The 242,536-nt window shown below is 44.6% G+C and overlaps 4 protein-coding genes and 5 long non-coding RNA genes across 17 annotated transcripts in view; 4 read left to right on the plus strand and 5 right to left on the minus strand.

Annotated features, from left to right (window-relative positions):
* Nucleotides 1-7,051, minus strand: part of CD59 (CD59 molecule (CD59 blood group)) — a 20,826-nt gene extending 13,775 nt beyond the window's left edge. For 2 of the 4 annotated variants that reach the window (XR_014316318.1, XM_082748941.1), the window contains exons 1-2: nt 6,947-7,051; nt 5,662-5,782 (exon numbers count right to left, since the gene is read on the minus strand). The gene's annotated coding sequence lies outside the window, so the exon portion shown is untranslated. The remainder of the gene's footprint in view (nt 1-5,661; nt 5,783-6,946) is intronic. The other 2 variants (XR_014316319.1, XM_082748940.1) reach the window with 1 other exon arrangement.
* Nucleotides 7,052-9,969: 2,918 nt separating this feature from the next.
* Nucleotides 9,970-41,874, minus strand: FBXO3 (F-box protein 3). The gene is made up of 11 exons (XM_082748922.1): nt 41,681-41,874; nt 37,857-37,946; nt 35,807-35,970; nt 26,880-26,994; nt 24,470-24,674; nt 23,288-23,333; nt 19,801-19,885; nt 18,822-18,944; nt 17,357-17,472; nt 16,263-16,453; nt 9,970-11,156 (listed from the first exon to the last, which is right to left on the minus strand). The coding sequence occupies exons 1-11, from the start codon at nt 41,782-41,784 to the stop codon at nt 10,983-10,985; spliced, it is 1,413 nt and encodes a 470-aa protein (XP_082605048.1). The 5' UTR covers nt 41,785-41,874; the 3' UTR covers nt 9,970-10,982.
* Nucleotides 40,649-77,528, plus strand: LOC309873386 (uncharacterized protein). 3 transcript variants are annotated; one of them, XR_014316317.1, is made up of 7 exons: nt 40,649-41,133; nt 52,175-52,299; nt 62,550-62,691; nt 62,883-62,954; nt 71,454-71,563; nt 72,245-72,331; nt 74,187-77,528. XR_014316317.1 is itself a non-coding variant. In XM_082748938.1 (7 exons), exons 2-7 carry the CDS (start codon nt 52,028-52,030, stop codon nt 74,285-74,287), a joined length of 600 nt encoding a protein of 199 aa, XP_082605064.1. In that variant the 5' UTR covers nt 40,649-41,137; nt 51,900-52,027; the 3' UTR covers nt 74,288-77,528. The 3 variants fall into 3 exon arrangements, 2 of the variants coding, with proteins under 2 accessions (XP_082605064.1, XP_082605063.1); XM_082748938.1 differs by lacking the exon at nt 62,883-62,954 and adding an exon at nt 51,900-52,062 and having other exon boundaries at nt 40,649-41,137; XM_082748937.1 differs by lacking the exon at nt 62,883-62,954 and adding an exon at nt 51,900-52,062.
* On the minus strand, nt 70,947-73,825 carry LOC309873394. Its single transcript, XR_014316337.1, has 2 exons — nt 73,513-73,825; nt 70,947-71,698 (listed from the first exon to the last, which is right to left on the minus strand). It is a non-coding gene; the product is annotated as an uncharacterized lncRNA (long non-coding RNA).
* A 3,552-nt stretch (nt 77,529-81,080) lies between the features above and the next one.
* Nucleotides 81,081-95,202, plus strand: LOC309873390. The gene is made up of 4 exons (XR_014316320.1): nt 81,081-81,247; nt 85,302-85,427; nt 88,145-88,297; nt 94,723-95,202. It is a non-coding gene; the product is annotated as an uncharacterized lncRNA (long non-coding RNA).
* A 2,669-nt stretch (nt 95,203-97,871) lies between these two features.
* Nucleotides 97,872-107,224, plus strand: LOC309873395. The gene is made up of 3 exons (XR_014316338.1): nt 97,872-98,140; nt 98,251-98,334; nt 106,992-107,224. It is a non-coding gene; the product is annotated as an uncharacterized lncRNA (long non-coding RNA).
* LMO2 (LIM domain only 2) lies at nt 100,588-122,588 on the minus strand. Of its 4 annotated transcripts, none has more exons than XM_082748931.1 (4): nt 122,270-122,588; nt 110,734-110,962; nt 106,428-106,643; nt 100,588-101,572 (listed from the first exon to the last, which is right to left on the minus strand). In XM_082748931.1, exons 2-4 carry the CDS (start codon nt 110,772-110,774, stop codon nt 101,353-101,355), a joined length of 477 nt encoding a protein of 158 aa, XP_082605057.1. In that variant the 5' UTR covers nt 110,775-110,962; nt 122,270-122,588; the 3' UTR covers nt 100,588-101,352. The 4 variants fall into 4 exon arrangements, with proteins under 4 accessions (XP_082605057.1, XP_082605055.1, XP_082605058.1 ...); XM_082748929.1 differs by lacking the exon at nt 122,270-122,588 and adding an exon at nt 111,726-111,889; XM_082748932.1 differs by lacking the exon at nt 122,270-122,588 and adding an exon at nt 111,232-111,389.
* A 23,051-nt stretch (nt 122,589-145,639) lies between these two features.
* Nucleotides 145,640-150,806, plus strand: LOC309873397. The gene is made up of 3 exons (XR_014316340.1): nt 145,640-145,716; nt 146,296-146,522; nt 150,766-150,806. It is a non-coding gene; the product is annotated as an uncharacterized lncRNA (long non-coding RNA).
* Nucleotides 150,807-158,585: 7,779 nt separating this feature from the next.
* Nucleotides 158,586-191,932, minus strand: LOC309873396. The gene is made up of 3 exons (XR_014316339.1): nt 191,729-191,932; nt 186,073-186,152; nt 158,586-159,592 (listed from the first exon to the last, which is right to left on the minus strand). It is a non-coding gene; the product is annotated as an uncharacterized lncRNA (long non-coding RNA).
* Nucleotides 191,933-242,536: the final 50,604 nt, after the last annotated feature.

A 242,536-nucleotide genomic window follows, 5' to 3' on the forward strand; every position in this document is an offset into this window, starting at 1 on the left:
GGTCTGGAGAGTTCGATCATGGCATCGGGCAGCTGTAGCTCTTCCTCTTCTATGGTTAACTCAACCTCTGAGCTTCTCTTCCTTCAGCCAGCCTGGGGATAAGGACACACACCGCAGGGAACAATGCCTGGCACTCGGGAGGCACTCAAAAAGCAGTTGCCACTACAGCCTTACTGCAAAGCAGTGAGGTTACAGGGAGGAAGCAGCTGGGTAGGGAGGGGGTGTTGGGGGCGAGGGCTGGGGGAGGGTGGGTGCAGTAGGGAGCCGTAGGTGAGGAACCCAGACAAACACCCTGAAATGAATGGACCGCGGACATCTCAGGCCCCAAACATCGAGCAGCCCCCAGCTCTTTGGGTTGGAAGGGGTGTCAGGTCTTGGTTTCAACATGCCACCCAGCTGGCTGAGGGTCACAGCAGGGTAACTTGGCTGCAGGAGGGCAGAGATCGTGGAGGAAGGAAGGGGCCAATGTGTGAATACCAAGAGGAAGCTGTTCAAACTGAAGTAGGACCAAGTCTTCAACAACAACCATGACAAAAATATACCATTTCCGAGGGCAAAACGTTGTTATGGAGTTGGGGGCGAGAGAGGACGCGAAAGACCTGGTTGTTTTCAAGCGATTTTATAAATGCCCCGAAAATGTTGACAGTTGACAGTAGAGGACGCTATGCAGGATTCCTTATGATTTCTTATTTCTCTTCCTGACCCTTTGCTTTCTGCCATATTTTCCTCAACTGTTCTCTCAGGAGCCAGGCATGACTTCCATAATCAGAAATACTGGGGAAATCCGCACATAATAATGTTTCTCTTCGGGGAGGCATCTATCACCTATCTTTTCACAAATCTTTTTTCTTTCTTCTTTTTTACTGTAAGTGTTTGGAGTCATTTTATTTATTTATTTATTTATTTATTTATTTATTTATTTGGGAGAGAGAGAGAGAGAGAGTGTACAGAGGGGGTGGGGAGAAGCAGACTCCCCGCTGAGCAGAGAGCTGGGTGTGGGACTTGATCTTGGGACTCTGAGATCCTGACCTGAGACAGAAAGCAGACGCTTAACTAACTGAGCCACCCAGGTGCCCCTTGGCAAGTCTTTCTCGGAATGAAAACAAACAAACTGAACTTCCTGATTTCAAATATTTCCCCCCTGGTCTAAAACAGCCCCAACTGGATACTTTAAATGATGCATGTTCATCGGATGGTGGCTGAGGCAGAGGAGCGGGACTGACTCCTCCAACCCACCCACGCCAAACGCTTCCATGCAAGTTGCACCCAGAGGGCCTCAACGCTCTCTTTTCCAAACATATGAACTCACTGAAACAGCCAAAGTGAATATAATGACTGCAAACAGACCATAGCCACTCTGAATAAGGTCCACTGAATAAAGACGGGTGAGCCCAGTGGAAACACCATTTTGGGGTTGTAAAACTCACCTGAAGCCAGCCTCAGGGAGTTTGGACAGGTTTTCCTGGGAGGTTCTGCACTTGACTCAGAAGTTCTGGCATCTCATCACAGGATGAGGTAAATGAAAATACTCCTTACTCACTCAAGGATACATACCCATTGTTTAAAATAGCAAACATCTGGCAACAGATGTGCCTGGAAGTAAATGAGTATATAATTCCTTGGGAGGAGTGCACGGCCATGAGGAATTAAGTATTAAGGAAAAAGCCAGTCTAAAGATAAGCTATAATTCTTATTCCTGTTTCTTTCTTTTTTTAATTTTTTTTAATGATTTTATTTATTTATTTGACAGACAGAGATCACAAGTAGGCAGAGAGGCAGACAGAAAGAGAGGAGGAAGCAGGCTCCCTGTCAAGCAGAGAGCCTGATGTGGGGCTCGATCCCAGCACCCTGGGATCATGCCCTGAGCCCAAGGCAGAGGCTTTAACCCACTGAGCCACCCAGGCGCCCCGTTATTCCTGTTTCTTAAAGATACAATGCTTAGAATACCGTACCACCTTTTCTGAACCACCTTTTCTGAACATTTTCGAAACCTGTGGTTGAAAGAATGGTAGAACTATTGGTAGCTTATTCATACCGAAATATATTCTCTTAACAGTAGACATTTTTATAGAAAGAGCCCTCGAAATGATAGCAGGGTGATAATGTACTTATGAACAATTTCACTTGTCGCTTCTTAACTTTTTATTTTTCTACTACTGAACCTGATTAGGTATAAAACATACATACTACCTTTCAGAATTGGCTTCTCTGAGGTAAAAAAAAAGGTTTCGTGTACACATACTCTCCTGAGTCTGTCTTACAGCAATTATTTTAGTCATACTCCATATTTGTAAAACATGAGGCTCAGGGGATTTTCTAGAAGTCCTGAGAGAGAGAGACCTACATTCTAATCCCACACTGCTGCCAACTCACACGACCTTCAAATAGTCCAACAACCCTTTACTTTCACTCCTCACTTGTGAAAGGGTAATTTGGTTTTATATAATGATAAAACATAAGAATAAGACTTGAGAAGTTCATAGGCCAATGTGGACCAAAACATAGCAGGTTAAGGAAGAAGCAAGTGGACAAATGCATGTCAGCCTGATCACTATTTACTCGCTCGGATCCGCTGAGACGTAAAGGAAGCTAAGACAATGCAAGGTGATTTACAAGCACAGGCATTCCCTGTCAAGTTCCCAAAAATGTTTTGGGTAACAAATTTCTGGATAGTGTGAGCCTAGATTCCATTATTCTCCCAGATGCCATTATTTTAAAAGGAAAGCAAAGACATGTTACTGTCCATCCAAAAGCCCCAACCAGTCCTTCCAAATATCTATCCATTTAACGAGCCACAGGAATTTAACTACAAAGCATTTAACACACTAACTATTTAATGATGTAACTGAAACAAAAGAAAGGAATTCACTAGTGGGTCTCTTTACTACTGTGAAGTAGTTTCAGTCTCGACAACAACTGTCTGCTGGGAGCAGGTGTCCTACCAGGCACTGCATTAGTGACCCGCTGGACAGGCAAGGCCCTGCTCTTGGCAAGCTACCAGAGGTGGACACCAGCTAGCACTAAAGACTAGGAGGAACATAAAATAAGGACACAGCACTGGTTCTAAACCTTGAGTGGCCAAAAAAATCATCTGGAGGGCGGGTAAACTCAGATGCTGAGTCCCATCTAGAGATTCTGCATTTCTAACCAGGCACACATTGAGAACCACTGGGTTGGTGGGGGACCTGGGACAAGGGTCAGGCTACTTTAGATTGGGTTGGAAGCTTCTCTCACAATGTTGTGAGAGAAGCTGTCCGTTCTGATTAAATAATTAAAGGCTGCTTCTTTTATGGGCCCGTGTGATGACACTGGGGTCCAATGTCACCGAATGCCAGCTGTAAGCAAACACTTCTTTCAGTGAGCAAAAGTTATGGCCAGTTGCTACACTGGTGTTTACGTAACTACACCAAATCCTCCTACAATGCTGTGAAGTAAATTTAATTCCTGCCTCTGTTTATCAAAGGAGGGTACTGAGGGTTGAGGTAGGGATTGAACTAAGGCAACAGCAGTAGACAGGATAAATAACACTTCTCCCGGGAGATGTCCACACCCTAATCCCCGGGCCACCTTAGATGGCAAGTGACTTTGCAGAGATTAAAGTTACAGATGGTTCTGGATTATCCAGAATCACGTGGGTGATTACAATGAAGAGGATGAGGACGGCAGCAGTGTCTATCAGAGAGATGGGAAAACAGAAGCAGCAAGAGGGCCTTAGTCTGGAACATGCGACTCTTGATCTCAGGGTTGTAAGTTTGAGTCCCATGTTGGGTGTAGAGATTACTTAAAAATAAAATCTTGAGGTGCCTAGATGGCTCAACTGGTTAAGCATCTGACTCTTGATTTTAGCTCAGCTCCTGATCTCAAGGTTGTGAGGTTGAGCCCTGCACTGGGCTCCATGCTGGGCGTGGAGCCTGCTTAAGATTCTCTCTACTTCTCCCTCTGCCCCTATTCACCCTGCTCACACATTCCCTCTCTCACTCAAAAAAAAAAAAAAAAAAGCCTCCAGAAAGGACACAGCCCCAGTGAGGCCTGGGACAGACTTCTGACATAGGAAACCGCAAGGTTGATAAATCTGCATTAAGCCACCAAATTTGTGATTTGTTTCAGCAGCAGTAGAAAACTGAGACATAGAGCAGCATTTAAACCCAGGTCTGAGGTTAAATGCTCTGAAGGAGAGACTTCTTGTGAATTGAGCTTCTGAAATAAAATATTGAGCTGAGGCCATGGAAAGGAGACTTTACATCAGCACGGGTTGCAAGAGACTCACAGCAGTTTCGTCCCTGCTCCGAGGACTGTGGTGCCTTAGAGGCTGATGAAAGTTAAGGCTAGAAGTGTCCTCAAAAATAAAACCCAATGTGCTCATTTTCTGGAAAATTCTCAGAGGCCCAGGGTATGAAGTTACCTGTCCCAAGGCAACAAACTGTGGCAGAACAACACAGGGTGGACCCACTTCCATTCAGCAGGGGCTGGTAGCTCACAAGTGGGGCTTAGCATTACTGTCAGGAGGCCTGGAGCTTTGCGTACTTACCATCCTGGCCACATACCTCACCTGCAGGGGCCATGCACGCAGAGATGCCCAGACAGAAATCAACTACTCAGTTCAAGAAGTCACTGCATCAGAAGGCAGAGGCAAAGAGAAAGCCGCCTTCATAATGGCCAGCGCCCCCCCCCCCAGCCACCCTGAGGTCCTGCTGGCAGAGACGACCACCCCAAAACTCTTTAAACCACATGAATTGGCAGCTTGCCTCAGGAGGGCCCGCCCTGCCATCTGTTCCAGGGCTGCCAAGTGCTGGGGAGCTTTCCCAAGAGGGCCTCTTCTGAGAGATCCTCCCCTAGGCCCTGCCCTTTGAGATTATGCATGCACAGTGGAAGGTTCAGCGAAGGTCTGCACAAAGATCGGGGGCTTAGGTAAAAATATGTCTTCCCCTTTGGAAAACCTCAAGCACCTCTGGGCTTGGCTTTGTTTGTGGTGGCCTGGCCCGACGTTATAGCTCCAGGAATTTTTAAAAATCTGCTTTTGTTCAAAAGCGTGGACCTGTAGCTATGAAAGATGAATTCCATTACACACCACAGTTGTCATCATTCCAAAGCCCTTTTAATGTGGGCTTTCATCTTCCAAACCATGCAGCATGATGGGCTGTTCTCCTTACATGAGAGTTCAGCAAAAGGTTTCCGGTTTTTGTTTTGAAAATACAGAAGCCCCAAGTTACAGGCCTGTGTGGATCTCAGGGAGGCTACTCTCTCCCCACCCTAGGATTATACATTTCCCACCACAGTAAATAACCACAGTTTGGGAAAATGTTGCCACCTCCTCAGTGAACAGTGGTGTGGGTTTCTTGGAGGACTGGGAGTGAGATACCCCAGTGGGGAACAAGAACAACTGCTGTGGGTCACAGCAACAGTCCCTAAAATATTAACAGCCATCACTGTTCTCCACAAACAGGTGCCACACTGATTTCCACTAATTATCTCCGTTAGTTCTGATAACACCCTATGAAGAATGGGTCTATTATTTTACTGATATGAAGAGGAAGCTGAAGAGCTTGCTCAGGATTACCCAGCCAGTAAACAGCAGAGCCAAGGTTCAAACCCTGGGGGTATTGCCCGGCCCCTAACCACTAACCTGTGACACATGAAATTGGTAGGGAAGTGCAAACTCACCAGTTCTGCTCACTGCACACCAGGCTTCAAATTGTACCTGATTCTAGGCAGATTCCAGAGGCAACAGATTAAGCCGGACAAGGCCAGACAAAGTGGTGGAAAGGAAGTGTTTCCCTGTGAACTGAACACCATCTCTGGGTTAACCACGGCCTTTGAAGTCTCTCCCTCCCTTTCAAAAATTTATTATCACATGCTAACATGGCAGAGGCGCTGCGTCTCTAAATCGGTAACATAGGGGCTGATTTGTTTAGAAAGAAGTGGCAATATTGCAGGTGAAAGGGGTGGGGATCTAGGTCTCCGCTGGGGCCCCCCTGACCTCTTTAGGAAAGTCACCACCCCGGGAGAACAGGATTTTTTAAGACTCAGCTGGTCACAGCGGGCGGCGCCTTCAAAATGGACACAGTGGACGGAAAACACCCTCGAAAAGGATACAATGATCGGCGCCAGCGGAGGGGTGGACTGTTTCACAAACGGGGCCTCCCGCGGACACAGTGTCGGGAGCCGCCGCCAGCGTGAGTCACAGATGCCCGCGGTCAGTGTGCCACCTCCGAGAGGCCGTTTCCCGGACACCGGGCGTGTGTGCCAGCGAGGGGGCAAACGGGACACGTTAACTCGGCACCTTTCCAGCATCCGGGGAGAGCCTGCTTCTCACCGGCAACCACAAAAAAACCACGAGCTAACGTTTCTCTAAAACCCGGCTGTCAGACTCCGGGAGCGGTGGAGCCCCGCCAAGCACAACGCCACACCAGCCTCGGACTTAAAATGTCTACCTTTGGGCCCCGTCCTTTTCCCCACTTCCAAATTGGTACGTCTAGACCACGCCCGTGACCACTCGCCTGAGAGGGGAGCGGGCTAACCTCCTTTCAAGGCGCGATGTCCCCTCCCTAAGCTCCGACAGCTTCCCCACAGAGAGACGAGGGCAGGCGGCGGGGTTCCGGGAAGATACTGCCGCCGCCATGGAGGGCACCGCGCGCCGAATCTGGGGTGTTTCGGGAAGAGCGCCCTCTTCCTCCCCCGTCCCCCGCGCTTCTCTTTTGGTTCACAAAGGAAGCCAGCGTTCCGCCGGGCGCCCTGGGGAGTCCCAGAAAGGCCACCAAAGGCCTCGGGTGCAGGGATGTTGCGGGCCGCGGGCGGCTCGGAGGGGTCTGGAGAGGACGGCCGCAGCAACCCCCTGCTTCGGGGGCCTCCGCCCGCCCGGACCCAGACACCGGCTTAAGCTCGCTGGGGCCGCAGGCTCGGGGAAGGTCGGGGTGCTGCTCGGGCCCTTCCCCGCCTCGGACCTTACCTTCCGCAAACCCGTCCCGCTGCTAACACCGCGCCGTTTGCGCGCTCCGCCCCGCCCGTCTTTATAGCCTGGGTGGGCCGGACTCCGCCCCCTCCCGCAGGCCACGCCCCCACCGAGGCTCCGCCCGACCCGAGGGCCGCGGTCTGGGAGTGCAAGGTCACCCGGGTCCTATCGCGGGGTGCCAGCCTGAGCCCTTGGCACTTACCCCGCGTTCTCAGAACACCCGAGCGCCGGCCGGGCAACCAGCTCTGGCCATGCAGCCGGGCAGCCACTCCTCGCAGGGTGACAGGCTCCCCGCCCAGGTTCAGAAAGAGAGGGAGACCTCGGCACGCCTGGGTGGCTCAGTCGGTTAAGCATCTGGCTTTGGCTCAGGTGGTGATCCCCAAGTCCCGCACGTGGCTCCCTGCTGCTTCTCCCTCTGCCTCTCTCTCTCATGAATAAATAAAAATCTTAAAAAAACAAACAAAAAAACTGTGACTACGAGTAGATTGACCTTTAAAATCCCCAAGACAGAAAATTTATAGTGTCCTCCTCCGATTTGGTACAGGAAACAAAAATATGTAACTTCCTGAATTCTGATGTTCCCTTCATTTAAAAATATGTTTCAAAAAACTTTCTTGTGCCGGTGCCAAGCTCCCACTTTGGCAGGGCTGGCTATCCAATCCAGCTTGCAGCCCCAGTCTCCTTTGAAGATTTATTTATTGAAGATTTTGCTTATTGGACAGACAGAGATCACAAGTAGGCGAAGAGACAGGCAGAGAGAGAGGAGGAAGGAGGCTCCCTGCAGAGCAGTGAGCTGGATGCGGGGCTCGATCCCAGGACTCTGGGATCATGACCTGAGCGGGAGGTAGAGGCTTTAAACCACCGAGCCACCCACGTGCCCCCCACCCCACAGTCTCCTTTTTTTTGCACGAGTGCCTAAGATACATTTTATGCAGGGAAATCATATGATAACCAATTATGACATGTGCCTTCTCCAATGACCTACCATGACCTACCAAGCTACCTCTGGTGGCTTTGGGATGTCAGGGAATGACTTTCCACTGGTGGTGCCCAAATCTTGGTTTTCCTCTCAATGAATGGGAGTCTCAAACCAGGACTTGCTTTGATTTAAAATGTGTCTGCTTAAAACAGTGAATACATGTATTTCCTTGTTTACGGAACTCTTTCATATGCATTTTCTCATACACATCCTGTTAGCTGTTCCCTCCTTGAACTCTTGGATTCTGAGATGCCACGCTCTCCTAGTTTTGCTTCCAGCTTCTTGATCTTTCAGTCTTGAGTCTTTTCCACTACCTCTTCTAAATCCGGTGTTGCCAGGATTGGACTGAGTCCTTTGCTGTGTGCTTCCTCGGAGAGGATACTGCATCCGCTTAGTTTTGCCTTGGGGATATGTATGTTTGCAGATCATTTGCAAATCTTTATTGTCCATCCCTGACCACTCTCAGTCTTCCTATTCACACCCAACTGATTGCCAGAATCTGTAAGGCCTATAGGCATCTTGAATTCAAAATATACCCAAATCTCATCTCCAGTGTCCAACTTTATTTCCTGCATTTTCTTTTGCATAAATGAAGCCAGAAACCTGGGAATCACCTTTGATTTCTTCTACTCTTTCACATCTGATCACCAACTCCTACTTACTTTCTTTTGTAGATAACTGTTTCATCCTCTTTTCACTCTACTCCCACTGCTACTGCCCTAACTCAGACTTGTAAGCATGTCTTACTTGTGGAATTCCAAGTTCTTCCCAGCAGGTCTTTATGCTGCCGGTGTTAAATACCCCCTGCCTCCCTTCTCTATCCTCCTCATCACTGCTGGAGACCTGGTTAGTTTACCCCTCCAGCCCTATGTTTGATTTTACTTTCCATTTAATTTGTCCCTTTTCTCATTACCCTTCCTCATCCATCTATTTCTGGAATAGAATATGACTGTAGCTGCTATATTGCAACCACGAGGTAAACTTCTATGATTAAAGCCCTGTGCTAGGGATGGCAGAACAGAAATCTGGAAGGAATCTGGAATGAAGACACCACTGGGCCACAGTATCAGTCCTCAACTACCTACCTCTGGCTTTTCACAGAGAAAATTAACCCTTAGCTATTTGCTGCTGTTTAGGTATTGGTCTCATCCTAATTGCTACATCAAGCTTTAGACAAAGAGTCAAAGATGGGTGGTGGTCTTACCTCAGAACCAGAAATGTCCTTTGCTCTACAAAAGGGTAGACTGGCCAACTGTTAGAGCCCTTCTATGTGTGAAAACATTCTTGCTGATGAAGTAACACATGAGCGTATTATTAACTAATCCATCACACCTTGGTATGAAGGACAGGTCATTCACTCAACATACTAAGACAATGTGTATTTAGATGAGAGGATATATAAGTCTGAAGTATTCTAAGGAACAAGAATTGAATGAGGTTGCAGGGGAGATTTGGGGAATCATGAGTACTCTGGGAACTGAGAGGAGAGATCAACCAGAAAAGACAAAGAAGCAAAAGGAATCCTGGGAATAGCTTTAACTTTCAATTTTAACTAGTTTTAAATTATTCATTTATTGGGAAAGTTTATTTTTTAAAAAAATCAGTAGGTTGATTTTTTTTTTTTTTTTAAGGAAAGATAAGCACAATAGATTGATTTGGTAGCCTGATGATAAAATTTTAAAACGCAGGAACTACTTACTCCATTTCAGAACATTCTGACATGTGCCAATAGGAAAGGGTCTTCATGGTGCCTGGGGGCAGCTGCTTAATCCTATATACACTTCTGTCTTCCTACAGCTTTCCCTACAAAAGAAACATTCTTGGGGCTCCTGGGTGGCTCAGTTGGTTGGGTGTTGGCCTTGGGCCCAGGTCATGATCCCAGGATCCTGGCATGGAACCCTGTGAGCAGGGAGCATAAGTAAGATCTTAAGGAAAAAAAAAAAAGTACTGGACAATGAATTTAGATTTCCTTTTCCATCCTGACAGCAAAGGCTGATTAGTATTAGTTTATGGAAAATAGGCAATTACACAAGATACAGGATCAGAACCAAAATTCGTTTTTAAAATGTGAGTTTTTGCCACTTGGAGGATTTCATTCCAAACTCTCAATTATATAATTACAAAAAAATCCATGTTTCAGGAAAACATACTTAATCTTAACATAAAATTCATGTCACTTATCACAAAGTTAGACAGTCAAGTGTATAAAGGAAAAACGAAACAGGAAGCAGTATTTACAAATTCAGACTACATGAGACATTGTGAAGACTCTTGTTAATAAACAACACAATACTTTTACACACTACATTTCAAAAATGATGCATCTGTGAACGGTATGATAAAGGTCATAGCGTTAAAGACTTTAAATTAAATTCAAGGTTGTCATGTTGAAGATTTTAAATTAAATTAGAGGTTGGCAGAGTTGAAGACTAAATGCAAGGCCAAGGTCATAGTGATGAAGACTTTAAGTTCAAGGTTGTAGTGATGAAAATTTCAAATTCAAGGACAGATTGTCTAAGAAAGGACAAACAACTAGTATTCAAGCTATGTAGTTAGTTCCCTGTGAGTACAAAATATATAGTAATCACTAAATGGATTAGCCTAATTACAAATTCTGTTCATTTCTAAATAAGTCACAACTGCAAGAAGTCTTTTCACAGAATCATTCATAGTTTCTCTCTCTCCTTGTGTAGGTATTTCTGCTACCGTTTTCAATCCTCACTCAAAACAATTCCCTCCCATCTCTGTATTTGTAGAAGTATAAAATATTGTGAAACTAGGAAATGTCTGTTCTTTAGCTAGAGAAGTATTCTCCCTCTGACTGCTACAAGAGAGAGAGAGAAAAAACGATTCTCATTTCCTCCTCTACCTCAAAACACAAAGCAAACCAAAACAATCCAATTCCTAACATGGTGTCTCATAGAACCCAGGGCCTGGAACAGTATCTTGTGCTAGTTTTCCTGCTATATGTGGAGAACAATTTAATTATTTACATTATTGGGAAATCTCTTTAACAACTGGATTCATGCCAGCGCTTCCATCAGGATGGCCACCCTAAAAAAGGCGAGAGCAGCGGCGTCTGCGAATGGGCACGTCAAAGACTCTCCTCTGCCTCTCTTCCTCATCCTCCTCGTCAGACTCGTCCATGTCTGCCGAGTCGTCGTCCTCGTCTTCCTCCTCCTCGTCTTCTTCCTCTTCCATCTCTTCATACTCATCAGGACCCATCTCCTTGAAAGAGAAAACAATCTTTGGATAAGAACTTCCACCAGTTTTTTATACTTATTTTATGCAAATTCTCATTTATCTAGAATCTAAACAACAGGACATGCCAAATAGGAATTTTGAGAGTTGAACCGTGTATTTTCATAAATGAACATGCTGATGCAAGATTCTAGAATGTACATCCGTAGAGCCCATTTTTAAAAGGCTCGAAGTGGTTTTAATGGTAAATCTATTTCATTAATACAGTACTTCTATTTTACATGCCAGTTGATAATTTGTACAAGGCAGCCAACAGACCACTTCCAACAACCCGAGATAAAATTTTACTGGATTTATTTTACTGTATTAAGTAACATTCTTTATTAATCTAAATGCTTAAAAGAGGACTCCAAAATATTAATAAGGTATGACCTCTACTGGTAACTTTTATGTATTGTCAGAAGTCTAATAGACTTCTGTTGAACTCCTACTATGAAGACACTGTGAATATTTCAATTCAACCACCAGGGGCACTTTGAAATCAACTTGCTCAAGGCTCTCAGAATAGGGCAGGCAACAATGAGGCTTAACATGCAGTATCTGAACATCTCATGGAAACTTCACTTCTGCTTAAGCAGGGTCTCTAATGAAGTCTTGACTTAATCTGCTGTCAATTTTCCCCTCTCGTACATTTGAAGACTTAATTGAGAGGAGTTGCTATATTAGTTCTGAACAGCAAGGAGCACCTAGCTGGTATGTGAGAACTATTGGGAAACATGGGATGTGTTGTCAGCAGTTCTTTTCCTGAGGCCTTTATGGCATCACATATCCAGCACTCACTACCCCTCTGATCTTATCTCTAACCACTCTCTCCCCTGGCCTCTGCACTCCAGCTACACTGACCTCTTGCAGTTCCTCGCACATGCCAAGCATTAGTATATTTATGTAACATCAGTGTTTCAGGGCCTTTGCACTTGCTGTTCTTTCACATGGAACATCCTTCTGCCACATATATCCCCCTGGCTCCCTCTACTTCTTTCAAGTCTCAACTCAAATGTTGCCGAGGCCTTTCTTGACAGCTCTTTATATTAGAACCCAACAGACACTCCTTATATATGCTTTACTCTGATTTTTCTCCAGAGCACTTATTACTACTTGGTATAACCAGATATTTGCTATCCTTGTCTCTTCTAACTAGAATGTAAATTTCAAGGCAGAGATTTTTTTGTTTTTGTTAATTTCCTCAACTTTCTTCTTCTTTTTTTTTTATTGAGGTATAGTTGACATACAACATTACATTCATTTGTTCCAGGTGTACAACATAATGATTTGATATTCATATATATTACAAAATGATCACCACAGTAAGTCCAGTTAACATCTGTCATTGTACATAGTTACAGAATGTGTTTTTGTGATGAGAACTTTTAAGATTTATTCTCTTAGTAACTTTCAAATATGCCATGCAGTATTTATTCACTAGAGTCAGTGTGCTGTATAATATATCCCCGAAGGCAGACTCTGGCTGTATTGTTCACTGCGTCTTCCCCAGCACCTCGTTGGGACTCAATAAATACTTGCTGAACAAGCAAATTAATTAATGTGGGAGAAAAAAAAATTGTTCTTTAGGAGTTGTCAAAGGATTGTCACTTAGGATTTATTGTAACACTAATAACAACAACATTAACAACAATCAGAGAAAATATACATAAATATGACATGATATTCCATTCTTTTTATTGTTTGATTTTTTTTTTTTTTAATCTAGGGAATGAAGACTTTAAAATTCAGTAGAAGGTTCAAAAGGGGCAAGGGGGGAGGCTTAGGAAATCCTAAAACATTAAATTCAGGTAGTATGATCATTAGTCATCTTTTTGAAGAAAACTGAAAAAAGAAGTTAAAGAAGTCAGTGTGGCTGAAGAGGGAGACTGCTGATGCTCTCAGATAAAAGTGTACATATAGAAGCAGCAGATGGAAAGAGGCACACACAGATAAGAATGGAAATAAATAAGCAGCAGGAACCTCTAAAGTGTCCAAAAGCAAACAACAAACCACCTAGAGCAAGAAAAGGCTAAAGACCAAACAAAAGTATATTTTGCAGTGACATTCAAAGTATAAAGCAAAAGGAAGTATCAAGTACAATAATTACCATACGGTTAGGGTACAAAAAAAGGAGAACAATTCAGTTTCCATATCAAGAAAACTAATATTTCAACAGGAAAGTTACAATACAAATACAACACCATACAAATACAATCCCCACTGCCTCTTTCATGTTGATTAGAAGTTAAGTCCAGAATTCTCATTTCTTTGTATTGATATCTCATGCTTGAGAGAAACATTTTCCATAATGTAGGTCAAGATTTTATATGCTTATTTGTGGTTGGGAGGAAGTTAAAACTCCAAATAAGTAAGAACATAGTTAAGAGGGTTGAACATGTAATGAGTTTATTATTATAATTTAAAATTATAAATTTAAAAATTGTAAACTTTAAAAAAAGAGTAAGTAAATACTATAAAATTTCTCAGTTTTAATTTCTAATATGATAAATATTGATATAGCCCACATCAACAAGAGTTCTTTGGAGTCCTCAATAACTTTTAAAAGCTTAAGGGAGCCAGGAGACTGAAAAGTTTGAGAACTGCAGTCCTATATTAAAGACTACTTTATACCTATCCTAACAAACATTAAAAACAATTCTCAACAGGATCAAGCTGACCTCATAGTAACTTAACTGTCAACCCAAACAAACCTCAACATTCTTTACACTTTAGGTCAGAAATATTAGCAATTTTAGGACAAGAAATATTATCAAAGAGAGAGATTTCATAATAATAAAAGAAAGAACTTCATTAAAAAGACATAATTATTCTAAGTATATTTGCATATAATTATAGAGCTTCAAAACACATGAAGCATAGCTGATAAAATTAAAAAGAGAAATAGACAAAATTGTAATTATGGCTGGAGATTTCAACAATCATTTTTCAGAGAACAAGGACCAAAAAAAAAAAAAAAATCAATTAATACATAGAAGACTTGAGAAACAGTCAACTAATTTGAACTTTCATTTATAGGCTAATATTCCCACAATTAGCAGAATATACATTCTTTTCAAATACACAGGAATTAGTTACCAAGATAGACCATAATGCTGGGACATAAAACCTTTAAAAGGATTGAAATTACACATAATGAGTTCTCTAACCATAATAAAATTAGAAATCAGTAAACAAAAGTTAACTGGAAAACTTCCTAATGTTTGAAAATTTAACACATTTCTAGAATAGTTACAGATCAAAATTAAATTACAAGGGAAATCCAAGAGTATCTTGAATTAAATGTTAATGAAAACAACACATCTAAATTTATGAAACACAGTCAAAACAGTGCATTAGAGAAAAGAAAGGCCTAAAATCAATAATCTAAACTTCTACCTGAAGAAGCTGGTAAAAAAGCAAATAAATCCCAAAGTAAGTAGGAGGAGAGAAAGAAACAAAACTGAAGAAATCCATGAAATAGAAAATGAGCAAACAATAGAGAAAACCAGTGAAACCCAAAGTTGTTCTTTCAAATGACTAACGAAAGAGATAACCCCTTAGGTTAACTCATCAACAGAAGATATAAATTACCATTATTAGGAGCAAAAAAGGATATGAGACTATAGTTCCTGCAGCCATTAAAAGGATATCAAGGGACTATTACAATTTTATGCCAATAATTCAACATTTAGACAAATGGACAAATTCTTTGAAAGACACAAATGACCAAAAGTGAAATAAGAAGTAGGAAATACATGAAAGAAATTAAAATCCTATTTCAAACTCTCCCACAGAGAACTCTAGCCCCAGATGGCTTCACTAATGAGCTGTATGGAACATTCATGGATGAAACCAATCTCAGACAGAAACTGGACTAGTCAAAAACAAGAGACTGTTACAAGAAGTAACAAATTCCTGGTACTAGAAATATACAGTAGAAAGCATTCCTGCACTGGGAGGGAAGCTAAACTTCACTTCCAAACCCAGAGGGTAGATCCCTTTCACCAGATATGCAAGCATTATGACCTAAAGTCTCATATCATCCTTCTCTTTCCAAACTGGGGTTGGGAATGTATCAGCTCTGGGTCAGATTAATCCTATGCCCATCTTCCCTGGAGCCAGAGGGCCCTTTCTGAACATTCAACACCTACCACTCTGTCATATTCTTGGTATACGAGTCATATTTTATCCCTATGGTATAGCTGGGGCCTCATGATTCTCTTCATTTGTTTTATAATCCATAAGATTGGGGTACTGCCATTATCATAAGTAGTCCTAAAAGTGAGATTTAAAAATTATACCGAGTTGACTTAGGAAATGATCCCAAAGAGAGAGGACTACAGAGGATTTAACGGGTAGACTTGCACTTTTAGTAGTCTCTCTACAATAACTGTATTATTTTACAAAACTGGTATTTTTAGCAAAAACACTGCAAGAAATTGCTTTTCTAATCTTAATGAAATTAAATAAAGCCTATTCTAACTGGTCTAGTGTGGCATTTCTCATTACGCCACAGAACTCTTTTTGGAAAGGGTGGAAAAGAGGCTGAACCTTTAAAACCAGGAACCTCTCTACATGATACTATGATGGCGGATACGTGTCATTATATGCTTGTCCAAACCCAAAAAACGTACAACACCAAGAGTGAACCCTAATGTAGACTATGGACTTGGGGGGATTATGATGTTCCAATGTAGGTTTAACAAAAATACCACTCTGGTGGGAGACTGATGTTGAGGATGTCTGTGCGTGCATGGGGATGGGGAGTATTTGGAAAATTTCTGTACCTTCTGCTCAATTATCTGTGAATCGAAAACTGCTCAAAAGAAAAATGACATTAAAAACAAAACAAACAAACAAACAAAAAACAGCTAAGCAGAGTAGAGTTACTCTGACTGAAGTGTATGGAGTCTAACTTATTATCCACCACCCCCACATATTCACATGGTCCCCCACAATATTTCCTCCGAATCTCTAGGGTTCTCTGGAAAACCATTTATACACCATTTGTCTGGCTAATCAACAAAATCCCTCTGTGGAGTTAATTCTACAAAGTCATGGAAATCAGTCCCAGAGGAAAGTTTAACTCACCAATCGGGCTATAGACACCCTGAATGTTGGACAAGCCATATGGAATCGGGGAATAGCAACATTAAAGATCTTGTCTTTAAAGTAAAGAAAATGGAAGGTATAATATCCTTCCATATATCCTGATGTTGTAGAAAATGTGGTACAACTTGTATATTCATATACCCGACCTGGGCTGATGATTGGAAATTCACCTGCAGAGAAAATAGTAATAAGAAACCAAAGTATAAAATTCAGTGCTTCATTACAGCAAATAAGATATGTCCTCTATGAGATTACATAAACTATGTTAAAGTAAATGCACAATTACGAAAAAAAGATCTAAACTGTCCCAATAATCAAAATCATGTAAAAAGCTGATGGTCAATGACAATCAGAGCTAATGATAATTAAATCCACAAATAAGAATCTGTGCTACTGGTTTTAACATTTCCCCCAAATTTCAAAAAGATGATTGATATGAAATGTATGTTCTCTTTCTGCCCTATTACTCCTGGTAACTCTACAGAACACGATAGTGAATAATTATCCAACTTAAAAAGGAAGACAAACCTATGACACAAGGAACTCAAGTGATCCACAGAATGAAATATCAACCCCTGAATATTTGTCTGCTATAATTTTAGAGAAGTTCATGTTTAAGGTATAAACTAATAGAATAATGATCTTTACACATTACATTTATGAAGCAAAGAATGGGAGTTACAAGAAGCCCAGAATCTATGATATCTTTCACGCTGTAAACACAACTATTAACAGATAGAGCCTTGGAGCACCTGTGTGGCTCCATTAAACCTCCAACTCATGATTTTGACTCAGGTCATGATCTCATGGGTGGTGAAATTGAGCCCGTGCTGGGCTCCAGGCTTAGAGGCACATCTGCTTGAGATTCTTTCTCTCCCTCTCCGTCTGCCCCTCCCCCCACTCATTCTGTGTGTGTGTGTCTCTCTCTCTTAAATAAATAAGTATTAAAAAAAAAATACAGTCTTATCCACTAACTACATCATGCCTTTTCCAAGCTGTATATCACATATATGCTCTCCAAAATGTCTTACAGGCAACTGATCTGTAAAGCAAATCCTGAGTTACATACATACCAACTACTCCAGGTCCTTGAACTTCTTCTACATCACCTTTAGCATTTGTTATTCTCCAGTAGCGACTGTCCAACTGACAAGCCTTCTCAGGAAGTGCATCCTTTGACATTTCAATCCTGGAGAAGGGAATGGGGTGGAGAGACACCAATCTGGCCTGATTTGGTTTCTCTTGCTTAAGAGGTATAATATTTAGACTAAAGTCTGTGTTAACCATCTATCTCTGTAAATTCTCAAAGATAGGGGCTTGATTAGCTTGACTCTCCCACAGAAATGCCTTTACTCAATTTGCACACTTGACTTGCCGTAAGAATCAACAATGGGGAACATAAAAATTTACGAACACATTGGTGGTGATAATTTTCTGCTTTTCAAGTAAAGATCAATGTACAAAAAATGCTTTCCAGAATAAAGTGCAATAAAAAATTCTGATTTTCTTTAAAAATTTGTTATTAAAAAATGAGACTAAAGACATTTTCCTTTTTTCCTTAACTTCTAGAAAGCTCAAAGGAAAATGTCACCAAACAGTTACTAGGATTACGTTTTGACTCTTTCCCAGTACTATTGTTTCCCCACTTTCTCTAGGAATCTGCTGTCTCTTATCTTCATTTGGAGTACCCTATAAGCAAGAGTCAGTGTTACTATTCTAAGCACGTTTCAATCTTAGACAGGATGTAAGTTAAACAATTACAATAACAACCATCTGTACATGTATAACTGAACCTATCAAAGGCTGCACATAATACCAAAATCCTAGGATGCTCCCCAGTTAGAATACAGAGTAAAAAAATTCCAGTATGTATATATGCATGTATGTGTATTTTCAAAATATCTGTAATATATCATAAATTATATAAAAATACATCAAAAAACAGAGTATCCTTAATATTTTAAAACAGTGAGTTATCTTTATGTCACAGCACAAATTACATCTAATTAAAGTGAATTTAGTGTTTGTTTTTTATTTAACCAAATCCAATGCTTAACACCATGGCTGATATACGGGCAGCACCTGATAAATATTTATTAGAGTTTTAATCAATACAGGCAGCCTCAGTGAAATTTAAAATGCATAGCTTTATCTTGAACAATTTGACAGCTTCTCCACTTGATCTTAGCCAAAAGGCCAAGAAGCGATTTGATAGCTTCTAAATGCAACTCTCATAGTGAGGTTTCGTGAGGATTATAACTTAGTGTCTACCTCACTGGCACAATTCTTTAAACATAGAACTTTTGCATGAAATAAGTAACTTGGAGGTTACTGTAAACTCAAGGTACTGGATTACACTAGATTATAAAATTATACTTTATAAAATGATATATTATTATACTAGGTTATAAAAAAGTTTGTTATCCACCTTCTATCACACCTCAGCAAAAGGCTGTCTTTCAAAATGTGTCTGATGGACCAGGTCAAAGGGGGCAATAACAACATATTCACAGGCTGCACCCCATTTTCATCTCTCACCTGATTCGGTATGTGAAGAAGTAGTGGGGTGGGTGGACAGAGCTGAGTTCTGGCAGAAACGATGTAGAAACTGAAACGGTTATGTCCCCAGTTGTTGCCACGCACTCTGGATCATGAACATACCTAGATAATTTTAAAACATTAAACATTTTTTAATCAATTAACTTCAAGTCCACAGGATAAAAGATTTTAAGATACAACGCCAAATAGCTTATATTTTACCTTATGATCAAAAATTTAAAATATATCTGGGAACTTAAATGGGAACTTAAAGGTAAAGTCCTGTGAAGTTTAGAAGAAAATTATAAATTACAAGGTAACGAGAAAACTTTGAAGACTTCAGATCAGTAATGATAGCATCAAGGCTCAATAATCAGTGGTTCGAATAATGATTCAGCAATTACACTGGAAACTAAAAAGAGCTTAAGTCAGTTTTCAGAGCCAGGAAACTTTTGGGATATCTGAAAACTCTATCAATGGTGGCTCTGACAATAAGATGTGCTGGTATGTTATTCTGGAGACCTCGAATTTATAATTAATCTATCATTTCTGCCAGTCAGGCTACTGTGAACCAATATCACCTGCAGTACTATCTATAATACCTGGATGTTTCATTTATAGATGATAAATAATATTTGCCCTGAGTTAATGGTTACTGACTTGCTATTCATGATAAATCCATTAACTGGCAAATAGCCTGTTTCCAACCCCACAAAAGAAACTACGTAGAAAAAGAAACTATAACATAAAGCCGTAACTTCAAAATCAAAATCAGTTTTTCCTCTGGATCCTTCAAGATAAGAAAAATATTGGCTATTCAAGTATTTGAATGTGGCTTTGAAGTGGAATAACACAGTGGCATTTAAGAAAATGAGAGGTTCTGTTATTTATCTTCTTTGAAACTTCATCTCAAGATGTGTAACTAATGGTATTTTCTGACTTACAATCATTTTAATTCAAAAAGTCCTGAGGGAAATACCTGAAAATTTGGTCTCTGATGATTGGGAAGCCACCGGATACAACATTGTTGACATAAGAAGTAAACCAGTCGGTAAAAGTAGCACCTATAAACCAGGAAGGGGTGGGGAGGAAGAAGAGGACAATAATTTTTATAAAATTATAAAGGAAACAATGACAATTCCTCTATGCTTAAGATATAAGATCAAAAGTAGAAACACTTAAAATTCTACGGCCAATTTCTGTTCTCAGTTCTATCCATCACACTCCCAACTGCCTTGCTAGGGAACCCTCCATCTACTTTCAAGCTACTTTTTGAACTTATAATTAAATAATAGATTTTTAAAATTTATTTTGTGCTGGTACAAGAATGAAAAGCCTTCTTCTGTCTATAGTTTCTACAGCATACAGAACAAAGGAGATACATATACAGCTATGTCTAGGAAGAGACCACAGGAAAAATATCAACACCATCCTCAGATGATCAAGGTATATACCCTTGGCCCAGGTACCTCCTGACTCACGCACAAAATTCTGGCAAAAGCCAGGCTCAGTCAGGGCATCTAACGGGTACGGCACTGTACAGTTCTGTGTATCAGACCAATCCCAAAGTAATCTAGTTGCACCCTACAGATTCAAATGCAGAGTGGTTCTCTATATTCTCAGTGACCAGCTCCAAGTCCAGCACATCCGTACGTGCTCTAGTGAGTGGATCAGTGACAAGTATTTGTGTGACTTATATTTGCCCCTTCTAGGTAATATAATGTAACTTTCTCAGACCCCTACATCTATTGTTAATACAACTAAATGCCCAGCACTATCAGTCCCTAAATCAATGTTTTTTCAGTGAACTTTTCTGTAATCTTGTTTCTATTAACACAGTTTTCACACTCTGCCATGGAGCTGAACACTGGAGCTAAATTTAGTGTTTACTTACTATTCTATTTAGGGAATACTAGAAGATACAGTTTAAGGGTTTATAGCTTTAACATTTTAAAGGCATCAGCTGAGAGGAGGTAAACTGCAACAGCTGGCTCTTTTCTCCACATCTACTAATGAACGGCCAATTCTGACCCTTTCATTATTGAACGTTCTATTCAAATGATCACCTACCAGCTATCCACTCTGAATAAGATACTAAGGAGGCCCATGAATAAGGTCATTAAAATTCAAAGAAGCTACAATTTTGTTTTTAGAACTAGTGATTTCCCTGTAAAGTTTAAAACATCACTTTGTCTATTTCATGGGAGAAAATGTTACAGTAAAAAAAAAAAACCCACAAATTTTTTATGGTTTACATAAAAATGAAATTGGCATGGTATATTTTAAGGTACCTTAAATTATAATTATACACATCCAAGTGTGTTCTTAGAATGAGGACAGTCTTTTCTATGCAGTCTTTACAACTCAACTTACCTGAACACAGATTCTAGTTTTTTCAAGTATCTACTAATAATTCATTGAACACCAGGAGTTTCCATTTTGGGTTTTACCAGAAATTCCAAGAGCATCAAACTTTGCTGAATCAAGAAGTAATTTACACATTTCTAGGTAGTTTACCTTTTAAAGTAAGCCTGTATCTTGGTTTGTCTTTCGTAGCACTGGGATTTTATCAAGGCAGCTCAAAGGAAGCTTTAAACTTTCTTGTCTTTCTTCCCAGCACTAATGGCCCATCTCATCTCTCCTCCCTCAGTGCATCTCAAATCTTTTGCTTTGCTTTCTTACCCCAGGCAAAATCCCAGCTATCAGAATAGTAGTCATCAGATCTTAGAACTCTGCTGTCGTGGTGGGGAATTTCATACCATCTCACACCAGCACCAAACCAGAGTGAGAAACTCCCAGAGCTTAGCTGGCACTTACCTAAGAGCTCAGGCAGCCTTTAGTTTGTACATTAGTAGCAACACTGTTCTAGAGCCATGGTGATCATCTCTGAAGGTATATGCTATGCAAAGATGCCAAAGAGGGCAGTGAGCAGGGGCAGAAGCCCAAGGGGGCACTTAACTTGGAAACCATACACCAACACAAATCAGGGGGAGCTAAAAGCTAGTGGCTAAGTTAAACAGCTTTCTATAGGGCGCCTGGGTGGCTCAGTTGGTTAAGCAACTGCCTTGGCCTCATGTCATGACCCCGGAGTCCCAGGATCAAGTTCCTCATCAGGCTCCCTACTCAACAGGGAGTCTGCTTCTCTGACTCTCTAATGCTCTCTCTCCCTCTCTCTCAAATAAATAAACAAAATCTTAAAAAAACAAAAAAACAGCTTTCTATAACTTTGTACATAGGGAGAATTTCCTGATGTTGTGAAATATACCGTAAACCTGGAATGTGTCACAATATGGAAAAAATGGAGACTAATATTCTGTTCAAGGTTCCAATTAGGAGATATAATTAGGGGCGCCTGGGTGGCTCAGTGGGTTAAGCCTCTGCTTCAGCTCAAGTCATGATCTCAGGGTCCTGAGATCCAGCCTGCATCGGGCTCTCTGCTCAGCAGGGAGCCTGCTTCCCCCTCTCTCTGCCTACTTGTAATCTCTCTGTCAAGTAAATAAAATCTTAAAAAAAAAAAAAAGGAGATGTAATTAAGTGCAAATACCTACAAATACCTACAAGGCCCCTTTACTATGAATATATAGGGATATTTAATGTGTGCCTTTGAAAACAGAATGGATAGTCAGGAAGCATCTCCTGAGCAAAACCTAAGCAAAACAGGACTGGATGAACAGCAGTGGGTTCAGGAACAGCTCCCTGCATAAGCTGCAACTGCATACAATTTGGACTGTTCTCAAACTCCTATGAGAAATACCTCTGAAGGTCAAGAAAAAAGAGTTGTGCCAAAGAGCTCACGGAGCCCAGTTTATACTGGTCTCTGAAGATTGCTATTCTGAGATCTCTAGTGTGATTTATCAGTATTTTCCCATAATCAGCACCACAAACTTTATAAAAGTGTTTTAATCTGTCTCCAATTAGCTATTAACATGATGGATGGAAAATTCACGCATGTGTAAGGTAACTACATACATACTCACAGTAATTCCATTCATTTCCCTGTTCTACAGCAGAGTCCTAAGAGCACGTGATTATATAGGGCATGGGTTCTTTCCAGGTAGAAAACAAATTTCCACAAAGTACAAGGGCAATTCGAATCAGAGCCTAGATACGGTACTTTATAAACCAGCAAGCTTTAAGAAAGACAAGTTTAAACTGCCAGCTGATCAAGTAACTGCAAAGTTTTTACCTATTTAATTTTTTTTTTTTAAAGATTTTATTTATTTATTTGACAGACAGAGATCACAAGTAGGCAGAGAGGCAGGCAGAGAGAGAGAGAGAGAGAGAGAAAGAGGGAAGCAGGCTTCCTGCGGAGCAGAGAGCCCGATGCGGGGCTCGATCCCAGGACCCTGAGATCATGACCCGAGCCGAAGGCAGCAGTCCAAACCACTGAGTCACCCAGGCGCCCCCCTATTTAATTTTTTTGACCAGGAAGAATAAAGGAAAAGGAAGACTGTTTTTTCTCCTACCTATGATAAACATGTCAATAGCAGCCGGATTCCGAGCCATTTGGTCCTAGGTGAGAAAAAGAACATCATAATAGAGAAAAAGACATTTTACTTACTTTCTCATTGTTCATTATCCATATCTTTCCCTGGAGACAAGGCAGAATAGACAAAAATAACAAGTGCTCTAAACAACACTCCGACATTACTCATACTTTTCAGTTCTTGCTCTTACGATTTCTATATTTAGGTCCTTTCTAGAAAGTCTTTAGAAGAGTGCCAGGCACTTCTCAGTAACAGTTAAAATGCTTGTGTACTGCCATTACTGTTACAGCAAACTAAAAAATTATCCTTTAAGTTAGGAAGTTACAGTAAGAAGATATATAGCCTATTAAGAAAGGACTTTAGACTCAGAGTCAAGAGACCTGAACAATTCTAGGTTGGTCACTTCTCTCAGTAAATGGAGGGACCAACCCATCATCTACAACCTTACAGAGGTATCAAGTCAAAAAAATGAGATAAAATACATGAAAACACTTAGAAAAAAAAAAAACAGCTATGAAAGCTCTTTAAATATTTTCAATGTCACATGGAGTCCCATGTCTCAGGTATCTATGACTTTCAATTTCAAATTCCTCTTTTAAGTTAAAAGTTCACATTTTGGGAAAAATGAAGCCAGAAGATCTATAACTGAGAAATTACAAAGAATTGAAAAAATAAGAAGGAAACCAAATACATTTTCTGTGATCATATTTAAATTGTAACAAAAGCCTCCTAAAAAAAGGATCCATACTTTTCCACAACTCAACTATCTAATGAAGAGTTTAAAAAATTTCTACAATACTCAGAATTTGAGTCAAATGACGTTCAAAAGCTAATTGTTAGAAATTCAGTCAGAAGTGTGTATCATAATTACTTCAGCAAATCCCATAACTTTTTCTAAAATTTAAACTGCCTTAACACATATCGCTGCCATCCCTCTGTGTGTGTAATGGTTTGTTGTTTGTCCATGGGTAAGATTTTCCTTTGGCGTTCTTTAATGTCAGAATATTATGGCCGAATATTAGCCCTTTAATTAAACAGGTCTATAATCAAATTGTAGAATGCTCTATACCCATTCTACAGCCCTGAAAACTCCTACTGCACACATATATACACTCATCAGAACACAACTGACAGCCGCATTTAAACATACTTCCTACTTACTGGACACTGATAGAAAACTTCATTTTTGTTTCGGCCCTCTGCAGCTTCCACTGCTATGTACTGACTCAGACCAGTATGTATGCAAAAAGTTAACGGGAGACAGTACTTCAGTCCCTGTCTCTGCTGGAAGCCTCCGGCAGCTGTATCGACATCTAACAAATCCTCCGAACGATAGTGGTTGGATAGGGCCATACTTCCCAACAACCTGAGAGCACAGACAAAAATTTAATCAATTCCAGTGCCAAACAAACAGCTGTGCTTCATCATTTTCTTAATTTATTTTTTAAAAATATTTTATTTATTTATTTGACAGACAGAGATCTCAAGTAGGCAGAGAGGCAGGCAGAGAGAGAGAAGCAGGCTCCCTGCTGAGCAGAGAGCCCGATGTGGGGCTCGATCCTAGGACCCTGGGATCATGACCTGAGCCGAAGGCAGAGGCTTTTTCCTCTGAGCCACCCAGGTGCCCCTGTGCTTCATCATTTTTGATGAAGGATAATTTCCTAGACAGCTCTGTAAGAACTGATCAACATGTCAATCACCAAAAACACTACAATTTTTTTACATTCAAACTCTTGAGTGGAAAGATTCTGATTTAAATTAAAAGTCTGAATGTCTAAAATGCCTAAAAAGCCTTTTTTTTTTTTTTTTATTTTTTTATTTTTTTTTAAAGATTTTATTTATTTATTTGACAGAGAGAAATCACAAGTAGATGGAGAGGCAGGCAGAGAGAGAGAGAGAGGGAAGCAGGCTCTCTGCTGAGCAGAGAGCCCGATGCGGGACTCGATCCCAGGACTCCGAGATCATGACCTGAGCCGAAGGCAGCGGCTTAACCCACTGAGCCACCCAGGCGCCCCTAAAAAGCCTTTTTAAAAGAAAAATAGTTTTATTGCTTTCAAGACTATTTTGCCGTGATATACTGATTTGCTAGTGTTTTGCTATATATGCATGTGTGACTATTTTAAAGTTTAAAGGGATAAAACTCTAATACCTTTATCTTTTTTTTTTCTTTTTAAGATTTTATTTATTTATTTGATAGACAGAGATCACCAGTTGGCAGAGAGGCAGGCAGAGAGAGAGAGAGGGAAGCGGGCTCCCTCTGAGCAGAGAGCCCGATGCGGGGCTCCATCCCAGGGCCCTGGGATCATGACCTGAGCTGAAGGCAGCGGCTTTAACCCACTGAGCCACCCAGGCGCCCCTCTAATACCTGTATCTTTTACAACTTTGAGCTTACCCTGTCCTCCCAGACAGTATCAGTGTAAATAAATCTAAACCTTGCCCAGATTTCCATAAACTTGGGATGCACGGGGTCTAAACTGATCTCACTATATATACACGAGAACAAAGGTATTGGTCCTTGATGGAAGAAATCCTTGATAGGAGTCCTATCCTAAAGTCTCACAGTTTGGACCGTGGGTAGACATAAATCCTTGCATAGAAATTATGACCTATGTCGTGCCAATTCCAGGAAACTATTTTAATAAAGTTCTCTCTTATTTGCTCTTGAAATATGATAATTTTTCAATTTTTGTCAAGTTTCAGTTCAATAGGGAAAAAGACTAGAAAAAAACACCCAGTAATTTCAGCTTATTTAATCCAAACTGCCCAATATTTGACTTCTGCATACAACCTTAAAATCTCAGTATGAGCACCCTGTATTCCTTCAACCCTGATCTAAAGTGGTAAACACGGCCTCATTTGATTCCTCACAACAAAGAGACGCCATGTTCCATTAAGAACAACACAAAGTTCTCCCTAAGTTCTTACAAACATTTGCTAAGTGCAACGTCTCTGAAATAGCTCAATTTCATAAAAGAACAAAAGGAGTAGGCCCAAAGTATATAGCTTTTAACACTGTGAATAAATCTGACAGCTACTGCATGTCTGCTTTTACCAAAAAGTTCCACAATGAATACTTCCTCTTAAAAATAGGCCACTCAATTACAATTACTATTTGCCTGAATAGGACAAAACTCCTATGTTCTTTAGTGTATACAGCTCTGAATAAATTATTGCTTTTTATATGTATGGTATACAGAATTTACATTAAACTCTCCAAAACAATTACGTGGCCTATAATAGGATAAAGACTTCAAGGGTTCTAAGAGTTTTAGTGAAAATATACTTGCACACACATCCACCCTATATACCACCGCACCAACCCCAACCCCAACCAGACTTCATTTTAAGTATAAGGATGCATTGACAGAAACGTGTTTTTATGAGATACTTATTTGGGGAAAATAAAATTCAAGCAAGAGATTCTGTCTTTTGGATGCTTATAAGGAAGAAGAGGGAATTCCTATACTCCTGTAATTCCTTTAATCTGTTAAGATAACTACAAATTGTATTTTTTAATTTTTATTCTGGGAAATGACGTGTTACCAATAACCCAAATGGCAAACATTCTTACCCAGGAACCACCAACTTCTGCCCATTGTGGATACGATATGAACATCGATAATCATCAGGAAGCTTGCAACCAATCTGAGCTTCCACAGCATCTAGGTCTTCCTCTCGAGCGCCCTCTGCAAAGGCACAAAAAAAGCAAATTCTGAAGAAATAATAAGCCTTATATCTAAGGAGAAATACAATCTGTTGCTAGCAGATTGCTAAGTGAAACAAACTTCGAGCAAATGAATTCTGTCCAAAATGTACTGCTGAAATACAGGGAAATAAATGGAAAATTCAGAGTGACATTATTTCACTTTAGCTTGGCTCTGACATCTGCAGCACTGAGAACGAAATTCTTCAGTTTCCTCTCAACAGAGAAAACACTGGCACTTAGTGAAATACGGAAAGGTACGCAGCAGGGAGATCCATTGTAATATTTCACTTTACGACGCAAACTTTAGCATATACCTCATTTTTCTTAATCGAACACACTCACATTTAAAACACACTCTCTATTAAAAAACAAACAAACAAATAAACCTCTCCAGAAGGTCTCTAAACTGATGTTTTTGAGAGCCCTGACATAGTCTCTTAATGAGAAATACAGAACATGGGTAAGTATGGGTTAGTTCTACGGGGAAGCCACTAACTTAAATCCAATTTCGCGTGATTGTCAGCCTGCCATCTGTTCCAGCTTTAAGAAGCAGGAAGTGATGACAAATACCGAAAGAAGAGATTCATTTCCAGTAATGGTTCACTAGGTGGTTGGAGCAGACCTCGTGCTGAGAACTAGAAAAACAAACAACAGAAAATTGGTTTCAAGGCTTCTGAAGAACCTCAAAGACAGTGAGAACTGGGGGAGAGAGGCAGTCAGAAGAACAGGAAAAATGAAAGGTTAGCCGTGCCTTTGGTGCAAGCCTGTCTTGGAGGCAACTGCCAATTCTGACAGTGGACCTGTGGCTGAGAAGCTGAGCAAAACTTAACAACAGCAGTAAGGGGAAAATTTTCCAAATTCAAGAAGCACTATAAACCCTGTGGAGAGTAGTTTTAAAGAAAATCGTATCTAGGCACATTATTGGGGAACTGCTGAAAATCAAAGACAAAGAGAAATCTTAAAAGCAGCCAAAGAAAGGTAACAGCCATATAGTCGCTTTGAAAGGAACAACAATAAGGGTAAGCTACATTCTCAAAAGAAACAATAGAAGCTAGAAGAATGACAGTTTCAAAGTGCTGAAAAAAAGAACTGTTGACTAGAATTCTATATCCACTGGATATATACTTCAAAAGTGTCAATGAAATAAATACATTTTTGGACAAAAAAGAAACCTGAAAAAATTCAGCAATAGCGGTCTCTCATTAAAAAAAAAAAAACAACTAAAATGAATTCTTCGGGTAGAAGAAAAATGATCCCAGATGAAAGCATGTAGATGCAGGAAGAAATGAAGAACAACAAGAAAATGTAAAAATGGAGGTAAATTTATAATAAAATTGAACATATAAAATACTAATAATGTTTGCAGGGATAGAAAATATGTCCAAAATTAAAATCACAAAAACTATAATCAAAAGGCAAGAGGGTGACTACTGGAGTGAGAGTATTCTAAGGTTCTTATTGACCAGGAAGTGGTAAAAATACTAATTTCCAATAGCTTTTAATTAAGTCAGAGATGCATCCTTTAATCTCTAGAGTAAGTCACTAAAAATGATAAATAAGAAAGGGAGGTACAGAATAAAAGATAATTAAGAAGACCAGATTAAAAAGGAACACTTACTCAGGAGTACAAATAAAAGACAAATAGGAACATGTTCTATTCAAGCTCAAATACATGAGTAATTACATTAAATATAAATAAGTGAAATTATCTAGTAATGAAAAAGACTGACAGGCCAAATAAAAAACACAATCATGTATAAGAGGCACATCTTAGAGATGTAGACACACAAAAGAAAGTTAAAATAGCTGTACTAAAATCACACAAAATAGACCATAAGGCACAAAGCATTTTTAGAGGTAACGGAAGGCTTTCTGAAATGGCAAAATGATGTACCTAATAACCCAACTTCAAAATATATTTTTTAAAATAACAGAACTAAAGTGGAAAAAAGATATATCCACAACCATAGTTACTAGTTTTCTATTGTTGTACTATTGGCAGTTTAAAACAACATGCATTTATTATCCCATAGTTTCTGAAGGTAAGAAGTCTGGGCATGATTCAATTGGATCCTCTGCTCAAGTCCCACAGGCTGCAATCACCACGTCAACTGTGGCTGCTATCTCAAATTATGCATTTTATGATGCTTGGGGGTCTTCATCCAAGTTCAGTGGTTACTGTCAGAATTCGTTTCCTTGCTGTTGCAGGACTGGGGCCCTTAGCTCCTAGAAGCTACCTGCCATTATTCTATATCACCTGTCCCTCCTCACAACATGCCAGCTTGCTTATTCAAAGCCAACAGAAGATACCCATGCTTCAAATCTCTCTGCCTTCTGGAAGGGCCCAGTTTTTAAGGGCTCACCTCATTAGGTCAGGCCTATTCAGGATAATTTCCCTTTTGATTAATGATTAACTCAAATTCGATTAAATTTATTTCATCGATTAACTCAAATTTGGGACCTTAGTTACACCTGCAAACCCCATTCACCTTTGTCATCTATTACCTAATAACAGAACTGAAATCAATTATATCCACAGTACCACTCACACTCAAAAGGAGGCTATTATTATACCAAGCAAGTATAGTGGGGGTAGGAATCTTTGGAGCTAGCTATCTCAGAATTCTGCCTATCCCACTGATAAATTTTACCATACCTCTCTCAGTAACTAAGAGAACAAGCAGATAATAATAAATAAAAAATAAGATAAAGTAAAATCAGTAAGACTGCAAAAGATCTGAACAAGGTTAACATTTTTTTTTTGCCTAATTATATACAAAGTACTGAATCCAACAATTGCAAAATATACATTCTTTTCAAGTGTACATGGAATATTTACCAAGATAGATTATATGCTAGACCAAAGAAAAATCTCAACAAATTTCAAACTAAACTCATATAGAGTATATTCTTTGATCCCAGCAGAACTCAAGTATAAATTATATTAAGAAAATTACTTTGAAAAACCCCCAAATATCTGTAAATCAAGCAATACATCTCTCTATAAACCTGTGGGTCAAAGAAGAAATCAAAAGAAATCAGAAATATTATGAATTGCATGTTAATGAAAATATAACATATTAAAACTTACGAGATGAAGCTAAAGCTATGCTTAGAGGGATATCTATAGCAAAAGCGTTTGAAGAAAACTTGAAAATTTATTATCTAATCTTCTCAAATCAAGGAAAATGCCACAGTAAACTCGGAAAGAAATCAGATAAATTAATGAAATAATAAGAAATGAACACAGAACTGACAAAGGCTAAAGCCAGTTCTTTGAAAAGGCTAGTAAAGATTAAACCATATCTATCAAAAAATAACACAAAGAGGGGTGCCTGGGTGGCTCAGTGGGTTAAGCCTCTGCCTTCAGCTCAGGTCATGATCTCAGGGTCCTGGGATCGAGCCCTGTATCGGGCTCCCTGCAAGGAGCCCGCTTCCTCCTCTCTCTCTGCTACTTGTGATCTCTCTCTCTCTGTCAAATAAATAAAATAAAAAATCTTATTAAAAAAATAATAATAACACAAAGAGTACAAACAATTACAGAAATGGAAATGTGAGATCACTACAGATCCACTAGAAAAACAGTCAAGATTGACATAAGAATAAGTAGAAAATCTGAATAATCCTCTATCTAATAAAGAAATTACATCTTTAACTTAAAACCTTCCCATGAAGAAAACTCTAGGATTGAATGGCTTCAATCTATTCTATAAATGGATTCTATGGATAATTTAAGTAAGAAATAATACCAAGCTTACATAAACTGTTGGAGAGAACAGGAAAAAAAAAAACAAGTAACACTTCCTCACTTGTTTTCTTTTTTTCCCCCCCTAAAGATTTTATTTATTTATTTGTCAGAGAGATTAAGAGCACACAAGCAGGCAGAGTGGCAAGCAGAGGTGGAGAGAGAAGCAGGCTTCCTGCCAAGCAAGGACCCAGATATGGGAGTGGATCCTAGGACCCTGGGATCATGACCTGAGTCAAAGGCAGCGGCTTAACTGACTGAGCCACCCTGGCATCCCCTGACTTGTTTTCTAAGGCCAGTATCATCTTGATACCAAAACCTGACAAGAACATTCCAAGAAGGAAAGATTACAGGCCAAAGTTTCTCATGAACACAGATGTAAAAATCAAATACTAGCATATCAAATCCAGTATTCAAAAAGGATATTACAGTCAAAGTAAGTTTATTCCAGAAATGCAAAGTCAGTTTAATATTCAGAAAATCAATGAATACAATTCAGTACATTAACAGAATCAAGTAGGCAAATCACGTGATAATCACAAGGTTGGAAAGTCATCTGACAAAAATTCAAGTATCCATTTAAAACACAAAAACAAAAACCCTCTCCACAAACTAGGATCAGAAGACACTTTCTTCAATGTGATAATATCAATTAAAAAACCTACAGCAAACATCATTTTAAAAGGAGAAATGTTGAAAGTTTTTCCTCTGTGATCAGAAAGGTAAGGATACTTATTATCATCATTTCTATCCAAATCTGAAGGCCCTAGCCAGTGCAATAAAGCAGGAAAAAAAATGACATAAAGACTGGAAAGCTAGAAGTAAAACTGTCACTATTCAATATTCTTAGGGAAATGCAAATTAAAACCACCACTACATAGCCACTAGAAAGGCTTAAAAAAAAAAAAAAAAAAAGAATGACAACATTAAAGTGCTAGTGGGAATGTAAAGCTTTAGAACGACTTTGGAAAATTAATAGTATCTTCTGAAGTATAATAGAAGCATACTTTACAACCCAGGAAACTCAACCCTAGATATTTACCTGATGGAAGTATGCTTATATGTGCATCAAAAATTATCTGCAACATTATTTATAATAGCCAAAAAACTAGAAATAACCCAATATTCGTCAACAGTAGAATGAATCTATAAATTATAGTCCACTATATAATGGCAGAGTATACTTGCGACAAAAATGAATAAGCTATTGTTAACACACAACACAGCTGAATCTCACAAACAAAACAGAAAAAATTTACACAAAATATATACTTAATCATGCAAATTATATCAAGTTCAAAAAGAGAGAAAACTATTCAGTGGCATTAGCAATCAAGATAATGGTTACTTCTGAGAAAGAAGGAAGATTCTAGGTACAGAAAACCATTCTACTTCTTGACCTGGAGGGTGTTACAATAGTCAGGTTTATGTTGTGATAATTTACCAAGTGGTACACTTAGAATCCACACACATTTCTGTATGTTAGTTAACATCACTAGTGATGGCATGTGGATATCATGTGTCCCTAGGTAGGATGTGATAAGAGGGGCACTTCATCTCTGTGGTAATCTTTCCAAAAACCCATTACCCCAATCTAATCATAAGTAATACTTCAGAAAAAGCCACTTTAGGGAATATTCTACAAAACAGTTGACGAGTATTCCTTCAAACTGTCAAGATCATGAAAGACAAGGAAAGACTGAGAAAGGCCACACATCAGAAGACACTAAGGAGACATGACAATTAAATGCAATGTGGGATTCTGAATTGAATTCTGGAATCCAAAAAGGATATTAATGGAAAACGTGGTGAAATCCAAACAAAGTCTGGAATTTAGTTAACAGTAATGTGCCAATAAAGACAGTAGCTTTGAAAAACATCCTACAGGGAGGTATGTTAGGGGAAACTGAAACTGGGTGGGGGGTGTACAAGAACTCAAGAACTCTCTGTACTGTGTTTGCATTCTGTAATCTAAAATTACTCCAAAAATAAAAAGTTTATCTATAAAAATGTGTAGTACAAAAGAAAACAAGCCGAATAGCTGCCTGAGCCAGAAATTGATGAGGAAAGAAGTTTATATTGGTATGGTTAGTGCTACATGTCGGACATTCAACACAGAACGTTAAGAAACTAAGAATTGAAGAGATAGCTGGACAGAAAAAAGTAAAACGACAACAAGAGAAAAATATAAGGAAATATATGTTTATAATACGGCAACATCAAGGTTTGAATGGGGCATCCTGCTGTAGGAGAATTCGGGAGCCAACCAGACCAGGTTCAAATCTCACTCTACCGCTTACTAGCTCTGTGATTTCTGGCAACTGATTTCACCTCTTTAACCTGTTTCATCTGCAAAATGGGGGATAAGAATACCACCAACTTGAGACAATTATCATGAGGATTAAAGAAGCTCCCTCTGCTTAATAAAGTGCTTTTTGGGCACTCAGTAAATGTTCTTTTACTTTCCTTTCCCCTTAGCCTACTTCTAAGGAAAACCAGGGTACAGGTTACCAGGAGCCAAGAAACCTAGATTAAAGTTCTATCTCTGTCACTTACTAGTTATGGGACCTTGTGTAAGTCATCTAAAACTCTCTGAGCCTGTTCCCTCACCTGTAAAACAAGGGAACCAGTATAAATCAGGGACTGGCAAATGACAGCCTGCAGATCAAATCCCAGCTTGTCCCCTGTTTCTGTAAAAAAGTTTTCTTGACATGCCCATTTGTTTAGGTATTGTCAATGGCTGCTCCCCCATAGTAACAGGAGAGTTGAAGAGTGGTGATAGAGACACTCTCTCTTGCAAAGACTAAAGTATTTACTATCTGGCCATTTAAATAAAAAGTCTGCCAAACCCTGGTCTGAGTATCTCAAAGGCCCCTTTCAACTCTAAAGTTCTAAGCCCACACGTAGGGTAAATACGAAATTCTAAGACACATGATATATACCATTAGATAATTCCAAAGTACTCTGTAAAACTTTCCCCAAGACCAGTGCCTTTTTGCTTTCCAAGTTCCCTTTCTATCTCTGCCATCTGCATAACCTTGAGATTGAGTCAGGGACTGTGGCCCTTGAGGTAAGTGGCTAGTTCCTGATTCAGTCCAGCAATTCATAGGCCTGGCACCCCTAGAGTCCCCAGCATTCTAGATATCGAACAACTTTTACCCCACTCCAACTCCGAGCAAAACCCCACAAAGAACTGGCACCTCATAGTCAAACAGAAGTTACCAGGGAAGTCTCTGATAACCTTGTCCCCAACCACCAGGTACAGAATAGTGAGCAGCAAACCTAGAAATGCCAAATGGAGGGGGGGGGGAGGAAGAAAGAAAAAGAAGCTGCTACGTATCTTTAGTTTCTTCCTTTCTTCTAGCTCTGTGCCTGAAAGGAGAACCATGCCTACAGTTTCATATTCTAAACATCCTAATATTGGACTAGCTCCCTAAGAGTCCCAAGGCACTCTGGACAAAATGGAATCGGTCGTCTCTCCCTTCAATTGTTAAAGACCACAGTCTTTATTCAAATCCTGGCTCTGCCTTTTATTTTGTGATGGCAAACAACTTACTTAGTTTATTATGTCTTGGATATTTTACCTATATAATGAGAATAGTAACTGTCTACACCTCATAAGATTTTGGCAAATTAAATGGAATAATATGAAGTACTTAGCTTAGTGTCTTGCTTTGTGTATAATAAAAATAATAGCTATTATAAACCCTTACCTCTTTTACTTATCACCACCAAATACCTATTTTGGGAATTACTTTCCTCTTAAAATTATTTAACCCCACATACCAAGTAGATATTATTCTTTTCCAAAAAAAAAAAAAAAAAAAGAAAAAACTATTAAAGATATTAATCAAGGATACTTTCCTTCAAAGCTTTACTCTCTCTGCCAAATCATTCTTTTCCCTACCTCCTAGCAATTCAGTTCGAAGTACCTAGTCATGTGATCCTGGTTTGTGTGAATTCATGGTTGCATGCGAAGTTACAGTGGAGATATGAAACATAAAAGGAATACTATTTCCAAAGGGACTTTAGTTCAAAAGGAATACATGTAAGAACGGATCCCAGTTACACTTCAGCAAAACCAAAACGTGTTTAAAATTCCTTTGGAGAAATCTGAAAAAAACTTGGGAGGCTAAAGCAGGTAAGCAGTGATATATCTGCAGTCTGTTTATGTACTTTCTTGTTTGTTTGTTTTTAAGATTTTATTTATTTTGAGAGATACAGATAGTGAGAGGGAGCAGGAGCAGTGAGCAGAGACAGAAGCAGGTTCCCTGCTGAGCAGGGAGCCTGATGCAGGGCTCATCCCAGGACTCTGGGATCATGACCCGAGCTGCAGGAAGACGCTAAACAACTGAGCCATCCAGATGCCCCAAAGTTTATGTACTTTCTTGGGCATAAATTAACAAATCAAATTAGTGGGAAATAGCTTTTTAATATGTCTTGCCAGAGTTGGACAGTAACAGTACAGTAGAAAAACCACAAATTCTGGGGTCAAATAGACCTTCATTCAAATCTTAGTTTGCACGATTCTGTGAATGTCAAAATAGGAATGAAACTTTTCCTTACTTTATTATGCTGCTCTTACGCTCTGAAAGACCCCAGGTCCTTAATATTTGGTCTTTCTAAATCATTAGACTATCAAACAAAACTTTACTTGCCCTAAAAATAAGAAAGAGGGTTAACACAGCAGGTTGTTTTTCAATGAAAAAGGAAAAAAAAAACCTCCTTTGAAAGAAATCACAATAGTTATCCTCAAGCAATCTTAGCATTAGTGAGCTTATTACAAAACAAATGTAAGGACAAAAGGAGTTCAGCTTTCCCTTCTAATAAATAATCACATGGGTCCCAAGGGAGGCAAAATGGGACAAGCAGTAGAGCAAGGGTCCTTTTAGCAATATAGGTGTCCTATTTCCTTGGCCAAATGTGAATGGTGATTTACAGATAATGCTGGTGAATTACATATTAGCATAGATGATAGAAACCCAAGTTATTTAACCTATTTATACTATAGTTACTAAAATGAAGGGAGACCCTGCATTGCCAGTACCTTTCAGAGATAAAACCATCCGAGGACATCTGGGCTCCAAATATTTCTTGAGATCATCCCAGGCCTTTTTAATAGCAGCATAATGGTCAATGTATCTTCCTACATCAGAGTAAGTATCTATGAAGAGAGATTTCCAACACTGATTCTTCTGTGTTTTCTCTTCCCTAAATAGATTTTAAAAAATGAGATTAAAAATCTTTTGAAATGAAATTAAACACTTACCAACATACTTTATTGGGAGTTTGTGCTTACTTTTGCCTTCCTTTTCATTTAGTTTAACTACAAATGAAGACTAGATAGCAAAAGTGATACATACATCAAAAAGCTTAGCAGGAGTTATTGATGGCATGGTGGGATTATAAATCACCTATTTTCTTACTTTCTACTTATTTTCCCTAAGTTTTCAAATCGTTAATAAAATATAATGTGAATTGTATAGGTTAAAGCATACCAATTATAAAGTTTAAAACACGTAAGTTTCTATTCTATTTTAGAAATTATTCGAAATTTAATGATATAATACTACTAATCTATCTACATTGGATTAGCCAGGAAATCATATAGCATTCAAAGTAATCATATGATTTAGCATCTCAATTCGGTACAATTCCACAAACATTTATTGAGTGCTACTCAGCCACTGAGGACATAAAAAATAAGGCACATTTTCCCCCCTCAAAAATACATACATTCTAATCAGGGAAAAAGAATGAACAGTCGATTAAAGAGTTGGAAGTGGTATAGGATAAGGTAGCCACAAAGGGCCTTCTGGTATCCTGCTAATGAGGTTGACCTTATCCTTAGGGAATGGAGAGCTACTGAAGGGTTCTAACAGGGAATTAGAAAAAGCAGAATCGTGGTTGTGGTTTGGGAGGTGTGTAAACTAGAGGCACAAGAGATGAGTCAAGACAGTTTTGAGTAGTCCAGGTAAGAGATGATGAACTAAACTAAAACTGGTAACTATATGAAATGAGAAGGAAAATTCAAGAAAAATACAGAGGCTAAATCAGATAGCCTTCGTAACTGAATGAGTGTAGGGACAGAAAGAAGATATCTAGGATAATTGCTATTTCTGGCTTAAATGCCCAGGTAGATGGTATTGCCAAGAAGACTGGGAATGCAAGAGGATCAGGTTTTGGAATGGTGAAAAGAACAATTCAGGGTGTTGTTTTGCCTGGGAGGTGGGGGGTGAGGTGGGGGGTGGGGGGTGGGGGGGAAAGGGAGGGTCAGGAGTTGGAAGAGAAGCATCTTTTTATTAATCAAAGTAACATATATACATATTATCAAAACCAAAAAGTACCAAAAAACTTATGATGAACAGCTAGTCTCCTAGTCGAAGCCCAACATCTCAAAGGAAACATTAGTCATTACTGCAAGTTATATTCATAATTCTAGACGTTCATGCCTTTAGACGTGATTTATCAATTTTACATCTATCTGCTGATACCCCGAAGTAAAAGGTCCGTTCATGGCAATACTTAAAACGTCTTCTTCCCCATTCTTCCTTCTCCAAGTGTATGACAGCCCTGTTACATTTAGTTCTATTAGGTAGCTTGCAGCTCTAAACAATATACTTCTTGCTTTGCCAACTTATCACTACTTGACTTCCCTCCATCTAAGAAAAGATACTGGCAATGCTACCTTTCCTTTCATCTTTCCCAATTGCCACTTTCTGTCAACTACACTTTGATTCTTTCAAATTTATTAACATTTACTGAACTCAGAAAGCCCTTGTGGGTCATCCAATGGAAAGGTCCAGAAGGCGGGTATAAGAGCTCGGTGGGGATTTCAGGGACGGACATTCAGGTTTGGGAGTTAGGAACAAGTGAGCAGCCACCATAAATGGCAACAGTGCATGCAGAATTCATAGAGGGAGAAAAGCAGTGGCCCAAGGACAGAAGCTTGGAGAACACGAGCATTTACTGGCAGGCACAAGAAGGGGCATCAGAGGAGATAAAGAGACAAGGGTGAGAGAGGAGAATTGGGACAGACTAGTGCTATGAAAGCTAAGGGACAAATTTCAAAATTACATTATTTCCTGAATACTCACTCAGATATCAGCCAGTATTTTTTGCAATGTCTTCTCCACAGCGGATCATGACTTGATAGCTGGCTAAGTCTTCGACTGACATAGCAACAACTGGCAATAACCAGATTCACGGTTAGTATAAAAGAAAACAAGAAAACAATTTAGAAATAAAGATGAAAATATTCAATGTTGTTTTCTTTCATTCCTTTTGCTCTTCTTATTTCCTACTTTCTACCCTTATAATTGTAAAACAGTATTTTCTAAAACCTGTTTAGCGTGTTAGCTAGTATAATTACTTTGTGAGTGGTGAAATCTTAACTATTTGAGTTCACAAATAAACCCCAAAACCTCTGCCAATGCAATTTTCATATGAAAGTCTATAAAACAAATAAACCACTGGAGTTCATTTCAAATCGAAGAGTTTTCCTACACTTATTATTGGGACAATATTTCCATATATAGGCAAGAATGCTAAACAAGTGTACACAAAATGTTTTTCTTTTTATGATCTGTGACATATTTGATATTAAATACATAAGCCTTTTGTCTGTTTCATTCCAATTTTTTCTTAAAGAAATACTGCGGCCAAAATCAATCTTAATTACAGCAACTATTGGAGAGCCCATTTATAAAATACATCAGGTTCATAATAGTTCTAATTCAATACCTGTAGTGATCCAAGTTAGTATCAGCTGCTCAAAATCATGGAATGTTGGAAATAAACAATTTTCTTATTATACAGAGATTTCTAATACAATAGGGCTCCAGTCCTGTAATGCTTATCCTACCTAATTAATCTGCAAAAAAGAATGAACCTAGGATTACGAAAATGGCTCTCTATCCTCTCAGAAGAGGAATCACAAGTTATAGAAAGTCAATACACAAAGATCTCAGTTAGGCAATTAAGTGAATCTTAAATTATATGGGATTTGTCAATGCCACAATTGGGGCATGTTAAAAACCAATTGATGGTAACAACAAAAGAACCTTCGTTCGATTTTCAGATTTCACAAACATCATCCTCATTCTTTTCTGCCAAGCTCAGGATGTACCCAAACAAACAGTTGCAAAAGTAGGAATCCCTCCAGTTTTGTTCATTTGGAGTCCAATCCCTCTTTTCTTGATCCTTCTCTCTCTACTGTCCCAAGATGTAAACAAGAAAAAAGTAATCTCTAGAATAAGCACCGAAGGAGATTTTGAGGCACATGAAGGGTGAGAACAACTGTTCTAGACATTCTGACTCGGTTGGCTTGGGGTAAGATCTGTATCTGGGGCATGCATGTGTATGCTTAAAAAATTGTCACATGTAATTCTGATACACAGTAAGGATTAAGAATGAATAGTATAGGACAAGTCACCCTGGAACGGGGGAGATCCATATTGTGCAGCTGATTATTACACAATGATCCCAACAGACTAAACCTGATCTAGGACAGTAAATATGTATCAAAAACTTCGGAGCTCAGTGATGGGAAGGACACTTGGCAAAGGGGAGCAGCAGTACAGTGCAGGAAAGAAGCTGCAGTCCACTGGAAACTTTTCTGTAGATAAAATTTGATGATGTTTATTATTATTATTATTTTATGGGTCAACTTGCCTGGGTCAAGGGGATACCCATATAGAGGGTTAAACATTATTTCTGTGTGTGTCTGTGAGGGTGTTTTGGGAAAGGATCAGCATTTGAAATGGTGGACAATGTGGGTGGTCCTCATCCAATCCACTGAGGGCCTGAACAGAACAAAGAGGTTCCTATCCAAAGGATTTAAAATAAAATTGGATACCCCTCTTCCTGGCTCACAGGGTCCTGCATGATCTCATCAGTCTCTTCTCAAGGCACTCTGCCTGTGAGTCACTCCGTACCCTCCTGCAACAGCATTCTAGCACCGGTCCTGGCTATGCTGCTGTCCAATCAGCTTCTGAACACACTGTTCCCTCTGCCAGGACTGCTCTATGCCAACTTTCATAGATGGCAACTCCTTCCAATTTGAACTGATCATCCCTCTCTCTCATTCCTTTATAGAGCAATTGGTTTATTTCCTTCATGACAAACAGCATCTCTTGTAATTATGCACTTTGTTTTCCAACCTTGTCCACAAGATTGTAAGCTTCCTAAAAGGAGCCTTATCTGTCTTGTTCACTTTTATATTCCCAACATTTAACCAGCTGGTACATAGCAGGCACTGAAAAAAATCTGTTGAATAAATGGTGAATACGAAGATAAACAAGACAGTCTTTACTTTTAAGAAGTGCACCATCTATCTGGTATGGCAAATAAACTCTGAAGAGGAAGGAAGAAGAGAGAAGAATCAGGAGAAAGAAGAAATTCCATCTTGCCAGGGTGAAAAAAGGCGGGCAAAGCATTACAGACAGGGTCAAGAACTGAAGCCACAGAACAACAACAAAAAAAAACTAAGTGTGTGGTATGCTGGCAGAGGTCTGATTTGGCTAGAGTGGACTTTGCCAAATTGATAAGCTCCCAGAAGTTTAGGTTATAGTTTGTAAAAGAACAAGGAGCATCATAGGTTTTTAGGGGGACTGGCGGAGAGATGGGTCTTAGAAAAATCACCCTGGCAGCAATGTACATGTGTCTATGTGTGTGTTAGATTCCTAAAGGGCCATAGCAAGAAAATATTTCAGATGAAAAGTCTGCTTTTGGAACAGGCCTTTCCAAAGAAAAGACAAATGTTATTTTTCTGCTTTATGTACAAGCCTGAGGAGAGAAAAATTAATTTGCTTGAAAGAAAAAAAAAAGTTACAGGTACTACATAAATAGCAGATAGAAACTGGGGTTATCCCTCTATCACCACTTAGCTAGGCCAACCAACAAATACCAATAAATCTAATAAATCCAACAAATACCCCAATAAATCTATTTCTAAAAGAATTTCTGATAACACAGGGCACAATCATCAAAGGGTTAAAATCCAAATGGTAATCCAAAAAACAAAAGGAAATGAATCTTGCCTACCGATCCTTAAGAGGGCGATTTTGCCTCCTCTGCAAATATACATGGTGGCACAAGAAAGAGCCATGCCACCAGCTGTCAAGGGTGTAAACAGCGCCATTTCTTCCAGCATACAGTGCCGAGAGCTGAAGGACTTGGGCATTTAAACACCCTTACCAGCAACCGGTGTTTATTTTTGGAACGGATGCTAGTAATGTGGGAAACCCAAAACGTACGGGAGAGAAGAGAGTCACCTGTATCGCACCACCGGAAACCACTACCAAAACACAAAATCCAACATGCAACCGTGAGGAGGAAGGCTGGCAGCAAAACAATGATCAAGCACTGATGTCCGTAAGTGAGCCTTGCTAGATATTATGGGGCCACCGAAGTCGCACCTGAGGGTCAGGGGGTCGCCGGGCTCCTCCTCTCGGGCGCCCCACCTGCCCGCTCTGGCACCCGACTCCGCAGGCCCCGGCCCAAGCGGAAAAGAGCGCTTGGCCGGGACAGAGGCTTTTCCAAAGCGTCCAGGTCTGGGCCAGAACCGGCGGAGACCAGCGGGACGGCGTGCGGTGGGCACCGGGGTCAGCGGGGCGGCATAGGGGAGCAGTGCCTCCCCACCTTACAACGGGGCCTCGCTGAGGCCTGGGAGAGAGGATCCTCGTCGCTCCTCCGGCCCAGGCCCTGGACCCGAGGTAGACCTAAAGGCGGGGCCCTTTCCGCCCCCGTCTCGCCCAGGCCCCGGGGTGGCTCCGCAGGATCTGAGCGGCCCGGGCGTCACCTTCTGGCTGACTCGGGAGTCTGGGTCCTGTCGGTGAGCCTGGCCTCCGTCCCTCCTGCCTGTCTCCCCCCACCCCCACGCCCCGTGACCCCACCCCTGCCATGCGCGTCGTCCCATTACTTGATTAGGTCCCGGTAGTCCAAGAAGGATAAGATGAGGAGGAGGGGATCGGTGGGCAGCGATTCTAGGGTCAGCGGCGCTGACTGGGTCTCCATGGCCGCCATCTTGCCTGGCCCGGTGCAAGGCCTGGCCCCGCCCCGGCCCCGCCCAGACCCCGCCCCCCACCGCCACCGCCCGAGCCGCTCCCCGGCCGCTCGTACAGGTTTGTTATGTAACCGCCTGGACAGCCCCGCCCATGGGGCGGGCCTACGGGCGGCTCCCGGCAAGGTTCCGCCCCCGCCCCTCGGGCGCAACGCTGGTGCGGTCAGACCCCACTGCAGCTGGGAGCCGGATTCCTCCACGCTCCGCAGGCTTATAACTCCGCACTCTCTCCTCCCATTCTGATCCTTAAACTTGCCCAGCCCGTAACACTTTCGGTCTTTGTTCCCCGGCGTTCTGCCTGGCTCTGTCTAGCCCCGTATGCGAAATTTTACACCCGGTATCCTCGAAGCCAGGCTCCGAATCTCATCCCAAATCCTCTCCGTCCTTGGTCCCCGGATCCTTCGTTCGCTTCTCTTCGTTTCCCCCTTCAGCCTCCCTCGCCCTGCTTGCTCCACTTACAAACTGAGGAAATGATGGTAGAGGGCATAATTTTAACCCCTTCCCTGAGTGACAGGTGGACAGGAACTGAATCTTAAGGTCAGACGCTTTCGATCTGGTGTTCACGGTGATTTTTCAGCCTATTCGGGCAATGCAAAGTGTATAGTAAATGCATTTTTACCCACAAGGTTTAATCTCCGAGGGTTTCAGTACCCTGGCTGTGTGATGTGCCGAGCCTGCCCTTGGGTTTGAGGCACGGTGATGGCCCATCCTTAGCTTTGCTGGTGCGTTAAGTTTCATGCATGCATCATGAGCTAAATTCACTTACCTGAAGCCATCTTTCCCCTTGCTTTTCCAAAGGCCCTCTAGTACAAGGTACTTTGGTGAGCCCAGCTCTGGACGTCACGTAGGTCATTTCCTTTAGAAGTGAAAATGCACTAGCTAACTATGCCTAAATTCTATGAGCCTGTGGACTCATCTCTAAAGCCTTCCCTCCCCTTAAGTGGTTTATGGATGGCCACAAAGCATTATTTGTGTGAAGTACCTGGCTAGGTAATCAATATTAATCCCAAGCCTATGCATAAAACCATTACTAAGTTTTCCAAATGTTTCAGTACCCTGGCTGGAGCTTCCTCCCAACTATTTGGAAAAGTAGAAATAATTCCACCACCCACCCCAAAACACTCCATTTCCTCAGTTCACCATACCATTAATGCTTCATGATTTTGTCTATACTAACTCCTCTCCCCACCACACATGTACTAATATGTTTTGATCCTGAAAATCTTGCTTTCAGGGTGAGGTCTGGCCTCCCAGTGAAAGGGTTTTGGAATACAGGGGACATTTAATGGGGTGGAGTCCAAAGCCGAAAGCCAAAAAAGAATTCTTGTGACATCTTTGGTGCAAAATGGTGGTTTATTAAAGCCCATGGACAAAACCCGTGGCCAGAACGAGCTGCTGCACCGGGGTGCACAGGGTGGCTCATTATATATTATGGCGTTGTGGGAGTTAAGGAAAAAGGAAGGTTTCAAAAGACTTTCATATGCTGAAGAGGACCTACAGGATACCAGAGGCCTTGCTCTTGGCACATTAAGGTTGTTTTCCCCTCTAGCAAGGCATTAACATTAAGAGAGTTGGGAACTTCCTGGAAGGGTGCCACACATGTCCCACCCTGGAATGGTGGGGGTGGGGGGTGTAGGGTGGCAGCTTGTGCTTGTCCTCATCCAGCCTTCTGCTCCCTCAGCATTCCACCCTGAACAGTTTTGACCCTTAAGTATTTCAGGGTTGAAGGTGGATGGTCTCATCTTCTGTTAACTTCTTCCTGCTGAATAGGGGTTTAGAGACTTCCCTGCCTATGGGTCAGCATGGGTCAGTTGAGGACTTGATATACGGAGGAGTTGCTAAAGACAGAGGCAGCCGAGTCCAGGGGAGACTGATGAAGTGGGTCTTCCTGAGGACCATCTGTCTGAAGTTACGGGAGTGAAGAGTTCTCGACACTAGGTGGAGACACATAGGGCAGAAAACAGCAGAACGTGGTTAATTTAACAAAAAGCTCAAGAAAGAGTCCTTTGATGATTGACAAAAAATCCTTTTTCTAGTTCAGGAGTTTAATCATTAAAGGGGAGAGACGGGGACTATTTCCAGGGCCAATTTGAGGGGTACCTGGGTTGCTCAGCATTAAGCATCTGCTTTGGCTCAGGTCATGATCCCAGGATGGGGGTGGAGCCCCACATCTGACTCCTTGCTTGGCGGGAAGACTGCTTCTCCGTCTTCCACTCTCCTCCAGCTTGTGTTCCCTCACTCACTCTGTCTCTGATAAATAATGAATAAAATCTTTTTTTTAAAGATTGTACTAATTTATTTGACAGAGATCAGAGAGGCAGGCAGAGAGAGAGGGGAAGCAGCTCCCTGCTGAGCCGAGAGCCTGATGTGGGGCTAGATCTCAGGACCCTGAGATCATGACATGAGCCAAAGGCAGAGGCTTAACCCACTAGCCACCCAGGCGCCCCATGAATAAAATCTTTAAAAAAAAATAAAATGCTAGGCGCCTGGGTGGCTCAGTGGGTTAAGCCTCTGCCTTCGGCTCAGGTCATGATCCCGGACTTCCAGGATCGAGTCCCAAATCAGGCTCCCAGCTCCTTGAGGAGTCTGCTTCTCCCTCTGACCTTCTCCTCTCTCATGCTCTCTCTCACTCATTCTCTCTCAAATAAATAAATAAAATCTTTTAAAAATAAATAAATAAATTTTTTAAAAAGCGCCAATTCGAGTAATGTCAGAAGCCCAGAAGTATTTTGTGATGATCTGGAACATATACGTAGTATTTTGTTTCTGTGATAGCTCAACTTCCACCTTGTGTTATAGGCATTAGATTAAAACATCTAATGCCATTCTATTTCATACAGCTGCTTCACACTCTTGTGTTTAATTATTTAATAGAGAAATGCTCTTTCTGGTGTCACTTAGGACATTGACCTAAGTGTACTTAAGAGCTTCCATGGGCCAAACACCCTCCAGTCCCCAAGAGGGAATGAAAATGGATGTTAGTTGGTCATACCAATGAGACATAGAATGTGTTCATCATTTAAATTTGGAAGGGGCTGGGTTGGTAATGGTTTTACTAATGCGTCTGTGTACTCTGGCAGAACCCAGAGCACAGTGGCCTATCCAGCCTGGGGGAAAGCCATGGCCACAAGTTAGTCACTTAGCCACTGGGTCTCAGCCAAGAGCCAGTCATGTGATACTGGGCCTTTCAGTGTAGTCAGGATTTCAATGGCCATTTTGCAGAGCCATTCTTCACATGTGTAATAATTTCAGAACCATATCTGACTGGGGAGTTACAGCTTGGTAATAATCTCCTTTTCTTTAAATTGCTTCATGGACATGTTAAGACTGGAAAAGCATATTTGGAGTCAGTATAAAGATTAATTTTTAAGGCTTTGGTGAATTGTAAAGCACAAGTGAGCACCACAGCATACCCAGCTTTTCTTATTCCTTTTTCCATGAAACTTAAAACTAGGCTTGCCATCAGTAAACCAACTGTCATCTGTATTTTCAATAGGGGCATCTTTAATCTGGTCGACTAGCATAAACAAGATCCGTAACCTCTGAACAGTTATGCTCTATAGAAGCTATGACGGTTAGGTCCAGAGGTAAGGGTAGCTGGGTTTAAAGTCTGACAGGTTCAAGTATTATTTCAGGTATATCTTATAAGGATAACCTGGTGTTCCATAAGATTGCCTCCTGTCATCTACTGGTGGCCTTTGGTCTCTAGGGCATTCTGGACCTGATGTGAAGTCATTAGAGTCAGGACTGTCCCATAGTTTTGAGGCTCCTTTTACCAGGAGCATTGTTATATGCTTAGCTAAAGCTTTGTTTGCAATCATATCTCAATAGAGGGGGGACTTCTAGAATAAGGGATGAAACCATTAAGAAGCCCTTTTTGTTTGAGGTCCAGCCTCCAGCCTTAACAAATATCCTAATTACAAAGCATCACTGGCAAGTGGGAAAAAACTCATCAGGAGGCAAGGGGGTTCGCAAGTGCATCATCCAATCCAGTCATGAAGAAGTGGGGTCACCCGTTTTCTCCGCAAGTCCATAGTTAACCCTATAGAGTGGGGTATGCTTCTAGCTTTTAGAGAATGATGTCATTATGCCAGCCATGTAGAACTGGTCAAGGGGATAGCAAGTTATACAATTGTTGGGCAATCAACCCCATTTTCCAGTTGTTTGGATAATCATGCCTATGGGGGGGGGGTCCTGTTATTAGCCCCACAGAGTTAACAAGCAATTTATTTGAAAAACAAGTCCAGTTTTAACAAACTTGGCCTATTTCCATAAGCTCAGCAAGAATAATGATAGATCATGTTGATCTTTTAGAATCTGCTTTGCTGAACTTTTTATAAGGAATCTCTAGGCTGAACTTTTAGTAGCTTCTCCAAGCCAGAAGCCGAGCCAAGTACTTGCCATCAGACACGCCTGCAGCACCTGTAGATTTGGGTGAATTCGTCTTCCAGAGGTTCCTGCACCTGCCAGCAAGTGACATTCTTTACTCACCTGGTGAGGTTGCTGGGAACTAAAAGCAAGGTATCAAGCCAACAGTTCCAAGTGGCTTTCAGGCTCCAGGTTTCATAAAACCAACCTCAATTCCTTGAAGTTTTTTGGTCATATCGGAGTCTATATATGTCTCTCAAAAATATGACGTTCCAGTCAAAGCCTTGGTAAAATAACCAATGTTTCCAATGGTGTCTTATTACAAGAACAGATTCTCATTGAACCTATGAAGCAAATAACTAACTAGGATCATCATGGAAGAAAAAATACTTACTGAGACCCTCTGAATTTGAGGGTTCAGGTAGAGAGAAAAGTTAAATGCTTTAATTTGCTTACAAATGATTATTTTTTTTAAAGATTTTTATTTATTTATTTGAGAGAGAAACAGTGAGAGAGAGCATGAGCAAGGAAAAGGTCAGAGAGCGAAGCCGACTCCCCATGGAGCCGGGAGCCCGATGCGGGACTCGATCCCGGAACTCTGGGATCATGACCAGAGCCGAAGGCAGTCGTCCAACCAACTGAGCCACTCAGGCATCCCAACAAATGATTATTTTATCATGTTTCTGTAAGTCATAGACATCTTACGTTTTCCTCAATCTGGAAGAGTAAACATTAGCGAACCAGCAATGTTTTTGAAACAAGGATCACAAAACTGTAATTCGTCTTTTTAGTTCATTTAGTCCTACGTTACTAGTTCTTGTTCCATTGGAAATCAGCTTTAGTTAGTTCTGGAAATTCTTACCCATTTCAGTTTTGGGATTTTGAAGATATTGAACACCTGTATTTGTCCTAAGAGTCCCTTTTATGAGCTTCATTTAAGATGAATCTCATTTTCCAAGAATTAGGACAATTATAAACAACAGAAACTCAGCATGGATATGGTTCAAGATCTGATGAGAGTTTATAAAGGAGCGGACAAGGAAAGATTATTTCTGTGACACATAACACTTCAACAGCCAAAATATCCAGTAATGATGACCTTGTATTAACTAATTACAACTTTAGGAATTGCACATTATCTTTAGAATAGTTACAGCATTTACCCAAATATAACCTAAGGCTTACTTGTTTAACAGTACTTCTGGAGTAACTTAGCATACCAAAGACAAAAGCCTGAAGAGTTAAAGAGAGGGGCACCTGGGTGGTTTAGTGGGTTAAGCTTCTGCCCCTGGCTCAGGTCATGATCTCAGGGTCCTAGGATCGAGCCCCACATCGGGCTCTCTGCTCAAGGGGGAGCCTGCTCCCCCCTCTCTGCCTACATGTGATCTGTCAAATAAATAAAATCTTAAAAAAAAAAGAGTTAAAGAGAATTCATTTACAACTTAAATCTTGGGAAGTTTGTCAAAACCTTAGAAAGTTAAAGCACATGCTTGCATAGTATTGCAGATTACAAAAAAATTGTATTTAACCAAGGTGACAATAAGATATTTGAAAAGCTAATATGTAAGGGTTCTGTAGTTGTTAGCAAAACCTACCTCCTTTAATACTATAAGTTTTAAGCAAGTAATGGAAGACAGGATAAAAGGCAGAACATAGAAACTGGTTTTCTGGGCAGACAAAAAAAGGGAAAAAAATCTTTGTTTACCATTTTCTTATCCAGAACATTTAACAATTCAAGAAAACTTTGTCTTTAGAACAGAGAATTTCAATCTTATACCACCGAACCTTTAAAATCCATTTGTTTCAATCTTAGCCAGGCCTGACTGCACCTAAAAATTCCTTTCCAAAGATTGCCCTTCACAAATCCTCCATTACAACTTTCCTTTGCATTGTTTGTCCCATGCTGTCTTTCCAAACAACCTTCTTACCATAGGACAAAATTACCTTTTACATTCAAAAATGCATTCCCATTCCTTGTATCTTTCTTACATTATCTCCTACTCTTCAGCATACCGACTTGCTTCCCTTATATCTATCAGTTTTAATTACATCTAGAATTTTGCTTTTTTTTTTTTTTGAGACCTTAGTCTCTAGTGAAGACTTCGTAACCAGTTGTGAACTGTTACACCAGAATTCTTCAGGCGGCAAATATGGGAAATCAGTTAAGCACAAAGCATGTTTGCCAAAAGATTTTAACATCCTAGTTCTTTGCAATACGAGATCAAAAATGCACAAACCTATGTTCAGTAATCAATGATTTAGTATTGTATCCTATTTGGAAAAGGCCTAGATTTCCAATGAGTTTAATTCCATTTACCATCCAAGGAAAACTTTCAAGTTTCAGGTTACTAAAGACCTTGAAAGCTATTTTAACAATTACCCATGAAAACTTTGAGACAATAGAACATTTCAGTCAGTCACGCTAACAAATTGCAATGGAGATAACACGAGTTTGACCTCAACAGAGTAAGAAGTTTCATGTTTAGTGCAGCTAACTTGAAAGACACGTCTATCTTAAACCAACGCACAACTTGGTTTGAATTCTGAATTATGTTCCACCTGGATCCTCCCCTTCCCCATTGTCAATTTTTACCCTGAGACCCCCTGGTGGGGAGATCTGGAGTGGGCGGTGTTAGGTCCAGGGGTTGCGCTTCTTGCTCCTTGACCGGGAAGAGAGGAGGGGGCAGGGTGCCTGAGACAGCGAGGGTGGTACAGAAGCCAGTCACAGAGGCCGTACCCAAGATGGTACAGGAATGAGAGAGGGGGGATGGGGAGACAGAAGAGAAAAAGTGCTGCCAGCAGGCAGAAAAGAGTTTCTAGTTCAGTTTCCCATCAGCTCCAACGGAGCTGTTTTCCCGCCAACAAGGCAGAGAAGATAGGCAGTCCACGTCTGGTAAGGGAAGACAGAATTTCCCCCCAAACAAAGGGAGTTTCAGCAGCTGTTTGGGAATATTCCTTAGAGTCACATCCCAAGGTATGCAAACCACAGTTGGCTCTAATTACAGCTGTTAACCCCGGGAAATGAGTGAAGGAGAAGCCCCCACATTTATTCAGAGGAACAATGAGAGAGTGAGTCAGAGTCCCCTTTGCTAGGAATGGCCTTCCTCTGACAACCTGGGTTTGATCGGAGGCCTATTTAGAGAATTAACATCTCATGTCACCAGAGTTTACTAACAAATCAGCACTTTCCTAAATTTTGCAATCCGAATTGTTTCCAATGGGTTAAAAGGTATCCCAAGGATGAGAATCCCTGGGGACTGAAAAAGCCCCCATCCCATGCTAGAAAGGGTCCATTACTGAAGAAAATTCCCTGACTCCCGAGTGGTGTCCCATGCACAGGGGACGTCAGAGGTTTCTGATGTCAAAGCGATCCAAGGTATCCCTTAAATTGTGATGATCGCTGCTGCTGTTAAAGGCCCCTGTAGGAGGGAGGCCTGCCCTCCCCTCACTTCCCCACTGCACTCTAGACTACGATGGGTTCCAGTGAATGGACCAAAATACTTGGCCTTGAAGAACCCACCATTTTAAGCCATGGAAAACACTAGAAAAGTTTTACAAGGGGAACTTACCCTATTTTGTAACTTGAGTTGTCAGTAGAAGTCATTGACAGGAAACAGTAAAGATGGAAACCCATCATGAGCTAAGCAACACCCCAACACACATGGTCCTTAACAGCCAACTTCCCTAGGAAAAGGTTCCCGGTTGCGTTTTAATTCCATGAGGTACTGGTTTCCCCTGGCTCCCAGTGGAGGTCCCGAGGCTGGAAGTGGCTAGATCAGGATGTGAAGGGGCTCACATTAGATCAATCAAGAGGAAACCTCACCTGGGAGTCTTAAGATAGGCAGCTATGGCAGCCACTTAGATGGCTGTCCCAAGCCCAAGACAGACGACTTTGGGTAAGGACAGCAGTAAAGAGAGGGCATCAAGTTTCTGGGTCTGATTACCATTCTGGTCAGGGTACTAACTTCTAGCCAAAAGGCAGACTTTCTCCTCCACCATCGAGTAAACGTGGGCTAGACGGAAGTGCTCACCTATTTTGGCACTGAAGCTCAAGAGTCTGGATGTAAAGACTCAAAGCCCCATGATCGGACGCCATACGATGGGGTTTGCTATGTAGGTGAGGTTCAGAGGTGTGAGGTCTGGAGCCTGTCAAAGGATTCTTAAGACACTGTGGGTACAGAATGGTAGTTTAGTGAAGCATGATGTATAAAAGACAGGTCAGGATCCACGGGCCACTACGGTTGTGAGGGGTGGCTGCTTATATACTATGGGGTTGGAGGAGGCGGAGAAAAAAGGAGGTTTTGAAAGAACTTTCATATGCTAAAGAGGACCTACAGGATACTGGAGGCCTTGGCATTGGCAAGTGAAGGTTGTTTTTCCCCTCTAGCAAGGCATTACCATTAAGAAGGTTGGGAGATTCCTGGAAGACTGGCACACCTGGGGGTGGGGGGAGTGCTCTGTCCTCAACATGCCTTCTGCTCCCTCAACACTAGGGCTCCAAATTCCAAAAGATAGCAAACAACTTGGTTGGGAGATCGCCTCTCACCTGCAAGCCAACCACTCCCTTTACCTATCCCTCACACACCAAGCCAGTATTTCCCCCGCCCTAAGTCACCTGAGGTCCAGGTACCAGGCAGCTAGAGACGGAGACCCTTAGAGCCCAAACAAAGCCCACCATGTATTGTTCAAAGTAGGCAGTCCTAAGCGCTCTTCTCTGCCCTCCCCTACCTTCCCACTGGAAACCCTAATAAAGTCCCTGGGATTTAGGAAAGAACATTAGGGTTTGAAGCCGATGGCCAAGAAAAGAATTCTTGAGATGTGTTTGGTGCAAAGAGGTGGTTTTATTAAAGCACGGGGACAGGACCTGTGGGCAGAAAAATGCACTGGGGTCATGAGGAGTGGCCCATTCATACTTCCAAGTTGGGAAGGGGTTAGAGATAGCATAAGTTTCTAAGGAATTTTGGAAGCAAGATTTCCAGGACCTTGAGGGGGCTAGCTATGGTTGGGAAAAGGTCATTTATTACCAACTAATGAAACCTGAGTCATGAGTCTCTTCAGAGGTATATCGGGGGGCCAGATGTTTGGGGGCTGATTGCCAACACGTATCTTGGAGGGTTTAGAGATATAGGAAATTTCTGAAGGAATTTTTATATGTTAAAGTAGACTTATAGGATGGGTGGTGCGGGGGTGGTCAGGCCAGGATTGTCTTTTGCCCTTAGCAAAAAGTATCAACATAAAGGCAGTTGAGTCCCTAAAGGAATGTCCCTCTGCCTGTTTTAAGGACTTGTCAATGGGCTGTAGGTAATAAGAAAATGTGGTAATTCTGTCTTTATTTCCCACATCGCCTTGCCTAAACTTTACCCTCTCTCCTTCTTCGGCTCCTAAGAAAGCCTGATGCTTCCACTGTGGCCCTGCATGATGGAGAGGACCCCCTTCTCTAAGGAAATGTAGTAAAAATCTTTTTTCAATGGCATAGGCCTCTCCTCACTCACCTCCGTAAGTTCAAATCCCACCAATAGGAACGAGACACTCACCTAGGAAAAACTGTAAAAACTGGAACAAAACAATCTCTGCTCCCATCTCTGTAATTCCAAGCTATGTATGCACACATTTAGAGCATTTATCGAGTTGGATTCGGGTCAGATGATCCCTGTTTGTCTCTTTCACCAGACTGTTATGCACTCAGTCTTTTTTCTCCTTGTAACTCCAGGGCCCAGCGCAGCATTCAGCAAGTAGAGAGTTTAAATGCCGGTTGAGTGAATGAAGACAGAATGATCATTTCAGTTTGCCAAGGAACCATACCCATTGTCTACAAGTAAATGCTTATAAAGGGGCTCGATGGTAATTCATGTTTGTCTTTATTTCTCCTTCAGGTAAGCTATTGAACTTCTTTCAAGTTCAAAAACTGGGGGGAGTTTTAAGTACACTGTATTCCCTTCTGCTGTCCTATTGTATTTTCCCTTTTTTCTTTTGGCCTTGCTCCAGTTATGACCTAGTGAGAAGACCACAAGTACGTTACCCTACTGCTGCGGCTGAGATAAAGGGAGACGAGAGAGGTACTCACCTGGGGCACATTTACAGGAGTACCCCAAAAAACCTCAATCATCAAGGTAAGTAATATTTGAATGCAGTATTTTTTTAAACCAAAATTAATGCAAAAATCCACAATGAACCAGACACCAAAACACTAAATAAAAACAGGATTCCACAGAGCTATTGAAGCTATACTGGAACCTAATGCTGCGGGAGAGCTAGATTCTTGTCTCACCGAATCAAAGAAGGAAATCTCTGGGACGAATGAGAGTGAGTAAAACGATAGAAGTCACAGCAAACACTCTCAAGATTAAGAGAGGTCTAGATGATGGGCTTCAGGGTTGGTCTTTTATAGAAAACAAACCAGGGCACTTCAATCCTTTTAACGTCTCTATTGATATCACCACTGAGCAAGGACTAGTGATAACACCTTCAATGGCTTACTTCCTTTTTAGGTCTGGTTATTCTTTTTTGGTCGGGGGGGGGGGGGGGGGGGATTCTCACAAAAAAGACACCACCCCACCCACCCAGGGTAGGGTAGTTGGGTTTGTTCCCTTAACTCTGGTTTCCCACACCTTTGCCTCTTTGGGATTTCTGGAAACCTGATCACAAAGCCCCCACCTATCTTTCCCTACCTATTCCCTCCTGTCCCTTACTCACTAAGGGTAAAGGAAACAATGTATATCGAAATGCATGTTTTTATGTCTTTTTTTTTTAAAGATTTATTTATTTATTTGACAGACAGAGATCACTAGTAGGCAGAGAGGAGACAGAGAGAGGAGGAAGCAGGCTCCCTGCTGAGCAGAGAGCCCGATGTTTTTATGTCTTTTTAAAGGTTATTTTTTTCCACTACAGGCAGAAGGGGTGTTCAGGTGGAGAACATGCTTCTCCCAGGTAGTGGGGTCCAGAACTCCTGCTATCCTCTCTAGCCCCTCTTTCCCAGGCTGCCGTTTTGGTTGCTACTCCTTACATGGAACAGAAGGATCTCCCTGAAATGGTATTTGCTTGCTATTAATATGCCTGTGGTAGATCAGAAAGCACAAGGGGGGACACCTGGCTGGCTCCGTCAGTCGAGGATCTGTCTGACTCTTGGTTTCAGCTCAGGCTGATCTTGGGGTCCTGGTGTGAGCCCGGCATCCAGCTCAGAACTCAGTGAGAGTCCGCTTGTCCCTCTCTGCCCCTCCACCCTCCATTAAAAGAAAGAAAGAAAATCTGACTTGAAAAAAAAAAAGAAAGCACAAGGTTCTGAAAGAAGAAGTCATCCATGGCATTTTTTAAGAAAAGCTTTCTCAAAAAAAAAAAAAAAAAAAAAAAGAAAGAGCTTTCTCTACTCTCAGGACTAGATAACGTTTGAGAAATAAATACACTTAGATGTTTTCTTTAGGACCCCAGTGTCACTTGGGTCTATGGTGTAGCTTTTGGCACACCATGCTCGACTTACAGACAATCCCACTGGGTTTCATGGGCTTCTAAGTTCCCATCCACTATTTTGGTAAATCCCTCTGACTCTCATTCACATCTTATCCCCGGCGAAGGTCGCGCTCAGGCCTATAAAGGATCAAGCACAGAGTGCCTGCTGCTCCAACTTTGACACCCTTATTCTTTCGAAGGTGAGAGAGATGCAGCCCCTAACTGTTGGGCAGGGGAGAGACCGCAGGCCTCTGGAGGCTCATTTTCTCCCTCACAGTCAGGGTTTAGCGGCTAGCCGTGTCAGCAGATGTGTGCGCTGAGAGGCAGGACGAGGTCACCAGATACTGAGTTCTAGAGGCTTCCACTGAATGGTGGCCTAGCTGTGCCCCGCCCCCCATATGTAAAACACCATAGTTTAGAGGCCCTTTCTATTGAGCACTTTCTGGGAGGTGTCCAGTCTTCTGCCCAGCCTAGTGCACAGCTCAGCAGGGATTATGAGAGCCCTTAGCTGGCAGCAGGGATGGGGAGTGTGACGGTCTCTCCCCCTCCCCTTGCAGCCCCTCCCCCTACAGCCCCTCCCCCAACCTTTGATGTTTATACTTCATTGTAGTGGTGGTGTGTGTCCTGGGCCCCTAAAAGATAACCAGGTGAGTGTCACACTCCACTTCGTCTTGCTAAATGTTTTTGGAAATGGCCTGGTCCAACTGGGCCGCCCAGGGGCAAGAAACCTTCTTAGGTGATGGGGGGAGGGGGCGGTGCTGTCCAGCAGCAGGGCAGGCCTGGGAGAGGACAGACCGAACTCCGGCGTCAACACTCCCAGCTGTGGTGAGGCAACTTGGGCTTCTGGGAGCCCAGAAGATGAAGAGGCAGGAGGACCTGGTTGGAGCCCACCAGACCCCGACTGACCCAAACAAGTGTGCCCCCAAAAGAAAAACCTCGGTCCCAAAGCCTGCTGCTGATTGCTCAAAAGGAGGCCTGGCCTCTGCAGGACTCAGAAGAATTCAGGAGTATATGCTTATGCTTTCCGGCTGAAAGCAGGGAGAAGGATAAAATTACAGGGATATGTGGAAATTAGGGGTTGCCACTGCAGCTCAGAAAGGCAACCCAGCCTGATGGCTTGAAGCAAAATCCGGAATGGACTCCCGGCTCCAGTGCAAGCAAAAACACGGACGATCCCCCCCCCCCCCGCTAATGAGAAGTCTGGAATGGATGTAAGAGATTGATAGATTGATTTTTAAAGATTTTATTTATTTATTTGACACAGAGAGAGATCACAAGTAGGCAGAGAGGCAGGAAGGAGTAAGCAGAGAGCCCGGTGGGGGGCTTGATCCCAGGACCCTGAGACCATGACCTGAACCAAAGACAGAGGCATAACCTACTGAGGCACCTTGGCGCCCCCAAAGAGTACAACCTTTCAATTACAAAATGAATGTGTCTGAGAATCTAATGTATAACATGATAACTAGGGGCATCTGGTTGGCTCAGTCCATTAAGGGCCTGATTCTTGATTTCCGCTCAGGTCGTGGTCTTAGGATAGAAAGATCAAACCCTGAAAGCAATGTTGGGCTCTGCACTGGGTGTGGAGGTTGCTTAAGATTCCCTCTCCCTCAGCCCCTCTCCCCCTTGTGTGTGCAGGGTACACACACTCTCTCTCAAAAAAAAAAAAAAAAAAAAAAAAAAGAAAGAAAGAAAAGAAAAGGAAAAAAACCTCATGCTCATAATTACTGTAGTTGATAATATTGTGCTGTATACTTAGAATTTACTGAGAGCAGAACTTAAGTGTTCTCAGCACCCCCCAAAAGATAAATATGTGAGGGAACAGATATGTTCATGAACTCGATTATGAGAATCCTTTTACAATGTATATGTATATCAAATCATCATGTTGTACCCTTTAAATATATTACAATTTTATTTGTCAGTTATACCTCAGTGAAGGTGAAAAAATAAAAAGCTAAAATGACATAATAAAAATAAAATACTAATGCAATTTAAAAAGATTATACTTATACTGTTGTAATTTATAAAAAAATTAATTTTTATCAAATTGTAAACTCTTTTCCTTCTTAGCAAATATTCATCTACATTATCATTATTAATGATTGCATTTATGTTCCTTAATAGAAATACATCATATTTTAGGTAATCAGGGTCCTGTTGGGAAATATTTAGAAAATTTCCAATTTTTTATCCTAATAAACAGCATTGTGACAAATACCCACGTACATTCATTTTTGTGAATTGTTTCATTTACATTCATAGCATAAATTTTAAGTATGGGACTGCTGGGTCAAATTTACAAACTTTTTCTAGTATGTCCCCTATTTCTAAATGGCTCTGGAAATAGGCTACAGACAAAACATTGAGTTCTAGGTATAGAAGTAGTACAGACCACATTCTCTGACCCAAATACAGTAAAATCACAAGTGAATAATAATCTCAAAAGCTTCACCATTTTGACCTCAAAAAGCAAATAAATAAAAACATCCTCTAAAAACTTCTTCAGTCAAAGAAGAAATTAAAACTGGTATTATAGAATGGTCTGACAGTAATCCCAACCAGAATGGCTTACAATAAAATGTTTTTTTTTTTTTTTAACCAAAACTTTACCAAGAAGCAAATGTACAACCTTAAGTATTTTCTCTATTAAACCAGGAATACAAACAGACATACACGACATTCTGCTCAAGTTGACATTCTGCTCAAAAAAGAACAGATACACTTAGGGGAAGCCAGATATAGAAAAATTAAGGGATAGGACGCCTGGGTGGCTCAGTTGGTTGGGCAGCTGCCTTCGGCTCAGGTCATGATCCCAGCGTCCTGGGATCGAGTCCCACATCGGGCTCCTTGCTCCGCAGGGAGCCTGCTTCTCCCTCTGACTCTGCCTTTCACTCTTGTCTGCCTGTCTGTGCTCGCTCTCGCTCGCTCTCTCTCTGACAAATAAATAAATAAAATCTTTAAAAAAGAAAAATTAAGGGAAAGACATAATGGAAAGAGTGAGGGATAGAAACAGTGGAATTGATCGATAAGCTCCCTATCTTGCTCTCTGTGTATAAGTGTTTGTGCATTTGTGTGTGTGTGTGTATTCATGTGTGTTCAAAGGAGCAGGGGCCACATGGAAACGTCCCACATTTTGCTGACAGGTTTAGGAGGCAAAGCAAATTCAACCCAACTGACACTCACAGCAGGATTAACTGGGATAATGTCAGTGTCCGTAGAGAGCCATGAAAGCACAAACGTGGACGTGACTAACGGTGGGCAGTCAATGAAGGAAAGCATCTTATAGAATGTGACAGCTGGGGCACCTGGGTGGCTCAGTGGATTAAGCCGCTGCCTTCGGCTCAGGTTATGATCTCAGGGTCCTGGGATCAAGTCCCGCATCGGGCTCTCTGCTCAGCAGGGAGCCTGCTTCCTCCTCTCTCTCTCTCTGCCTGCCTCTCTGCCTACTTGTAATCTCTCTTTGTCAAATAAATAAATAAATATTTAAAAAAAAAAAAAAAAGAATGTGACAGCTGAACCGACAATTGTGGGCTTGGTAGGATTTTGCCAAGTAAAATGCCTATAGAGAGAAAGTGAGGACTAGGTGTAGGGGCTTGTTTTCAAGGCTCTAGAATTTTTTCTATGTCTCATCAGTTCCTGACATCTATGGGACGATTAACTCTGCAGCCTTATCATTTTTAATTGTGTGCTTTCTTTTAGAGCTGGTATTCTTTTGATTCAGGCAGCCTATTTTTAGATCCTGCTTTATGTTATTAATAATTACAGCAGAAAATGAACTTCATAGAAATTAAATGTCTTTTTATTTCTTATCTGTAATTAGCTATGATGTGAGCATGCAAGATACATTCAAAATCTACTCTGTTGAGGGGCGCCTGGGTGGCTCAGTGGGTTAAAGCCTCTGCCTTCTGTTCAGGTCATGATCCCGGTGTCCTGGGATCAAGTCCCGCATCGGGCTCTCTGCTCAGCAGGGAGCCTGTTTCTCTTCCTCTCTCTCTGCCTGCCTCTCTGTCTACTTGTGATCTCTGTCTGTCAAATAAACAAAATCTTAAAAAATAAATAAAATAAAATCTGTCAAATAAATAAAATAAATCTACTCTACTGAAAGGAAAGGATATGTTGCATGGATCTAAGTGTATTAAAGGAAAGGAGAATCTGTAAGACCATATGGAAATGTTTTTATTAATTTTCAATTTTTAGGGATGCCTGAGTGGCTCAGTCAGTAAGTCTCTGCCTTTGGCTCATGATCCCAGGGTCCAGGGATCGGGTTCTGCATCAAGTCCCACTTTGGGAAATATTGCTGGATAGTCACATGCAAAAAAAAAAAAAAAAAAAAATTAAGGTGGATCCTTACTTCACAAGACATAGAAAAATTAACTTTAAAAAATTAATTCAAAATGGGTCAATGACTTAAATATTAGAATTAAAACCATAAACCTTTCAGAAGAAAGTGTACAGGTAAATCTTCATGACCTTGGCAATGGATTCTCAGATATGACACCAAACTTATGAGCAACAAAAGAAAACATACAGGGGTGCCCGGGTGGCTCAGTTGTTAAGTGTCTGCTTAAGGTTCAGGTCATGATCCCGGTGCCCTGGGACGGAGCCTGGTCTCCCTTGCCCACTCCCCCTATTTGTGTTTCCTCTCTCGCTGTGTCTCTCTCTTTCAAAAAAATAAATCTTAAAAAAAGAAAATAGAGATAAATTGTACTTCATCAAAACTATAAACTTTTGTGTTTTAATGGATTCTATACAGAAAGTAAAGAGACACCCATACAATGGGAGAAAATATTTGCGAACTATATTATGTATGTATGTTTGAATGTATCTATCTACATCTCAATTACTCAATAATAAAAAGACAACCCAACTAAAAACTGAATAAAATACGTAAATAGACATTTCTCCAAAGGATATACTTAAGTGGCCAGTAAGCCCATGAAAAGATGTTTAACGTCATTAGACATTAGGAAAATGCAAATCAAAAGCAATATCATGGGGCACCTGCCTGGCCCAGTGGGTGGAGTGTGGGACTTTTGATCTTGGGGTTGTGAGTACAAGCCCCATGTTGAGTGTAGAGATTTCTTAAATAGAAAAAAAACCCCTATAATATCACTTTCTATCCACAAGGACAGTTATAATAAAAAATATAATTACAAGTGTTGATGAAGCTGTAAAGAAATTGGAACCCCCCAAAACTGCTGGTGGGAATGTAAAATTGTTCAGTCAGGTGTTTTTTATATAAAATACATCCTTTAGTCAAAACGAGTTTACATGTTGACACTTAAGGCTAAACTAGAATAAATTTGTGCAAATTAGAACTGTATTAAGGACCAAGCAGATAATTACTGGTTCATATAATGTAATAGCAAGAATTCCTGCAAAATAGGAGATCCAACTCCCATGGTAAGATCTCTTAAACAGCTTGGCAGTTCTTCAAGAAGTTAAATACAGTTATCATCTTGGTATGAGCTAGTGATCCCACACCTAAGTATATACCCAAGACAGCTGAAAATAAACATCCACATGAAACTTACACATGAAGGCTCATAGCAGCATTATTCATGGTAGCCAAAAGATAGAAACAACCTAAATTTCCATCAATAAATAAATGGATAAATAAAATGTGGTACGTCCATACAATGGAATATTACTTGGTGAGAAAAAGCAAATGAAAGGAAAGAAAGAAAGAAAATAAAATGAAGGACTGTTCTACGAGGTGGATGAACCTTGAAAAACAGTATGTTAAGTGAAAGATGCCACATCCTGGGGTGTCCAATACAGGCAAGTCCACAGAGGCAGAAGGCAGATTTGTGGTGGCCCCAGCGGGAGTGGAGACTGATTGCTAACTGGTACCCGATTTCTTTGGGGGTGGAAAGTATTTTGGATTTAGGTTATAATTGCATAATCCTGTAATCATACTAAAAACCACCGAGACGTGCACTTCAAAAATAAAGGGATTATTTTCTCGTGCAATTTTCTCAGCAAGCAGCTGGAGATTGTTGGAGAAGTTAACATGCAGCGCTCAATATAATGAAAACTGCCTACCTCTGTGTCATTCATTACACGCTATCTTCATCTCTGTCACAGCCCACAGTGACGGTTCAGCAGCTCTCCTTAACAGGGTCTACTGTCGTACCTAAGTCCCTGCGCTGGGTACCGTCACAGCCCCATCAGGCTAAGACCACCGTGGACAAATGAGTAGTTGGACAAAGTCAGGTTATTGACCCATTATAATGAGAAAAACCACATAGCAGAGTTATTCTGGAGCCTCTCCAAACAGGGAAAAGTAAGTGTTATTGTGGAGTTTGGGGGAAGAATGGAAATCTGGGTGAAATTCAAGTGAAACACTATTTCAGGTGCTTAAGGCAACACAGGGTGAGTGTCAAAGTGTCATTATCAGGTCTGGACCGTGAAATGGACACGGGATCCTATTTCCTTGGAAACCACTAAGTTAAGGTAAGTGTGGATGCTTGTGTCCAGACAACTTTATTGGAACTTCTGCACCTGGGTTGTACCCCAAGTTTGCTTCCCTGTGTCAGACCATCTTAATTCCTCCAGGCAAGACTGGGATATTTTACTTTTACTGGAATAATTTCAAACAGCAACGTTACTGGGAGTCTGATTTTAGAGAAGAAATTTTCTCTGTGACCAAGAACACAGTAGTCACTCTAAGAAGGGGGCCCAATGGTGCTTTGCAGGCGGCCTGTGTCCTTCGGAGAAATCATGCTTACTGTGAACTCTGGGCTGTCTCTCTCTGTGTCTGTTTTCCCAGCCTGGTGAATGGCATGGCTGTTTTTTTCCTTCCTTATTATTGAGGGGGTGTTAAGGATTGATGCAAGGTTGTTTGTGCTCTTAGACCTCTGGAGGCAAGAAAGGCAACACTTTAAGGAGGGGCCAATGCAGGTTCCCCTGGAGGTTCGGTCCCTCTGCCTTTTTCAGTGGTTTTCAAGGCCCTGGTTCAGCAGGTCTGAGTTAGCTCTGCTGAAGGACAGGCTGGACCCCAGAGCTACCTTGTTTCTAACAAGGCCATGCAGGGAACTCTGCTGTTACTGGATTCCAGAATGTTCCTTAGGGAGATACACATTACCACCAAGCTCCCACTACAGTGACCAGGCCAGGAAGGCACAGCCTAGACACATGCTTGGTCAGGAGCTGAGGGGTGTGGCGGGAGGAGGTCCTGCCTCCGCTCTTAGGGGTCCTGGGAACCGTATTCATAACTTGTGAGTGGCCCCAGTGAGCTGGGCACCCTTGTCCTCTTGCGTGACCTTTGTGACTACAAAGGCACACACCCATTTTGTCTCTAATTGTTAGAAGTGGTCTTTGCGAGCTGGGCCACCTTACGGGTGGGAGACATTTCTCCTTAGGAGGTGAGGTAGGTCTCAGGGAGGGCTGCAGACTAGATACCAGCGCCTCAGGTATCTGCAAACCCAGCGGTGGGTGAAGTGGCCTCATCGTGCAGGAATCCAGCTGCTTGGGGTCTGCTCTGAGGTTTGGGAGGGGAGTGGAAGTATAGCAGGAACTCCACCAGTCCCTGAAGCCCAGAAGCAAGGGTGTCATTTGGAAAAAGAGTAAATTGACTACAGAAGGGAAAACTCAGTAGCGAGACGCGTTGCCGGAGATAGCATGCCCTCTAAAAATATATTTGGTGAAACAAGAAATTGTTGGTAGACTCCAGAAATTGCCAGTTTTCAAGTTTACGTCTAAGGCGAACCCTGCTTTCCACAGGTTCCAAGAAATACTGTTCACCCATTTCTGCACCTTTCTTTTCTTCTCTCCCAAGGGAGAGAAGATCATGACCCTCTATCTTTCCCTGATGGGTGAACTGTCTACAGCTCGGACAATCACAGTAATGGTGATGACGGAGAACACGAAACGAAGGCACTCGTGTGCCCATAGACTGCCTAGCTAATTGTAGGTCAATACTCAGTAAATACTCATTAAATCGTCATCGGTGGCAAGTCATTGCACAAGTATTTGCTGAGTGTTGGTGAATAACGTGATTTTGTGAGATGCCGAATGAAGCTGTAAGGGGACATCATCCCCGCCCTTAATGTGTTTTTGTTTTCTGTCTTGTTGCTGTTCTTACGCCGTAAGGAGAGGCATCACGCTTCACCTGCGGAAGGGGGTGGGTAGTAGACAGCCCCAGTGCTCTAGTCCCCATCAGAAGCCCCGGACACTAGTTTTTGCTTTGTTAGGAACACGATGTTTTTATGATCTCGGATGAGTCACTTGAATGTCTCAGTATCATCTGAACAAATAAGATGGTCAAATTCGATTTTTATACCTTATTGATTTTTAAAGCTTTTGTTTATTTTTTGACAGAGAGAGAGAGAGAGCGCGCACACGAGTGAGCCCACACATAGGCAAGGGGAGGGGCAGGCAGAGGGAGAGGGAGAAGCCAGCTTCCAGCTGAGCAGAGAGCCCAACAGTCCTCGTGCAGGGCCCATCCCAGGACCCTGGGATCATGACCTGAGCAGAAGGCAGACACTCATCCAACTGAGCCACTCAGGCACCCCTAGATTTTCATACGTTAAAGAGCTCTGCCGACTGTAGAGTGTGGTTGGGGCTGAGACGCAGTGAAATTGACTGGGTCTGCAAGGATGGCCTTCCTGTTCTACTTAAGGTCTGTATTCCAGGATTGGTCTACAAAGTCTTGTTCACCTTCTTTAAGGGTGGTCAAATCTTCAGAAACCCAGCTTTTGAAACCTAAACTCATCTGAACTGTTTTTTTTGTTGTTGTTGTTGTTATTGTTGTTCATTTTAAAGATTTTATTTTCTTAAGTAATCTCTACACCCAACGTGGGGCTCGAAACCACGACCCTGAGATCAAGAGTCACACGCTGTACCGACGGGGTCAGCCAGGCGCCCCTGGAAATGTTAATTGTAAGAAAGCTGAGTCATTTATTGCTTTTTCTAGGACAGGACACCATCAACACCAGCCAGAAAAAATTGCCATGGTTTCTTGCTGAGGAAGGCATCAGACCTTCAAAAGTAGCTGATTCCAGTCAGCCGCTGTCATCACACAAGAAGCTCTTGCGAACTGACCTGCCATGTAAGAAGTGAGTAATGTCTTGTCTTCCCTCCCCTCCACCTGTCGACCACGTCAGGGCTCACCCATCCTCATCCTCTACCTGGTTTTAAAGCTTCATGCAATGCGTTAGCCAGACAGATCAAGGTTGAAAGGGTTTTTGTTTGTTTGTTTTTTGCTGTGACTGTTAAATTTTAATTGAAAGTTAATTGATTTTTCTAGGAATGAGCCTCTAAACGTGGCCACAGCTCAGTGATACTGACCCACCACCCACCGTCTCTTTGCTGAACCGAGGTAAACACAGAGCAGATAAGGCAAACTGAGAATCATCAGAGGAATAAGGCCAACGCAAATTTGCAAGCAGAATACATTTGCCAGTCATGAGAACTTGGAAAATTATCGCCAAGCCTTCTTAGCCTTTTCAAATTATGTAAGGTTGAATTTCTCAAAGAGTTGTGGGAGAAAGGCTTTCCAGACCCAGATCAGTGTGTCGCCGCTGTGATTCAGAGGATCCGGGAGTTCTGAGCAGCTTGGTAACCCCAAAGCTGAGAAGAGCAGTCCCTAAACTTTTATGTGTGTGTACTACTAGGGTAGCTTGTTGAAACACATATTCTAATTCTTTGGTCCAGGGTGAAATTGAGATTCTGCATTTCTAACAAGCTGTCAGGTGATGACAACGTGGCTGGTCTTGGGACCTTATTTTGAGTAGCATGGTTCTGATAGACTTACCCGACACGGGGAAGGCAAATGAGCACAAACCTTACCTGTGCGTTTGACCAGGAATGTCTATGGCCAGGCATAGGATTTTATGAAGCTAAGTGCTGCCTTTGACCTCTACTGTGAGTGTACCACAATTCAAGCGGTGGGGGTAAATGCATGTATTTTTTTCTTAAAAACAAAGCTGAAAAGCCATGGGCACATGGGCAGCAAGAAGGATGTTAGATCGAGTGTTTCTAGAAAAAAGGTGGAGATCAGTGATATGGCAAGGCATGAATTTTGTTGCTATGTCTAATGTATGGATAATGTTATTAATTTAGCCTAAGGCGTCAATGATTTCTTTTTTTTTTAAAGATTTTATTTATTTATTTGACAGAGAGAAATCACAAGTAGGCAGAGAGGCAGGCAGAGTGGGAGAGGGAGAAGCAGGCTCCCCGTCAAGCAGAGAGCCTGATGTGGGGCTCGATCCCAGGACCCTGAGATCATGACCCGAGCTAAAGGCAGAGGCTTAACCCACTGAACCACCCGGGCACTGCAATTTCCTTTTAATATAAATGAAACATAGCTCTGCTGACCACATTGAAATGAATTTCTTCAACTTGACTTAATGATAGAAAAATCAGGGATTACAATGAGAAAAGGCAGTGCTTCTTTTCAGGATGGGGTCATTCATTCATTCATTCAACAATGACAATGTATTGAGACCCTTGTGATGGGCCAGGTGCCGTGGAGGGCGCGCTGTGCTGGGAGCTCAGTCTCTCCGTGAAAGTCTGACATTCACTGGGAGCATATTGACCCCAAACAGCTCATATTAAAATGAATTAAAACTGTGATCCTGGAAGGAGAAATTAAGCATGCTCTGGGAACACTGAAACTGGGGCACACGACTTAATGGGTGTGTGAAAAAAGGCTTCCCTAAGAAGGTGATGTTTGAGTTGAGAGCTGAAGGTTTGCTTGGAATGATCTAGGTACAGGTGTTGGTGTTGGAAGGCACCACAGGAGGGAAGGAGGTTGGCGCATGTGTGAGGTTATCCATTTGTCAATACAGAGTCTTCCCCCATCTGGGGCTTGATGCAGGGAGGCATGGTGTAATTACTGCTGATGTGAAGACTCCCAGGACTTTCATATATATGCCTGGCCTGGGGTGGCCTCAGGTGGAACTCGAACCTTTCTCCTTCCTTCTCAGTCCCCCTGACACCCAGCCTGCGGACCCCGAGGGACATGGTTCACATTTAATGCAGATATGACTGTCTCCAGAACCAGTCTTTGGGGGCTCTATGTCGGACGGAAAAGGGGGGAGGGAAATCTCGGTGAGTCAGTGTATGCTTGGGTCATGGAGAAGCCAGGTCTTTTGCTCCTCTTTCCTCTTCTCAATGATATTTTTCCTGCCCCAGGTTCCAAAATATAGATGCTGCGGAAATCGGCCTGTAGTGAGATATCTGGCCACCAGGCGGCAGCACGAGACCATAGCTTTCCCGGAAGATTAAGCAAGTTCCAATCAGCAAAGCAGGATCTCGGGTTTCTAATAAAGTCTGCACATTAGAATCATCTGACGAACTTTCATAAAATCCCAGGGGCCTGGGCTCCATCTCAAGCCAGTTGCATCTTATATCCCTGGGAAAGGGGGCACAGACTTTCAGTTTCTCCAGTGATTCCAATCTGCGAAGAGAGTTGACAACGACTCATGGAGAACACGGAATCCTGAAAACTGTAAAGGCTTTTGGGAATCACCTAGTCTACCCTGATTGCCCCCATTCCACAGCTGCAGGAACTGAGGCCAGAAACAATAGGCGTAGGAATTGCTGGAAAACAGAACCCAGGATCCTGACATTCAGGCAGTTCTGATTCCTCTCAGGCCTGTGTGGTTCCCTGTTCAAGGAGCTCCTGTTGGTAGAAACCTTCAGAATCCATCTATAGAAACCAACAGCAGAGCAACCCCAACTGTCTGTGGGCTGAGGTTCAAGGCCTATGTGCTCTTGGATACCAGGGGAGTGAGGGCAGCTACAGTCCAGGAGGGCTTCCCTGAGATGAGGCAGGGGTAGAGGACTGGCTGGGTTTTAATGACCCATGGATGTAGGCCCAGGACAAATGATGGCCACTGCTGGGGTCCCTGAGCCGGTATGAGTGAGGCAAAGGTGAGGCCCTGCAGAAAGTGGGAATTACCACTACCGAGAGACATGGAGGCATAACCTACAGAGAGGGGGACATCCAGAAGGAGGAACTGGGAAACAAGGCCTTTCACGAAATATTCTAGATCTCAGTCTGGGTCCAGTGAGGAAACACGGACAGTGTTTGAGCCTGACAGGGTCACAGGAGAGCGAGCCTCAGAAAGATGCCACTGGGGGTGGAGGGGTAAAGGCCCAAAGACCGAGGGCAGCATGTGTAGGGCCTTGTCCAGGGACTCCTTTAGGATCATCCTTTTCCGGGCCCTCAGAACGTCGACAGGATGTGACTTTTGGAAGATGTCCTAGCAGGACCGGCCGAAGAGAATGTAAATAGAATTGCCCTCAGCGGCGACTTGTGAGGACGGGGATGGCAGAAAAGACACAGACTAAACAGAGTCCTTTGGAAGGTAGCAGGGGCTGCATTCCAGAAGCTTCTCAGACAGTTTATGGGAGTGTCAGAACTGCGTTATCCCCAGAGGAGCAGGACGGAGTGAGGGAAGCCCTGGGTCCCCTGCTCTTTTCTAGTCAGGATATTCTTGGAAATCCTTAGAAACTCCACCTTGAGAAAGCCCTGGAAACCCAGCACCAACCTTCCAACCTCATGTATCTTTAGGCTTTATGACACGGAGGCCGCTCTTCACCACAGTGTTGTCCAGCCCGCTTCCCCCCAGCCTGGCCCACCTCTCTGGGGGATTCCGGGCAGCTCAGGAGTCATGTGCACTAGACGTCCCTTCTTGTCAGATTTCTCCCCCAGTAAACTCTATCTGTATTGATACCATATGGCACTGGTAGGGTGCACCCTTGTCCTTCTTCCATGACATCTGGTCCCCACACAGGTGCATGCTCCATCTTTCCCAATGCTGGGTGTCTTTGCAAGAGAACTTGAACTAGGCATCCCCAGGGATGGGTGGGTAATATTTTGCTTTTAATTTTCCATGTTTTTATATGGGGGGGGCAGGGAGGAGCCAAATAATACAGTTTTCTACTTGCAAAGCAAGACAAACCTTTCAAAACATCATCCTTTCAACGTTCACCGGAACCTTCCAGAGTCAAGATGTGCCTAAGGGAACTGCTACCTAGGATGACCCCATCTACTTGGTCCAGCCAATCCTGTAGGGAAAGGGTGTTCTTTTCTGTAAAGAACTGCTCAGAGGGTAAGCTCTTTCCTCACATTGGAACCTGGGCTGCACTAGGAGACAGGAACACCTAAACCACTAAGTATTAGGGAGTTATTCCAATAATTATGCAGGTTTGAGACTTTACTGACACCAACATCCTTTGTGCACTCTGGGATGCTATCAGCAATCAGCTGGTGTATTCGTAGACTCTGGGTCGTTTCTCTTTGGGGGTCTACCTTCCCGGGCCTATTTTCCTGTTAATCAGGAAGATTTTGCAGCTCTTCAAAAAGTCACCTTCTCAAGGTGACATCATGGCTTTCCCCTTAAGATTTGATCCCCTGGTCTTCCAAATCACACCTGTCTTCCACTTGGCTTGGGGTCCATGCACGGCTGTCTTCATAGAATTGGATGCAGGCGTTTGCCCGCACTAGCTGCTCGCTGGGAGGTTTGGTCATAACTCTCAGGGGCTGAGGACTCACTCTCATTTTCCCTTTCTTTTACAACAGCCAGAAATCTGCTTTTATTTTCCTATTATAAGATTTATTAAATTAGGGTCCGTGGAATCAAATACACATATGGCCTCCAAGGGGGTCAATCCAGTGAAATTTACACAAAATTTTAAATATTTTATTAGAGTGAGAGAGAAAGAGAGCACAGGCAGGCAGAGTGGCAGGCAGAGGCAGAGGGACAAGCAGGCCCCCCGCCCCCCAGCAAGGAGCCCGATGCGGGACTCCATCCCAGAACACTGGGATCGTGACCTGAGCCAAAGGTAGTCGCTTAACTGACTGAGCCACCCAGGCGTCCCTACACAAAATTCTGTATATGCATGTTTCACTAAGGGAAAATGACTAAGAACTTATGGCTGAGACTTTGCAACTGTTGAACAACCCTTGGCAAAGGTTGGTTTTTCTCCACAGTAATGGCGACAAGGTGACGATGTTTGGCATCTCCAGTTTTATTTAACATTATGCAAAAAGGCATAGAGATTGGCAAACTTTATTTGCAGATGACATGATCATGTACATAGAAAATCCTATGGAATCTTGAAAAGAGATCTACTAGACTACTAAGTGCATTTGGCTAAGTCACAAAATACAGGGTCAATATACAAAAATCGGTTCAATTTCTATATACTAGTGATAAACAACTGGAGATGGAAAAGTAAAAAAAATACCATTTATAATAGCATCTACAACACATATATTCAGGGAAATTTTTAATTATATGCAAAACATGTACAGGACAAACTCCAAACATGCTGAGAGGAAATAAACAGAGATATACATCAGGGTTTAGGAATGGGAGGCTCAATACCGTTAGGTGGCATTCCTCCCCAAGTCGAGTTACGTATTTGATGTGATCCCAATCAAAATTCTAGCAGGATTATTTTTTGGTCTTTTTCTTTTTATTCAGAAGTTGGCAAGCTCAAACTTATATACAAATTCAAAGGTCAAAGAATAGCCAAAAAATTGTGGAAAAGAACAAAGCTGAGGGATGTAATCTGCCCAATTTTAGGACTTAATGTAAATATATAGTTATCTAAGAGATTACGGTACATTCAAGTATAGAAATAGAAATCAGTGGACTAGTCTAGAAATGGTTATCTAATACACATGATACATACAATACACTGTGCACACACACATACACACACTTAACTGACTTTCAGTTAGAGTTCCAAAGTAATTCAATGGAGGAAATGGCGTATTCAGAAGATACTGCTGGCAAATGGTATACTTGCTTGGAAAAATAAGTGAATCTCAAGTCTTTTTTTTTTTTTAAGATTTATTTTAGAGACAGAAAGAGCATGAGGGGGAGGGGCAGAAGGAGAGGGAGAGAGAAAGAATCTGAAACAGACTCCAGGCTGAGCACAGAGCCCGACTGAGTGCTCAATCCCACAACACGGAGATCGCGACCTGAGCCGAATCCAAGGAGTCAAACGCTTAGCTGACTGCGCCACCATGTGTTCTGTGAATCTCAACTCTTAATTCACATCACACAAAGGTGGACTTAGAGTCACAGAACTAAATGTGAGAGTTAAAACCACAAAACTTCTTTTTTAAAAAAAAAAAAAATTGAGAGCACAAGCACAATTTTTTAAAAAATAAAGAGAGAGAGCACAAGCAGAGGGAGAAGCAGCCTTCCTGTTAAGCAGGGAGCCCACTGCGGGGCTGGACCCCAGGGCCCTGGGACCATGTCCTGAGCTGAAGGCAGAGGCTTAACGACTGAGCCACCCAGGTACCCCATAAAACCACCAAACTTCTAAAACATAGGAGAAAATACTTGTGGGTAAGCAAAGATTTCTTGTGGAGGAATAAAAGGCATGAACTATAAAAGTTGACAGATGGGCTTCATCGAAACAAAAAATTTCTACCAAAAACATTAAGTGAGAAGGCAGAGCACCTGGATGGCCCCATCAGTTAGGACCCCAACTCTTGGTTTTGGCTCAGACCATGATCTCAAGGTCCCGAGATCGAACCCTGTGTGGGGATCTGCGCTCAGTGTGGAGTCTGCTTGAGATTCTCTCCCTTTCCCTGGGCACCCCCTCCCCCAATAAATAAGTCTTAAAAAATGAGAAGGCAAACTCAGGGACTAGGAGAAAATCTTTGCAATACACAGATCTGCCTAGGGCTTATACCCAAAATTTATAAAGTCCTCGTATAACTCAATAAGGAGACAAACCAACCAATGAAAAATGGTGTGGTAAGGATTCTGTGGTGACCCCAAGGACCACTCATGTCTTTATATAATCATCTCTTCCTTGAGTATGAGTGGGATCTGTGAATATTAAGGATGTCGTTCCCGTGATTAGCATATCGTATTATATGTCAAAAGGCATTTTGACAGATATAATTAAGGCCACTCAAAAGGAAGATTATCTCAGGTGGGCCTGAGATAATCAGGTGAACCTTTAAACCAGGCTCATGACGCAGCTATAGATCTTTTCCACTGGTGTTGGAGTAAAACACCAGGAGTTCCATAGCCACAGGGAAAGGCATTGTGCCAACAACCACATGTGCTTCGAAGGAGGCCTGAGCCCCAGGTGGGACTCTGGTGCTGCCCAGCACCTTGGCTGCAGCCTGGAGACCGGAGGGGAAGACCCACCTCAGCTGTGCCTGACCCACAGTCACTGTGAGTCAATAAACATACTTGGTTTTTTTTTTTTTTTCAGTTTAACCTGACAAACTTGCGATCTGTAGAAAGCTAACACAATAGGCAAATGATGAACATACACTTCACAAAAGAAGACATGTGAACAGCCAATAGGTCCATGAAAAGATGGTCAACAGAGGTCATCCCCAGAGAAAAACAAATTGTAAACAAAATCAAAGTTCCCAGCTGGCGCCCACGCGCCCACATGTGACTGATTTTAGGCAGAGGGGGACCCAGTAATAGGAGGTACAGCCTCTGGAACTTTCATGGGTTGCTATGGAAATGCCAAAAATGTTCCAACCACGGTGGAAAACCGTTTGGACGTTTCTAGTAAAAGTAAACGTACCTTATCATATGGCCCAGCGATTTGTTTCCACACAAGGACTTTTACAGGAATAGTCACTGCACTTTATTCATAATAGCCCCAAAATGGGAACGGCCCAGTTGCGTGTCAGCAGGCCCATGTGTGAACCAATCGTGCCCTATCCATACACGGGGATGCTGCCCAGCCAGGGGGCAGCTTTTGGGGGTGATGGTAACAGGTTTAGAACTGGACCTTGGTGATGGGGGTGGTTACGTGGGGGTCTACATTTGTCAAAACTCATGTAACTTTACACTTACCACAGGTGCATTTTATATACAAATACCTCCATAGGGTTGACTTCTCGGCATGATTTTACTTGCTGGAAGATGACCCTTTGGAGAGGGGCCTAATGGTGCAGGTGGATAGAGGTCAATTGCAGGAGGGATGTCCTTGACTAGGAAGTAGGGTAGCCTCCAGCACTTAAATGGAATGGGTGTTGATACAGTGGAGGGGGGGGGAGTTCATTTGTTTACTTGGCTGAACAGGAAGCAATGTAGCCGCTGAGAGGAGAGAGGATGGGTGGGGCACTGGAGGTGAAGGGGCATGATGGAAAGGGTGTGCAAGTCATTTCAGAGAAAAAATGGACCTCAGGCCTGCCTTCCCTCCCTGCCCCCACCCCCGCCCCGTTCCCCTCGGGACTCTTTTCCCACATTCTTCTTTCCCACCCTTGTCTTACCGAAGCTGCCTGGAGGGGTGGCACTTTCAGCTTACCAAGCCTCGTGACCATCATTATGGAAACTCCAGACCATGTAGCCCCTGTGAGACTTCGTGGGAGGTGGGCGGGGGGGGGGGGGGCGTGGCAGGAGTCTGCAGGGGGCTGCCTCCCCGCACAGTGTTTACAGTATCCGGAGAGCTCTGGGGCTTTGGGGCAGCAGCAGGCGGTCCAAACGCAGCTTGGGGAAGGGGTGGAGTCTGCTTCTTGCTCTCCTGCGTGTGCGCTCCTGCTTTTTCTCTCCATCCCCACAACAAATAAATACTTTAAAAAAAGAAAAAGAAAGAAGAAAGAGGAAATGCCTGTTTCCAACAGCCGCTTAGTCACAGAGGTAGACTTACTACACTTTTAAATGTTTTTACCTAACATTTTTTTAAAGCGCCCTAAATAATTATTGGCTCAAAGAGGCAATAATTAGGAATTCCTTAGGAAGCAAAGGACCATGGCCCTGGGGCAGGTACAGAATAAAGCCCAGCTGGACCACTCTTGACAAGGCTGGGCAGAGCACGGAGGCTCTGAGAGGTCATCTAGGACGAATGACACCCTGTTTCTCCCTGGTGCCAGGAGCTCTGAAGGCGGAGGTGGTACGCGAGGCCAGGCGTGCTCCAGGAGAAGTCCGAGTTGTGGTGACCCCCGCTCCCCTCAACTGCCCGGAGTCACCTCAGTCCTCCCAGGTGAGACGTAGCCGGCTTGTGCATTCAGAGCCTTTGCAGCTGCATTTTCTTCCCCTCCGCAGACAGAGAGACAGGACAGGACAGAGTCGTTTTGTCGTGGAGGGCAGTTGTCACGGTTCCACAGCCTGGCACCTACTGAGGAAAAAGGGCAGTATTAACAGAAATTCTATGCAAAACAGCTTCTCTTCCAAGAGCATGCAAGATATGTTAGTGTCTGAGCAGCTGTTGCCAAACTGTGGGGAATCTGCTCGTTGAGTTGATCCCTATGGGCCCGACAGGGGAGTGGGCCATGCAGGGACAGACCCCACAGAGCTCTGCCTTGGTCTCCCGCCACCAACCAAGGAGCACGCCAAGCCCTAGGCTGCTCCCAGAAGGTCAGAGGAGAAGGAGGTATGAAATAGTCATTCAGAAGAGTGGGCCAGAGAGGACCCCCCCTCACCCGGCCGTGCCTGCTTGAGGTTAAAGACTACAAACTCCATCATCAGGGTGGGGAGGTTTCCCCATCTGTAGGCAGGAGCAGGCTGAGAGCTGCACCTGACTGGCATCGTCACCTGCCAGAGGATCCCAGGGAAGGGGTCAACCTTGGAATTAAGCTGGGTGTGAAAAGACAGGAGGAGGAGGTGCGGTGGGATTCCACCCCAGGAAAACAATGTCCAATCTGCTCTTTCTTCATTCACAAAGTCTGCATTGAGGCACCCCTTCCACGAGGCTGTGAGCATCCTGGGATGTACCCCCGTGGGCTCCTGAATGGAGCCCTGGACATGGCAGGTATCGCTGAGGGGTGTGACTGGGGCGTGAAGGGCGGTTTGTGGGTGCGATGTTGACAGAGAACCCCGAGGCGGCCCCGGCTGGGGTGGGAAAGCGGAGCCAAGCACCCTGCGGCCACTCCATCTTCCCCAACATCTCTGCAAATCCACCTGGGTCCCTCGTCCCCTGGCCATGAGCATCTCAGATGTTCTCACGAACGCATGCATCCTCTCCTGCTGAGCTTGGCTGTTGCCCTATGGGACCCCCTAGATAGTTTCCTACTCTTCGAGTGGAAGGACCAGGGAGCAGAAGCTGGCTTTGTTGTTTCTCAGGATGAAGTCTCTCCCAGGAGACTCCTTACACCCCTGTAAAAGGGCCACCCAAGCTCCGTGGCCCTGGCTGCAGAGGTCTGCCATCCGCACCCTCATTTCTGCAGCATACCTCTCTGTCCAAGCCTTTGCAATGCAGGGGGTGGGGGATGCTGCGGCCCCTCCTTTGTATGGGGCCAGCCAAGTCTCAGCTTCCTGTCCACCTCCTCCCCTGTGCGTAGGCTACAGGGTCCTGTTGACAAAGATCAGCCTTTTCTTCCACTGAGGGTCGGGGAGGGGGAGTTGGTCTCCAAGCTCAGCCCATCTTCCGTGCTGACTGGGGCTCCCTCCCAAGTTTCTTGGCTCAGTTCTCTGGCATTTAGAGCAACTCTGTCAACCTGTCTCCCCTCCCCTTGGACAGGAGGTCCCTGCACCTTGCCTTCTTCTGCCCAGGGCGGATCCCAAGAGTCCACTTGACTCCAAACTTCGCAGCAACCCCTGTCCATTCACTGTGCCCTCCCCACACTGGGATTGCCCCTGCTCCTGCACACCTGCTCCTTCCCACTGGTGTCTAAGTCAGCTCACATCTGGCCCATCTTAAAAAAATAAAACAAAACCTTGACCTCATTTCTCCTAGGCTGAGCCATCTTCTGATTCCCCCACACTGTATCCAGACTTGGGACTTTTATTTTTGTGCTGACAGCTCTCAAACCATCACCTCCTTCCCAGAACCCATCCAGAGCACCACTCCCCAACCACAGCTCCTACTCGACATGACCACCCAGAGGTCCCTTGGGCGCAGCAGAGCCCAGCTTCAGAACTGTGCTCTCTTCTCTGCCCACACAAACCCCAGTAGCCCCCTACCTCCAGCACGACCCTTGCACGGAGGTATACATTCTGTCCTCACAGGTGCCAAGAGTCCCGGGTCCCTCCCTGGACGATTTCTTCAGTGTGCCGTTCTGCTACAGGACGCTGCCGGGTCATCCGGGTTTCCCCCCTTCAGCTGTGCGCACGCTCCATTCACATCCCACAGAGGAAGTAGAGGCAGCTTTCAAAATAAATTCTACCACGGCTCTCCTATTGAAAAAGACATTAATGGGGCGTCTGGGTGGCTCAGTCATTTAAGCGTCTGCCTTCATCTGGGGTCTGCCCCACAGCGGGCTCCCTGCTCAGCAGAGTCTGCTTCTCCCTCTCTGACCCTCCTCCCCACTTGTTCATTCCCTCTCTCGCTCACTCTCCCTCAAACAAACAAAACACATTAATGGCTCCATTAACCTCATTAAAGGAAAGTGCCAGGTGCCACCAGTCCTTGAACCTTCCCCTGCACACCTACAGTCCAGCCCTGCTCCACACCTTGCTCCGCCCCCCACGCCCTTGGCCCCGCCCACAGGGTCAATCTCCTCGCTGCCCTCAGGCTCCCGCAGGGCAGTGGGCACCGGGGCTGAAGGGCTGTACAGACGGGCTTTCCAGTCCCAGCTCCATGTCTGCCTCGCCCTGGGCCCCTCACTCCCTGTCTATGCGCCTCCGTCTCCTCATTGGTAAACTTGAGCGGGTAACATTCCTCGCAGGTGGCTGCCCTCGCGTGCTCAATAGATGTTCCCTGCTGAGGTCCCGACCCCACGCTCCTTACAGCCTTGTCCTCCCTGGAACTTCAGAGATGGTGCCCTAGCGTGGTGCTGCTGGGAGCCTCTCCAGCTGCTCTTGCTCCCCCTCTAAGGCCCTGGGCGCTGCCTGGCATCGACTCAGCCCTCACCTGGTACAGAGCCACCTTCTTCTCATTCTACTTCATCGGTAGGTGTTGCTTTCACCAAAACAGCCAGTCAATAGATGCACGCGTTAAAGCCCAGAGGTGATGCCCACCGAGGAAGACACAACCAACCAGGCGCAGAACCAGGGTTCAAATCCAAGCCGTCCGGCTCCAGACCCTTTGCTTGAAACCCCTCCAGCCTTCTGTCCCTGGCTGTCCAAGTGCTCCAGGGTGGGTTATGGACTCCCCCTTCCCCCTTGAGCAACTCTCCCGTTCCCTGATGCATTTACTCACAAAGCTTTGTGTATTTATTTCCCCCAGGCTCAGTCCTATCCCAGCCCCATGTCTGGGCTTGCCGGACCCCGCCTCCTGTTGGGCCAGCCTTGGTCTCAGAGAGCCCCAGACTTTCGTCCAACCCCTTCCTCTGCTATTGACCCAGCTGGCTTTGCAGCTTTCTGGGCAAATTTCTTTCATTCAGCCTTGCAGGCTAGATTCTTTTGAGCATCCCTACCTCCTTCGCCAGGCCGTGAGCCCCAGAAGGCAGGACCTCTGTCTCGAGTACGGTGAAGGCAGATGAAACCCTGTCTCAGATCATATCCGGTCCTGACTTCCCTCTCTCCATGCAGGAAACTATTCTGTATCCTTTCTTTAGGCCTGTGGAATTTTTCTGCTTGCCTCGTGCCTGTCCTCTGTCTCCCACATCCCGCTGCCCTGGTCAGGGCCACCTTCCAACTGTCTCAGTCTCTTCCTGGCCTCCTCATTCCAACTGCCCAACTGTCATCCAGCCCCTCCCCCTCACTACCGGGCCTTCGCCCCGGCATCCCTGCCCTCCCCCTTATTTTGAAATGTTGCCCCTAATAACCTAAAACACGGTAATGGCTTTTGCTTTAAAAAAACAAAACAAAACAAAACACATATATGCCCTGGGGCACTAGGGTAGCTCAGTTAAGTGGCTGCCTTCCGCTCAGGTCATGATCCCAGGGTCCTGGGATCCAGCCCTGTGCTGGGCTCCCTGCTCAACAGGGAGTCTGCTTGTCTCTCTCCCTCTGCTTATGCTCTGTCTCTTTCTCTTTCTGTCAAACAAAATAAAACACACACACACACACACACACACACACACACACACACACACACCACATGCCCTGAATACAGCTGTGGGTCATCAGTTTACTGCCTATGATGAGCTGGAGCTGGAAGCAGAAAGGTCTTGAGGAAAAGGAATGCTGTGTTCAGCCTCCACAGTGGGCCCCACGGTCACTGCCTTCTGGTGTTTATGTGTCTGTGTAGTTTCCTTCCACACTGTCTCAAGGCTGGTCCATGTGATTGGAGTATGTGGCAGAAGTATGACAGGTCACTTTTGAGGTGAGGTTATAAAAGCCACCTCTCTCTCTCTCTCTCTCTCTCCCTCCCATAACTTGCTCTGAGGAAAGGAAGAACACTCAGAAATGAGGCCTTCTGCCAAAATCCACATCCCCTGAGGCATCCACCTCCAAACCAGATCTTCCCACCCCAGTCAAGCTTCCAGGTGAGGGCAGGACTGACTGACGGCTGGACAGCAGCCCCACAGGGGCTCTGAGTCACAGAGTCCCATAAGGCCACTCCTCAGATTTCGGCCCTCAGAGACTGTTACTGAAAGCTCCTGGATCTGCTGGTCATTTGTTATGCGGTGGTAGATAACTAATACAGAAGATGAGATCCACTCATGGCCTTTGTCACTTAACACATCGCTTTGGAGCTGCCGTGATGGGTCAGGTACTATCCTGAGCCCTGGGAATGCGGCAGTGAACAAGGCAGACCAAGTCTTTACTATCCGAATGCTTTTCCTCTGGTTAGGGGAGGGAAATAAGAGGAAAAAAGAGATATGCCAGAGGGTGATAAACGCTATGAAGAAAAACCAGTATAAGGTTGGGGTGAAGGGTATATATAGGCACGATATTCACATTTTACCCAAGTTGGTCAAAGGAGGCCTCTCTAATCAAATGCTACTTGAGCAGAGACCTGAATGAGATAAGAAAACAGGGAAGAGCGCAGAGACAAGGGAACAGCGGAGCGGATGGCTCAGGACCCCTTCACTTCTTACCACTCCTTTGCTCATCCTTGGGAAAGGCTACCTCGTGTCTGGCCTACATTGCTAGCTTGTCCTCCCAGGAACCTCCAGCTCGTGCTTTACCCCACCACGGTTTCCTCCCAACAAAACTGCCAATGTGACCATACTAAAACCTAAATGAGATCAAGTCACTGCTCCATGTAAACCCTATAAGGATTCCTCATTTCATTCAGAATAAAAACCGAAATCTTCCTCATGGCCTATGGGGCCCGACACGATCTGGCCCATCACTGACATTTTGGCCCCCTCCCCTCCTAGACCCTCCCTCACTCAGTGCCTCCAATATCCCACCCCAGTCACAATGGCCTCCTTGCAGTCCCTACAACTTGGCCAGCAAACTCCTGCCTTCGGGCGCTTGCTCTGGTGTCCTTGCTGCTTGGAATATTCTTCCCTCTTCCTCACTTCCTTTCGTCTTTGCTCAGATCCCAACGCATCAGTCAGTTTTATCTTGACCATATTATTTAATTCTGCAACCTGGCCCCCCACCTACAGGCCCACCGTCCCTAAATATGATCGCCTTTCACTTTTCTCCACAGCACTTACCCTTGTGAATATTAAGTGATTTATATGTTTAGTTTGCTGTGTATTTCAGACCACTAGAATATAAGTGCAAAAAGATAGGAATGCCCTTCTTCTGACTCCCTGAGGTTTTCCAGGTACCTGTGTTCCTGGCACACAGGTGATACTCTATAAATATTTGTTAGTTAATTAATAAATGATCGGATGAGTGTTCCTCTCTCTCCAGTGACTGATTTGTGACCTTGAGCAAGAAACTTCTCAATGGGCTTGTTCCCTTATTCCTTCTCGAGAAAAGGACGAGATCAGTCCCTTCTAGGCTAGACTATTCACCTAGACTGTGGACAAAAGACACGAACAATGAGAGCTCATTCCCAGACGTCTGCCTTTCAAAATGTACTTGGGAAGATGCCTGGGTGGCTCAGTGGGTTAAGCACCTGTCTTCAGCTCAGGTCATGGTCTCAGGGTCCTAGGATCGAGTCTCACATCGGGTTCCCTGCTCAGTGGGGCATCTGCTTCTCCCTCTGCTTGTGCTCCCTCTTTCTCTCTCTTTGACAAATAAATAAATAAAATCTTAAAAAAAAAAAAAACAAATAACCAAAACCAAAAAACAAAAAAAAACAAAATGTACTTGGGGGGACAAAAATCATGGGAAAAAAGGGTTTTTTTTGTCTGGAGTAAGTCACCAGCCGGGTGATTTGCCAGACCCTCCCATCTTCACAAGACTTCAGGAACAGATACCCAGTCAAGTAAAGGAGTCTCGGGTTCATCAAGAAGAAACTCTCATACGGTACGATGCCCCTCATGAAAATTAAAACACAGAAAGCCATATGACATAGTTCTCTTGCCTTTACAGCTGTGTAGGAAAGTACAAAATACTGGATATATTGGGGCACCTGGGTGGCTCAGTCAGTTGAGCCTTTGGCTCAGGTCATGATCCTGGGGTTCTGGGATCCAGCCCCACAGCAGGCTCCCTGCTCAGCAGGAAACCTGCTTCTTTCCCTCCCTCTGTCCCCTACACCGCGCTCACATGCTCTCTTTCAAATAAATAATTTTTTTTTAAAGGAAAGTAACAATATACAATATAACAATATACATGGGAGTCAGTCACCAACTCCATGAACGTTTCCTCTCAGGAGCAGATACAGCTCTTAGGAGCAGATTGATTTAATCTGAGAGAGAGAAAGAATTCTAAAGCACATTATTTCAAAATATCAACATGGGTTAAATCTAATTGCTTCTTGTTTTTTGTTTGTTCTCTGTGTGACATAAGTGATCATTCGGAGCCAACACTTTTTAAACACCTGGAATAGAGACGTTAGCTTACTGCCTCTCCTGTGACAGCTCAGGCCCAGGGCCCCACAAAGGGGCAGCTGATTATGCTCCCCAGTTCCCAGTGTGAAATCCAGGGCCTGAGAGCCTCAGGAAACAAAGGCGAAGGGCTGAGCCCCATGGCCAGCAGCCCCTTCTGTGCTTCCCTTATGGGCCCCTTCCCCTGAGAGATGAGTGCTCGGAGGGGACTCTCTGAGATCAGCACTTCTCGCTACCCATCTCTGTGAATGGTGGTGGGGTGGGGGAAAGGCCAGAAAACCCAGGGTCTGCAACATCTCTTGCTTCACCAACCCACAAATACGGACTTCTTTGTGGAAGAAGGAGTGACAGGTGGAAGCAGGAGTGACAACTCACCGTCTGAGCATGTGGTGTTGTGGGAACTATGAACACACCCGGGCTGGCATTTTTGCTGAGTACCTCACTCCACAAATACGTCATCATGGCTGGGTCTTCGGTTGGTGTGTCTGCTTTGGTGGAGTCGGTAACAGACTGCAGAGGCTTGAAGTGCTCAACCTGCCTGCTTCCCTGTAGGAGAGGTGAGAGGACTGGGGCTGAATCCTGTGGAGGTTCATTTTATTTTATATTATGGTATGGTATTTATTTGACAGACAGAGAACAAGGTTGAGTATGAGAGAGAGAGCATAAGCAGGGGAAGCAGAAGAGGGAGAAGCAGGCTCCTCATTGAACAGGGACCCCGATGTGCGGCTCAGTCCCAGGATTCTGAGATCATGACCTGAGCTGGAGGCAGACGCTGAACTGACTGAGCCACCCAGGTGCCCCGAAGAGGTTCATTTTAACTTCCAGCTTCCCTGGGAGCACTTCTAGCTCCTCTGGGTGGCCAGCCTGGTCTTACCTAGCTCTTTTGATTAAAAAGCATGTGGCATCAAAGAAAAGGGATGATTTGTCACAGTCTCTGCCAGGGCCAGCTCATGCTTTCCCCTTGTCACTGTCCTTGCCAGAGCAGGGGAAGTGAGACAGTGCATGTCCTGGGTCAGAGAAGGGGCACCCCTGGGCTGGGGGAATAGGCAGCCAGAGTGGGAGCCTGAGGCTCAGGATGAGTTGCCCGCTCTATCGCATAAGCCTGGGCCACCGTGGGCAAGGAACTTCCCCTAATGCTTCAGTTTCCCCGTCTGTATAATACATCCCTCATAGGTCTATTCCGATATTTGAGTGGCAATAAATAAATAAATAAAATAAAAAATAAATCACGGAAATAGCTTGCAACGGCACCTGATTTGGAGATGGTCACCGCTGATTCTGCTAAAGGTTTGTAGACATAGGTAAGGTAAGAAAAGATAACATAAATATAAATTTCTTCCTCCCAGCTTCCAATCTTCTTGAACACTTCAAACACCACTGACCTCTGTGTATGTCCCAGCTGGGACTAACCCAAGAGACCATCTGTAATTAAGAGGCAAGTAGGTGGACCCAGGGGTTCCTCTCCCAAAAGAGACGCAGCTTGTACTGGAGGATCCTGTTTTCCTGTCAGTTTTCTCCTCAGATGACTTCTGCTTCCCCAGCTGACTCCAAATATTCCAGATATATTAGTCTGATCAGATAGAGCCTCCCCACCTGAGACAATTTGAAGCTGAGCTCTAAGCAGGGGGTCTCCATAGTCATTATGAAATACCAGTCAACCAAATATACATATTATTATATGCTATTTAATAACTAGTAGGTCATATCATATGTAAATATTATATGTGTAATACAAAATTCTCCAAGTCCCAGAATAAATCTTACAGGGATATTTTAAGGGTTCAGCAAGAGGATTAGTGTTCACGTTTGGTGAGGGCTTAACAGGACGCTTGCTAACAGTAAGCCTCCCATTAGGGAGCTGCTATATGCTACTATTAATAACTATCATTGACCATCTTTTCCGTCATCGTTATCAAACCGGGGCCAGAGACTTCAGCTGTAACCTCTACACTGAGACCCGAGTCCCCGAGGGTGGGCGAAAGGGGTGAGCCTGCTGCTAGAGGAGGAAGTGCGCCCCTCACTGGAAACACCCACCTGCTCCCGGGCACCCTGCAGCGCCAAGAGACCCGACAGCCTTTTTCGAGGTCCTCCGGGTCAGACTGGGACAAGGGGTAGGGGTTACCCGGTCCCCAAACGTTGCCTCTTGCAGAAGAACGAATCCCTCTCTGCGTTCGACCTGCAAGCGCCATTCCCCAGCTGCGCTGCGGGGCTCGCTGGATCTTGTGCTCTCCCCTCCGGCTTGGGGATCCCCAAGCAGCCACCAGGCGAACCCCGGTCCCTAGGATCCCGCGAGGTAGCGGACAGACGCCCGAAAAGCACCCGGAGCGCTCCGCCCGGGCTGCAAGGGCAGGGGTAAAAGGAGGAGCTGCTCCCAGGCTTACGTCCTCGCTCCTGAGCACCAAGTGATATCACCACCCCCTCCCGGAGCCCTCTCGGGTACCAAGCCAGCTCCCTGGTGGCTGCCAGCCCTGCGCCCGCCGCTCCGGGTTTCTCTCCCCGCTTCGCCGGGACGAAGGCACGGGCGACGTCCGGCAGGTGGCGCTGGCCGCGCTCGGGGACCCGGAGCCGCCTCGGGGGTCCGGGTCCGGCGGTCCGCCCAGTGCCGCCGAGGGGGCAGCAGAGCAGGGCGCAGGGCCCTCCCGGCCCCGCTGCAGCGCCACGCGGGTGGGAGCCGACGGCGCCGGGGCCGCAGGCAGGGGTCTCCACCCCGAGCCCCCCAAGAGGTGGGTGACCATCGCCCGTCGGTACAACCGCGGCGCTGCGGCTGCGTTACCTCCGGGAGTTTGACCAGGTGGGACCGGGCGGCCTGGGCTCCTGGCGCCGGGCGTGGAGTGGGCGTGCAGTCCCGGAGCCCGGCACCTCCCACCCGGGGGCGGCCGGGACGCCCCGCTCCGCGGACACCTGCGCGCAGAGCCGAGCGGCGGCTGGAATCTGCGCCCGGAAATCAGGTTACTTGTCTTCTGGCTTCCCCGATGTCAGGTCCCTTAGGTTCCCAGCTCTACCCAAAGACCCCGCCGGGTTTCGCGGCGCCCCTGGGCTCAGTGATTCCGGAGTGGGTCAGACAGCAACATTGGCGGGGAAGGAGCACCCGCTCTCCGTCAGCGCGTAGGTTTTCAGAAGGATCTCAGAGGACAGGAAGGGACATTCTCCCCGCACTGGGAGACCCCTCACTTCCTCAGCGACACCTCACCCCCAGCCCCAGCTCCGTCTACCACCATGAGCCCCCCTCCCGCCAGCGCACAAACGACAGACACCTCAGCCCGCGAGTTAAGCTTTCATACCCTCTTACAAATAGCTGCCCCTTGGCCACCTGTGAGCCTAGGGGTGTGCTCACCGGGGGGGGTGGGGGGGTTGGGGGGGGAGTCTGTAATCCGGAGATGGTGTAGCTAGAAGAAGGCAGAGCCTGGCGATAGGTTGCTGCAGTTTGAATCTGGAATTCCGAGGTCTAAGCAGCCAGAAGGGAGGACACAGGCTGAGGGAACGGACCCCTTAGTCCTCAGGATTTCTTACCCAGTGGGAAGGATGGTGAGTCTAGAGGACAGCCAGGCTCAGGAATGTGTGGGTCTCTTGCTGGGTTTCCCATCTCAGTCTTACCTGAATGTCTCCTCCACATCCCCCAACCCCTTCTCACCCTGGATTTCATTTTTCCCTCATGCCTCCATCCTTCTTGGTAGCCACCATCTCCTGGATCTCATTCTTGTCTCCTTGCCTGTCTACCAGGTGGGCTCCACTTCTCTTCCCTTAGTCACACTGAGGGAGTCCATAACAATAATAAAATTCCACACTTACTTCATACCTGCTGTGAGACAAAGACTAAGTGCTTCACATAGATTAATTTACTTAATCCCCATAAAAACTCTATGCTGTAGGCACTACTACACCTTTGTATTTAAGGTGGGGAAACTGAGGCAGCTAGGGATTAGATCTTTGTCAAAGGTCACCCAAATCTCAGAGCTGGAGCATGAACTCCTGCCATCTGGCTCTGGGGTCTGGTCCCTTAACCACCACATTCCGCTGTTTCTGAGCTGGGTTTCTTTTTTTCTTTTCTTCTTCTTCTTTTTTTTTTTTTAAGATTGTTTATTTATTTATTTGACAGAGAGAGATCACAAGCAGGCAGAGAGGCAGGCAGAGAGAGAGGAGGAAGCAGGCTCCCCGCTGAGCAGAGAGCCCGATACAGGGCTCGATCCCAGGACCCCGAGATCACGACCCAAGCCGAAGGCAGCGGTTTAACCCACTGAGCCACCCAGGCACCCCTGGGCTGGGTTTCTTTTTTAACTTTTGGATATAACCGAGGCAGCAGAAATTTCATGTGGATTCCAGAGATCTTGAAGCAAGTTTCACCTCCTCTCTGGATGCTGTGATCTCTCTAACTCTGTGGCCCTATTTGTACCCCATGTTGCTTCCAGTTTGTATTTTAATCCAGCATTTGCTAAGGTTCTGTTTGAACTTTCCAGTCTTATCTCACATGGCTCTCGAAGAATTAAGAGAGTGGTAAGTCTGAACAGTGCCCCTGTGAAGCCAGAATGTCAGAGGCAGGGAAACCAGTAAGTGGTTGGTTACCCAAAGAGAAGACAAATCTATGGCCCCCAGGGTCTGCTAGTGGCCCGGCCTTCTTTCTACAGGTTTGTCCTTCAGTTCCCACCTTAGAGTGTCTGGCTTTGATTTTGTTGCAGAGGTACCTTTTTATGTTCACTTTCTATCCAGTGTTCTTTCACTCCTTGTGGATTAGAGCCCCATGTGTGCCCAGCCTCATCTGTAAGTCTGTCCTAGCCACAGAACAGTTCCTTTAGGGAGAGAGCTTCTCGGGCAAGATCAGGGCCAACAGGAGGTCAGAGTTCAGGGACTATGGGATGAAGTCGAAGACATTCTTACCCCAATCCTTTCTCTGTGGGAAACATGGACCCCTGGAAGAAGAGTTGGTATGGGCCTTGGAAAGGAGGTTTGGCAACATACGTTGGCTGGCCACATTCTGCTCTGGTTATCTCAATGTAGATCATAGGCTCTGTCTTTGGACGGAGTTCTGCCATCCTCTCCCTCCAGGACCACCCATTAGTGGTAACACCCATTAGAGAGTAACCTTTGGGGAGGCCCTGGAGGCCCAGGTCCCCGTAAGTGTTGGGATCTCAGCTTCTATCCCTAGCATATCAGACTGACTTGACTTTGGAATATCTTTTGGACATTCAGAGGCTGGCACAGTGCTTTCTGAGATTCCGTGGGTAACCCAAAGTGGGCAGTAAGGTTATCGAGCTGGGTAAAGGTCAGGGTAGATGTCTAGGGAGCTTGGCTGAGGTTAATTTGAAATCGGGTCCCATTTCAGGGTGATCCTAGGTATATCAGGGTGTGATAATAATACATATAATAATACATATAATATATGTATTATACGGGGGTTCCCTGCTATTTTTGTTGCTGTTTCAGTTGTTATCCTGATGATTCAAGTTTAGAAAAAGAGCCAGAGTAACTGTTAACCTGTCTGTGTTTATGGTAGATCTCAGATGGAACCCAGGACTCTCTGGCCCCTGGGGCCACACGCCCAGCCACTGACCCCTCTGCTTCTGTCTTGCTGCCCCAGAGTGAAGTTTCTTCTCTACTTTCAATATCAGCTACATCCATTACCTTGAGCCTATGCCCTTCATGTCCATTAGCTCCTCTTTCTCTTAAATATCGAATTCCTCCCTCTTACCTCTTTCCTCTTGCTGACAAGATCACGCTCCTTTAAGGTTAAAAAAAAAAAAAAATACCTTTCCATTAACTCTACCACTCAAGCTACTGTCCCATTTCTTTCCTTTTACTATCTCCTTTTACTTCTTAAAAAAAAAAAAAAAAGAAGTAGCTCTGAAAACTCATCTATGCTGTTAAGAGTCACGAAATCAGCTCTTGGCCGACCTGTATACTATGTACACTTTGCTGTATATAGCATACATAAAATATATATATCATGTATATAAAACACAGCAGGAAATGTTTTATTATAAATATTTACATATATTTATATGTAAATATTTACATATATTTACATATAAATGCATAGTAACTTATACTAAGTATATATATTTGTACTATATATATTATATATATATGGATTGTGTATATATACACATATATATGTATTTGTACAATAAAAAGTTAACAGAAGGAGAGAGGGAGGGTAGCCTAATTAACCTCCTCCTCTATTCCCTCCCCTCCCTCCTCTCCCGGTCACTATCCTCCCTTGCAGTCTGGCTTTCACGCCCTTGGAGGTCACCGGATCCAGTGGCCCCTAATAGACCTCCCTAGACCCTGTCACCATGCTTTCGTGACCTTCCCTCCCCTCCTGGGTGCCCTCTGGGTACTCCTGCTTCTCCTCTGCTACTCTGATCTCCACCTGGAATGCCTTTTCTCTCATCTCCTCCTGCAAACCTTCTGCATCCTTGTTAAGACCTAACTCAGCTCACACCTCCTTCTGGAATCCTTGCCCTCATCCCCGAGTTCTGCACGCTCTGTGCTCACCTGGCCTGTTATGGGTAATTCTGGAGTAGAGTTTTTCTCATTCATTCAACATATGCAGGCTCCTTATGAGTACTGGGTACTCATAAGGTACCAGGACTACTTGCTGCCCTGTAGTAGTTACTGGTAATATTAAATTTTTCTGTTATTAGTTGCAAGGAACGTATAGACTCAACTCAGTATTTTAAGAGCATAGGGATTGTGTAATGGGGTTTTCTTATCACCTTGTCATTTAGCAATTTGTCCTCTTCTGAGAACAGAAAATATTAATGGATTTATGACCACTGTTTCTAAGCAAAGCATGCCAGAGGTCGTGTTAACCTTTTCTAGCAAGATGCTTGTGAATTTGCACTGAAGACTTATGACTAATATGTGTAAAGCTCCCTCCCCCCGCCACCCCGACCTAAAGTTCTTTTGTTCAGAGATCCTGGGGGCTCATCCCTAATTTTAGAAAGAAGTTTTTCCGTTTGATCTTTTGCTTGGGCTCACCCACTCCTCTACTCCCACTCCCTGTAGGGTCAGTGGTTTTAGCCACAAGGAGACCAAGCGCAACTCTGTCTTCTGTCCCCCGGCTAGTGACAAAAGTCCTGAACTCCTAGGGTGACTTGCTGGAGTGAGTCGTCATTCTGCAGAAGTCAAATTGTAAGTTGTATCCCCCTCCCATGATTTCAGCCCACAGTATGAACAAGCAATACCAGGTTGGGCCCAACAATGGTTTTACAATCAGAATTTTTCTCCTTTGGCAGAAATTTGAAAGCAACAGGAATAAAATCTAGATAGGGATTGGGGCAGCCACATAGGATTGTTACAGGGGGACACCACACGTGTACTCCTCGTCTAAGGGGACATGAGTCACATCAGACGTCTTTATTATTCTGAACATTTTTGTGCATTTATTAATATTGCTTATTGCCAACATGGGGGACTGGTCTGTTGATTATAACTTCCCGGCAGATGGCGGTAAAGTGTCTGTTTTAAGAGGATTAATATATTTTGTTCTGCTTCCGTGCACAAAGGAAAAATGAGTCAGTAATCAAAATCCACCACAGATCTAACGTCGTCTGAAAACATTTCTGCTTCTAAACAAGAAACTGCTTTTCTCATTGATATGCTGATAGGCGAGTATTTAAAAACAAATCCCATTGTTATCAGTACACCTGCTAATTTAATGTTTCACATTGCATCAAAACATCTGCTGTTCGCTGTCCTCAAAAAGGTATTGCTGAGTTCCCAGTGTAAATCTACAAGGACTTTTTATTACTATATGAATCACCCTCAAACTACATATGGTCAAATAATCCACAAAATAAATTATATGCACATAAATTAGAGAGATTACTATTTAAGGATCTGGTAATTACATAATAGCAATTGCCTATTGTTATGATATTCTGTTAGTAAGAACGTTAACACTTGATGGTGTTTAGCAGCTTGTTACTTATATATTTTGTATGTTACATACATGTAAATTCTAAAAGAAAATACTCATTATTGACTTTTTGCTCAGACACTATGGAAGAGTATGAAAAATTAGTTTCAGAATCAGGAAACAGAGGAAAATGACAAACAATAATTTAGATCATTGGGTACATTTTTGGAAAGGATGGATGGGCGTAGGGACAAAGGCTGCTGGATTAGGATGTGAATTTACCACAAATATTTATGCCAAGTGTAACTGTTAACTTTGAGGAAAAGTAGAAGGGGGAAAATAAAAACATTAAACTGGACATTACCTATCCAGGTATTTGGCTATGTAATTTGAATATTTTAGCAATTTGAGTATTAACAATAATCTGGTTGAAATTTGTCTTTTGTAAGAAATTTAATTTTTCATTTAAATATATTTTCATTAAATTTCATCAAGTTTTCACCACACTTTGTCAAATTTAACTATCATTAGCACAGGTAGAACGTTTTCAGAAATTATAAATTCTAACTGGTCATCAAAACCCTCGTATGATTCTATCTTTGTGATTTCTGTGTTTTAACTGTATTGCAAATTCTTCAAAGATGGGGAAAGAGATCAACTGAGGAATGAAAATGTGTGCAAGGACTGGCAGTAGGTATCATATATTACTAATGGGCAGAAGGTAAAATGCATTTCAACAATAGTGTGAAGAATTCAAAGTCAAAATGTGGTTTGAGAGACTGTATAGTGAGAGAGAGGCAAACAAAGATACCACACCAATGAGAAACCACACTGGGAGACACACTTTTTGGCAGGTCTACATGGAGGGAGAAGATTACCGAGGAAACTACAATTACAATGATGAAAATTGCCTTCCTTTGGCAGAAATGGTACAGAATTCGGTAACATAAGGGGTACATTGATTCACAAATAGTATTGCACATTTTTAGGGCATGAAATTTAAAACCATATAATTAAAATTATGGTAGACACAATGAATAAGTTACTTTTGAAAAAGGTATGAAATGCAAATATTATTTGATTATTTTATTTTTAAAAAAAGATTTATTTATTTATATGAGAGCAAGTGAGAGAGTAAGCGAGAAAAGGAGTACACATGAGTAGGTGGGAGGGGCAGAGGCAGAGGGAGAAGCAGGATCCCCACCGAGCAGGGAGTCTAATATGGGACTCGATCCCAGGACCCTGGCGTCATGACCTGAGCTTAAGGCAGATGCTTAACTGACTGAGCCATCCAGGTGCTCTATTTGATTATTTAAGCTACAACCCCTGGCATAAGCCATGTAGAACAGATAATGCGATTAGACTTGTGGACTTCCAAAAAATAAATATATGAATATTTGGACAAAGGAGTAAACAACATAACATGACAAGACCAAAAAAAAGCATATCTGGATTTTCAGAAGACTACTCATAAAACATGACTCAAGGAGAAATGGGATACAGCAATGCCACAAGTATGTGTAGAGAACACAGTGGGCCACTATAGAAGATTCTCAGTATTTTCTAGGGCGTTCTGTTTTTTGTTTTGCATCTTCTTTACATTTGGTATTAAATGATGCAGCAAAAATCTACTTCGACAGCACTGAATTTTTTATATCATCCAAGAAATTATGTAACTACTCTTTTTGCTTCAACCAAATGTTGGAGGATATTGAAAATGCATTTACGGAACATAAAATTTAAAATCATTGTTGAATATGAGATGGGAAAATTGAGTAGATGCCATCTTGCTACTAAAACTTAATTAGGGGGAGCATGTAGTGCATACTGATGATATGAATAAAAACATAGATTCTAAAAATACAAGTCAAAAGTGTACTTATGAAAATATCCTCTTTAAGATGCATTGCTCAGGACTAATTTGGAGTGAAGGTAAGATTAATGTTACAGTAGTCCCTCCTTACCCGTGGCTTTACTTTCTGTGTTTCAGTGACCCAGAGTCAAGTGCAATCTGAAGCCAGCGATCCTTCTGACTTCTCACCAGGTCAACAGTAGCCTAAATGTGTCACAACACCTACATTATCCTTTTCCCTTCTTCTCATCACTAGACATTTTATCATCTCACCTCATCCCAAGGAGAAGGGTGAGTCCAGCACAGTAAGACATTCAGAGAGAGAGAGACCGCAGTCATATAACTTTTATTATAGTAAATATAAACTTTATCATAAGCATGTATGTATAGGAAAAAAGCCAGTGTATATAGGCATCAGTACTATCCATGGTTTCAGACAGCCATTGGGAGGTCTTGGAACCTATCCCCCTCTGGATAAGGGGAACTACTTACTACATTAGCAAAATTAGACAGGAACCCAAAGTCGATGAATATCATTGCCTTGAAAGCACATTATGGGCTAAGAAAATCATTCAAGAAAGGCTTATATTGCTAAAAGAATGTCATGTTTCTTTTTTTTTTTTTTTAAAGATTTATTTATTTATTTGACAGAGAGAGAGAGAGAGATCACAAGTAGGCAGAGAGGCAGGCAGAGAGAGAGGAAGGGAAGCAGGCTCCCTGCTGAGCAGAGAGCCCGATGTGGGACTCGATCCCAAGACCCTGAGATCATGACCTGAGCCGAAGGCAGCGGCCCAACCCACTGAGCCACCCAGGCGCCCCAAGAATATCATGTTTCTTTCAGAATCCTACATCAGTACTTCTCAAATTTTCATGTGCATGCAAACTCTCCAGGGATCTTATGAACATGCAAAGTCTGATTCAGTAATTCTGGGGTAGAACCTGAGATTTTGCATTCTTAACAAGCTCTTGGTGATGCCCTGATCCTAGGCACTTGGAGGAGCAAGGGTCTCGATTTCTTTTATGATTTGGAGAATTACTATCAATAGAAAGTACCAAAGCCAGGTGAAAATGTGCAATTGAAATGGACTGATGAGCATTATTAAATAATTTCAGACATTCTTCATTAATGTATGAAAAACTAACAATCTAAGATTAACTTTTTTTTTTTTTAAGATTAGCTTTTAAAACCTACTATCTCCCATCAAAATATTGCAGTGTTGGGGCACCTGGGAGGCTCAGTCAGTTAAGCTTCTGACTCTTGATTTCCATTTGGGTCATGATCTTAGGGTCCTGGGATGGAGCCCCGAGTGGGGCCTTGTGTTCTGCATGGAGCCTGCTCTTTCCTGTTCCTCAGCTCCTTCCATGACTTGCTCTCTCTCTTTCTCTCTCTCTCTCTCTCTCTCTCTCTCTCTCTGTGTCTCTCAATAAGTTAAATCTTAAAAAAAAAAATTGCAGTGTTTTTGTGACAATAATTTACTGGATCCATTTCCAAATAACTGAAATTTTCAAGGTGTAATTGATTTTACCAGCACACTATCAGTGAAAAATGTAGCATCTCAAAATTAAATATGTTAAAACCAACGTAAAGCCCACACTTCCATAAGACTATCCATCTGATGATCACTTCTATAAGGTATGAGCTGTTAAAAAAAAGTAATCATTAGAACTGTCAAAAACAGTTTTTTCTGGGGCACCTGGGTGGCTCAGTGGATTGAGCCTCGGCCTTCAGCTCAGGTTGTGGTCTTGGGGTCCTAGGGGATTGAGCCTTATGTTGGGCTCTCTGCTCGGCGTGGAGCCTGCTTCCCCCTCTCTCTCTGCCTGCTGCTCTGCCTGCTTGTGATCTCTCTCTGTGTCAAATAAATAAATAAAATCTTTAAAAAAAACCAAAACAGAACAGCTTTTTCTTCCAAGGTAAGATGTCTATTTTATGACAGATTATTAGATCTAAGTGACTTTAGGATTCTAGTATTATAAACATTTGGGTTTTCCATTATTTTAAGATGAATAACTTACTTATGTATTTCATAAGAATAACGTTCTCTTAAGCAATTGTTATTGTTGAGAAATAATTAATACAACTTTTTTTAAAAAGTAAACTCTGCCCCTAACATGGGGCTCGAACTCATGACCCTGAGATCAAGAGGGAAATGCTCTACTAAGTAAACCAGCCAGGTGCCCCTTAATAGAATTTTTTTTAACTTGAAGAAGGGGTGGCTTTTCCCAAACTTGTACAAAATGCTGTAGGACCTGGTGGTGGCCCTGCTCAGAGCAGTGTACTTAATAAGGAATAAAATGATCTGTGAAACCCATTTGCCCAGTTCAAGGTTTTGGTACCCTGAGATTCCAGTCGGCTGCGATTAAAAGAATCAAAACGTAATCTGGCTCCCGCATAGATGGTTATACGTTTACCGATGGTACCAAGGAAAACAGGCTTCTCGGTCATGAGTCTATCTCCAAGATACTCAGGAAGACCAACCACCAGGATCTCATGGGGAAAATAGGAATTGTGAGCCTCCGTGGTGTAGAATCCTAGAATGGAAAACTACTCTTGGGCTTGGGCTGGTATCAAGGTATCAAGTTTCTCCATTCTCTTTCCAGCAAACCACACTCCAGCCATGTGAGTAACTCATTTTTTGCCTCTCTTCTTCCTCTTTCTCTTCTGCTTTTGTGACTTTCTCTGTATGGGTCAGTTCAAGGGAGAGAATCTGACTGGATTAATGCGATCATTGCTGATCCCTGCAGGACACAGTTTACCTAGAACCCCAGACTTGTGCTTGTAGAGCCCCCTCTTGGCAGCTCTTCTATGCAGGGGGCTGCTGGTGGGACTATGTAATGAAGCTTTTGGAAGTAGTCCTTTTGTTTAAAACACACCCATGAGTGTCTGCCTTGGGCTCAGATCATGATCCTTGGGTCCTGGGATCAAGTCCTGCACCAGGTTCCTTACTCAGCTGGGAGCCTGCTTCTCCCTCTCCCACTCCCCCTGCCTGTGCTCTCTCTTCTCTCTCTGACAAATAAATAAAATCGTTAAGAAAAAACAAAACATCCTTTCTAATGGCTCCCTCGTATTCCAACAAGGAATGAAGCATCATCAGCCGCATTGTTATTCTAGGACGGTTGTTCGTTTTAGCCAGATTTTCTCTGTATGAAAATGCTGGAAAGGCAGCTGTGGACACAGTTCAGTGCTCTGTGCTTCGGGATTTCCACCCCCCAGGGCTGACCCAGGCAGCAGAGGCGGCTTCCGTGTCTAGGCCAGCGCCCACAGCTGGGACTCTGTCTACAAGAACGGAAGCTCAAAGAGGTAGAAGAGCTGGCCTGGGGATTTTTTTTTTTTTTTTTTTTTTTTTTTTTGCACACATGGATGGGAGGGAGCTGGCGGTAAAGGGTTACAGGATTAGAGAGCTAAGCTGACGGGCCACACCTGGAGGCAGTCCTGCACGCTGAATTTACAACAGGAGCCTGGGAGTCGTATAAATGAGTAATGCTTCGTGATGCTCTTTTCCAAGCCAGCTGCAAAAATTGGCAGGGGCCCGTCAGTGTGCTGTCGATGTGTCTGGAATTCAAATAGTTTGATTCTGAGATACAATGACAATGGGAAGCAAGGCATTACCTTGACAGAATGATGGCCGAGACAGCTGCAACCCATATTCATGGAAGGTGTGGCGCTAACAGCTGTTGCCTGCGGCCCGCTGCCCTGAAACCTCTATCCTGCCTCCTTGCTGTTGCCCTTTCCTCAAGGGCGTTAAATTAAAAAGTCATATAGCCGGTAATTCTTCCAGCACACCGCCCCCTCCCCAACCCCTTTCTCTAGTCCAGGCACTGAAGAACCGGGAAAGGGAAATAAAAGCCTCGACTGAAACGGATATATCTCTTTAAAAAAAAAATGCCACTGACATTAGACACAGCTCCGAGGGGCACATTTGAATATTGGTGGCCGTGCACCGTGCAGCAGAACTTGCTGCTGCCTCTTTTGAATTTGTCTTTGTTGGCTGAACATGGTCGTATCTTTCCCAGGTGTAACAGCTGGGAGGATTCGATCAGAAATCACAGGAGATTTGGTGAGCTGGTGGCCTGTTACCTTTCAAATCACAAGGCACCTCGAGGGTGTGCGTTGTCATGTGGGTTCTGGGAACCGATCTGCAGGTCTGGATTTATTTGCCCCATTATAGCGCTCATGCTACCTCTTATGTGTCATGCGTCTGGCTTTTCTGAAGCACTTTAAAAAAAAAAAAAAAAAAGCCTTTTTACCTATGGCAGAGCATTCTGGAGAAGAACCCCAAACAGGGACTGGAGCTATTGACTGGGATTTCAGGTCTGTTCTTTTAGCCTTTCTGTCTCTGGATTTCCTTTTCTCCGTCTAGAAAAGGCAAGTGTTGGTCTTGCCCTGCAGGCTCCCAGTTCCCTGATCCTGTTCTCACTTGATGGCTTATTACTTATAGGAGGCTGGACAGTTCCCAGGTATCTTTAACCCACTGAGCCACCCAGGCGCCCAAGTTCCCAGGTATCTTGACTCCACATTTCCTATACGTACAAAAATCCTTAACACTCCCTTAAGATGAATTTGGCAGATTTATCATTTTGACTTTTTATTAACCTAATAATTAGTTCTCAGAATATGAACACGTAAATACTAATTGCAGCCAGGTATGTAACGTTTACTATGTGACAGGTACTGTTCTAAGGCTTGATTTACTTTCACAACAAACCTGTGATGTGGATGGGTGGGAATTTTACTGTTCCAATTTTACAACTAGAAGAAATGATTTAGAATGTATCTAGTTTCTTTTTTTTTTTTTTTAAGATTTTATTTATTTATTGGGGGGGTGGCGAGAAGGGGAGAGGGAGGAGGAAAGGGAGAGGGAAAGAGGTAATCCCAAACAGGATACATGCAGGGCACAGAGCCTAATATGGGGCTCAGTCTCCGACTCTGAGACCATGGCTTGAGGGGAAATCAAGAGTTGGAGGCTGAGCCATCCAGGTGCCCCTATCTTGTTTCTGCTATAGAAGTACATTGGATGGTCACAAAGGGATAATGAGTGGATAAAAGTTTATCAATACATTGGTGTGTGTTTGGCTTCTCTCACTTAAAGCAATGCTTTTGAAAAAATAAATGCTTTTGGGATCCATTGCATATATCAGTAAATACTAATTGCTGAGTCGTCTTCCATTGTATGCCTTCTTTAGCGAGTACTGTTCAAATCTTTTCCCCACTTTGGTTGAGTTGTCCCATATTTTTGAATTGTAAGAGCTCTTTATATATTCAGGATTCAAGTCCTTTATCAGATACGTATTTTGCAAGTATTTTTCTCCCAGTCTGTACCTTGCCTTTTTAATTTCTGAATGGTATCTTTGAAAGAGCAAACTTTTAAAATGTTAAGTTCAACCTATCATTTTTTTTATTTTATGATTTATGCCATTTATATGACACCTAAGTAATCATTGCCCATCCCAAGATTGCAAAATTTTCTCCTATGTTGTTTTATAGAAGTTGTATATTTTTATGGGTTACATTTAGGTCTATGATTCATTTTGAGTTTACATGACATGAAAGACTGAGACATCTCTTTCTGTTTTTTTTGGGGGGGGATATAGATTTCCAATTATTACAGCACCATTTGAATTACTCTACTGAATCACCTTGGCATTTTGTCAAATCAGGTGACCATATACATGTGTGTATTTCTGGACTATCTACTTTGTTCCATTGTCTATTCTTACACCAATACCTTACTGTTTTGACTAGGAAGTAGATGACTAGGTAGTTTTGTTTTTTTCCAGAATTATTTTTCATTTGGATACTTTGTACTTTATGCAAATTTTAGAATTACTTTGGAATTTCTAAATTCTAAAAAGCTTCCTGGGATCTTAACTGGGATTGTGGTGAATGTACATACCAGTTTGGGGAGAGTTGACACCTTAACAATATTAAATCTAATAAATTAAAATTAATAAAATAAATTTATTATTATTAATTATTATTAAATTTCAATAAATTAAAATTAAAATTAACAATATTAAATACCATGAACATGGTATTGTTCTTCATCTACCTGGGTCTTCCTTAATTATTCTTAGCAGTGCCTGGCAGTTTTCAGAGTGTAGGTTCTGGACATTTTGTTAAATCTATCATTAAGTATTTAATATTATTATGCTATTTTAAATGGTATTTTAAATTATTATCAATTTCTCACTGCTCTTTGCTAGTAATTTTTTTTTTAGATTTTATTTATTTATTTGACAGACAGAGATCACAAGTAGGCAGAGAGGCAGGCAGAGAGAGAGAGAGGAGGAAGTAGGCTCCCCATGGACCAGAGAGCCCGATGTGGGGCTTGATCCCAGGACTCTGGGATCATGACCTGAGCCGAAGGCAGAGGCTTTAACCCACTGAGCCACCCAGGCACCCCTGCTAGTATATGTTAATATAGTTGATTTTTGTATTCTGTTACCTTGCTACATTTATTAATTCTAGTTGGATTTTTTCTTTCTTTATTCTTCTCTCTTTTTTTTTTTCCTGGAGACTCCTTCACATTTTCTCATAAATAATCATTCCATTTATGAAAAGACAATTTTACTTATTTTCTGACTTACATGCTTTCTGTTTCTTTTCTCTTGCCTTATATCATTGGTCAGAAGCTCCAGCGCACTGTAGAATAGATGATATGATAGTAGGCATCCTTGACTTGTTCCCAGACTTAAAAGTATTCAGTTTCTGACCACAGGAACCTCCCCATGGAGCTGTTTGAACGTCTTCATGGCACTGCAGCTGGTTTTCTCCACAGCAAGTGAACCAAGAGACTGCATGGTAGAAGCCACAAAATCTTTAATGACCTAACATCAGAAGTCACACTGTGATTTCTGTAACAGTCTGTTAGTTAGACCTGTTAGCCCTACTTGATCTGGAAAGAGATGATAGAAATGAGAATCACTGGGGGTATTTTGGAGACTGGCTATGACAAACCCTTAATCCCAATGTCCATACTTAACAGTCTGTAAATGACATTTTGAGTAACAGCTTCCTAGAGAAATCCACAATAAGTTCCTCATTGTGCAAATAAGGAATCTAAGGTCTGTTTAAAGACGTACCTTTAAGGTTTTTAATGTCCATTTCTGTGTTCTTGCGATCACATTACATTATCTTGATATCTGTTTTACTTACTGTATACCTAAGGGGGTGGGCATTTATTTGCCTTGAGCTGCCATTAAATAATGAAACGAGGGGCACCTGGGTGGCTCAGTGGGTTAAAGCCTCTGCCTTCAGCTCGGGTCATGGTCTCAGGGTCCTGGGATCGAGCCCCACATTGGGCTCTCTGCTCAGCCAGGAGCCTGCTTCCTCCTCTCTCTCTCTCTGCCTGCCTCTCTGCCTCCTTGTGATCTCTCTGTCAAATAAAATAAATAAATAAATAAATAATGAAACGAATGGGGTGGTGTGGAAAGTCTGGGACACACTGCTGCTGGGGGTTTTCGTAGGATCACCAAAAAACCATCTTCAAGGTAGCCATCAAATAGGATAATTTAGTGAACGCAGTTCAAAAGCTCCACAATGGGACAATGGAAATTGACTTGATTTAGCTTCAAAGATTCTATTAACTCAGAGACATGATGAATTTACGGGAGAATTAATGCATAGCTACTGATAGAGAACGGAAGTGACCTTACTGCTTTGAAACTTCTTTCAACTCAGTTCTTAGATCTATGTACAAAACGTGATAGCTTAGATTCCTGGTCCTGTCATACACACATTTCAGAGCCAGATCATTAAATCTTGATCCTAATTACAAAGGACATGCAGAATTTGTAGTAAGCTCGTTTCAGAAGGTTGAGGAATAACCTGTTTCAGAAACTGGCATTCAGTGAATCCTCCTAAACACATCATTCACATTGTATGTGTATGTTTGGGGTCATTGCTTGCTTGAGACACATGACCTTTATTCCCAAGGTCAAAATTACATTAAAATTGTGGCACATGGATAGTAGTGTATCATCGACTTTTAAATCTATTTTTCCTCTCTTTAGCTCTCCTATTCTCGTAATTGAACCGAAAGCCCACAACAAATAAAGGTTAAATTCCTGAGATTTTTTTTTTTAGAAAAACTTTTTATTTGTAAATTGTCTCAAACTTAGAGAAAAGTTGCAAGAATAAAAATACTGCGCTTGTGTATCTTTTATGTAGATTCGCCTGTTAACATTTTACCCCATTTGCTTTATCATTTATTCACCCCCATATACACATATATATTTTTCTTAATCACTTGAGAATAAGTTACCTCATTATCCTTGCCCCCTAAGCATTTCACCGTGTATTTCTTAACGGGAAGGATATTATTTTACATAACCACAGTGTAATTATCACCTGAGTAAATTGAATATCCGTGCAGTACTTTGAACTAATCTTCCCTTTCAGATTTTATCAACTGACCCAATGATGTCCTTCACAACACTTTTTTTCCCCTCTAGAAATGGACTCAGTAAAGGGCCATGTATCATATTTAGTTGTCGGGTTTCCTTAGCCTTCTTGAATCTGAGACATTTCTACACCCTCTCTTTGTCCTTTATGATATTGGCATTTTTGAGGATAAAGTTCACTTCTGTCCCTACCCCCTTTTTTTAGAGAGAGAGAAAGTGAGAGACAGCAAGCATGAGCAAGGCGGGAAGGACAGGGGAGAGAATCTTACGCAAGCTCCACACTCCGCGTGGAGCCTGATGGGGGGCTCCATCTCACAACCCCGAGATCACGACCTGAGCCGAAATCAAGAGTCCAACACTCAACCAACTGAGCCACGCGGGCACCGCTCTTTCCCCCTTCTTTTTAAAAAAATTCAATGTTCATCATTTTGAGTTTGTCTGGTAATGTGTCTCCTAATTCAGGTTATCCATTCTCCAGCAGGCTACGAAAGCGAATGAGGTTGTGTCCCTTACAGAATGTCACATCTGGAGGCATACAGTGTCCATCTGTTCCTCACTGATCACCGGGTCAAGGTGTTATCCAATCTCTCCACTGTGCAATTACTGGTTTCCCCTCTTGCCCCAAATAAGCAATATACAGGAAGGCACTTTGGGACCATCCAAATATCCTGCTCTTTCTCTGTTGACATATAGCAACTGTTCATGATGCTTGTTTGCATCTGTCATCTTACTATGATAGACGCAAATGATCTCCCAGCTCCCATCCAGTCTTCACATTTAGCAGCTGGGACTCAAGATTCTGCTGTGAGCAAGGGTCTTCCCTCTTCTCCATTTACTTACTATTGGTATGAACTCACAGTTTTATTTTCCCCCAATGGTTTACAACTCTTAAAGGTCCTTCATTATTTTGTTAGTCAAATCTTCCAGATGTGGCCATTGATAGCCCCTTCAAGCTGGCTTCTTTGTGCTTGGGACACTCCTATGTCCACCCCACCCCCTGCCCCCTTTTTACTACTTCCTTGCTTGCTGGCGTAAGGAGATGTTCCAGGCCCATCTTGCTCCCTCCCTCCTTCCCCCCAAGATTCCTTGTTTTTTATTTGGATTTGCCACTCAGTCTCAGAATTGCAGGAAAACTCATGTCTATATATTTCCTCCCAGGCGTCAGCCCCTCTCTGGGCAAAGCCTTCCACCACCATGAAAAACTCTGGGTTTACCTGCCTTTTTGCCCTGCAAGGTCAAGGTCTCTGAGTCTTTGCTCTAGCCTTGTCACCCTCTTCCTGGTCCAGGGTCATTTCAAATGTGATTTCCTCTTTACTCCAGATAGCCACGCCTGCCCGGATTTAATTGTTCCCTTATCTATGTTTTACATATCTTTTTTATGGTGCTAATCGTGTCCTATTATGCCTTTGGTTACATTTCTAGGTAGACTGAACTGAAATACTTTCCAGAGAGAAAGGTATGAATTTTCCCTATTTTGCAGATGAGAAACTTGAGGTTCAGGGAAGTGAGCCCGGGAAAGAGACAGCAGAGCACACGGCAAAGGTCCTTGGTTGCAACCTTCTCCTGTCATTTATTAGCTGTGGGACTGTGCGCAAGTTACTAAACCCGTCTATGCTTCAGTTTCCCAGGCAGGAAAACATGGACGATAATAAGTATCAACCTACCACCTATGGCAGTTGTGTGGATTGAAGGAGTTAGTTTTTGTAAAATCCCTAGGATAGTGCTTGGCACATGGTAAGTGGTATGTAAGTGTTTGTTAAATAAATAAAGTCATGTCCCTGTAATTCGTATCCAAATCTTCAGATGATAAAGTTCCTACTCACCGCTCTATTTTCACTTTGTAGGATTCCGATATTCCCCGAGAAGCAGGGGTTCTATTAGAGACAGCAATAAAAGGAAGCTGGTTCAGGACACAAGACATTAATGAGGTGAGAGGAAGCAAAATGTTCCTGCAAATTGCTGAATTCATGGAGAGACCAGAGGAGGGAGCAGGTGTTCTGTTCTCCTGACTCTGGGTCTGGGGTCCAGGCAAGGACCACAGGTAGACTTCAGGAGCTGGTCCCTCATGAGGTCTCTTTACCTGTTTTTCCTCTCAAGTCCACTGTGGGTTAGACATTTGGGGTGACTTGTCACAAAGACCCTGCCCGTGCATTCACAGTTCTGCAAGTTGGTACCACTGACACATAGAAAATATTCACTGCTTTATGGAGGTTGGCAAAGCTATTGGCTGGGGGGGGGGCACCTGGGTGGCTCAGTGGGTTAAGCCTCTGCCTTGGACTCAGGTCATGGTCTCAGGGTCCTGGGATCGAGCCTCACATCGGACTCTCTGCTCGATGGAGAGCCTGCTTCCCCCTCTCTCTCTCTCTGCCTGCCTCTCTGCCTACTTGTAATCTCTCACTCTCAAATGGATAAAAATCTTAAAAAAAAAAAAGCTATTGGCTGGGTTTTTGAATCTTGCATTGTACTACAATAGTGATTAAGTGATTAAGTGTACTACAATAGTGATTAATCCCTACAATAGAGATTAAGAATAGAGTTTACATTTCCAAAAGCAAGAATCATTTTTATTTTGCTCCAATAACTGTTCACAAGATGGGTGCCTGGGTGGCTCAGTCAGTTAAAGGTCTGCCTTTGGCTCAGGTCATGATCCGGGGGTCCTGGGATCAAGCCCCATTTCAGGCTCCCTGCTCAGTGGGGACTCTGCTTCTCCCTCTGTGGCTCCTTCTGCTTGTGCTCTCTCTCTCTGTCAAATAAATTTTAAAAAAATTAACTGCCCACAAGATAGTTATAGCTGATATACATAATTATTATAATGGATGTTGATATGGTTAAAAATGGGGATTGCATTCTAATTGATCTGGTAGATGACGGTTGTCAGCTGAGTGACAAAATTATGTATAATTCCATGAGTAGACAGTGCTTGTCTACGGGTGGATAAGTTACTGGTTACCTTCTGTGTCAAATATTAACTATTAACAACTTAAGAGTGCATGATCTGCCTAACTGTGGAATGTTTGTGATAGCCATTTTCAGACGTGAGTGTGCGTCAGAATCAGCTTTAGGGCTTATTAAAACACGGATTGCTGAATCCCATCTCCAGAGTTTCTGATCTGTTTTGTCTGGAGCAGAACGCATAAATCTTCATTTTTAATTAATAACTTTTAATAATGTTCAATCTTTTAATTAAAAAAATTTAATAAATCACTTATTTCAAGTGATGCTGTTACTACCGATTCAGAGACCACAACTCAAGAACCACATCCCTTCTGTTGACTTAGAACAAACATCCCCTCACTGGCAGCAAATTACCACCACCTAAGTTGCAATGCAATATAATTAGATTTCTTTTAAATAGGCCACCATAAGCAAATTTCCCAACCATTTCTAGCATTTTATAGACCAAGAGTCATCACTTAATTATTTCACCTTTAGAAGGAAAAAAAAAATACAAGCCTAAGTGATGGAGGTTTTAAAGCAATACCAAAGCTAACTGGCTGTAGCATTAGATACATATTTCTGATGTCTTGGTAATTAGACACAATTAAGACTTCTTGGTGCTTGCCGATATTTTTATGAAACAAAGTATATCCATCTAGGTATGACTCTCTCGGAGTCCGTCTTAACTAACGCGCTAAGAGGTGATGGCCAGCAGGTGGCGCTCTGAGTCAGTTCATGGGGCCCTAAATAGGGTGGAAGGCGAAGGCACCAACCAAGATGGCCTGCTTTAAATCCTCAAAGTAAGGTCCTCTTAACCACTTGTCATAAAATACCCTGAGACACACGTCTTGGAAAATCGAAGTGTCAAGCTCAGCATCTTTGCCACATTTCAAGCTAGGTAATTACCTTCTCTCCCAAAGGGAATCTGTTTTATGTATTTGTGTCCTTTCTAGGTTACAGGTTTCCCAAAGGCAATGATCTTGCCTTCCATTCGTTCTATACAATGAAGTGAAATGCACATTTTACAATAACAATTTAATTATTCTACATCCCTCTGAGCTCCATGATGACCTGTTATATAATTGCTAGTAATACAGAAATGTGCCTGCCTTGTCTAAACCCTAGCAATAAATGGCAGTTTTTATTTGACCTAAAAGTGAATTGCTTATTTACTTCTCCTTTGCAGTATGAAAAGCTATTTTCCTGCCATCCCAAATTATGACTCATAATCAAGTAAATAGCACTTCATTTCAGTCTGTCATTTTTATTGTCCGCAGTTTTTTTTTTAACTACACACAACAAATACTTTGATATAATCTAAGATAATAAAATAGTTGAACAACTTTTGCTTTTAGATTTACATTTGTATAGAAACAATCTGTGGAACACCTCACCTCCAAACCAGAGTGTCTAAAAACAGTGATTCATTAGCATTGCTTTAAATAATTGTTTGGTTAAAAGTTGCCATTTCCATTCTCAACTGAAATGTGTCTCCATGCAGTTTCCCTGGGGTCCAAAGCTGAAGGCCTTGGGGAGGTGGTCACTCTCTTCTCTGTCCTTGCCTTGTGTGGAGGACAGTGATTAGAGCAGGGTTGTCATAAAAGCCAGGAAGAAAAGAAATCAATTGCACATCTCTAGTTTTCAAGGGTCAAGGTCCTAACGGGTCTTTACACAAGTCCCTTTCTGTAGCTGTGAGGTTCTAGGATGATAGCATGTGCCTGCCTGTTCCCGGATGCTCCTTTCCTTCACTAATTGTGTCAGTTCCTATGGAGGGGCTGTGGCCATTGTCCATAAGTTCTCCCTAAAGGCTGCTCATTTTGTCAGATTTAAGCCTTGTCCCTTGTATTATGTTACTTGGATGTTGTGTCATGGTGCCCACAGAAGATCCACCATCCCCTAAGAAATGCCTCATCCCACCCTCAAATCCCCAGAGTGCCCAAGAGTGAAGACCCCACGGAGACAGTGACTTCAGTGAAACACGCCACCCAGAGAGGCTGGGGGACTCTGGCCTAGATCATTCCATTGATCTTAGTCCACTCGTAGATGTCCTGCTCGCACACTATGTCGGAGTTGATGAGGAGGTATCTGTCGCCCACACAGAAGTGCTTCTGACAGGCGGCACATTTGAAACATTCCAGGTGATACACTTTGTCTTTCACCCGCATTGTCATCTCGTAGGCACGGATCCGCTTGTCACAGGATGCGCAGAGACCGTCTTGGCCAAAAAGCCTGGGGGTAAAACAGAAAGAAAAGCTAAGAAGACATTGGCAGACACAAAACTGGCAGAAAGGACTTGAGGATGGGTTCCATACGGGAGGCTCACATCCAACCTGTCAGGAAACCAGGAAGAGGCGGGTCTGAGGAAGCTCGTGGGGTTTTTCCCAAAGGGAAGGGGGTTCTCCAGGAGGAGGCTGCAACCCGTGGGCATCTGTATTTGGCATAACCTGCCCCTTTTCTTAGCTTTCCTTGCTCTAGGCTGCCCTGGGGCTCCTTGTCTGTGGGGAAGAGCCTTAGCTGAAGTGATTTGAATTAAGAGGTGAGGCATGTACTGTGTGTCCCCTCCCGGGGGAACTTCCATTTTAGAAGGAGAGCTGGAGTACATCTCTGGGGGCCATCTGAGGAGGAACTGAGCAGGAATGCAGCGAAATGGGCATCTTTCTGGGGTTCCCGGATTCTCTCATGGCAACAACTACTGATCCCACCCGTGGAGAGGTCTGGTCTGCGTCTCCTCCGGAAGCTAAGATGGCCGCCTCCACATGACTCTTCTCTGGGGCCCCAGCTTCCAGGAGACAGAGGGAATTCGACAGGAGATACTCGGTGCAGATCTGAGAGACCAACGGCCTTTTTCCACACTGAACAGAAGAGCTTGCTGCAAGGTCCTTGGCTGCCCCAGTGGCATGAATCTCTGGAGAAACTTCTGTTCTGATACCGAAATCGAGACTCCCCTAAGTCATGGTCAGTCACTTATTTCAAGCAAATATTCACTGTCAAGGTAGGAGAGGCGACACAGTGGAACCCAGGGCAGTGGCTCGTTCTCAAGCTGCGCTCCCAGGACCAGCAGATTTGCCTCACCTGGGACTTGCTAGAAATGTACCTTCTCAGGCCTCCCGGTTGAGACACTCTGGGGGAGAGGCCAGTGTGGTCAGGAGCCCTTCCACGTGAGTTTTTTTTTTTTTTTTTTAAACTTCAAGGTTCTTAAAGATTTTTTTAAATTTATTTGACAGACAGATCACAAGTAGGCAGAGAGGCAGGCAGAGACAGAGGGGGAAGCAGGCTCCCTGCTGAGCAGAGAGCCTGATGCAGGGACTTGATCCCTGGACCCTGGGATTATGACCTGAGCCAAAGGCAGAGGCTTTAACCACTGAGCCACCCAGGTGCCCCTCCACGTGAGTTTTGAATCACACGTATCCAGGACCAGCCCTGAGGGCAGGGTGAGCGTAGTGGGACCTCGGGTCCCTCTGAGCTTCTAAAGTGGCAGTGATCCAGCATCTACCTCACTGGGCTACGAGAAGGATCACGGGAGCACTGTCCAAGCACCGACCATCAAAGGCGAAGCCCGCAATGACTGTTTTAGCCCAGGTCGGGGTACTCAAAAGGCGCCTTCCTGCTACAGGAAAGCATTTTCACACGAGCGTGATAACGCGCCTCTTCCACCTCCAACTTTTAGGACTGTCTTAGGTTAATGCTGCTTCTTATCAGACGTTCTTAGTCACCTCAGGATAGCAGAGAATGGATGGGAACATTCTGAGAGGCTGGAGGGAAGACAGGCAATTGACACATTTGGAAACATTTGGGCAGAATTAATGGAAGCAGGAAGATTCGGTCTGTGAGTAAAGGGCTGGTGGTGGGAGCCTGGGCCGGTTAATTTCCCTCCGAATCCCGCTTTGCATCTGAGGATCTCTGAGCATTTTTTTTGAGGCACCACCTGGGGGACAAACTCATTGGGGGGGGGAGGGGAGAACATTTTCTCCCAGCATAGCAGATGGTGGAGCTGTAGGAAGCTGCCACCTTGGAGGTCACAGAGTGGAAAGCCTGACTGTTCAGTAAGTTGAGTTTGGGACTGAGGGAGGATAAACGACCCAACAAAACAGTGTGCGTGGCTTGAAGCCAACACGTGGGGTGTGTGACCCTTAAGGAAGGAGAGCATTTATTAAAGGGAAGTTGGGGGTAAATTACAGTGCACATCAGGCAGTGAATGAGGGGAAGGACAAAGGACTCATATTTGGGAGGCTGGTTCAGGTCCCTCTAACGAGCCAGGTGCCCCGGAGCAAAGGACATCTTCTCTTCTGATGTCTGTGTCGTAAGCTGTAGAGCACGGGAACTGGAAGAAAAGGCCTCTGCAGCCCTTTCCAGCCTTCGTAGCCTAAGATTCTACTAACAGGAAAAATAAGCCAGACTGAAGATCTAATTTGAGCCTTCACCTCCGGCACCAAGAACTGGTGCCTTGGGCTGGGTATCCCGGAAGCAGACCCCGAAGAGAGGAATTATTAAGGAATCATTCTCAGGGGAAGCCGGTGAGAGGCAAGGGAGGTTGGATAGAAGGGAAGGAAGGCAAGCCAATTTGCAGTCTCCAGCAAAGGCCCTCAGAGAGGAGCGCCCGGAGGATGGCACAGGGACTCCAGGGTGTAAGTTATGTCTCGGAGTCCGCCTGGCTCCAGGCAAGGTTGCAAGGTTCCTGCAATGCCAGTCATCGGTCAATGGCCAGTATTAAGATCTGCTGGCAGTGTGGGGGCAGTGGGTACTCTTTGGCTCTAACAGATGCAGATGTTGGGTGTTGCAAATAAAACCACTTGGGGGGGGGTGCACTGCACACAAAGATGGGAAAGGGGTCTGACATAATCTGGGGACTCTGCATTGACATGAGCAGCTACCGCTAGGTTCCCAGCAGCACAACCGACCCGCAGCAAGCAGAAGCTGGGTTTAGATTCTGCACTGGGATCTCATGAATATTTGAGGCTAAATGTCTGAAAAGGACTGTAACAGGCGGGTCAGCCATAGGCAATCCTCAGGAGGGGGAGTTCTCCCGGGAGGGAAGAAGGACTGAACCCCATCACAGGACCTCCCCATTTATTCACTCTTGCCTTTTTAAAAGATGCTCCCAGATATATTAAGAATGCAGGTAAGCAAGTCCATGGCTAAAGGACCATCCCTGAAGCAAAAAAAAAAAGGTTTTTCTCCTCTGTCAAGAGGTGTCAATGTCTTAAGCTTTCTCCTGCCCATTTTAATAACAATAATATAAATATTAAAGGATGGCTGGAACTGCCGGCACTAACAGAGAGTTAATTAACATGTTGCCTAGGAATGTAGCAGGGAGAAGAATTATTTCATGTCACCAAGACACAAGTTAATTAACACTGGGTTCTCCCAGACAATTTTTTTCTCTTCTTTTTAAAAATGCAAAAGATGAACAAGCCCAGGCGGCACCGGGTTTATTCTCGAACGTTACAGAAAACCATAGAGATAGGGAGAAGCCAGGGCTCCTTTTGACCTGACTCTATCTGCACTTCATTTAATAAGATTCAAATGATTTGACAGGCATGTCGTCAGGCGGCCCAACGGGAATCATTGACTCGTCTGCTTTCTGCACTGACTTGGCAAACTGGTAGCCAGCAAAATCAGGTCTCTATTTATTCCAGTTTCATTTTCCTGTAACTTAATAAAAAAATGGACCAAAATTCTAATCACAGCCATTGAAAACTCAACTTATTTTCTCTGAACCACCAAATGTGCAAGGGCTTTGTCAGAGAATTTAGGGAGGGGGGAAGCATATTCTATCCATCTCTGGGTAAACAGATAAGCTTCCTTCCCTGTGGAATTGTCTGCATTTTTTTTTTTCCATGTAAAAATGCTCTGAGGGCAGGTTTGGGAGGAAGAGGTAGCCTGGTGGGCTTCCGGGTTGGGTGGTCCTAATGCATTAGGGCTTCGTGCTCCACTGACCCTTTGCCATGGGAAGATGGCAAGAAACTGACAGCTACACAGTTGAGCAGATCTGACAGTAGAGGGCACAGAGTTACCTCCACAGCAGCTAATATGAAACTGGAAATGCTAGAACATTCCGGGCAAAGGCACTCACTGAGTGCCAGAAAATTCACTTGGCAACAGTATGACCCAGAGCATCAGAAGATGTCCTCTGCTCCTATCTCACGGGGTGTTTGTTGTAGTGTTCCTATTTTTTCCTTCCACTCTTTTTTTTTTTTTTTTTAAAGATTTTATTTATTTATTTGACAGAGAACACAAGTAGGCAGAGAGGCAGGCAGAGAGAGAGGGGGATGCAGGCTCAGGACCCTGGGACCATGACCAGAGCAGAAGGCAGAGGCTGAACCCACTGAGCCACCCAGGCGCCCCTTTGCTTCCACTCTTCCATTTCTGTTCGTTAGGCAGGAAAGACTTAATGTCGTGAGGATTAGTTACAAGGGCAGCTAACATCTGTCCGGTATTCACATACCAAGCCAAGCAGTTCACATGTATTACCCTACCGAATCCTCACCTCCTCCCTGGAGGTAGGGGCTGCTATTACCCCCATTTTTATAGGGGAAGAAATAAAGGCTGAGGAACGCTAAGGAATTTGGCCCAGGTCACAGTCAGAAAGCTGTGGTGCCAGGACTTCAACCAACAGCTGATCTCAGAGCCTTTGCCCTGTCACAGTCAAAAGCTCAGGGCTTTTAAATCACGTAAGATTAGAGACCTACAAAAGAATCTTTTATAACCTATATATGTATTTGGGAGCATTAAGTGCACCCCTAAGAACCCACCATCCAGCTGTTTGACCCCAAGCCTCCTCTGTGATTCCCTCCCGGGCCCCTCCCCTGGTGTGCTCCTCAAAGGAACTACTGTAGGGAATTTTATGTTCATCATTGTCTCACTTCTAAAAAATTAGTATTTGACATAGGAATGTGTCCCTGCGACTATGCCTCTCCAACAGGAAGAGATGCCAAAGACTTCTCTGCATAGGCCAGCTGAGACCCAACCTCTGGCCCGGACATCTGGGCAGGTGGCTGGAGCGTAGGAGCTAGACGGAGACTCAGCTGTCCATGGCCTCTCGCCCTCCCAGCTCAGGGCCCCTGGGGGTGTGGAGGGAGGGTACCTGAGATAGTCCCTCCGGCAGAGCTTCCGGCCCAGCTTGTAGTAGAGGCGCCGCCCCACCTCACCCAGCCGGCACCCGCAGAGGTCACAGCTGAGGCAGTCCTCGTGCCAGTACTGGTCGATGGCCTTCAGGAAGTAGCGGTCCCCGATGTTCTGCTGGCACCCGCCGCATGTCAGCAGGGACGGGGGGATCTGCAGGACCTCATCCACTGGCTCCCTGGAAAGAAGACCTGCGTTAGGGATAACCTTGGGATGGGCACCAGGGGTGAGCCATCGGTCTGGGCCGAACAGGACAGTTTCAGTTTGGAGACAGGAGAAAGGACGGGGCTACATATCCAGAGGCCAGATGGCAGAGGGGCCCAGCTAGCTTGGGTCAGGACAGGAGAGAGCGAGGCCTTCCACCCTCGATGCTATGGAAAAAAATGCCAGTGGCTCTGCACCCCGGCCCCGAGCCCTGCACCATTCTGGGGCCCTCTGCCCTCTGCCCTCTCTTGTTTTTATTTCTTTTTTCCACCCTCCCTTCCTTCAGTCTCTTGCCATTTCTCCTTCTTTTTCCTCCTTCCAGGCCTAGACTCAAGGGCCCTGCTGAGACCTACAGGAGGCACTCCAGGCTAGAAGAATTGCCAGCTTCAGAGCCCACTACCCGGAGGGCTCAAACTCTGCAAGTTCCCTGTTGAATCTCCGTGCCATCCTACCCCGAGCCCTTCCCAACTGCACGAAAAGCAGAAGTGAGGAAGAAAGAAGAAACTAATCAAAGATTATCTTAGGTTGTTTTCTTGGTTCCAAATAAAAATTCCATCAGGATATATTAGGAATTCTCATTATTATTATTTTAAAATTTTATATATATATATATATATATATATATATATATTTAAATTTTTTAAACAGAAATTCCACATCCCATCCTTATTACTGAGTGAATCCTTGAAGAAAAAGCCCAGGTAGTAAGGCCATTGTTAGACTTACAAGGGACACTAAGCAGACCATTCTGCATGTGAAAATATTTACAACAGCAAAACCGATTTGGACAAAGCTGATTTAGGAAAGAAAATGAGGAAGGGGTAATGATTATTTTCAAGAAAGTGGAAGGCAATTAAACAGACTGAAATCTCCATGCAGGCAATTGCTAATAGCGAGCCTGTGAGATGTGTTTCTTCGTTTAAAAAGTCAGATAGGATCTGCAGTCCTCTTGGCTTCACTGGGATCTGGATACTACTGTTTTACATTTTAAAATAAATATTTTTATTTGCTGGAAGAAAATAAAAGGGAGTGGAAAGAAACTATTCCCGCACCAAATGGAACACGGGAAAAATCTAATACCTGTTGCTTTGTAACAATGAACAAGTAAGTGCTCTTTTGAATCTTACTCAAACACATTTTTTTTTTTAAATCCATTATGTTTTTTAAAATGGAGCACTTCCAACCATGGGATTTCCCAAGGGACTTTGCTTCTCTGTATCTTGAGAGTATAAATCTATCTCCTATTTCTAGCTGAAACTGACTTGCCAGGTGACCTTGTGTCCTGACTGGCCTGGGCCCCACAGAGCTCAGCACCCATTATACTGAGGGAAGATGAGACACAGGTAATCCGTGTTGATCACATACATTGACAATTTCAGGTGCCTCTTTCTAGAAAGTGCACACTTCCCTGAGTACTTAGGAATACTGAAGCCAAGTCCACGCTTTGTAGACCAAGGGTCAGTGTCCTTCATAAGATGATCCCTTCTTAGAATTAGAAAATGTGAAACCCAAGTCAGTTTTCTTTTAAACACTCTAGACTTTAAATAGTTTTAAAAATTCACTGAAGCCTCACTCGCTTTTCTTTGTTTCCACAGGTTACATCTAAGTACTTCCATTCTCCCTTCTGAAAAATAATATCCCCAGCATTTTCACATGCGTCAACTAAGAAATGCATGTCTTCTCTTTCCACGGCCCACGGTCTGACTTCAGGCTTCCAGAAATACTCATGCAACCTTGACCACACTCAATGGCCTGATGGCGATGCTGCCAACCATCTGTGAAAAAGGAGAATCTGCACTTTGCTGGTGCAAAATTGCCTGGAATTAAAATGAACCGCTCTTGTTACTCTTAGGTAGGTGGTAGAGGAAATCTCTATCTCCAGAATTCTGGCTGGCTTTCTGTCTAAAGGTTTCATTTGCAGATAAGTAAGTAAGTAAGTAAGTAAGTAAAATGTTTCATTTGCAAATGTCTGTAGGCAAACTTGTATCCCTACCTAGGAGATGCCAGTAGTCATGACCCAAGTGGGCTTTAAGTAAATACACAATGAGGCATCGGGGAGGACAGTGTTCCGCTATGGTAGAAATGTTAAGCAAAGAGCCATTGTGACGGTCCAAGATGAGATAGGAAAGGACAGGATAAGATATTGGCACTATCTAGCTTTCTGTAATTAATGATAATATCACATTATGTTTCATGGATATTCCAATGTAATGAATGAGTGAGATTCACCCTCAAATATTTTATATTCTCCTGGAGCCTACCCTGAATCTTATACCTGAATATTACTTTGGCCTGGATTTCTGGGATCCTTGCTCAACAATTTCCAATAAAAGGAGGGAGTGGGAGGTGCTACAGTAATTTCCCAACTAGCTTGTCCATCTCCAGGTAGACCCTGTCTTTATGGGGCACATGGTGAAATGAAGGATGAGCATTCTTCAGCAAATGCCTGCTGTACTCTGAGGCTAGGATGTTCCCATTTTCTAACCTCAGTGAAAAAGCACAAACTTTGAAAAGAGCAAACCTCCTTCAGGGAACTGAAACCTCCAGATTTATCTCCTAATAAAAGGATTAGTGACTAAGTTCTGCTGATCGAAAAGGCATTAGGCACCAATACATCCTATTCACTCTTCTTGCATTACTAGGGTCTTGCCCAAGCTCTAAAAACTGAGGGCGAAGTTGTAATTCTAGGTTTATAAAAAAAAGTGTGCAAACCACCCTTTAAACCCTGTGTCTGAGGAGATACATTGTTTTAAAAATGAATGTTCTTTTTCTCCCAAGCATTGTTGAAGGAAGCTGTGTTTTTCCTTAGAACAGACCTGGCCCCTTATAGAACAGGGGTCTGAGCCTTCAAGATTGAAGAGTGATGTTTATGTTCTCACTGGATCATGGTACTTCCTGTATTTTATAAGAGCATGCTGAGTGTTTATGCTGGTAACTGAGGGTAAAGCCCAGGTATATAAACACCATAGATGGCTGGAACTGGGGGAGGGAGAGACTTCAATCAGGAAAGCACAATTCCTTTAAAGCAGGAAAAGAAAAGAAGAGAAAACAAATGCCTCTTAAAAGCACAAATGGACAAGTCATTAACCAGCTCCTTTGGTCTGTGTAACAAATCCCTTCAAAGGATTAGATGGGGACTTCAAAGGAATAAAAATTCTCAATACCAGACAGCTAATGAATCTTAAAAGGGCATTTGCGCTGACGGGAAAATGATATCTTAAACAACCCTTTCTCCCCTTGTTAAAGCTAAAGAATGGATTGGAGGTATAGGTTGGGAACAGGGGAACATTCCAAACCAACAAAGCTCAGAAGAGACATGCGGCAAATGTTCATTAGAGCTCTCGTTCCCTGACCCCAAACCCCTTTGAGACTGTGATAAATGCTATGAGCCACTGCTCCCCCAGAATTCACCTATACACAAAATGATGCACTAACTTTTGAGGTTCACAGGCCCCCATCAGTGGACCCCAAATTAACTCCGGATTTAGGAGCTCGAAAGTCTCTGGAGGCCAGGGAGAGCTCCTAGGTGGACGCTCGGACCCCCTCACCCGCCCATCCCAGGCGCTGCTGGCTGCCGCTCCACCTGCGCACCGCTAAGGGGGCCGTAGGGGACTCGGGAGGCCTCCACTTGGAACGTCCCCCCTTCCAGGATCAAGTGGACAAAGAGAATGGGGACCGAGGAAGCGAGAGGTGAGAAGGGAGCAGAACCAAGCCCAGAACGCTCTCGGGACTGCACCTGCGCGCCTCCGAGCTCCCCCCTGTGCCTGTTCCCGTGTAAACTTTCTGGCCCGCGGTGGCTTTGAGGTACGTCCCAGGTAGCCGGTAGGGGCCCGCAGAGGTGCCAGGCCGAACCCCTCTCCCTGCCGCGGGGTGCCTACCCCTCTCCCACAGTCCCCAGAGCCACCCGCGAGTAAGGGGGGAGCCCCGCGCAAGGCTGAGGGAGCCAAGGGCACGCTGCGGGCGCGCACCTGGAGCCTTGTCGCCCGCCGCCGGCGCTACCCTGCAGCCCCAGGGCGGGAGGCCGTGGTCTCCGTGGGTGGCAGGGGCAGGGGAGCCACACTTACTCAGACGGGTCCAGGCTCTTCCTCTCGATGGCCGAGGACATTGGGGAGGGAGGTGGCGTGCCAGGAGGCGGGGGCGCTCCCTTTGTGGCGCGGGGCTGGCCGGCTGCCGGGGCTCGGACCCCCTCGGATGCTCGGGCGCCGCCGCCACCGCCGCTCCTGCGCCTCCTCTTGCTCCGGCGCTCCGGCGGCGAGCTCGCCCCTCCGCGCTCAAGGACAGTCACCGCGCTCCCTTCAAACGCCAAAGAGAGAGAGCGAATCACCGGGCTGCCGGCGCGCCGCGGCCGAGGCGGGGACCGGGGCGCGCAGCCTGGCCCCGGCGGCTGCAGCTGCTGCTGCTGCTCAGGACTTAACCTTCCATCCCGGTCCCGCCGCCGCCGCCGCCGCCGCCGCCGCCGCCACCGCCGCCGCCAGGTCCGGCTCGGCTCGCGCGCTGTCACCGGCTCCGCGCCGCCCGCGGGGATCGTGCGCGCCCGCCCGGCCGCCCCGAGTCCCTCGCACCTTCGACCCGGGTCGCGGCGCGCAGCTCGCCGCCGAGGGCAGGGAGGGGGCGGCGGCCTGGGGGCGGGGAGGGGACCGTGCCTCTGTCCCCGGGCTCCCTCCTCTCTCGGGAAGGTCTATTTTCGCTCAGCTTCCCTCTGTCTCTGGTTTCATTTCCTTTTTCCTGATCACGATTCAAATACAATAGAAGGAAATCACATTTAAAGAGACAGCTGCCCGGTCCCCCCCCTTTTTTTTTAAACGGGGCTCCTGGGGATTAGCAATACAAACAGCAGCATCAGGACCGACTTGGCTTCTTAAAGGGGCCAGCGTCGGGGGCGGGGGGAGTCGCTCAGTGAACACGGCTCCTTCGGGGGGGGCGGCTGGGTTGCGTCTAAATCATTTTTTAGGGCTTCCCCTCTTCGGCGTTTCCCTTTTGGTTAACTAAGCCTGAAAGTAACCAGCAGGCCGCTCACGGAAGAAAGACAAGACAAGAACGTGGAATAAGCACATACAGAAATGCACGCGTTCCGGGTGGCTTTCGCGGCCGTCCGGGGTTCGAGGTCCCAGGTCCGCGGACACAGCACGCGGGGGTGCCCGGGACAGCGCGGCTCTGCTGGCGGCCGGCTTGTGACTGCGTCCGCGCTCCAGAGAGGCGGCTGGTGCTGTGCGAGCGGGGACCGCACGGGCTGGGTACGCCTGAGCAGAGCCGGGGGCAGCTAATCCCGGGGGGTGGGGAAGTGGGGGGGGGGGGTTGGGAGGGACCACGCGGCCCTGAGTCTCCTCTCCATCTGCTGGCGGCAGAATTCCATCCCTCAGCATCTTTCACAAATCGGACTCCTGCGGTGGAAGTGCCCCATGGAAAGTGCCAGTAATACTCCGCGCAGAGAAAGCGCCTTTCCAACGGTCAACAGCAATACTTGGGAGGCTATTTTGCCCTGGGTCTGGGAAAGAAAGAAGCCAGACTTGATTTTGGTGTTCAGGCTTCCTCTCCAGCCACAACGGCAAAGTCTAGGAGGCTAATAGCCTGTACAGAAAAACTTTGGGTCTCATCAGAGTTCCTTGAAAATTACTGTGTTCAGAAATTATTGTCTTCAGAAATTATCACTAAAGGTCTATTTGGGCAGGATGCCAGTTACAAGTTTGCAAGCAAAGAGGAAATTACCAAGGGCTTTCAGAATCCATAGTTGCACGTAAATAGTCTGGATCATGGTCATAGACATTTTATTCCCATTTTATTTATTTATTTATTTTTAAAATTTATTTATTTATTTGTTTGTTTGTTTAATTTGACAGAGAGAGAGAGATCACAAGTAGTCAGAAAGGCAGGCAGAGAGAGCGGGGAAGCAGGCTCCCTGCTGAACAGAGAGCCTGATACGGGGCTGGATCCCAGGACCCTGAGATCATGACAGGAGCTGAAGGCAGAGGCTTAACCCACTGAGCCACTCAGGCGCCCCTTTATTCCCATTTTAAAGAGGACATTGAAGGACTTGGAGTTTACCGCGAAATGCCGGTGGCTGATCACTTCATTTTCTCTGTTCAGAGCCAATCCTCCCTGACTCTTTACAAATGAAAACCAGAATTTACTATTGCCTGCATGCTTTTGTCATTTTCTTGTCTTCCTGTGTCCAAGGCCGGATCCCTAATGGGTATAATTAAAATTATAAAAGAGAGAGTGCGTGTGTACACACATGTGTGACCAAGGAAGTTCAAGGCCTTCAGTATGTAAAAAGATATCCAGATCAGACCTTTGTTTTTAACCAAAACAAACAAACAAGAAACAAAACAAAACAAAACCCTAGACATTTTAGGCAATCCTAAATTATGTGATAGATATGTAACTTACCCCTCTATAAACAGAAATGAAAATTAACCAAAAGGTCCTGATTAGCAGTTTGCCTATGTTGAGCCAGTCAGTGTCGTAGTTAAATGCCAAGGACTAACTGGCTTTCACTTGGGTCCTTATCAGCTCGCACGGCCTAGGAGAGTTACTTAATATGAGGAGACAGTACTGGGTAATTGGTCTGGAGTCAGTCTAACCCACCATTTCCCATCTGTGTGAACCTGGGCTTACAGCAAGGATTTAAACTCCCTGAATCCTCATCTATAAAGTAGGGGTACCAGAACCTAGCGCATCAGTTGTTGTGAGAATTAAATGAGTAAAAGCATGCAAAGCATGGCACATAAACTTAAAAGGCAGTGGGAGTGATAACAGGAGATTAAATGCATGGAAAACACTCAACATACATTAAGTGCACATAAAAGGGAGCTGCTATGTTATAGCCAAAGACGTCACTGGGAGAGTTAAAAAAGTCCTTGAATTCAGCAATTCCTCTGGGTATTTATCCAAAGAAAATGAAAACACTAACTCGAAAAGATTATATGCACCCCTGTGTTCATTGCTGTCTTCTTTACAATCGCCGGGATACAGAAGCAACCTAAACGCCTATCAGCGGATGAATGGATAAAGACGATGAGTGCGCGCGCGCACACACACACACACACATGCACGCGCACATGCAATGGAATATTATTCAGCTATATAAAAAAAATCTTGCCATCTTCGATAACATGGGTGAAGCTTGAGGTCATTATGCTAAGTAAATGTCAGAGAGGGACAACTTCCATAGGATCTCACTTAGATGTGGAATCTAAAAAATGAAAAACAAGCTCTTAGATACAGAACAGATTGGTGGTTGCCTGAGAGGAGGGAAAAGGGTAGGCGAAATTGGTAAAGGTGGTCCAAAGGTACAAACTTCCCGTTAAAAAATAAACAAGTCCTGGGGTTGTGATGTACAGCGTGGAGACTGTAATTAATCATACTGTATTGCATATTTGAAAATTGGTAAGAGAGCAAATCTTAAAAGTTCTCATTATAAGAAAAAAAAAGTACAACCGTGGTGATGGATATTAACTAGACGTATTATAGTGATTTTTTTCAATATGTGCAAATATTGAATCATCTTCTGCACCTGAAACTAATATATTGGTGTATGTCAATTATACCTCAATAAAAGATAAGTTAAAAACTTAAAAAATAAATACAGAGCTTGAAATTCAATTTGGATGTGAAATGGGGGTTTAAAATAAGAACTTCCCACCCATATTTAAAAACAGTTCTTTATTTTGTTTTGTTTTGTTTTAAAGAAAACAGAGATGGGGCACCTGGGTGGCACAGTGGGTTAAAACTTCTGCCTTTGGCTCAGGTCATGATCTCAGGGTCCTGGGATCGAGCCCCGCATCGGGCTCTCTGCTCAGCAAGGAGCCTGCTTCCTCCTCTCTCTCTCTCTCTGCCTGCCTGTCTGCCTACTTGTGATCTGAGACCTCTGTCAAATAAATAAATAAATAAATAAATAAACCTTTAAAAAAGAAAAAAAGCAAACGGAGCAGGGTCCCCTCATCTCACTTCCTATTGTTCTTAAACATACAAGCATTTCCATTTCCGTGTCCACTACCTTGGTGAGTAGATGATATGTTTGCACGTGTTTACTTCTATTAAATCTGACAAGTTGCCACCTTCCTTGTTACAGTTTTGTACAGGACTCAAGTTAGCTGTTAAATAAATATATCCTTGAAGTGACCTCTGAACCACGAAGTTTGGAGCATAAAGTTTTCCTTTTAATAATATGCTTCTGTTTGACCCCAGTATGTAAAGAAAGAGAGATTACTGCCTATGACTTTGGGTCAGTTTCTTATCTTTCACAGCTCTTTGGGGAGGACTTCCTTAGAGAAAGTGAATATTTGAAATGGTATCTTAAGATTTCAATTTCACACATAGTGGTTGTAAGAAATAACTGCTTACCGGTGGGATTTCATTTCTATTCAACGGGCAATTAAATTGCCCAAATTTAAGCTTAACATTTAGAATCAAATCTCAAAATGTGTTTTTATTATGAACAATTTTAAAGCAATCATGACCTCATTGTATCTTTCCATAGCAAACCTCATGCCTTCTGCAGAAGAGGCAATTCGATAGTTCTTGAGAGTTGGGAAAATCTGCACTTGAACCCTAGCCGGCGGGATTGCAATTTAATTCCATCTCTGCATCCCCACCCTGACTCCTTGCAAATCTTGAATACCTTAAAATTTAGAAATTTTAATTTCTAAATTAAAATTGAACATGAATGTCGGAGGAAGGCCGAAGCAGTCTACATGATGAATCTGACCTCGGGTAGATGACTTTTTTCCTGTTGGCATTTTCTATTCTTTTTGCTTATTACATGTACAATTGTTTTCTAGGGAAGAGCAGTTTCCAGTGACTAAGGCTTCATTTCTTTGCTCAAATGGACTTCTAATAGAAATGAAAATGCAAATGTCATTGGAAAAATGCCAAGAATGACAATTTACTTCTTTTATTTCTTTTCCCCAATCATCAGAAGCTAACTTGTATCCCATGCCTGTTAGCAATGACATTCACATATAGCAACCGAAATAAAGATTTGTCTTAACATGGCTTCAGTCCCCATGCAAAAGTCTTTAAACTATTCCTTTGTCACAGACATCTGGCTCCCAAACTCATTTCAGGACATTTCAGCTGGTGGATATGTTTTCACAGAATGTTAGACCAATCAGTAATCTTAGTGATAAATAAATCAGGTTTCTTACCTAGTAGAAAACAACCCCAGAAAGTCTAAAAAAAAAAAAATCCATTTCAACTGAGGTTCAGGAGAGGGAACATAGGTGTTCGACACAGCTCTGCTGTTTGTTCGCTGTGTGATTTGAAGGAAGTTACTTCACCTCTCTGAGCCTCAGTTTCTATATCTGTTGAATGTCAAAAATCTGCCTGTTGTAATGCTCAGCGGGGCCAGCGCTAGGGTGAGGTGGCTGCCATGCCTGTTCACCTCACGGGAGTTTCGAGAGGATTCAACAGCGTCATGTGTGGGAAAATGCTTTGCACAATGATGGTGCACAGTAAATACCCAGAAATGGCGGCTATTGTCATCACCCCCATCTTTCAGACATTACAGGCACTGTATCAGGAAACAACTAGCTGGTCTCCCAGCTCATCAGGACAGCCACTGAAGAATGCTGAGACCAGAAGCTGCGGGAAAAGCTCAAGTGTGTGTAAGACATCAACCCGCCCCAGGCTTGGGGGACCCCCATCCTTCAGCCAGCAATGCGGGACTGTGCCCATTTAGGTTCTGGACAAGCTGCTGACAGCTTCATTGCTTCTCTACTACATTGCCTACCTCAGCTGCATCCCTGATTGTATCTAGCCGATTTCCCCCTTTCCAACAACTTCTAGACTGGCTTTTATAGCTAAGACGAGAGGCACAATCCAGTGCTGAATCATTGCCCTCCCATGTCACAATTCCACAGCAAAGTCTTGGCAGACATAAGCTCCTAGCATGTTCTAGAGGAAGGGACCTCAACAATGTGATTCCTTGGCTTGCTCTTGGGCAGGGGTTCAAAGGAGCCTCCCTAGAGGGCTCCGCCTGTCCCTGCGCCAACCTCAGCAGCACCATTTTTGTGAACCTTTGACGTGCTGCCCCACCTCTCTGGACCTTGGTTGCTACATCTGCAGGCAATTCAGAGTCCCCATCCCATGGCGCCCTTATGATGATCCTGAGGAATGAAACACATAAAGTGCTTAGAAAGGAGACTGGCACATAGTAAGCTTCCAAGGAAGATTTTCCTCATACAGACAGATGCCAGCTATATAATACTTGAACACCCATTGATAATTCAGGACCTTTGAGGGGCAAGGCAAATGAGACCTAGAGTCAACGGCTCTTTCTTTCACCTCTGCCACCAACAAACCCTCCCCCACCTTGGGTACTGGACCTTGACCTTAATTGCTGCTCCAAGTGAAAGCAGGGAGTCAGAGCTGGGTGAGCAGACTTTCTGAGCCATCCTTGTGCTCTTGGGTTGTACAAGCTGTCTCCTCTCTGTAGCTGGGGGGGGGGGGGGGTGCCCCACCTGAGTGACACAGGGCAGGGCCTAGCACGTGGCACGTTTGAAATCCAAACTCGTTCCTGGGGTCTAGAAAGCCTTATACAGTCTGGTCCCCACTTCTCCTGTGACCGCACATCTCCCTCCCACTCTGGGCTCGAGCCACACTAACTTTTTTTTTTTTTTTTTCTATTCCTTAAAACTAACCAAGACAATTCCTTTTGGAGGGCTTTTGTACTTGCTTTTTCCACTGCCTGTGATGTTCTTCCTCTGGATTATCCCATGGCTCCCATGTACTTCATTCAGGTCTCCGTTCAAATGTTTTATCCTCCTAAGAGCCTTTAAAAATTCCGCTTCTCATCATTCTTCATCCTCTGAGCCGCTTTATTTTTCTTCCTGGAATCATCATTACCTCCACTTCACTACATATACATTTGTAGATTCTTATGTGTTTTGTTTTGGCCTTTCTTCCCAGCTAGGATGTAAACTCCGGGAAGATAGAAATTCTTTACGACTTGTTCCCGGTTGTGTCTTCAGCACCTAGAATGGGCCCAGCACATGGGAGGCCCTTGATAAATATTCACTGAGTGAATGAATGTACAAATGGTCACCCTGCTTCCCTCCCGGCCAAAGCACGCTTGCGCCATGCTCTCTGGGGAAATGTTGAAAATTTTGTCTTCCTCGAGCATCACTTTTAGGAGAAGATAAGGTCTCGGATGCCATTCAGATTTGCGCCCCAAAGTTGGTTTGGGAAAGAGGTCAGGCTCCTGGCTTCTAGGGACCCTCAGATGGGAGTAGTCAGGAAGCAAGGACACTCTTTGAAGCTGGCTTCTCTACTGCGGGGCCCCCTGCCCACGAGGAGACGTGGCCACAGTGAACCAAAGTGTAGGAAGCAGACAATTACAGGAGAAAAGACACAGACTTTGGAGATGGACAGGCTTAGGTTTTAGTCCTGGCTTTTTTAGCTATGTGGTTTTAGGCAAATTACTTGACAGCTCTGAGCCTCGGTTCCATCACGTATAAAATGGGGCTAATTATATCTTCATCACGGGGTTGTAGGGATAAAATGAGATCTTGTACGTCAAATGCTTAGCATAGTGCTCAATGGATGGTAGCTATTATTAGAATTAATTAAGCAAAGAGAACCTCAGAGGAGGATAGTCAAGCGGGGCAGGGCTTTCTTGGCTGAACATAGGTAGATGACATTAGGTAGAATATGGGCTCAGCTCAAGCAGGGTGGGGTCAGCCTCTGTGCCCCAGGAACCCTTGCCTTATCTTACCTGCTCTGGTGACCCCGCCATGGGACAGGTGGGTGGGGCTTACAGAGACCTGGCTCAGCTGCAGGCATAGGAAAACAGCGTGAAGAGACGGCATCAGGAGCCTGCCTTGGCCACTAGCTCTTCAGAGCTGGGGGTCTCTGGTCTGAAGCCTTTCATCTAGACAGGCTTTCCACCAGAAGGAGAGCTGAGGCTGCTTCTGGGGAAGCAGTTTTCTGGAACTAAGTTTAGCTGAAAGCACTAAGCCTGGCTGGGGAAGGCAATTCTGACTTTCCATCAGACTGCCAAATTAACCCATCTGGAAATCCCGGTTTTTTCATTGCCATCACCCTGCTCAAGAATTTGCAATGGCTCCCAATTGCCTTTGACCGTGGACAAGGGGCCTAAACTTTTGGGACCCCAGTGTTCTCGTTGTTATAGAGGGAGGAGGTGGACTAGAAGGTTAAGCTGCAGTTCTGTCCCTCTTGCAGGTCAAGACCAAGCTCTCCATGCTTCCATTGAGATGTGTGGTCCTATGATCCTGCCTACTCCATCGGTTCAACTTTCTATCCCACAGCTGTAGCACCTGAACTTTCCTACCCAGCCAGGCTGTTCCTCCTTGATCTCAAACACCCTGCCTGTACCCATTTTTATGTCCCATCTTATCCTGTTCTCTCTCTCTGTGATGTCTGCTTGGTCTGTGATTCCAAACTTTGGTGCTTGAATAGTAGAGTGGTAAAGAATAAAGGCTTTGGAGAGAGATAAACTTCGTTTCCAGCCTCTGCTTCCCAACTTACTACCTGGGTAATTAATCTGAGGCAAATCTCTGAGCTTCAGCACTTGCAACAATAAAATAGAGATGATGATAAATCTAGGGTTCAAAGGAGTAATGGAGATGATGTGTCAAGCAGGCCTGTGCCTGGCACACGGTCAGTGTTCAGTCAATGGCAGTCATTACCGCATCCCTAGTCTTCTCTGGCTCTTCCTGTTGGGTCCATCACTCTGGACCCAGCTCAAGCTACATCTTTACCCTGGAGTTCTCTCTGTTCCCTGAAGCTCATGGTGGCCCCTCCCATCCCGAGTTCTCATGGCTCTTGGCTCTGGGGCCGGATCAAGGCGCTTGTCAGACTCGACCTTGCAGAGCAGTGACTTCATGTGTGTCCAGTGTCTGGCCACCTCAAGAGTAGAGATGCCATGATTTTCATTTTCATCAGCTTCCAGGGTACTGATAGAAATTTGGAGATACTCAATAATTCCTTTTGAATTAAAGCCTTCCAATATCACATCCATGTTAACCAATTTCCCAATTCCTAGATTCACGTGGACATTGAGGAAGGTGTGAGGGTCTTTACATTGGAAACAGAAGTCTCCCCAGAATCAATACTGAGGATGGCCCATGCTTTGTCAGTCACAGACCTCTTAAAAACTCGGTAACGAAAGCTATGAAACTCTTAGAAGAAAACCTAGGGGAGAATCTACATGACATTGGATTTGGCAATGAGTTTTAAGACATGACACCAAAAGCACAGGTGTCATATTTGATTTCCAACTAATTTAATTGTTAAATTAGAAATAGGTTGGGCCAGGTCAAAGCTAAAAACCTATGTACCGCAAAGGACATTACCAAGAGAGTGAAAAGGCAACCTGTGGAATGGAAGAAAATATTTGCAAACCTTATAGCTGATAAGAGGTTAATATTCAGAATATAGAAAGATGTTCTATAATTCAACAACAAAAAGACCAAATAACCCAGTAACAGGCAAAAGGCTTGAAGAGTCATTTCCCCAAAGAAGACAGACGAATGGCCAATCAGCACATGCAAAGATGTGCAACCTCACTAACCATTAGAGAAATACAGATCAAAACCACAATGAGATACCACCTCACACCTCACATCCTTTGGGATAAGAGGACGACTCTTATCCCAAACCAGAAAAGACCAAGTGTCGGGAAAGATGTGGAAAAATTGGAACCCGTGTGCACTGTTGGTGGGAAAGGAAAATGGCCATTGCAGGTCCTGTGGGACACAATACGTAGGCTCCTCAAAAATTAAAAACAGAATTGCCAAATGACTCAGCAATTCCACTTTTGGGTATATACTCCCCCCGAAATTGAAATGAGGAAGTCACACAGATATTTGTATGTCTGCGTTCATAGTGGCGTTATTCCCAAGAGCCAAAGGATGGAAGCAACCCAAGTGTCCATCCACAGATGAGTGGATTTTAAATAAAGGGCATGGGTGCCCAAGGAAATATTAGTCCACCTCAAAAAAGAAAAAATCCGGACACAGACTACAACCTCCATGAGCCTTGAAGATGTTCTGCTAAGTACAAGAAACCAGTCACAAAAGGACAAAGACCGTAGGATCCCACTCACATGTGGCACCTAGAGTCATCGGATTCATAGAGACGGAAGGTAGAAGGGTGGTTGCCAGGGGCTGGGGGGAGGAAGAAAGATTTTTCAATAGGTACAGTGCTTTGGTTTGGGAAGATTTTAAAAAAGCCCCAGAGATGACTGCTGGAGATGGTTGCACAATGGGAACGTGCTTCCTGCCACCGAACTATGCTCTTGAGAATGGTTAAAATGCTAAATTTTATGGTATGTCGATTTTACCACCAAAAACACTGGTCAGAGTTCAAGGCCATTTTGGGCGCCCATCTGGGCTAACATGCAGGATTTTACCTATTATTTCCTGAAGCTCACAACCTTCTTGGCCTTATCTGTGGGTCCATTTAACCCCAATGTTATGGTGAAGCCAGTCTCGTGTATCCTAAGACAGAGTTCAGGTGCCCCGGTGGCCCTCCCTGCCCACTTAGGTCTCTGTCAGTGGTGCTGGTCCCTGCTTTCCCAGTGACTTTCTTTGCAGGAGCCCACTTGGCTCCAAGGAAACGGGGAAAAGGATGCAGTTTGTTGTTTTGGTAAAACCACATCTTTCAAGGAAATCAATGCTCGTATAGATATCTATCTGCCCTCTCCTCTGAGAATCCATCAGTTAGAATACAACAGGCATGGGCTCCACTTTGGCGGGGGGCGTTGGTAGGAGAGCGGGGTGGTGTCTTGTGTAAGCAAAGCATCTTTAAAGTTCCTTCAGACCCTTTCCAAAGGCCCCGGGGGCTGCTTGGAGGCCAACTCAGCTCATCTCAAGCTTTCCGGCTACAATACTTCCCATCATGCTGCAGAAGGCCGCCTTGGGTTATATCTTGCAAAGGAAGAGCTATTAAAAAATATTCCATTTGTATTTCCTACGTGGCCCTCCATCTGGAAATATCTTTTATCTGGCAACTTTTGCAAAGGGAACTGAATCTTGAAGTAGGTCCTGGTTCTCTATTCTTCCAAAAAGTCATTTCCATTCTAACCTTCACAAGGGCCAAGCCATCGTGACTTGGTTTTGGAAACAGGAATGGCATGGGACAGCAGCAAGTTTTTCAGGCCTGGAGGCTTCTTTTTAACCCTGAAAACACCCACGCGGAGGGCAATAGCAAAATCTAGAGAATTATTATACACACTCTCAGCTCAAACATTACTTCTTCCAGGAACCCCCTGCCCCCACCCCCCATGACTAGATGAGGACCCCTCCCATCCCCTGTCTGATTTCACTCGCAGTCTGGATTGCAATTTGTAATTCCACATTTGGGGATTGATCGTTAAGGTACAGTCCGGCTCCCCACAAAGACACCAAGCGCCTTCTGCTCAGAATTGAATCCAAGAGCCTCACTTAGTATCCCGCACGTAGTAAGCACCCAGTAAACATGTACTCTAAGAAGGGTCAGTGTCCTTCATAAGGTGATCCCTCCTTAGAATTAGAAAATGTGAAAACCAAGTCAGTTTTCTTTGAAACACTCAAGACCTTAAATAGTTTTAAGAATTCACTTAAGAATGAACGCATGAACAAGTGAATGAATGAAACTCACCTTGCCTGCCTCTCCGCCAGTTACATCAATCCTGGTTGAAAAATATCTCCTTCTCAGAACTGTTGTTCCTGAAAGAAAATGACAGGAACCCTCTGGAAGGGAGCTAGAAGCAGAATGGAGGGAGGGAGGCAGGGTGGGGAGGAGAAGTCTTTATCGTCCGTTAGAGAAAGGTTTGCATGGGTCCTTGATAAAGTAGGGACAGATGTCCCCAGGGCCCTCTGATAGCTGTGTGTCCTTGATAGTGTGACTGGGTGGGCATAAGGACAAAGGGATGGATTCTAACGGTTTCTTCACTGCTTGAAAAGGCTGCTTCCTGCCGAACTTGTTTTTCTCCGTTATAAACCAGCTCAGCCTGTAAGTGGGAAGGAGTGGCCAGCTTCTCCCAACGTGCGGGGTGGGGGGTGGGGCGGCTTGTGTCTCAGGAACTGTGCGGCTCTTCAAGTTGGGTGTTCCCGCCGGTGGGACATGACGCGGGTTCTACCTGGGTCCCATACTTTGCAAACCTCACATCACTTTGGGTCACAGAAATCCTCCCCCCATGTCTAAATTAGAAAGGGCAAGTAGCCAGGCTCCCAGCTGATAGGGGAGGAAAAGAGGCCAAAGCCCTGCCAAGCCTTAATCCTGCTGAAACGAGAGGGCCCTAGGACACTTAGTCATTGGACCCTGGCATTCTTGCTCAGAAGAAGGTCTTTAGAGAATTCATTTTTCAAGAGGAAGTGTTTCATTAGGTGGAAATCTACTCAGAGGCTGTATTAATTACATAGTAAGTAGCTTTTGTGGGATTTGTCTTTTGAGTAATTCAGACAGAAGATTACAGTTATGGATAGATGGGCCTGCTGCTGCCAATGATAACTACCTTTTATTGAGCATGTATTATGTGCCAGGCATTTGATATGTTTTATCTTATTTAAACCTAAGAACAACCTTCTGAGATCAGTGGTAGTAGTATCTCATTTTATAGGTAAGGAAACTGAAGGTCAGAGAAGTTCAATACCTAGCTCAGGGTCACACAACTACAGAAGGGCGGGAAATGGGATCGGAACGTAGGTCTTTGGACTCCATACTCTCACTCTTACCCACCATGTCAGTGTTTCCCAAATTTCTGACATTTGCTTATTAACTACCCATGTCCACAGGCCCACACTAAGTTGACCAGATCAAAGTCTTCAAGGGCCTTAGAGAGTCTCTCTCTGGACACCAATCTAAAGTAGACTTTTCCCCAGACACCAACACACCACTATTGTATTTTCATCATGGTACTTATCATTACCTGATATTTTTTCTTTCTTTCTTTCTTTTTTTTTTAAGATTTTATTCATTTATTTGACAGAGAGAGAGATCACAAGTAGGCAGAGAGGCAGGCAGAGAAAGGAGGGGTTGGGGAAGCAGTCTCCCTGCTGAGCAGAGAGCCCGGTGCAGGGCTCGATCCCGAGATGATCCTGAGATCATGACCTGAGCCGAAGAGGCTTAACCCACTGAGCCACCCAGGGGCCCCCTGATATTTTCTTATTTGTGTATTTGCTTATTGTCTTTCTTTCCCCTGAGTGCAGGGACAAGGTACTCAAAGTTTTGTCTCCGGACTGCTAAATAGAGGGTAGTACCTTGTTAGTATTCAATACATATTTACTGGATAAATTAGCTGACATCATAGATATGCCCACTAACATAACATAATAATAAATAGTAAGTTATATTAAGAAGGATACTGAGTCTAGAGCCAGGTTCTAGGGGAAGAGAATCATTATTACACACCAGTGTCTCCCAACGCTGTGGGATGTGGAAATGTTGGTGCATGGGCCATCCCAGAGAAAGTCAGTCCCAAGATAATTAAGTGCTAGATGACACAGCAGATCAGTGGGAGAGCCAGGTACAGCGTAGTCTCCCACCCCCCAACAGATCTTTACCTTTTCCCTGAGAAGTTAATGTGATGGAGAACTAGTGCATGGTTAATAGGGAGGGGCTGACCAGAAATGCAATCTGATTGGATTAAAGAGAAATTAGAGTAGGGACAGGAATGGAAAGCTTTCTGCAGGAAGGAGAAATTTAATTGCCCCTTGAGTGAATATCTGGAAATTTCCTTTGTGTCAGACTTACACTCTGAGCTTTACCTAGGGTGGGTAATTGCATTTTCTTTGCAACACCTTAATGAATTAAGTAGCATGACCACAACTTTATGGATGAGGACACTGAGTCACGGGAGGGCTAAGAAACTTGTTCCAGGTCACAGAGCTGTAAGGACTGATTAGGGATTAACAGCTAGGGATTCCAAAGGTAGTTCCCCTCACCAAGCCTGTAAGCAGAGCAGGTGTGCCCAGCAGCAACAGCCCCAGTAAGGGTCTTAGGATGGGGTCAGGGTTGGTGCTGTGTTTCCTGGGTAGCGATGGAATAATGACAGGTTCAGGTTTTCTTTTGATAAAGTTATGGTCCAAAATGGCAACCTGTTGGCCAAATGCCCCACACCTGAGCCATGATTGCAAGCAACTCAAAGGTTTGTTACCGTCTCTGGCATTGGCAAAACTGGGGGAGTCTCTGGGTGAGGGGCCCAGTGATAAGAGGACTCCTTGACACTTGTGGGAGTAGAGAGCCTGATCCTGGGGACACAGACATAGGTCAGGAGCCCACCTGTTGAAAAATACAGGAGGCGGTGGAGGGAGGCAGATTAATTTCAGGCTGGCTTTTGTTAATCTGCTTGTCTGTGGGCCGTACCCATTTGACATAGCCTACTCAGCATGTCACGTCCCCATGCTGAAAGAAGGGCCCCTTGGGACAAGGTCACATCAGCCTGCAGGGGACATCCAAGTTCCTGGGAAGTTCAGAGTACTTCATGCAAAATTTGGTTTGGGTTTGGTGTTGCATTTGTGGGGCGATTTGGATGACTTTATTTATCCGTATAGAGCAGGAAGTTCCCCTGAGAGCACATACGTGCTCCTGGGCAGCCAGCCACCTGGAGCTGGTGCGTTATGTGCCGGGCAGGCTCTTAGGGATTTTTGCCCTTCAGCGAAACCCTCAAGGGCCGCCTCTGTTTGTCATATGGGCCTGTAGAACCTTGGACATTTCCTCTGCTGCCTCTGCTATTTTCCTGGTGTAATCGAGTTGTGAGCCCTTAGTCCCAATCCTCAAGCTCTAGGTGTCACCATTATCTGCAGGGTGGTGGGTAGGAAAATGGCTCATCACCTCCAATTAGGGACTGGGACCAGCAGGGTCCCATCACGGGGTGGCGGGTAAATGTGGAGGAGGGGGTCAGAGTTAGCAGAGTGTGCGAGGGAGTTTGGCCACGAGGAGGGGATTATCTAGAGGAGAGGCACAGGCGGACCAGCTTCCCTTTGGGGTTTCTAATCACTCACGTTTCTTTCTTTCTTTCTTTCTTTTTTTTTTTTAAGATTTTATTTATTTATTTGACAGAGAAAGATCACAAGTAGGCAGAGAGGCAGGCAGAGAGAGAGAGGGAAGCAGGCTCCCCGATGAGCAGAGAGCCCGATGCTGTACTCGATCCCAGGACCCTGAGATCATGACCCGAGCCGAAGGCAGCGGCTTAACTCACTGAGCCACCCAGGTGCCCCATCACTCACGTTTCTTTAGTATGTGGACCAGCACAGGGCCACGGGTCTTGACATGCCGTGCAGCCCTAGGAAGACACAAACACATCCTTATGCCTTTGGATACTTGCATGATCTGGACTCATGGGTCAGGGACCAGAATTGATACCATCCGTCAATGTCCTGTCCATTCTGGTCCAGGACAGCACATGGTAAGACCTAGGAGCCTCGACTAAGCATTCCCACTGGTGGTTTTGTGGGCCTTTTTCATGGGCTTGAGGTCACTCAGCATGGTGCAAATAAGAGGGTGGCTTGCTCCTGCGGTCAGAGCATACCTGACATTGCGGGAGGTCTAGCCATTGGGATGTGGCCTTGACCATGTATACATACAGATTAACCTGGGGTTAGCCATAAGCAGTAGGCTTGCTTGAGGAGGTCTGGGAGGGGAAGTCTTAGTCATAGTGGAAGTGGGGTTCATTGTGCCCTGTGGGGAGGATGGGGGAAGACAGAGTTATAACTTTGGGGGTCTGTCTGGTGTTCACCTCTTTACTGGTGAGTGAGGGATCCTCGTGGGGAAAATTCCTATGCTCCGGCAGGAGGTGTTGGAAGATGATGTGGGTGATAGGGTCCTTATCCTCTGAGAACCATTGGTGGGCTGGGCCATGGTCATTATCGGAATCCCTGGGCCAGAACAACTCTGGAGCCACGTCCAGGTCATGGAGGCATGTGTTGGTACTGGGAAGGCTGTCACGAAGATGCACAATGCAGGAGAGCATGAGGGGACACTGACCTACGCGCTAGGCAGCCAGCTGGCCACGAGAGCTGGGGCAAAGACATCCTGGGCGGGGGAGCGCTGAGAGTGCGGGACCACGCTCCATTTTGTCTCTCCTGGTGGCTGCTTGGGGTAACGAAGCGTGCCTGGCCTGTGTGCTGCGGGAGAAGAGTTATGCGCACCACACAGATAGAGATTAGACCGTGGGTGCCATACTGCCCAGGTGTCCTGGCACGGGGCACACCAGACCGAGGCCAGTAGCCCGATCAGGCACAGCCGGCTAGTGATAACCTAAAGGTTCGACAAGAACATTTTCCAGTGTTTAGACTCCGCATTCAGGGCTGCATTTTTTTTTTTTAAAGATTTTATTTATTTGTTTGACACAGAGAGGGGGGTGGGGGGAGAGCAAGCACAAAGAGGGAGAGGAGCAGAGGAAGGGGGAGAAGCAGGCTCCCTGCTGAGCAGAGAGCCCCATGTGGGACTCGATCCCAGGACCCTGGAATCATGACCCGACTTTATCAACTGAGCCACCCAGATGCCCCAGGGCTCCCCTTTATAATAAGGCTGCAGGGCATCCGTAGCCCCCAGCTCTGGGTGGCTGGCCTCGCTTCAGCGTCCTGTCATGGGATTAGATAACCTCAGGTATGCTATTTTAGAATAATGCAGAATGGGGCGCCTGGGTGGCTCAGTGGGTTAAAGCCTCTGCCTTCGGCTCTGGTCATGATCCCAGGGTCCTGAGATCAAGCCCCGCATTGGGTCTCTGGTCATGATCCCAGGGTCCTGAGGTCAAGCTCCGCATCGGGCTCTCTGCTCATCAGGGAGCCTGCTTCCCCTTCTCTCTCTCTGCCTGCCTCTCTGCCTGCTTGTGATCTCTGTCTGTCAAATAAATAAATAAAATCTTTAAAAAAAAAAAAAAAAGAAGAATGCAGAATAATGCTTTGGCTTTTTGCCTTTCTCCGAGAGCCACATGGTGACATGTGTTAGTCCAGGTGCTGCCAGTACGTCCCTGTGAAAAGGGCCTGAAATTAACCAGTCTTTAAAGCTATCTCAAGTCCCATCATGGAGGATGTTTGAGGGGATGGTGATGCCTGCTCTCTGGGCTGATAGAAAAGTAGCACTGGGGATTTTGCCATTCTGTCTATGGCTGATAGGTCCTGGGCGATTCTCTGCCTTGGCTCCAGGCACCAACCCTCCGTGGACTGAGCTCCGGCAGGAAAAGGATAGAGTAAGGGGGGGAGCCCAGGAACCGTGCAGGCAGGAAGCTGAACGTGGGAATCCACGCCCTGGAGCCCGGGTCTCCCATCAGAACTAGTAAAGGCAGATGAGGGCATTTTGTTCTAGTGACGGGTCCCTAGAGGCAGGTCTCGAGGGAGATTAAAGCAGTATAAGGAAACTGATTTGGGAAACCCTGGGCCATTTTTGCAACTCTAAGAGAAGACACAAGGTTGTGGAGTCCAGGGGACCGTGGTGGGAGGGGTGAGCCAGTCATAGGCATGCGTGTCTCCCACGGCTGGGGCCTCCTGGCTGGCCCAGGGAACCTGGGGTAAGGGCCTATGATCATCGGTTTGCCACTGGGAGTTCAGTTAGGGCTCCCCAGTCACTCTGCTGGGAGTGACATTCTTCCACACCCAATTCTCTCTGCACAAGGATTCAATACTTCTGGGAGAGAAGTAGAGAAGGAGTGGGAATGGTAAGTGCAGCACCGCATTGGGGAGACCCTGAATGTCAGCCTCCGAGAATGTGCCTTTAATGAGCTATTTATTGATCCTTTGAGGGCTTTCGAGGGGGGGGGGATGTGACTGGTGTCTCATTGGGTTGGATTGGGATGAGAGGGCGGGATTTGGGGCCGCTCCTTGAGGACATTCAACATCAGAGAAGGGTTGAAGAAAGGAGGTATGGGGCAGAGGGAATGAGCAGGTGGGCAAGGGCAGGAGGGACACTGCATGACTGGGCAAGGCTTGTCTGCAGGAGACCAGGGAGGAGCAGCCCGGGCAGCTCCAGAATCATCTAGAACAGCCCCACGGATGGAGCACTTACTCCCTGCCACACCCGACCAGGGGCAAATATATAATATATTATTTATTTTCCAGTAAGTGGGTGAGGTACACGTGACTAGCCTCTTGCTCCTGCCCCATCCACACAAGGCATTCTCCATGCAGCTGCTAGAGGGATCCTTTTATGACCCATGTCACGTCACCTCCCTCCTGTGCCTGGAGCCTTTCAAAACTCTCCTGCTTGCCCAGAGCAAGAGCCAAACCCCCGTGAGGCCCTCCATGCCTGGTCCCACTCATTTGCATGTCCTCTCTCCCCCACCTCTCACCTCTCTGCTTCAGCCACACAGGCTCTCTTTGTCACTCCTCAACCTCTAGTTCTGGGGCCTTTGCTCCTTCCCTCTCCCTGGAACATTCTTCCCCAGGTGTTGGGTCTCCTTATTAGAAATCTTTACCACCCAAGTAAGACACTGCCTGGCCTGACCACTCCACTGCCTTTTCCTTCACACCGCATATCACCACTGGACATACATTGGACATACGTTTGTTTACTGCCTTATTAGCCTAGCCTCTCTCTCCCTCCCTCTCTAGGTTAGAGTTTGCCATCCAGACATGAGCAATGTTTTTGGGTTCACATCTACGTATTTCTAGAGCCTAGGATATTTCCGACCACATACAGATACCTAATAAATGTTTACTGAATGGATGGATAGTATTATAATCCTGATTTGATGGAAGCAGAAACTGAGGAACAGAAGGGGTAAACAATTTGTCCAGGGGGCAGCCAGTAGTGGACAAAGCTAGGATTCAAGCCCAGAAAAGTCTGACCATAAAGACGGTTCTTCTCCATTAGGATATAGCACCCCCGAGGAGTTTTAGACCTTGGTAACAAAGAAATCATGACTTTTCTTGTTGTCGTTGTTGTTTTTTTTAAGATTTTATTTTTTAAGTAATCTCTACACCCAAAGTAGAGGCTTGAACTTACCACCCTGAGATCGAGAGTCACATGCTCTATGAATTGAGCCAGCCAGGTGCCCCAAGAAACCAGGTTTTATTTTTGTTTTTTTTAAGGTTTTATTTATTTATCTGAAAGAGAGAGAATGAGAGAGAATATACGAGAGGGAGAAGGGTCAGAGGTAGAAGCAGACACCCCGCCAAGCAGGGAGCCCAGTGTGGGACTAGATCCTGGGACTCCAGGATCATGACCTGAGCTGAAGGCAGTCGCTCAACCAACTGAGCCACCCAGGCATCCCAGAAACCAGGTCTTTAATCAACAGACATGGGGCACTTCTAGGGGAAGAACAGGTTTGGAAGGTGATGGGGGGTGGGGAATGACAAATTCTTTCTGGACTCAGGTTTTCCTTTGAGTCTCGTTGGACCTAAGTGTCCATGGGTGGCCATTCGATCATTTCCTGTATGCCAGGTGCTGTGTTAGACACTAAGGACTTAAAAATCAACAAGACACAATCAAAATCAACAAGACATCCACCCCACTCCAGGGGTGGAGTGTCAAGGGAAGATTTACTGAATTCATGGAGCGGGAGCTAACCACCAGCCGACCAGAGCGCGGAGCTGGGCGCACAGCCAGACTCCGGGCCAGGCCCCGGCTGAGCGACAGCATCTCACCACCATGTTCATGTGTTCCACAGTCGCTGAGCTCTCGGGTTGTGACAGATGAAGTGGTGACATTAGAAATACAGAAACGGGTCAGATAAGGGCCCATCCTCAGGAGCTCACAGGAGCAAGGAGGAGGCGAACACGTCCTTCTTACTGATTCATTCGCCAGCTAGGAAATGAGTGCGTACCATGTGCCAAACATCCCTAGGCTCTGGGTGCAGGACAATGAACAGAGCGCGCACTAGCCCTACCCTCAAGGGGCTGACAGCTCATGGCAAGTCATGAAGTGATATTACCAGTACTGTTATGAACAATAACGACAGTGACTAACAAAGCCTGAGCACCAGCTACTCCAAGCACTTACACGATTTATTTCATTTATCCTCAGGATGACCCCGCGGTTGCCCGTTACCGATGAGGACACTGAGCCTGCCGTCTCCCTAAAAAGTCTATGGTTTTCTGGGAGTGCAAAGGACAGCATCACTAACTTTACTGATAAGGTCAGAAAACACCTTCCAGGAGATCGGGTTTTTCAGGGGGGATCTACGGGAATAAGGGTTTTCTCTAACCAGAAACATTGGGGCAGGAGTCTGGAACAATGAAAGCCCAGCACCCACTTCAAAGGGTAGTTTGCAAGAAAAGACGCGTGGAACCCTAGCCCCATGACTGGTCCAGAGCAGATGCTCTCATGCATGTGCCTCCCTTCGCTGGTCTCCAGGGTGGTAGGAATGTGTGACCCCTGTCCCCACGCACCCTGGGTTTTTAAAAGATACCCTTCAAGTTATAACCTTCTTGGAGGCTGAGGCCTCTCTGAGGCACTCTGTTACAGAATTCAAATGTGTTTGAAGAAGCTAGTGAGGGCAGTGCCCCAGCCCCCCTTCATTGCGTAAGTCGTGTACACACACACACACACACACACACATACATACACACATACACGCACGCACACATGCACAGAGTTGCTGGGGAGATCATGGTGAACACCAGCCCCAGCCTCTCTTTTGGATCACAATAGCTGAGTGGTCTCCCTTTGTGGCTGGTGCAGAGGAACAAATTAGATGGTAAATTAGTAGTTCCCGAAGACATTAACAAGCACCCTGCTCACCCAGTGAGTGTTTGAGTCCTGGGGGCAGGTGGAGGGGGTCTCCACTTCTCTGCCTGTGAACAGAAGCTCTTCCTCCCTCAGACAGAAGCCCGACTGCCCAGAACACCCGGGGAGGGGGGTGAGGAGCTTAAGGGCTCATGCCCCTTTCAGAATAGTTTTCTTTTATTTATTTATTTTTAAAAGATTGTTATTTATTTATTCATTTGACAGAGAGAGAGAGAGACAGCAAGAGAGGGAACACAAACAGAACGAACAGGAGAAGGAGAAGAAGGCTTCCTGGCAAGCCAGGAGCCCCATGCAGGGCTCGATCTCAGGACCCTGAGATCCTGATACCTGAGCTGATACCTGATACCCGAGCTGAAGGCAGATGCTGGGCGCCCCCAGAATAGTTTTCTTTTAAAAGACAAATGAAGGGCACCTGGGTGCCCCCGTGGGTTAAGCCTCTGCCTTTCGCTCAGGTCATGGTCTCAAGGTCCTGGGATCGAGTCCTGCATCGTGTCCTCTGCTTGGCCGGGAGCCTGCTTCCTCCTCTCTCTCTGCCTGCCTCTCTGCCTACTTGTGATCTCTTTCTCTCTCTCTGTCAAATAAATAAATAAAATCGCTTAAAAAAAGTTTAAAAGACAAATGTAATGACCCCTTCTGGCCCTCTGAGGAAGGAGAAGTTCCCTTGCCATACATTCATCAGAGCGTTGGTCCAGCCTACTCACCAGCAGACCATGCAGTCCTGGGGGCTTCCTGGATCGGATGGCAGTGGCCTGCCTCTCCCACGCCCTCTCAGCTAATGGCCCTGCTTTGCACCTGTTCCTCCCCAGGAGGCCCTGGCACCTCAGTGCCCGCTCCCCGTGCCACCTCATCTGTCTGCCAGGACACCCGCAGGCCCTTGTGCACAGCAGAGCCTGCTCCATGGCCTGGGGCCGGGGTTGGGGTGGGGGTGTTTCCTTCTTACTTCTGCTCGAGACCAGTTGTGAGCTAGGCCTGTTGCAAACCCCCGGTTTGGAGCCCTGGGTCTGGTGGTGGCCTGATCGTCTCTCCGATAGGGTGGAGCCTTCACTCTCGCAGTGAGTTCTCAGACCAGACATGTTCTGTGCAGAATCCCTAGGTCTTCGGGAGGTGGTCTTCTGCGCTGTGCCCAACAGCAAGCCCCACAGGCCCGCATCCCAACCCGGACCCCCAGCCTCTGGCTCAGAAAGTAAGAGAATGCTCTGGATCTGGATCTAGAACCGGCTCCAGCAGACCCTCCAAATGCAAGAAGCCATCTTTTTGTTTTGTTTTGTTTTTTAAGATTTTATTTATTTATTTGACAGAGACAGATCACAAGTAGGCAGAGAGGCAGGCAGAGAGAGAGTGAAGCAAGCTCCCTGCTGAGCAGAGCCCGATGCGGGGCTCAATCCCAGGACCCTGAGATCATGACCTGAGCCGAAGGCAGAGGCTTAACCCACTGAGCCACCCAGGCACCCCAAGAAGCCGTCTTTAACCTTGGTCATTCATCACTCTCTCTCTCTCCCCTGCACCATCAGCCAATACTTACTTTTCCCTCTTGCTCAGGGCAGCACCGTATTTAGGCTCACACAGACCTGGGTTTGAATCCTGGATCTGCCACCTACGAGCCAGCCAACCTGGGTATGGGGTATGCAGTCTTTCTGACCCTCAGCACCCTCATTTCTAAACCAGGGACCTCTGTACCTGCTATGTCGGGTTGCCGGATGGGTTACACGAGATAATGCAAGGAAAGGGCTTGCACAATTGTCGCTATTGCGTAACGAGTGCCGTGTGGGTTCACCCGGTGAGAATTTCAGGCCTGGATTTGATCACCTCCTAATTAGATATTAAATTCTAAGCTGGTTCTTCTTTCGAACCCCTCGGGGCCCTGAACAATTACAGGCATAAAGTCGCTCATAAGCCGTAGAGAGCACTGGATAAAGCAGACTCCTGTAGCTCCTTTCCCTTGCCTTTCCCATCAGGTTCTTATCAGCTTCTCTGCTGTCCTGTCTCTTGGATCCCGGGCTCTGGGGCCACTCCAGGCTCTCCTTTCTCCGTGCTCCCTCCCCTCACGCTCACTGGCTCTTGAAGGCCTGGTGTGCATGTGACTGTTGAGGTTCCTGAAATGGCTGCTTCCTGGCCTGGGCCTTGTCTGTCAGCTGCCTCCCACCACCAGCACCATCTGTCTGAGGGGCCAGGCCCCATCCTAGGGTGACAGCTCACCAGGCCTCACCCCGAGTCTCTTCCAGCATTAGCAGCCCACCCTGGCCCAGAGATATCTTTTATAGCTGATCTCTGGCGGCACCTCCTACCTTCCAATTAGGAGCTTGTCAACACCGTGGCCATCACTCTTCCTGCAACGCTGACAACACAGATGCCTGCCGGGGCTGCTCTGGGAGAATGAAGCAAAATTATTTCCATGGTGGAGGTAGTGCTGAGCACAAAAGTTGGAATCTGGGCAAATCTGAATATAGTCCAGCCTCCTTCTGCCATGTCTCAGCCTCTTTGAATCCTCAGCACCAAGCTCAGGGCTTGGTATACAGTCGGTACTCAATACAGGAACGTGCATGAACTGCAGAGGCCAAGGAGACGTTTTCTCGCTAGTGGATTCCCTGTCTCCATGCTTGTTGATATCCAGTTCATTTCCTTCTACCTGCAATTCAGAAAGTTAACTCATGACCAATACATCATAATGTTTGCTTTGCTTTATTGAAAATAAATTGATGCCAGAGTCGAGGACTGCCTGATCCTTTTGTCCACCCTTTTCCACTTTCTCTGAATCTTAGGATCATGGCGAAGCTGTCTGACGTTCAGGGCCATTTTCAGAAACTAGAGCTGGAGTTACGACACAATCTAGCATTTTTCTTATCTGGCAGTGTGGTCTGGTGGTTTGCGCGGCAGCTCTGTGAGTCGGAAGTCTGGTTTTCTATTTCTGGGGCTCAAGGGAAACCATGCAACAACAGTCTTTGCAGCCCCACTCACTCCTGCTTTCTCTTTCTCTTGTGCCCTCTAATGAGTAGGACCTGGGATGGCTTAGCCGCGGCAGTCAGTAGTTCAACAAGGAAAGGAAATGCACCGCCCTTCTGGCCGCTGCTTCGGCCTCTGAGGGGTGGTAGAGAGAGGAAAGCTATAATCCAGGCACATGGAAAGTGAGGGTGGTTCCCAGGAGAGTGGTTAGGGGCAGAGAGTACGAGGATGCAGTGATGGCAGATGGGACCACAGCAAACGAGACCTTCCCTCTTGCCCCAGTGCAGAAGCCTGAAACCACGAGGGCCCTTGGGGGTGGAGGGTTGGGGATGGAGATCTCCTCTACACTACCTCCCCCGCAACTAAGGAGCACCCTGTGTGCTTGGAAAAGGAGGCGACAAGGAATCACCCCTGCTTTGCCCTCCAGGGAGCAAATCCTCAGGAAAGCCTTCCTGAGGGGTTATCTGTGTCCAGTCAGCCTAGCAGAGTTAGACGTACAATGTCCCGGAATTCCACCTCCCCCCAGACTTAAAAATACATGGAGATTTGAACAGCCTTGAAATGCATAGAAAATGTGTGGCATTTGATCAAATCATCCCACTGGAACTAGGCAAGTTCTGGGCTCGATCTAGAAAGAATAGGGCAAGCTGGGGAGGAAAGCGTCATTCAGCATGCCATTTCCTTCCTCATTTCTACCCCACTGATCTGTAGGTCTCAATTCCTGCTACTGTAGTTGCTGTTTTAACAACCAGGAAGCTATGAGACCTTTTGGGCTATCTTCAGAGAGACACCCTGCAGAAGGTTTGAGGCTGAGCCTTGGGCTGGGTGATCTGATGGCATTTATCACGGGCTGACAATTGCTTTGGGGTTCTGAGGGTTTTCTCTCTCCCAGCATGGTTCAGATGGTAGGTTTTCCTTTTCCAGGTTAACGGTATGTGCATTATTCAGAGCATCTGACTATGGTGGGAATAGGGTGCTTTGTGAGATCCCAGTGGTAACGCAGAGGCCAACTATATTGCATGATTTGGGGTGTTTTACAGAAAAAAACAGGGGCACGTAGGTGGCTCAATGGGTTAAGCATTTGCTTTTGACTCAGGTCATGATCCCAAGGTCCTGGGATAGAGCCCCTGAGTTGGGCTCCCTGCTCAACAGGGAGTCTGCTTCTCCCTCTCCCTCTGCCCCTCCCCACCCCCACCCACCCTCCTACTCATGCTCTCTCTCTTTCTCAAATAAATAAATAAAATCTTTTAAATAAATAAATGAGAAAAAAAGAAAAATGATCTCTCTGGAAGAGCAACACTAAGGACACAAGCATTGCAGTTAGAAAAACCTGGATTTGCATTCTGGCTCTGCCCGTTACTTGGGCAATCCATTTCCTCTCTTCGCCTCTACTGTTCATCTCTAAATGGGGGCGATTAAGATCCTCTTCAGGCCCTTGTAAGGATTTAATAAGATATACAACTGGTGTAACTGCTGGCACATAGTGAGTTGTAATTTATTGTCCCTCTGCCCTAAAGTGCACCGGAGACTTATTTTTAAAATATTAAAAGGCAGGTTTTCACAGTGGAGATTTCTCTCTAGCCTGTTGATGTTTATGGAGAAAAAAACAAAACAAAACAAAAACAAAAACAAACAACAAAACACAAAAAACAAACCTTGTAATTGGCAAAGGCTATCAAAGTGTCAGAGCTGGTTTTAGGATGGGGATCAAGACCAGGGATGTCTTCCTGTTAAGTGGAGCCTAACACTAACTAACCGAGAAGCTCCACCAGACAGCAGCGAAGAGCCAAGCTCTTGTCTCGTTCTCTTTCTGATGTGTTTACCATCTTTACGTATCAAACAAGGTAACTTAAACGGGGGGCAGACAAGTCTGAACCAGTCTGGAGGACCCATGGGGCACCCTCTCCCACCCGGGACTGAATTAATTGCAGGATCAAGCTCCCTGTCCCAAGGAGAGGCAAAGTTGAGTGACATTCATCTCATTCAAGGACAAGGACTAACTAACAGTGGACAGAGGGAGGTTGGAGGTGTTTCTGAGGACAATTATGGCTCCCCCAGTGGAGTCCTAGGACAAGAGAACTGTAGTAAAAGGGAATGAAAATTGCATCAAAGGCTTTTCCTTGAAACATCTGCAGACCAGCAAGACACAAGGTCCTGGGGCCAGCTGTTCGATTGTAAGCAAAGATGGCTTCACAAAAACCCCGTGGAAAGGGCCAGTTTTGGTTGCCTTGGTTTCAGACAACACTACCCAATCTTTTTTTTTCTTGGTTTTCCATGGAATAACAGTTAAACTTTGCTTAGTTTTTATTTGGAGGCAATAAAAATATTAGTACTTTACGAGACTACAAAATATATCCAGAAAAAAAAATAGAAGCCTGACGCTCTAATCCACATCTCTGAATCAAAGCAACCTTGCCTTGTATCTGTTTTTAAGAGAACAGATTCTAACTAAAACAGATATTAGTATTTTGTCCAAATTCATTAATAGGAATTGAAGTAGATTATATACTGAAGATAATAATATGTAGAAAGAAACCGGGTCCAATGTTAAAGTCATTCACAGACTCTCTCACACATCCCTTCATCGAACCCATTCCTTGAATGCCTATTACGTGTTGGATAGCAAAAACATCTTTGTGCCCTCAGCATGTGTGAGTCCACAAAACATTCCTGGGGATTTGCTCCCCAGACTATCGAGGCCTTGAGGGGAGGGGTGGACAGGTCTGGAGCCCTCCCAAAGCAGGAACTGAGGGAGTTCATCAAATCCTGCTGGGTTCCTACCTCCAAGCCTTTATTTGCAGGCTGCTGTGGTTTGGGACCACAGCATTCATCTGTAAAACGAATCGGCTCAACCAAATGATCTCAAAGATTTTTTTTTTTTAAAGATTTTATTTGTTTATTTGACAGAGAGAGATCACAAGTAAGCGGGGGGGGGGGGGAGCAGGCTCCCTGAAGAGCCAGATGTGGGGCTTGATCCCAGGACCCTGAGATCATGACCCAGGCCAAAGGCAGAGGTTTAACCTACTGAGCCACCCAGGTGCCCCAATCTCAAAGATCTTTATTTTGTTTATTCCTCTATACACCAAAACTTTCAAGTCCTTATAAATAAGCAATTATGAATTATGAAAAGGATGTATTAACAGCAGCTTCTGTAACTTCGGGATCCAGTTTGATGGCTTTAGCTGAGAAGTTTCTGAGATTTCCACCTCTCTCACCCCCTCTGTTGCTCTTTGCGGCCAGATCAGGCACTACTTTGCTTCAGGTCCTTGCTGCCTGGTGGATTTACAGGACCAGAAAAGATAGCAATTCTGGATTTCTGAGAGAATTCACCTGGTTTTAAATGTAGGCTAATAATTCAAAAATATTTTTTAAACCCTGCCTGGGCCAACACTGTGTATCTTTTAAAAAAGGGCGGGGGGGGGGCACCTGGGTGGCTCAGTGGGTTAAGCATCTGCCCTAGGCTCAGATCATGATCCCAGAGTCCTGGGATGGAGCCCCACATGGGACTCCCGGCTCAGCAGGGAGTCTGCTTCTCCCTCTCTCCGTCCCCTCACTTGTATTGGCTCTTGCTCTCTCAGAAATAAATAAATAAATAATCTTTTTTAAAAGTTAAAAAATTAAAAATAAACAACAGCAAAAAAATCCAAATCAGCCCACCAACTTTGACCAACGCTACCAGTAACAGACAACACCCAGCATGCGGGGCCTGAGTCACTCCCTGTGCTCACCTGGCCCAGGAAGCAGGAGCAGAGAGGAAGCCGGAAGCGGGGCTGCCAGCCCACGTGATGCCTTAGGAAGAAGTGGAAGAGGCTGCCCGCCTTCCTCTAGGCAGATGTACAGCTTAGAGACTAGGAAACAGGTTGTATCTCAACCCAGCTCCTACAATTGACAGCACAACCACGACAAAGGCTGGCGTGGGAGCTCTTGTTTTATGGAACTGCCCGAGGTAGGGCATTAAGGGGTCCCTCCACATACTTAAAGTTACCATCGGAAGTTCAATGGCTGAGCTCTCCAGTATCGTAGCCACCAGCCATCCAGGGCTGTCTAAATGTATATTGAAATGAAATAAAACTAAAAATTTCATTCCTCAGTCATACTAGCTACATGTTAAATGTTCAATAGTTACATGTGGCCAGTGGCTGCCATATTGGAAAGTGCCAATATGGAATGTTTCCATTACAAAATGTCCTCTTGTGTTGTTCTATGGGATTCCTTTCAGTTCTGTTAGCCACTTCTCAGTCTTGATCAGCTTTCCTTCCTTGCCTCCCTCTTGCTGCTCCCATCGTGGGCTGCCCTCACCAACCCTTCAGACCATTCATCATGTTCCCAATATTCTGGGTCATGTGCAGTCCCTACTTTTTGTTCATGGGCTCCCCTCTTCCTAAAATGTCCCTCCTTTACCAATCATTACCCAGGTCATACGCTGACCTCCAATATCCCCTGGGTAGATACTGTTTTCTCTTGAGAGCTTCCAGAGTGGCACATTCATCTCACTGATTCTAATCAGATGTTTGCCTCTCTTGTCTCACCTGCTCGTCGTGTGCCCTGGAGGGCAGTCACCTGCCTTATTCGTCTCTGTGTCTCCAGGGCTTAGGTGAGAAAGACCTTCAGAGCTGCATCTCTGGAAAGAAAAGTTTCCTGAACACTATCATGTAGGCTCCGTGAGTGACGACTGTGTAATATATCTGTACATAAAATGCTTTGAGCTTTGCAGGTGGTGCACTGTGTTCACCTTCTCTGAGCCTTGGAGCACGGGTAGATGGACACTATTTCCCCCAGCTCTCGGATGAGGCAACAGAGGCTTGGAGATGGGCCGTCATCCAAGATGACTCAGAAATGACCAAGCAACATTTGGCCAGAGGTCTTCCTGCCTCTGCTTTGAGGGAGTGGTCTGGGGACGGAGCTTGGCAGACCAGCCTGGGCTTCATAGAGCTATAGGACAGGAGCTTGGAAAAGTCGCTCCGGGGAAATGAGGGTTCAGGGCAGCTGCTCATGGATGTGTGGCCCTTTGCACCCACACCTCCTTCTCCTTCCCCAGAGGGAGAACCTGTCTTTGGGACACTTGCACAGGCTTTATTCCTCTGGGTGTGACTGGACCAGGCCAGGAACCCCCATTTGACTCCTCCTTTGCCTCCCTAACAGCCATGTGTCACTTCCCACTAACTCGGGCACAGCAGAAAGGCCAGTTTAACACTGGCTGGGAGAGAGAAGGTGTCCCCAACCCTCCCCTTTGCCTTAACTCCAGGTCAAGGGCTCTCATCTCCCCTCTGTCCTCGGAGCCACCATTTCCACAGCAGACCTAGGTGAGCTGGGTAGTTTTATGATGACATAAAAATATATATATATTTCTTTCCAGCAAGAAGTTTGAGTGTCATGACTAACTCTGGGCATCTCATTACTGAAGCTCTTCCTGCCTAGGGAGAGACATTTTGTACTCAAAACTGCATTAAAAAGAGTGGACAGAATAGGGGAAGGAAGCCCAGGTTGAAAGGCACAGCCTGCCCCCCCCCCCACCGCCCCACCCAGGTCCTCCTCTTCCTTCACAGGCAGCACCGAGGAAAGACAGCAATCATCGTCAAAGCATGAGTATGACCTCTGGCCACGTCCGTTTCTGTTTTTCCACCCTTGCCCTCCTTCCTCTTTTCATTCTCATTTTCTTGCTTCCTATTTCTCTCTTCTGCCATACACCTTCGGTCTCCGTGAGTTCCCCAGGTACTGCGTGGTCCCTCGGGGGTGTGCTCTGTGCAGAAAATACTTCGATGCGTCTCTCACACCCCAGCTGACCACCTCTGCCTCCCTCTTCAACCTCCTGCAAAGTCTCTGCTTGATGCTTTGAGGTCCAGAGTCTATGAGTACAAAGGGGTCGAACGATGAGCGAGCGTACACACAGGAGGGAAACACCAGCACGAAATGAGCCAGGTCAATTTCTTCCTTGCAGATCACCTTCCTCTCCAGCCCTGACCACCCAGCTTCAGGCCTCCTGTGCTATTCTGACCTTGGCAATCTGATTCTGAGTGCTGGTGCTCCTGCTTTCTCCCTGCATGGGACAGTGGCTGAGCCTGATCTTTAGGTGAGGACCAGCCTGACAGCCTATTGCCTGTTCTCGGTGATGCTTCTGCTTGGTTTGAAGTGTTCTACCTGGGACTGCCCCTTGCTCTGTATAAGCCCTTTATATGACCTAAGCCTCTTCTAAAACGAAGCCCTATAATGTAGAGGTGAAAAGCACAGCCCCTAGTGTCAGACTAGCTGTGTTGGAACCCTAGTTTTTGTCACTTACTAGGTGTGTAACCATGGACACATTATTTTGCCTTTTCACGCTTTCATTCTCTTATCTATAAAGGGTAAGGGTTATAATACTCATTTCATGCAGGTGTTGTAAAGATTCAGTGCAGTGAGATATAGAAAAGGTTTCTAACCTAGTCTGGAACATAGAAATGGCTCAGTAGTTATCAGCCATTATCATTATTGTTATTTTCACCAATCTCCAAATAGGAAGACATTTCCCTTTTTTTCTAAGATCCAAAAATTTCTTTAAGAAGGTTTTCATGGGGGACCACCCACTGAAGTATCCTGAATTTCCACAAGATTGATGATAGGAGCCATGAAGGATGGCTCCTCCCATGGATCTCTGGGAAAGAGAGATCCCACAATACCTCTCCTTTTTTCCACCTAGGTCAGGACTCAAGATGTTTTCTGTCCATGAGTGGCTTTCAAGCCTGTGCACTGATTAGCTACAGACATGTGCTTTAAAAATGATTTCATTCTCAGAGCTACAAACAGCACCAGTCTTCCCACTTTCCAAGGCCAGAGAAGGGTCACAAGGTCAGAGTTCTAGCACAATTCTGGAGCATGTTCCCCTGGCCTGAGGAGGTCCAGAGGACGCTTGACTGTTGCTATTCTCCAACCCTCACATCTGATGAGCCTACAGGGTCTGATGGATTCTCCAGATGACTGCCGAGCAGGGCTGCCTGTGTGAGCAGGTGGGACTGAGGTTGGGAGAAGAGGGAAAGTAGGAACCAGAAACACTACCAGACCAACGGGATGGAAACTTCTTTCTTGGGAACTTGACAATTAAGTCCAAAGGAGCATGAGCAAAACCTAAGTGGAATTTAGGCAGATGCTGAAAACCAAGGAGCCCAGCCCGATGGGGCAGGCAGACTGTGTATGGGAGATGGGCGACAAGAGAGATCAGACAGCGGAGAAGTAAGAGAATCCAACTGCAAAATGCATAGACAGAAATTCTGCTAAAGAGGGGCACCTGGGTGGCTCAGTCAGTTTGGCGGCTGCCTTCAGCTCAGGTCTTGATCCTAGGGTCCTGGGATGAGTCCCGAATTGGGGTACCTGCTTGGCTTCCCTACTCAGCTCCTCTCTCTGTCTCAAATAAATACATAAAATATTTTTTAGAAATTTAAAAAAAAAAAAAAAAAGAGGAATTCTACTCAAGTGCCCAAAGCTGCTGTCCCCACCCCGCCTACCCTCAACACACCTCCTGTGGGTATGGAGCCCACATCAGGTTAGGAAAGCCTAGAAACCAGCCCTAAGTGAGGGTGTATGCAAGTGGGACAGCATTTGTAGCCTGCAGCTGGAGTTTCGAGCTAGGGCTCCAGTCTCCCCTCCCCAGGTTCTAAAAAAGTCAGGGAGGTGCGTTAGCACCACAGAGAGCAAAGAAACATAAAGGTATAGCATAGCACTTTGACTGGAATTACCCAGGGTAGTTTGCCTTCCTGGCACCCATCTCCTTATTTTGGGTAATAGCCCTTGATATTACCTTGGGAAGCTACCTCCACCATACTCTAAGCTCCACAAAGAGTCCTCACATCTAGCCTCCTGAGTAGGCCATGTGACCCCAACTGGCCAATCACTGCACTCCGCCTCCCTGGCCAATGAGATTGGCTTGGAGCAGACCGGTCACCTTAGGGAGCTGATGGTGGCTGTAGCCGTCTTGTCACCATGTGGAGAGGAGTCTGAAGGATGAAAAAGAGCTGAACAAAGAGGAGAAGCAGAGGGAGACCAGGTCATAATGTCATCGCTGCCGTCCTAGAATCCACTAACCTCCTGCCCCTGGGGTTTGCACTTGCGTTTATCAGTAAATTCCCTATTAGTTTCAATCAGTTGGGTTTGGCTTATTATCGCTTTCAAACAAGGCATCCTAACCGAAGGCTAAGACTGCTGAAGAGAACCTATTTCCAGAGCCCACTCGCACAATGATATAGATTGTCAATTCCTGGTTTATTCGGAGGCCACGCTCCCATTGGCCCAGGGCTGGGGTAAGGCTCAAGGGGCAGGTGTCTGACATTACTGTGGGCCCCCTAACAGGCTTGGGTTGGCGGAACACATACAGAAAACCAGGTTCCTCCTGATGCCTTAGATTCTGCTTTTACATCTCCATTTGCCCTTGAAGGAGTTCAGTAGGTTGCTATCCTTTTGGACCATAATGGTTATACTTCACCTTAAAAAAAAATCTGTATTGGGGCGCCTGGGTGGCTCAGTGGGTTAAAGCCTCTGCCTTCTGCTCAGGTCATGACCTCAGGGTCCTGGGATCGAGTCCTACATTGGGCTCTCTGCTCAGCAGGGAGCCTTCTTCCCTCTCTCTCTCTGCCTGTCTCTCTGCCTACTTGTGATCTCAGTCTGTCAAATAAATAAATAAATACGGATACATCTGTATCCGTATTTATCTATATATGTATACATAAAACTCTCTTTTGCATGGAAGAACTAAGGCCAAGAAGAGTATAACGATGATCCTACAAGAAAGCACGGCCCTGAGATCATCAGAATGAGAACCCCAAGCCCTTTGAAACCTTTTATGACAAATACTAAAAGCGTCTGCCGCTGTTCAATCTCTCTCTACTGTTCCTTCTTACGGGCCCCAAATTTGAAGACCTAGTTGCCATATGTATTAGTTAAACTAGGATAACCGCTGAAACAGCACACTCCCCAGTGTATAATGACTCAACATAACTGAAATGTATTTTGTGTTCTCCTACTAGCCCTGGATGGGGGAACAGGGCAGGCTTCTGTGCGGTCACGCAGGGATCCAGGCTGATGGAGGTTCCGTCATCTTCAACACATGAGCTCCTTTCAATTTCAGCCAGCTGGATGAGCAAAAGAGCTCATCCTTGTGTGGGAGGCTTTTATGGGTCAGGCTTGAAAGTGACGAATGTAACATCTCATTCCATTGACTGGAGTTCAGTTCTGTGGCCATAGCTAAAGGCACGGCAACTGAAATGTCCTCCGTCTGTGTGCCCAGGAAAGAGAGGAAAACCTAGAGTCCACAATCACTGTTACCACCTCTGATGTTCTTTTCTGAATTCCAAAGGGCACTTTGATCTTGCAATTCCTTCTTTAGTTTCTCCTTGTGGATCTTCGCGATGCACAATAGAGTTAAGACTAGAAGACCAGCTCTGGGGAAGCTAATTATTTCTTCCTTGTACATTCAGCCAGATAGTCAATGAGTATTTGTGGAGTGAAGAAATGAATTCAATAAGATAAAAAGAAATGGAGCCTGTGAAAGAGACTATTAATGTTTATCAGACCCAGCAGTTTCAGTTAACAACTGGTGAAAGTGAGATAGAACTTATTATTTTGCCCTAGAAAGCTAATTGTCTTAGAATTTTTGCATAAGTTGTTTTATTTCACCATCTGAGTTTCAATAATATATCAACATCATAAGAAAGGAAATTTTTAAGAAGTAGAAACAGATGGAGATGTTCTTTCCCTTAAACTCAGCTATTATTAAGCACCTCTTTGGCAATCTTTTGTATGCTTAAGAAAACTGCATTCTCTTTATCTCTGGGGCCTCCAATATTTGAAAAGTCCTGGGTTCTTATTCTCAGCTTGTTTTCTCCACGGTGGCTGGAGTTTGGTTGTGGAAATTCCTCACCAGGGCTTTCCAAGAGCATGGCTTCCTCCCGCACTATGGAGACTTAGACCTCATTTTAAAAGCATTTGAGGGATGCTTGGCTGGCTCATTCAGTAGTCAGTAGTTGGGGTTAAGAGTTCTAGCCCCACTTTGGGTGTGGAGAGTTCTTTAAAACAAATAAATAAAAATTTAAAAATAATAAAATAAAAGTTACTTGTTTAGGTAAATAAATAAATAAATAAATACCTACATTTGACCATACGCTTTCCAAGTGTTTGCATAGCCAGGGTTTTTCTAGGAAAACCTACGCCCTAAGGTGGGCACAGAACTAGACTAGCCTCCAGTTCCTCTGCTTTTTTACTAACCCACATCCTGAAGGAGTGCTGTTTTATTCGTCTCCAATAAATCTCCCCCTCCCCACCCCTGTTTTCTATTTCAGAATATTTCAGAAATAGAAAACTCCTGTTTTTTATTTCAGATAAGAAACAGGGGGGAAAAGACAAAAGGTCAAGATCAAGATTAAGATGTATCTATTTTCCAACTCTGAAAGCGTTTCCCCCACCAACAGATGAGTAAACTGTTCATTCAACTTCCTGCCCACGTTATTTGTCAGTAAGAAATTTGCATGGATTTTCCTCATTGTCAATTAAGAGGCTTTCCATCATTATAGACTGTCCTTACAAGGAGTAGAACCTTTCCCCTCTTAATGTTTAGAAGTGTATTTTGAATGTAATAGAGTGGGGGTTTGATTTGTTTTTTAACTTACGCCGTGGTTTCCCCACTTCTATAATTACAGTTGAATCACTTGTTGGCAATGTATCACTAGGGGTTTAAGGAAAGAAACTGGGTTGATTTCCACATAATGATCCAAATGAAAAAGGCTGAGAAATGAGCCCTGAGCCGCTAAGCCCACTGCAGTGTACATAACAGGTTTATGTTTAGAAGCGGCCACAGCAAGTTTCCCTGACTTGCGAGCATAAAAATAAAGCATTTTCCTGTGGGTTATTTCCAACCTGCGAATTTTTTCCATAGCCAGATTTGCCTTGACCTCAGGGGTAAAACTTGAAACTTCAGAAAGAAATGTTTCTCACTAGCAGTTCCCATGATGCTATCAATCCCATTGTAGGATCAACAATTAATTATAACAATGAGAAAGACGTTATTCATCCGAGCCTCCCTTCCTGCTCTTAAATTCATAAAACTCCCTGCCACCCGGACAGTTGATATGTATGTGTGTGTTTCTGCGCCTGCGCGTGTACATGCATGTGCTGAAAATAACCTGATTATAATTATGTGTAAAGTACACAGTGGAAAACTTTAAAAGGAAAAATAGCAAATAATTAAAGGAGTTACACAGGAGGGGTGATATTAACGGGAGATGGGTCTTTTACTTTACCCTCTTTTTCTAAACCAACTATATTGCAGTTTTACTACTTAAATAAAATTAATATCATTAATTCAATGTAAAAAGTTTTAAGTACTTTACTTTTCACTGTTTATTGAGGGTCTACTACCTGCCAGGTTTTGTTCTGGGTGCTAAGAATACAAAGGGAGAATAAGACAGACCCAGTTCTTTCATGGGAGTTCTAGACAAGTACGGGAGACAGAGCATAAACAGGTAATTATATGAATTTATTAATTAACATATCCAACAAGTATTTATCGAACACCTACTTTGTGCCCAAAATGTTCTGAGCGCTGTGAATCAGCAGAGAACCAGGCAGGCGAATGTCTTTGACTTCGTGGAGCTTATATTGGAATTGATTTAGACATGGATTCATTTCTAATTAGCGTAAGCATCAGGAAGGGAAAGTCAGGGAATCTGACTCATCTAAAAGGTCAGAGATGATGTTCCCAAGAAAGTGACATCAAATAAAATAGGGTTTGGTTTTGCCCTCCCAGGCTGAGAGATCTCCCCTAGGCAGGGCGGGAGTTCCCCTAGGTAACTAAATTCTGGCCGGCGCTCCCATGTTGAGGTCTGTCTCACAGTTCCATCTGCTGTGGACATGCCTCATGTAAGAGGTGCTCCTGGCCCAGAGCTGGCGATGGAGAGGGATTTGGACCCAGATTTCAGTGAGTCGCCACCGTCCATTTGTGCATCAGCACATTGTGTCTGGAAAGTTCTGATACGGAAACCAGCAAGGCCAACCTTCCCTCATGTGCCGACAGTAACTAATCGACCCTCTCCTTTGTCCAGATGGGAAACCTGGAGCTGAGAAGACAAATCCAGCAGGAGCCAGAGGGGCCTTTGCTTTACTGGTCAGGAGAAAGCAGCTGCTCGATTGCCAGTCTGCCCCATCACACTGCAGAGCTCTGGGTCACCAGCCTAAACCACTTAATGCACATCACGCCCAGGTCTACTTGGAAATGGCTAAGGCACTTAAATGGAACGTCCAACCTTTGTCCTTAGTCCCCAGACCACAGGTAAGTATTTAGGTCTGTGTAGTATCGATCACGCCTCCCACCGGCACCAGGAAAAACGCTGTGAAGCAAGTCAACTTTCCAGTGACAAGGAAGTCATTCCCCTAATCCGCTCTCACTGGACAATCAGGTTGACAAAAACCATTAAGTTTTCTGAGATTAGAAATTCACTGTCAGAGGGAGCCATGTATAGAGTTTTCCACTCCATTACACCCAGGACAATAACCAGAGGCCAAGCGACAGGAAAAGGCTGGGGTCTGTCTTTTTTAAAGTTTCCTGTGTCCTTGGGTGGATGGGAACAAATTAACAAGTGCCTCCCTTTTGCAGGACATGGGATATATATTATCTCATTAATCAATGCAACAGCCTAAGAGATGAGTTCTGCTGATTGCATTTATCAGAAGGATAAGCTGGGGCTCAGCAGGTTTGGGTCACTAGCTAAGATCTCCCAGCTAGTTAAAGTGACACGGGGCTGAGAATCAGAATCGCTGGGCTGGAGGGGTCCTAAGGCTCATAACCTCCTCTCTTCTAAGCAGAGCCACTCTTTAGCCATTGTGGTCTGGTTCCCTCTGAACGATGCCACGGCTCCGGGGGCACCTGAGTGGCTCAGTCAGTTGAGTGTCGGACTCTTGATTTCGCTCAGGTCATGATCTCAGGGTCATGAGATCGAGTCCCACATTGGGCTCCACACTCAGCACCAAGTCTGCTTCATGATTCTCTCTCACCCTCTCCCTCTCTCTTTCTCTCTCAAATAAATACATAAAATCTTTAAAAAAATAAATAAATAAGTTGCCATGTTCTGAAGCAAGTGGAAGTGGGCTGGTGCCGTGGCGAGGGCCACAGACTGTGGCAGATTGACGTCCATGTGTCAACTCTGCATCTCACTTTTTGACCTGGGGAAGTTTCTTCACCTCTCTGTCCCCTTCTCCTCCCTTCATGAGGAGATGATAACCCAAAAACACCTATCCCTTTAGGGCTCTGGGGACTAAATAAGTTCTACATGTAAAGCTTTTAGCACATTGATTGAAACGGGCAGGTCCTGAAAGGAATCTGTGAGGAGTAAGGACTGTTTCAGTTACATTTTCCCTCTAAATTTCTATAACCACATTACCAAAGGCTTGGGAAATAGAAAGAAGAAAAAAATCACCCATATTCATAACTACTATTATCATGATGGTATAGTCCTTCCAGTATTTTTTTTTTTTCAATGCATTTACTGTTTTCTCCACAGACAGGAGGGTTTTTCTTTGCGGTGTTTTGTTCTTTATCGCTTATTGTTATACTCCAATCATTTATTCCATTCACAGTCTTTATTTTGATAACTCTAAAATAGTCCATCATACGGATATGCCACAATTTACTTCTTTGTCCCTCCACTGGCTGACATTTAAGTTGTTTTCAATTTCCCACTATTATAAATAATGCTGGCATGAACATTTCTGTGCATTTAGTGTTTGTACATACCTCTCTCTGAACATTTACCACACTGGATCAAAATGCTCTATTTATATGGCTGTCTCCCTGAAGGAGACCTGAATCCTTTATCCTATTTTCCGGCTATAATAGCTGTGGGCCAAAAAAAAAAAAAAAAAAAAGACTCGAAGTTTCTGGAAGGTAGGTTTCTTCTTCATTGTACCTCCAACATGTAGCTCTGACACTGAGTCTGTTTGTTAACTCAAAAACTTTCCCCCTGTTTTGAATTTTGGTTTTGGATATTTCTTTAGGCTAGATTTACAGAAATGGAATTAGGGGTTAAAGTATGTGCCCTTTGGGGGGAGGTATAGGTAGAGAAAGGGTCTATAAGCAGAGTATTACCAAACTGCTTTCCGAAGAGGTTGTACTAATCAACCCTGCTACCAGTCTCTGACTTCTCACTGTCCATCAGCTTCATGTTTTTTGTGAACAAATTAAGGGGAAAATAACTTCTAGAGATAAGAATAGCTGAAACATTGCCAAAGAAGAGAAGAACAAGATGGAAAGACTAGCTTTTTAACACTTATAAAGCCACAGTAATTAAGTGTATGTGGTATTAGTACAAGGACAGACAAATAGACCAGAAAAATAAGACCAAGAGCCCATAAACAGACCCACACTTACACATAAATATTTGCTCTATGACAAAAGTTTCCTCACGCAACAGTGCGGAAAGTGCCCTTCACTAAATGGTGTTGGGAAAATTAAGTATCCATCAAAATGGAATTAGATCCCTACCCCACATTCTGCACAAAAAGTCAATTTCAAGTAAACTAAAACCTAAATGTGAATAGTAAAATAATAAAACTTTGAAAAAATAAAGGACACCATTTTCATGATTTCAAGGTGGGGAAATGTTTCTTAAACAACGTACAAAAATGTTTGATAAGTTAGAACTACATTGAAATGAAAACTTCTGTTCATTTAAAAACACAATCATGGGGTGCCTGGGTGGCTCAGTGGGTTAAGCCTCTGCCTTCGGCTCAGGTCATGATCTAAGGGTCCTGGAATCAAGCCCTGTATCAGGCACTCTGCTCAGCAGGGAGCCTACTTCCCCACTCTCTCTGCCTACTTGTGATCTCTGTCAAATAAATAAATAAAATCTTTTAAAAAAAAAAACCACATATACACAATCATAAGATGAAAAGGCAAGCCCCAGAATGAGAGAAGGTGTTTGCAACACATATCAACGACAAAAGAATTGTATCCAGAATCTGTAGAGAAAAGGAAAGGTAACCCAAAGGGGTAAAAAATTGAACAAGCATTTCCTAGACCAGAAAATCAAATAGCCAATAAACACTTAAAAATACACTTAACATTATACTGTAAAAGACCAACAAGTAAATCGGTCTCTACCGAATCCATTCAACTCTACTAAGCATAGAAGCAACCACATACAATACACAAAGAAATTGACAAGGCTGTGTGCCAATAAAACTTTACTGATGGACACTGAAAGGAGAATTTCACATGACTTTCATGTGTCATGAAATATTATTCTTCTTTGAAATTTTTCCAACCATTTAAAAATGTCAACTCATTCTTAGCTCACGGCCCATACAAAAGAAGGTGGTGGGCCAAGTTTGTTTGTAGGCTACAGTTGGCCAACTCCAGCTCTCCAGTGCTACTCAAGGGGCGGTCCAGGGATCGGCAGCCTCATTGACACCCCAAAATTTGTTGAAAATGAAAATGCATGGGCACTACCCTAGACTTGCTGAATCCAAATCTTCAGGGAGGAGGACCAGGAATCTGCATTTTAACAAGCTCATTTTCATGCACGCTGAAGTTTGAGAATCACGGCTGTGGAGACGCATATGTGTGTGCTCAAGGATTTACTTACGAGAATGCTCAGAGTGGCATTTTCTGTAGTAACCTCAACCTGAGAAGAACCCAAATGTTCAGAAGCTATTCAGGAATGAATGTAGACAACTAGAGCCTTGTGCAAGATGAATAAAGTCTAACATGATAACACGGAACACAGAATGCGGACACAAAAGAATATGGACTCTATGATTCTGCACAACAATGTGAAGTTCAAAAACAGGCAAAGTAAATTGTACCATCTGGGGGTGAATCCCTAAGTGACAAAACAGTCAAATGAGGCAAGGAAGTTATATTCATTAAAGTCAGGATCATGATCTTTGGGGAAGGTATGGAAGAAGGCAGCATGTTTAGGAGCAGACCCTTGAGAGGCTTCTGGGGGGCCAGCAGTGTCCTATTTCTTGACCTGGGTGATTGCTGAGTAGGAACTCACTTTATAATTTGTTAAAGTGTGCATTTATGTTTTGTGTACTTTTCTGTAGGTGTGATGCATTTCATGATAAAAAAAAAATAAATAAAAAGAAACGTTAAGTGTCAGGAGTGGTGAGTTTCTGAGCTAGCTCTGTGTGTGGAACTTGCCAGATCCACTTCACACTTTGACTTCCCGCTTGGCCGATTCCCTGTAGCCCACCCAACTGCAAGCTGCAAATTTATAGGCCAACGGAGCCCAGATGGTTTCCTGTGATAGCTGCTAGGGGCATAATAATGAATACACGTCTCCCCACACGTTCCTGAATGCGTTTTGGCAGGATTTTTACTGCAGGCAGTAAAACCTTGTTACAAAGTCCCTCACTGTCTCAGGGGCTTGGCCACGTTGTGGTTGAGGCACATCGCCTCTTGTTACAGGCAGCCCATCATCCTTGTCCCACATAGCATCCCTGAAAGCTGGCTTTCTCTCTGTTGTCCTATGAGGCTGTTTGATTGATTGTTACTAATAATCATTGCATTTCAGGAACCCGGACTCCTGTCCTCACAGCTGGAACTTCCTCTGTGCACTAATTGGAAAAACATCCTCCGGGAAATGGGGCATCTTTATTGAGTCAATCTTTGGTGATGACTGTGTCAACTGGCAAGATGAAGTTTATAGCACGGAAGTGAAGTCTCTGAAACCTTCCAGTGCACTGGTCCCAGGCCTGGATCCAAGAAGCCACATTGACTTGACCCAACCCCCAGATAGAAAACACTAAGGGTCACCTTAGTGAAGGGCTAGCTTGAGAGACTGGATTCAATCCATAAGTTCAAGAGCCATCCCAGCTAGTGGTCCCCAATTTTTTCCCCTTCCTTCCTCATTAACAGTATCCCTGAATATTAGCTGCAATATTAAGACTACATTTCCCAGACTCCCTTGCAACTACATAAAGTCACATGAGGAAATTATGACTAATTAGAAAGGAAGCAGAAGGAGTATATGGAATTTCCATGAAGGCTCCTTAAAAAGGGGAATGCATCCTTCTTTTCCCTTCCTTTCCTTGTTTTTGACTGGAGTATAGCTAGAGACTTAGCAGCCATTTTGAACAGTGAGGTCACTTTGGAAATGGAGTCCAGGCCAATGGGAGGCAAAGCACTGTACCTTCCCGGACTCTTGCAAAAGAGAAACTTTTAAATCTTTTTTAAGGCATTACTTTGGGAGATTTTCTGTCATTTGTATTTGAAAGTAATCTTAACTGATATAACAGCATTTTTAAAAATTTTTATTTAATTTTTTTCAGTGTTCGAGAATTCATTGTTTATACACCACACCCAGTGCTCCATACAATATGTGCCCTCAATAGCACTTTTTTTGATGGTGAAGAAGTAGAAGCAACCTCAGTGGCCCCTAAGAAGGGATTGGTTAAATTTGTTCACTCATTTGCTTACTCATTCACCACATTTTAAATGTGTGCCAACCACATATTTGCCTCTGTTCTAAGCATTGAGATATAGTGGTAAAAAAAAAAAAACAAAAAACAAAAAAAAACAAGAACTTTGTTGGAAGATGAAGCAAGAGGCATAAATAAATGGACAACCAAAATATAGTTTAGTTAGTGGAACCATAGAGGCTGAGTAGTTTAAAAAAATATTTTAGTGAGATAAGGAAAATGTTCATGGCGTATTGCTGAAAACAGTAGGTTATCAAGATTATACAAGATAAGTCTGATGTGTAAAACAGCATATATATTTGCATAGAGAAAGAACAAAATGGATACATAATTAGTCTGAACAACTTGAACAGCATTTAGCAAGCACAAAAGAAATAGTTAATGAATGAATTTATTTCAAGGTGGAGGGACTGTTTTTTCCTTTGTATTTTTATTTATATATATTTTTAAAGATTTATTTATTTGAGAGAGAGAGGGAACGTGAGTGGAGGGAGGGGCAGAGGGAGAGAGAGTCTCAAGTAGAGTCCTGCTGAGTGCCGAGCCTGACGTGGGACTGGATCTCATGATCCTGAGGTTATGACCTGAGCCGAAATCAAGAGTCTGTCAGTAGGGGCGCCTGCGTGGCTCAGTGGGTTAAAGCCTCTGCCTTCAGCTCGGGTCATGATCCCAGGGTCCTGGGATTGAGTCCCAGGGCTTTCTGCTCAGCAGGGAGCCTGCTTCCTCTTCTCTCTGTCTGCCTCTCTGCCTATGTCTGTGATCTCTGTCTTTCAGATAAGTAAGTAAATAAATAATCTTTAAAAAAAAAAAAAAAAAAAAAGAGCCTGCCAGTTAACTGACTGAGCCACCCAGGTGCCCCTTCCTCAGTATTTTTATATACTTTCCAAATGTTACCCCCATAATATATATTAACTTTAGTGATAAGGGAAAAATATCAACGTGAGCAACCTATGTGCATTATGAAGTTCAGGATCAAGATGAAATGTGTAGGGTCATGATTTTAGTAAGACTGCAAACTAAGTTGTGTATTAAAAAGGAATTCAGGGGGGCACCTGGGTGGCTCAGTGGGTTAAAGCCTCTGCCTTCAGCTCTGGTCATGATCTCAGGGTTCTGGGATCGAGCCCCGCATCAGGCTCTCTGCTTAGCGGGGAGCCTGCTTCCCCCTCTCTCTGTCTCTGCCTGCCTCTCTGCCCACTTGTGATCTGTCAAATAAATTAATTTAAAAAAAAAAAAACTACATGGTTCTCTTTAAATACAATTAAAAAAAAAAAAAAAGGAACTCAGGTCTGAGGTCTGAGGTTGGCCTCTCCCTAGGGGGAGGACACTAGAAGGGTCTGGTTCTCCGCCCCGTGCCCTGTCTGGAAGCATGCAGAGAAGTTTGCCCAGGGCTTTGTTCTACATTTTTAGTGGGGCAGGACCCACTGCGGCCAAGTTATTAAGCACTAGCCCTATCACTTCTCTTCCCATGGATCCTCTCTGCTGGGCCTCTTGCCCAACCATTAAAGCAGCTGTTGTTGTTTTGTAGAGGCTAATTAACTCCACACTGCATGAAGCCAGACGCTAATTGGCCCACTCACTTAATCAACTTTAATGTCTCTCTTCTGGTGGACCCGGCTGCTGCTTTTTGTTCCCCTGATCACCAACAAATGCAGGTCCAGAGGAGCGGCTGTAATGGCCGCCAGTGGGCACAGGCAGCCTCAATGCTGTCCCTTCCCACAGGGCAGGGACAGAGGATCATTCCAGCCATCGGCTAACTCGGTGGACTTACTCCTAAGTTCCCGATCACCGGAGCATCTTGGGACCTGAGCTGATTGCTTCTCTTCCAAACATTGCGCCATGATATGAGTCATCAGATGGTTAGTTCCTCAAGAGAATTGACCTCATCTCTCTCTTTCGCTGACACATATTTAAGGCTCTAAAACCTAACTAACTCACACTATTATTGCAACTACATTTTCCTGAGCATCTTTTTGTTGTAGATGCTGTGACAAGTCCTTTCCAAAGCAATGTGAACACAACACAACTCAGGTTGAGTAAGCAGTACATACTCTTAACTGAATGAACAAGAAACATCACTCATCCCCATTTGTCAGATGAAGAAACTGAGGCAATAGTAATATTTACAAATGTGATTGCAATGAACATGTCTGTCATTTCAATCACAGCTCTGAAAGAATAGGACCACAAATTATTATAATCCTCATTTTTGGGGAGAACTAGACAATCCAGAAAGAAAAGTGACTTTCCTAATGTCATGAAGTATGGTAGACAGAAAAATCCCAGCCCTCACTCCCAGGATATGTATATCCTGTGAATATGTTTCCTTACGGGGCAAAATGACTTTGCTGATGGATTAAGTTAAGATATAGAGATGAGGAGGTTATTCTGGATTATTTAGTTGGACCCAATATAATCACAAAGTTTCTTATAAGAGGGAGACAGGAGGCTAAGAATCAGAGGAAGATGTGAGAATCGCAGAGGTCAGATGGCTGAGAAGATGTTAGGTTGCTGACTTTGATGACAGAGGAAGGGGCCATACGCCAAGGACTGCAAGCAGCATCCAGAAGCTGGAAAAGGGAAGAAAATGGACTCTGCCGTTAAGTCACCAGAAGCAATATGATCTTGCCAACACTTTGGCTGTAGACGTCTCTAGAACTCTCAGAGAATATATTCGTGGTGTTTTAAGTCACTAAGTCTGTGGTAATTTGTTACAGCAGAAATATGAAACCAATACAGATTTTGTTACAGCAGCAATAGGAAACAAATACAGACGATAAGTAGAATTAAAGGGCTTGAATTTAGGCGTCATGACACGAAATCCCTTTCTGACTGAACTGACAAGACTTCCCCCTCCCTGATCATTACATCAGCCTCCCTTAAGATGAGGAGCAACTGTACCTGTGGGTCTGTGGGCCTGGCCTCTCCTTGAAGCCCAGCCAGCCCTCTGCCCCCTTCCTAGCCCATTCCTTCTTTTCTTCCCTCAAGCATCTGAAACCCAGCTGCATAATATCTCTCATCTGGGGGAAGCCATGGTTCTGTCTCTGTCCGCAGATTGGCTTTGCCCAGGGCAGAATGAATCACAGTCCTCGTGGGAGTTTGGTTTCGGGACCCCATAGAGCAGCGTGGTTAGGCTCTGACATCTGAATTCTGCCTACCTCCCCTTACTTTTAGTGTGCCTCTGTGTCATCTGTCACTAACCGGGTTGTTGGGAGGCTGAAATGACGCAACCCACATGTCATGCTTCACACAGTATCAGACAATGATAAGCACTCAGTGGAGGTTGGCCATAATAACACCCAACGCAAACTGAGCTCCTGGCTGGCAGAGCCAGACCCGAGGCTGGCTCCTAGAGCAGCAGTTTTCAGACTGGGGCATGCATCAGATCCACCTAGAGGGGGCGGGATCCCACTTCTGGTATTTCTGACTCAGTAGGTATAGGGTGGGACTTGAGAATCTGCATGGCTAACACCCTTGCAAGCAAATAGGGATGTTGCTGTGTCAGGGAACATACTTTGAGAACCACCGATGTAAAGCATAGAGGCAAGTGTTGTCCTTTCTATGCTATCCCCACCCCCACCCCTGTGCCCAGCATGATGCCTGGTGCATAACAGGCACGCAACAAATATCCATGGAATGGATACATTTTTTCCACTGTCTTCCTGAGGCTTTAAATGTCCAGCAGGCTGCTGGTCTCCATAAAAGAATTCCATTCTCTTTTTTATCGCCATCATATTTACTACAACTTGGCGCAGACAATCTCCTCTTCATAGACTCCCTGTTTTCCCCTTGAATACCCTCCATTTCCCAAGTGAGTGTCTCTCCCCTGGATCTCAACCTTTTCCATTAACTCCATGCACTGCCCAGCCTGTTCCAGGACATCAAACTTTAATTTAAACAGAAAATAATCAATAAGCTTAGCAAATTGCCCATGGCAACCTCTGCTGAGTGAATCAAAGGGTTTTATAGGTAATTTAAAGGGTGTCCTCACTCATCCCTCAAGGTAAAGCTTAGCACATTGACAAGAGCTCTTTTCCACTCTGGCCCAGGATGCTTTGGAAGAAAATAGAAGAGAAAGGACTTAGGGTTGGGGGTGTTTGGACCAGGAAGGAAGGGTCTGTCATTTAGGATTAAAAGCTTCTGATAAAAAGAGCACTGACATCTGATAATGAACCCAATGTGAGAAAGGGTTTGTTTTTGTTTTGTTATTGTTGTCGTTTTTCGTACAGGCCAGAGAAGCAGACTCTGGATAACTTCAGGAAATAAAGTACTGTCAGGCGAGGAGGTGTAATTGACAAAAAAGGCTAAATTGCTGGGTCTCAGAAATATTAGAAACCGGAGCCTGCTCTCGTGAAAGTGTTGTTTGGGGATGTGCCTGCGTTTTGCTCCAGGATTTATATTCTGAGAGAGCATCCAAGAAGCTGGACTGGGCCACAGGGCCCTCCCTTGGTTTGGGGGGATGAGGCACCATGATGGACAGTCCCACTAGGAAAGGAAGTGGAGAGGAGAACTAGTTCTCCAAACCAGTGCCAAGGTAGGGAATCTGAGGAAGGGAACTGGGAAAGCTGGGCTGGCAAAGACATGTTTCCACCACAGAACTTTGTGTTTTCTTATCTTAGTGGTTTTGACTTATCGTTTTCTCCAAACAAGAGTGGCCAGTCTAGTCATGTTGATGAGAATTTGGGGCCTGGGCAGGACTTGGAAGGGCCATCCAGTGCATGGCCTGGTTATCTACCCAAGCCAGAGAGCTGCCCCTCATTTTCTGAGAATGGCCCCAGACTCCTCTGAGAAGATCGTCCAACTTCTAAATGCTAACAAACAGGACAGTTCTCTCTTATAGGCTGATACCAAGTATTTGACAACCAGCACACTGTGGAAATGGGCTAATCCAAACCGTCGCAGCAGGAAGCACCCCGAAGACCAAACTGATCCATGCCAACTGACCATCAGTCCAGCGCCCCCTTACCCTAAGTGGGACATTGACAGCCTGTTCTCATCTCCACAATGGGTGCCCAGAACCGCTCCTCATTCCTTGGGAGAAGCACTGGGGTCTTCTTTCCTGAGTTTCAAAGACCCATGGCTTTGTCAGGGACTCCAGACTTCAATGTGGCAGCTGTAGACCGATGCTGCCTTCTTCTTCTTTTTTTTTTTTTAAGATTTTATTTATTTATTTATTTATTTATTTATTTGACAGAGAGAGAGAGGCAGAGAGAGGGATGGGGAAGCAGGCTCCTTGCTGAGCAGAGAGCCCGATGTGGGGCTCAATCCCAGGACCCTGAGATCATGACCAGAGCCGAGCCGAAAGCAGACACTTAACCGACTGAGCCACCCAGGTGCCCCCCGATGCTGCCTTCTTAACAGAGATGCACTCGGTGACACTCAGGCGGCTCCTTTCTCCTGTGGACTAAACTCTGGGGCATTCTGCCTGAGTTCAAAATACAGCTCTGCTACCTATGACCTCTGTGACCGTGATTTACCCTCTCTGAGCCTACCTGTTCATTTGCAATAAGGAGATGATAATAGATCCTGCCTTCAAAAGGTTGTAAGAATTACATGAATTAAAGCTTATAAGGTGCTTAGCATTATACCTTGTTCATAGTAGGCACTCAACAAATGCTGGCTGTTGTTATTACATTAACATTTATCTTTTTTTCAAGTATTCATATTTCTTTTTTTTTTTAATTTTGTTTATTTATTCAACAGAGAGACATATAGCAAGAAAGAGAACACAAGCAGGGGGAGTGGGAGAGGGAGAAGCAGGCTTCCTGCAGAGCAGGGAGCCCGATGCTGGGCTCGATCCCCCTGGGATCATGACTTGAGCCCAAGGCAGACACTTAACAACTGAGCCACTCAAGGGTCCCTTAACATTTATCTTCTGAAAACATCAAGGGCACAGTACCCTTGGAAACCATGTGTTCAGTCCCTTCCTTAGACAGAGGGACAGTGAGGCCTTGGGAGGGCAGTCATTTGCACAAGCCACACAGCCAGCTTGTGGAGTGCTGTGTGACCCAGCCTGTGGCAGTCGAATGGGTGACATCTGTGCATAGTGGTCTATGGGCCTCATGCATAGACCAAGAACATAGGTACTTCTAGAGCTGGCATTGAAGGCCTGGGAGATCCGAGCATAGAACCTGCCTTGCCATTGGCTATGAATTGCACCTAGCTGTCCCAGAACCTCCTTGCCACCCCTGGCAAGGGTGGGGGTAGGGGTGGGGGGTTAGCAGGGAAGGTTAAGTTGAGAGTGAAAGACTCCAAGAAGCAGAGTCAGAGAACCTGGCTTTTGTTTTTAACTTGGCTTTATGCTAGCTCCAACCTGCTGGGAGGAACTGGTATTTCTGACTGCCTTTATTCATCTCAGTATTTTTACAAAATCTATCATATCATTTAATCTCCACTCCACCCTATGAACTAATTATTATTATTAGTCCATTTGAGAAATGAGACAGAGGTTAAATGACTTGTACTTCATCCTTTAAAAAAAATTTATAATGGAAAGTTTCGAACATGCATAAAAGAAACCAAAATAGGATCACAAACCTCCATTTTCTATTCACAGCTTCAGCAATTACCCACGTATGGCCATTCTTGTTTTATCTACGTACCCCCACCCCAACATTGTTTCTCCTCCACTGTACAGCAAATTCTAGACATCATAACATCATAACATTTCATCCATAAATACATCACCAAATGATAAGGACTCTTTTTTTAAAGATAATCAGAGTACCATAATTCTTTTATAATATCAAGTAGCTGTTCCTCTTTTATGGTTCCCCCCCCTTTTTTTTTAAAGATTTTATTTATTTATTTGACAGACAGAGATCACAAGTAGGCAGAGAGACAGGCAGAGAGAGAGAGAAGAGGAAGTAGGCTCCCTGAGGAGCAGACAGCCCTATGTGGGGCTCGATCCCAGGGTCCTGAGCCGAAGGCAGAGGCTTTAACCCACTGAGCCACCCAGGCGCCCCCCCCCTTTTTTTTTTAAGAAAGAGAGGGAGAGCGCAGGGTGGAGAAGGAGAAAGAGAGAATCTTAAGCAGACTCCACACCCAGTGCAGAGCCCAACACAAGGGCTCGATCTCACAGCTCTGAGGTCATGACCTGAGCCAAAATCAAGAGTTGGACACCTGACTGAGCCACCCAGCTGTTCCTCTCTTTTATGATTTTTATAGAATATCTTAATTGTTTTCTTAGAAAAGCAGTCATCTCTTTTTTATTCAGCATCATAAACATTTTATCATGTCATTAAATATTCTTCTAAAATGTAATATTTAAGCACACATGATATTGATGAATCTGTTAATTTGCTGAGTCAATCATGTTTTCAGATTTATATTATTTCCAAAGTTTTACTATTAAAAAGTACTTCCAGTGAATATCTGTGGTAAACTCTAGGTGTCTCCAAGTATCCATACTCCCTTCCTTCTTTAGGATAGAACCCCAATTTATTTGGTGTGACAAAAGATAAGCTAGAAAAATTTCATTTCCCATCTTCTCTTGACATTAACTGAGGCTAAGTGAGATCTAAGTAGGCATTTCATCAGGTCTCTGGGAAGTCTGCTGGGAGGAAATTGACTCAGCTGGGAAGTATTCCATTTTTGTCCTCCTCGCCTTCCTCCTTCCTACTGCCTGGAACACAGGTAGACTTTTAGTGGTCCAGCGCCATCTTGAACCATTCAAATGGAAGACACTCTAAGGTGACAGATCAGGAAAAGGAAAAAAGCAGCCTGGATCTTTGATGACCCCCATGTCGGAGGTCTGCTTACTTCCAGACTTCCTTTGGTTGATAAAGTCATTGCTCTTTTATTTAAGCTGCTGTAAGAGCTTATTATTTAGTGGAACAAGAGAGTAGAATGATGAGAAGCCTTGAGGCTGGCACATGGCGGTCTTCTCCCAGAACAGCAAGAACATGGTGTGGCTGGAGCAGAGTTCTAGAGTGGAAAAGGGGTAGGTAAGAGGTTACAGAGGAGTCAGGCGGGCCATGGTGAAGACATCCATTCTAAGTGTCCTATGTGCCTCACAATGGCATGAACCTTCTAGAGTTTTTCTGAGTGAGTTACACAATAGTGTCACCATAGCGCCTGCCACATGGTAAACATTTATTATGTGGTTGTGACTGTTGTTGTGGTTATTAATGATAGGACGAGAACACCAAAAGAGAGTGCGACCAGGAGTCAGAAAAATAGGGCTCTGCTACTGGTTTTGGAAGTTACCAATCAAGACACTAGCTAAGTATCTTGTAAGACCAGGTAAATGACTGCCAAATTTACGGGAGCCTCAAAACCCCCTCCTCAAATGGCATATTGAGTAAGTCAAGCATACCCAATAGACATGAGCAGAATGATTGTGGCAGAGGGGGGAGTGGGAGCCCTGAGTACTGTTGCTACCTGTTGGGTCTTCATCTCTTCCTTACCATGGTGATCCCTTGGGGGGCTTTCACGGTGCTGCAGAACCACCACCAGACTGAGGTTGAATTTCATGAGTCACTCGGAAAACACAAATCAAAACCACAACAAGACAGAGCACGGAGGATTTTTAGGGCAATGAAGCTCCTCAGTATGGTACTACAATGGTGGAACACATATCATTGTACCTTCGTCAAAACCCAGAGAATATACAACATGAAGAGTGAGTGTTAATGGGAACTCTGGGCTGTGAGGGATAATGGCACATTGGGGTAGGGTTGTCAACTGTTAGAATGCAACAGTGCGGTGGAGGACATCAGAGCAGGGAAGGTTGTGCGTGTGTGGGGATAGGAGGTAGAGAGTGACACTCTGGACCTCCCCTTTAATTTTGCTGTGAACCGGAAATGCTTTTGAAAAATTAAAACATTTAAGTTTATTAATTTAAAGACTTTTTTTTTTTAACAAAGCACAATGAGATATCACTTCATACCCACAAGGGGGCTGTATTAAAAAAAAAAGAAAAAGACAAAACAAATGTTGGAAAATAACAAGGGTTAGCAAGGATGTGCTGAATGTGGTACACACATGCAGCAGAATAGTATTCATCAATAAAAAGAAGTCATGACACAGGCAAGAGCATGAATGAACCTCAAAAGCGTGATGCTAAGTCAAAGAAGCCTGACGCAAAGAAGCCTGACGCTGATCATCTTGCATGATCATTCACATGGAATATCCAGAACATGCAAATTCATAAAACAGAAAGCAGAAAGCAGTGGTTGCCAGGAGCTAGAGGAAGGGAGAGGGGGCTGGAGACTGACAGCTCAATGGGGCTAGGACTTCCTTTGGAGTGATGAAAATGTCTTAGTACTAGACGAAAGTGATAGTTACGTAACGTTGTGAATGTACTAAATGTCTCTGAATCGTACGCTGAAAATGGTTGATTTTATGTTATGCAAATTGTACCTCAGTTTTAAAAACACCAGAGTAGGAGCTCTCTAAATGCTTTCCAGTTCCAATGCTCTTGCTGTCCTGCCCCATGGCCATGTGTTATCTGTAATTTTGAGGTGGCTTGGTGCGTGCTAGGACCCAAGAAGAATGCCGATAGCCCTTTTACCATTATCCCTTGAGTCCTAAGGGGAGCTTTGAGGGAAAAAGGCACCAAGGAAGGGTAAGTTTCAGAGGGATTAAGTACAGAAAAGGCCAGAGCATGAAACACAAACAAAGTATGAGTATAACATAAACAGGAGTCGGGGGTGATAGGTACTATAATGGAAGGTCCCTGAATTTGCCAGATTATCTCTGGGAGTAATGGAGATAATTATGCAGTTGGAAGATTAAGTAGGGACCTATCCCTACTCAAAGCCAAAGGGTTGGGTTCTTCATGGCTTATAAAGGTTGAAAGAAAAGACCCTCCAGGGCTTCAAGGGGTCTGCAGAAGGACCGGAAAAGAATTTTAGACCTATGCTGTCCAAAATGGTAGTCACTAGATACATGTAGCTATTGAACACTTGAAATGTGGATGGTGTGAATTGAGATGTGCTGTAGTATAAAATACATACCGGACTTGGAAGTCTTCATATTTTAAAAAAAAAGAATGTAAATATCTCATTAATCATTTTCATATTAAGTCTATTTCAAAATGATCATATTTTAGATATATTGGATACCATATATATTATTAAAATTAATCTCATCTGCTTTTTTTTACATTATTATGTGGCTACTGGAAATTTTAAAATTATGTATATGGCATTATGTTTTGCTCGGATAGCTCAATGGACCATTGCGTTACTCTTCCAGGGCAAAAGCGGCGCTGTCCAGGGTCTCTTGGCAGAGATCACCCAGCCTCAAGCACCATCTGGGCATTCAAGCTCCCCGAGTAACTGCTGGGAAAATGTAGGCACGTCTTATCCCAATACAGCACAACAAACAGAACCCATTAAGCAAAGCAAATTTTGCTTGTGGCCTGGATACAGATAGAGGTGCAGCAAAAGCTTCTAGTCTTTTTAAGCAATTCCATTCACTCAAAAGGATGGTATGGCCATAAGCATAGTGTCGGCCACGAGGGAGGTCCCAGCATGCCTGTCCCCAGCATCTCAATATGTCTCTGAGTCCCAGAGGGTAGATGGACTAGCATTTTTGAAATCGGCCAGGAAAATTGTGAAATGTTTATTTGATGGCAGGGTAAAAATTGTACATTTTCTATCAAGATAGAAAATAAGAACAAAGATCCAAACAGCCAGTCCCTCACACCGCCATTTTAGTCACAGTCTGCCTGTGCTTTTGGCTGTGTTACAAAATGAAATAAATCCCTTTATAATCCCTCAGACTGGCTCCAAAAAATATTTTCACAAGCACCAGAGCAGACCCTTTGGGCATTTCTTCCCACAAATGCTCATCTCTGCTCAAACCTCTTCTCCACCCCCCCCACCCCCCCATCACATCCTTTTCCAATATGGCGAATGGAAATGATTCTAGTGCTGGTTATGTCAAATGGGGATGAGGGAGGGGGTGACTATAAGGAGGGGTCCAAACAGGAATCCCTCTCATAAGCTCAATATCCTCCCCAAACTCCATGATCCTTCCCAGGTCACTCACCTTTGTAGGTTTCTTCTTCCAACCAACACATCAAATTTCCCTTTTTCTGCCTGGCAACATCCCCCCCACACTGATGTTACCTAACACTTCACATAGTTCTTAGGGTCCTTGAGCAGCATGACCCTCCCCCTTAACCTTCACCCCCATACCTAGCTCAATGTAACTTCATGTAACACTCAATAAATATTTGTTGAATGACCCAATGAAGTTGAATCTGGTATTTGCCAACTCTGATAAAATAGGAGAAATCAATGTCAGCTTTTCTAGCTAGCTAGAGAAACAGGACAGCTATATAAAATGATCTGAAGGAAAAATTGCATCCAACACTTTGCTTCCAGGTCTCTGAAGGAGGCTGTTATAACAATGGACTATAAATACAGGGCGAACGCTGTATCTGTAAAGAAGCAATTCGAACAGTGGTCTGGAAGAGCCAAGAAAATCCAGCTTCTTCTCCCTGAGTATATACACAGGTGCGCTGTGTGGAATGAAATCCACTTAACTTGATTTTATGGACAGTGATTCATGCAAACTCAGTTCCAAACTGCTCAGCATGGCTCAGTTAAATAAATTACAGCAGGAGTAAGCCAGCCAGCAGTAAAGGCAAAAGACAGAAAATAAACTTGAGGTTGAGGACTGAAATTTTAGGAGTGCCTGCTGTGCCAGAATCATCTTTCTTCTGGGGGTTCTGAAAGGACCTCAGTGGTTTTCAAGGTCATGGCCCCGATTTGACTGATAGGGAAACTGAGGCCCATGGAAGACAGAGTACATGTCCAAAGTTATTTCAAGAGTGACTGGCAGAATCAGGACTCCTGTGTCCTAGGTCAGAACATTTCTTCATTTTCTCAGGCTCCTGAATGTCTTGTTCACTGTCCCAGTGCTAGGCACATCGAAGAGACTCGATAAACATTTGTGGAATCCATGAATGGCTGAATCTGCCAGGCTGGAGACAGCAAGTCAGCCTGAGGGTTAGAGATGGGAGAGAGATCGAAGACGACCTTTTAGAATAAATAACCCTGTGTTTAGGGATAGAAGGGGTCCTCCCTAGATGCTCAGTGTTCCAACTCCCATCTGGGGAGACATGACCACTCCCTTACTTTAGACTCTTCTCTGTTGTGTGTGACAGGCCTACCACAGGGCTCCTTCCCTCCCATTAGTGACATTCCCCGAGGACCCCAGTTCCTTCTTTCTGGACTAGGGCATCACTGCCCAGGAATGGAGATACATCAACAGGGTTGAGTTTGCCTGATTAACGCCTTAGCACCTACTGGCCCTGAGCTCACAACAGTAATATAGTGACATCCTTGGGGTGGTCCGTGAGATACCATTGCATCCTTATAGTAAATTACCCATGTCTTTTTTTTTTTTTTTCCTAAGCTAGCTTGAATTATCTTTCTTCCTTGTAACCAAAAGATTCTTACACAAAATAAAGGCTCTTAGTCACTGACACAGTGGATAGATCAATTTAAGGGATGGCAGTTTTCCAACATGGCTATAAATTCTTTGACAATTGTCCCATCAAGAAATGAAACCTACCCACCCTCCCCTTGAATCTGAGCAGACTTGCGACTGTCCCAACCAACCAACAGAGCATGAGAGATGGGAATGTACACATGAGTCCTGAGGATAAGCCACGAAAGGCCATGCAGCTTTTTTCTCATTCTTGGAGCACTGACCTACCACACAAAAGGCCTGACTGCCATGAAGCCACTGTACTGTGGACAGGCTGCATGTTGCTGTCAGTAGTCCCCAGCCCAGACACTAGCCATATGTGAAAGAAGAAGCTTCCAGATGGCTCCAGCCCCTGCCATTCAAGTCCTCCCAGTTGAATACCCAGGTATCCGGGAGCCAACCCACCACGCCATCTCTAAATTCCTGACCTGTGGAACATACCCACAGAAGAAAAAAAGTGGTGGTTGTATTATATCATTAAGTTTGGGATAGTTTGTAACACAACCTGTATAACTGAAACAGAAGTCTGTAAAGGACTAAGAGAAAGGCCAGGAGTATGGAACATTGTTCAGTTGGTGTTCAGAGGCAGCTCCACGAAATTCCAGTCATCAGTCTGAAGAGACACCAGGCTGGTAGCCTTGGGGCAGGGATGGGGTTTGGCAAAGGTGATTTGTTACAGAGAAACATCATCCTCTTTGGTCTATACCCAGGCATCTCTGGGAGGAGGCCCTCTTGGTAAGATGAGGAAGCTGACACAGGGAACAACCAGACTGCTCTTTGAATGTGCATAAGTGGTTCCAGCTTGCTTTCTAAGCCACAGTCCTCAGGACCATGAGCATCAGAAGGGAGGGGAGGAATTGTAGTTCTTCAAATTCCCCCCTCCCTGGAACCTGAACTCTTTGGGTTGCAAGGGATGGAAACCCAACTCAACTAGTACAACCAATGTATGAATAATATGACATGTAACTTGTCATCAAAATGCAACTTTAAATTGTACTCAGCAGAGGTTGATGGCATCACTCTATCCCTAAGTGGTCCAGCAGTTCAAGGCTGCCGTTGGAATGAAGTTGGATACTGTCTTGACCATCTTCTTATATATACTCCCAGAGCATGGTTCTCTACATGTTTCAGTGAATAGACACTTTTCTTAGGTGACAGCTTGATATTTTGCTGTGCTGAGGACAAGTTATACTGGAGTCTCTCCATCTTCATGACCATATAGTTAATATTCTGTCCATTAGATACAATCATGATAGTATGTATTATCTATCATCACTATCATGCTGTACAACAAATAACCACAAAACTTCAGTGACCTATAGCAATCAACATTCTGCTCACAAGCCTCTGGGTCAGGTGGGTGGTTTCACTGGGCTTAGAGGGATCATTCCCACATCTACACTCAACAGTAGGTTGGCTTAGGAGGCTTGGCTGATCTTGGCTGGGCTGCACTCCCTCACATCTGGAGCTTTGCCCAGACTTTGTTTCCCACATCTCATTCCCCATCAAGCTGGCACAGGCTTGTTCCCATGGTGACAAAGGAGCGAGAGGTAGAGCAAAAGTAAGCAATGTCTCTTGAGGCCTACGCTTGAGACAAGCACACCATCACTTCTACCCCATTCTATGGGCCAAGGCAAGTCACAAGATCAGCTCGTGCCTGAGGGGTGGAGAAATAGCTTCACTTCTCAGCAGGGGGAGATGCAAAAGTAAACTGCAAAAGGCATGCATTAGGAAGAATTAGAGCCATCTCTGAAATCGATTTACTGTATGACATAATTTTACTTTTTTAAAAGATTTTATTTATTTATTTGACAGGCAGAGATCACAAGTAGGCAGAGAGGCAGAGAGAGAGGAAGAAGCAGGCTCCCTGCTAAGCAGAGAGCCCAATGTGGGGCTCGATCCCAGGACCCTGGGATCATGACCTGAGCTGAAGGCAGAGGCTTAACCCATTGGGCCACCCAGGTGCCCCATGACATAATTTTATTTGTAAAATTTAGCAACATGCTAACATAAGACAAGTTTGCAGAACACTGGAATGCCAAAGCACACGGGTTGAGAATTAGTGCCATAATGATTGAGAACTAGGAGTGTAGAGTCAGAGAGCTGGATTCCAATTACTACACTACCATTTACTAAATGGGCTTGGGCAATATTCTTAGCTTTTCTAAGCCTTGGAACCCCCACCAAAAGAATGGGCACAATAATAGCCATCCAGATCATAAGGTTACAAAAATTAAGTGGGAACATCCACTATGAAATGCTTAACACAGAGTTTGCCATAAAATACATGTTTGGTAAGTAATAATAATAATTACTAATTTCACCATAAGGAGCCAAAGGAGGAGGTAGACTTCACAGATGTACCCTGACACCATTGTCGCTATCACTCCATTCAGCTCACCCTCAGGAAAGCCACTGGGTCCTGTTCAAGGTGGTGGGCAGATTCATGGAAGGGAAAAAAAAAATATGAAGCATCAGTGCTCATACTCATTCATTCATTCACTCATTATATATCCCTATGTGCTCTCCAATTTGCCTTCAAAATACTGTAGTTTTAAAGTGTGCTGGTGTTAGCAAATAATTCAAGATGTGTCCAGAGATTTAGTCCCAAGGATTTTTAGTGCATTATTGCTGATAAGAGCAAAAACCAGAAAACACGGGAGACTGACCAAATGACTTATACCTTTATATAGCGAACTGCAATGCAGCCATTAAAAAGTACCGTGTAAGATACCTAATGACAGAGGCAGATGGGAGGAGGTATTGCTTAGAGAAGCACTAATGGTGTGTGGGGTGATCAGCTGTTTCTGGTTCCCCCACATCACTAGAGCAATTGCAGGTCCACTGTGGGGATCTGATCATTCTTTTTGGATCCTTGCTGATTCAGGAGCTGGAAATCTGGGCAGCCTCTTCTTCCGTGAAAATATCATTTTCCAGATTTCAATCATAGAGTGCTTCAGTCTCCATCTTATCCTAATCTAATCACGAATAAACATAGGACAAAGTGCTCAACTTCATCGATTGTCAAGAACAAGCAAATCAAAATCATCCTGAGAAACCACTACTCATTTAGCCCTGGCTACAATAAAAAATACTGACATTTCCAAGTGGTGCCGAGGAAGGGGTGTGGTGGCAGCCTACATACATAGTCGCTTTGAAATCTGTTTGGCTGCCGCTATAAAAATCAAATGTGCACACCCACTCTGTAACCCGGCCGTTACTCCCAACTGACCCTCAACAGAAATGTGTGGCCATATACACTAAAAGACACACACAGGAACGGCAGCATTTCCCATCATAGCATTACGGACAACCCAAATGTCCATTTATGGTAAAATTGACTGCTTGTCCTATACTCATTCCTACAGAGTCATGAAAATGAATAAGGTACAAGCAACAAAGTCAAGCAGAACAAAAGGACCCAAATATAAAAATATAGCCCTGTGGCCGTGCTGCTGTATGCATGTAAAAGTATTTCCATTTATATAAAGTTTAAACGCCGAAAACGGTAGTCTTAGAAGTCAGGCTAGTGGTCAACTTTGGGAAGGATGAAAGGAGCCGTGGTTGGAGAAGAGCACGAGAGGGGTGTCCCAGGGGCTGGTAATAATCTATTCCTGATCAGGTTGCTAGTCCCATGCTATGTACTTGATGGTAACGTAGTGAGCAGTACACAATAATTTGTGTACTTTCTTCGTATGTAATATACTTTTGCAATGGACATTTTTTAAATAAAATAAATTTAGGGGGTACCTGGGTGGCTCAGTTTGTTGAATGGCCAGCTCGATTTCGGCTTGGGTCAGGATCTCAGGGTCCTGGGATCGAGCCCCACGTCGGACTCCATGATCAGCGGGGAGTCTGCCTGTGGATTCTCTCTCTCCCTCTCCCCCTCATCCAGCCTGCTCTCTCTCTCTCAAATAAGTAAATAACTAAATCTTTTTTTAAAAAATCAAATCAAATCATTTTAACATGCCTTCTACAATAAGGCATGGCTTTAGAGCACTTTCTAGGAGTTACTGTCTATCGAACTGAGATTGGCTGTCTTTGGGATTCCCCAGGGAACAGGAGTGTGTCCCTCTGAGAGTGGCCCGAATCCCCAGGACACTAGGAGTGATGCATAAACAACAGGCAGAGTCTGGCCCCTGATGGAAGAGCCCAATCCTGCAGCGAACTCAGCCTAACAGAAAGCCCAGCCAGGGAATTTCTTTGAGGAGCGAGAAAGATGGGAGACCCACCCAGTGAGTACAGGAGCCCCTCCCTCTGCCTGCCTCGGAGATAGTCAAGCTTTTAGCCTGAACAAAGCCCTTCCCAACCCCACTGAAAGGAGCTGTTTGTTTCCAAAGGCCTGGTGGAACAACTAACTGTAAGCCAGGGAGAGGAAGTTGCACAATGGATGTTGAAATGTAGGCTTGTTGAAAAGTTGTCACTCGAGTAATGAATGCCCTATTTCCTGTTTTTTTGCCGAAAGTTAAACGCTGGGCATAATTAGCCAGTAAAAAAGCAAGCTTGGCAGCAGAACAAAAATAGCACATTTTGGGAGCCCAGGCCAATTAAAATTGTTTATGCAGCCATTTAGCAATATATTTCTCCAAACTATTATGACCGGGAAATATGCAGCAGGAGACCGTAAGGCAAAGCTCCTCCAAAGAAAAATGGCCCACACATTGATCCTTTAAGCAGCCTGCTGTTCTCGGGGGATTTTATAATAAGAATGAACACTTCCATCCTCCTGAACTCCCTGGGCCTCCTCGGGATCTTGAGAACAGCATCACTCACCCTCTGTAGCAGGCAGCTGCTGGCGAGGTTCTGAAACCTGCTAAGGTTAAGATTAGCCAAGCTCCCCCACGTGTTAGGGACGCCAGCGACTACACACTCGGCTGCCTGCTGCCGTCCTTTAAATCATCCGGGCTGATGCCGTCATCCCACTGAGCGGACGATACGTTTTTGTTCAGAACTGGACAGCCTGGCTGGTGTCAGGATGCCTTGCTAGAACTCGGCGAAACTGCCCTGGGGCAAAGTTTGTCAGGATGCCCGCTCCTCCCCTCTGTGTTCTCTTTCCAGCACTTTCTGTCTGAGTCTCTGACGATCTTCCACATCAAGCACGCAGGACCCATTTTCCTTTCTCTCCAGCCTTCGTGTCAAAACCCACATTTTAGATCCTTCACTTTCACGAAGGTGTGATGGACTGATAACAGCTTCAGAAGCCATCGCAGCTTCTCGCTGAGAGAGGATGCTTTGATTATGAAATTTCAGGCCCTGAGTTAAGGAAGGGGGCGAACCCTTGGGGGGGTGGGGGTGGGCGGAGGCAGGCAGGGAACCTTCCCAACATCCCCAAAATTTTGCCCTGGGAAAATAGGCTATTTTACTCAGCTTGCCAGGTTAACCCACTTGGCCGAATGCCTCTGTTGGCTGACAGGAAAGAGATCTTTGGAGACCTTCCCTTGGCTGTAGATATTGTCCCAGATGCCTCCGCACAGTTAGTCTTAGCCCGACCACCTCCCCCGCCGGGTTCTCGATCTCCCCAGCCCTGAGGCATCTCGAGGGGAGCGCACCTCACCTGGCAGCCTCACTGCGGAAAGCCTTTCGCTGCCCCTGGGTTGGACAGTGACTACCTGAGCAGCAGAAGAGCCTTCGCTTGTCTTCCTGCTCATGTTCTGTTCACCTCACATTTATTCATTCGTAGCTAGGATTTATAAGACATAAACATGGATCCAAAATGATCATTTAGCTTAATATTAAGAGTTCTCCGTGCCTGAGTCCCAGCTTTCCCGTCTCACCCTTTCTCTGATTACTTATTTTCCCGAGTTTGCCAGGCCCGCCTTTCTTCCAAAGCCCACACTGTCCTCTCCTACGTCTTTGCTTTGTTCAGACTCTGTGCCCTGCCTGAGCTCCTTTTTCACCTGGTACCCAAATCTCTCCCATCATGCGAGACGAACCTCAACCTCCCTTCTTGTCCTCAGAGCCATCTCTGACCACTTCTGGCCACAACGGTCCACTACATGTCTGAACTGCCACAGCATTTATTCCCTCGGCCTGCGCATGGCCTTCAATCAAAAACTCCCTTTGAGGGACGCCTGGGTGGCTCAGTGGGTTAAGCCGCTGCCTTCGGCTCAGGTCATGATCTCGGGGTCCTGGGATCGAGCCCCGCATCGGACTCTCTGCTCAGCAGGGAGCCTGCTTCCCTCTATCTCCCTCTCTGCCTGCCTCTCCATCTGCTTGTGATCTCTCTGTCAAAATAAATAAATAAAAATCTAAAAAAAAAAAAAAAAAACCTCCCTTTGACATGGCCCGTGTTTTCTCGACCATTTTCTCTTCCGGTAGAATGTGTAGCCTTGCGTTGGCCTCCTCCCTCCAGCTTATGGGCACTGGAGTCAGGAGGGGATCTCTGGTCAGCAGTTTCCGGGTCAGAACGAAATGAACTTCCTGGCAATGGACCTGCCCCTGGGTCCCCACAGGAATTTCCTATCGACACCCCCGCCCTCTGCCTTCTGTTTCCTCTCCTCCAGGCCTCACTTCGGAATCAGGACTTTCCCTGGGAGTCCTTCTATTCTTTCTCTCATCCATCCAATAAGCATTACAAGGCTTCAGATAAGAACCTTTGATGAGATCAGCTCCTGGAGACTATTCTGGTTCTACGAAGACATTCAGGTTCTGTGGCTGTAACTCTTTGTGGTTAGCCAACCAGTGACCTTGAAGGGTCATCAGCCCATTGTCCCTCCCTCCTTTCATTCAATATTTTCTACTTCATACTGTGTGCCATGCCCTATACTGGGCCCCTAGGGCCAGCCCCTGCTGGCCTTTTTCAAGGAGCTGGCAATCTAGAAGGGGATCCAGGCAAGTTGACAAGCCCTGACAGTACACAGTCTGAATGATGGCAGAGGTTTAAGGTAGCCCATATGGATGAAATTCCGTTCTGTTGAACAATATCTGTTGAGTAGCAGGATCCACAAAACTGTTTGTTCTGTAGACCTTTCCAGAAGCTGTAATTCCTTTATAGTGCACCCAGGTCTTCAAAAATCTCCTATTTTTTTTCCCCATTGCCTGTTAAACTTAGCAACAATCCTTTAAAAAGAGTTGGTCACAGCACTTAACAGGATTCTTCATGTATTGCAAGATAATAATTAGGTCATGCTTCTAGCATTGTACCAGGAGCTTTAACTTTGCCTAGAGTTTAAAATGATGCTGGAAAGTAATAATTCAGGCGCTAATGGTCCTAGCTATCACTGACTGAACATGTGTCCGGCGCCAGGTGCTTTTCACTGGCCTCGTGGAGAGATCTGAAGGCCAGACGGAGCTTTCTACCATTCCCAAGCCATGAGCATATCCTCTGGGCCTACGTCCCTCAGATGTCTGTTCCCCTGGTGAATTTCCCTTACCCTCTGCTGGTGTCATTCCTCTCTTTCGGGAGGGACAGACCAGGCAGTTGCCCTATTCTCCTTCGGCCAAAGCCTCATGCCTTCGTCTTGACTCCACTGACATTCTCTCCCTTAAACTTGAACTTTTGGATGCGTCCCTGGTGCTCATGTTGCCTCACCGCTGAGTCCTTCAGTTTAACTTCCCACAAGGTCCTACTCCGCTTACACGTACACCGCTGATTACCGCGGCTTGCAACCCATGATCCACAACGCAAACCGTCGTTCACTGCGACCTGGTACCGTCTTCCCATTCCTTTGTTCCAAAGCCAACAAGCTGATGCTGTCTGGAACTTGCCAGTTCTGCTCAGCACTCCGCGGAAGGAGGAGAGGCTCAGATGCCAGGGCCGTGGACCGTGGGACGTTAGAGAAAGGAACTGTCTGACAAACAGCAAATGTGCCAAATGAATGCTTTCAGAGAAACGAGGGTTGCCTGGTATTGATTGCAGGCCCGCTAATGGTTCAGACTGTGAGGCTGGGCGTGACAGCTCAGCCTTGCTCAGTGCGGTAATATACCGCCAAGTCAGGCCTATTTTCCGGTGTCAGCAGGGAAATGGGAGACTATTAAGGACGCACCTTATCAGGAACTGAGCTCAGTGTCACTGGGGAGACGGTGGCAATTAGCAAGATGGAAGCCATGAAGCAGCGCCAGCTCCGGGCCAGGTGCAGAAGAAATTAGTAGGAAACCTCTTAACTGACGGGTCAGCGTTGGCCCCTACAGGGAGAGGGCCCTGAGCGAATGCTGATATTCCCTTTTCTCTGGCTGGAAAGATCTCCACTCCTAGTGGCCTTCAGGTCTGCTCTCTGCACACACATTTGCTGGGGGAGCACCTATCTATCTAGTCTCCCTGCCCCAATTACAAAAGCAATAACGACCCCTCTCATTTGAATGACGCTCTCACATTTAGTGTATTAGGCAGGCCGGAGAATCAAAGGTCCAAGATTTGGAGACTGGAGTGTCTGGGACAAATGGGCGAATAAGCAAGCCACTATCTTTCCCTCTCGGGCTCTCAGGCTGGAGGGAGCCATGAGTGAGCCTGTGAGGGGCTCTCTTTTGAAGAAATTACTAGACAGGTATCATCGCTCTTCTGCTCTCACATTCTAAATACACACAAGGTCAAGGAAACGGATATGACCTGTAAGCAAGGAGACCCATTTCCTGCTCTACTTGAGTTTGCTGTGTTGCCTCAGAAAAATCCACTTGCCTCTCTGAGCTCTGGTTTTCTCAACTACAAAATGAGGCCATTACTAGATGATCTCTGAGTTATTCCAGGTCCTCCAAGAAGCAAATGCCAAGAACGATTGAACATGCTAGGTAGGATGTTATGAGGAAAAACACCTGTGAGAGAAAATGTGGAGGAAGCGGAGAAGGGCTGAGGGAGTCCTCTGACCAGGATGCTAGTCTGACTCTGAGTCAAGAGGCGGGAGGAGGACGCTTTCATGGAAACATCTCAGACCAGCCCTAAATCTGAGGAACCTTTGGCGAGGCCATCGGGGAGTCGTCAGGCCAAGATGGCCGTCAGAGGAGTCCAGTGTCTCCCTGGGACAGGTCTGACTTAGCACCTGTGCTGTTCTCTGTCCGCTGGGAGCAGCCAGTGGGAAGTGTGGCCTCGGAGTAAAGCCAGGGATGGATTTCAGAGCCAGTACTGTAGCCTCCTGCGTTGGGAAGTCTACAAGATGCATTCTGTTTTTTTTTTTTTTTAAAGATTTTATTTATTTATTTATTTGATAGAGAGAGATCACAAGCAGGCAGAGAGGCAGGCAGAGAGAGAGAGAGAGGAGGAAGCAGGCTCCTTGCTGAGCAGAGAGTCCGATGCGGGGCTCGATCCCAGGACCCTGAGATCATGACCTGAGCCGAAGACAGCAGCTTAACCCACTGAGCCACCCAGGCGTCCCTACAAGATGCATTCTTTTGGCCACAGGAAAGCACCCCATATGCCCTGCTGCCTGGTGTTCTCAGAACCCTAGAGACAGGCCAGCAGACCCGGACCCATGTCACCCTGAGGGGGTCTGGCTGGGCAGTGTGACTAGCAGCTGCTCTTGGCCGCTCCCCGAGGGCAAAGTTGCCAGGATGTTTGTGTCCACGTGACACGTTGGATCAAATGCTTCCTGTCTCTCCTATTTTTGGCCTTGCTTTGGTCTTCAGAGAAGGGAAGTGGGGGCTCCAGTTTCCCCGCTGTCATCTTTGTTTGAAGTGAAGCCAGACAATAGAGGCCCTACCCTGATTACGTCTGTCCTGCCCTTCCTGGATGGCCCCCAGCCTAGACCCATGGTGCACGCGGCCACCCGGCCACACGTGGGAAGCTGAATGCCTTTGAGTTCTGGACAGGTCTGGGCTCAGAAAAACCTAGACTTGAGTTTCTGTTCCCGGTCTTCCTGGCTGCGTAACCCAGAACAAATGACCACCTCCATGAGCCCTGACACTCTCTTCCATAAAAGGAGGGAAATCCTACCTCCATCTTAGGGTCATCGTGAGAATTCAGTAAGATAAGGCACATAGTCTTTAGCCCAGCGTGACACCTAGTATGTACTCAGTAAATGACACATATTTGTGGCTTTCCCTCCCAAACACCTGCTCTCCATATCATCACAATTGCCCTCAATATGATCCTCTGGTGAGAGAACCTAAGTTCTCGTAAATTTCTCCTGTGCCCAAGAAGCATTCAGACAAGGGCAAGAACACTTAGAAAGCCACACTGAGATTAGCGGCTAGTTTGTGGGGCTGGCTCGGGAAGGTCGTCCCAGTCGGGGCTGTCTCATTCATTCTGTGACTTCTACAGGACTTCTCTCTGGTGTCCACACACCTGGCTTTGCAAGTTCATGGGCAATGTCTTAGGCCCAGTTCCCTGGGATGTGCAGAGATGGTGGTTCCAGTCGCTGAAAGAACTGGAAAGAAGAGTTCAGGTTGGGGTGATGACAGACAGAACAGGAGGAAGAGGTGGGCTAGCAAGGCTGGGTGATGAAGGGCCTTGTAAACCCTATTAAAGAATCAGACGTGATCCTGAGGGCAATGGCCGGTGTCCTTGATGGGTTTCAAGTAGGAGGGCCTTGTAATCAGATTTGTCTGATGGCTTCAGAACAATTTACCCACGTTAGCCCCCTTCCCTAGGGAAAACCTGTGCCCTGGAGAGGAAAATATGAAGAGAAAGGATTGGAATTGCACCCACCCCTTGAAAGCACTGCCCGCTCCAACTTTCCCTGACCTGTCCTCCGTCTGACAAAGGCCCCGCGGCCAGCTGGAGAGGAGCCTTGTTGATTACTCACCATTCCCTTCCCGAGAGGACAGGCGCTGATGTGTTTTCTCTTGATAACACTGGCTCCTTTCGAGCAATAGGACTTCCTGTCTGATGGGAGAGCTATTACCCTACCTCCAAAGAGAAAACGCTTTAAACAAATCCAGTTTCAGCCCTCCATGATAACGGAGACATTTGCTCACTGATCTGCCATTAGCCCTGAGTTTAAGGAAGAACGGGGACTTAGGACTCCCAGCGACCAGAGAGAGGTCTCCAGATCTGTTTGGTAAAAGATTCCAGGGGACAAAGGGAGAGCGGGTTTTTCCCCAGGGAATCTGTTCCCACCACCACACCAGCCTGGGCCTGGAGCTCCTGGCGCTTCTGCTCCCCACCCCTCAGCGGAGGCCAGAAGCCTATGAAGACCAACGGGTTGCCTTGAGCAACTCAGGGCAGGTCCAAGCTGCTCTGGTCACACTCGGTGGCCCTTGGTCTGTTTACATCAGTGGATCATGAGGAAATCTGCATGGAGACAAATTGTTACCCAACAGCCATCTGTGGAAACTGTCTTTTTTCATACCTTAGGAGAACATGAACACTGAAAATTTCATCCCTAGATGGGCACTCCTGCCAGAGATCCTCAGTTGGTTTCACTCTCTTTCCCGTGTCAGCTGGAATATCCCTCATTCCTTGCTTGCTACTTTAAGACCCAGAAAGGGGCGCCTGGGTGGCTCCGTGGGTTAAGCCTCTGCCTTCAGCTCAGGTCATGATCCCAGGGTCCTGGGATCAAGCCCCATATCTGACTCAGTGGGGAGCCTGCTTCCCCCTTTCTCTCTGCCTGCTTCTCTGCCTACTGGTGTCTACTACTCTGTCTGTCAAATAAGTAAATAAAATCTTTAAAAAATATATTTTAAAAAAAAAGACCCAGAGAAAGATAAGTGGGGGATCATAATTAGTTAACATTTGCATAACAACTGCAGTACGCCAGACCCTGCTCTAAGTGCCTTATGTATACTCCTGCAGTGTAATTCTCCTGAAGATCCTATGACACAGATACTGCTTTTTCTCTTTTCTTTGCTTTTTTTAAGTAGGCACCATGCCCAGCACAGGCTCCATGTGAGGCTTGATCTCACAACCCTGAGATCATGACCCTGAGACCAAGATCTGAGCTGAGATCAAGAGTCAGACACTTAACCGACTGAGCCCCCAGGTGCCCTGACACAGGTGCTATTATTATTGCCATGTTAAAATGAAATAACTAGGGCATATTCCAGAACCCATGGACGTATTATGGTATGACGAGGGCAGGGAGTCAGTTTACAGTTGGAGTGAAGGCTGCTAACCAACTGACCTTGAGATGGGGAGAGTATCCTGGATTACCCAGTTGGACCCAATGTGATCCCGAGGTCCTTTATAAGTAAGAGTCGGGGTCAAGTTTGAAGATGCAATCCTGCTGGCTTTGAAGGTGGAGGAAGAGAACCATGTGCCAAGGGATTCAGGGGGCCTCTAGGTTCTCTCCCAGAGCCTCCAGAAGGAAAGCAGCCCTCTGCTGTTGATGTTAGACCCTGGAGACCCATTGGAGGCTGCTGAGTTCCAGAACGGGAAGATAATAAATTGGTAGTGTTTTAAGCCATTAAGTTTGTGGTCATTTGTTACAGCAGCCACAGGAAATGAACCTACTGGTATTGAGTGTACAGTAGTAAACACAATAAACACAGGCTCTGCCCTTAAGAGCTGGCTGGATATTGCCAGGGTTTGCGGACTCCGGGTTCGGTCAGCAGTTCCTAAAGCAAATTAGGCAGTGGGAGCTCTGCCCTTTCTGGAGCCCAGGGCCCGGCTAGTGGTGCTCCATGCTCTCCTTGCCCTATTTAATGTAGCTCCTTTAGCTTAATAGAAGATATTGAGTATTTTCTAGTGTTTGGGACTATCCTAAGTGTTTTGCATATTGACCTACTTTCATCCTGACCACGGTCTCTGAGAGATATTTTTTATCCCCATTTACCAGGTGAAGAAAGTGAGACTCTGAGAGGGTAAGTGACTTTCCTAAAGGCCCATGACAAGTAAGTGGCAGGTGTGAGCCTCAAGCCTCTGACTCTAAACCCACCCACACTGTCAGCCGAACAGCTTCTGTTCCATCCCCCACCCTCTGTTCCACCCACCGTGTGGCCGCCCGCAAGTGCGGCAGAGCGGCTCCACCCCACTGCCCCCACCCTCATTCACATCTGAAGGCAGTCACAGAGCCCCGAGCAAGGGTTCCAGTAAGAGGGCGGGGTCCCCATTCGGGCAAACGCCGTTCCTACCCATGAGCACACAGGGGTGTTTTTCAGACAGAAGCCTGGCGGAGGCTGAGATAAGCATGATTCAGGACAGCTCATGAGGGGCCGTTCTGGATAAAAACTGTGGGCAGAGCCAGGGGACTAGGGCAGCTCCGAGTGGTTTTGGAGACCGCGTGCCAAACGCAGGGTGAGCCATGGGTTCTGTTTCTCCCAGAGCTCTGGGTCCAGAAATGGCCCAATGGCTATACGCCAGGCCTTCCCATCTAGCCGGGCTCACATGTTCCAGTCCCTCACCCCGCCCCCCACCCACCGTCATCCACCTAGTGAGGGCGACTTGATCTGGCCCTCTGCAGACTGCTGCCTGGAAGGGGAAGGCCTATGTCATTACTGACAGTCACGATTTATTACCTGCTCATAAGCTTTAAAGTGATGTCATGTCACCCTCACGATAATCATCTGGGGTCCGTTCTCTTATCACCACTTTAGGAACAAGGAAACCGAGTCTCAAGAAGGGGACCGCCCAAGGCCACACTGCGGCCAGTAAACATAGAGCTTGGTCTCTCCTTGTTCCAAAGCACATGCTCGCTGAAGTCAGAGCCTCGCTGATCAGGGCCTCGCTGATCATTAATGAGGGTGCCTGTCTCCTTACCTAAAAAGGAGATGGGGGGAAGGTGGGGGGTCCTCCGGCTGCTCCCACTTCTCAGGTGGGCCTGGCTCTGAGCCGCCTGCTTGGGAACCCTCCACGGGACCGCCCGGCCAGCAAAGGGTGTGTGTCTGTGGGGACAGCGGCGCTATCGCAGCAAAGCGGAGTGGGGAGGAAGTGACTCAATCATCAAAGGCCTGGTCTTCCTCGGGGAACTGTCCCTAATCACAATTAGCCCGCTACAATAATACCGTTTCAGAGAGACTGTGAGCCGGGCCCCTGTGTAGCCATGTAAACTGCTTCCTGTATCTGCCAAGCCCAACAGCACTGGGCAATTAATAGAAGCCAGCTAGGCCTCCCGCTCTGATAAGGGCCGGAGCAGTGCTCCTCCTGGCCGTGTTGTTCTAATGACGAACACCCCCCTCCTGCAAAGTCATTCTCTCTCCTCCCTGGCAGCGCAGGGCAACAGTGGCCCCGGGCCCCCAGGAGGCCGGGGACAGCCACACACCACCTTCTGCTCCATTTGACGCTTCACGAAGATAAAGATGACTTTCATTCTCCCTCTGAACAAAAAGTCATGATCACCCCAGGACCCTGGTGGGGAATTGATGATTTGGGACAGAGCAGGACCCCTGCAGCCGAGAAGAAGGACCCACAGACAAGAAAGCACATCATGAGGTAGCTCAAGAGAAGGAACTAGAGAAAGTTCATACAGGGTCATCCCAGGGTTCCAGGATTTTAAGAGCCACCTCAGGGCATCGGGAAGGGCTTTCAAAAATGACCTAGCCCCACACAAGCTCTCTGTGGCACTTGGGCTACCATTGGAAAGCAACACTTCACAGGCCCAGGGCCTCCCCAAATTGGCTGTGACATGACGGTGACCCACGGGGCCAGGCCTCGATGTTGCCTGCCTGGAGCTCCAGGTCCAGCAGAGTGGAAGCGTGGGAAAACGTCGGAACGTAAAAATGGTGCAGCCACTGTGGAAAACAGTATGGGAGTTCTTCAAAGAACTAAAAACAGCAGTTCCACTCTGGATATTTATCCAAAGGAAGTACAATAACTTGGGAATATATGTACCCCCATGTTCATTGCAGCATTATGTACAATAGTCAAGACATGGAAGCTGTCCAGGTGTCTAGCAAGGAATGAATGGAGAGAGATGCTTTATTATTTATTTATTTGGTTTGTTTGTTTGTTTGTTTGTTTAGCGAGCCAGGGAGGGCCAGAAGGAGAGGGAGATAGAGAATCTCAAGCAGACTCTGCTAAGCGCAGAGACCCAAGCAGGGCTCATTCTCATAACCCTGAGATCATGACCTGAGTCAAAATCAAGAGTAGGATGCTTAACCAACTGAGGGCCCTGGGATGGTATTTATATATATTATACACATACATACACATACATATACACACATATACATATATACACATATAACATATACATATACACACATATACATATATACACATATGTATGTATAAAATATATATATTTTATATATATATATAGAGAGAGAGAGAATACTATTTGGCAATCTTTCCATTTGTGACAACATGGATGGACCTTGAAGACACTAGGCTAAGTACATTAAATCAGATAGAGAAAGATAAATACTGAGTGACCTCTCTTCTATGTGGAATTGAAAAACAAAACAAACAAACAAACCCAAGTTCCTAGATACAAGAGCAGATTGGTGGTTGCCAGAGACAGGGAGTGGGGATGAGCAAACTGGGTGAAGGTGGTCAAAGGTACAAACTTCCAGTTATAAAATAAGTAAGTCCTGGGGATGTCCTGGATAGCGTGGGGACTGTAGTTAATGCTATGGTATTGTGTATTTGAAAATTGCTGAGAGAAGATCTTTAAAGTTCTCCACACAAGAAAAAAATCTGTGGGGCACTTGGTTGGCTCAGTCAGTAGAGCATGTGACTCTTGATCTCGGGGTCATGAGTTCAAGCCCCATGCTGGGTGCACAGCTTACTCAATTGAAAATAAATAAATAGGGGCACCTGGTGGCTCAGTGGGTTAAGCATCTGCCTTCAGCTCAGGTCATCATCCCAGGATCGTGGGATCAAGTCCCACATCAGGCTCCTTGCTCAGTGGGGAGCCTGCTTCTCCCTTTGCCTGCCCCTTCCCCTGCTTGCACTCTCTCTCTCTCTAATAAATAAATAAAGTCTTTAAAATAAATAAATAAATAAATAAATAAATAAATAAAAACAGGAAAAAATTGTAATTGTATGTGATGATAGATGTTAACTTGGCTTACTGTGGTCATTTCACAATACAGAAATATCAAATCATTGTGTTGTAGACATGAAACTAATATAATATTATTATATTTTTTATGATATGTTAGCTAATCTAATATTAACTAATAAATGTCAGCCAATATAACTTGTTAACTAGTATAATATCAATTTCATCTCAGTTAAAAGGAAAACATGCTGCTCTTCCCACTTTCCTATTTTCGTTTTGGTGACCAGCACCCTCGTTTCTTCTCAGTGGGCAGGGCGCACTCATCTTCTTACAAAGGATCAAATGTCTGCATTCTCTGGGGGTGAAAGTTGACTAATAAGTTTGACTCGTTTGGGACACTTAAGCCAAATTCCCAAGAAGTCACGGCTGGTTGAGTCGAAGGTGTGATTCTGACTCTCTTCTCAAGGGAAGTGACTGCTCACATAGCTTGCTCACTTTTCTCCTCCCAAGAACAATGCAAATGAAGGTAAAGGGATTTTTGCCCTGAGCTAGGCCAGATGAACCTTTGGGGAGGAGGGAGGAGAGAGTGAGGCCAGAGGATGTGGGTGTTTTAAAATTGGCTCTCACTTTGCAGGAAGACTCTCTCCCAAGGTGACTTGCAAATTGTACTCAAAGGTCATAATTTCCCCCAGTTTGGGTGTTTGGGTTGTTAGTTGCTGCTCTGTGTTGGGACCCATCTTGATGAACTTTCTTGGAAGAAATTTCTTTTTTCTTTAAAGATTTTACTTATTTATCTGACAGACAGAGATCACAAGTAGGCAGAGAGGCAGTCAGAGAGAGGAGGAAGCAGGCTCCCTGCTGAGCAGAGAGCCCGATGTGGATCTCCATCCCAGGACCCTGGGATCATGACCTGAGCCAAAGGCAGAGGCTTTTTAACCCACTGAGCCACCCAGGCGCCCCTGAGAAATTTCTTTTAATGGTCTAATAGCATTTATGCTCTAATAGGAGGGACTGGGGAGGCAGGAGTGAGTGGGGTGCTATAACAGAATGGGTCATAGTTTGGTGGTTAGGACTGGAGTCCCACCCAGCTCTATACTTCGTAGCTTGCAACTTGGGGCAAATTATTTAACTTCTCTCACTGTCAGTCTCCTGGTCTCTAACAGGGTGGTAATTACAGGACTTAATGCCCAAGATTGTCATGAGGATTAAGTGACCATGCCTACGAAGTAGTTGGTTCAGTCCTTGGTGTGTATAAGTGCTGTAGACCCACATATTGAGCTACAAATGGCTTTTAACTGTTTGTTATATTAGATTATCTCTCTCCTCTACTGGCAGCATCCAGATCTCTGTCACAAACAGCAGGCCTATTGGGGCGCCTGGGTGGCTCAGTGGGTTAAGCCTCTGCCTTCGGCTCAGGTCATGATCTTAGGATCGAACCCCCATTGGGCTCTCAGCTCAGCGGGGAGTCTGCTTCCCTTGCTCTCTCTCTGCCTGCCTCTCTGCCTACTTGTGATCTCTGTCTGTCTGATAAATAAATAAAATCTTAAAAAAAAAAAAAAAACCAAAACAGCAGGCCTATGAAACATTCCTCACTAGATGTTAGAATGCAGTCTATGACTGTACCCAGGCCATTCTTGAATACCTCCAGAAACAGAAGACTCACTCCCTGACTGGGGTGGCTCATTTCATTTTCAGAAAGTTCTGGTTGATGGACATTTCTTCCTGTCATTGAGTCAAAGATTTTCTGTTTGGAGCCATCATTTGGTTCTAGCTGTGCTCTCTAGAACTATAGGAAAATTAAGTCCCATCTCTGTGGCTTTCTATGTGGAAATGCTTCAAATATTTGAACAGAGCTGGCACACCCCTTCTGAGATGTCTCCATCCAGAAAGCTCAAGTCCTTCATGAGGCTGGCTACTCTCATTGGAACCTGCCCTCCCTCCCTCCCTACTACGTATCACTTTCTCTCTAGCGGAAGGGTGAGTTCAAAGAAACCAGAAGGCTCAGTTCAGTTAGCTGGAAACACATTGCAAGTTTCACATCTTTTGGTAAGGAGGTGAATTTCCATGTCAATGGCACCGAAACAGCCAGAGGAGGCTGATAAATGGGAGCTGGCTTTAGATATCAAGTGCTCCCCAATGTCCTGTGGCTGGTAGAGCATTTCTTTCACCAGCAGTACTGGAGGTAGCTTGAATGGAAAGATGAGAGGGCCGCTCCGAGGTAGAGCTGTGCCTCAGTCCCCCTAGGCCAGGCAGCAGGTGGGACCAGATAACCACTAGATAATGGCCTCAAGGAGCCACAGGAAGGCCTGCACTAATCTCTCAGGTCCTGTTGTGTGAGCATCTGGAGTCTGGGCAAGGGATCCTCCAGCCTTTGAAACTTCCACTCATTCTTTGGCATACGACAGCTGCTTCAGAAGATAATATTCGGTCTCCATCATATCTAGTTCAAAGGGGATGGCTAATCTTGACTTTCAGTTACTACCTAATGAAGATTTTAATCCAGATCCCTTGGCCCAGCCACATGCCACACAATAATTACTATCACATATAGTTGAGCCTCAAGTTACTTCGTCTGGTGTTCTGCACTGTCCTGCACTCTCGCACTGATACCACACTCACGACGCGCTGACAACAGATGCGTGCTGCGGTTTATTCTCACACCAACTAATTCTTCCCCACCAGCCAGCTGTCCTGCCGTTCAGTTCAGTTCTGACACGACCCACCAAAGCTACACATTAAGGACTCAGTCCCACAAGACTGTCCCCATTTCAGACGTCAGCGGCAAGCCCCAGGGTGCCCCCAGTACTTATGACTGACTTACAAAATGGGGTTCCCCAACCCCCTCTTTGGGTTTGATCATTTGCAAGACCAGCATGTAGAACTCGGGAAAACACCTATTTATGTTTACTGGCTTATTATATAAAAAAGAATATGCTAAAGGACACAGATGAATAGCTCAATGGAAGACGAGGTCGTGAGGGTTCCAGGCACAAAGCTTCTGTCACCATGGAGTTGAGGTGTGTCACCCTTCCTGCAACGGATGTGTTCACCATCCTGAAAGCTCTTTGAACCCTGAAGGCTTGAACACATTGGCATCATCAATCATTCATTCAACCTCTAGCCCCTTCCCGGAGGATAGGAGATGGGGCTGAAAGTTCTAAGGTTGGCTCATGGCTTGGTCTTTCAAGTGACCAGTCCCTATGCAGGACCCCATCAAGAGTCACCTTATTAGAACAAAAGACATTCCTATCACCCTGGACATTCCTAGGGACTTAGGAGCTCTGTGTCAGGAACTGGGGTCAAAAAAAATATATTAAAAGATCCTAATATTCTTATCATTTAGGAAATAATGAGGATTTTAAGAGCTTTGGGTCGGAACCAGAGTCAGAGGCCAATGCATATATTTTCTATGGTTTCATACACATCCCGGGCATTTTGAAAGCAATTATTCATTCATTTATCCACCCGTCCTTTCATTCAACAACTTGTTTCTGAGTCCCAGTTGTATGCCAGGCACTGTGGTGCACATGGGACTATAATGGTGAGCAGGACCGGGGGCTTGGGTGGCTCTGTCAGTAATGTGTCTGACTTCAGCTCAGGTCATGATCTCGGGGTCCTGTGATGGAGCCTGGTAGTGGGCTCCCTGCTCATCCAGGCATCTCCTTGTCCCTCTGCCTTCTGCCCTTCCCTCTGCTCATGCTCTGTCTCTCTCAAATAAATTAATTAATTAAATCTTTAAAAAAAAATGGTGAGCAACACCAGCCACATTCATCCTGGACAGAACTTAAGATCCAAGTGGCAGAGAAAGAAATTAATTATATAATCATTAACATATCACAGAACAACAAACCATTTGAAAGATTATAGTGAAAAGAAGCAAAATTCTGTTTTAAAAAATAATTAACTAATTAATTTATTTAGAGAGAGTGTGGAGGAGAAGGCGAGGGGCAGAGGGAGAGGGAGAGAGAGAGAATCTCAAGCAGACTCCACACTCGGTGAGCAGTCCCACTCAGGCCTCAGTCTCCCTACCCCGACTGAGATCATGACCTGAGCCAAAATCAAGAGTCAGGTGCCCAACCGACTAAGCCACCCAGCAGCAAAGTTATGAAGAAGCAATTCACAAAGGATCTAATCTGGGTTTGTGGGAATCAGAGAAGACCGGAGAGTCGAGTCCCCAAGGAGACAGTGGATATCCAGGTTCCTCGCCACCCTCCACATTTTCCAGGGGCCTCATGGGGTCCTCAACACGTAGTAGGTGCTTAATAAATATTTGTGGATACAGGAACGTATATATGAACTAACCATGTTTTGTAGTGTGTTTTTTTCAGCCATGTCGTTCTTGATTAAAGCAATAGCCTAAACGGAGTTTTGTATCTGGGTAGTTCTCTAGAGAGGATGTAATGCTTTCACATGCCTAACTTTGTGGTCCTCAAACACCCTTGAGTACTGGGAAGCGTGGGTATTATTCTCCGTGTTTCATGGGCAAGAGAATTGAGAGGAAGGAAGTATGGTGGGTAAGGCCTGCTCTTGTGTCCTGCGGTCCTAACACACACTCCTGCTTGTAGCAGCTGTAGGAGACCCATGAGCAAGCCTGGAGACAGCATCTCTGCCATATTTGTCCCCAGGCCTGGGGCTCTCCTGAATTAAAGTTCCCCCTGGGCTCCAAAGTGACACTATCTGGACTTGTGAGAACAGTGGCCCACATAAATACATTCTGAACCAGTGTTGGCTCCCTTAGGAAGAAGGATCTTGTTCTCTTCCTTGGCAGGGATCTCTCTAAATTCAGCAATTCAACCAATAGTTATTCTGTGTTTACTCATTAAAGGCACTGCCCTGGTGTAAATAGGCTTTCATATCTTAATAAGAGGAACCACCTTCCAGAAATTTCTGTTTTAATATAATGAATAAGCACAGCTCCCATGTGTTAAACCCTCAGTGTATCCAGCCAATGTGCTAAATGCTTTCGGTATATGGAGTCCTCGAGACTCTGTCGTGGGTAGTAGTGCTGCTTCATCCCCACATGACGGTTAGCCTCTGTGTCAGCCTGACTGGGCCACGGGATGCCCAGGCATTTGGTCAAACATTATCTGGGTAGATCTGTGAGGGTGTTTGGGGTAAGACTAACATTTGAATTTGAGTAAAGCAGATGGCTCTCCTGAAAGTGGGTGAGCCTCACCTAATCAGCCAAAGGCCTGGCTAGAGCAAAAGGTTGACCTTCCCATTAGTAACAAAGAACTCCTCCTGCCTGACTGCCCTAATGCTAGGACACTGGTCTTTTTCCAGGCTTTGGACTGGAACTACATGGTAAGCTCCCCAGGGTTTCCAACTTGTTGAATCGTATCTTGGGATAGGTCAGCCTCCATAACCACATGAGCTAAATCCTTATAATATATCACCTTTATATATACATATCTACAAATATATGTGTATACACACACACACACACACACACACACACATATCTGTATTGATTCTTTTACTTTGGAGAACCCTGACTAATACATCTCCTTAACAGACAAGGAAAATGACACCCTAGCCCTTCCCCTTACTAATTCCCAAACTCAGCCCATCATCTTCCCTCCAAACCCCACACCCCTGGGATCTGAAACGAAGCATCGCTCTGTCCTCCCTAGATTTCCTTTATCTCCTGGGTCTGAAGAGTCCCTGTCTTTGAACTCTCTAAGGATTCCCCTCACTTTCTGCAGGCCTGCTGCTGATACCATCTTCCCGATCCTGAACTTCTTCCATCTGGGGAGGGAAGGTTGAGGGCAATAAGGCCTGAGGGGTTTCCAGAGCTACAAACCATCCTGACAGCAGCTGGTGGAGATCTTCCCCCAAACTCAGCTCTTCTCCCTGCCCAGGCCCTTGTAGTCATCAGTGGCTTCAGGCATGAGGCCCAGGGCCTATACTGCTTTGGTTGAGGGGGTTGGGGGAGGCAGTTCTAGGATATTGTTTTCAGGCTAAAATATGTTTTCATGGATAACAAAACGGGGGAAAAAAGAATTGCAATTAATAAGCATTCAGAAAGTTAATTTGTTCAATGTTGGTGCCTATAGAATTTCATCTCAATTGAAAATAACTTTTAAGTTAGTTTTGTATAACTTTGCATGAATTTCTGAAGACACATACTGATGGCTGAGTGATCATGGCCAATTGTGAAATAAATGTGTTAAAAGAGAAACTGAGGTATCTTAAAAATTGGGGGCTCACCTGAGCAAAAATCAGTTCAAATCAGGCAGCTCCCAAAGTGGTTCGGAGTGCTCCCCCAACAGGACCTTGGGGCAAGACTTCTGTAGGAAAGACGAGGAAGCAAAGCAATTACTCGACCAACCATAGCTTCAACGATCGCTTTGCTTGGAAAGCCGTGTTGCGGGCTTCTGATCGGTGCTCCGTAGATTTCAATTTTGTAATATTGAGGCATTTACAGGTTTAGGTTGCTCTTTGCTTATAGAGGCTGCTAAAGCACAAGAACGGTTGGTCTAATGGCCTCCCAATTTAATTAATTTAACACATGTATTTGGAACCAAATAATTTCGGAAGTGACAATTATCAAAACCTTGTCTGCTTTTTCTCCAGCAAAAGTCTGTATGTTTAGTGTGGGATGGATATGCCTGGGTCCTATAAACCTCTCAAGATACTCCTCTTTATCTCAAGATTTCCCTGCTTCAATTCCTACAGTCATGACCCCTCCCCACCACGGACCCCTTGCTCTTTTGTATTCACCTCTGGTATTCAAAGCTCTCCATAACCCAGCCCATCCTGAACCTGACCTTGCTTGCTATCTTCTTACCTTTCTTTCATTCATCCATTCACTCATTCGAGAAACTCAATTGAATCACGTTTATTCAATTGAATCAATGATTATCATGGATATTTTATTTGACAGACAGAGATCACAGGTAGGCAGAGAGGCAGGCAGAGAGAGAGAGGAAAGCAGGCTTCCCACAGAGCAGAGCCGGGTGTAGGGCTCCATCCCAGGACTCTGGGATCATGACCTGAGCCCAAGGCAGAGGCTTTAAACCACTGAGCCACCCAGGCGCCCCCTATCATGGATATTTTAAGTTAAGCATGATTCTTAAGAACCTGGCCCAGGCTCTCCAGAAATTTACACTAGACTAGCAGAGCTAGTGGGTAGCTGGGGGCCTGGAGATAGCCAGTAAGCAAATAAACAAATAGATAGCAATCAGCCACCAGCTCTTCTTAAAGAAAAATAAGTGAAGTAAAGAACTTGAGGGCAGGGGACGCCTGGGTGGCTCAGTTCGTTAAGCAGCTGCCTTCAGCTCAGGTCATGATCCCAGCGTCCTGGGATCCAGTCCCACATCGGGCTCCTTGCTCCGCAGGGAGCCTGCTTCTCCCTCTGACTCTGCCTTCCACTCTGTCTGCCTATGCTCGCTCTCGCTCCCTCTCTCTCTGACAAATAAATAAATAAAATCTTTAAAAAAAAAAAAAAAAAAGAACTTGAGGGCAGGTGTTCTTTTTAGGCAGGGTGGCTGAAGAAGTCCTCTCAAGAGGCCACATGAAAACAGAGACGTGAATTAAGTCAGGGAGCCAGACAGGCAAAGGTCTGATGGGAGTGTTCCAGGCAGAGGAACAGACAGTGCAAGGGCCCTGAGGTAGGCATGGCCTTGGTGGGTTGGAGAAAAGGCAAGGAGGTTATTGCAGCTGCAGCAAAGAGAACAAAAGGAGAATGTTAGGAGTTCAGGTTAAAGAGATGGGATGGAATAGGCAGGATATGAAGGACTTGGTCAAGACAACTCCTCTGCTTTCCAGTATGCTCCTTCAGATGCTTAATTTGCAAATGCTCCCATTGTGTAGGAGGCACTTAATGGTTTACTGGTTCATTGAGCAACAGCAGCAGTTTGCAGAACACCACAGGGCATCACAGATCTGCCAACACTTCCCTTGGACAGACAGCTCTGTGGGCAGGGACAGACAGGCACAAATTGCCCCACCACCAGCCACTGCCTGCCAGTTCCAGCAAACACCTTCTTGGCCCCTCTTGGCTTTGCTGCTTGAGGAGTCCCACTTGCCGCCCACCAGTTTCCTCTGAAATGCCCCTTGCCCCATCTTCATCAACTACACAGCAGTGAGCTTAATGTCTTTCACCTTGACTTGTACTGTGCTGGATGGTCCAAACTTGATGTCTGCCTTCCTCTTGGTAACATCCTCAGTATTCAAGATTCTGAAATCACAGAGTTAGTGGGAAGTAACCGAATACAGTATGTTTCAGAATCCTCCCGGTTGAGAAGTCTGTGGTGAACTGGAAATATGTTTCCCATGAATGGAACTTGTTTGGCTTTTGTTGAAAACCGCTAGGGGCTTGGGGGAATATGGTTAAACTTTGCCAGGAGACTTCTACTGGGTACCTCTCCGAGGCACTGGGAGAGCTGCGAACAAGACACTCCACACCCTTTTGGAAGGAACTTCTTTGGGGGAGGAGCAGAGGGATGGAGAGGAGAACAGCCAACAGACAGTAAACAATAAATGATGAAGGTACACTTGGAGAGTGAGCAACAACACAGGGAAACATGACAAGGTGAGAGAGAGCTGCTGGAGATTGGGGGTGGGGGTCAGAGGTGTGGCCAGTACCTTGGTTTGGGTAGCCCAGGGGGCGCCACTGAGAAGATGGCTTCTGAGATGAGATCTGAATGGAAACAGGGAGCTGGCCATGAGTTTCTGGCAGACATAAGAAGTGCAAGGCACTGAGGTAGGAATGGCCTTTGGTGGAACAGAGGAGAGGGGATGCCTGGGGCCAGGCTGTACAAAATCCAGTTGGCCTTGGTAAGAGGCTTGGATTTAAGTGTCATAGGGAAGCACTGTAGGAGTTTTAAGCAAGGGAATGATTTGCTTAGTGTTTTAAAATGTGGCTGTCAGGTCAAAGGGCCATCAACACTCAGCCTTATGTCTGCACAGGGGTTTTCCATTTACAACGGCCTTCCTTGTTGGCGATCTCACTACCATCACGATGCTGAATGAGATGAACAGAACGCATCCTGTTTCATGGATGAAAAACTGAGGCTCAGAATGGTTTCAGTGACTAGGGCGAGATAAAATAACTAGTAGGCGACAAGGTTCCGTAGAAAGTACCTCTTGCTTCTTAGGAGATGTTCCGTGGGTCTGGGTTGAAAGGAAATTAACCAGCAACTCCAGTTCTAGTCACCTGCTTCCTAACTATGCCAACAAACGGCAGGGCCACATCTGCTGTGCTCCCTTAGGGTATGGCTTCTCTCATCTGGGACTAATCCCCAACTCCCTTTGCCTTCCACTTTCCACTCAGCCACTTCTTGACAGTTCCAGCCATGCCCCAAAATGTGGAGGAAGGTTCTCAATTACAGGTATATCCGTAAGTCCTTGTGTTTATCTCATAACCGTACTCTGCAGACACCCATCTCCCCAACCTCTGTTAGTACACAAATACACACCTAGTTCCTGTGATAGAGTGAAGCATGGAGGAAAGTCTCCATAAGAAACAGAATTATTTCAATGGAATCAGAATTACTATATCCCGAGTGCTTTCTGTCTTCCAGCCAAGGAATTAGCAGTATTTTCCCAAAATCATCAGATTCTAATAGCAACTTTCTTGGAGAAAGGTATTATTATTATTATTTTATATACAAAAAGACTGAGGCTCAGATACGTTGATAAGGAGCAAATGACTCCAAACCCGGTGCTCTTAATCTCTACCATGCTTCCTTTCTACTGGAGACAGAGGATCTCTGCTGGTTCAGCCTTGACATTTGACCTTTTGGTATGAAAAGTAAGAGTCTAAAAACCAGTCAGAATGTCTTCTTCAGCAAGCGCATGGAAGAGGCTTGCAAAACTCCCTGAGATGAGTCACGGATCCATTGGTCCCTCTGTCCATCCTGGTGTCATGGTGACCCTCTTTCCCTCTAGTTTATGCCAAGTGTTTGAAGAAAGGATAGGCACATCCTGCAGATTGTTGGGTGGGGTAGAGGAAGGGTGTGTGCAGGCCTGGCTTGCTTAATTCTGCCCTTCTCTTCCCCAAATTAACTCCTTTGCACCTCTGGAAGAGATAGAAGAGTTTCAGGTAGGCTATAAAAACAGACTCTCGACTACTTTCTCTCATTGTCATCCCTGCACCGTGTCACCCATCACCGGTCCTGAAAAAGTGGCTGTGAACTGGGTCAGGTTGGGCTTCTGCCTCACTGGTCACCCTCAGGAGGCAAAGTATCTTTCAGTAACTTGCAGTCTGTCACTCATCTGGATCAAGCATACCCAGGAAATCGGAAATGACTACAACTGTGTGCACAGGTGCAAAGGCATGCACAGGTGCGAAAGCATGCACAGGTGCGAAAGCATGCACAGGTGTTTTCTTTCTGCACTACACCTTGACCAGTTCCTAATCGCTGGGCCTCGGACTCTTCCTTTGTCTAATAGGACAGGATTTTCCTTTTCCTTCACCTCCTTCGTCTTCTCTAGTGCAAAGCCTCTAGCATGGAAGAGCTATTTAGTAAGTCCCAAAGATTGAGACCTTACTCTAAAACATATCAACATAAGGCAATGATCACAGAGGTGGGCAAGCTTAGCAAGAGGCACGTTTGTTAGCCCTGGGGCTATTCCGTCCTAGGCTTACTCATGTCAAACAGAGGCCACCAGAGAAAATGCCCAGGACTAGGCTGGTCATAACCAATGAGCAAAATCAGAGAGTAATGCCTCCACAACAAGGCCTGGGGGTCCTTAATGAGCTAAAATAAAGCTCACAGAGCTGCCTAAAGGGGCAGGCATGACTCAGCTTAGAGCTCGTTGTCACATGAGAACACAGGTGCAGTGCTGAGACATCGTTCCACTTTCTGGTTTTTATGCGAAATCTTATTTTTAAACATGACCTACTATGTCAACTTTTTAAAAACAGTGTGGGTCAATAAAATGTGCTGTGTTGAAGGGACATGCTTCCCTCCTTGGATTCCTCATAAGAGCAGACATCTATGGAGGTGACATCTGGCCTCTCCCAGTCTTCATTCATTCCTCCCCAGATGGGGAGAAGTAATTTTGATGGATGGTTTTGGAGGAAAGAACAGGATGTTCGTAACCCACCACCTTCCCCTCCCTTTCCCTTGGGAGCTGCCCACCCACAGTGTGCCACCCCGATGAAGGGCAGCCTACCCCAGTCCAGCACAACTAAGTCTCCAACTCTGGGACTCCTTCCTCTATAAGCCATATTCTCCAACATCAGCTTCATCAGTAAGGTGACAGATGACCTCCAACAGCTTCTCTTTGGTCTTACTTCCCAGTCAGTTCACCAGCTCAGGCAGAGAGAAGAAGCCCTCTTTCCTGGGTCATTGCTAGATTCCAAGAGTCAGCTCTGGTCCAAGGTATATGTTTGCTCCCTCTTACTACAAACCAAATTTTTGGATGCAGGATTAGGGCCCACTAAATTCCACCAAGACAAGGGCAGGATCCATGTTAGGACCTTGAGAGGCTTCTGGTGATCCTCCAGGATGGCATTTGGAGAGATTGGGGGATGGGGGAGAAGATGGAGCGAACTGTGGGAAGTAAGAGAAGAGGGAGGGGAGATCCAGTAAGAGGGCCGCCCAGATACCCATCAAGGTGAGGACAGGATGTGGACTGCAAGGTGACTCGGTGGGAAAATGCAAGAATGCTCTGTACCATCTTCTGAATACCATTTGCATTCAGGATCACTTAATAGTAAGGTTATTTGCTTTTAGGGAATGGTCTGTGCTATGCACCCTTCCAGGGAGGGGACACAAAAATAGTAACATCTCCCATTCCTCTTTCACAAGGTTGAAAGGCTCAAATGAGTTATCTCTGGAGACTCTGACCATAAGACCTTGTTATCTGTATCATAAACAATATAATTCAAGATGCCAAGAAGAGTCAAACTTACCAATTCTGAAACGCACTTTCCAAAACCCCAGAGAACTAGAATCAGATGTTCTTTTCTTGAGGATGATTTAACGGTGATTTATCGGCTGCTGGGAATAAGAGAAACTAATACCTAGAAAAAGATGTTAAGTAGCAAAATGAACCACTCTGAGGCCCATTCATTGAACACTGATTGAGCACCTACTATATGCCTGCCACTGGTCTGAGAACCAGGCGTGTAAAATTGAATGTGTACTCTGAACAAAGAGACTTTATAGTGGTGGCAATTTCCGGCAATTCAATGTGCTGTGTTTTTGTTTTGTCTTATTTTAACTGAAAGTACATTTTAAAAGAATGTTTGGGAATTATAGCTGTACAATAAAATATGTTTTGTTTCACTTCCTTTAGCTGTTACTTTATGACAGCACCGACCTCCTGACCAGAAGCAGAATTCTGGCCTTTCTAAATAACCCATATTGGCTGGGCTTAATGGGTTTTCAAAATAAATGGATTGGATTTCTCAACCTGTCAAAATACAGAGCACGAGGGCTCTTTTGAACTTGAGAGGCCTGCTCTGAGCACAGATTCTGAGTCCGCCGTCTGAGCAGGGGAGCTGAAAGCCAGTTTATCAGCAACCTGTTATTTTTGATGGAAGCAGAGGTGACCGGGACAAAGAAATGAGCTCAGGGAGGTCAGACTAACTTAAACATGATGTCACCTGAGGCAATCAGGGCATCAGCTGTCTTGCACTTTCTCAGAAGGGAATTTTAGAGGATTTTAACCCAGGCAGAAACCTAAGCCTCACCTGACAACTCCTGCAAGACCATCTCTGGGAGGGGGCCTAAGCAGAGTTGGTACCACCAGGAGGACGGTCACAGGGGCCCATGGTGCAGGGTTAGCTATACAATGCTGGGTTGTGTTATCATTAATGATAGCAGCATGGAAAGATGCTCCGATGTTAGACGAGCTTGGATTTGTACCCCGGCTCTCCCGGTTCCTAGCTGTGGCCTTGAGCAAGACGTCAGTTTCCCTGTCTGCGAAAGGAGGCGGAGAACAGTACGAGGTTCACAGGACTGTCAAGAGGGTCGAACACGACGACTAGTAGAATAATTCCTCAGGTAGAGGGAAGCCCAAGCTTGCGGCTCCTGACAATCAGTCTGGTGGCTTTGTGGTCATATCCAGGGTCTCTGTGAGGTCGAGAGAGTCTCCCTCTAGATTAAGAAATGCCCCAAACTGGGTCAAATGGAAATTGTGACTTCTGCAGTGCACTTTTGTGGCTTTAGGCCAAATCTCATTCAGAGATAATGTATAAAGTGGAATTTGAGAACTTTTGTGACTAGAAGGCCACGGCACAATGACCCCCTCCCACTTCCCCACACCCAAGGCCCTGCTCTCTGTGTATGAAAGACTTGTTTAAGACTTGGCTTTTCGTGTCTTCTCCCAACTGTCTTACATGTAGTATAACTTTTAAGTACCTGATCCTAAAAGGAAAAGGGGAAGAGAGGATCCCAGAGACCATTTACTATGTGGAGGAACTGCCAAGCCCTCCCCAGAAGGGGGTCTCCTGTCCAGGAAGTATTTTTATTTTGCAATTAACAAAGGCAAAGAGAACCCTTTCCAGAGTATGTTGTTCCCTCAAGGCCACAGGATTTAAACCTCCCTGCCACCCAAGCTTTGCTGTGAATGAATTATAGGAGCCAATTATTCTGGGAGCATGCACTGCCCTTGCTGGAACAGACTCCACAGAGCTCTTTGGTGCCTTTCTCTGAGGGCGGCAGGGTGCGGCAGGGATGGGTGGGGAGAGCTCTTGTCAAGGTTGGCCAGGAGCATCTTACAGGACTCAGCACAGACCCAGAGTCTCTGTAATGGTGGGTGGGGCTGGTGGGCGAGAGCAGGAAAGGAAGGGAGGGAGAGAGGAGGCAGCATCACTAACCCCAGCTGGCCACCACCAACAGGCTCATCCAAGACCCTTGCAGAGTGGATTTGGGGATCACGGGACATTTATCTCAAGAGGGCACGGGAGAGTTCAGCTTTCACTTCGTGGTGTAGGAGTACAGGAACCCACTGGGATAATCCCACATTTCCATTTTGCTGGCTTCAGGTCCTAGCAGATCATTAAATGGACATCAACAGATGTCCCTGGTGTTGGGAATGAGAGGATAGAAGGGTTTCCCAGCTAGGATGTGAAATAAATTGTGGAAAGAATGCCCAAGGACAAAGGGAAGCGCCTATCAGCACCAGGCCAGTCACCAAGCTGGGAGCTACAATGGCATGAAGCAGAGAGGGTTGATGTTGCCAGCTGATATGCTTCTGTCTAACTGTTACCATGAATTGTGAGCCAGGAAGCAGTGTTGGTAGCTTACCGAACCAGAAAGGGATAGTCCTCAGTGTTCCCAAGTTTTTCTTCTTTTTCTTCATTATCACCTTGACCTTCACCACCAACATTGCTATTACTGTAACTGATCATTTTTATCATCATTCCGTGCCCACGCACAGTTTCTCACAATTTCCCAAGAACTTCTGCATCCCTTGTGATGTTTGGTTATCACAGTAACTCTTTTAAGGGGACAAGGCGATATCAGCATCCCCATTTTCCCAGTGTGTAAACCAAGGCTTGGAGAAGGTAAACCACTGGTTGAGTCACACTCAAGTTCAGGTCTCTTGTATACTGTTCATTTACAACACTACAACTTTACTCTGAGAATGATATCCAAATATTTAACAACTAATAAAGCATGGGTACTGACCAGTCAGGCCAGAGACCTGTCAGGCCAGAGACCAGTCATACACAGTGGATGGGTCTTAGAGATCTTCAGGCCACTGATCTGAACACCACGCCTTTGTATCTTCTGGTCCAGCCTTCTTTTCCAGTTCACATTAAGTTCTGTTCCCAAATAAGACTGAAAGACGAGGTATTTAGAGCTGATATAGTGGGGTTATTAAGATAAAGCAAAAGCAGGGTGCCTGGGTGGCTCAGTCAGTTAAGCATCTACCTTTGGCTCAGGTCATGATCCCAGGGTCCCACATGGGGTTCCCTGCTCAGCGCGGGTCTGCTTCTCCCTGTGCCCTCCACACCACCTCTGGTTCTCGCACTCTCAAATAAATAAATAAAATCTTAAAAAAAAAAAAAAGATGAAGCAAAAGATTTCAATCTTGTCCTCTTTGACCATGAATGGGGGAAGTAGTTGGGGTAGAGGCATGGCTATAACATGGGTTTGTGGAGTATAGGAAGATACCACTCATCAGAGTTGGAAGTTTGGGTTCAGGCCAAGTCTTTAGGGTATCTTGTGGGAATCACGTGGCTTTAGACAGAAGAAAAAGGCAGGGAAAAAAAAAAAGGAAAAAGCAGGAAACAGAAGTCAGGTGGAAACAGGATTAGAGTGGGAACCAGTTGGGAATCCAAGGAGAAACCTATTTTCCCACTGGGAAATAGGAGGGTCTGCTACTTGCTTCTCCTGGCATGGGGCATGCAGACATAGTGGGATGGGGTAGACAAAAGGGAACCCATGTCTTCATCAGAGCTAAAGGCAATGTGCATGATCTAAACTCAAAAAATGAATAGATGATCAATCAGGTTTTCACTTTCTCAGAAGCTATGCTCCCCATTTTTTGTTCAAGAATGTTACTTACTCTATTTTTATACCCAGTTTATAAATTATTCTTATGTATTTTTATTTCAGAAATAATAAACATTTACAGTGAGAAAATATTAATATGGATAAAGGGGGAAAAATTAAAATCACTTCCGGTATCTTTATTCAGAAGTAACAATGTCTGAATGTGCTGATTCACACATACTTCCAGACCTTGTCCCATGGATAAAATTCTCATTGTCAGAGTTCTGATGATTTATAAATACGTAGTTACTTTATGTCTTATGTTTTTTCTACCTATCAGTCTTGAAGTTTAGGGACCTCATCTTTGTTTGACAATATAGACAATACCAGGAATCTTGAAAATATTTTACTGCATGGGTATCTTGTTGATATCATAAAATCAGAGGCAGGATAATATTTATTAGAAATATCCCAACACAGGGCTCAGAAACAAATCGCTTTTGCCTGAGCAGCATTCTATGTTTTCAAAGTGGCCATGTAAAACAGAAAGCCCATTGGAACCATACATCACCACTACATAAACAATAATAACAATTCTTGATTTATATCTTCATATTTTCTGCCTTGTTCTTGCAGAAAAGTTGGTAAAGGCTGATTAGACTGTTACACCTACTTTTTTTTAGAAGATGAAAGATAGAAGAAAATATTACCACATTGAAGGGAGGGGAGGAACCCGAAGGAAAATCTGTTTTTTAAAAATCTGGGACTTGTCAGCATGATACACAGCTCCGAAGATTAGAGCAAAGCAAAACAAATGTGTGAGTTATTTCTTGGATCAAAAGTTTCAATCATCTTTGGGCTCACTTCTTAGGTATTTGAATATCTGTAAATGATAAACAAGATGGCAAACAAATTTTTTTTAAAAATCCAGAATATGAAGCTTTCAGGTGAAATGGTCTTTAACCATGTTCCTGGCTATGGTCTTCATCAAAAGAATTTCTATCAGCAGGGGGAGCAGAGCTTAACATTAAGATGAAGGTATGTTCCCTTTTTATGATTATAATCCTGCTGAATTGATATGAAGCAGAAATGTGTGCAGAGATATGTCACCAAACAAAGGGCCCCAGTTCTTCCATTTAAACAGGGAGTCATCTGTAAGAAATTATTCTGCAGCATTTTTGACAACATAGGTTATTACTTCTCATAGAATTTCTACACAGAAGGTGCTTGGTTAATTACGTTTTGAATGCGGTGGGGTTTGTAAGTTTCAGAATATACTAATTTGGAATATTTGGATCCTGACATGTTGTTGGGTTTTTAAAAGTCCAGCTTGCTGTGCATTGAGATTAGCTTGCCCAGAACTGAACCATCTACTCTCTGAGTTAGAAAAGAAATCCTGTTCTTACAGACCCTACGTCTTCATTGAGGGGGAAAATCTTATTCATTTGAAAACACAGGAAAAGACCAGGAGAGCTCAACATTGAATTGCTATTGAGAAAGTTTCAGAAAAAAAAATGTTTTTTTTTTGTTGTGAGCTAGAAAGCTAAATCTCAGCACTGATTCTTACATGCTAAGAACAGTAAGGAGAGAAAGAACAGTAAGAAAAGAAGATAACCACAAAAAGTGGGATTGGCCCTTCCAACTCCGTATGATCATATTCCATGAAAACAGGATATAAAAGAAAATCCAGGCAAAATGTGACGAAAGAGGGAGATCATAGAATTGGCAAAAGTGGGAGCACCTGGGTAGCTCAGTGGGTTAAAGCCTCTGCCTTTGGCTTGGGTCATGACCCCAGGGTCTTGGGATTGAGCCCCGCATTGGGCTCTCTGCTCAGGGGAGAGCCTGCTTCCTCCTCTCTCTCTTCCTGCCTCTCTTCCTACTTGTGATCTCTGTCTGACAAATAAATCAATAAAGTCTTAAAAAAAAAAAAAAAGAATTGGCAACAGTGGAAAGAAAGCTGGGAAGGGAAGAAAGAGTTATAATGCCCCCTTTCTCTTCATTTCTTCAAGCAAACATTTATGGAGCATCTGTTCTGTGCCAGGCACTGTACTAGGTTCGGGGGATAAAGGTGAATAAGACACATGTGGTCCTGGTCCCCCTGGGACTTCAGTGAGGGGAGAGGCAATAGCCAAGTAAGCAGATAAACAAGGCAAATACAGCCTTTGTTAATTACTGCAAAGGAAACAAATACAGAAATAAAGGGGGTGGGTGGGGTAACCTAGAGTAGTAGAGTGGTCAGCAAGGGTCTTCCTGAAGAAGGCACTTTTACACTGAGGTGGAAAGAATGGCAGGAGCCCCCAGAAATTGTTTCCAGGGCAGAAACGCCCAGCAGAAGGAGTTTGCATGACTATGAACTGTGAGAAGCAACCCCCACCCCCGCCAGGCTCCAGCAGGAGGGATGGTGGGAGGGGGCAGGGGGCGTTGAGATGAGGATGAAAACCTTGGAGTGAGGAACTTGGATTGTGTTCTAAGAGCAGCAGGAAGCCAGTAAAGAATTTTAAGTGGGGGAGTCACAGAGTCTGGTTTGTTTTTGAAAGATCACCCTGGCTCCTTTTCACACCATATACAATAGTTAACTCAAAATGGATCATGGACCTAAATGTGAGAGCTAAAACTAGAAAACATTTAGAAGAAAACGTAGGAGTAAACCTTTCTGACCTTGGATTAGGCGATGGTTTCTTAACTATGACACTCAAACACAAGCAAGCAAGGTAAACAGATAAGTTAGAGTTCTCAGATTTAAAAACTTTGATTTCAGAGTACACCATCCCAAAAGTGAAAATACAACTCACAGAAGGGAAAATAATATTTGCAAATCATATCTCTAATAAGGGACTTGGATCCAGAATACAATAACAGAATAACTCTTACCACTCAATATGAAAAAGACAAATGATCCAATTTTTTTTTAAAAATGGCAAAAGACATGAATAGAATTTCTCCAAAGAAGATAGACAAGTGCCTCAATAAGTACATGAAAAGATGTTCTGCCTCACTAATCACGAGGGAAATGCAAATCAAAATCACAATGACGTATCACTTCACACCCAGTAGGATGGCTATTTCAAAAACAAAACTAAAAACAAGAAGAAGAACCACAGTAATAAAACAGAAAGGAGAATAGTTACCAAGGACTGAAAGGAGAAAGTAAGGGGCTGGGGTTTCAGTGTGGGAAGATAAAAATCCATCTTGAGATGGATGGTGGTGAACGACTCTGTGAATGTGCTTAAGGCACTGAACGGTAGTAGTTGAGGACAGTAACTTTTATATTGTGTCTATTTTACCGCAATAGTGGGAAAAGTGAAAAGGGGGAGGGGACAAAGGATTTGAACACAAATTTTTCCAAAGAAGAGATGTACATGACCAATAGATATGTGAAAAGATGCTCAACATCACTGGCCCTTAGGGAAATGCAAATCAAAACCACAGTGAGATACCAGTTCACACTCTCCCAGATGACTATATTCAAAAAAGCAGACTGTGACAAGTGTTGACAAAAATGGGAAGAGATTGGCACCCTCATACATTGATGGCGGGACTATAAAATGCTGCAACCACTTTGAAAAATAGTTCGGCAGCCCCTCACACGTGCCAAACACAGAGTGACCGTGTGACTCAACAAGTCCGGTCCTAGGCATGCAACCCAAGAAAATTAAAAACATAAGTCAACACCAAAAGAACGTATGTGTGGTAGCCAATGAGTAGAAACAACTCAAATGGCCGTCCACTGATGAATGGATAAACAAAATATGATCTAGCCATCCAATGGGATGTTACTCTTCCACGAGGAGGACAAAACACTGCTATCCCCTACAACATGGGTGAACCTTAAAACTATGCTAAGAGAAAGGGTCCAGAAACAAAAGACCACATCATTGTTTGATTCCATTAACACAAAATGTCCAAGTAGGCAAATCCGGAGAGATGAAAATTAGATTCATGGTTGCCAGGAGTTGAGGAAGGAGGGAATAGGAAGAGAGTGCTAATGGACCCCACATTTCTTGTGGGGGCCATTAAAATGCTCTCAAATCAGATAGTGGGGATGGTTGCACAACTCTGTGAAGACACTGAAGCCCACTGAATTGCATGCTTTTTTTTTTTTTTAGTTTATTTATTTATTTAAGTAATCTCTACACCCAACATGGGGCTCAAACTCACAACCCCAAGATCAAGAGTTGTGTGCTCTACTGACTGAGCCAAGCAGGCGCCCCCAAATTGTGTCCTTTAAATGTTATGGTATGTGACTTATATCTCAATAAAGTTGTTGTAAAACCCAACCAACCAACAACAAAAAAGATCACTTTGGCGGCTCTATGGAGAACACAGAGCAAGGATCCTTGAAGGAGAGGAATGGAAGCAGGTGACCAATTAAGAAGCTATCAGAGGGGCACCTGGGTGGCTCCGCAGTTGGGCGTCTGCCTTTGGCTCAGGTCATGATCTCAGGGTCCTGGGATCGAGCCCCACGTCGGGCTCTCTGCTTAGTGGGGAGCCTGCTACTCCCTCCCCGTCTGTCTCTCTGCCTACTTGTGACTTCTCTCTCTGTCAAATAAATAAATAAAATCTTTGGAAAAAAAAAAAAAAGGAAGCTATCAGAGCCATTAACGCAACAGAGAACAGCAAATCATATGGGTGGGGAGTAAAGAAAAGGAGGAAGCATGGGTTTCAGCTTAGGTAAATGGGGTATCAGGTGGTTCCACTGACCACCCATCCGAGAGAGAGAACTGGGTTTGGGTCTGACAGGGAAAATCTGCGCTAAATCATAACCCTACTCCAATGAGGTAGGTACCGTTATCTGTGTTTATAACTGAATAAATGAGGGTCAACAAAGTTAAAATAAACATCCTAATAATCCTAAGGGCTGTGATTAGCATCAGCCTGACTCTGACATTCATGTTCTTGAATGCATGCACTATAAGGAGAGATTTTATTTATCTTGCTAAAATTAAAAAAAAATTTATTTACTTATTTGTCAGAGGGAGAGGGAGGGCACAAGCAGGGGGAGCAGCAGGCAGAAGGAGAGGGAGAAGCAGGCTCCCTGCTGGAGTGCTCTTTCTAAAATGCAAACCTGCCCATTTCATTATCTGCTTTAAAACCCTTCAGGGGTTGGGGGGAAACCCTTCAGGGTTTCCCAGTGGTGCTCAGGATCAAGTTCAAGCTCTCAACACAGCTTGCAAGGCCCTTCACTCTCCTGACTCTTTGTACCTCTTCAGCCCTTCTTTACTCTCCACCCCCACCCCTGCCTAAGCATCACACACCCTTACCCTATTGGAGAGTCACACTAAACTATTTTCAGTCCCCTAATGCACCACGCTCTTGCTGACCTCAGGCCTTTGCATGTGCTGTTCTGGCTGGAAGAGCCACGCCCGACTTTGCACAGCTAACTCCTACACATCCTTCTGTCTTCCATTGCCCTCCACGTCAGGGCTAGGTTCCCTTTGAAGTGTCCTATGGCTCTCTGCACAGCACCCTCCTCCACCCCCAGCACAGTGGAATTACAGGGTGACCAGCTGAGCAACCCCCTGAGGCAGCAATCTAGAAGAGAGAATAAAAATCATAGGAAATGTAATGAAATCAGAAAAGTTCTCTCTCCCAGAATCCTCTCAGGGGGACTTAACCAGAATATTCTTTTCAACTACATAGTGCTATTAGGCCCATCCTGTATAAATGAAAAGCAAATTGATAGATAGATCGATAGAAGGATAGAGGTATATTTTACATGTATCCGTGCTTGGTCAGCATCGGGGTTGGATTTCCAGTTTTGCTACTTCTAGTGGCAGGACCTGCCTCTTCGGTGTGTTGGGGGGATCAAAAGAAATCATGAAGGAAATTATCTGGCATGTTACCCAGGTGCTCAGTAAAGGGTAGTGGTATGTATTGGCTAACTGGTTCATCTCAGATTCTTTAAAACCTGGGTCCTATGCCCAGTGTATGCGACAACACCTCCGTAGCACATTGGCCCACACACCTGACAGCGTGACTTCTGGGTTTCCATCATCACTCTCTCCCAGCTCTGCTCCTCATCCACACCTGCCTCCATTAGGAAACTTTGCTTGACACCCCCCCCCCCCCCCCCCCCCCCCCCCCCCCCCCCCCCCCCCCCCCGGTCAGGCTCTCAGGTTGACAAACCCACATCGCCACCTGGAGGACAGCGTGAGACTCTGGGGAAGAAAACCATTTCCAGGCACCAGCCAAAGAAACTCAGCTGTCTTTGCAGCGGTGCTAACGAGGCCAAGTTCACAGGTTCATCCCCAAAGGGGCCAATTAGCTTTACACACAGCGACACTTCAGAGCACAGCCCCAGCCTCTAACCCCGATTCACACGCGTGTTGGTTAGAAAGTGGATTCATCAGGCCAATCCCATTTTCCATAATTTCTTAAAAACCCATTTTTAAGGCCGTGGAAATAGCAAAGATGAGCGAAACCTGCTCCCTACTTTAAGGACTCCTCGCCTGCAGGAGTGTTTCCCCAGATGATTCTGGAGGCATCAGTGGGAGTTATGAGGATAGATGGCCCCACAGTATTAAATTAGTTTGGGACACACTGATTATATCCAAGTCAGGCAGGTTCTCTACGCAAGAGCTTCTCAGCCACTCACATGCTAATAGGCACAGTTAATCTTCCAACAAGGAAATGCGTGTGCAGTGTTTCCCAGATTTGGATGGCCATAAGACACCCCCCGCCCCGATTTGTTAAAAAAAAAAAAAAAAAAAAGAATAGTAATGAATCTGCTGGCCCCGGGTATGGCTGCTTCTTCCCCTGGAACATCTATTTTAAGAAGCAACTCATCCATGGGGAAAAGTTCTCAGTCTATTGCTAGATTTAAAAAAAAAAAAAGAAAAAGCAGAGTATAGTATTCCATTTTGAAAAGATAGAACAAAGACGTCCATACACTGGGGAGGAAAAACAATTGAAAGACATCCACCAGAATGTTAACATTGGTGATCTTTCTGTTGGAGTGGCTATTGTCTTTCTATGTTCTTTTGGTTTTTCACGTTTTTTGTATAGCATATACATGTAATTTTTTTTCAAGCATATATTTATTTTAGAGAGAGAGAGAAACTTTGGTGGGAGGGGGCAGATGGAGAGGGAGAGACAGTCTCAAACAGACCCCATGCCGAGTGTGGAGCCCAAGGAGGGGCTGGATGCCACCACCCTGGGGTCACGACCCGAGCTAAAACCAAGAGATGCTCAACCACTACGCCCCTACCTGTCAATTTGAAAATGAAACCCACAAAGCACATGCCCTGGGACAGTATGCCATCTTCCGAAGACTATTATTATAGAATAGTAGCAAAAGCTAACACTTGCTGAAAGCTAAATGCCCAACGTATGAATTATCTAGATTATCTTGTTTAAATTTCAAATAAATCACATGAGATGTGGTACTATTTATTGTCCCAATTTAGACGTGGAAGATTAAAGAAAGAGAAACAAATCCTCCTAAACCAGAATCTGAACCTATTACATTCCTCTTTGCTGTCTATCCTGCTGCCCCCCAGACACAGTCACACACACACACCACGAAAGAGAGAGATGACACTCTTTCCTTCGGGAGAGGGACTCTCTGAAGGCAGCGATGCTGTCACAATGCTACGTGGCTCCCAGCTGCTATTGATTAAATGCTCACCGGTGCCCAGGATTATTCTCAGTGCTTGGATATATATAAACATGGAAACTGAAGAGCCGCTGGGCTCTCCAGGCCCTTTAAGGTCAGAGCTTCTGCAGCATTGTTTGGGCCATACTCCCTCCTCTTTCTCTCTCACTGGCCACCAGAAACCCCGGGAAACTATTTATTGGGTAAAGCCATTCAGCCCTCTCCAGCCACTGGAGCCACATTCAGCACCAGTCCCTGGTCCCTCCGTGGTTAACATGCTCAGTTAAACACCCTTCCTTTGTCTCTGCTCTCCGCCCCTACGCCTGTTGCCTTCTTCAGAGCCATGAAACCACCCACATTCGAAAACCACTCCATTATGCCTAATTTTTTTTAAATGATGGGAGATCTTTTCCTTTGTGTGGCTCGGGTCTAGAGGAAGATGACTGCGAGACTTTCCCCCTCCCTGGATGGCATCATTTACCTCACTCCGAGGTCCCAGGCTCCTGCAGAGTTGAACGAGCCCGTTCTTTTTGTCTTTCTGCTGTCTCCCAGGTGAGCCAGCAGCTGAATTTTCCCTGCCAACTGGGCCTTAAAGGGCAAGCAAGGCTCAGGGCAGAAGGCATCACAAAGCAATCTTGGACAATGTGGGTTGTTCATTATGTCTGCAAAATGCCACTAGCACCTTTGACCAAACGTTAATACCACACGACGTTGACATCTTGTGACAGAGCCGGAGTTTGAGAAATGGGGCTCAGGGTTGATTGGGGTCCGAAAAATAAATCTTTTCTATTGCCACGAAGCAGTTACAGTTGCACAACTGAAATACCAGCCCTTTGGAAAAGCTATCAAACCCACTCATGCAGGTGGGTAAAATCATCACACAGAACGCTTCCTAGATGCCCGGTGTTCGAGGCACGGTGCAGAGCGAGTTGAGCAGACACAATCTATTATGTGAGACATTTCCAAGGCAGGATATAGGTTTCTGATGCTGGCAAGGAAACAGGTTCAGACGAATGCCAAAATATCCCTCTCAGAGGCCAGCATGGTATGTATATAAAGTAACTTACGTTTATTGGGTCCTCTTCCATTTGCCAGGTCCATGCTATGTATCTCACATAATATTCAGAGCAACCTTTGAAAGAGGGGCTATTGTCTCGCCCTGTTTTACAGATGAGGAGAAACAGGGTCCGAGATGGTAAGTAACCAGCCAAGATGATCCAGCTCATAAAACACAGGATTCAATTCCAAGACCCTCTAATGACATGGTTCACACCCTTAATCACCGCACCCTACCTGTAGGAGTCACATCTAAAACTTGCTCCAGCCTGGATTTGGGGATGTTGGAGCTGGCTAGCCCAGGATTCCCATTCTTGCTTTATCACTCAATTGGACCTAGTAAACAACCTCTTGAGTCTCCTCGTCCCCCAAAAGGTAGCCATATTCATGCTTAGCTTTCAGGGTTGTAAAGAAAGACTTCTGTAACTATACTGCATCCAAAGACTTACAGGGATCAGTCCCAGAACCAGAGTCGTTTTGCACAAGAGGAGCAGTAGGCAGAATAGGAACAAAAAAACTCCTAACTCAGTAACTTCTCTGATTCATTTACAAAGCCTCTAGCCCATGGCAGACACGCAGTAGGTAGTAGCTATTGTAATGCTTATTTTTATGGACTTTCAAGTTATGTCTTTAAATAACTAACTCAGTTTATCAATTTAAACCAATCTGCTTCTCTACCCCACCCTCTGCATTTTCAAAGACTCTGAGCTATTTCTCCTCATTTGTACTATAGCAGCATGAAATGTGTAGCGGAAGCCCCGTTTTGACTCCATTTGACCCTCAAGTTGCGTTCCCTCAAAATTCTAAATTGGGTTGTACATATTTGGAAACCTGAACGAATAAACCCCTACGACCAAGAGGCTCCTGGAGAAGAAGTCAGGAGGTGAGGCCCGCCTACTCGCCTGGTGTCAGTACAAGGACAACCTCAGGGCTGTGACACAGAGATTTTTCCACTGGCCCAGCTCATGGGAATTTCTATCTGATCTGGCTCAGCGATCCTTACTTCTTCCTTGATCCAAGACTTTGCCTCTATAAGACACTTGTCTTGCTATATTTTTTTAAAGATATTTATTTATTTATTTATTTATTTGAGAGGAGAGAGAGCATTGGAGGCGGGGGTTGTGGGGTAAGGCAAAGGGAGACAGAGACAAGCAGATTGCAGATTCCCTGGTGAACAAGGAGCCCAACCTGGGACTCCATCCCAGAACCCTGGGATCATGACGACGGACACCCCCCCCCCCCCCCCCCCCCCCCCCCCCCCCCCGCTGAAGGCAGACAGATAATCCTGACTAAGCCACCCAGGAGCCCCTGATTATAATTTAACCTTCACAGAGCAGCCAGAGGGGTCTTTCTAAAATGTAAATCAGATCCCTTCAACTCCCCTGCCCAATTTAAAACATCCACCTTAGCTCACACAGCGTCCCCAGAAACTCTTATTACACTGTCCTATGCTATCCATCTTCATAGTACCTACCAGCTTGGGAAATTAGCTTATTGGGATATAAACTCCCAGTATTGGATATAGGAGCTGGTGAATAGTAATCCTCACTGTTCCCTGTGTGCACCCTCCCCCCGGGTTTTTTTTTTTCAAGATTTTATTTATTTATTTGACATACAGAGATCACAAGTAGGCAGAGAGGCAGGCAGAGAGGGAGGGGGAAGCAGGCTCCCTGCTGAGCAGAGCCTGATGATGCGGGGCTTGATCCCAAGACCCTGAGATCATGACCTGAGCCGAAGGCAGAGGCTTAACCTACTGAGCCACCCAGGTGCCCCCCCACCCCAGTTTCCAACCCCTGTTCTACACCTTGGATTTCAGGATGGCTCTGCCCACCTTGATTTGGTAATCCGTTTGGATTTCCCCCTCTGACTTTCTGACCTCAGCGCATTTGGCTCTTTTGATTCCATTTGACTTTTTGCTCTGCAGATTCCTTGGATTTTAGCATCAATCAGAGCTTGCCTTGAGAACCACTTCCTCTACCGTCCTAGGCTGGCCCCAAGCCTACTTCTCAATGCAGAGAGTTCCGTCTGCTAGCTCAAGTTCGAGCAGCCATGCACACTGGCTCTCAGGACCGCACAGGAAGTCTTCACCTGAAGAAGCCCACTTTCACCACTGGACCTTGAAGCACTTCTAGGAAAAACAGAAACACACAACTGCTCCAAGGGAGGGGAGATCCCTTCTCAAGGGCTTTCTACACACCAGGGAGCCCAGACCACTGGGCAATCCAGAAAATTGGACTGGCAGGATGTGACTGAAGCTTGCCTGACCAGAGCAACTGTCTGGCCCCGGAACAATGCTTCCATCTTATCCTGGGGGCAGCCGGCTGAGACAGCCCGTTACACACGACATCACACAGTGATTCCCTGCCACACACAGAAAGCGGCAATAATAAAAACCACCACTTCTACTATCCTTTACTAAACTCCATAATCAATACTCAGTGTCAGGTACTTTAGGTTTATGGCCCCACTTAATTTTCACAATAAAATTAAGGTAGATGACTATCCCCCATTTAACAGATAAGAAAATCAAGGCTCAGAGAAATAATTCGCTCAGGTGAAGTAATTTGCTCAAGGTCAAAAAATAACAAACTAGTGGGACTCCAAAGTGAATTCCTGACTCCAAAGCTCATGCTCTCAATTCTTACACTCCAAGTATTCAATTATGGGTCTCTTTATACACACACACACACACACGCCAAATTATATAGTCCTTAATAGCTAGAATTTATTTCCTGTTCATCATTCACATAACACAGGGACTGATTCTTTACGAATGGTCAGCATATTTTGCAAATGCATTCTTAATACTATTTCATTATATAGTGTTATAATTTACGTATACTATAATTAATAGATTAGATATAAATATAATTATATGGATATAAATATCCATTGCCATAACACTGTTGGCTTTCCCCCCTCCCTACTACTGGTCATTTAGACTACTTTCAATTTTCAGTTGTACTGTACAATACAGTAACTAACTCTTACTGGAACATGGAGTGAGAAGTAGAAGATGAATCTAATGAAGGAAAAGCAGCACTGCATCTTTCATGAGACTATTTGGGGTGGGGGGGAATCCAGTGTAGTCATATACTAATTACACAAAATAGAGAAACAAGTCTGGGATTATGATAATAAAATTACTAGTCTTTCTAGTAATCTTAAATACCACAACTTTGACTAGAAAAGCTCTTGTGTTTAGCATATTGTAAAATACACAGTTACCCTGGTTTAGGCAAGATTCAAAATATTTTCTAAAGTAAATATCAGAAATGCCTGGATGGCTCGGTCATTAAGCATCTGCCTTTGGCTCAGGTCATGATCCCAGGGTCCTTGGATCGAGCCTGGCACAGGGCTTCTGGCTCAGCAGAAAACCTGCTTCTCCCTCTTCTCCCGCTCTCCCTGCTTGTGTTCTCTCTCTTGCTGTGTCTCTCTCTGTCAAATAAATAAACAAAATCTAAAAAAAAAAAAAAAAGTAAAAATCAGTCTACAGAACAGAAACGTCAAGATTCTATAATTTAGAGGGGAAAAACCACCTGGGTGTCTTTTAGCACACTGAATTTGGTTAATAATGTGCTAGACGTATTAAAATATATATGCAGCACTTTGGGTCTGTGGTTCATTATAATTTGGTTTCCTGAGTACTTTCACTGAACAACCCTCAGGTACCCTCTAGTGGATGAGATGAAGAATGGTCTGGGGCCAAAGGTACCGTTTGTCATCTGTTTGTGTATTATATGCCTAAAAGTAATCATAACTTGTGCGTCTGGGGCTACGTGAGGGATATAGAAATCATGGTTGTTTTAAAAGAAATATTTCATATATTTAAGTCATCCCTTATGGCAGTCTTGACTTTTAGATTTATTAGTACTAATAGTTTTTTGGTCTGCTGGTTTATTGTATTTTAAATAACTGTTACTTGTCTCACTTTCTTTTGAAACATGAGTAAAAAATTAATAGGATGGGGTTTAGTCATCTTAAATAGGTCATTAAATATCCTTTCAAAGAACCCATAGGTAAGTTAAAGAAAGTTATTAATTTTTACACAAATGCAAAGAATTTGAAAAGGCATAGTATAACCCAGTAATAATTTCTGCTTTAAGGAGATCTCAAAATGACATAGGCGGAGAAGAAGATCAGCATTTTCCAAAATGTGGTCCCAGGAGATCTTAGTTCCCTGATAACGTTGACTGGGGGGGGGGGGGGGACATGGGGGTTGTCTTTTAGTCTAGAGACGTTTCAGAAAATTAACTCACTCCTCTTGTCTTTTTCCCACTCTACTCATAAATTTCCGATAATTTGCCTTTCTGCGCTGCTTGCTCACCAGAAGGGAAGGCACCCGGCCACGTGACACAAGCCTACAGGCCAGCTTTGCAGCTCAGGTTATCATCGTGGACTTAAACGTCGGCAATCGTATTTACGTAGAAATACCTACGCATGAGCTCCTGAATACTACTGTTAGTTATCTGCTAGCGGGTTAGTGAGTGTGGTCATAGCAAACTTATTAAACTCTTAACACTGTTGGGGGGTGGGAGGTGGAGGCATGGAGGGAATAGGAAGGAATTTCACTTTTAAAGCCGTACTTTCCTTAGTATTTAAAAATTTTTCAACAGGCATGTTTAGCTGTTATAATCGGATGTATATGTGTACACACACACACACACACACACACACACACACATTATTTATTATATTCAGTTGTAGAGTTTGAGAGAGAAAAACATTTCCCTAGCAATGGTCCCCAAACGCACTTCTGGAACTCCACGTGTTCAGACTAATCCCATCTGTCCTAAGCACAGCCCACCGACCTATCCTCCTTGTTCTCTGCAAAAATCTGGTGGGTTTGCTTATACCCAAAAGGCAAGACCTGGCTAGACGGTCTTGCCTCTTTTCTGGGGCTGAAGCTTAGAGCGCCCCCTTGAGGCGCAAGGCTCCACAGCGCTCCCCAGATCGGGTTGGTTCAGAAGAAGCAATCTATTAGTCCCTTGAGACTGTCTTGTCACTGCTGGTGGTGTTCCTCCCCACAACCTTCAAGCTCTTTGTAGAAATAGTGTCTCTCACTGAAAAATATAAAGGTCCTCTTCACCAGGCCCTAAATTTCTTGCTCGGCCTCAATCCCTCTCCCTCTTCTCCTCCCCCAACACCTTCTCTTTCTCTGAGCTCATGCACACACGAGGGTGCATGCACACACACACACACACACACACACCCCACACCAGCGGCATCCAGTACACCCCCCCCCCCCCAGTTACCACTGTGCTGATAAAATCAGGTTTCTGCATCAGTAGAATGAAGACCAGACCGCAGGTTGAGATGAACTCACTAGAATAAGTACCTTCCCATGGGGCTCTGCCTGGGAGCTGGCCAAGCTGCCCTTGGGACCTTCCTCTATCATCTCATTTTCCACTTTCTTCCAAGTAACACAAGAACCTCATCTCCTGGATGCAATGATAAGTCAATGTTTATCAGACACTTAACATATGCCAGGAGATGTGCTCCGTGTTGTATTTTTATTTATGATCTCACTGAATCTTCACCACGGTTCTCTGAAGAGGTACTATTCTTCTCCCCACGTTATAAGACGAGAGCACTGAAGTGCGAAGAGCTTCAATAAATGGTCCAGAGTGATACAACATGACTGCCCAACCACTTGCAAGAAAGGCACATGAAACTTGCATGGTGTGATTCTGCTGAAACCATTTAATCAAGGTCTGCACCTGGGATTGGCTAACCTCACCTGGGACTGGCTAACCACAGCTCTTCAGTCTGCACCTGGGATTGGCTAACCTCAGGCTCCGTGCCTGGGGATGTGTGTGCTTCCTGGATGGCTAGAGTGCCCAAGACTGTTGATGCTATAGATAAACAACGCATCATCTGAGACTATCAATTTTCCTTTCAGGTTTCTTGGGAGGTGCGTATATTTTTATGGTAAGACCTTATGGAGTATAATGCAAATTTTTTGTCTTTTTAGGACAAAAAAGGTAAACTTAAAAGCACCCTTCTAGGGGCACCTGGGTGGCTCAGCAGGTTAAAGCCTCTGCCTTCAGCTCAGGTCATAATCTCAGGGTCCTGGGATCTAGCCCCGCATCGGGCTCTCTGCTCAGTGGGGAGCCTGCTTCCTCCTCTCTCTCTGCCTGCCTCTCTGCCTACTTGTGATCTCTCTCTCTGTGTCAAGTAAATAAATAAAATCTTAAAAAAAAAAAAAAAAAGCACCCTTCTAGGGAAGGGCTGCCACACGGATCCTCTAGGGTTATGCTCTCCCTGCTCTCCCGCTTTACCGATGTGTATCAGTAAATACACACATCGGTATATACCAATGTGTGTACACATGAATATCACCTGTGGACAGGGCTGCCTCCAGGGGTGTGAGACCTGCGTAGTACCACCCACACTTGGTTGAATGCTCTGCTGCCCCTATCTTGAAACTCTTACTAATTTTTAAACTAAGGGCTTCCTGTTTTCATTTTGCATCAGGCCCTGCAAATTATCTAGCTGGTACTGCCTGAGGATCTTGTTAGAACACCGATCCTGATTTGGCCTGTCTGGGGTGAGGATGAAATACTGCAGATCTGACTCCCCCAGCCAGTACCTGCTGTTGTTCCAAGGACCACACTTAGGGTGGCAAGACCCGACCTTTCACTCTATTCCACAGTTTGTAATACTTAAATGGGAAAGTTTGAGAAGCAGTGGGGAAGGGGTACGGTGAATCCTAGTAGTCAAAATCATAATAGTTAGAAGCATGGGTCTTTACTGCCACTTACTCTGCACCATGCCATGAATTACTTATCCTCCTTATGGTTTATTTTTCCCATCAGCAAAGTGGGAATAATAACACCACCTTAGAAGATAGTTGTGAAGATTAAATGTGTGAAATATCTCACATTCAGAATGTTCAATAAAGATCTCTACCTTAGGGCACCTGGGTGGCTCAGTTGGTTAAGCTTTGACTGTTGGTTTTGGCCCAGATCATGATCTCAGGGTTGTGAGATCGAGACCCGCGACAGGTTCCACACTCAACATGGATTCTGCTTTGGTTTCTTTCTTCCTCTCCAACCCCCCAAATAAATACATAAAATCTTTGAAAGAGAGAGAGAGAGAGATCACTACTTTAATGCTGTAAATGTTAATTAAGTGTAAGACCATGGGGGAAAAGAAAACATGTAGGATGTCTGTTTCTTCAATATTAACAAGCTCTCCCACTTGCCAATCTTTCCTCCTTGCAACCAGGCAAATACTGTTGAAAGAAGCAATTCTGCTAAGGAAATGTATAAATATTGCATATTCCTTATGGGAACCTACTTCACTATGGGAAATGCTGTAAGTAACAAGACTACAAATTCTCTATCAGTATGCTAGAGCTGCCATAATAAATACCACTCACGGTGTGGCTTAAACAACAGGAATCTATTTTCTCACAGTTCTGGAGGCTGAAAGTCCAAGATCAAGGTATCGGCAGGGTTAGTTTCTTCTGAGGCCTCTGTTCTCGGCTTGTAGGTGGTCTTCATCTCCCTTTGTCTTCACGTGGTCTTCCTTCTGTGAATGTCTGTGCCCCAACTTCCTCTTCTTACAAGGACACCAGCCATATTGGATTATGGCCTCATATTAACCTAAACACCTCTTTAAAGTCTCTATCTACAAATATAGTCACATTCTGAAAAACTGGGGTTAGGACTTCAACACGTGGATTGGTTGGGGGGGGGGGCGTGCGGGTGGTGGGGAGAGACAAAATTCAGCCCACGACAGATACACAGGACAAAACCAAACAGAAGTAGCATGTGTCAGTGGGACCATAGGAAACCCATTCTTGATTTCAGCCTTCATTGCAACTTACTTTTTTTTTGTAGGTGAATATTATGCACTGAGAATCAGGAGGTCTTCCTTGGGTGGAGGGTCCCACAGAGTTGGCTCGAAATCTCTGCTCTGTTACTGACCACCCGAAGCCTGGGCAAGTTACTTTATGTTACTTTAGCATACTTTCCTCTAAAATGAGGATCACGATAATGACTACCTTATAGGGGTTTGGTGAAGATGGAATGAGGTAACCTCAATGAGGTAGCAGGTCTTTTCTTTCTTATTCAACAAAAGAATCCGCTGGCAGCTTGGCACAGATTACCTCTGAAGGAGTCTTCAGAGTCTTCCCTACTTAAGGAAATGTCAAGGGGGCCTCCTGTTTGATTGAAGGCCTCCTCGTAGGCAGTGCTCTGGGGAGCATTTAGCGTCAGTTTGCAGAGTAAGCCCTGGGACTTTCTGGGAGAGAAGACTGATTCCTTTCTCTGTCCCCAGACCTTCTCTCTGAAGGTTGGCGCTGGGGAGATAGATGGTCCAGAAAGAGGAGGGTCAAGGGTTCCAACTGAGTCAAGAGATGTGGGACATAAGGCCTGCCTTGGCAATAAACCCAGAAAGGAAAGTATCAGGTGGGGATTCTGGGTCCTTTAAGTGTATGTGCTGTAATCGTTTCTGCCTGCCCCTCCACACCAGTGTTATTTTAAGATGATAACTCCAGGGACGCCTGGGTGGCTCAATCAGTTAAGTGTCTGCCTTCAGCTCAGATCATGATCCCAGGGTTCTGGGATCGAGCCCAACATTAGACTCTTTGCTCAGTGGGGAGCCTGCTTCTCCCTCTGCCTGCCACTCTCCCCCTGCTTCTGTGCTCTGTTGAATGAATACATAAAATCTTAAAAAAAAAAAAAAAAGAATGGTAACCCTACAAATTCAGCTATATTAGGAATGACAAGAGCCTCTCAACTGAGCACAACCCAGAGGCACCCATTTTCTTGAAAAACTGCTAAAGAGGAACAGGGTTGGTGAGCTGAGAGCCCGCCCTTACAGCATCTCAAGCAAGAGATGCACGTCAGCTGCGTGGCTACCACCTTGCGAAGTTGTTGGGAAGCTGGGTCCCATCCTCACCATGGCGAAGCAGCCTGGCTTCTGGAGGATGTGGCTTCCCGGTGGGGGATAAAGCGAGAACTGCAGGTGATTTGGCTCTGAGCCCCCTAAGGGAGTGTTGCCCTGGGGGTGTACAGCCCATCCTCAAAGAGGAGAGTCCCTTGCAGTGACAGGGGCTACTACAGGAGCAGAGAGCTGGAGCCCAACCCCCGAGTTTTGGCCGCCATGGCTGGTTTCTGAGGCACCCAGCGCCCTTCACTGCAAGCAATTCACTGAAATAAGACCAAACCCACTTAAACTCCTTGCCGCAGGACCCATGTCAGGGTTCCTGGACAGCTGAAAGAAAGGCAGGTGGAGCCCCGGAAACAGGTGACAGGACTTCTGAACTTCTGGCTCCTGCCAGCAGGTGGGGTGTGAAGCAGTGGCCATTGGAGCCAGTAAGAAGGAAGGAAACTTCTGGCCCCTAGCACAGTCTCTGTAACAGAGAGTAACTACCCTAAAGAAAAAAAGTTATTATTATGGGGAAAGTAATCACTCACATAATCCCACCATTCTGTTTTCACGAAATGGAAAGAAGAGAGGGACTGTCTCCCTATTAGCAGAAGAATGCAACTCTAGGCAGGAACCCAACTTTTCCTCTCTACCTTAAAGGATTAGGAGAGGGTGTGAGAAGTCTCTAAGCACCCTGCCTTTCCTTGTCACCTCTCCTGCTACCCTTACTCCTAAGATTCCAGTTGCCTACTATAGCTATAACCATAGCAACCCAGCTGGTGGGAAATTATGGAAACACCTACTCAACCTTATGGATTCAGGTAAGTCTTCACCTTAGCGGTGAAGCCTCCTTCAGTCCTCAGAGGATTGAAATAAGACTGATGGTTTCCTCAGAGGAAACCATCCCCCTGCTGCCATGATAGGGCGGTCCCGTGTAGGAGAGCCCTTTATGGCATGGTTTCAGGAATCGGCTTGCTTGCTCGTCTCAATCACAACACCATGATCTTCTCGGGCATATCTGTGCCCCCAGTGTTTGGATTAGTGCCAGGCACACGGGAGCTGCTCAGTGCCTTTCCACCCGTGAATGTCAGAGATTTAAGGGAGGAGGGTAGGAAACCGGACTGTTCTGGTTCCAGTGGAGGTGGAAGGTGGAGGTGGGAGGCAGGTTGTCCCAGGAGTGGCCGAAGGGATACTAGCAACACAACCAGGGAGTAGATGGAAATCGAGTCCTCAGCCAGCGTGCAGGCTGTTAAGGGAAGCCACGGGAGCGAAGAAACTAGAGGAAACTAATGGGGATAAGAGTAGAAGTGAGGGGATGGAGCAGGGAGGGAGACTTGAAACCTGGATCAGTGTGCAGCTCTTGCAACAGGTCAGGTTGAGGGGGTTCAAGACTGAGACTTGGTGGGAGGGGGCTCAAGTCCTCTTCTTAACTGGTGAGGACTGTGTAGTGGGGGGTATGGGGACTTGCAGGACCGCACAGTTGAAGCAGAGGAAAACATCTGTGCAGAGTTCCTCTCCATTGGTTCCAGGAGGTGGGACAAGAATTGATGCAGAGAATATACTTCCTAATCACACTTTTAACCATTAACCTGCTCAATTACAGACATCATCTCATTTAAAAGCACTAGGAACCGATAGCCAAGCAGTGCTGGGTTCAAATCCCAAGTCTCCTGCTTATTAACAACGTGAAAAGGAAAATCTGAAAGAAATGTGTGTCGAGGGCTTAGCACAGGACCTGACAGAGGGAGACATTTAATATTAATTTTGTCCTTGGTCTGGTTCTCACTTTCCAGTGCCAGCTAGGGATGTGTTTCTCAAATGCTTCCTCCTGAATCCATTTGGATGGCCCTAAATCATCTCATGATCTCTCTCTCTCTCTCTCTCTCTTTTTTTTTTTTTTTCCAAATGAGGTGTGAGTGCTCCATAGGATTGCACAATTCTGAATTAGTACAGGTGTCTCCTTCCAGGGTCTGCAGAAGCTCAGGTGGGGACTTGTGCGCTTTTGAACTGTCTTCCTCTTCCTTCCCTCATCTGTTACCTGCTGGCTGCGATCTGTGCCATTTTATTTTCCTGTTCTTTCACCTTTGAGTGATGAGGCAATAATCATTGCTGCGGGAGTGTTTACTCAGCCCAGCTCTTCCACCCGCCTTCCGCCCGCAAATATACTCTTTGTTCCCCAACTGAAAATTGGGCTGTCTTTCATGAACACAGATGACGTTGTGACACTCTTCACCTTCAATGGGCTTTGTTGGTTTTCTTACAATAGCATGGGGTTGTGAGCTCTCTGCAAACTGTTTCACTTGGGATCTCAGCCTTATTAGTAAGAAACATGATTGGAGGACCAAGGCGCGAGCCTGGAAATTTGCGCAATTACAATTCTAACCTTCACCATAAAACTGTCACATATCAAAGGATGGATGGATGGACACAGAGACGGAAATTTCAAATCAGAAATCTCAAGGATGGCTCTCTTTGTATGATAACCATCTTCCACGAGGAAGGAAGGAGTGGTCTCTTCTGTATTGTGTCATTAATCTACTCTCAGCATCCCCTGTCATTTGTCACTCCTTCAGAGTAATAATGAGATTCTGTAAACACGGCAGAACGCAAGGTGCTTATGGAGCCACCTTTCCATTTAGGGCCAAAACGAAGGGCAAAACACCCATGTTTTCCATTTCCCTGTTGAAAGATATTTGGACATAGCTATCAACACCTTTTGTGCCTTAAAGCTGGTCCCGAGAGAATGAGCCGTACAGTGAACACAGTCAGGATATCCCAACTAATTCAAGTCTGCTGCGGTTTCATTCCCCGATGGAGATGGGTTCTACATGAATCTTGCCACTTGTGAAATGTGGGACCCTAGACAAGTCACTGAGCCTCAGTCTTCTGGTCTGTAAATTTAAAAAATAGTAATAATTAAGGAGAGAGGGCAACTTACCAGAAAAGACAGCACAACAAATGCTTGGAAGATAGGTAGTTGCAGTGGGAACATTTTAAGGTCCTTGTATTTGTTTCAAAGGAAGATAAAGCTACTGATGACCCCTATACTTTGTTAAGATTGTTACACCTTTTGTTAAATAACCAGCACCAGAATGAAAATAGAATATGTAGCTTTCAGGGGCACCTGGGTGGTTCAGTGGGTTAAAGCCTCTGCCTTCGGCTCAGGTCATGATCTCAGGGTCCTGGGATGGAGCCCCACATCGGGCTCTCTGCTCAGCAGAAAGTCTGCTTCCCTTCCTCTCTCTCTCGCTGCCTCTCTGTCTACTTGTGACCTCTGTCAAATAAATAAATAAAATCTTAAAAAAAGAAAAAAGAAAATAGAATATGTAGCTTTCAAATGAGTAGAAGAGAAAAGTGTCAGAGGGGAGGAGCAGAGAGAGGGAAGAATTCAGTCAACTCAGTGGAAGGCAGGAACCCAATAAAAAGACAAACAAAGAATGTTTTACTAAAAGACTGTATTTATTTATTTTGGGAGAGAAAGCACGCATGCATAGGTGGGGGCAGGGCAGAGGGACAAGCAGACTCCTTGCTGAGCACAGGCTCCATGTGAGGCTTGACTCCTCCACATCCCTGAGATCATGACCAGAGCTGAAACAAAGAGTCAGATGCTTAACCAACTGAACCACCCAGGCGCCCCAACAATGAATGATTTTTTTTAAGAAGGCAAAATAAGAGAACAGAAAAAACCAATATAGATCAACTATGAAGAGAGGGTTATTATGGAATGATAAAGCAAATAATTTTCCAGACAGTTATAAACATTTCTGGACCCACATGTACCTACTAACACAGCTTCCAAGTTCTTATAGCAAAAATGTACAGAATTTCAAAAAGAAATTAATTCCCAAGCACAGCTGGAAAATTTTAAAATACTGCTTTTAGTAACTAATAAGATAAAATAGACAAAAGTAGTAATGATGAAGTCCCAGAACCTAAGTCAGGTTCGGTGGGGTGAGGAGGTTCGGAGCCGACGACTAAAGAAAGAATTCTTAAGACGTCGTTGGTGCAAAAGGTGATTTATTAGAGCACAGGGACAGGGCCCGTGGGCAGGCAGAGATGCGGCTGCCCCGGGTTGTGAGGGGTGGTTGGTTATATACGCAGGAGTTGGGTAGGTGAGGACAAAGGGGTGTTCAGAAGGGCTATTGGGGCAAAGAATACTATCAGGATATTGAAGGCTTAGTTGCTATCAAGTAAAGACAATTGGAAGTCTGGTGGAATGTTACATTCCTGCTATCAAGCATCCTTGTTAATGAGATTTAGGTTTAGAAGAAATTTAACTTTATTTACTTTTCTTTCTACTTCCACCTCCTTCGGTTTTTATGGAGGGGAGGGTAACATTAGGCTTGAGGAACTGAGTTCTGTGTCTTTGGAAATTGGGCTATTGATAAGGTAACTTCTTTGTTGTAATCTCAAGGACATTTGTAAACCAAGAGAGACTCCTGTCTTGCAGGATTGTGATCTCAGCAAGTTAACTATTTATCATTTTATGGCAGTCAGGGGTGCCTGAGGAATGCTACACCTATGGAGGGGAGCGGATGAAGGGGGGGGTGCAAGGTGCCAGCTCTTGCTTTGTCCTCAGCCAGCCTCCTGCTCTCTCATCAGTAAGAATGCTTAAAACGTGAACAAATTTAATCAAATGACTTGAATAGAACTCTGTGCTCAGTAATTCAATATTATACATTCTTTTTTTTTAAATATGTTTCTTCCTTCCTTCCTTTCTTTCTTTTTTAAGATTTTAGTTATTTATTTGACAGAGAGAGATAGTGAGAGAGGGAACCAAGCAGGGGAAGTGAGAGAGGGAAAAGCAGGCTTCTCGCCAAGCAGGGATCCCGATGCAGGGCTCGATCCCAGAACCCCGGGACCACGACCTGAGCCAAAGGCAGACGCTTAACAACTGAGCCACCAGGCACCCCTATACATTCTTTTCAAGCACATGTGGAACATTTACAAAAACTGACCCCGATCTAGACCACAGAGAAGTATCAACAAACACAAAATAGTTTATATCATATAAAATACATTATCTGTCTAAAATACAATGAAATTTTAAATTTTTTAGCAAATATCACAATGCCAAACTTCAAGTTGTATTACAAAGCTGTGGTAATCAAAACAGTTTGGCACTGGCCTAAAAATAGACACATAGATTGGGGCGCCTGGCTGGCTCAGTTGGTAGAGCATGCAACTCTTGATCTCAGGGTTGTCAACTGGAGCCCCACACTGGTGTAGCGATTACTTAAAAATAAAATCTTTAAGGGACACCTGGATGGCTCAGTCAGTTAAGCATCTGACTCTTGATCTCAGCTCATGTTTCAATCTCAGGGTTGTGAGTTCAAGCACATTGGAATCTACATTAAAAAAAAAAATTAAAACTTAACAATTAAATCTTAAAATAAACCCTAGACACATAGATCAATGGAACAGAATAGAAAATCCAGAAATAAACCCACAATCACATGGTCAATTAATCTTTGACAAAGCAGGAAAGAATGTCCAATGTGAAAAAGACAGTCTTCAGCAAGGTGTTGGAAAAACTGGACAGCAACATGCAAAGGAACGAAACTGGACTGCTTTCTTACACTATACACAAAAATAAACTCAAAAGGAATTAAAGACCTAAATGTGAGACCTGAAACCATAAAAAAGTCCTAGAAGAGACCACAGGCAGTAATGTCTCTGACATCAGTCAGAGTAATATTTTTCTAGATGTCTCTCTTGAGGCAAGAGAAATAAAAGCAAAAACAAGCTATTGGAACTACATCAAAATAAAAAGCTTCTACACAGTGAAGGAAACAATCAAAAAAACTAAAAGGCAACTTACAGAATGGGAGAAGGTAATTGCAAATGACGTATTTGATAAAGGGTTAGTATCCAAAATATATAAAGAACTGATACAACTCAACACCCAAAATAGCAAACAATCCGATTTAAAAATGGGCAGAAGGCATGAACAGACATTTCTCTAAAGAAGACATCCAGATGGCCAACAGACACATGAAAAGATGCTCAAATCACTTACCCTCGGGGAAAGACAAATCAGAATTTCATCGAGATCTACCCCCTTATACCTGTTAGAATGGCTAAAATAAAAAACATAACAAGTGTTGCTATATGAACACATATGAATATAAGAATATTATTCAGCCATAAAAAAGGAACAAAATCTCACCATTTGCAATAACATGGATGGAACTAGAGAGTATAATGGTAGGAGAAATAAGTCAGGCAGGAAAAGACAAATACCATGATGATTTCAAACAAAACAAAATGAGCAAAGGTAAAAAAGAGAAAGTCAAACCAACAAAGAGACAAGCTGAAGGTTGGAGGTTGGTTAAATAGGAGATGGGGATTCAGGAGCGCACTTGTGATGAGCCCCGGGTGATGTGTGGAGTGTTAAATCACTATATTGTACATCTGAAACTAGTGTACACTGTATGTTCATCACACTGGAATTTAAAAAAAATGAAAATGAAATCCTCTAGCAAAAGCATAATCAACTCCCCATCATACTCTATTAATAAAGTCAGAAAATTTCACTTTAATATACATTTAAGACATTTAAAACATCAGTTAAGAAACTATGGTAGGAATTATTAAATATTTAAGACAAAAATCACACCCAAAGAACTATACATCAAACAGCTAAAGCAGCTTTTTTTTTTTTTTTTAAAGATTTTATTTATTTATTTGTCAGAGAGAGAGCGAACGAGAGGGAGCACAGGCAGACAGAATGGCAGGCAGAGTCAGAGGGAGAAGCAGGCTCCCTGCGGAGCAAGGAGCCCGATGTGGGACTCGATCCCAGGACGCTGGGATCATGACCTGAGCCGAATGCAGCTGCTTAACCAACTGAGCCACCCAGGCGTCCCCTAAAGCAGCTTTTTAAGGGAAATGTATAAACTTGAATGCATATACTAGAAAAAAAGAAAGAATAGAAATTAGTCATGCAACTAAAGCAGTTATGAAAAGAAGCACAGAGAGCATGATCAAAAAAGAAAGAAAAAACAGAGACTAAAAATTGGCACAGAAATTAATGAAATAGAAAATAGGGAAACAAGAAAGAACAGCACTGCCAAAGCTTTCTTGGCGGGAAAAATTAGTATAATAAACAACTTTCTAGTGACATCTGATGGGGTTCTGGAATATAGGTGAAGTTCAGTTGGGTGAGGTCCAGGGCTGACAACCAAATTCTTGAGTGTCTTTTGTGCAAAACAGTAGTTTATTGAAATGCAGGAACACCACCCGTGGGCAGAAAGAGCTACTGCCCTCAGTCTTGAAAAGTGCTGGTTATATACTCAGAAATTGGGGGAAGTAAGGAAAAGGGAGGTTTCAAAGACTTTCACATGCTAAAGAGGACCTGCAAGATAAGGGAGACCTCTCCATTGTCAAGTTAAGGTTGTTTTCCCGTCTAGCAAGCTGCTAGCTTTAAGACAGTCAGGAGATTCCTGGAAGAATGTCACAAGCATCCCACCCAGTAGTGGGGGTTGGGGGTAGGTTTCAGGATGTTGGCTTCTGCTTTGTCTTCAGTTTGCCTTCCGCTCCCTCCTCAGATCTATTAAATAGAAAGAAAAGATGTAAGTGAACAATATCAGGAAAGAAGAGGGGTATATATTACAGTATATTTGAAAAATAATCATAAAATGTATTAAACTTTATGCCAAGATATATGAAATATAGAAGAAATGAACGGGTTTCTTTGAAAAGTATAAATTACCAAAAATGAGTCAAGAAGAAATAGAAAACCTCAATGAACTTTACAATAAGGGAATTAGACCATTGGGCGCCTCGGTGGCTGAGTGGGTTGAGCCTCTGCCTTCTGCTTAGCAGGGAGCCTGCTTCCCCTTCTCTGCCTGCCTCTCTGCCTAATTGTGATTTCTTTCTCTGTCAAATAAGTAAATAAAATCTTAAAAAAGAAAAAAGGAATTAGACCATTAATTTAAAAATCTATGATAAAACAATCAGAAATTATTTTTTAGAAGACAGAGTGATTAAAAATCTGATACATCTGATAATGCCAAGAGCTGTCAAGGATGAAGGGAAAAGGATTTCTCCAACTTAGATGATGGGAATGTAAACTTTTTACAACCATTTGGGAGAGCAATTGACAATGTCTTCTAAAATTATAGATTTGCGCATACCCCATGACCCAGCAATTCCACTTCCAAGAGTTTGTTCTAGAAAAAGTCTGTCTGTCACGTGTCTACAAGAGAAGGTGCACAACAGCAGTCATTACTGTATCTTTCAATATGGTACAAAACATAGGCTTAGGGAAATTTCTATCAGTAGGAGACTAGACAAGTAATGTGCATATGCATAGAAGACATTATCTAGTAAGTGGAGTGAGTAAACTTAGATGCATTTCAATGGAGAGAAATCTTAGAAATGTAACTTTGGAAAAGTTATGAAAGGACACATAAAGTATGATATTATATAAAAGTTTTAAGAACACTCAAAATAATAATATCCATTGTGGATTCAGATAGAGAGATAAATTGATACAATTTTAGAACCTGGATGGGATGATTGGAACCAATTTCAATACAGTGTGTTCTCTGAGGAAGGAGGGAGGGAAAAGTGTTGGGAAAGTATCCAATCATATCAGTATCATTGTATTTAAGGAAAAACACACATGCGGGTGTCAAATCCGGGCTACATTTACGGAGGTCTCTATATTATCCTGCGTATGCCTTCTGTATGCCTGAAATGTTTGTGACATTAAAAATAAATAGGAGAGGGCACCTGGGTGGCTCAGTGGGTTAAAGCCTCTGCCTTTGGCTCAAGTCATGATCCCAGAGTCCTGGGATCGAGCCCCACGTCAGGCTCTGCTCCGCGGGGAGCCTGCTTCCTCCTCTCTCTGCCTGCCTCTCTGTCTGCTTGTGACCTCTGTCTGACAAATAAATAAAATCTTTTAAAAAGTAAATAAATAAATAGGAGAATAGTATGTGCTCTGTCTTCTTGTATGAACATTAGAGATTTTTCAAGTGTTCTGTAAACAACAAAGCTTTACACAAATGTGACCAGTGTCCTCTTCCACAGGCCTGACTGTGGCTGCTTCCCATGTGGCAAAGGCTGAAGCAGAGTCGGGGAGCCAAGCCTGGGCCTCTCTCACACACGTTTCCTACAAGGTCAAGGTGAAGATCAAGCCAAGTTCTGGCTCGAGCTCAAGTGGCTTGTGGAGATGGGTATAGTCAGAAGTGTGGAGAGCTAGCATCAGGAGCTAACAAAGGGAACCGAAAGGAAGGAAAGGGTACTGGGAAGATGAAAATGAGAGTGTGAAGATCTAAGCAGGCTGTAAACAAATTCTAGAGATAAAGGCCGGGATTCACAGCAGGTTTTTATTTTTTTTATTATTATTTTTTTAAACATAACTCTTTTTTTTTTACGGTTTTATTTATTTATTTGACAGAGAGAGATCACAAGTAGGCAGAGAGGCAGGCAGAGAGAGGGGGAAGCAGGCTCCCCGCTGAGCAGAGAGCCTGACGTGGGGCTCGATCCCAGGACCCCGAGATCATGACCTGAGCTGAAAGCAGAGGCTTTAACCCACTGAGCCACACAGGCGCCCCGCACAGCAGGTTTTTACATGGGTGTTACGTAAAAAAAGAACAGTAGGTTTCAAAGCCAATGGGCAAGAAAGAATTCTTAAGACATCTTTGGTGGAAAAAAGTGGTTTTATTAAAGCACGGGGACAAGACCCGTGGGCAGAAAGAGGTGCTCTAGGGTCATGAGCAGTGGCCCATTCATACTTCCAAGTTGGGAAGGGGTTAGAGATAGCGTAGGTCTCTAAGGAATTTTGGAAGCAAGATTTCCAGGACCTTGAGGGGGCTAGCTGTATGGTTGGGAAAAGGTCATTTCTTACCATCTAATAAAACCTGAGTCATGAGACCCTTCGGTTGTATTTTGGTGGGCCGTATGCTTGGGGGATGATTGCCAACACGTATCCTGAGGGGTAGAGATGAAGGAAGTTTCCAAAGGAATGTTTATATGTTGAAGGAGACATACAGGATCCTGCGATGGGGGAGTGGGAGTCGGTCTAGGATTGCCTTTTGCCCTTAGCAAAGCACTAACATCGAGGCAGTTGAGTCCCTAGAAGAATGTCATTCTGCCTGTTTCAAGGACTTGTCAATGGGTTGTAGGAGGTAAGGAAATTTAATAATTTTTCTTCTGCCTTTGTGTCCCACATCAGGTTGGTAGATCAGCTCTTTGTGAAGAATAGGGTAGACAAGGGGCAGAATTGTTTTCGTTTCCGTTAAGACGTGCTACCTTGCGGTCTTGTAGAGTTGGCTTCACGTGTTTAGGCAGCTTTGATGATGTCTCTTGCTCTGAAGCCTCAGGCTGCATGTCTTGGTTACGTCTGGCTTTGCATCGTAGAATAAAACGGGTTGTATTCACTACGAGTTAAGAGCACAGACTCTAGAGTCAAAGAGACAGGCGTTTGAATCCTGGTTCTACAGCTTACTAGATGTCTGCAGTTAGAAAAGCTGTTGAACTTCTCTGAGGCTTCATGTTTTCATCTGAGATGGAGCTAACGAAGGGCCTTCACCACAGGGATGTTAAGAAATGAATTAGGTGCGTGGTGCCGGGCCCATGGAACACTTAAAGGGCATCAACCATTTTCTGTAAATACAAACTCCAGCAATAATTCCAGCATGCTTCTACAAAACGTGCCAGTCATCTAAAAGCAACAGTGCGTTTCACCAAATGTGACCTTTTTCCTATTCCAGAGTAGTGTCAGGAGAGCTGATACTCGTTACCCAATGAAGGGAAAGAAGGTTGATCTTGTCCAGGACACCCCTTTGCAAACAGCACATGCAGTAACATGGGATGTCCAGGCAGCAGGGCCTCGAGCAATCTCCTTTAGTTCCTGTTCTAGCTGGGTCTATACACTGAGATGACCAAGGAAGTTGCTTGAAGAAAAAAAAAAAAAAGAAAGAAAGAAATTAAAAAGAAAGGACTTCTGGGGCTGGATATGAGGTTTGCACAAAGTTATGAATGTATTAAATGTTGCTAATGTATTTTGCTACAATAGAGAGAGAAAGAATGATGCACATGTAACCTCAAGATCTGCAGGCAAATCCACCAGACACAAAAATAGGTCTACAATCCGGTAAAGTACAGAGGAGACAAGTAATCCCTTGGTGAATTGACTGAGATACGTAAATGACGTAAATGTATTGTGCGTAACAGAGTATCCCGTGTCAGATAAGGGACCTTCAGTTTAATGAGGGGAACCGCACCCCGGCTCTGCCTGACATCTAAGAAGCGGCTGTGTGTGATCCGACTTCAGCTTTCTGGGAATAAACGAAATGTGGCAGGTCCCAACGGGGCCCCTTTCTTGCTGTGGTCATGGTCATGCAGTTCTTTGTCTATCAGAGCGGTCCGGCATAGGACTCTCGAAAGTCTTAAAAATGGCCTAAAACTTACCCACTGTTCTTGTCCCCAGATTAAAGTCTGACATTCATTATTCTTGGCTTAATTAGTCTGAAGATGAAATGAGGATGTGCTAAAGAGAAGGCTTCTTACATAGAGGATCTTTTGCTGTACCTTGTGGGGTTTCCAGTACAATCTCACTTGGATGGGGATGTCACTGAGAACTTCAGGGACCTGCGCAGGAGGGAGGGTCTATGGGGAAGCAGTTCCAAGTGCACCTCAATTTCACAGAACAGTCATCTGCTGAGGGCTTATGCTGAGCCCCATACTTTGCTGAGGTCATCAAAAATGTCATCCCAATTCATTGTCACAACAGTCCTGTGAAGGCCGGTAACTGTCATCAGCCATGTCATATGGGAGATGCACCCAAAGCCTGGAGAGATAGACTTTCTTGAAGTTACATGGCTAGTAAGCAGCAGTGCTGAGATTAGAACTCAGGATGGTAGGATTCCGGATCTCAAGCTCTTAACCCCCAGTTCTCCAGCCTCTCTGTTCCACCTGAGTGGAACAGTGAGTTTCACCCACTTTTCTCCACCTCTCGCTCTGTTTGTCTCTGGACTAGCTCTGTTCTCAAGCAGACTTTTTCCACACGGCAGGAGGGGTGGCCCCAGCAGCTCTGGGCTTGCAGGATTCCTAGCATCTTTGGTTTTCCGAAGGATGCAAGGTATAAGGGCCCTGGGAGGGCTCTGCAGTAAGCTCCCCACACAGTGCTCACCAACCGTGCTTTTTTCTGCGTGAGCATGTGGCGCCTCCCTCCAGAGGTGGAATCCATTTCTTCGCCTCTCAAATCTGAGGTGGTTTTCTCTGACCAAGCCAGTGTGACAGGAGTGTCACTCTGGGACTTCTGGGCCTAGCCTCCAGATGACAACCACCACCACCAAACACCAGCAGCTTTTCTGTCGCTGTCGTGCCATAAGGAAGTCCAGGCCATCCCACCAGAGAAGGTCCCATAGGAAGGCCCCGTGAGGTGAGATGCTGCACAGGAAGCCTGTAGAGCAAAACTGAGGCATCTTAATGGAAGGTCTCCAATGACCATGGCCCAGACCTTCCAGCTCGGCCCACCTGCCCGCAGAATGCAGCTGTGTGCTTAAGCCCAGCCAGCACCACATGGGGCAAAAGAATTCCCGGGCAACCCACAGAATCATAAGAAATAATAAATCATTGTTTAAAGGTGCCAAGTTTGGGGATGGATGGTTATGGGTTCATTATCTTGGTGTAGGCAGCATCGCATCCCCAGGGACACGAGGGCCTTTGATTAGAAAAGTAAACTTTACCTGTGTCCTCCCTTGAAACCTCAGTGGCTGCGCATAGAAATGCCAGGTTAGTGGAAAAAACCTATGTCCACTTGCTTTGTGTGGGTTTATATCCATGTAGTAGAACAAGCAAGGACTTTGGGGCCCAAATTCCTGGATTAGAATACTTGGTTCTTTTTCACTTTTGTTTCCTTTGCCTTTGGAGACATATCTTGAAAGAAGTTGCTGTGGCTGATATCAAAGAGGCTATTTTACTACCTATGTTCTCCTCTAGGATTCTGATGGACTCCTGTCTCACGTTGAGGTCTTTTGTCCATTTCGAGTTTGTCTTTGTGTACAGTGTAAGCGAATAGTCAAGTTTCATTCTTCTACATATAGCGGTCCAATTTTCCCAGCACCATTTATTGAAGAGACTGTCTTTTTTCCACTGTATATTTTTTCCTGCTTTGTCGAAGATTATTTGGCTATAGAGTTGAGGGTCCATATCTGGGCTCTCTACTCTGTTCCACTGGTCTATGTGGCTGTTTTTATGCTAGTACCATACTGTCTTGGTGATCACAGCTTTGTAGTAAAGCTTGAAATCACGTAACGTGATGCTCCCAGTTTTGTTTTTCTTTTTCAACATTTCCTTAGCAATTTGGGGTCTCTTCTGATTCCATACAAATTTTAGGATTATTTGCTCCAGCTCTTTGAAAAATACCAGTGGAATTTTGATCGGAATGGCATTAAAAGTATAGATTGCTCTAGGCAGTATAGGCATCAAGATCAAAAGCTTCTGCACAGCAAAGGAAACAGTCAACAAAACAAAGAGGCAACCCATGGAATGGGAGAAGATATTTGCAAATGACAGTACAGACAAAAGGCTGATATCCAGGATCTATAAAGAACTTCTCAAACTCAACACACACAAAACAGATAATCATGTGAAAAAATGGGCAGAAGGGGCACCTGGGTGGCTCAGTGGGTTAAACCTCTCTGCCTTCGGCTCAGGTCATGATCTCAGCGTCCTGGGATCGAGCCCCACATCAGACTCTCCGCTCAGCAGGGAGTCTGCTTCCTCCTCTCTCTGCCTGCCTCTCTGCCTGCTTGTGATCTCTGTCTGTCAAATAAATAAATAAAATCTTTAAAAAGAAAATGGGCAGAAGACACAAATAGACACTTATCCAATGAAGACATACAAATGGCTATCATACACATGAAAAAATGTTCATCATCACTAGCCATCAAGGAGATTCAAATTAAAAACACATTAAGATACCACCTTATGCCAGTTAGAATGGCCAAAATTAGCAAGACAGGAAACAACGTGTGTTGGAGAGGATGTGGAGAAAGGGGAACCCTCTTACACTGTTGGTGGGAATACAAGTTGTTGCAGCCACTTTAAAGAACAGTGTGGAGATTCCTCAAGAAATTAAAAACAGAACTTCTCTATGACCCTGCAATTGCACTACTGGGTATTTACCCCAAAGATACAGATGTAATGAAAAGAAGGGCCATCTGTACCCCAATGTTTACCAAACTGGAAAGAACTAAGATGCCCTTCAATGAATGAATGGATAAGGAAGATGTGGTCCATATACACTAGGAAGTATTATGCCTCCATCAGAAAGGATGAATACCCAACTTTTGTATCAACATGGATGGGACTGGAAGAGATTATGCTGAGTGAAATAAGTCAAAGAGAGAGAGTCAATTATCATATGGTTTCACTTATTTGTGGAGCATAACAAATAACATGGAGGACATAGGGAGATACAGAGGAGAAGGGAGTTGAGGGAAATTGGAGGGGGAGATGAACCATGAGAGACTGTGGACTCTGAAAAACAATCTGAGGGTTTTGAAGGGGTGGGGGGTAGGAGACTGGAGAGCCAGGTGGTGGGTATTATGGAGGGCACGTATTGCATGGAGCACTGGGTGTAGTGCATAAACAATGAATTCTGTTATGCTGAAAAGAAATTTAAAAAAATAATAAATTTTTAAAAAAAAGAATACTTGGTTCTGCCTCTTTCTGAGGAACCACTGTGAACAAGCCATCTCGCCTCTCTGTGTCTTTCTAGAAACTAGAAATAACCTCAATTTTTCATACAAGGTTCTTTTGTGAAGATGAAGTGAAGTTTATTCCACAAACATTTACGGAGCTTTTTCAATAAACCTGACACTACCCATTACATTGTCAGCTCTTAGAGAACAAGCTCTTTGTACTATCACTTTTTCTAAAGGTCCAAAAATATTTATTGAATGGCTGCATTGTGACAGATCCCGGTGAAACAAAGATGAATGCACAGTTGATTTCTGAAAAGCTCAAAGGTAATGGAAAAGAATGTATTAAAAAAGTCACTATTATGTAATTTTGTAAATACTGTGATTCACTAATTCATTAGACTTACTGACTCTCCCTCCTCATTCACAAGAGGATTTGCAAAAGCTTAAAAAAAGTCATCAGATATAAAAGGATAAAATAGAGGTGAGAAAATTAGGGCAAAGGGAAGATAAAGGTTGAAACAGTGACTTATTAATCTATAACTTAATTGCAAAATTGATTATTTTTAAGCTCGTAGTTTCACTTAAGATAATTAATCTATCCCTAGTGCCAAGATTTCTAGAAGCAATAAAAACTGTTAAATTAGCCACCTGTAGTTTTGCCTTAAGCAGATCAGCTCAGATTTCACTGTATGTTTCAAATGACTTTAACTGGTAGTAAAGGTCTTGGAAACACTGCCCTCCCCCAGTTGGGTTAAGTTGGTTAGTTCAGTCAAGGAATGTGACCGTTATGTACATGGTGATCAGGTGGGAAGCAAGCAGTGGAGACTAGTAAGTAAAAACTAGAAAGCGGTTAGTAACTACAAACCAAGCTTCAGACTTCAGACTGGCTTTATCACTTACTAAGTATGTGACCTTGAGCAGGTGACCTTTCTCAACCTCTCAGTAAAATAGGTGAATAACAGTACTTATGACGAGAGGTTGTTATGAGAATTAAATGAGATAATCTGCGGAGCATACAGTGAAATTTCATAAATGTGAACTATATAAGTTATCACCCTTGTCACAGAGCGAGGATGGATTGTGGAAAGCAGAGGGCCTCTGGTTCATGGGCAGCTGTAATTTTATTGTAAGTCTGAGTAGGGGGGCATTAATTAGGACACTTTGGTAGCAAGTGGAATGGAGTTAATACTGGTAGTTTGAAAATTATCAATGTGCTTTTATATTTAGCTTGTCAGAACATGTGATCTTCCCCCTCGGCTTCCTGAAGCATCCTTCTGCCTAGGGAGATTAAAATTGTTACAGGGGAATGCAAAGAGGACGTCCAGCTCCTGACACTAGAAAATAAGACTCTAGCTTTGCAAGTTGGTCTACTAAGGGAGGACTGAGTTACCTTCCTTCCTCCATCTTTACTTATCCAGGTCTGGGCTTATGGCGTTCCACAGAGGAAGTCCTGTAGGAGGAAAGCCTGCCCTTTCCTGAGCCCAGAGGTATCGTAGGAGGAAGGTTAAAGGAGTCAAATCAAGTGTTTCAGTGTGAGTCCCAGTTTTCTGTCTCTAGGCCTCAGCAGGAGTCTTTTGCCCTGCTGTCCATTTGGGTCTCTGGGAGGGAGACACCATGATGGCTGCTCCAAAGCCCCGAGGGGAACAATCACACCCGTCCATTAATTTTGGCAGCTCAGCTTGATCAGGCAGAGGCAGTCTTGAGCTTTAGGTTTTCTGAGCTGTTCTCCAGCTCTGAGGGGTTGCAGTAAGCCTACCACGCAGGAGCGAGACCACTCACTGCATCCCGGAAGCTGGTGGGATCCTGGTGGGGTGGAGCGCTGGCTGGAGGACAGACCAAGGATGGGGCAGAGGGTCCGCGGCCCGCAGGCAGGAGCAATGAAAGGGGCCCAAGACAGCACAGGGGAGAAAGGACCACCTTCTCCACTCCAGCCTCCCTTACGTTGCTGAAAGAAGCCTGTTCTGTGTCCCCTTGGACAGACCCCTTACCACTCTGGGCATAGATTGGGTAATCTCTCGAAAGCTCCCTCTTATCATGAAATTCTATGATTCTACAATTCAAACCAATGTCAAACTTCCTCCTAATGCATACAATTTGTAATATTAATACAACTTAAAGTCATAGATAAACATAGTATCCCAGGAGAGTTGTGACAGAGTTATGAGGCCTCATACTTAATGCATTTCAGACATATTGCCTCAACAAAAACGTCCTCTATCATTATATTCAAAAAAAGACTTAACCGAGGGACGCCTGAGTGGCTCAGTCGGTTAAGCATCTGCCTTCTGCTCAGGTCATGATCCCAGGGTGCTGGGACCCAAGTCCCTCATCGGGCTCCCTGTTCAGTGGGGAGTCTGCTTCTCCCTCTGTCTGCTCTGCCTACTGTTCTCCTGCTTGTGCTCTCTCTCTGACAAATAAATAAAATATTAAGAAAAAAACATTTAACAGAATTAGCAAACTCCTATTTTACAGATTGCAAGAGCAGATATTAAAACTCTGTATTCCTTACTGCTCAGCCCTAAAATGCTACAAACCACTGATCTAGGCAACAATATGATGACTCTCAAAATAATTATGTTGAGCGAAGGAAACCAGGCACAAAAAGGGACATTTTGTAGGATTCCATTTCATTAAACTTTTAATGATGACAGAAGGCAGATCCGTGGTTGCTTGGGATGGGGGTGCACAGAGGGGATTACCAAAGGGGCGTGAGGAGACTTTTGGGGGTAATGGATGTGTTCACTATGTTGATTATTGGTGATGGTCTCACAAGTGTATACATATGCCAAAATTTAGGAAATTTGTATGCTTTAAATAAGTGCAGTTTACTATGTGCCATTTATGCTCCAATAAATATGTTTTATTTTTAAATATTTTATTCATTTATTTGACAGGGAGAGAGGGAACATAAGCAGGGGGAGTGAAAGAGGGTGAAGCAGGCTTCCCGCTGAGCAGAGAACCTGATGTGGGGCTCAGTCCCAGGACCCTGGGATCACGACCTGAGCCAAAGGCAGACACTTAATGACTCAGCCACCAGGCGCACCACTAAATCTGTTTTTTAAAAGATTAAATTTTACAGAGTAAAAGAAACTATAAATTCCTTCCTTTGTCAACTTCAGTAAGAAATACATGCTGAAATGGAAATGTTGACCCTCTCATCGCTTCTCGGACTTTTGGCTAAGATCAAGAGAAAATGTTGACTCTTAGCTATTATATATAAGGAGAAAAAAAATGAAAGAGTGCATCTGTATATGTAGGATATATAATATATAATGTGTAATTGTAATATATATGTATTTATATTACATTATATTATATATAATACATGCATATTATATATATAAGTATATATATGAGTATATATAATATTAACATACTATATATACTTATTAACATATTATATATACTTATTAAAGTATATGATCAAGTAAGGCCTTGCCCTTTAATGGTCACAACACTGAATTCAGACTGACTAGACTTGACTAGAAAGTTGTCATCCCACAAAGTAATAAAATGTTAAATCCTTAAGAAGCCATACTTTTCTAAAGTATACATGGTTTGAGATACTTAAACCTCAAGGATTTAAGTAATAGTATTATCACTTGTTTAGGTTTCACTCAGTCAGTCCTTGAGATGCTGTTTATCTCCTTTGGAATGCTCTACCTGCAATGAAAGTAGGCCGTCACCAGTGAGCAGTTATTTTATTGATTCGTCTCAATTTTAGCCAACAGGTATAAACAGCAGGTCTTCCACCTTGGGTGTGGCTAAGTGAGAGAAAGCAGCAGAAATGAGCACTGACCTTTAAAAGAGCAAATGAAAGTTCTTCAAATGTATGCTCGTCAGTATTGCTCATGTTCATTTATTTTAATTTTAAAGGCAATTTAAGAAATTAATATAGAAATATAATTTGATTCTTTCCATGCAGATTACTAATTGTTATACCTCTTAGTCCTCTTCTTTAGAGAGGAAAGCTTTTTTTTTTTTTTTTTTTTTTTTTAGAGAGGAAGAGGGAGCAGGAGAGGGGCAAAAGGAGAGAGAGAATCCTAAGCAGGCTCCACACCCAGTGCAGAGCCCAGCCTCACGACCATGGGATCATGACCTGAGCTGACATCAAGAATTGGATGCCTAACAGACTGAGCCACCCGGGTACCCCGAGGAGAGTTTTTAAGAAGGAAACACTGCAACTAAAAGAGAGAGCATGAGAAAAGCGTGTCAGAGTAGCAAAAACAAAAATCCTTTGTTCTGGAGAAATCTGTGGATTCAAAAAGATTAGCAGAAGATCAGCTCAATTCATATAATGGCATACACATTTTTAGTAGAACTTCGAACTGCTTTTTGTTTTCAGGCGTTAGGCTAGTGGACAATGGGATTAAGGCCATGTGCATTAGACTTTGCTTGTGTAACATCCAAAGCTGACTTTGGATTCTGAAGTTGACTTTTCTCTTAGAAACAGTGAAGCTGTTAAGCTGAGGTTCAGGGCACATAGTGACTCAATATTTCTAGCTCCATTTCAAATTCACTGAAGGCCCCCTTCATTCTGGCGTAGTTGGAATCTTGAACTTATAGGGTCAGTGACTATCCATGTTTCATTGTCCTGTCATCATACGAAAAGAAGTGGAGAATGAGGCCAGAAGACCAGCACAGGAGAAGAGCCTGCTGGAGTATGGGTGGGTTAGAAATACAGAGGAGATTGTTTTACTGGGGATGGTGGGTGGACCTCCTGGCGGGGAGGTAGAGGGCAGGACAAAGGGTTTGTACTGGATGTTTCCTCCCCTGGAGAGAGCCCCTAGGTTTTTTGTTTGTTTTATTTTTTTAAAGATTTTATTTATTTATTTGACAGAGAGAGACACAGAGAGAAAGTGAACACAAGCAGGGGGAGTGGGAGAGGGAGAAGCAGGCTTCCAGCCGTGCAGGGAGCCTCATTCGGGGCTCGATATCAGGGAGTTGGGATCACAACCCAACCAAAGGCAGACATTCAATGAGCCACCCAGGTGCCCCTAACCTCTAGGTTTTACTTCGAGGAAAGCACCCCTCTCCCATCACCAGCCATGTTTGGGTGGGACTGGCCCCCAACTCCATTTTAGAAGGGGCTGTTGGCTTAAGCCACCCTGGGCCCCTTAGTCACTGTGGTCTTTTCCAAAATAGGCACACAGTGCAATTGGAAGGCAACTAGATGCACGGAGGCCCTGGGACAACTGGGTGGGCGTGGTGAGGACAGTTTGCTTTCCCTGCAGTGGGAATATCACCGAAGACTCTCCTCCTCTGAAGAGTACTGATAAGGACTGCATGCCTGAGCCACTTGGATTCCAAGCTCACTTGTCCCTGGACACCTCACCCACTTGTTCAAAATCTACCTTTGCCACAGTCCTCTCAGAGGGCTGTGTCTGCTGATGTGTGTAGGCGTCCTGCCTTGATGGGAGCAGCTTTTATTCTTTTATTATTTCCAGACCACTTGGGCCCCAGTAGAAAAAGGGCCACGGACTCCCAACAGGGCACTTGCTCCATATAGGCGTTGTGCTGAGTAATTTGTGTGTATCATCTGCTTTCCTTTTAGTAGGTACTACTCTTTTTCTCCTACCTATTTTATGGGTGGAAAAGATGAGGGTTAGAGGAGATAAGAAATTTGCCCAGGTTCATATCAGCGACAATGTCAGGGGCCGGGCCTTGAACTCTCCCAGGGCCACACTGCAGGGTAAAGGCTATGGCTGATACTGTTAGTTATTAGTGGGCAAAGCCAAAGAGGCTGGTCTAAAGTCTCTGAGGCATAGGGAAGCTGTAGCCAACGTTTCCTCGTCGCCAGGAGAGGAAGGCAGAAAAACAAACATTGCTTAGCAGCACACGTCCTTCTGCAACAATTCTGTGAAACCCCAGGATCATTTATTTCTGATTAGAAACTTCCTGACCAGATCTGCTTTGGGGAAAAGAACGGAGATTTCCTCAGCTCCTGTCACTTTTGCAGTGTGTGTGCTAGATGTGGGGGTGGGACCAGGGGCAGGACCAGAGCCAGCCGGAGAGGGAGGCTGAAGAGAAAAGGGAAGGGTTCTGAAGGACTCTCTAAAATAAGGGGGTGTTTTTGTTTTATTTTTAAGATTTTTAAAAATTTAATTGACATAGAGAAAGAAAGAGACAGCACAAGCACAAGCAGGGGGAGAGGCAGAAGCCTGATGCGAGACTCGATCTCAAACCAGGGAATCGTGACCTGTGCCGAGTGAGCCACCCAGGTGCCCCTGAAGTCATGAGTTTTGAGCAAGACAGTGACTTTGGGGATGGGTGGGTGGCTCAGTAGTTAAATATCTGCCTTCGGCTCAGGTCATGAATCCAGGGGACTTGGATCGAGTCCCACATTAGGCTCCTTGCTCAGCAGAGACCCTACTTCTCCCTCTCCCTCTGCCTGCTGCTCTGCCTACTTGCGCTCTCTCTGTCTCTCTGTCAAATGAATAAATAAAATCTTTTTAAAAACAAAAACAAAAACAGTGACTTGGACAATTGTCTGAAGGACAAACGTGAATCTGAGATGTAGCACGAGTTGAGCTCCAAGGAGGTAGCCTGGGAGCACCCCAATTCTAAAATGGGCAGATTCCACAGCAGAGAATGAGAAGAAACTGGTGCCCAGATCCCCCCCATATGATAATGGCTTTGAAATTCTGTATCTCTTGCATCACATGTCAACAAATTGATTCCTTTGACAAACATTTACAGATGTCCTGCTGTGTGCTGGGCACTGTCCTAGGAGCTAAGGGTATAGGATAAACAAGAGAGACCCCCTGTCTTCTGGGAGCTTATAGCTTAATGAAGAAAATAAATATTTGAGAAAATAAAACATGGGACGCTAAGTCCTAAATTGGAGCTATGTGAAGAATTCTAACAAAGAAGCTTGAAAAAGATAATAATATTGGGGCTGAGTCTTGAAGGATAAGTAGGGATTTTTCAAGGACATTATAGGAAGGGAAAATTCTAGGGGGAGGAACTGAGGTTTGCAGGGGTGTAAAAGATTGTGGTCTGCCTATAGATGAGCGTCATTAATCTGTGAGACTACAGTGTCTCAAGAAGGATTTTGTGGGGGTGGGGAGTAGTATGGGAGAAGTAAAGCCTCAAGACAATTCAGACGTCAAAAGGGCATTAATGTGGAATAGATTTGCTTCTCTTTTTTGAGTTGACTGAGAGGTAAGATAGTAGGAGGTAAGCTGTGATATGCACCAAGGTTTCTCTGTCAGGGTATAATCAGGAAAGAGAAATCACATAGTCATTGCAACAGGAAAAGTACAACATAAGAAATTATTAACTATAACAGGAATCTGCAGTAATGAATGATTAACTAGTAAGAAGTAAAGGGAACTCTTAAGTATAGGAATAGCAGTTCTATTATCTATGTTATATCTAATAGCAATTACCTCTAAGGTTTAGTTAGAGCACTGAAGGAAGAGCCCTCATGGCCCCCGGTTGGGACCTTATTGGATCTGTTTGTTTTTTAAGTAGGCTCTGGTATACTTAGCATGGAGCCCAACGTGGGGCCTGAACTCATGATCCTGAGATCAAGACCCAAGCTGAGATCCAGAGTCAGAGGCTTAACTGACTGAGCCACCCACGTGCCCCAAGACCTTGTTGGAGAGGGTTTGGCCAAGGCTCACCCAATGGCCAAGAAGTCTCTTGCCCTATCCATCTGCCCTCTGGAGTGCACACCACTGTAACACTGCCTGAGAGTGGCACCAGGGGAATCCGGCTGCTGGGCCACCGTGCACCTCAAGGATAGGACGGTAGGGAAGCCCGCCAAGCAATGGGAGTTGGGGACTATGGAAATCACCTGTGCTGCGGAGCCTGGGGTTGGAGGAGGGTGCACGGGAGCTCAGGTTTGCTGAGGGAACCAAGAAATAAAATCCTGTTCTTCTCTAATGTCTCTCCAGCACCCTCTACTGACAAAGCTCCAGGGTCAGCAGGTGGCGGACAAATACTAAAAGGCCCAAACCCATTTTCACAGACCAGGCCAAAAGGTGGAATTGGAGCTCAGAGGCAAGACATCTGTAACCGGCATTCAAGGACAGCTGAAAACACTGTGGACATACTCTGAGAAAATTGTTTCTGAGCTAAATTCACACTTTCAAAGGGTTGAAACTAATAAAATCTTATCTAGTGGTTACAAATCTGTCCTGGAAGATTTGTACCAGCACACCCCACTTTCTGTTGTTAATATGGGAGAAAGTTGTTTCAATCTGTATTTGTCATTAAAAGTTGTGTCGTGAGGGGCGCCTGGGTGGCTCAGTGGGTTAAAGCCTCGGTCTTCGGCTTGGATCATGATCCCAGGGTCCTGGGATTGAGCCACGCATCGGACTCTCTGCTTTGGAGGGAGCCTGCTTCTCTTCCTCCCCTCTCTCTGCCTGCCTCTCTGCCTACTTGTGATCTCTGTCAAATAAATAAAATCTTAAAAAAAAAAAAAAAGTGGTGTCGTGGACCCTATTTTTGAATGGTAGTTAAGGACAGGAGCTTTGGAGTCGACATGTCTGGGTGTGGCCACGTACTTGACTGCCGGGTGCACACAAGTATTATCAGACGGCTAATAATAGCAGCTCAAAAGACTGATAGCTGCTATGATAATAACACTTAAAATAATTTACTACCTGTTAGACGTAACAATGGCTTGAAAATATCATTTGCTCATCTAAGATTATATATCAATATTAATTAAATCTTGGCATGTGGCAGAGACTGGTTATAGACGTCATGAAGTCATAGCGTTACGGCAATTAGCATGCATCTCTCTTTTCTCTGTACTTCTGAAATGCCTTATTTGTGGACCTCATATAGCACTTATTTCATTCTCTGTGGCATCGTGATATGACACAAGATGGTTTTCACAATGATTCCTTCATGAGGAATACTGTTTAGTCATTTTCCTTTTCCCTCCAGACTTTTAAAAATTATGTATTTTGCATAATAGACACTCAGATAATTGTTAAAATGGAGTTCTTATTTTGTCAGCAGTCTTTCCTTATTCTTGCATGTCTTGAAATTCTTACAAACGCCTTATAAAGCTGTGAAAAGACAAAAGCGTTATATAATCCTGTTTTACAGGAGATTCTGAGACCGGAGTGTCACCTGCCCACGGTCACATAGCTAGTGTAAAGATAGGCCCAGGACTAGAACCTCAGTTTCATTTATGTGTTAGTCATTTGTCAAATATTGAGCTAGGTGCTGTGTTGGGCTCTGTGGTTCTACGAATTAAGCACGAAATCTTTGCTTTCAAAGAGTTGGCAATCTACTGGGGTGGGGGCAAGTAAAAATAATCCTGTGAATACCAAGAAGTGTGACAAGTGCACTACAGGAAAATGTGGGCTGGTGCTGAGCTGACGTCCAGACTAGCATGATGGCCCAAATACGGAAATATTTTTACGTCATTGTTCAATAGCCCGCTGCCCTGCTCCTGTCTCCCAGACATTCCCATGATCCAGAAACTAAGAGATTAATGCACGAGTATCCAGAACTCCATTCCAGTTGTTGGGATCAGGCCGCTGTTCTGATTATTCGTTCCCAAAGCAAAGTCAGGTTTTTATTTATCTTTATGTAATTTCAATATCATCCCTGGAAATATGCATGAAGAGTTAGAATTCAATGGGATTGTAACTCAGGAGAGGGACCTAATTCAGAACAAAAGTTTAGGGTGCCTGGGTGGCTCAGTCAGTGAAGCGTCTACTTTTGGCTCAGGCCATGATCCCAGGATTCTGGGATCAGCCCCAAGTCGGGCTCCCTGCTCAGTGGGAAGCCTGCTTCTCCCTCTCCCACTCCCCCTGCTTATGTTCCCTCTCTCACTGCTTCTCTCACTGTCAAATAAATAAAATCTTAAAGAAAAAAAGGAAAAAAGTTTAAAAAAACATTTTCAAGAACTGTAAAAATACTTTAAAAAAAAATCTGATTATAACAGAATTTATGAAATCCATATGTTATGTAAGATGATAGCCTGGGGTAAACTGAGTGAAGGATACAAAAAAACCTTTCTGTATTATTTTTGCCACCTCCTATGAATCTTTAATTATTTGAAAATAAAAAGTTTTTGTTAAACGTGAAGGAAGCCTGTCTACCTAGGTTGGTATTGTTAATACAAAGATATTCAATATACCATTGCAAATGGAATTCTGCTTGTGCTGAATTAAAACACACAAATTTTAGTGAAAAAAAAAAAAAGATCAAGTCTAAATTAGACCTGATATATTTCATGTCACCAGTTTGCAGTATAACACAAGAAAATCTTTCAACAGTCAAATATAAAATATAAAGGACTTAAGACTTATGGAAAGTCCCTCCTTCTGAGGATCTCCATCACAGAGGCCCATTCCCCATGTTGCCTGTGGCACCTGCGGCATGGCCCAACCCTGGAAATGCAGGCTGCAGAGCAGTGCTGGGAAACACTGACTCACAGCTGCTATCCACTTGGAGAGCTCAGTCAGGAAGGTTCTAGAGTCCACCACGTGTACAACCTGCAAGTATTCTGTCCAAGCACGGATGCAGTCATTATCCGTAAATTCTCCCAAACTAAAGGCAGACCCCACCATGCAGATGAGGCACGATAGTCCGCAGGACTTCCCCTTTACTCTCTGAACGGTCTAACTGAAATTACTAGAATTTTAGAAAGCCATTTATCCCTCTTCTTCAAAGTCACAGGATGGCTAAAGACAAGCTCAATTTGCATTACTAGGCAGAACACGAAATCTCAGTCAATGGCATCAGTGTACGAATATAAGGTGAGCTGCCTGGCTTTCTTAGAGATCTGCGGGTAAACGCTTGCCTTATATAAACATAAATAAAGAGCCCGTTGTGGTGAGTTTCCCAAAACCAAAGAGTCAGCTCCAAAGGCAACTCCAGAAGCTAAAACAAATGACAGCTCCCTTAGACGAACTGAATGTACACACAGCACACACATGCACATACACGAACCCCTATATACACAATTGTGCACATACACTTACATATTTTAGTCTAAGATTTTTCTTACTATAAATATATATATGTATATATATATTTGAGTTCTTCTGGTACCCCACAAGATAATAAAATAGAGCAACATAAACACACAGTTACAAATAAAGAAAGTTAAATTTTTTTTAAAGATTTTACTTATTTGACAGAGAGAGATCACAAGTAGGTAGAGAGGCAGGCAGAGAGCAGGCTTCCTGCTGAGCAGAGAGCCCAGTGTAGGGCTTGATCCCAGGACCCTGAGATCATGACCTGAACTGAAGGCAGAGGCTTAACGCACTGAGCCACCCAGGTACTCCAGAAATTAAATTTTAGGAGTATCTTTTTAACTCTCCTCCTAGTGCATGTAAATACACACAAATGAACATATACATGTCACTCCAATGCAACCACTAAGTAAGGTGCATAAAAATCATACTTTAAATGATATATGTGAAATTCCCTATCTGCCAAAGTGCAGATGTGCTGGCAAGAGGAGAGGCTGGGAAGGAAATAAGCTGCAGGAAGTTAACATTTGAAGGTATGGTAGCTGTCTCCAAAGATGTCCCCCATGAACCAGTATTCCTAGTAGTGACACCTCCGCATAGTCCCCTCATACGGTGAATCTGGGCTGGCCCTGCTACTTGCTTTAACCCACAGAACACAGTGGAAGCAACGCTGAACAACAAAAGCGTTTTGTAACAATCAGTTGCTATAGAGAATTTAAAATAAAATGTATTGGGGTGCCTGGGTGGCTCAATCGGTTGAGTGTCTGCCTTCTGCTCAGGCTATGATCTCAGGGTCCCGGGATGGACCCTTGTGTTGGGTTCCCTGCTCAGCAGAAGAGAGTCTGCTTCTCCCTTTCCTTCCCCGTGCCTCCTCCCCTCTTGTGCTCATGCTCTCTCTCAAATGAATGAATAAATAAATGAATGAATAAAATATTTTAAAAACAATAAAATAGAAAGTATTATATATCTTATTGTCTGTTTTGTCTATTCATCTTTTATAAAGTACAAAATACAACAACACATACATATGTGTGTATTTCACATGCACAGACATACACACACACACACACACACACGTACACAGAGCTTTCCCCCAAAAAGCCGGTTGTTGCACATTCACCAGCACCGCTGGGCTTGCCTCAACTCAGCATACCTTCCTGGAGTCATAATCATCTGGAAGAAAAACTAAGTCCTCAATCCTCTTACTCTGAAATTCAGAGTTACTAAAATCTGCCAGAGGGGACTTGGGTGACCCTTTGATGCCTGTGATAGGAAGCACAAAAAACTCACTGCAATAAAAGTCCCCGTGAGGTTAGAAAGAGCTGGCGGCAGTGGGCTTGCTTCAGCACTACGCGAAAGCAAATAAAGGTCCCTGGTCCATGAGAAGCCCTGGCCCAACTTCCAGAAAGGCAAACTTCCAGAGAACGGCAGTGTTGGGGACGCTGAGCTGCCGTGGCTCGGAGCTAGGGGTGATCTGGACGGAGAGCACCTTGGCATCAGGACCATTAGCCTCTGTCCCAAGTCTTGCCCGCCAGACTCTCAGCAGGCAGCGAGACCTAGCTCCGGGGGACAGAATTGAGCAGAAACTTCTCTGCACGCAGCGCAGGTTTCCACTGGAGCGAGCGGGCAGCATCCGGGAGCACACGCCGAAGACTTCAGGCTCCTCCAGCAGGTCAGTCTGACTTTCAGCTTCCGGAACCAAGCTGTGCTAATAATGCCCCAAGTCCCAGGAGGCTTTGGCTCTAAGTAAAGTTTTAGTGTCAGATGAGATTTATTTTCTAGAGAAGTAGCAGAAGCTTAATTTTAAAAAGGGAGAGGGGAGGGGGAAAGCGGAGGGAGAGGAGAAGGAATAAAACCTTTTGCTTGGTTTTTAAAGACCAGCATTAAGTTGTGTTCAAATGTAGCACCTCAGCAAAGTACATGACATTCATCCTTAAAACGGAAGTGGAGTGGGGGTGAAGGTTCTCACATAGTCACATCTTGGTAGGTCCGGTCCCCGAAGGGCAATGTCCCAGCTTACAGGGGAGCTTGCCACCGAAGCCCGAGGTGGGGAACTGAAGGTAGAGGGTGTTTCCTAAATAAAGGAAGAAGAAACTTTAAAATGTGTGGTCTTTTCAAAGACCTGTTTTCTCGCCCTCTAAATCTGAGGCCCAACCACAGACAGAGCCCGAGTTACCGAATCATAGCTGTAGATCTCAGCTAGGTCATTCAACTGCTCTGAGTCAGGGTTCTCTCATATTGATAAAATACACCTACCTCGTTGGATTATTGTGCAGGTTAAATATGAATACAGATGACGTGCTTGGCACACAGCAGTCAGTCAGTAAATGGGAACCAGAATTGATTCTACCGAGGCTTTTCAATAAGCATGAAATTAGCTTCGTACTAGATTTTTAGGTCTAAGAAAGTGTTCAGCTTTATTTAGGGTTCATGTCTTTAAATTATTCTCTAAAATTAAGAATTGCTTCGGGGCACCTGGGTGGCTCAGTGGGTCAAAGCCCCTGCCTTCAGCTTGGGTCCTGATCCCAGGGTCCTGGGAGCGAGCCCCTCATCGGGCTCTCTGCTCAGCGGGGAGCCTGCTTCCATCTCTCTCTCTCTCTATGCCTGCCTCTCTGCCTACTTGTGATCTCTGTCTGTCAAACGAATAAATAAAATCTTTTTTAAAAAGAAAAGAAAAAAAATTAAGAATTGCTTCATCAATGGGTTTTACAGAAAAGTAACTGAGGGTGTTCGATGAGCACAGTTTACCTGGGACTTAGGAAAAAACAATTCAGTTCAATATGTAGTCCTATAGAGATATGATCATGGTTTTTTCTTACCTAAATTTCAGGCATGGTGTATAGAAACAAACAGCCTCTAAAGGACTGTGCAAAGCAAATTTATGAGAACGTGGGTATTTGGGGGGAAAGTACCCCTGGTGATTCTGATGTGCACTCATAAATATTTATTCCAGTGAATGGATTTCCACTCCCCTAAACCCCACAGTGGAGAACCTCTGGGAGCATGTTCAAATTCTGTTGCCAAGCTGTGCTCACTTGCCCTAATTTCCAGTTAACTTTAGCATGCCCAGAGGGTATGTGGCACAACACTTTTAGACCTTCTAAGGACTTAGCAGCCAGATATGTCATGATAGGTCCCTGGGTCTGCCTGGGCTTGCCCTGCCCTCACCTGAGCCAGTGCACACAGTACTTATAGGTGGCTCTGCTTTGTTCCTAGAGCCAATGAAAGGGAAGGGCCCAACGTAAGTCCAGTGTCATCTTGAGAAGAAACAGAAGTGGGATTCATTTTGCACCTTTCACAGGGACTAATATGTTAAGTTAGTATAATTTTGGGCCCTTAGCCTCTTCGGACGACCCTGTAGAATTCTTTATAACCCCGTCAGGACATTGGTGCTGGGATGGGAGTTCCACCTGCAATCCCCAGAGAGCTGGTTTGGCTCTGACTCAGGTGCACGCCTTTCTCTACTGTGGTTCCTCCATTCTGTTCAGACTGGGCTTCTGGCTTCTTCCTGACTCATCTGCTAGGGTTTCTGCCCGAAACATGTGACTTCTCCCTCTACTAACAGGCTAGCAGCAAACGGTGGCCAGCGATGATTCATGGACATGTGTGATGTTCCCTGGGAACTTCATAAATGCTGGGAGGGAGAAAAATCTGACAGATACCATAACGTCTCCAAATCAATGAAGTCAGGGCCTGGAGCTTGGAGGGTCTAGAGGTAATGTTCAAAATGATCCCCAGAATTCAAGCCAAGTATCAGGGAGGTTATTCCAAATTTCAGTTCCACAACACTCCCCAATGTTTTCAGGAAAAACCTGGAAACAATTTGAGTCCCTGCTAGTCAGTTAGGGAAGGTCTTGGAGCAACAAGTTGAGCGGTATTGGTGGCTTAGGGGAAGTCGGTATTGAGATGTTGTGACTTCGTATATGTACCCCAACCTGTGAAACACGAGATCTAAGAGCCAGGGGCGGTTCTGTTGTTTTGATCCAGCAGCCTATGCCTGGCAGGCCCTGGGTGTTTCCAAGCACAATCACTGCTTCTTAGTAGAGCCGACACCTGATTGTATCACTGCTGAGACTTCATAATCCGAGCCTCAGCAACTCCACGGGGTGCTGTTTTAGGTCTCCAGTTTTACTG

Source organism: Mustela nivalis (assembly GCF_964662115.1).
Source record: "Mustela nivalis genome assembly, chromosome: 9".
Lineage (NCBI taxonomy): Eukaryota > Metazoa > Chordata > Mammalia > Carnivora > Mustelidae > Mustela > Mustela nivalis.

Bases quoted from the DNA above. Each gene is read 5' to 3' on its own strand.
- LMO2 (XM_082748930.1), bottom strand. The intron at 106,644-110,733 runs GTAAGTGTGGCT...TCTTCTTTCCAG, and splicing joins AAGAGCCTGGACCCGTCTGA to GGAGCCAGTGGATGAGGTCC. The intron at 101,573-106,427 runs GTACCCTCCCTC...TTTTACCCCCAG, and splicing joins TGCCGGAGGGACTATCTCAG to GCTTTTTGGCCAAGACGGTC.
- LOC309873386 (XM_082748938.1), top strand. From the start codon at position 52,028: ATGGTAATTCATGTTTGTCTTTATTTCTCCTTCAG. The intron at 71,564-72,244 runs GTGAGACGTAGC...TCATTCACAAAG, and splicing joins AGTCACCTCAGTCCTCCCAG to TCTGCATTGAGGCACCCCTT. The intron at 72,332-74,186 runs GTATCGCTGAGG...CATTCCTCGCAG, and splicing joins TGGAGCCCTGGACATGGCAG to GTGGCTGCCCTCGCGTGCTC.
- FBXO3 (XM_082748922.1), bottom strand. From the start codon at position 41,784: ATGGCGGCCATGGAGACCCAGTCAGCGCCGCTGACCCTAGAATCGCTG. The intron at 37,947-41,680 runs GTAATGGGACGA...GGTTATTGCCAG, and splicing joins GACTACCGGGACCTAATCAA to TTGTTGCTATGTCAGTCGAA. The intron at 23,334-24,469 runs GTAAGTAGGAAG...TTTCTCACCTAG, and splicing joins AAGTTTTCTATCAGTGTCCA to GACCAAATGGCTCGGAATCC.